Genomic DNA, 270,342 nt, shown 5'->3' with positions numbered 1-270,342 from the left:
CTTTATGCAAGGTGTGTTTTTCTCCCAGTTGTATGCAACATACTTTAGCGCAACTTACAGGGGCATTGCATTCACCATAAGCATGCTCGCGCTGTCTTCAGAAGCATGCGCTTGGGCGTAAGCCCCCACCGCTTTCATTCGCCTTACAGCTTCTAGGTGTAGAAAAGGGCGCTCGAACAAAACGCACGTGTATGTCTTCCGAGATCTGTCAATGTACATTCAATATCTCGGAGGCCATGTCAAAACAAGCCCGGCTGCTAGACCTCTACAGGGTTGCGAGAAAACGTACTCCGAATTAATTTTGATGAAAGACGTGGCAACATGGATGAAAAGCAATGGACTCCCATAGAGTACACAAATATATGTTCCTCAAAATCGAGTGCATAGCATAAAGGAGGGTGTGAAGGAATCTTCCCACCAAAAATATTGGAACTAGAACTACAAGTGGACAACACAGAATCGTCAAAGTTAGGATACAAAGTCCAGCAAGGCCGGATGAGCACAGAATAAGGAAACAACACGTACAGCGATTTCGTTCTCTGTCCTCATTCAGACGCGTTGCACTTTTTATCATCCAGGCTAAACCCCGTCAAATTGTTTCAGTCATGAAAATTAGGCCAGAGAACAGAGCCGGTAAATTGAATGCTAAGGCTGTTGAGACAAAATATGCACGAAGTTTTACAAAAACGGGAAGCAGGAATTCAGCAAAGAAAATTTATGCGATCGCACAAATAAAAGTGACGGTTTTTGATTATCAATCCGGCAGCCATATGCAGCAAAACATGCAGGAGCAGGTATTTGAAACTTGGGAAGGCTTGTGTCTGCTGCAGAAAAAAAAAAACTGGAGATGAGCTAACACCTTGGTAAGCCCAGCAAGGGCCGTAAGATATATCTATCGTCAAGGATATACAAAATCGGCAAGCAAGAATTCAGGAAAGAAAATGTGTACGATGGCACAAAGGGTAGTGACTTGCTTTTTGATGCCCGAAATCACAACCATATGAAGGAGTACATACAGGAGCAGATATTTCATATTGGTATGGCGTACGGAATGGGGCAGTGTGTCGTCTGTACGGAAAAAGAATGGGAGAACTGGGGACGCTTCTGCGATGACGCTACAAGTAGGGCGCTGCGATCGACCGGCGTGCGTAGCGCGCGAAATTTAAACATGTTGAGCAAAACTTTCTGCATTTATAAACTAAAGCGCTCTCAAAACACAACTTAAATTCTTATAATTTACAAATATAAATAATACAAAGTGTTAACATACATCAATAACGCCGTCTATGCTTGCACGTTTCCGACCACAGATCATGCAGTGTTCCTAATCGTCTCCTGAGCTAATGGCTCAGCGTTTCGGTTGCTGAAGACAAACAAACACCCGCCTGCTCGTTCCATTTGGTAAGCCCGCATATATTTTTAGTATTTCGTAAGACAAGGGGATGAGAAGCACGGAAAAAGCACCTACACTGTGCCTGGTCACTTGCACGGAATTACTTTCATTTTGTGTCAGCCAGAAAAGCGCTCGCCAGGTTTCACTGAAGAACCAAAAATACTTCTCTGGGACGAATGCAGCCGCTAACGTTCTATGGCACCCGTAAAAGGGCGCCGAAGGACAAGAATACAGCCAATGTTCTCAATGGAACCTCAATGTACGCGCGCCCACACACACACACAGACACACACACACACACACGCGCACACACACGCGCACACACACGCGCACACACACGCGCACACACGCGCACACACACGCACACACACGCACACACACACGCACATGCACGCACGCACACGCAGACACGCACGCACACACACGCCCACACACACGCCCACACACACGCCCACACACACGCACACACACGCACACGCCTACACACACGCACACACACACACACGCATACACACACACGCACAAACACACACGTACAAACACACGCACGCACACACATACACACACACACACGCAGACACGCACGCACACACACACGCACACACACACACACACAAAGTACATTTGCAAACTCAGCGCTTGCCGTGCGCATAAAGGGTGTGCGAACGCGGCAAGAAAATCCTCATCAAGCAATCAGAGAGCTCGAAACGTAGATGCATGACCTCCACGACAAACATAACTGCCACTCCCGGAGGCCCTGTGTTGCCCCATTACTTTTCCTCTTGCCAGCAATGACTTCAGGGTGCAGCGACGGATGGCGCTGCAGTAGGCCGGCGTGCTCCCGCACTCCCGGCCGTCATCGCAAGAAGAGGCACGTTTTCGCCACCGGACGACACGCTACCCTCTTGCAGTACACCATAATATTGGGGGAGGCTTGTCTCGGTCGCACCAAAAGAAAACCTCGAGATGACCCACGATTTTTTAAGCCCAGCAAGGACCATAGCTACGTATATCTTCCAGAAGCGCTCTGCTAGAATACTGATGGGAGTGGGAACGCACTTGTGAGCGATCGATATGAGCTAGAGACATTTAGAATATAGATGAATAAAGAAAGCAGGCAAGAGCAGGAAAAGCTTACATAATGTTTTACTTGCCAAAACCATGGTCTGATTATGAAGCGCGCCGCAGTGGGGGAGTGAAAATTATTTTGGCCACCTGTGATTTTTTAACGTGCACACAATGCGCCGTACATGACGGCTTTACATTTTGTCTCTGACCCTAGGGGCCGGAATTTGAACCCACGACCCCGTGCTTAGCAGCGCCACGCCGCCCCGTCGGGTATGAAACAGGTAGAGCCAGGGTAGTTCAAGGCATAAAAAACTTTACAAGATAAAGCAGTTGAAGAAACAGCGTAGGGCTACGGCATGGTAGCATGTAGCAAATAACTCACACTTTCAAGGTGAATGTCACCATCATGATTTAAAGCGGATGTCATTAGAAATCAACGTCGTCATATACGAGAAACTTCGCAAGGCTTCATAACCTTGGTACTTCATTGTCTGACAGCAGTGCTAATGTTTTAGCATGATTGTTAGTGTTGAAAAAGAAAGAGAGACCTCATTCGCAACTCGGGCCGTCAATCCACCTATCCACAACACGGCAACTTGAAATTTCTGCTTTAAAATTCGTAAACTGAGATTTAAAAATATTAGCTCTTATTTGGAACACACACCGTGGCACCATAGAATTCCTTCGGGATTTTTGCCTTAAGTACAGCCCTAGGCTGCTTTGCAGTATATAACGTGACCCACATTTTTCTTGCAGAATACAGCACGCACAATTAGGGAAAGCGCGAGAGGAAGGACAGCCCTCTTTCGGTGTTTACTTGGGCATTCTTGTCCAGCGTACCCAGTGAACCCTACAAAAATATATCTGTACTGGCTCGCCCTTAGCTTTCCTTTCTACAGCAGTCTATGTTTACCGATCAACGATTAGCTAGGCCTGAACGGATGGTGTCGAATCGATGACGTAGCAGGAACCTCGTGCTGGAAATTCAATGCGATACCAGACCCCTTGTTTAATTCTGTCATCTCTTCTATCTTACCAGACCACATATCACGATAAAACGTTCCTTTTTTGTTCTGGAAGCGCAGTTCACTAAAAGACATTAAGTTTTTTTTCTTTCCTCTCTCTGAAATCCTATGTGTGGTGATTATTTTACGCAGTGCATGTTGAGCTGCATGGTGTCTCTGTTTTATTCACCGAATGCAGTGCTCTGAACTAGTTATGGCCTCCTTGTAACCTTGTAACTTAAGAGGTAGAAATTGAAGGTCGTGCAGGTCAGCGCCCCTACATCCATTCATGATGATCAGGAAGTCGAAAGCTTCTATGAAGACGTAGAAACGGCGATGGGTAAAAGTCAAAAGACAAAATACACTATACTGATGGGCGACTTCAATGCCATAGTAGGCAAGAAGCAGTCAGTGGGGGAATATGGCATAAGCTCTAGGAATAGCAGGGGAGAGTTATAAGTAGAGTTTGCAGAACAGAATAATATGTGCATGATGAATGCCTTCTTCCGAAAGCGGGATAGCCGAAAGTGGACGTGGAGGAGCCCGAATGGCGAGACTAGAAATGAAATAGACTTTATACTCTGCGCTAACCCTGGCATCATACAAGATGTGGACGTGCTCGGCAAGGTGCGGTGCAGTGACCATAGGCTGGTAAGAACTCGAATTAGCCTAGACTTAAGGAGGGAATGGAAACTCTCGTACATGAGAAGCCGATCAATCAGTTAAAGGTAAGAGGGAAAATAGAGGAATTCCGGATCAAGCTACAGAACAGGTATTCGACCTCAACTCAGGAAGAGGGCCTTAGTGTTTGAGATCTGAACGACAATCTTATGGGCATCATTAAGGAATGTGCAGTAGAAGTCGAGGTAACTCCGTTAGACAGGATGCCAGCAAGCTATCACAGGAGACGAAAGATCTGATCAAGAAACGCTAATGTATGAACACCTCTAACCCTACAGCTCGGATAGAACTGGCAGAACTTTCCAAGTTAATCAACAAGCGTAAGACAGCTGACATAAGGAAGTATAGTATGGATAGAATGGAACATGCTCTCAGGAACTGAGGAAGCCTAAAAGCAGTGAAGAAACTAGGAATAGGGAAGAATCAGATGTATGCGTTAACAGATAAAGCCGGGAATATTATTACTAATATGGATGAGATCAGTCAAGTGGCTGAGGATTTCCATAGATATTTATACAGTACCAGCGGCACCCACGGCGATAATCGAAGAGAGAATAGTCTAGAGAAATTTGAAATCCCACAAGAAACGCCAGAAGAAGTAAGGAAAGCCTTGGGAGCTATGCAAAGGCGGAAGGCAGCTTGGGAGGATCAGGTAACAGCAGATTTGTTGCAAGGATGGTGGGCAGATTGTTCTAGGAAAACTGACCACCCTGTATACGCAATGCCTCACGACTTCGAGCGTACCGGAATCTTGGAAGAACGCTAGCATAATCTGCGAAGTGTTGCGGCCGGCGCCGCAAGGTGAATTGATGACGCTGGCACACTACTTCAAGCGGCGGTATCACGTAGGCTATGACGTTCGTACCTTTATAAGCCGCTATCACTCGTTAGCCCGTTATCCATTCGCGTTGAATCATAAACCGGGATCAACCCTAATCGAGCGGCGGCTGCGCATGACGCGGCTGCGCAGGCCCTATCTTAAAAGCGATCTGCGATGGGGGCAGAGTGCGCCGAGGTACTGAAGGCTTCGTGTGCGCTGAACTCTCGCTGCCTAGTTCGCGTTGAAGTCTGGGGCAGCACAAAGGTCAATTGGCTTGCTGCTGCGATCTCCATCTTGAAAGCGGTCGTCTTACGTGACGGACTGACGGACGGGTTTCTTTGTTGCTTAAGCATACAAATGCTTATGCGTTTAAAAGGGCATTTTAGTGAATTGGTTCTAGATTTATGTCGCGAACTTCTAAGCCATGTTCTTGTCCTTGAGAGATGTAGCATGACCCGCCGCGGCGGCTTAGCGGCTTTGATTTTCCACTGCTATGCAATAGGTCGGGATATGATATCCTGGCATTCCGAACGGCACGCGAGTCATGCGATAGGTCACCACAGCTGGAAGCTTTTCCCCTTTCTTTGGCGTCATAGCGTACCAGAGAAACTGCTCAGCGTTCCGATCGCCCTCTGATAGTGATATTTGGAGAAAGGTCTTTTCAATATCCGCAACGATGCCAATGTTGTAAGTGCGAAATTGATCAGCAGATCAATGAGCTCTGGGGTTAGGTTTGGGCCACTTTCCAAAACATTGCTCAGTGAGAGGCGATTTTTGGCACTGGATGATGCATCAAATACCACCCTCAGTTTTGTCGTCCGGCTTTCGCGACGAACAACTGCCTGATGTGGCATATAGTACACCGGACCTTCCGACGTGCCGTAATCCTTGCTGGCTGGCTCTGCATAGCCCTTTTATATGCAGTCTCTTATGCAGGCGTCGTATTCCCTAATCAACGAACCTCCTTCCAAGAGGCGCTTTGTCTGTGCTTTAAGACGCCTTGCTGCGCACTCGTAGTTGTCGCCAAGCTCGTAAACTATCGAATGCCAAGGGAATGACACCTTATAGCGGCCATTCTCAAAGTTCACGGTTCCTTTATAGTGCTGAAGGACCGCGTCCTCGTGACGAACTGGCTCATGTTCCTTGATACCGATGTGCTCGAGCTCCCAGAAAGACTTTAGCTGTGCAGATATTTCCTTGTAAATTTGTTCACTCACTCCTATCCGCATCACGCCAGCAGCCGAGGAGGAGACTCCTGTTGACTTCCTTGTGCCGACCTGGCCCTGGACTGTACATCCGAATACAGTCTCCACTGCCATCAATTTGGAGCTGAGACGCTTAGTGGATCCCGTGACAATTTCCCAGTAATGATCAGCGCCTATCAAAAGGTCAATATTTTCACTTTCGCCGCCCCGCGAGGCGTCTGCGACTTGGAAGTGAAATCTTGAAAGTTGAAGTAGAACAGAATTTGATGGAGCAGCCACGATATCTGCATAGATGCAAGGAACTTCCAGCGCTTCCACTCGCACCCCCTTTCCGTCGTACTGGCTTCTGAGCCACAGCTCCCCTCGACGCGTTTTTGTGCGTGTTATGGCTGATTGCTCACCAAAGGCAAATATTTTAAGCTCCTCTTCTCCCAGCACTTCTAACTGCAGCTTTTCGGATAGGTTGCGATGAATGAAGGTTCGCTGACTGCCACCATCCAGGAGAAGCCTGACAAGTGTACGTTCATGTGGACCCTCTGTCCAAGCTCGCGCTGTCTGTAGGAGAAACTGCTGCTCTCCAGTGCACATCAAGTCATCTTCCGTACCTAATCAGGACTTCAACACCGTGGCTTGCTCAATCACCGGTGACGAAGATGCATCCCCTTCATCAGTGTCGCGGCGTCTCCTAAAGTCAGGGTCGCACATTGTCGTTAAATGTCTGCCCTTGCAATGCGCACTCTTGAGCCACTTAGCTTTACGGCATTCTCTTGCCTCGTGCCCTTTATTTGTACACCGGAAACATCGATTGTCACGCTTCAGCACTTCTCTCTTATCCGCCACAGACATCTTTGCGTTGCAGTTGCCGGTCTCATGGCCGTTCGAATTACAAAATAGACATCCTGTGCTGTCCTTGATCGTGGTGTGCAGTGCCGCTGCCGTAGGCATGTTCGCCGCTTTAGTGTTGCTGTTGCGCCTTTCCTTTACCAATTCAGCACTGTTGTCTCTCGGAGCTTCAGCCCGCTGTATGATCTCCCGCGTCGCAACCACCTTTCTTAAAAAACGCAGGAACTCCTCCAGCTCACTTCCCTCGTTCGTAGCCTCGTTTTTTCGTTGGTATTCCAGACGAAGATCGGCAGGCACACTTTCTTTATTACGGTCAGTAACAAAGTTCCATAAGTGCCAACACTCACGCCTAAAGAAGTGAGGCTGCGTACACCTGTCTCTACTTCGTCGACGAGGCTGCGCAGTTGACCGAGATTCCGTAAGTCACGCACTGGCTTGATGTTAAGCAGCCGTGACATGTGGTCTTCTATAATAGCTTCCTTTCTGCCGAACCTCTCCTTTAATAGCGAGAGAGCGACATCGTAGTTGCCTTCCGACAAGTCAAGTCCTGCTACCGCAGCCGCCGCCTTTCCTGTCAAGTAGCTGTTGAGGTACTTGAATTTGTCTACGTTTGAGAGATTCTGGTTAGCGTTGATAGTCGACTCAAACTGACTCCAGAACCCTTGCCACTCTCGAAGCTCTCCGTTGAATTTGTTGATTTCGAGTTTTGGCAGCTTTATGGTGGGGCGTATCTGCGAATCGCTTGCGCTAGATTATCTTTGATCTGAGGAGTTTAGTGTGCAATCTGATGAAACATTTCTGCAGCTAAAGTCGCGTAGCATGCGTTGTACCGTTGTTTTCGCCGCGATCATGCTTTCTCTGTACATTTCGGCGCATGCAATTTCCTCTTCGAAAGCTTCATCTTCAACGCCTTTTTCTATCTCCCGATCTAGCTCTTTCAGCGAGTCTTCTTTAAGAGTAAGAAGATTTATCTTTTCTTCCAGCTCACCGATTGATGCGCTGTCGTCCATGGTGGATACTTCATTGATCAGCTTGGTTGTAGATGCTCGCGCCACGGCCCTTTTACGCTTGATTCTGTCGATGTCCATCTTTTGACCTCCCTATTCCCGGGTTCCGGCACCAAAAATGTTGTGGAATAAGAGACGGAGAACTTTGAACTTATGGAAAAACGACAGACGTCCTTTCGCTTCGAGCGCATCAAGAAGACTGCTTTATTTTTCACTAGAACGTATGGGAAATGGGAGAGAGTAGTGAGAAGGAGAAAGTCATAATACACCATGCCACACAAGCATTCTTGCACCACGCACGGGCCAGAATCCGCTCCACACTTGGAAGGCACCATTCCGGCACCAAAAATGTTGTGGCATAAGAGACGGAGAACATTGAACTTATGGAAAAAGGGCAGACGTCCTTTCGCTTCGAGCGCATCAAGAAGACTGCTTTATTTTTCACTAGAAGGTATGGGAAATGGGAGAGAGCAGTTAGAAGGAGAAAGTCATAATACACCATGCCACACAAGCATTCTTGCACCACGCACGTGCCAGAATCCGCTCCACACTTGGAAGGCACCATTCCGGCACCAAAAATGTTGTGCCATAAGAGACGGAGAACTTTGAACTTATGGAAAAAGGGCAGACGTCCTTTCGCTTCGAGCGCATCAAGAAGACTGCTTTATTTTTCACTAGAAGGTATGGGAAATGGGAGAGAGTAGTTAGAAGGAGAAAGTCATAATACACCATGCCACACAAGCATTCTTGCACCACGCACGTGCCAGAATCCGCTCCACACTTGGAAGGCACCATTCCGGCACCAAAAATGTTGGGCCATAAGACACGGAGAACTTTGAACTTATGGAAAAACGACAGACGTCCTTTCGCTTCGAGCGCATCAAGAAGACTGCTTTATTTTTCACTAGAAGGTATGGGAAATGGGAGAGAGTAGTTAGAAGGAGAAAGTCATAATACACCATGCCACACAAGCATTCTTGCACCACGCACGTGCCAGAATCCGCTCCACACTTGGAAGGCACCATTCCGGCACCAAAAATGTTGTGGCATAAGAGACGGAGAACTTTGAACTTATGGAAAAACGACAGACGTCCTTTCGCTTCGAGCGCATCAAGAAGACTGCTTTATTTTTCACTAGAAGGTATGGGAAATGGGAGAGAGTAGTGAGAAGGAGAAAGTCATAATACACCATGTCACACAAGCATTCTTGCACCACGCACGTGCCAGAATCCGCTCCACACTTGGAAGGCACCATTCCGGCACCAAAAATGTTGTGGCATAAGAGACGGAGAACATTGAACTTATGGAAAAAGGGCAGACGTCCTTTCGCTTCGAGCGCATCAAGAAGACTGCTTTATTTTTCACTAGAAGGTATGGGAAATGGGAGAGAGTAGTTAGAAGGAGAAAGTCATAATACACCATGCCACACAAGCATTCTTGCACCACGCACGTGCCAGAATCCGCTCCACACTTGGAAGGCACCATTCCGGCACCAAAAATGTTGTGCCATAAGAGACGGAGAACTTTGAACTTATGGAAAAAGGGCAGACGTCCTTTCGCTTCGAGCACATCAAGAAGACTGCTTTATTTTTCACTAGAAGGTATGGGAAATGGGAGAGAGTAGTTAGAAGGAGAAAGTCATAATACACCATGCCACGCAAGCATTCTTGCACCACGCACGTGCCAGAATCCGCTCCACACTTGGAAGGCACCATTCCGGCACCAAAAATGTTGTGGCATAAGAGACGGAGAACTTTGAACTTATGGAAAAACAACAGACGTCCTTTCGCTTCGAGCGCATCAAGAAAACTGCTTTATTTTTCACTAGAAGGTATGGGAAATGGGAGAGAGTAGTTAGAAGGAGAAAGTCATAATACACCATGCCACACAAGCATTCTTGCACCACGCACGTGCCAGAATCCGCTCCACACTTGGAAGGCACCATTCCGGCACCAAAAATGATGTGGAATAAGAGACGGAGAACTTTGAACTTATGGAAAAACGACAGACGTCCTTTCGCTTCGAGCGCATCATGAAGACTGCTTTATTTTTCACTAGAAGGTATGGGAAATGGGAGAGAGTAGTTAGAAGGAGAAAGTCATAATACACCATGCCACACAAGCATTCTTGCACCACGCACGTGCCAGAATCCGCTCCACACTTGGAAGGCACCATTCCGGCACCAAAAATGTTGTGGCATAAGAGACGGAGAACTTTGAACTTATGGAAAAACGACAGACGTCCTTTCGCTTCGAGCGCATCAAGAAGACTGCTTTATTTTTCACTAGAAGGTATGGGAAATGGGAGAGATTAGTTAGAAGGAGAAAGTCATAATACACCATGCCACACAAGCATTCTTGCACCACGCACGTGCCAGAATCCGCTCCACACTTGGAAGGCACCATTCCGGCACCAAAAATGATGTGGAATAAGAGACGGAGAACTTTGAACTTATGGAAAAACGACAGACGTCCTTTCGCTTCAAGCGCATCAAGAAGACTGCTTTATTTTTCACTAGAACGTATGGGAAATGAGAGAGAGTAGTTAGAAGGAGAAAGTCATAATACACCATGCCACACAAGCATTCTTGCACCACGCACGTGCCAGAATCCGCTCCACACTTGGAAGGCACCATTCCGGCACCAAAAATGTTGTGCCATAAGAGACGGAGAACTTTGAACTTATGGAAAAACGACAGACGTCCTTTCGCTTCCAGCGCATCAAGAAGACTGCTTTATTTTTCACTAGAAGGTATGGGAAATGGGAGAGAGTAGTTAGAAGGAGAAAGTCATAATACACCATGCCACACAAGCATTCTTGCACCACGCACGTGCCAGAATCCGCTCCACACTTGGAAGGCACCATTCTGGCACCAAAAATGATGTGGAATAAGAGACGGAGAACTTTGAACTTATGGAAAAACGACAGACGTCCTTTCGCTTCGAGCGCATCAAGAAGACTGCTTTATTTTTCACTAGAAGGTATGGGAAATGGGAGAGAGTAGTTAGAAGGAGAAAGTCATAATACACCATGCCACACAAGCATTCTTGCACCACGCACGTGCCAGAATCCGCTCCACACTTGGAAGGCACCATTCCGGCACCAAAAATGTTGTGCCATAAGAGACGGAGAACTTTGAACTTATGGAAAAAGGGCAGACGTCCTTTCGCTTCGAGCGCATCAAGAAGACTGCTTTATTTTTGACTAGAAGGTATGGGAAATTGGAGAGAGTAGTTAGAAGGAGAAAGTCATAATACACCATGCCACACAAGCATTCTTGCACCACGCACGTGCCAGAATCCGCTCCACACATGGAAGGCACCATTCCGGCACCAAAAATATTGTGGCATAAGAGACGGAGAACTTTGAACTTATGGAAAAACGACAGACGTCCTTTCGCTTCGAGCGCATCAAGAAGACTGCTTTATTTTTCACTAGAAGGTATGGGAAATGGGAGAGAGTAGTTAGAAGGAGAAAATCATAATACACCATGCCACACAAGCATTCTTGCACCACGCACGTGCCAGAATCCGCCCCACACTTGGAAGGCAATATTCCGTCACCAAAAATGTTGTGGAATAAGAGACGGAGAACATTGAACTTATGGAAAAACGACAGACGTCCTTTCGCTTCGAGCGCATCAAGAAGACTGCTTTATTTTTCAATAGAAGGTATGGGAAATGGGAGAGAGTAGTGAGAAGGAGAAAGTCATAATACACCATGCCACACAGGCATTCTTGCACCACGGACGTGCCAGAATCCGCTCCACACTTGGAAGGCACCATTCCGGCACCAAAAATGTTGTGGCATAAGAGACGGAGAACTTTGAACTTATGGAAAAACGACAGACGTCCTTTCGCTTCGAGCGCATCAAGAAGACTGCTTTATTTTTCACTAGAAGGTATGGGAAATGGGAGAGAGTAGTGAGAAGGAGAAAGTCATAATACACCATGTCACACCAGCATTCTTGCACCACGCACGTGCCAGAATCCGCTCCACACTTGGAAGGCACCATTCCGGCACCAAAAATGTTGTGGCATAAGAGACGGAGAACATTGAACTTATGGAAAAAGGGCAGACGTCCTTTCGCTTCGAGCGCATCAAGAAGACTGCTTTATTTTTCACTAGAAGGTATGGGAAATGGGAGAGAGTAGTTAGAAGGAGAAAGTCATAATACACCATGCCACACAAGCATTCTTGCACCACGCACGTGCCAGAATCCGCTCCACACTTGGAAGGCACCATTCCGGCACCAAAAATGTTGTGCCATAAGAGACGGAGAACTTTGAACTTATGGAAAAAGGGCAGACGTCCTTTCGCTTCGAGCACATCAAGAAGACTGCTTTATTTTTCACTAGAAGGTATGGGAAATGGGAGAGAGTAGTTAGAAGGAGAAAGTCATAATACACCATGCCACACAAGCATTCTTGCACCACGCACGTGCCAGAATCCGCTCCACACTTGGAAGGCACCATTCCGGCACCAAAAATGTTGTGGCATAAGATACGGAGAACTTTGAACTTATGGAAAAACAACAGACGTCCTTTCGCTTCGAGCGCATCAAGAAGACTGCTTTATTTTTCACTAGAAGGTATGGGAAATGGGAGAGAGTAGTTAGAAGGAGAAAGTCATAATACACCATGCCACACAAGCATTCTTGCACCACGCACGTGCCAGAATCCGCTCCACACTTGGAAGGCACCATTCCGGCACCAAAAATGATGTGGAATAAGAGACGGAGAACTTTGAACTTCTGGAAAAACGACAGACGTCCTTTCGCTTCGAGCGCATCATGAAGACTGCTTTATTTTTCACTAGAAGGTATGGGAAATGGGAGAGAGTAGTTAGAAGGAGAAAGTCATAATACACCATGCCACACAAGCATTCTTGCACCACGCACGTGCCAGAATCCGCTCCACACTTGGAAGGCACCATTCCGGCACCAAAAATGATGTGGAATAAGAGACGAAGAACTTTGAACTTATGGAAAAACGACAGACGTCCTTTCGCTTCAAGCGCATCAAGAAGACTGCTTTATTTTTCACTAGAACGTATGGGAAATGAGAGAGAGTAGTTAGAAGGAGAAAGTCATAATACACCATGCCACACAAGCATTCTTGCACCACGCACGTGCCAGAATCCGCTCCACACTTGGAAGGCACCATTCCGGCACCAAAAATGTTGTGCCATAAGAGACGGAGAACTTTGAACTTATGGAAAAACGACAGACGTCCTTTCGCTTCGAGCACATCAAGAAGACTGCTTTATTTTTCACTAGAAGGTATGGGAAATGGGAGAGAGTAGTTAGAAGGAGAAAGTCATAATACACCATGCCACACAAGCATTCTTGCACCACGCACGTGCCAGAATCCGCTCCACACTTGGAAGGCACCATTCCGGCACCAAAAATGATGTGGAATAAGAGACGGAGAACTTTGAACTTATGGAAAAACGACAGACGTCCTTTCGCTTCGAGCGCATCAAGAAGACTGCTTTATTTTTCACTAGAAGGTATGGGAAATGGGAGAGAGCAGTTAGAAGGAGAAAGTCATAATACACCATGCCACACAAGCATTCTTGCACCACGCACGTGCCAGAATCCGCTCCACACTTGGAAGGCACCATTCCGGCACCAAAAATGTTGTGCCATAAGAGACGGAGAACTTTGAACTTATGGAAAAACGACAGACGTCCTTTCGCTTCGAGCGCATCAAGAAGACTGCTTTATTTTTCACTAGAAGGTATGGGAAATTGGAGAGAGTAGTTAGAAGGAGAAAGTCATAATACACCATGCCACACAAGCATTCTTGCACTACGCACGTGCCAGAATCCGCTCCACACATGGAAGGCACCATTCCGGCACCAAAAATATTGTGGCATAAGAGACGGAGAACTTTGAACTTATGGAAAAACGACAGACGTCCTTTCGCTTCGAGCGCATCAAGAAGACTGCTTTATTTTTCACTAGAAGGTATGGGAAATGGGAGAGAGTAGTTAGAAGGAGAAAATCATAATACACCATGCCACACAAGCATTCTTGCACCACGCACGTGCCAGAATCCGCTCCACACTTGGAAGGCAATATTCCGGCACCAAAAATGTTGTGGAATAAGAGACGGAGAACATTGAACTTATGGAAAAACGACAGACGTCCTTTCGCTTCGAGCGCATCAAGAAGACTGCTTTATTTTTCAATAGAAGGTATGGGAAATGGGAGAGAGTAGTGAGAAGGAGAAAGTCATAATACACCATGCCACACAGGCATTCTTGCACCACGCACGTGCCAGAATCCGCTCCACACTTGGAAGGCACCATTCCGGCACCAAAAATGTTGTGGCATAAGAGACGGAGAACTTTGAACTTATGGAAAAAGGGCAGACGTCCTTTCGCTTCGAGCGCATCAAGAAGACTGCATTATTTTTCACTAGAAGGTATGGGAAATGGGAGAGAGTAGTTAGAAGGAGAAAGTCATAATACACCATGCCACACAAGCATTCTTGCACCACGCACGTGCCAGAATCCGCTCCACACTTGGAAGGCACCACCGCACCACCGGTTGGTTTGTATACATCGCGCCCGCCAGTAAGGCACGTAGTTTGAGGGGTATCAAGTGTCTGGCGCCTCTGAGAGGGAGTCCTTGCCACCTCGTCGGCGGCCCGCAGCGCGGGGGTTTATCAAATGTCCGGCGCCTCTCGGGGGGGACTTTGGCTCCGGAATGGAGGATATACAACAGTGGCTATGGTGTTGGGCTGCTGAGCACGAGGTCGCGGGATCAATCCCGCCCACGGCGGCCGCATTTCGATGGGGGCGAAATGCGAAAACACCCGTGTACTTTGATTCAGGCGCACGTTAAAGACCCCAGTGGTCAAAATTTCCTGAGTCCTCCACTACGGCGTCCCTCATAATCAGAAAGTGGTTTTGACATGTAAAACCCCATAATTAAAAAAAAGCTGAACCCATCACAATAGAGTTTTAGCCGTTTTGAAAGCGCTGTGCATGGCCACCTTGTCAGTGCTCGTGGGTAAAGCTTGATCTCGACAAAATTCGTGTCGTCAAAAAAATCTTCAGTACCACATTCGGACAAAGACGTCCAGAGCTTTGTCGGCCTATGTTCTTATTTTTCCATGCTTCGTCAAGAATTTCCCCTGCATTGCCCGTCCCTAACGCAACTCCTGAAGACGGACATATCATTTTTCGTAGGGTCCTGAACAAGTTGATGCCTTTTGCATGCTCACTAGATTACTTATCACCCTACCCATCATGGCCCATTTTGAAACCGTCTGTGTTCACCGAATTTCGCACTGACAATAGTGAACAGCGGTGGCGTCGAGGTAGAACACCCCCCTCGCATGCAAGAGGTCCGTGGTTCTAATCCCGGTGCCGCGCAATTTTCCACCGGAATAAAAAAAAAGATCCGCGTGTTGGTACAATTGCATAAACAGGCCTGGAGTGTGGCCTGAACCCCCTGACCAGAAACGGTAACGCACTAACTCACCAGAGCAGGATTGGCCACCCTGGTGCAGTACTTGGCCAGAACCTCCTATATGAACACAACAATCAAACCCCGGCCCTCAGTCCCCAGCAGCTGCGAAGCAACTGACCACGGCGGCGGTTAGACCTGCGGCGTGGCAGAGGGTGCTAAGAATCCCTGGCTCCGGACAGGCCGCCATTGGAATATGAACCTGGCAACGTTTAACGCTAGAACGTTATCTAGTGAGGCGAGTCTAGCAGTGCTATTGGAGGAATTAGAGGGCAGTAAATGTGATATAATAGGGCTCAGTGAAGTTAGGAGGCCAAAAGAAGCATATACAGTGCTAAAAAGCGGGCACGTCCTGTGCTACCGGGGCTGAGCGGAGAGACGAGAACTAGGAGTCGGATTCCTGATTAATGAGGACATAGCTGGTAACATACAGGAATTCTATAGCATTAACGAGAGGGTGGCAGGTCTTGTTGTAAAACTTAATAAGAGGTACAAAATGAAGTTTGTACAGGTCTACGCCGCTACATCCAGTCATGATGAACAGGAAGTCGAAAGCTTCTATGAAGACGTGGAATCGGCGATGGGTAAAGTCAAAACAAAATACAGTATACTGATAGGCGACTTCAATGCCAAGGTAGGCAAGAAGCAGGCTGGAGACAAGGGAGTGGGGGAATATTGCATAGGCACTAGCAGTAGCAGGGGAGAGTTATTAGTAGAGTTTGCGGAACAGAATAATATGCGGATAATTAATACCTTCTTCCGCAAGCGAGATAGCCGAAAGTGGACGTGGAGTAGCCCGAACGGCGAGACTAGAAATGAAATAGACTTCGTACTCTGCGCTAACCCTGGCATCATACAAGATGTGGACGTGCTCAGCAAGGTGCGCTGCAGTGACCATAGGATGGTAAGAACTCGAATTATCCTAGACCTGAGGAGGGAACGGAAGCAACTGGTACATAAGAAGTCAATCAATGAGTTAGCGGTAAGAGGGAAAATAGAGAAATTCCAGATCAAGCTACGGAACAGGTATTCGGCTTTGACTCAGGAAGAGGACCTTTGTGTTGAAGCAATGAACGACAATCTTGTGGGCATTATTAAGGAGTGTGCAATAGAAGTCGGTGGTAACTCCGCTAGACAGGATCCCAGTAAGCTATCGCAGGAGTCGAAAGATCTGATCAAGAAACGCCAATGTATGAAAGCCTCTAACCCTACAGCTAGAATAGAACTGGCAGAACTTTCGAAGTTAATCAACAAGCGTAAGACAGCTGACATAAGGAAGTATAATATGGATAGAATTGAACATGCTCTCTGGAACGGAGGAAGCCTAAAAGCAGTGAAGAAAAAACTAGGAATTGGCAAGAATCAGATGTATGCGTTAAGAGACAAAGCCGGCAATATCATTACTAATATGGATGAGATAGTTATAGTGCCTGAGGAGTTCTGTAGAGATTTATACAGTACCAGTGGCAGCCACGGCGATAATCGAAGAGAGAATAGTGTAGAGGAATTCGAAATCCCACAGCTAACACCGGAAGAAGTAAAGAAAGCCTTGGGAGCTATGCAAAGAGACAAGGCAGCTGGGGAGGATCAGGTAACAGCAGATTTGTTGAAGGATGGTGGGCAGATTGTTCTAGAAAAACTGGCCACCCTGTATACGCAATGCCTCATGACTTCGAGCGTACCAGAATCTTGGAAAAACGCTAACATAATCCTAATCCATAAGAAAGGGGACGCCAAAGACTTGAAAAATTATAGACCGATCAGTTTACTGTCCGTTGCCTACAAAGTATTTACTAAGGTAATTGCAAATAGAATCAGGAACACCTTAGACTTCCGTCAACCAAAGGACCAGGTAGGATTCCGTAAAGGCTACTCAACAATAGACCATATTCCCACTATCAATCAGGTGATAGAAAAATGTGCGGAATATAAGCAACCTTTATATATAGCTTTCATTCATTACGAGAATGCGTTTGATTCAGTCGAAACTTCAGCAGTCATGGAGGCATTGCGGAATCAGGGTGTAGGCGAGCCGTATGTAAAAATACTGAAATATGTATAGCGGCCCCACAGCCGCCGTACTTGTCCATAAAGAAAGCAACAAAATCCCAATAAAGAAAGGCGCCAGGCAGGGAGATACGATCTCTCCAATGCTATTCACAGCGTGTTTACAGGAGGTATTCAGAGACCTGGATTGGGAAGAATGGGGGATAAGAGTTAATGGAGAATACCTTAGTAACTTGCGATTCGCTGATGATATTGCCTTGCTTAGTAACTCAGGAGACCAACTGCAATGCATGCTCACTGACCTGGAGAGGCAAAGCCGAAGGGTGGGTCTAAACATTAATCTGCAGAAAACTAAAGTAATGTTTAACAGTCTAGGAAGGGAACAGCAGTTTACAATAGGTAGTGAGGCACTGGAAGTTGTAAGGGAATACATCTACTTAGGACAGGTGGTGACTGCGGATCCGGATCATGAGACTAAAATAATCAGAAGAATAAGTATGGGCTGGGGTGCGTTTGGCAGACATTCTCAGATCATGAACAGCAGCTTGCCATTGTGCCTCAAGAGAAAAGTTTATAACAGCTGTGTCTTACCAGTACTCACGTACGGGGCAGAAACCTGGAGGCTTACGAAAAGGGCTCTACATAAATTGAGGACGACGGAACGAGCTATGGAAAGAAGAATGATAGGTGTAACGTTAAGGGATAAGAAAAGAGCAGGGAACAAACGCGAGTTAATGATATCTTAGGTGAAATCAAGAAAAAGAAATGGGCATGGGCAGGACACGCAATGAGGAGGGAACATAACCGATGGTCATTAAGAGTTACGGAATGGATTCCAAAGGAAGGAAAGCGTAGCAGAGGGCGGCAGAAAGTTAGGTGGGCGGTTGAGATTAAGAAGTTTGCAGGAACAACATGGCCACAATTAGTACATGACCGGGGCAGTTGAGAAGTATGGGAGAGGCCTTTTGCCCTGCAGTGGGCATAACCAGGCTGCTGCTGATGATGATGATGAATAGTGAACACGGCATCGGCGCTGTCTTCGCCCAGAGACAACAAGGACAAGGGCACGTCCTCACCTATGCCAGTCGACTCCTCTCCCTTTCAGAGTGCAAGTTTCCGATCACTTAAGGGTAATACCTCGCTGTAGTTTCGGCTGACGGCAAATTTCGACCATACTTGCTTTGCCGCATGTTTTCGGTCTTCACAGACTACTGTGCACTATGCTTGGTGTCCTCCCTTAAAGATCCAATTGGATCTTTTGGTTCCTGGACATTGAAGCTTCAGTAACATAACTTTGATGTCATTTACAAGTGCGGCCGAACGCACCAGGACGCAGACTGCCTCTTACATTATCCCGTGCATAAGCCCGCCTTCGCGGCCTGTGATTCCGACGCGTGGGTGCTCACTATCTCTGACTTTACCGATATGCAGAAGGCACAGATCAGTGATGCAGACTTACACCCTATAATCTAACATTAACGCTCTCACCATTCCGACCTATCTATCCACCTGTTTATACTCCGTGATGGTATTATCTATCGACTAACTTCGACGACTCCGACATTCTGCATGTACTTCCTACGCGTCTCCATTCCACTGTGCGATGCCCCAACCACTACACATCTCGGAGTGTCCCGTAGGTACGAATGGGTGCAGCGTCGGTTTTTCTGCCCAGGCCTTTGCCGTTTTGTACGCCGGTATGTTGTGAGGCCTGTGAGGCCTCACAACAACTTGTGAGGCCTGCCAGTGAGGCCTGCCAGCAATGTAAATACACTTCTTGTCGCCTGCTGTTCCACTTGGAGATTCCAAGTGTCCTGTTCTACCGTGTCGGCCTCGGTCTTGTTCGACCATTTCCGACTTCTTTTTACGGGGAACAAGTGGATTGCCGTAGCTACTGACTGCACCACACGATATGCCATCATTCGGGCACTGTCGACAAGCTGTGGCACTGACGTCGCGGACTTTCTGCTTCGCGATGTCATTCTCCACCACGCCACGCCACAACAGCTGCGTACGGATCGCGGTCGTTCAATTCTTTCAAAAGTCGTTGACTACATCCTTGCTTCGTGTTCCACAAGCCACAAACTAACATCAGCCTACCATTCGCAAACAAATTATTTTACCGAATGCCTTAACCTCGCGTTGAGCCCGATGCTCTCTATATAGAAGTCTGGGAGGAAGAAGAAGAAGAGGCTGCGCATGGTTGCACCGCACATGGGGTCCGCCTTTACATCGCCAAAGCCTGGATAATTGACGTCAGCGCCGCCACCAGCCTCAATCGACTCCTTACGTCGAGCGCAACACGCGGACACCCAAATCTCTAACGTGAGTCACTTACTCCACGAATTACCGGACTCTGAACTTCGCAAGAGGCGCCCACCCAGCTAAACCTAATGACGGGTACGGTCTAGCCGAAGACCTCGACCCAGTTCGGCGCACCTATGGCCACCAATGATAGCGCCGAGATGAATCTCGAGCACGCACAAATCCCACTTTCTGATGAACCTTCCGGCGGGGACTGGCTCGCTGTTAAGTACGGTCGGCAGAAAACATCGACTCCCACCAGCCCACCCCTCCAACCCCGACACCCATCGGTTCCCCGACAAGCCCGACTCCCACCGCTGCCCCGAAACTACCTTAAGGTATTCATCCATCCACGAGAGGGACTCAACCTTGCCACGTGGACCACGCCACAGGTTGCTGAAGGCATCAAGCTGGCATGTCAGCCCCCCCCCCCCCCCCCTACTGAGCACGTACGGACCCTTACTGTAAGAATTGACCCATTACAAAACATCGCTATTGGTAGCACACCAAACGAAGAGCTAGCTATGAGCATTCATCACATCACTACAATTCACCTGGGCGGTCGAGAATTTGCAATCATGGCATACCTGGCGGCACCCGACAGCTCCGTCAAAGCGGTCATTCACGGCATTCCCGCAGGAACTCCCAAAGGAGTCCTCCTTAACGGGCTCTATGCACCTGGCCGAGAAATCTTACATGCCCGTATGCTCGGACAAACTACTGCGTCAGTTATCATATTCACTGGTAAGGCTGTACCCTTCTACTTGCGATACTACAGCGGTGAAGTACGATGCAAACCATACCGACCGATCACGCATTTCTGCCGCATCTGCCAGCAAGTCGGCCACCGGACCGTTGTATGCCCAGCTTCAGAAGCAAACATATGCCTCCAGTGTCGTACACGGAACCTCACTCAGGACCACCCCTGTCTCCCCCAGTGCACCTTATGCGATGGGCATCATCCTACGGCTTCCAAGGAGTGCCCTGATCGACTGAAGAAGGCATCCTCAGCATCCCAAAGGACCAGCCGCCGGGACTACTCACGGTCGAAGTCTCGGTCATGTAGAGACCAGCAACGGAAACGTTCCCGCACCAGGTCTCGTTCCTGCTCGCGGAACCAACCAGGAGTGACTCGGAACCTCAACGGACCTGCTGTACCGGGATCACAAGCGGTGAGCTGGTCAGCACGGCTTTTCATCTCTCACACAGACCACCAAGACAACACCCTCTCATTACGTCTACACAAAGCACCTACCCCACACAATTCTTCACCCATACACAATACTGATGTTCAATTGCAAATTCTAGCTGAACTAAAGGCCATCAGAGAAGAAAACAAACGCATTCATGAAGAAAACATCAAACTTCGCATGCACATTGCAGAACTATACGCCACTCGTACTGCCACTCAGCATTCCACACCAATAACCGCACCCCCTAAAGCCATCATCTTCGGAACATTCTGAACCCATGATTCTGGCGGAATCAGCAAAACCGACAGAAATCATACAAGTCGAGGAGAAAGTTGATGTACTGCAACGGCAGCTTCTAGCAAGGCAAAAAAGCATCCTGCAACTGGGAAGTGTTATTGAAGAAACATGGCTCGCAAAAGATCAGCGACGCAAGAAAGTGAGAACACTGGTACAACAGGAAGTAGAGCAGGGATACCCTGCCGATCCACCCGTCAGCCAGGACGAATAGCAAAACCAACAACAGGAACGAAAACCCATTCATATTCTGGCAATTGAATTGCCGCAGCTGCAAATGCAAGCAAGGATCACTGAGACAGTACGTAAGTAACGCCAAAACGACACCAAGCGTAATCGCACTGCAAGAAACAGGCACACACTCAACTCAAACTGGCTACAACACACATACCACCACGCCTGAAAGCCGCGAGGCCACACTTACAACTAAAACGCTCACAACCGCACAACACACAATAGACGGCAGTGACATCGATCATAACCTTATTTAGATCCTACCACTCCAACGAGGCCGAAAGAGCCTTCTCATTCTGAATATCTACAGCCCACCCAAGCAGAAGCAGGCCTAGTTCAACTACTTGATCACTGAAGTGATTGGAATAGCCAAAAACTGTAGTCTGCTGATTGTAGGCGACTTCAACGCGGCTCACCAGGCACCAGACGAAATACTGGAGGAGTTGTGGGCGCGGTACGTAGGCGATTTCGAACGCGCACAAGGGCAACCTCCAACCTACAGCGGGAGCGACAATTACGACCTCGACAAGCCGATCACAATCACTGAGGTGCAACAAGCACTCCATGCACTGACACGAAACACCACCCCAGGGAACGACAAAATAAATTACAAGCTCCTAAGCAATCTGGATGATGGCACCATTCAATCTCTTACTGACCTCTTTAATCACCACTGGGAAGCGGGTACGCTACCAGCAGACTGGAAGCACGCGGACATCATACTCATTCCGAAGCCAGGCAAACTCTCCAGCTTAGAATATATGAGACCACTCTCACTGACTTCATGCCTAGGCAAGCTTCTGGAACATGTCATTCTGAACCGGCTTCAACCTTACCTAGAATCCAGCGACCTCTTTCCCGAAACAATGTTCGAATTCCGGCCCCACCTTTCTACCCACCACATACTTCTTCAGCTGAAGGAACAAGTCCTTGAACACATTTCACCGCACAACACCGGAGCGATTCTAGCACTCGATCTCAAAAGCGCTTTCGACAATTTGGCTCACCATACCATCCTTACAAACCTAAGCCTCACGAACTGTGGTCGTAATACTTACAATTTTTTACGCGTATTTCTAAGCAACCTCGCGGCCACAATAGGCATTGGCTCACTCATCATCCCGACGTTACCTACCCGCAACAAAGGAACCCCACAAGGTGCTGTTCTATCAACCACCCTTTTCAATATAGCTATGATGAAATTACGTGCTATGATGAAACGCAATACCAGCAATCAGGCATGCAATATACGCCGATGACATCACTATCTGGACCACCACTGGTTCCAAAGGAGAGAAACAAGACGCTCTTCAACAAGCAACCGACGTCGTCCAGCAATATGCAAGAACAAGTGGACTCCGGTGCTCAGAACCCTTGAAAAAGAGAGTCAGAACTATTAGTCGTTCGACAGAAATCACGAAGAAAACTCAATGACCTACCCCACATCACGCTCACCCTCGACGACAAAGAAATACCCACAGTAAACCGCGTCCGCATTCTCGGCCTCCAGATACAACAGGACGGCGGACGCGCATACACCATCCAACGTCTCAAGCAGACCCCCTTCCAAATTGTGCAAATGGTCAGCCGCATCACCACTAGACAATATGGACTGAAAGAAGACGACATAATACGGCTCGTCTAGGCCCTGATAATGAGCCGCATTGCCTACGCTGCCCCGTACTTGCCCCTCACTCCCAAGGAGATAGATCAGTTAGACGTACTTCTTCGGAAAGCCTACAAGCAAGCGCTCGGCCTACCCCCGGGAACAGCGACACTCAAGCTTGAAGACCTAGGAGTCCATAACACTATAAGAGAAATTATAGACGCCCACGCCACATGGCAACGAGAACGCCTAGCCCTCATACCAACAGGAAGAACAGTCCTAGCGCGCCTAGCCTACCCCACACACGGCAAAGGCCACGAACAAGCAATCCATCTGGCCCCCAACTTCCGGGAGCACATCAAGGTAGCCCCTATCCCCAGAAGCATGCACCAGGAACCTCATGCCGATCGTCGCCAAGCTCGCGCAAAAACTCCACAGACAAAATATGGCAGCCTCCCCACCACACTATACACAGATGCCGTGCAGTACCCCTAAAACAGCCATGACGGCCAGCCTTGTCGACTATAACCTGCAAGAGGTGGTCTCGATGACGGTGCGCACTGCCAGCGCCCTCGTAGTGGCGGAGACAGCCGTCGCCTTGGCCATCACCTCTATTCTGACCAACGAGTTCGTCACAATTATTACTGACTCCCAGGCAGTTTGCCGTAGCTACGCGAGATGCAGCATATTGACACGTGTACTTCTTTATTGGGCGACCACTGCTCACCGCCTAACAAATGTTATCGCACAGCGCGGGACGCCCCTGCATGTATCCGAAGTTTCTGGAAAGTTATCGATGCTTCTATCCGCTGTCTGTTGTCGCCGAACCTTGTGTTACCTGATTTCATCGCACGACGTGAATGGTGTAAAACTTTGTGGAATGCCTGCGGGTCCCAACGATTAGTCTGGAACATTCGACGACTGCTGTATAAAAGCCGACGCGCTTGACCCGTTGATCAGATTTTCGACGATCGCCGACCGTGTTGACCGCTATCGTTGTGCTTTAAGTGTAGCCTGTTTTTGTGGGCGCAGGTTCGCCCAATAAAAGTTAGTGTTTTCGTTCACAGTATTGCTACTGTGTTCTTCAATGTCAGCACCACGTGACATCTGGTGGAGGTGCTTTTTATTCATGTACCGGACGCCTCCACCAAGCCGTGATCCAAGCCCGGACCGCAAAGAGAACACCAACGTAGTCCCAGACCATCGAGCAAGCCGCCATCCTCAACAGATGCCCCCGGAGGTCGTACTTCTACCTGAGAAGACCGAGAAAATCTAATTTTCGCCAAGGCAACCCCAATGGCAGCCCCAGCGTCCCCCATCGTGCTGCAGCATCCCAGGGAACCACAAACGTTCCGCGGTTCCACATTTGAGTACCCGGAAAGCTGGCTGGAAACGTATGAGAGGGTCGCTACGTTTAACAGCTGGGCAAGCGACGACAAGCTGCAACATGTCTATTTCGCATTAGAGGACGCCGCCAGGACGTGGTTCGAGAATCAAGAAGCAACCTTGACTAGGTGGGACCTGTTCCGAAGCGGCTTCCTGCAAACATTTAGAAGCGTCGTGCGAAAAGAGCGAGCCCAAGCTTTACTGGAGACCAGAGCGCCGCTACCAAATGAGGCAATCGCGATCTTCAGTGAGGAAATTACCCGTCTGTTCCGCCACGCCGACTCGGAAATGTCCGAGGAGAAGAAAGTCCGCCTACTGATGCGTGGTGTAACGGAGGAACTTTTCGCCGAAATGGTAATATGCCCACCGAAGACCGTCGACGAGTTTCTTCGTGAGGCGACGAGCATCGAGAAGACAGTGGAATTGCGGAACCGACAATTCGACCGACGCACCAAGCCAACAAGCTACGCCGGAGTTCAATCAATGGCCACCGACGACCTGCGCGAGACCATCCGGGCAGTCGTACGAGAGGAGCTTCAAAGAATCTTCCCTTCATCGCAACCCCAAGTGGCCTCAATCACCGAAATTGTCAAAGAAGCCCAGCGATAACTCGGAGTTCCCGAAGTACAACCACAATCATAGCAGCCCCAGCCAGAAGCGATGACCGACGCCGTCGCACGCGGTCAAGGTCCCCCTCCACGACCGCGCCAGGGCCCTGTAACGCCGCCATACCGTCGTGCGCCGCTGCCGCCACCAGCACGGCCAACCGTCGCCCAGCGCACCTACGCGAGGAAGAGGCATATTTGGCGCGCCGCCGACCACCGCCCGCTTTGCTACCACTGCGGCGAAGCCGGCCATGTGTACCCCCGATGCCTGGGATACCGCCAATGCCATGTGTACGACCTGGGATTGCGAGGCTTCGCCGTCAACGCACAGCGCCCGAGGGAAGGTGAACGCCCTCGTGACATCGCCGACTACCTCGCCGCTACTCAGTGGAGCCCTCGACGGCCATCCCGGTCGCCGTCACCAGGCCGCTACCTGTCGCCGCAGCACCGTCCATACACTTGCCCAGCGCGGGGCCGCTCTGCGAGCCCATATCCGGAAACCTAAAAGCAGCAACCGATGGAGGTGCGGTTGCTGTTCGTCAAACTGACGAAGATCCTCCACTGCCGACGAAGACGACGAAGAAACCATCTCGACGACATAATAACGACATGCCGATGTCCCGACGCAGTCAGGAAGCCAAGACTACACCGACGAAAGGCGACTTCACGTCGCGACGTTCCAAGTTCAGTTCAACACGGCGTAGCCGTGATCCGACGCCAAGACCTAACTGCAACGCCAGACAAAGAACCACCGACCTCGACGTGCTTCTCGACGGCCACGCAGTTACCGCCTTAGTGGACACAGGGGCTGATTACTCCGTAATGAGTGGACACATCGCCACCCAGTTGAAGAAAGTTAAGACCGCATGGGAAGGCCCTCAAATTCAGACCGCTAGAGGACACGTCATCACGCCGACTGGAATCTACACGGCAAGAATAACCGTTCATGACCGGACTTACCCTGCCACATTCGTTATCCTCAAACAGTGTTCACAAGACGTCATTATCGGTATGGACTTCCTGAACCAACACGGCGCAATCATCGACCTGAAGAAGTCAATAACGCTGTCGGAAGACAAAGCGATACCGCCAGAGAGCCCTCGTCGTCACCACGCCTTGAGTGTGCTCGAAGATCAAGTGAGCATCCCGCCTCGCTCCAGCATTGTTATTTCGGTCGGCACTGAAACACCCGCTGACGTAGAAGGCGTCATCAAAGGCGACCAATGTCTATTGCTACACCATGAAATTTGCGTCGCAAGAGGGATCGCTCGACTGCATGGAGGGAAACCTGAAGTGTTGCTGACAAACTTCAGCCAAGGAGTTCAAGCACATCAACAAGGGCACGACGATCGCGTACATCGAGGAAATTCTGAAAACTAGTAATGCGTTTGTCCTCTCGGATTCCGCCGCATATACCCCGACGACCATGGTTCCCGACCAGACTACGACATTAATCCAAATCTCCCCGTCATTAAGCAACAGCAGCTCAGAAGTCTGCTCCGATGATACAAAGGCTGCTTTTCGACGTCGTCGAGGATTCGACAAACACCAGTCGCCAAGCATCGCATAATCACCGAGGAGTGCGCTCGACCACTCCGCCAGAGCCCTTACCGAGTTTCGGCGTGAGAACGTGAAGCTATAAGAGAACAAGTCGACGAAATGCTGCGCGATGACATCATCCAGTCGTCGAAAAGCCCGTAGGCATCCCATGTTGTCCTGGTGAAGAAAAAGGACGGAACCCTACGTTTCTGCGTCGATTATCGTCGTCTGAACAAGATCACGAAGAAGGACGTATACCCCTCCCACGGATAGACGACGCATTGGATCGGCTCTGCAACGCTAAATACTTCTAGTCGATGGATCTCAAGTCAAATAGAAGCCCACGAAAGAGATCGCGAAAAGACCGCCTTCATCACCCCAGACGGCCTCTACGAGTTCAAAGTTATGCCATTTGGACTGTGCTCGGCACCTGCAACGCTCCAGCGCGTGATGGACACGGTTTTAGCAGGATTGAAGTGGCAGACATCTATCGTTTACTTGGATGACGTGGTTGTCTTCGCCGGAAATTTCGACGATCACCTTAGGCGGCTTGCAAGAATACTAGAGGCCATCAAGTCATCTGGGCTCACTCTGAAGCCAGAAAAGTGCCGCTTCGCTTACGATGAGCTTCTGCTCCTAGCCCACGTCATCAGCAAGTCTGGAGTCCGCCCGGACCCGCAGAAGACAGCTGCCATCGCGAAGTTCCCGCAACGCATCGACAAGAAGGCAATGCATAGATTTCTTGGCATATGTGCCTACTACACTCTTAGGCAAAGTTACACCCTTTGGCTTGCCCCTTCTGCCAGACAACAATAATCATTATCTGCCTTGATGCGTTTCCTTTCTTTAACGCTGCGAGCCCGGAACTTTCCAGTTACGAACGCCACGCGCGTTATCAGCAGGGGCACTCCAAAGGGTGTAAACTGTTCTATGCTGATAACGCGCGTGCCGTTCGTTACGGGAAAGTACCGGGCTCGCAGCGTTAAAGAAAGGAAACGCATCAAGGCAGATAACGATTATTGTTGTGTGACAGAAGGGGCAAGCCAAAGGGTGTAACTTTGCCTAAGAGTGTACAGGCGATTTATCAACGACTTTTCACACAGCTAACTAAACGTCACGTCGATTTCAAGTGGGAAACGCCGCAGGCCGACGCATTTCAAGAACTCAAATGACGCATGCAGTCACCGCCCGTACCTGCGCACTTCGACGAGCACGCCGATACCGAAATCCACACTGACGCCAGTAGCCTAGGTCTCGGTGCCGTCCTAGTCCAGAGAAAAGATGGACATGAACACGTGATAGCTTACGCTAGCCGGTCGTTGTCAAAAGCGGAAGGCAATTATTCTACAACGGAAAAGGAATGCCCCGCCATCGTTAGGGTTACAGCGAAATTTCGCCCTTGACCTGCCATATATAGCAGGCCATTCAAAGTGGTCAGCGACCATCACGCGTTCTGTTGGATAGCTAACTTAAAGGACCCTTCAGGACGGCTGGCACGGTGGAGCCTCAGACTACAAGAATACGACGTCACTGTAACATACAAATCCGGACGAAAACACTCGGATGCCGATTGCCTATCACGCGCTTCCATTGACCCGCCGCCGCAAGATGACGAGGATGACGACGCCTTCCTTGGAATGATAAGCGCAGAAGACTTCTCCGAACAGCAACGAAGGGACCCGGAGCTAAAGCCCTAGCCGAGTATTTGGAAGGGCGCACCGACGTTGTCCCTAGGGCATTTAAGTGTGGATTGTCTTCGTTCACGCTTCAAAACAACCTACTCGTGAAGAAGAATTTCTCACCAGTCCGCGCCAACTACCTTGTTGTTGTTCCGTCGGCGCTGCGTCCAGAAGTACTGCATGCCCTACATGACGATCCTACAACTGGGCACCTCGGTTTCTCCGGGACGCTATCGAGGATACAAGAAAGGTAATACTGGCCGCACCTAACCGCCCATATCGCCCGTTACGTCAGGGCATGCCGAGACTGTCAGCGACGCAAGACACCACCGACAAAGCCAGTGGGACTACTACAGCCGATCAAGCCTGCTTACCGACCTTTTCAGCAGATCGGGATGGACTTGTCGGGACCGTTTCCGACATCAACTTCCGGAAATAATTGGATCGTCGTGGCGACGGACTATCTCACCCGCTTCGCTGAAACTAAAGCTCTACCGAAAGGCAGCGCAGCCGAAGTGGCGAAATTTTTCGTCGAGAACATCCTGCTGCGACATGATGCTCCAGAAGTCCTCATCACCGACAGAGGAACGGCTTTTACAGCAGAGCTCACGCAAGCCATTCTGCAATACAGCCATAGAAGCCACAGGAGGACAACTGCCTACCACTCGCAGAGGAATGTTCTCACTGAGCGCCTGAACAGGACTCTTGCCGACATGCTAGCAATGTACGTCGACGTCGAGCACAAGACGTGGGACGCGGTCCTGCCGTACGTAACCTTTGCTTACAACATGGCGGTGCAGAAACGACATAGATCACGCCGTTTAAGCTGGTTTACGGCAGGAACCCGATGACGACGCTCGATGCCGTACTGCCACACGTCACCAACGAATAGAATCTTGACGTCGCGACCTTTTTCCAGCACGCCGAAGAAGCCCGACAACTCGTCTGCCTACGGATGAAGAACCAGCAACACACCAACAGCCGACACTACAACCTCCGACGACGCTTCATCGAGTACTAGCCCGGTGACTGTGTTTGGGTTAGGACCCTATACGCCGACGAGGACTGAGCGAGAAGCTTTTGCGGCGCTATTTCGGACCGTACAAGACCATCCCACGTGTTGGCCCACTGGACTATGAGGTCGTGCCAGACGGCATATCGCTATCACAGCGGCGCCGCTCACGACCTGAAATAGTCCAGGTAGTGCGACTCATGCCGTACTACCAGCGTTAATGAACTGTGGGACTTCTCGTAACCGACCTTTGGACGTTGTTTCTGTTCGTTGTTTTGTTACTTTTGTTTAATAAGTGTCCTTTTGTGTCTCGCTCTCTTATATTCGTAGCATCGGGACGATGCTTTTTAAGAGGGGGGTAATGACACGTGTATTTCTTTATCGGGCGACGACTTCTCGCCGCCTAACAAATGTTATCGCAAAGCGCGGGACGCGCCTGCATGTATCCGAAGTTTCTGGAAAGTTATCGATGCTTCTATCCGCTGTCTTTTGTCGCCGAATGTTGTGTTACCTGATTTCATCGCATGACGCGAATGGTGAAGAACTTTGTGGAAGGCACGCGGGTTCCAACGATTAGTCTGGAACATTCGGCGACTGCTGTATGAAAGCCGACGCGCTTGACCCGCTGATCATATTTAGTTTCGACGATCGCCGACCGTGTTCGCCGCTATCTTTGTGCTATAAGTGTAGCCTGTTTTTGTGGGCACAGGTTCGCCCAATAAAAGTTAGTTTTGTCCTTTACAGTATTGTTACTGTGTTTTTCAACGTCACCACCACGTGAGAATATGTTCAATCACCCATTGACTCCTCAAACAAAGCCTCCCAATTCCCGGACGTTGAAATAGTGTGGACTCCAGGACACGCGTCCCTCCGTGGAAATCAGCGTGTGCACGCTGTAGCCCGAGCTCATGATGCCTCCCGGGCGCCACAACAGAGGGATACGACCGCATCCATGGAGCCCGTACCTTTACAATACAACGCCATACTACAATACCACAGATTGAACAGACGACAATACCCACCTCCACACAAGACCCTCTCACGAGAAGACGCCGTAACATGGCGACAACTACATACATACATACATACATACATACATACATACATACATACATACATACATACATACATCTTTATTTCAGCAGTTCACAGCTTCTTACACATATCGTGCCCGCATAAGCGCAAGTCGCTTGTGGGCGGGTCACGGCAGATATGAGGTGCTAGCTCGCTGCTAGCAAGAGAAGTATGACGTATATGTGACATATCTCAACAGCTTGAAGAGAACACTGAACAGGAATATTTTACTGTGTTAGTAGCATGAGAAAAAAATAATTAGAAAAATAAAATTTCCCTCTATTTCTTTGGGAAACATAAAAAATAAAAAAGATCACAATCTTTTTGTTTACAAGACAAAAGTGTAAATAATGATAGGAACTGTTTAAAAGAACATAAGCACACAATACCTGTCAAGTATTTTGAGGATGAAGTAACCGAGCTTTAATTTGTTGTTTGGCTTCTTTTTGGGAATACTGTTGAATTATTTCTTTCGGCAACTGGTTAAAATAAAAAGGAACGTAATATTCTCGACACTTTTTACCATAGTTCGTATATATACGCGGTAACTGATAAAGGCATGTATTTCTTAGCGTTTTAGGTTTACTCTGTATTATTTTGTAGCGATTCGAGAAAATATTACGAAGAAGTATCACTTGTACAAATAGATTCGAAAAGGACTCAACACGTGCAATATTACTTTTTACGTCATTGTCTAAACAATCGTAAGCGGTACCATACAGTATGCTCGCAGCTATCCTATGCAATAGCTTATCCACTCGATCTACTTTCGTTTGTGAGCAGGAACCAAAAACTGAAATACCATATCTGAGCACAGACTGGCCTAGAGCCTTAAAACCTAACCATCGCAACTTAACAGGCGTGTTAAATTTCAGTGTGTATAATTGAGCTGCTACCGTTCGTAAGCGCTTCATTATGTAGTCAATGTGAACATCCCACAACATACGGTCGTCAAAATGAAGACCAAGGTACTTAACCGTAGAGGATAGCGGTAGAGACAGGCAAGAGCATTTTAAACACTGAGAACCATGTAATTGAATGGACAGGTCTAGGCTAACAGTCTTATGAGGATTTCTAAAACATATCATGGTGGTTTTGTCTTTGTTTAAATATATTTGATTAGCATTTAACCAATCAATCACACGTGTTGCGTCTTCTTGAAGTAGTTTTACGGCTCCAGAATACGATTCGTGTGATTTAAGTAGTGCAGTGTCATCAGCGTATTGATATATTGCAGCGTTCAGTTGTATGTTGGCAATGTCATTTACGTAAATGTTAAATAAAAGAGGTCCCAAGACCGATCCTTGAAGTACGCCATATCTAACTGATGTAAAATCACTATATGTATTTTTTATAGAAACTACATGCATACGGTTTGAAAATAATTGGAAAAGAATTTTGAATAAGGACCTCCGAAACCAATACTTTCTAGTTTGTACATCATGATGTTGTGTTCTATGGTTTCAAAAGCTCTTGCCAGATCTAAGAAAAGGCCAAGCACAATAATATTTTGATCAATATTTTTACATATATAATCGTTACATTCTTCAAGCAGATCCACTGTACTTAACCTACGTCTAAAACCGTATTGGGAGGGACTTATAATATCAAATTTATCGCAAAAGGATACCACGCAAGTGTAAATGAATTTCTCCATTACATGCGCTAACACGTTCATTATTGCAATTGGTCTATAGTTATTTTTATCTAATTTACTACCTTTCTTATAAATTGGTCTAATTACTGAGGTCTTTAAGCCCTGCGGCATTATACCTGTTTCGAAACATCCGTTTAAGATAAACAGGAGTACGTTCTGCAGATGCTAGAAATTGCACTTTATATCTCGCACTCTTATTCGGTCATAACCTGCCGGTTTGTTGAGTGGAATTGCGTTGATCAAGTTCCACAGGTCACTTGCATTAATGGATGGTAGAACAGCAGAGTTTGGAATCATCTGCCCTGGATAATTTAAACTCGGAATTCTAGAAGACTGCTGTTTTAGTTTTGTTAGTGATAGTTCAAAGGCATCTTTAAAGGAGTTCGCAACGTCCAATGACCCTGCAGGCGAAAATGTTTTCAGCAAGCCATCATCTAGATTTTTACGTTCAGGCTTTCCCGCCAAGTCATGTAACAAGCCCCATGTCTTTCTTACGTTACTGCGACACTGTGAGAATTTTTCAGCGTAGTATTCCCGTTTACTTATTCGTAACTGAGCAGTAAGCTTGTTACGTGCGGTTCGATATTCTTTTTGCAGATCTAGATTTGCCGGGTAACTTTTACAAAGCCTCCATAATCTATCTTTTTCGTAAGATAGTTCTATAATGGATGCCGTTATCCACTTTTTCCTCGGATTTCTGCGTTTCAATTTAACTTTTTTCGTGGCCAGTATAAAGAACGTACTAAACTGATTGGCCAATTGATTATACGTTGTCACATGGTTGGATGTGTCTAATGTCGTCCAGTCAAAGTTTCTGACTAGCTTATCTGCTTTTCTGTCGTCTATGAAGTACCCCACGTGATTTACGTCATCTTCAGGAGCGATAGTATCTGTAATACGCAAGGCCATGAAATAATAATCTGCCACTTTTTTATGTATAACTACCGCCTCGGTTTCAAAGTGTGGGCATCTCGATGCTATATGATCAATGCATGATCTCGTGAGGCGAGAAGCTGCAAGTTCTTCACGGGTGAAATCGTGTATAAGATGTACCAAACCGTGGGCTGAAAGCAGATCTACATAGTCAGCGACTCCCTGTTTTCTTGGTTTGGTGATATCAATGTTTATATCTCCCGCTATAATTATGTTATGACGAGCATGTTTAGTGAGGAATGTAGACAATTCAGATAAAAATACTTTCAGATCAGAATTAGGTGGTCTGTATACTGCTAATACCAGGAAAGTAGCTTTAGGCTTGCACAATGTAAAGGGAACGACTTCCGCTGCGGTAAAGTCAGCAGAAATTACTTCCATTATCCATTCGTTTCTAACAAAAACATAGACGCCACCGCCCTTGCTTAGGTCACGGCACTTTGAATGTGACTGAAAACCTTTGAGAACAAACGCTGCACATTCGGACTGCGTTATATTTATCTCTGTTAATATAAGGATGTCTAAGTATTGCAGTACTTCGCTCAGGTACACATATAATGAATCCCAGTGCTTTTTAATGCTTCTGATATTAGTGTGCACAAGCTCTAGAAATGGTGCAGTGCAGCCATTAGAGCGTGACCTTCCTTGTACCCATTCCGCGAATGAATTGAGCGCTGTGGGCATGACTAATTCAACCTTAATAGATCAGCTTCGCTGACAATTTTCTTCGCGTCCGATCCTTCAGTTTTTCGCATGAAAACCATTCCATTCTTAGTCCACACAAACTTGAATGCCTTAGCCTTTGCAACTTGCTTTGCCTGCCAGAGCAGTCTCCTTGTTTCAGCCGTCAAGTTCTCATTGATAAAAATGTTTTCCTTTACCAAGATTCTACGTTTGCTATACCACGTGTCTCTTTGTATTCTTGAAGTAAATTTAACGATTATGGACGGTATCCTGCCTTCCCTAGCTGGCAGCCTATGGGCTGCATCAATACAATCAGCAGTCAGTGATGCTCTATCGACTTTTTCTGCTAGTGATTTCAAAACAATGTTAAGGTCTTCATTACCACCAGGTTTCACGCCATGAATTTCGATATTATTCCTTCTAGAATAAATCTCCTAATTTGTGACCGCTCTCTGCTGCTGCGAGATTTCTTTGTCCTTCGCCGCAAGACGTGTGTCTATTTCATCAGAGTGTTTCCTGAGAGCAGCAAGCTGTCTGCTCTGAGAAGCAATATTTGTGGTTATTTCATCATATTTTTTGGACAGCATTTCCATCAAGCTTTCAACTTTTTCGATTAGCTTACTCTGAGTTTCAGCTAATCCCAGCACTGAGTCATTCTTAGCAGACTATAACTGCATGGCCTTATCAAACCTGTCTACTCTCAAGTGGAATTCATCTAGTCTGCTTTGAACAGAGCTTATGGCTGCCAAGACCTCTCGCAGAGTGGGCTGTGGCTCTTCAGAATTGATCATTGCGCCAGATGTCTTTTTCATGGCGCACTCAGAACACACCCAGCTGAATTTTACGTTCTTTTTTGCAACGCCTGAGCACTTCCCAGTGTGATATAAGCTGCTACATTCACAACAGCACACGCTTAGCACATCCCGTGGCACCGGTTCGCGAGAAGCAGTACAATTTGCAAGGGACATGACAAAATACACAGCACAACGCAAGAGCCCTGTAGCAGCCAGACGCGGTGGAATCAAAGCAAGAAAAGGTGGCTATCGCTACAAACCAATACATACCCCCATTTAAGCAGACTACATGCAGTACACCCTACACTATATTCATACAAATATCCACTCTGTAATTATTACGCCTCCCTATATCACGCCACATGGGCGTGCCCCAACGTGAAGGTGGCGCCGCAAATACCCAACTCCACACCCGAGCAGTGGGAGGCCGTGCTGACTAGTTCGGACCCTCGTAACCAGCAGCAACTGCTGCGGCGTGCCCGGGAGACAGCAAGAGCCGCAGGAGCCCTGGGCTAAGGGCGCCTCCCGCACAAGTAGAAAGACACCTGCTTCTCCTTTACTTTTTTAATATATGTTTCTCCTCCTCCTCCTCCTCCTCCTCTCTATATGCGTTTCCGCAGATCATCATGATTTGTGATTGGAACAGCAGCGTTATCTTGTTTTATGGGATATTCGGTACAACTCGTCCCGCCACGATACAGCCGGAGTTCTCCCTTCTACTTTTTGTTTGTCGAGCCCCCAACGCTGCCCTTTGAGACTCTTCTGGAATCAGCTGCCTACGTTTCTACAGAGTCCGCCGGTATGCTACTACTTGGGCTCGAACAGCTCGACAGATTGCACGGGTTTGTTTCTCTGCCTTGCCGATATCCCAAAAAGCACGCTATGGGAGTCATCGCAGAACCGTTCACTCCTCTTTAGGCTCTTTGGTGCTTCTTTGGACGCAGTTCCGCCACGTAGGCCGGTCTTCACAGCTTCTGTCTTGCTACTCTGGCCCCTCAAACGTATTCTCGCCAGCTTAGTGAAGTCACATACAAGATCACCCCGGTGGACGGTAGCTTGTAATCGTCCGTATCACCTAGTGATATCATGCAAGTCACCCTTCTGTAGCAGTACTTCTCCGACAACCCTTCCCTTACGTAAGCGACCAGACGGCGTTCCCACCTGTGGGTGGGAACGCCGTCTGTTACAAGCAATTCCCGTGCATTGAGAAGGTGACAGCAAGGATATGAGGACGACGGTCGAAGAAGCGCTCGTGATGTTGCTCCGCCATCTCGACTTCTCTCTGGGTATACCGCGTAAATACATTTCCCCTTTTGTTTTGCCTACTCTTTTCCCGGTATGATTATTTTGTGTCTCTAGCGCTGTATGGCGGGAGCTGTAAAATGTCTGCCAGACTGGCAAGTTGTTTGACAAAAGCTGCGTACTCGAACCTTGCTCGAGCTCGTTGAGCCAAATGTTATGCTCGCATAATAATGACTTTATTGAAGCAAGATGGGAGCAGCCTTCTGTATCAACGCGTGCTAACAAAGTCAGTCGCTTTAAGCATGAAATGCTGCTAGCTCCCGTTGTCAGCGGCCTTCAAGTGACCTTGAGCCAAAGTTAGAGCCGTTTTCCTGGCATAAATGCCCGGATGGGCGTCATCCGGGCAACCAGTCAAACTTAAAATGCAGTCACTGGCCGCGAACCCTTTGTAAAGGACCACATTACATAAGGAAGTTACTGCCCAAACAAGTTGAAAATGTATTAAAGCTGTTAATGTTTGTTCACAGTGTTAATCAAATTGTAACTTCTAGTACGCTGAAGTTTTATTTGTCGTTTCGAATGGGGACGTTCAAAAGGTCACTATGTACTTGATTGATACAGTGCACAATATACTTGATTGTCATCTTGTGGCGTTGAGTCAGGTTTTCTGTGCTTCTTGCAACGTCAGGTGTCCGTGAGTTTCGCGTCGCGGGTTTTCTGACACATCCTTAGAGATTTAGTGTCACGCAACGTGACCAGGCCGGCAGCATCGGGCGCGCCAGAGATGGTTCTGAGAAGGTTGCGATGGTTGTGAGATGGTTGTTAGTTATAGTCGTAATTACTCCAACCAATGTGCTTTGCCGATAGTCATTTCATGCTCACATCTAGTCTCGATGACAAGAGAGCCATCATTTTTTCGTCGTTCATTGCGTAACGCCAACCCGACCCGACAACGTTTGCACTAAACATAATGAGCATGTTGGGTTTTGTCAAGTTGCGCAGTTCAGGCCACTTCACCATGCAACACTCGTTGCTTGCTTAGCATCACCAGCTTGCCTTTAAGTGAATACGAAAGTCACAATACAGCTCGGCAGTTTGATTGGACTACTATTTTTGTTAACTTTTTATACGGACAGTCAAATGGGTAAAACAATCTTGAAAGTCGGACACACAAGGTGCTAGCCAAGAACCAGGGCAAGCTAATGTGCAAGAGCTATAATTGCATGACTTGAAGCTCGAGAACAAGACAGGCACAGCAGTAGAGGCATGAACAAGCGCTAAATTCCAACAAAGTTTTCTTACGCGAAAACAGTATGCTTCTATAGAGCATAAATCTTTACTTTCGCGCACAAGTTTAGCACAAGTGCACTTAACCTCGTTCCCAGCTAAACGCAAAAAAAGCTCGTGTGCTTGCTTTTAGGTAATCGTTAAGAACCCTGTGGTGTCAAAATTGTTCCAGAGACCCCCACTACGGTGTGCCTCATAATCATATCGTGATTTTGACTCGTCAAACACCAAAATTTAATTTCAATGGCTCGCCCGTCGCCATAGCCCGCACTAAGGGGCGGGTTTATTCACAAAACAATGAGGAGCGTATACACTGGCGGCAAGTACGCGATAAGAGTAGGCTGAGCGTTGTCGCGGTTGTTTCTAAATGTGTAAGAGTTTCTATGCCTACCGACCAAGGGAACCCATCGGTACGACCCGTAAGACGAATTGCTGTAAAGAAATTATTGTATAAAAAATTCGATAGGAAAATCTTTGGCAGTGGTTAGTTTCTGACCTACAACCCCAGGCTCAGAAGCCGAGTGTCTTACCTACTCGGATAAACACGCGCGCTTGAAGAAGGTTAATATATCTGAGCCATATCAATGTGTTGTTGCCGGCGCTACAAAAGAAATGTTACAGGCCAACCGTTTCTATGAAGGCTTTGATGAAGTATTGATAACGGTGAAATCAACGCCATCTCTAGGACCACATTTGGAGCCTACCTGGAGCATTGTAGACCTAAGAAAAATTCAAATTTTGGGAAAATTTAATGCTGAACACGACACATCCCCGATGCGTTTCGGTGCTCGCGGGATGTGCTTTGCATTGAGGCATTGTCAATTTTGCCATTGCTATGGCATCGTCAATTTTTCTTATCGTGTCTCACATCCCATATTACTTCAGACATTCCACGGTCAGGTAGGAGTCACCATAGCCTTAATATTAAGCCTTACTTTGCTGGAGGTAATCAATTTAAATACAGCTTTTTCCCACGTACTATTGAATTCTGGTACTTAATTTCCGGAACAATTAGGTCACTGCCATTAAACGATTTTCTGTTAAAAGTTAACCACACCTGATTTTATGTATTTTCATGTTGTTACACTGTATTGCCTCATTGTCGTTTTTGTAGTGACTCCCAGTGTTGCTGTTATTTCGAGTTTCATATGTGTCATCTGCCTTATTTCTTGTGAATTTTTAATATGGTATTGTTTACTTGTTTTTTTTTCTTGTATGACTTCTTTTTGTCTGACGCACTCCTGCAATAGCCCCATAAATGGCTGCAGTATGTATAAATAAATAAAATAAATAAAAATAATTCACTCACCGAAATGCCACGGATCTCTGAGGGTTCATGCGCTTCACGTCGCGCAACACACACATTTAAGCAGTGGATGAGTTGATGAGGAGGATAAGGAGTGATGAGGGATTGTGTCGGCCTCATTACTGTTTGTAATGGCTCGACGCGGCTGGATAACGTGTTAAAGAGCGTTAAAAGGTCCCTATAGGCAAATACTATGTCGACGTGGACTGTATAAATACCTTTCCAGAAACCTCGTAACGCTTGTTTCGTACCAAAAGCAGACTTAGTTTAAGAGAAAATTGTATCTGAAGGGTCTGAATACCTTTTTCTAAATTGAAATCTTCCGCCACACAACCCGGGAAGTGGTGACGTTGCATACGCCATCACCACCCTTCGCTGCCGTCGGTGAGTAAAATGGCGCTTGAGAGACGGTGGAATCGAGCCAAGACAGAGCGGAGGATTCGCCGCTGCAGTTGCTTTTTGTTCAAGTGTAGTAGACTGTTTAGGCATCCCGCAACATCACATGGAAGTTGGATTCTTTGCTACTTGCAGTTTGTGCGAGTTTTGCGAGCCAGCAAAACTGCTGCGCCACTAAGCGATAAGGAAAGTACTGAAACGCGAAAGCATGGGTGGCGCAGGGTCTAGTGAAAACGAAACCTTTCGACGGCCTGCGCCGTTGTGAACGGTAATTTCAATTAGGTACTTCTTTTTCTAAACATTAAATGGAATTGGACAAGCAGCATTTTATTTGATCTTACGCGAGGATGTTTTTTGCAAGGCGTAGTTGTATACTACTGACAGAATTTAACTTAGGAGTGCTTTCGCCATTGAGCAACTGATTAAATGTCGCGAGGGAGTGTCTAATCATTTGTGGCATTCGCCTAGATATCTCGATTATTGAGGCTCTGTTCGAGATAACATTGACGCCTTATAGATTCTCGAGCACTAATCTATCACTTTAGTACTTGCCTTTAGTACTTGCCTTTAGTGTCCCTTCAGAGGCTTGTAATTCATTCATTCACAAAACTTTATTAGCGTCCTGAAGCCCGGTCTTTTCAGATCGAGCGGGCCCGCGTCCACGTCGGCACCACCAGGCCGAGCCTTATGGCGTCATCGTGGACCCTCTGAACAGCCCGTAGCTGATCTTTATATGAAGAGCTTGTTAACAACTTGTACCAGTAAAGCCATTTTTCTTTGGGGTCGGCGAGAGTCGCGGGACAGCCCGCCAGCATGTGTCTGATGTCAATGATGCCATCGCACACGTTACATTCTTTCCTAATTTCTCTTTCGTCGTGAATTTTATTTATGAAATACGGAGTGGGGTACGTCCCGGTTTCCAGTAAACGTAGCGTGACTGCCTGAGCCCTGTTCAATTTTACGTGTGGCAGAGGGAATTGCCTACGGCCCAAGTAGTAATATTTAGTGATGTCGTTGTAAGTTAGTAAGTGATCATTATGCTCCCCGGAATGGTAGTGGGCGTCGGTTCGGCTCTGACCGGCACGGCAAGCAAGTCCTCGTGCCAGGTCGTTCGTAACCTCGTTGAGGTTGGGCCGAGTCTCGTCCACTTGTCCCATATGTGCAGGTAACCATCGGATTTCAGTTTTGATAGTTTCGACCTTGTCGATAATTTTAGCCGCAGTCCCAGCTACATAGCCTTTGTCAAAGCTCTTAATTGCTGCTTTGGAATCGCTATAGATGAAAGACAATTTACGGTTCCTGATGGCTAGAGCAATTGCGGCTTGCTCCGCCACCGTGGAATCCTTAGTGAAGATGGTGACGGCGTCCCGTACCTCGCCCCGGCTGTCGACCACCACAGCGGTGTAGGCCTCTTTGCCTTTGACCCAAGCAGCGTCTACAAGGGCCGCCTGTTGTCCTAGCTGTTCAATTTCTTTCAACAAAGCTTTCGCTCTCGCTTTTCGCCTGCGAACATTGTGTTCCGGGTGCATATTTCTCGGAAGAGGGGTGGTTCTGATCGCGTCTCTAAGTTTCGCGCTCAATTCTACCTCGGATTCCTTCAGGTTCCTCGATCTATTTGGGTCTGTCCCTATCGCTTTGAGTATAAGCCTGCCCGCTCGCGTTTTCGTCAGTCTTTCCTGCTGCGCCATCTGTTGCGCTTCCGCCATCTCTTCTATCGTATTGTGCACGCCTAGGTTCATGAGCTTCACGTTCGAGGTGCTGATGGGTATACCTAGGGTAGCCTTCACTAACTCTCTGATCATAGTGTTTAGCTTGTTCAGCTCGGCCTGCGACCATTTAAATAGACCTGCCACGTAGGTAAAGTGACAGAGAGCGAAGGCATGCACTAGCCTTAGAGCGCTGTCCTCACCCAGGAATCTGTGTCTGTTGCTGATTCTCCTTAGTAACCTGATGACTTGGTCCGTTTTGTTTGAAATGTGTTGAATGGCATTCTGGTTGGTACCTCCCGCTGCTATGTGGAAGCTTAAACTTTAATCTTTTCCACCTGCTTGATCGCGGATCCGTCGTGACAGCGTAAGATAATCTTGGGTTCCTCCCCGGGGACGTAGCCCCTGGGTCTTCGACCCCTGCGCCGATGTTTTAGGACCAAAAGCTCCGACTTTGCCGCCGAACAGTTGAGTCCCATCTTTCCACGGCGTGTATGCTCTCCTGCAGTCTGGTCTCCGTTTGGCCTACGTTACCGTTGGCGCTCCATATGGTTATGTCATCGGCGTATATTGTAAAGTGTATACCTTTTATACTCTCCAGTTTCCTCGCGACTCTGGTCATTGCTAGATTAAATAGCATGGGCGAAAGTACGGCCCCTTGCGGGGTGCCCCTGTTTCCCAGGTTCATCACCTTCCATTTTAGTTCTCCTAGCGTGAGGCTCACTTGCCTACCGCCCAGAAACGCCTTGACTACACTGTATAGCCTCTCGCCCAACCCCAGCTCGGACAGGACCTCGAATATGGCCTTGTGCGAAAACAGTATGCTTCTATAGAGCATAAATCTTTACTTTCGCGCACAAGTTTAGCACAAGTGCACTTAACCTCGTTCCCAGCTAAACGCAAAAAAAGCTCGTGTGCTTGCTTTTAGGTAATCGTTAAGAACCCTGTGGTGTCAAAATTGTTCCAGAGACCCCCACTACGGTGTGCCTCATAATCATATCGTGATTTTGACTCGTCAAACACCAAAATTTAATTTCAATGGCTCGCCCGTCGCCATAGCCCGCACTAAGGGGCGGGTTTATTCACAAAACAATGAGGAGCGTATACACTGGCGGCAAGTACGCGATAAGAGTAGGCTGAGCGTTGTCGCGGTTGTTTCTAAATGTGTAAGAGTTTCTATGCCTACCGACCAAGGGAACCCATCGGTACGACCCGTAAGACGAATTGCTGTAAAGAAATTATTGTATAAAAAATTCGATAGGAAAATCTTTGGCAGTGGTTAGTTTCTGACCTACAACCCCAGGCTCAGAAGCCGAGTGTCTTACCTACTCGGATAAACACGCGCGCTTGAAGAAGGTTAATATATCTGAGCCATATCAATGTGTTGTTGCCGGCGCTACAAAAGAAATGTTACAGGCCAACCGTTTCTATGAAGGCTTTGATGAAGTATTGATAACGGTGAAATCAACGCCATCTCTAGGACCACATTTGGAGCCTACCTGGAGCATTGTAGACCTAAGAAAAATTCAAATTTTGGGAAAATTTAATGCTGAACACGACACATCCCCGATGCGTTTCGGTGCTCGCGGGATGTGCTTTGCATTGAGGCATTGTCAATTTTGCCATTGCTATGGCATCGTCAATTTTTCTTATCGTGTCTCACATCCCATATTACTTCAGACATTCCACGGTCAGGTAGGAGTCACCATAGCCTTAATATTAAGCCTTACTTTGCTGGAGGTAATCAATTTAAATACAGCTTTTTCCCACGTACTATTGAATTCTGGTACTTAATTTCCGGAACAATTAGGTCACTGCCATTAAACGATTTTCTGTTAAAAGTTAACCACACCTGATTTTATGTATTTTCATGTTGTTACACTGTATTGCCTCATTGTCGTTTTTGTAGTGACTCCCAGTGTTGCTGTTATTTCGAGTTTCATATGTGTCATCTGCCTTATTTCTTGTGAATTTTTAATATGGTATTGTTTACTTGTTTTTTTTTCTTGTATGACTTCTTTTTGTCTGACGCACTCCTGCAATAGCCCCATAAATGGCTGCAGTATGTATAAATAAATAAAATAAATAAAAATAATTCACTCACCGAAATGCCACGGATCTCTGAGGGTTCATGCGCTTCACGTCGCGCAACACACACATTTAAGCAGTGGATGAGTTGATGAGGAGGATAAGGAGTGATGAGGGATTGTGTCGGCCTCATTACTGTTTGTAATGGCTCGACGCGGCTGGATAACGTGTTAAAGAGCGTTAAAAGGTCCCTATAGGCAAATACTATGTCGACGTGGACTGTATAAATACCTTTCCAGAAACCTCGTAACGCTTGTTTCGTACCAAAAGCAGACTTAGTTTAAGAGAAAATTGTATCTGAAGGGTCTGAATACCTTTTTCTAAATTGAAATCTTCCGCCACACAACCCGGGAAGTGGTGACGTTGCATACGCCATCACCACCCTTCGCTGCCGTCGGTGAGTAAAATGGCGCTTGAGAGACGGTGGAATCGAGCCAAGACAGAGCGGAGGATTCGCCGCTGCAGTTGCTTTTTGTTCAAGTGTAGTAGACTGTTTAGGCATCCCGCAACATCACATGGAAGTTGGATTCTTTGCTACTTGCAGTTTGTGCGAGTTTTGCGAGCCAGCAAAACTGCTGCGCCACTAAGCGATAAGGAAAGTACTGAAACGCGAAAGCATGGGTGGCGCAGGGTCTAGTGAAAACGAAACCTTTCGACGGCCTGCGCCGTTGTGAACGGTAATTTCAATTAGGTACTTCTTTTTCTAAACATTAAATGGAATTGGACAAGCAGCATTTTATTTGATCTTACGCGAGGATGTTTTTTGCAAGGCGTAGTTGTATACTACTGACAGAATTTAACTTAGGAGTGCTTTCGCCATTGAGCAACTGATTAAATGTCGCGAGGGAGTGTCTAATCATTTGTGGCATTCGCCTAGATATCTCGATTATTGAGGCTCTGTTCGAGATAACATTGACGCCTTATAGATTCTCGAGCACTAATCTATCACTTTAGTACTTGCCTTTAGTACTTGCCTTTAGTGTCCCTTCAGAGGCTTGTAATTCATTCATTCACAAAACTTTATTAGCGTCCTGAAGCCCGGTCTTTTCAGATCGAGCGGGCCCGCGTCCACGTCGGCACCACCAGGCCGAGCCTTATGGCGTCATCGTGGACCCTCTGAACAGCCCGTAGCTGATCTTTATATGAAGAGCTTGTTAACAACTTGTACCAGTAAAGCCATTTTTCTTTGGGGTCGGCGAGAGTCGCGGGACAGCCCGCCAGCATGTGTCTGATGTCAATGATGCCATCGCACACGTTACATTCTTTCCTAATTTCTCTTTCGTCGTGAATTTTATTTATGAAATACGGAGTGGGGTACGTCCCGGTTTCCAGTAAACGTAGCGTGACTGCCTGAGCCCTGTTCAATTTTACGTGTGGCAGAGGGAATTGCCTACGGCCCAAGTAGTAATATTTAGTGATGTCGTTGTAAGTTAGTAAGTGATCATTATGCTCCCCGGAATGGTAGTGGGCGTCGGTTCGGCTCTGACCGGCACGGCAAGCAAGTCCTCGTGCCAGGTCGTTCGTAACCTCGTTGAGGTTGGGCCGAGTCTCGTCCACTTGTCCCATATGTGCAGGTAACCATCGGATTTCAGTTTTGATAGTTTCGACCTTGTCGATAATTTTAGCCGCAGTCCCAGCTACATAGCCTTTGTCAAAGCTCTTAATTGCTGCTTTGGAATCGCTATAGATGAAAGACAATTTACGGTTCCTGATGGCTAGAGCAATTGCGGCTTGCTCCGCCACCGTGGAATCCTTAGTGAAGATGGTGACGGCGTCCCGTACCTCGCCCCGGCTGTCGACCACCACAGCGGTGTAGGCCTCTTTGCCTTTGACCCAAGCAGCGTCTACAAGGGCCGCCTGTTGTCCTAGCTGTTCAATTTCTTTCAACAAAGCTTTCGCTCTCGCTTTTCGCCTGCGAACATTGTGTTCCGGGTGCATATTTCTCGGAAGAGGGGTGGTTCTGATCGCGTCTCTAAGTTTCGCGCTCAATTCTACCTCGGATTCCTTCAGGTTCCTCGATCTATTTGGGTCTGTCCCTATCGCTTTGAGTATAAGCCTGCCCGCTCGCGTTTTCGTCAGTCTTTCCTGCTGCGCCATCTGTTGCGCTTCCGCCATCTCTTCTATCGTATTGTGCACGCCTAGGTTCATGAGCTTCACGTTCGAGGTGCTGATGGGTATACCTAGGGTAGCCTTCACTAACTCTCTGATCATAGTGTTTAGCTTGTTCAGCTCGGCCTGCGACCATTTAAATAGACCTGCCACGTAGGTAAAGTGACAGAGAGCGAAGGCATGCACTAGCCTTAGAGCGCTGTCCTCACCCAGGAATCTGTGTCTGTTGCTGATTCTCCTTAGTAACCTGATGACTTGGTCCGTTTTGTTTGAAATGTGTTGAATGGCATTCTGGTTGGTACCTCCCGCTGCTATGTGGAAGCTTAAACTTTAATCTTTTCCACCTGCTTGATCGCGGATCCGTCGTGACAGCGTAAGATAATCTTGGGTTCCTCCCCGGGGACGTAGCCCCTGGGTCTTCGACCCCTGCGCCGATGTTTTAGGACCAAAAGCTCCGACTTTGCCGCCGAACAGTTGAGTCCCATCTTTCCACGGCGTGTATGCTCTCCTGCAGTCTGGTCTCCGTTTGGCCTACGTTACCGTTGGCGCTCCATATGGTTATGTCATCGGCGTATATTGTAAAGTGTATACCTTTTATACTCTCCAGTTTCCTCGCGACTCTGGTCATTGCTAGATTAAATAGCATGGGCGAAAGTACGGCCCCTTGCGGGGTGCCCCTGTTTCCCAGGTTCATCACCTTCCATTTTAGTTCTCCTAGCGTGAGGCTCACTTGCCTACCGCCCAGAAACGCCTTGACTACACTGTATAGCCTCTCGCCCAACCCCAGCTCGGACAGGACCTCGAATATGGCCTTGTGCTCTATGCGATCAAAAGCTTTTTCGACGTCTAGTCCCAGAATCGCTCTCGCGTGCACCGGGCTAACGTGTATGAGCTGGTGTTTGATCAGGAGCATGGCGTCCTGAGTCGATAGTCCGGGGCGGAAACCGATGACGTTATACGGGAGTATGTCATTTTGCTCGACGTATCTAGTGAGTCTGTTAAGAATAACGTGTTCCATAGCTTTACCTATGCCCGATGTAAGCGAGATTGGACGTAGGTTATCCAGATGGAGTGGTTTGCCCGGTTTTGGTATGAGGATGGTGATAGATATCTTCCATTCCTCCGGATAGTCTCCCTTTCTCCACAACTCGGTGAAATGATCCGTGAGGAAAGTGATCGACTCATCGTCTAGATTCATTAAGAGTTTATTGGTAATACCATCGGGTCCGGCTGCCGATCTACTAGAGAGACCATAGGGCGGCCCGTACCTCACCCTCGGTGAAATCGCGGTCCATTTCCTCGCACGGTCCTCCCATGTACTCCACGCGTTCGTCGCCATCGCCCGGTTGTTTCAGCGGGAGATATTTGTCCGCGAGCTGTCTCATGACTACCTCCTGAGTCGCGTACTGGCTGACTTGATGTACCAGTTTTGTAATTGCCGTTCTCTTGTTTGACTTAGTGTCGCTCTCGTTCAATAGATGTTTGAGGATGTTCCAACTGCCTCCATGTTTAATTCTGCCGTCTGCCAAGTGGCAAACTTCGTCCCACTGCTGTTTCACAAGCGTTCTCGAATGCTCCTCGATCTGTCTGTTTAGCAACGCTATCTTTTTCCTGAGCTTTCGGTTCAGTCTTTGCGTTTTCCATCTTTGCAGAATGGATTGTTTGGCCTCGATCAGATGCGCGAGCCTACTGTCTATGCTCTCTATGTTTTCTTCGGTCTTAATTTCTTTAGTGGCCACCCTGAGGTCCTCTTCGAGCTGGTTAATCCAGGTATGGAAGGACTGTCTGCCCGCTTCTATCGGTTCCGATTCTAGTCTCTCCGCTCTAACTTTCCTAAAAAGGTCCCAGTCCGTGCACCGAAAGGTTCTAGTCTCTTGTTTCGGCATACCTATACCTATGTGTATGATATAGTGGTCGCTGCCTAGATCGGTGCCCGAGTTTTCCCAACTAGCTTGTTTCGAGTTGTTGACAAAAGTTAGGTTGGGCGTAGAGTCCCTGCACGTGGACGTGCCACAGCGGGTGGGGAAAGCCGGATCGCTGATCAGGCACAGTCCCAGGTCCGTGGCAAGGTTCCATAACCCCTCACCTTTCTTTGTATTCCAAGCGTATCCCCACGCTTGGTAGGGGGCATTAAAGTCCCCTCCGATGATGAGCGGGGAGCTCTTTGCGACTGCGAGTGCCTTGTTGAAAAGTGCCCTAAAGCTTTGTTTCTTGTAGGTGGGACTGCTATAAATGTTTAGGCAGAAGACACTCTGCGCCCTGCTTTTGCGCCTTTTGAGTACGACTTCTACTAGGATATACTCGATTTTACTCAATCCGAGATGGATATCGTGTTCGATAAAGGGTAGCTTTTTGTCAACGAGGGTGGCCAATCCCCTACCGGAATCTTTTTCTCTACATACCGATTTGTACCCGGTTAGCTTTACTTCGTCCGCTAAAGTTTCCTGCAGCATAATTACTTTTGGTTTGACCCCCATCGATCTAATTAATTGGCGCAGCGATGCCTTTTTAGTTGTGGAATCCGCGACAATTCCACTGCCACACACTAAAACTGTGGGCGCTATCCATGACTATTGAATTGATTAATTTTGCTGTTACCCGCGATCGATCTCTTTGGAGCGCCCCCTGACGTTCCGGAGAGCGATTTTACGCTTTCTGATTCTGACGGCAAGGATTCGTCGTCGTCGCATTTCGTTTCGAGTTTCTTGAATCGCTGTTCGGCCGTTAACCTCCATTTCCATAGTTTATCCACTTTAAAGTTAGTCCTTTCCGTCATGTCTCTAATTTCTTTGATTACCTCTTTCAGCTCGCTGAGCACTGAGAAAACCGAGTCAGTTTCGGGGCTTACGGCTCTTTTTTTCGGAGCGGGGGAGTTATCTCCCTCGCTTGGTTCGTTGCTTTGACCTACTGGTCTGGCTACTGCTGCGCTGGCAGGGCTCTGCTGTGCCTTCTTTTTCAGTTCTGCTACCTGTTTGGTCAGCTCTTCATTAGCTTTACGCAAAGAGTTTACCTCCCTAATCAACTGTTCTATTCTGGCATCATTGCTTTCAGTCACCGCCGGCGTAGTGGCGCCGCCAACGATTCTCACCGTACCTTTGACTTTATCCACCCAGGCGGTCCCAACTGTCGGCTTGGCACCAGGTGTTCCATCTTCTAAGCGCGCCTGCGCTCCTCCCGACTTGGGGCGGCTTCTCTCCCTCGCGGCCGATCACGACCGGGCGCGTTCCCTTTGCACCTGCGCTCCTCTCGACTTGGAGCGGCTTCTCTCCCTCGTGGCCGATCGTGACCGGGCGCGTTCCCTTCGGCGAGCTCGTACCACATAGGGTGTTTGAAATCTCTGCTTGCACGCCTTGTCTCCGGTGGGATGGTCTCCTCCACAGAACTTGCACTTGGGCTTGCAAACGTGGTCCGCTCGTGGGTTCGGGGCTCCACACCCTCTACACTGAACAGAGTCCGGCGTGCGGCACACGTCCGAGCGGTGTCCTACCCTACCACAAGTAAAGCACACATCAAATTGTTTCCTGTAGAGATAACATCTCAACAAGGTCGGCCCGTAGCGCACAAAGTTTGACACTCTCAGTCCATCGAAGAGGACGATGACTGAGCCCGACGTCTTGATGCGCTTGGCGGCCAAAGCGAGCGGGTTGCGCTCATGCACGATATTCCTTGTGATAGTAGACTGGGAGTCCCTGATGTCGACTTGTCTAATAACCCCTTTGCACCTGGCGTGCGGGGCCGTCTCGTACGCTTTGACCTCGTACTCCGTTTCCACGATTTTGAAGGACTTGATTCTCACGTACCTTGCCGCATGGTCTGGTTCAGGCGTGCTCACCACCACGATATTTTGTGTGAAGTTGGGGCACACCACGTCTTCACTTGCTTGCTCTGCCGTTAGGCCTGAAGCCTTGATCACTGCAGTTCCAATAGCGGTGGTACTTTGCTCAAATTTAGTCCTCCTCGTGGCCTGATTATAATTTTCCGATGCTCCTCGGGCAGTTGGGGCATCCTTGAGGCCTTGACTATACGATACTTGATCGAGCCGGTGTTGGTGGCGGGTCCCTTGCTGCCGCCGGTAGCGGCGTCTCCGCCGGACGCTTGCGAAGTACTTGGCGTCGCGTTCACCGCGTTGCTGCTCTTCTTTCCAGCACGGGATCGTCGTCCGGTAGCCACTTGCCAACCGAAATCTTCCTCGTTGTTGTCCTCTTCCTCTTCCATACGGGATTCTGCCATGTCCCTCTGGCACGTAGGCCGGCAAGGCCTAATGGGCCCTGCTCCTCGCTAGGGTTAGCTCCGCACGTAGTGGGATGAACAGAGAAAGTTCAAGAAAATTGTCAAAAATTGGTTCCCATCCGACCTTTAGAATATCTTATAGCTCTTTATCAACCTGATCAAGTTTCATCCGAACTTTACCAACACTTATCGCTGCTTATTAACCTTATCATAATTCATCTGACCATTACAAGCCTCTTCCAGACTCGACTGATACGAAGTTTCGAAGAGGCTTGTAATGGTCAGATGAATTATGATAAGGTTATTAAGCAGCGATAACTGTTGGTAAAGTTCGGATGAAGCTTGATCAGGTTGATAAAGAGCTATAAGATATTCTAAAGGTCGGATCATGTCCGATAAGCTGAATAAGCATCGGATCGATATCGATAAAATTGATGACGACCGATAAGGATTAATAAGGGTCAGATCAATTCTGATAAGATTGATAACCAATAAGGGTTGATAATGATTTATGCCGATTGGATCGAGTTTCCTAACATTGATAATGACATAAGTGGTACAATGCTTACGCCTATTTAGACGACTCTCAGAGGAGTTTCTGCGTGAATTTTTTGTTGCTTTCCTTCAGTTCCCGATTTCCACGTTCAGAGCTGGCTGATCCCTAGACGCTATGCAAATTCTGGTCGAAGCACAGTGACCAGAACAAAAAAAAAAAAAAAAAACAAGCAAACTAGCAACTATAACAGCGTGCACAGCGAAACCCTGCTCAATTGAACGTATAACATGAGGAGTGAGGAAGGATATTTTTTATGTTACGAGAGCGAACGAGAAATCATTTCTCCCTATCTTTGTTAGCCAAAATAAGGTACATACAGGTAATTACAAATATACGTGCTATTCTACGTATGTTACACAATATGTTTGCATAGGTCCCATACCGGGTCAGACATTGGTCCCATCGAAGCGCTAAATTTGAGATGCCCCTGTAGTAAAATTCATCCGACTGACTGTGGAACTCCCGTCGGACTGATGTTCTTGGCTTCAAAGTTGCAGCCAATCGCTGTCGTGCCAGGAATTTCTTCAGTGGACCGACAATGTGGAAATCAGTAAGGCCGAGGTGCAGGCCCTGGGGTGGCTGGTCTGGACTCCCCGAGTGAAATGAACGGAGTTTGCCGGCGGTTCTGATAGCCACGTGTGGCGTCGCATTGTCGTGGAGGATAACCGCGTTCTCCACATGAAGAATCCCTCAGCGTGTTCGACTGATGGCAGCCAGCAGACGTGACAGAGTGGAAAAAATAGCTGCCGGCATTGATCGTTGCACCTTGTGGTAGTAAATCCAGCAGGAGTGATCCTTGGAGATCCTAAAAGATCGTTAACGTTATTTTCCCAAGAGGTGACATTGATTGTATTTATTTTTTGTCAGAGGCGAACACAGATGTTTCTATATCATGCGCTACTGCTTTAATTCCGCCTTGAAATGCAGTATCCACGTTTCATCGTCAGTAGCAATGCGGCTCACGAAAATTTCACCCTGCTCGGCCTACCATTGCAGTAATTCAGTGAAGCAGTCATTCCCTTTCCTTTCATCATGTCTTCCAATTACTTAGGCACCCACCGACATGAAACCTTCCGGTACCCTAAGGACCCGTGAACGATGTCGTAAACACTCCTATACGAGATGCTAAGTTCTCGGGAAATGCCCTTGATGTGCACACGCCGATACGCTTTCACCATGGCATCTACGCGGGATATCTTGTCATCAGAGACCCCCGTGCCTCCTCGAGGGCTCATTGTCAAGCATGACTTCAGGCCCGTTTGCGAACTCACAACACCAGCACCTCACACTTCTTAAAGTTAGACACCTTTCCCCATACGTAAGCTAGGGATTTCAATAGGCGTTCGTCCCTTGCTCCATAAATAAAGAATCATAGTTGCTTGTACGCCGTTGGACGTGTGTAGCACAACTGGCATCTTCAGCAAACTACAGTAGCGCCGTACCGTGAAGCTGCGGCAGATAAAGTCAGGCTGGTCCAAGAAAGGTACAATGCTGGGAATGGATATGTTGACTTCGCATTTACCGCCCTAATTTGGCTAAAAAATTAAGAACAAAGACTTTCTGATTCGCCCTCGTATATGAGCTAACGGCACGCTGCCACACTTTTTGTTAATTTTCTTATTATAACCTCTTAAAAAATTGCTTCTGAGCTGACGCTGAGCTTTGATAAGTACACCTATCAAACGGTAATCCGTCACCACACATGGTACAGTAGGCCGCCAAGTGGCTGCCAATACCTTGTTTCTTATCGTTCGTGTGTTGACACATTGACATTCTGGAGCACCGACTGGTCTGATATACAATGAGAAAATACAATCCAATATACCCCATGCAAAAACACTCCTAGTACAATAAATGCATACTGATCGCGATACTTTGCGCTATCATTTCACTTTCTCACTAGGATTTCTTAGCGGGCTGGTATAGTCTTACCTCTGAATGCTACACTTGTAGTACATTATTTCATTGAGCTCATTGTGGTGATACTGTCTTGTTCGTCTTTTGTTTTTATCCCCACTTACACAATCATCCTGTTTCCGTCTGACGTACTTTGAAGTGAGCGCTCATGAAGGGCTGTCCTACGGTTCCTGTCTTGTTCTCGTCTTTTATTTCTGATAATCATAGTATACCAACTAGCACGCGCCTAAAAATTCTTTCATTGTGACCACCTGTATTTTAACCCCCCTACGATAATGGCGTGCAGGCGATGTAGGTATAAAGAATAAATAAATAAATAAAATAAATGTTGTACGAAAGCCACAGGACCCGCCAATCGCTAACCGTTCATATTTGTTAGCAGCATGATGAGCTGTTGCCCCAAAAGTGCTGATGCTAACACTAGCTTTGAAGGAGCTCGCCACAATTAGGATCAAATATGTATCAAGGTATCTCTTTTGGAAAACAAAAATGTTCGCACCGGATGTTGAGAAAAGGGCTTCGTTTCTGACATTGTTTTACAGTGCAAAATACAGTAAAGCAACTTTGTCCACTTGAATGCGTTGGATTATCTTTACGCGCGGATTTTTCGATGAATTTACTGCCTACAATACAGTTGCAGCACCTAGGCTCAGAAACGCACTGACCTATCTCATGGAAGGTACATATTTTTATAGACGCCTTTCCTAGCGCAAGGCCCTTGCAGAATCCATTTATTACCCCATGCCAAAACATTCCAATGGAAGGGAAGCGTAGCTGGGGGTGGCAGAAAGTTAGGTGGGCGGATGAGATTAAGAAGTTTGCCGGGACGACATCGCCACAATTAGTACATGACCGGGGTTGTTGGAGAAGTATGGGAGAGGCCTTTGCCCTGCAGTGGGCGTAACTAGGCTGATGATGATGATGATGAAAACATTTCATGCCTAGTATGCCATGGCATATTGTTTTTTTATGCCCCAAAAAGTTTTTTAAATCACCAGTGGCATGCCGTACAATTATATTTCTTGATATGAATTACTCCCAGAGTTGCACATCATTTGAACCAGAAATCAAAAAGAATATTAGGCGAATCAGCAAATTGTCGCGAATTAAATTTTAAAATATTTGCTTATTACAAATATTACAATTTCGGATTGAAGCCGGTGACTTCAAAAGTCTTATCCACATGGAATAATTTCTCAGGATGACACCACTTTCCGGATATTTATTCGCAGTGTTTCCGACGAGATGCGTCGGTGTTTAAGCAATTTTCGTGCTTCACTGCATAAAAAAAGAGTCTTGTTAAACAGTAAGCAGAATAACAGTGTATTTTTACCCCAAGTTCGACAGTGCTTGTCTCAAAGCTGGTGCTAGTTTCTAAATTCGTTCTAAGTGGATGTGACTTGTGCAATCGCTGGCCTCAATGCATTTATTTCAATTTTTGCGCTTACATGATTAGTTTAAATGTTCTTTATGAAATTGTGTGAGTCGATTCTGCATTTTGGTTTACAGAGTTATGCTCGCTTTTTCAAGCAATCAAGCTAAATGACTAGATTTGTGCTATATGCCACAGGCGGCTTTTAAATATTCTGTTAACGTTAAAAAAAACTCTTTTTCTTGGTTATTTCAGGATAATTCCTTCCTCATGGACGCACAAGAAGTGTTTCCATTTGACTTGATCATCTGGAATTGCCTTTATTTCTCGGTTTATAATTATAGCGGCGTGTTTCATTTGCTAAGGACACGTTCAGGTTATGTCAGGCGGCCTTAGCGACGTGAAATTCGGCTACAGGCTCGCCACTGTTTTCACTGTGCTGCTTCTGTGAAGTCGTCCTTCATCCAGCGTTGAATTCAGTGAGCTTGCAAATTCGTTTCTCACGTCCTTCAGAATTAACGAGTCACTCATTACTCTGACGGCGGTAAGTGCCAGCGCCTTCGCAACCTTCAAGGTGACGTCATAAGATCGCTGGTCGTTACTGGCCTCTCGGAAGCCTTCGGTGTGGTTTCCGCCCGACGTGACTGCTTCCAAAGTGTAATAAGGTTGTATGGTGGGCACGGTGTGCGACACGTTGCCGACGTCGGTGGATGCGCTGCTCGCAGGAGAGTCGTTACCATCCGGGAAATGCAGTCCTGTTTAAAAAAACAACGAAAAAAACGAAAATAAGCTGTTTCGAAAGCACCTTGTCACATTGGCACTCAAGTAGTGAATCAGTATTACAAGATTATTTTCTTAATGAATCTAATGTGCTGCTAATCATGAGGTCGCGGGATCAAATGTTTGCCACGGGGGCTTGATTTTAATGAAAGCGAAATGCAGAAACACCTGTGTCTGCATTTCCTGCACGCTCATGGACGCCATGTGGTAAAAACCACGATCTCATTATGAGATCGTAGTTTTGTAACGTAAAACGACGGCCTCATTTTTCATCATCATCAACCTATTTGACGTCCTTTGCAGGACGGAGGCCTCCCCTTGCGATCACCAATTACCCCTGTCCGGCGCCAACCGGTTCCAGCTAGGGCCTGTGAATTTCTTAATTTCATCACCCCACCTAGTCCTCTACCGTACTCGCCTGCACTTCCCTTCTTTTAGCACTAGTTCTGTATAGCTAGTGGCCCACCAGTAATCTAACTTATGCGCTACATGGCCTGCTCAGCTCAATTTCTTGAGCTGAGTAGGCCATTTAATGTCCTAATGTCAATTCCTAATGTCAATTAGAATATCGGCTATCCCCGTTTGCTCTCTCATCCAAGCCGCTCACTTTCTTTCTCTTCAGGTTACGCCTAACACTCTTCGTTCCATCGCTCTTTGCGCGGACCTTAACTTGTCCTCAAGCTTCTTTGTCAGTATCCAAGTCTCTGCCCCATATGTCAGCAGCGGTAAAATGCACGGATTGCACACCTTCCTTTTAAATGATAATGGTAAGCTTCCAGTCAGGAGCTGACAATGTCTGCCGTATGCAAGGCAACCCATTTTTATTCTTCTGTGAATTTTCTTTTCATGATATGGGTTCCCTATGATTACTTGGGCTAGATAAACTACTCCTTCAAGGAATCTAGAGGCTGACTGGCGATCCTGAACTCTTGTTCCTTTTCCCTGCTATTCATCATTATCTTTGTCTTCATCATATATATCTTCAACCCCACTATTACACTCTCTGTGTGTAGGTTTTCAATCGTTTGTTGTAACTCGTCTGCAATGTTGCTAAATAGAACAATGTCATCGCCAAACCCAAGATCGCTGAAATATTCGCCGTCGATCCTTTTTCCTTAGCCTTCCCAGTCTAATAGCTTGAATACTTCTTCCAAACACGCACTAAATAGCAATAGAGAGATTCTCTCTCCCTGTCTGACCCCTTTCTTTGTAGGCATCTTCCTGCTTTTCTTGTGTAGAATTAAGGTAGCTGTAGACCTCTGTATATATTTTACAAGCTATTTATGTAAGCGTTCTGCACTCCTTGATTATTTAATGCCTCTATATGACTGCTGGTATCACTACTGAATCAAATGCATTTTCGTAATCTATGAAAGCCATCCAGAGATGATTATTGTACTCTGCGGATTTCCCGATAACCTGATTAATGACATGGATGTGATCCATTGTAGATTATCTCTTCCTGAAGGCAGCCTGTACCTTTGGTTGACTGAAATCCAGTGGTGCCCTCTTTCTATAGGATATTATTTTGGTAAATACTTTATGTAATAGAGGCAGTAAGCTAACGGGCCTATATATATTTTTTTAATTCTTTAACGTCTCCCTTTTTGTGAATCAGTATAATGTATTTATTCTTCCAGTTTTCTGGGACCATTGCAGTCGATACGCACTTCGTATAAATAGCGGCCAGTTTTCCAAGCATTATGTCGCCTCCTTCTTTAATTAAATAGACTGTAATTAAATAGACTGCAAGGCCCTTTTGACCTCATCTGTAGTTACAGGAAGAGTTTCTGTATCTTGTTCGTTACTCCTTCTAATGGAGGCATCCTGACTCCTCTAGGTATTGTGCAGGTCAGTATAGAATTCTTCCGCTTCTTTTACTATATCTTCCAGATTGCTGATGATATTACCCTCTTTATTTTTAGTGCATACAACTTGATTTGTCCTAGGCCAAGTTTCCTTCTTACTGATTTTAGGCAGCGTACATTTTTTTTAACGACTTCTTCAGTCTTTCTCATGATATATTTTCTAATATCACTTATTTTCGCCTTTTTGATCAGTTTTCACAGTTCCGCGAATTCAATCTTATCTCTTGAGTTGAACACTTTCATTCTTAGTCATTTCTTTAGGTCCTTTGTTACTTGGAAGAGCTTGCCTACTGGTTGCCTTGGTGCCTTGCCTCCCACTTCAACTGCTGCTTCCGAAGGCAGCCTAGTTGCGGTTTCATTCATTAGCTCTATGTCATCATCATCTTTCTGTGCTAAGGCCGCATATTTGTTTGTAAGTACCAGCCTGAATTTGTCTGCTCTTACTCTTACTGCCCCTCTACTTTTACCTGTTTCTCCTTGATAACTTTTGCTCATTACCTCTTCAAATTGAGGCGAATCCTAGCCCTCACTAACTTATGATCACTGGACTTTACCCTACCTGTCACTTCTAAATCCTGCACTATGCTGGGGTAAGCCGAAAGTATCAAGTCAACTTCATTTCTTGTTTCACCATTAGGGCTTTTTCATGTCCATTTTCCTTTGCTACTCTTCCTGAAAAAGGTGTTCATTATTCGAAGCTCATTATAAGCGTCACCAGTTCTTCTAGCATCACTAAGGCCAATAATATCCCAAACAGTGCCAGATAGTTCCTCAAAAAGGCCTGCTAAGCTAGCTTCATTCCCGAGAGTCCGGGTGTAACATGTATTAGATGGCAGTTGTGGCATATAACACCCCTAAATTACAGTTAACAATGAACCTCTTGTGTAATGATGGTCTTACAACCATTCTTAAATGGGGAGGGGGGGGAAGAAGCTGAGGACGGACCAAGATATGCAGGTGTCCTAAACGTAAGTGTACGCCGTGCCAAAAAAACCGCTTTTTTACTGTTTTGCTGGAAGCATAGAATGCTATCGGATAATGATTCCACAAGCATGTCGCAATCTTTATGTCGCCCAATTTTCACTCCACGCCAAAACTTATAACGGTAATGTTCCACACTGGACATAAGACCGCCTTTCCCTCCATAAATTCATCTGCTTTCCGTACAGCAATATTTGAAAGGCTACAAGCACAACAATTAAATTATACAAAATTGCTCCTTAATATTGAACCTACAAGATGAAGGCTCACCCTGCTGTTGCGCGTAATCCCTGTAAATATTCGCCATGACGAAGTTCGGCACCAGATTCATGTACATGGGCATCAGTTCCTCCACGCTCAGCTCGCATCCTGCGCTTTGGCCCCCGGCGTCGAAGCAGTCGCGAACCCTACGTTGGAGCTCGTTCAGTTTAGAAGCGTCTGGAGCACGCAAATCGAATTCCAGCACAGCCTCATCCGGTATAATGTTGGGCTGCTCACCGCCTTTGCGGAAGATACCTGCGAAGCACAGAACATCAGATTCAGCTGGTGAATTTTGACAGTAATGAAATAAATGACGAGAATTCGATCTGCATCGAATTATTCCTTTCGCTGCCGTAACGGAAAACATTTTGTGTACATCTGCATGCGAAATTTGCGCATCTGGGCCCGCATTCACGAGGCGCTTGTATGGAAGTTCCTTTAGCTATTAAGAGGAAGCATTAGCTCGGGCCCAACTCCAACGCGGCCTATTCAAATACATGTAAAACACAAAATTATTTTTTTGAGATAACCCCTGGACCAATTTCAATTAAAGTTGTTGCATTTAAGAGAGAAAGTTAAATTTTAGTGACTGTTGAAAGCGGAATTTCGATTCAGGGCACTAAATTTGTTAAAGAGATCTTCAAATATTCGACCGTTTGAAGAAAATAGAAACACGAAATTTACAATGTCATAGCCGTGCATCAAGAACAGATATCGCGGTTCTGTAAACGGCATCCATTAGATAGATCATCCAAAGCGGACAAATTCGACGTGCCATATTATATCTTACGTGAATTTGTTACGTTGGTTACAAGGGTTCTGCAAAAACTGTATTTCCATATCAAGAATTTTTTTTATACCCATGTGTAACATATCAATTTTGTCCGCTTTAGATGTAGCATTAGGTGCAATTGACAGAATTGCATTATAATTTTTCGTTGCTGAGTTACAGAGTTGTAAACTCGATAGTTTCGCTTTTTGAAGATTTTCGATTTTTGTCAATTTGTAGTAAAAAATTGACGACCTAACTCAAAAGTTAGAAACCAACAGTAACTATATTTTAAGTTTTCCTTTTAAATGCAGCAAACCTCGTCAAATCTGGTGCAGTGGTTGCCGAGAAAAGCGAATTCTCCTTTTACATGTATCTAGATAAGGGCACCCGAGCTAAAGCTTCCTCTTAAGATCATCGTGGTCAACTTGCTATCATCACAGCCATCGCGACCATGGTTGGTGGGTGGCCAAACGCTGACCCGTGAGAAAACATTCTTACATGAGAAACGCTCGAACATGGTGGAGATGTATTGTTATTATCTGTGCAATTTTAAATTCCAATATTCTGAATTCCCGCTATGACACGGTGATTCTATGACATGTGTTGGACTGATCTGTTAACTTGATGACAAGCCTGCAAACAGATATGGTAGGTACATAAATACAACATATAGCGTAGTACAGGAAGAGCTTCGACTCCATGCTCATTCACTGCGGCAGCAAAGGTCTCTCACAGGGAAGACTCGCATCTGGATTTTGCTTGCTGCCTCGCTCCTCAAATAATTGCGCTCATCTTCAACGGAAGAATGACCAAGAATGCAACGTGTGCATCTTTGGCGTATGGGACATGGCGGAGAGGAGATAAAGTAAAGAATCTTTATTAGAAATATACAACATATTGTCATGGGTGGTGATCATGTGGCCGGTGTCTAGACAATGAAGCGACGATGGTGCGGCTTTCTGGTGTGCATGCGCTAGCCTTACCATTGCGGTAGCGTTGTGCGCCTTTGCCTTGTAAATGCACCCTTCGTAAAAAGATTCTCCCCGTGACATTATATGTTCGTTTCTCGCTATACGCATGTAGGCGCTCGTTGTCCTCATCTATAGCTGTCAGCCCATAATATCGTGTGAAAGCCAATGACGCAACTTTTGACGCCATGTGTTACTGAGACATATCTTCGCTCAAAAGAGCCCGTTCTCAATATTTTATCTGAAATTAGCGCAAACCTTAGGTTGCATGTTGTCACACTAAACACAAAAAGCTAATTGCAAAACATCGACTTCTCTGCAGTGCGCAAAATTATTTATTTTTCCTGAACCAGTTGTCAAAAAGCTTCGACGTACTCGCAATCGTGTGCTTACTCCACGCAGGTCTGTGCTGCCCTACCTTACCGAAATTATTTTTTTCGTCTTGTTTCCTGCTGTTGCTGGTGCTGCCACGGTGTATTTGCATTGCAATGTCTAAAGAAATAAGGGCCCTTTTCGAGGAACTGAAACGTGAACTTCATGCAGACTTTAAAGATTTTAGAGACACATTTGACAGAGAGTTTCGGAAAGAAATGAGGGAGGTGAAGACCAGCCTTACGTTGATTAGTAAGGAGTATGAGAAAATGAAAGTGGAGAACAAGGAACTGAGAGCCGAACGTTAAACTTGAAAGTCGTAGCAGTTACCTTGCACAGCAGTTGAAGGCTCATGAAAGTCGTCTCCTCACTGCCGAACAATACTCTCGAAATACAAATGTTGAAATTAAAGGTGTTCCTTGCAACACGCCCGAGAACCTAACCGAGATAATAGGTAGAATTGCAGAAAAAGTGAATGCCTCTATTTTCCCAACTGACGTTGACGTAATTTACCGCGTGCCGACAGCAAACTCGGCAGTAAAAAATATACTGGTCCAGACAATCGGAGGCATGTCCGTGAGGCTTTTCTTCAGAAAGCGCGCGCTGCAAGATTGGTATGCTCTGACATTGGTATTGATCCTGACATGCGAATTTTTGTTAATGAGAACCTTTGTCCTGAACTCAAGCGCATTCTGGACGAGGCAACTGCGCAGAAACGCCAAGACAAATGGAAGCATGTCTGGGTGCGCAATGGTAAAATCTTCGCTCGTCAAACCGATGATGCACCCACAATCACAATTGCATGCAGAGAGGACATTGCGAGGCTCACTGCGTCATCAGATGGGGTCTAAAGCAAAAGGTGTCACTTGCGCAGGAATGGTAACATTTGAAAACATGTCACATGTCTGTGCTTCTCAAACCAAGCTCACTTGCAGTGCGACATGATTATTCCGCAGAAGTTTTGTCATGCCCTCGTACATTGTTTGTAAGGATATTGTACCCAAAACAAATTGCGTCATATTACTTTGCTGTGTGCCTGTGTTTAAGGTTGCGGCAATAAACAGTTTCAGTTGTGATCAAGCATCAAGTTTCATTGCCCAATTTTATATCGTACAATTTGACAACCCCCCGTGGTTATTTTTACGGTACAAGAGATATCTACATATGGGGGGGGGGGTCAGCAAGAGCTCGACTTTGCAGTTACATTTATTGCGCTTACCAACCATTTTCTGTATGCTCACGTACTTTATTCTTCTTATCATTTCCTGATGACAGTCAGTCGGTATTTGGAACGTGTTTGCCCCTGTGAACTTGAATCTAGTATGGCAAAGAAAGGCTTGTTCTCAGCGTCGCATTTAAACATTCACTCAATGAGGCATAAACACGAACAACTGGATCAGCTGATACATAATCTTCCGGTATCTTTTGGTTGTTTCATGTTTACTGAAACATGGTGCGCACAAGAAAATGATCAGTTGTACTGACTGTCGCATGGGTGTGGTTTATAAAATTCCCCTTAGCTGTGGCCAGTTCTACGTAGGGCAAACGGGACGGTGTATCAATCAGAGGCTAATGGAACATAAAAGGTCGGTAACCGGTGGATCGCCTTCTAATCTTTCCCTACATTGCCAAGATTGTAACTGCACGCGAGAGTTATATGAATGCGCGATATTGTACAGGTACAAGAATGAAGATACGCGTCTTATGGTACAGCCATGGCATATCTATAATGATGGAAGTGCGTGCATGAGTCAGCCTTCGATTACTTTACATAAGGAAGAGATTAAGGGCCTTAATTGCTATCTCACGCGTAGACCGGCACATGTACCCGACTGACACGTGGTGATACCATTCCAGAGCTTGCGCAGGTGAGTTTTGTGTCTTCTTTCTTCTTTTCGCCTCGGTGCTCGCCTCAGTTGGTAGTCGGCGTTCGTGTTGTCCACTTCTCTTCTCTTGTGTCCTGTATGCACGCCTCACCTTCTTGCATAATGAAGCTGCTCCATGGCAGCTTTTTGTCCCGGGCATTTTTCTCTTGGAGAAATAAATGAATCTTGAATCTTGAAGATACTAGTTTCGCATTCGCGTGCGGATTATTACGATGATTGTTCTCTCAGCCTATTTGACAGACAATACTTAGAAGATGCATTTGAATGCACGCACTTCTCAACACTGTTTTGCATAAAGCTATCGTTCTGAGTAATTACTCTTAAACGAACCTGGGCTATAAAGGTACATTAAATTGCCTAATAAGTTATAGTGATGGCAAGGAAAAGAAAAGCCATAAGGTGGCGCGGACATATTTTCGGTTTTCATTCTTGTAAAAAGTAAACAGAAATAAAAAGTAAGAAAAATGAAGCAGGAAAATTGGAAACTGCTCATGGATTTCATGCACAGCATATCTAGAAGACAATACCACCTGGTCGCTGAAATCTGTGGTTGTGATTCAAAGATGCTTGCCACTGTCTTAATTAATTTGATTTAGAGGACTGAGAAAGCTGGGAGTCAAACTGTACAGTAAAACTGTACAGTAATGTTACGGTGAAGCTCCACCAGTTAGTGTTTGTTTGGCCACTTTCAGAGAAAGAAGAATATACGCGATTTCGCGTAGAATGCGGGTGAAAAAAAAGCAAAGGGAATGCTACTTTCTTGATCGACGGTCTGGCGTAAAAAAGGCGCAATTGAATGCGTGTGTTTACTGTATAATATAGTTATTTGTTAGTTTGTAAGCAAATATCTAAGCTCTGCAAGCGTAGTTCAATGACGTAGGTTTTAATTTTTTATCTGTTTATGCACTAGCTATGTGAATGACAAAAATTGCACTGCCGCTTTGGGTTGTGAATATGAAATCTGCATTATCATCTTATTAACAAGGTACCGAAGGCCGCCATTAGGCGTCAGAAAGCGACAAAATTATTTGTACCAAGTGCTGTGCTCGAACTCACGTATACATTGTTTATATTACTGCCTGCCATATCATAGAAACACAGATAGTTATGTCCAAGGTTACATAGTCCATAAATTATTTTTTTGGAGTTGGCACTCGCAAACTTGTGCCACATGTGAGCCATTTTTATGCAAATTATATTCCAATAAATATCCCACTTTCATTAAGCCTGGCGTATCTCGGCATCACTAATAGAGCAGCGCTTCAAAACGGGACATGAAGGAACCACACACACTGCGTCATGCCTCTACCTGTCCCGTCCTGAAGCGCCGCTATTTGCGTGATAATAAACCAACTAGACCGTCACTCCATCCTTGCTATCTCAGCCATATGAACCTCCGGTGTACTAATGTCCTTGAAACTGGGGGCTCACCTGAAACGCGGCATTCGGGACTTATTTGCTGCCTGAGCAAGGCGACATTGACGTAAGCAGCAACAGCGGCGTCCAACGCGTTGCGGCCTTGCCAGGGCGCCGCAGCCGAATGAGCCGGAAGGCCCTTGTAGGTCACCGCGTACTGGTTGAAATTCATGCAAAGAATATGCAGTTATATGAACACGAGGAACGCTACGTACTGGTTCTCGAAGTATAATCGCGTATCAAGGCGCAGAACCTTGCTTGTAAATTATCAGCACTTGCTCTTCCTGAGCGCCGTATTGCTAGTTATTCTCCTCGTATTTCTGGCAACAGACCGCTGAGACTAGTGCCAGATGAAATTTACAAAATCTGTATACCATACTACGCTTCTCTGTTCATTACGCATTAGAGAACGCTAAATTGTTCGGTGCTCATCGCAGCCTGTCACCCTTTTACATAGACTGGAGCGATACTTTCGCAGCATTTTTTCGCTGACAAGCACAGCAAACGCATTATCTCTCATTACATTACCAGCGGCTTAGAGCCCTCTGAGCTTTGTTCAACCATGGCGCTGCAAATGAGAGAACCACTGCGCACATGAGGTAGCAAAATGAATTCTTTCTTTGCCGTGACATGCATGCCAAATCATTTGAACGCGCAGTGGTACCCATTCCCAGCGGGCACGCAACGCGAGAAAAGTTCACCTTGGTGGCAGATGTGGTGCCGCATGCAGCTACGTTACGGGTGCTCGGGTGGGCCATGAGCGCGAAGTGGATGCCTTCAAACGCTCCAGCTTTCAGGAGATGCACCTTGCCGCCGCCCCCTTCTTCGGCCGGCGTGCCAAGCAGCACGACCTGCGGAAATCCAAAATTGGCTCCTTGCTTCACGACGCAAGAATATGCGCTTAGGGACGCTGCTTCTTGACATATTGCAGAGCCCTTTCATTGTACCTTTTTTAACCTACAGCTTGGCCAGGTGACACGCATATACTGACCATATACTCACTACCCAAAGAAAAGAAAATTCAGGCAACGTCGATACAGAAAACTGCTGTTAATCTTTGTATTAGCTGTAGTTAGTAGAAGTAGCAGTAGTATCTTTCTCCATGGCCGTACAGCCGTATGGACTCAGTATGGGCGGGCCGGACGCAGGTGCCATGTAGAACTCGTTTTCAAGTCGTATATCTACACTGCGAGATAGCAAATTGGGCTCTCGCGGCACACAAAATCTTCAAACATATTCCTCTTGATCGTAGCTGGACTTCTGGTTGACAAATGAGCGCAAATGAGAAAATTGAGAGCATGCCCGTGTTTTGTAGCATTTCATTTCGAACTTTTCTTATCATGCGTTGCGCGAGGGTTCAATCCGCGCGATAATGGCGGCGCGGCTGCGACCGCGCCCCGTCATCGTCAACGTCAAAATTCGAAACAGTGAAAAAATAAATATATTCTTAAAAATAATGCCATAAGAGTTGCATTTTGTAGCAATTTATTTAATTTTGCATTAGTCTTTTGTAGTAGTTCGCGCCAATTGGCTGGCCTCGGAGATAGCGGTGGCGCCTGAACCGTTCGCTGAAGGAGAAAAGAAGAGGAATTGAAACAAATCTACAAACAAAACGCTCAAAGAAAATCAAAATAATCAGCTTACGCTTGAGCCCGGTTAGGTATAGCCTAGATGGCGAATAAAACTTCACCGTGAGAAGTACCTCGCTTCTCGCAGAGCTATAGAAGAGCTATTCGAAACAATCCGATATTTAGCTCATGTTGCGAATAAATTTGTCTGCATATCTCAGGGATAATGCCGCTATGCCGTGAAGAACTGCAATTCGTGTAATGTAATTACACGTGATACTTTTTCTTGAAAAAAAAATCATTGAAAAAATAGGGCCCCGATTCCGTAACAGTTCTCCCTGATCCTATTGAAAGGTTACGGGTTTCTTAACGGTACTTCAATGAACATTATATAACATTCCTTTTTTTTATCATTCCTCCCGCCCAGTTGTGTATTGATAGTCCGTTATCCCACAGCACAACGCAGGCAGAGATACTCTTGATGCGAGTACACTATTTCTCTTTGATTAAACAGCGTACTTTTCCTCTCAGCGGCGCTCGACGCAGCGCCTCCTTCACGGCAACCGCGACCGCTACTGAGCCCTGGGCAATCAGGTTGTGACCGCAGGCGTGGCCAAGACCTGGAAGGGCGTCGTACTCGCACAGCACAGCCACTGTCACGTCTCCATCTGCAATTAATCACGTCGGAGATGATGCAGTGAAAGAGGTGCCTCTAATTACGTCACCCAGTGTACTAAGGGCATAAATTGAGACGTGAACAGCAAATAATTCTTAAGAACGCCTGTTACGGATGCTTACGTGGACGTCCGACGTGTAGTGGATTTGCAGCCGGTTTCTAAGCAATGATTACACCCTAGAGTACGTTTTGTAGTCTTACCTAAGTCACTGTTACAAATACTGGTAAACATGGAAACAAGACGATACATTCAAGTCAGTTTCGGAATTGTTCCGGTTTGAATTTTATTGACAGTAGATAGAATGTTGTGCAAATGACATTGTATGTGGAATAGAAAATGCGTAGTGAAGGCGCGTATTTTTTTAACCCCTTGGAAAGGTACACAGATAAGCTGGAAATGATGTATTGGACACTAATCTGGTAGAACAGAGAGGCAGCAGCCATAAATTACAAGCTATTTGCAATTGCAGCCTGACGTGCACCACTCTTCCACCACTTATGCGCCTCTGTGCACCGCATATTAAGTGGGCTAATAAACCAAGCCATAGAACTTCAATTTCTTCAGATGTTTAAAAACGCTTTCTTCTCTACACAATAACAATCAAATTTAGTTTATGCTACAATACATTTCTCTATGTGGTGTTGATGCTGATTATGCATCATATTTACCTCATTGTTCATTGAATGCGCATTGTATAATAGAGTTGAACAGGAATTTTGACGGGTAATGCTTAAGATCATAAATCTACTTGTAGAACTCGCGCCACACACTAATTTTATACAGTGCTCTGCCACTACATATCCGTTATCAATTGGAGTTCACAACATAGTTTGATTTTCACCTATGGGTACAGACGCACTCATACGACTACTTATTTAGCACATGACACACTATACACTTGCTCTCTATGATTCCTTTTATGTGTTCATGTTCCTTTAGTTCTATATGCTGTATTTATTCTTAATAGGATGTCCTAGTAGAATGACTGGTCGTAGAAACTTGCCTTCTGAGTTCATTTCCATCATAGCTATAGCCAGTGTGAAAAAGTGTGAAGCTGTTGAAAAAATGCTTTATTCGTACACAAGTTCAGCCCATGGCCTCCTCCGCGTTTAGATGGAGGTAAAAGGGAGTAAAGTTGTTGTGCTTACATATAACTGCACATTAAACATAACATTCATCATATTTAATTCAAAGCCACCTTCAATGTCCTCTTTTGTAGCCCGTCTGTCGCCTTGGTTGGTTAAACACAGCCAATAAATCAGTGAGTCAATCAGTTAGTGAATCAGTAAATCAGTGGGCATGGCAGCTACGCCTTGATGCGGCCTTCAAACCAGTCCATGCTTTTCGTACAGGTTCTGCTGCGATGGTTGTTGGCTTCTGCGAGACTATCACCGAATGACAATGCACCGTCATCGCCGTCTCTGTTCTTGGTCAGCGATCATGAAACGTTGATGCCCATATACGTACGTTCATCAGTTAAACACCACGCCTGGAGGGGCCAATATGTCGTCATTGGAACCACCAGGGGTGCTGATGGCAGCGTGTATCAACGGGACTATAAATGTGATCTTCACTGCGGCACTCGACGGTGGGCATGGCAGCTACGGCTTGATGCGGTCTTCAAACCAGTCCATCCTTTTTGTACAGGTTCTGCTGGGATGGCTGTTGGCTTCTACCAGACTATCACCGAATGACAATGCGCCGTCATCGCCGCCTCTGTTCTTGGTCAGCGATCATGAAACGTTGATGCCCATATACTTTCATCAGTTAAACACCACTCCTGGAGGGGCCACTATGTCGTCAGCGGAACCACCAGTGGTGCTGATGGCAGCGTGTATCAACGGGACTATAAAAGTGATCGTCACTGCGGCACGCGACGGTGGGCATGGCAGCTACGGCTTGATGCGATCTTCAAACCAGTCCATGCTTTTTGTACAGGTTCTGCTGAGACGGCTGTTGGCTTCTGTGGGACTATCACCAAATGACAACGGGCCGTTATCACCGCCTCTGTTTTTGGCCAACGATCAAGAAAAGTTGATGGCAACAATCGTTCATCAGCTAGTTCATCATCAACCACCCCTGGAGGGGCAACGTTGTCGTCATCGGAACCACCAGGGGTGCTGGCGGCAGCATGTATCAACGGGACTATTAAAGCGATCTTCACTGCGGCACTCGACAGTGGGCATGGCAGCTACGCCATGATGCGCTCTCCAAAGCCGTTCATGCTTCTTGTACAGGTGAGCGAACGATACGGAAAATGTTACCGTAGCAATAATGTTTGCTTAATTTTGCTGCCATGCCCATGGTCATTGTGCGAAGTGCTTACTAAAGTAACGATTTCTCTGCGCTTCCTGTTGCTACTCAATGGCGATACTGAAACTAATCACGGGCCGATGGGAGGCGATTTTTCAAAGCAACTAAAAGCAATCACGGACGACATAAAGAAAATTAAGAAAGAAAACACTGCCACAAACCAGCAACTATGTGCAAATGATAAGGAACTCTAAAAACTTAGCGGGTTGGAAAAGCAGGTTTCCGATTCCGTAAAGCGAATAGCGAAACTAGAAACCATATGAAGGATAAGAACAGAAAAGTTAAACTGGATAACATAAGTCTGTGGTCAAATCTGATAGTCCGTGGGGTTCAGGAAGAACAAAATGAATCACTTCAGAAGCTCCACGACCTGGCATCAAAGACAATATTTCAAGATACTCTAGACATAAAGACTGCGGGTATTGAACGTATTCACCGACTTGATCAAATTAAGGAAGACCAATCTAGAGACAGGCCAATTATCCTTAAGTTACTCTATTATCGCGAGAAAGTTAATATACTCCGGTCATGTTCTGGGCTTAGGGGGACCGGTTACTCCATAAGCGAAGACTACTCCTTCGGAGTTCGTGAAACTAGAAGAAAACTGTGGAACTTTGCGAAAGAAAACCGCGACAGAGGGGAAACGGTAAGACTTATCTACAACAGAGTACAAAGAAATGGTCGTCTTTTTGCCTGAGATGAGAGGAGTAGCAATACATATGAAGTGAAAAAAGAAACGAGGTGGAACTACCAACAGGACAGCCCTCCCGACAACGGCGCCGTTAACCATTCTGAATGTTAACGCCCGAAGTCATGAGAAAAAGACGGACCAGTTTGACTCTGTTTTGTTGGCTCTGAAACCCGATATTGCCACTGTAACTGAAATGTGGCTACACTCAACGATTTGTGATCACGAATTCGTGCTAGCAAGTTACACCGTTGCTCGCAAATATAAAGATACTAGAGGCGGAGGAGTAGCAATTTTTTTACGCCAGGGAATTGCCTACGCGGTCATGCCTGCGGTGAATGATGTAGATGTAGTTTGGTGTAAGCTTCACCAGAATGCTGGTATCGTGTACCGGCATATACAATATACACAGAATGCTGGTATCGGCATATACAGGCCCCCGGATGCGGTAGCAACGTACTCTCGTGGACGTATGAAACGCGAGCAGTGGAGCGCGTGGCCGAAAGTGCAATTAGCGCGACCTGCTGGCCATGCTCAATTCAGGCGGCGAGTGGGACAGTACGTGTCCCACTGCGATACGTTCAACCGCAGATTCTGTGTGGTAGTTTTGTCATACCGCCGCACCGGCGCGCCGCTGACATTTCAATCAAAGCAACTGTTCGTGCCACGCGGGGCTGCCTAAAGGAAGCCCGCACGTGCGAGACGATTGTGTGCTTTGCTCGCTATCAAACGTCGCTTTTTATTTATGAATTTATTTTTTTCCACCATTGTCTCCTCGCTACCAACGGCCCGCTTTAAGTGCTGTAAAGCAGAACTGCTTGTGTTACTCAACTGTATCCTTTCAGACGCCACTTGCACAAGGGCCACATCTTAACGGGGCGGTGTCGCCGTTCGCTATTGTATGTAATTGCAGGAACCAGTGTTCCTAAGGCTATTAGAACTTAGCCATGCCAGGTGTGTCGACAAAAAATAGAGTTCAGATGATTTCTCTTTAGCGGTACAATGTTCCGCAGCGTGACATTGCCAACATTACAGGCCGCCAGTTGTCGACGGTTAATCGTATTCTCCAGGCGTACTGTGATGAGGGACGACTTGGAAATCTACCTCGTGGACACAGACTTCGAGCTATGACAGAGTGCCGGGATCTTCAAATCGTGACATGCGCAGCTGAAGCCTCATTTTTCACATCGAGGGAAATAGTGGACGAACTTAGTGTGGATGCGAGCTAGAAAACCGTGCGAAGACGGTTTCACGAAGCAAACCTCCTAAATTGGTTGCCTGCACAAAAACCTCTGCTCCGGATGCGAACAGGCGCGGACGGTTTTTATTTGCTGAATAGAATTTGTCATGTACGCCTAAGAACTGGAGTTACGTCATGGTTACAGACGAATCCACATTTTCCTGGCGATGGGACCAGCGCAAGAGCGTATGGAGAACAGGAAACACCAGGTATATTTGTTGTCTTACGCGCTGAGATAATACCCTATTGACTTCAAACACTTCATCCTTTCGTTAAATAGTTGCAGATGCTTTCTTAGTCGAAATAAACAGACGAATCGCCCGTCATTATTCGAATCGGGTGCCATTTTTCCGTACCAGGTGTTTCCATTTCTAAGGCACCTGCCAACGCTACCCAATGCACCTAACAATTTTCTTTCGCAGATTCAAGCCACGTAACCTCCAGCGTGTTGTCAGTAGTGGCCGGTGAGCTGTTAGCGTGTGGCGAGCCCTTTCCAAGGATGGCCTAGGTCCACTCATTCGCCTAGAAGACCAATTCATCGCCGAAGTGTATCGCAGGGTCATTGAGGACGATGTCGTTCCGTGCGCTCTTGAAGGCCCCTTCTCAGTTGGCCTGTTTTACCTGCAACATGATCGCAGCCCAACACGCGGCCTGATCAGTAAGGAAACTGACAGAAGAATTGGGCGTGATGCTCCTTGATTGGCCCGCTCAAAGTGCCAACGTGAACCTATATCAGAATATGTGGGGCGCAATGAAAAAGGCTTTCGCGCCGATCGCTATAGAGTGACTCGCAGGATGCACTGTGGGGCGCTGTACAGGAAGAATGGGAGCGCGTGCGGTCTACAGTACGAAGAGCCGCATATAGCTATGCGGCTCTTCGAAAGCTTGCCCCAACAAATGACGGCAGTCGCTGCGGCCCCAGGAGATTTCACTAAATATTCTAGGCATCTCAACCATTATACATCTGCAACGGAAAGCTCTTAAATGTGAGCGCATTAGTTGTACCACAAGTTCAACTTTCATTTCATAAAAGTCATGAGAGAGTCTTCATTTGGATATAAATGCGTTTCCCTCGTTACTTTTTGCCTACTGTATTTCTTGCAGCTGGAATCTACGCCAGATCAGCATCTTCTAGCACACTTCACAGGTTTCATAGTGTCGCGGGTGAATAAATAAAATGATTTTAATTACGCGAAATTGCTCTGAGCTGGTTTTTCAATACCTTTCAATACCAGCACAAATATTGAAGCTCTAGACGGCACATCGGACCACAGAATAGTTCTTTGCACTTTGAATTTGTCAGCTCCAATACGACAGCTTGGTCCAGTAAAATATGTGCTATTCTTTAAGAAAGATGATGATGCGGCAATAATGACCTACCTCTCAAAAGCGTATCCTGACTTCTAAGATATTTTTACAGATAATAACGCAAGCATAGATGAAGTGTGGGCCCAGTTTAAACATCGCATTATGCATTGTATATCTAACTTAAGTCTCTGCACAAAAGCAGGCTACAAAAAGGCACAGCCCATGGAATAACCGCGACATAATTCACCTAAAGCGCAAAATAAATCAAACGTGTTATAAAGACCAAATATACGCTAAGAAGTGCTAGCTTTGAGGTTGCATCATTGACGTCGATCCTGAAATGCAAACTACGAAACGCGAAGCAGCACTTTTTTGGTCACACCCTACAGAAATTTATCAAGAATTCGCCAGACAAATTCTGGTGGTACATGAGTATAAAGCGGAAAACACCTGCTGCGTCTTCAGCTGCGGAGGAGAAGATAAAGGGGAATAATTTTAATTCATGCTTTCACTCTGTTTTTAGCACCGATAAGCAGCCTAAAGATTGCACCAAGTTCTAGTTACGTAGGCCAAGGTAGACTACTACCGTCTTTAAGCATCACAGCATCTGGCCTTGTTTCACTGTTCTTACAGCTTGATGAAAGGTAAAGTAGTGGTTCGGACAACCTACCGAACAGCTTCCTCAAGCGCTATGCTGAACCGATTAGCAAATATCTTCATCTCACATTCACAAGATCAATTCGTGGTGGCCATCTTCCAGTGGACGGGAAAATCGCGAAAGTAGTACCGGTACATAAATCTGGTGACACTTCACTCCCATCCAACTACAGGCCCGTCTCTCTGACAAGCACTAGCTGCAAAATTCTTGAAACCATTATCATAAAATCAATCACTAAGCACGTAGAAGAAAACAGTCTGATCTCCCCTTCTCAATAAAACACGTTGTGGGGCTAGTTGGTGCATAGCTTTCAATAGGTGAAGTGCGAATAGTGACGGCGCACAAGATAGAATACAAACAGGACAAGGCGCTCAGCACGGATTCAGAAGCGGACTATCTATCGTCACCTAACTCGTAGAGGCGTTACATGACTTTGGGCTAGCAAAATATGAACAATCACAAATCGACCTAATTTTTATAGACTTTTCCAAGGCCTTCTACCATGTGTCTCACTCTAAACTTATCAGTAACCTCACAGAAAAACTTGGTAATGGTCCAATAATTGAATGGATAAGCGACTGCCTTTCAAATCGCTACCAGTTCGTGCAACATAAGGGACTTAACTCCGGCACAGTCAAGGTCATTTCGGGTGTCCCACAAAGATCTGTTCAGGCACCTCTCTTGTTTACGTTATATATAGACGCTATCGATGAAATAGCAAACGTTAAAATTAGGTTATTGGCAGACGACTGCATGCTTTACAGTGAGATTAAAGACATCAGCCAGCAAATCCCCCATAACGATTCCCTGCACAATGCAGCCCAGTGGTGCCGAGACTGACGGATTGTAGCTCATTCTAAAAAAAATGGTCGTAATAAACATAAGCAAGAAAAAAAGTTAACTTTTATTTCCATAGATCATTGACGGTGTCTGCTTTCGTACAGTGACTCAGTACAAATATTTGGGGCTTTTGATTTCATCTGATCTCAGCTGGGCTGTACCTGTGCAACAGGTGAGGAAAAAAGCAATCAACAACTTGTTTTTCCTCAAACGAACACAACGTTACGCTACCACAGATACAAAGCGCTTATCGTACATCACGTTTGTTAGGCCAATGCCGGAATATGCGAATACAGTGTGTTCCACTACACAAAAACAAACATTTCTATGCTGGAAGCCGTACAGCGCAAGGTAACAGGATTTATCTTTAACAGCTGCAAGCGAAGTGATTCCCCTACTAAGCTACTGCGGCGAGCGAAGTTGTCTGCCCTTGTTAACAGAGCCGAAATCCGTCGTCTGAAATCCTATTACCAATTGTTAAAGAGCCAGTTTAAAACCTTTAGCAGTAGCCTTTGCTACTGCTAAAACAAACGTGGAAGCGCGCCGAGAACATGACCAAATGTTTAAACAATATTTTTGCACCAGAATATATTCCGTTTTTCATTTTTTCCTCAAGTAATAAGGGAGTGTAATGCGCTTGACCCACTTACTGTAGCCCAGACAACACTGGAAAGGTTTTTAGACAGAATTGCAGACATCATACCGGAACTCCATATTACTAATATCGATAAGATAGTTCAAGTGGCTGAGGAGTTCTATAGACATTTACACAGTAGCAGCGGCACCCACGAAGATAATGGAAGACGGAATAGTCTAGAGGAATTTGACATCCCACAAATAACGCCGGAAGAAGTAAAGAAAGCCTTGGAGCTATGCAAAGGGTCATGGCAGCTGATGAACATAAGGTTACAGAAGATTTGTTGAAGGATGGTGGGCCGATTGTTCTACAAAAACTGGCCACCTCGTGTACGCAATGCCTCATGACCTCGTGCGTACCGCAATCTCGGAAGAACGCTAATATAATCTTATTCCATAAAAAAGAGGACACTAAGGAATTGAGAAATTATAGACCGATCAGTTTACTGTCCGTTGTCTACAAAGTATTTACTAAGGTAATCACAAATACAACTAGGAACACCTGAGACTCCTGTCAACCGAGCGACCAGGCAGGATTTCGTAAAGGCTACTCAACAATGGACCCTACTAACTTCACTTCACTTTATTATTTAAAGACCCCGGTTAGGGGGTATTACATAAGAGGTGGGCTATCACTATCACACTATTCACAATATCACACTATTGACACTATCAATCAGGTGATAGAGAAATGTGCGGAATATAACCAACCCTTTATATATAGCCTTCATTGATTACGAAAAAGCGTTTGATTCAGTCGAAACCACAGCAGTCATGCAAGCATTGCGGAATCAGGGTGTGGATGAGCCGCACGTAAAAATACTGGAAGATATCTATAGCGGCTCTCCAGCCACCATAGTCCTCCATAAAGAAAGCAACAAAATCCCAATAAAGTAGGGCGTCAGGGATGCAGGTATTCGGAGACCTGGATTTGGAAGAATTGGGGATAAGAGTTAATGGAGAATACCTTAGTAACTTTAGATTCGCTGATGATATGGCCTTGCTTAGTAACTCAGGGGCTCAATTGCAATGCATACTCACTGACCTGGACAGGCAAAGCAGAAGGTTGGGTTTAAAATTATTCTGCAGATAACTAAAGTAATGTTTAACAGTCTCGGGTAGAGAACAGCAGTTTGCGATAGGTAGCGAGGCACTGGAAGTGGTAAGGGAATACATCTGCTTAGGGCAGGTAGTGACCGCGGATCCAGATCATCAGACTGAATTAATCAGAAGAATAAGAATGGGCTGTGGTGCATTTGGCGGGCATTCTCAAATCATAAACAGCAGCTTGACATTATCCCTATAGAGAAAACTGTATAACAGCAGTGTCTTACCAGTGCTCACGTAAGGGGCAGAAACCTGGAGGCTTACTAAAAGGGTTCTGCTTAAATTGAAGACGATGCAACGAGCTATGGAAAGTAGAATGACGGGTGTAACGCTAAGGGATAAGAAGAGAGCAGATTCTCTGAGTGAACAAACGCGAGTTCAAAACATCTTAGCGTAAATCGAGAGAAATAAATGGGCATGGGGGGGGGGGGGGGTCAGGGTATGTAACGAGGAGGGAAGATAACCGGTGGTCGTTAAGGGTTACGGACTGGATTCCAAGAAGAAAAAGAAGAAGAATTTTAGTTTATTAGAGAAGGGAACGTTGCAGTGGGTGGCAGAAATTTAGGTGGGTGGATGAGATTAAGAAGTTTGCAGGGACAACATGGCCACAATTAGCACATGACCGGGGTAGTTGGAGAAGTATGGGATATGGGAGAGGCCCTGGCCCTGCAGTGGGTGTAGCCAGGGTGATGATGATGATGATGGTTATTATGATGATGATGACCGGGGCTCCCAAGCTCCTAATACTAGCCACTTACGTCCATCTGTAGGCTTTTCATTTAACGTTTCCTTGCCTCGTCCGTTTCTGTGGTCTTCTCACTTGAAACCACAGTAGTTTAATGGTGTATATTGTATGTGTGTGTGTACATATATATATATATATATATATATATATATATATACTACAAATGTTCCAATGAACATCAGACAGTGGCTCATGTTTTCGGCATTCTTTCTTTTGTATATTGTTACCTATGCTCTTGAAATGTTGGTATTTGGGTCCCACTCCTGTCACAATCTTCCCTAGAGGATTGACAGTATTTCGAAATGAATAAAATGTATTACGAATGAAGTTATGCAGAATTATATAGCCGACTGTGTCAGTATGTTCAATCACGCTGTTATGCTTGGTAGAACACTTGGCTTACACCTTTCTTATGATGAGAATACTTCTGCGTAATAGTGAAATCTGAATTCCGATGAGTCTCGGGACAGCCAAATCGCAACTGTGCACAACCTTGACGAACGGGAAAATGTAATGGCACAGAGGAGCAATCTTACCAGAGTAGCAATCTCACCTCCAAACTGAGCCCGAAAAGCCGTGGGGAGCACGTAGTTTCGGACCACTTTGAATCCTTCGTTCTCGAGGTAACTGCTGATGTAGTCATGGGCTTTGACCTCGGCAAAGGCGAGTTCTGGATTGCGCCACAGGTACTGCCCCAGTAATGTCAGCGTGTCAGCTCTTGAATTAATGGCATCTTCAACGATGCAGGCATACTTTTCCATCTGAAGAAGACGTAAACGTTTTAATGTGTCAGCATTAGGAATATCGAAGCGAGACACAGTGAATATGCTTCAACAGTGCGAAGCTGGTCGTATGTATAAATATATATATATATATATATATATATATATATATATATATATATATATATATATATATATATATATATATATATATATATAGTGGAATTTCCGGTGCGCATGGACTACAGCCAGGTGCACTTGACTTCTCGAAGAGGCAGGACAAGTGTCTAATGACATCCTGAACAACTTATTGCGATGCGATGAACGTTGTTTGAATCATGGATGCGCGAGCTCAAAGAGGTGCGACGTAATCTTAGCGCATTTCTCTCACATTTACCGTTACATCTTTACTGAATTTCATTGACTCAGATTTCTATTTTTCAACTGGAAAGTAACAAAGTCACAGTGGCAGCCTTATATAGATGCGTAGATTTGGCTGCTTTTGTAAAGGATATCGAGCAACAAATTATACTAAACGCATAACAGGAACGTCTTCAACATAAGGAATTTACCATCACTGAAACATCAAAATAGCCTAAAACGAAGGCGCACAGGATTTCTTGATATCTGTAGTCTAACCAAGCCTCGTCACCTGAAAGACGACATTTGAGAGCGAAACTTCGACCATGCCTTTTGCGCGAACTAATCACGCAAAATGTAGGCTACAGTGTCGACTCTGAGTCCTGTTTATCAATCTTAGAAAAGGGAACAATTACAAAACGCTATTGTGCAGTGAAATTCGTGAGCTTATTTCATTGCTTATGTGACTTTGAATGAAAATAAATGTTTGTCATTGTTAGCATTCCTCGTTCCCTTTTAAGTGCGGAATTTCTTTTCCACACTCTACTTTTATATGTATTTCTCAAATTCATTTTTTTTGTGTGTAAAGATACTTCACTAGGCCATATCAGTCTGTAATCATGTGTGGAACTCTGTTTTGCGCGAATAATCTGAAAATGACGCTTTGCTTATCAATATGTATACGTTATCTATAAGCGCGCTTGTCACTGTATTTATATCTGACCTATGCACGCAAAATGTCTGCTGCGAAAAACAATAGGGGCAAGGCCTTCGCCAAGCGGCTACAACACCGACTTTTTGTCCTAGTCCTGGTGTGTCTACTTATCTGCCGTGGTGGCGTAGTGCTTTGGGGTAGCGCTGCTAAACCTCAGGGTGCCGAATCGAATCCAGGCCATGGTCGCCGCATTTAGATAGGGGCGAAATGTAAAAATGCGCGTGTCCCGTGCATTGGATGCATGTTAGAGAATCGCGTGTGGTCGAAATTCATGCGCAGTTTCCCATTACGGTGTGCCTCATAACCATATCGTGGTTTTCGCGGGTAATATGCCTAAATTTTTAAACAAGTCTTCTGCTTTACTTTTTGAAAAGAACTAGTGCTGAAACAAAGAAATGAAACGGAATGGGAGCATTCATTTTGTTTGGAAACTTTATGCTTATAATTGCACTTTCCTGTTTTTTTTCTCGACAAGCAATCCATGCTTTCCCTCATTTGTATGGCTAAGCGATAAGAAGCACCTGTGATCACTCATTGAGCAGCATTTTCCCAACATATAACCTTATGAATTTTAATCAGAAACCTCCCGACGCCCTCCTGTTCTACGCTGCACGCGTTTTACTTTATAACACCGCTCACTTTCATCGCCTGTTTGAATGTCGCCGATGTCGCACAAGGTGCGCTATCATTACACTTCTAGCAATATGATAGCAAGATGGGCTCATCATATTCAGAATAGGCTCGCGATATGCCAGTACATTCCAAGGTGCTTAGCACGTAAGTGCGAACGTGTTTGCGGCACCTAATGTGTATCGCTTCTGTCTACAGTGCGAATAAATCCGCGCTCATTTTTTCTTAAGGCGAAAGCCTTCGATAGCTCACGGGTCGCAAAATTTGACGACCGTCTGGTATTATGGCACCAAAACTGAAGCGCTTGGGCCAGTACACCATGAATTTATCAATAAAACAGCTCGGTTGTCTCTGTTCTAGTTGAACAGACGCCCGTTTAAATAATCAATGTGGCCACAAAAGGGTGTGCGTTGGGTTTTCGCGATTTTCTTCACACGTGCGTAGCAATGTACCCGTGTCTTATGACGCTCTTGGCAGTACGAGTACGCTTGCGAGAACTGGAAATAAATCTGTTATTCAAAGTTAGCGCAGTGCGTTCTTCTAAATTACCTTTTGGTGTCCCTCTCATTCTGCCTGCGCTACAAGAAAACAAAAAGCACCATATCTACAAGCCCATGTACCTAGCTTCATCGACAAAAGTGTTACAATGTTTTGAAGAAATAATTCAGTGAACCGGCCTATGTGTCTTAAATAATGGTCTTCATAGAGTTGCCACGACCGTTCTAACGTGCCATTAACCAGTGGCGATGTCTAGGCGACCAGTAAATATTCACCCAGTTTTTTTTTTTTTTTTTCAATAGAATGAAAGTAACACTTGACTTCAGTCAACCAAATGAACAGGCTTGCTTCAGTAAGAGATATTCTAGAATGAAACACATACATGCCATCAATCAGGTAACTGAGAAAGCTGCGGTGTACAATCAACCTTTTGTTTGACTTTCATGCATTACTGAAATAAATTTGATCTAGAAGAGATGCCAGCCGTCATGGAAACATTGCATAACCAAGGAGTACAGAAGGCATATATGATGTGAATGTCTTCGAAATATCTGCAAAGATTCCACAGGTACCTTTATTATCCATAATAAATGTCGAAAGATGCATATAAAGAAAGAAGGGAGACACAATCTCTCCAATGCTATTCACTGCATGCTTGGAAGGCGTATTCAAGCTATTTAACTGGGAAGGCTTCAGAGTGTGGATCAATGGCGAATATCTCAGCAACTTTCAGTTTGCAGATGACATTGGCCTGTTCAGCAACACTGGGGATGAATAACAACAAATGATTGAGGTCTTTCACAGAAAAAGTGTAAGAGTGGGTTGAAGATTAATATTGAGAAGACAAAGATAATGCTCAATACCCTGGCAAGGGAACAAGCGTTCAGGATTGCCAGTCAGCCTATAGATTCTGTAAAAGAGCACGTTTATCTAAATCCATTACTCACACTGGACCCTTAATATTACAAGCGAATTTACAGAATAAAAAGGGGTTGGAGTGCATACGGCAGGCATTGCCAGATCCTTGCTGGGAGCTTGACACTGTCATTGAAAATAAAGGCGTAGAATCACGGAATGCTATCGGGGCCAACATATGGGGCAGAAACTTGGAGGTTGTTCAAGAAGCTCAAGAACAAGGCAAGGACCGCGCAAAGAGCGATGGAATGAAAAATGTTAGGCGTGAGGTGAATAGTAGAGCGGCAAATTGGGCTAGTTGGTGGAAGTACATTTTGTAATTAGGGGGGTTACTGCGACACATGAAGTACTCAAGTAGAAGGGAACAGTACAGGACTCACTTCTTCTTCTGTTGTCAGTGTGTTTATAGCGCAGTAGCTCCCCTGATTACAAGATGAGCAACGTTAACAGACACGAAGAGAGTGGTGTGCCTGGATCAAAGCGCAAAAACGGATGGGCGATATTCTAATTGACATAAAGAGTAAAAAAAGCAGCTGCGCAGGCCATGTATTGCGTAGAATAGATAACTGATGGGCCATTAGAGTTACGGAATGGGTACCAACAGAAAGGAAGCGCAGTCGAGGATGGCGAAAGACTAGATGGGCTGATGAAATTAGGAAACTTGCAAGCGCCAGTTCAAAATGGCTGGCGCAGGACAGCGGTAATTGGCGATTGTAGGGAGAGGCCTTCTTCCTGCAGTAGAGACGAAAATAGGCTGATGATGATCATGAAGGAGAAAAAGAAGCAAAAAGAAAACAAGTAATTGGCAGTAACAATTCATCCGAATGAGAATGTCAAAGTAATTTAATAAATGTCTCGTGAGCGCGAAGGCTTTCACGGTCATGCTCTTTAGAGCATGCTGAAGTGACTGTCAACTTTTTCACTACATATTTTAAGGGCGACCTAAAAATGCAATCTAGAGGTTATGCTGTTATTGAGTTTTGAACCGGGCAAATGATTTTTCTTTCTGATGCTACAGGTACAGAATAAGGCTTCTATTCTTGTCTGATGTTTTGAACGCCCAACTTGAATATACTAGGTGAAGCTGTCATATATATACTATACGACGGCCATATATACGTGTATATATTAGGTGAAGCTTCCTCTTCCTATACACTTCATGTGCCTTTTTCCATAGGTACAACACACAGCGTCTTCTGCGCATACTTTCGTACTGCAGATCACCACCATTTGATTGCCATTAGCAGTTTTGTTCATGTATCTTTTATAGACAGCTCTGTAAAGAAGAACATACATCTAGTTGCTTAGCTCAACAGGATCATCTTGGCTATTTCTTGCATTAAGCGGTTTCCTGGTGCTTTATACCCAAGCTGCGGCAAGCTCCGGTTAGAAAGCGCTCTGTATTCCTTCTTCTTTCTTTCGCCCGGTTTCTTCCTAGTTTTTTTGTTTTGTGTTTTGTTTCTTGCCTCCGAACGAGGTTTGCTTTGTTGTCTCAAATGGTGGCTAACAGAGAAGCTAAAACGCAATAAGTGCCACACAGGGTAACTTTTGTCCGTCAGGAAGTGACAAAAATTTAGTGAAGAGGGTTTACTTCTTTGAAGTGGTGAACGAGAGCTAGACAAGCCAGTAGGACCTACGAGTCACATTTTCTGGTATTAGCCTTTCAAAGCACGCTGCTCATTGCGCACTCCCCCCCCCCCCCCCCCCATCTCGTAGCTTTTATCACAAACTATATATAAACCCGACAAACTACCGTGACGTGGCACCGAACAAGTGCACCGGACGTGAGGTCGAACGAAATAATGTGTCTAGTACACTCAAAACGGCACTGTCTGAGGCTGAGGCGAGTGCTGAACACACTGACAAAGTATCGGTCAGTATTACAGCTGTCGAAGAATTTACGGGAAGTTCTTGAAGAGCTAAAATAATTGCTGAAATTTCGACAGACACTTAAGAGTGGTTAAGTGTAGGAATGCGAAAGCATTGACTTTGACTTTGAGACAAGCATTCAGCAGCAGCGGCACCGCAGGAGCTGCTATCGGAACCCTAAAAACTTCGCCCTAAATTACAGGAGCCGATTCCGTACGCCTAGCCTGGATGAGCTACCGAAGAATGACTGGCTATCTGAAACGTGCCATGGAAACTGGCTGCTAGTTTCGATGTAGCTTCTCACGTAACCACCGAACAGCTATAAATGTAGCTCGCCACCGAAGACCTGCTTCGCAAGCATTCAGCAGCAGCGGCACCGCAGGAGCTGCTATCCGGACCCTAAAAACTTCGCCTTAAATTGCAGGTTGGTCTTCTGCATTTCTTGCAGTTTTTTTCCTTTTTTTTCCTTTTTTCCTCTTTTTTTTCTGGTAGCCGCTGCTGCTGACTGCTCGGTCTGTGACGATCGGGAAAATGATTGACACATGTCTTACATGCAACGAAGAGCTTTCTGAGGATGCAGTGTTCCTAACCTGCTCGGAATGTCATTATATGTATCATATTGGCACATGTTCAGGGGTAAATGAAGCCGCATACAAAAAAAAGACAGAAACTGCAAAAAAGGCATAGAAATGCCCAACATTTAAAAGAGCTAAGGCTCGAAGCAACCAGAGCGGTAAGAAAACAAGCGAGGGACCGGAAGCAAATCTTGCAAGTGAAATTGTCTCGTCTCGTGCTCGTGAAATATTCGTCTCGTGCTCACAGAAGTACTTATGATTAAGTCAAAAATCGATACACTAGGTGAGATAAAGGCCACGGTGGATGGTATTGAGCAGTTTATGCAAGAAATGGCCACAAAATACGATGAAGTTCTGTCAAAAATAAAACAGCAGGATGCAGACATGTCTGCCCTCGGAAAGCGAGTGGATAAATTCGAGGCTCGGGTAACAGAACAAGAAAACCAGGAATTAAGGAACCAAGTTAACGAACTAGAGAAGTACAGCAGACGTCAAAATTTAGAACTAGTTGGGCTGCCCTATCATGATAATGAAAACTTGCTGGAAAAGCTTAATGTCTTGGCCACTGATCTCGAACTTCCACTCCTTTCCTAGGTAGATGTTGAGGCTGTTCATCAATTGCCCTCACTGTCTATCAATGACATTGAGGTCGGGGAGAGTGCTAAGAATGTTGCATCGATTCTTGTACGCTTCGTACCCCGTTCAACCAGAGACGCATGGCTCACAAAAAAAAGGACAGCTAAAGGAAACTAAATCTAAAATATTCTTCAATAAAAACCTGACAGCACAAACAAACAACCTGACAGCACAAACAAGACAGCATAAAACAAAGAAAAGGAGTATGTGTTTGCCTGGCTAAAGAATGGAAAAATGGTTGTTCGTCGCGGCCCCCGCAGCCGAGCCATGAGGATTAGGACGACAAACGATCTGGACGAGATACGTTGAGTAACGGGCGGTACGCGCATCGCAGTAACTGATAGCACTGACACCCTTGAAATGACAGTCCCGTTCACATATTCTTATCATGATGCTGATTCGTTCAAACATTCAAAGCACCTACGAGAAAGAAATAAATTTCCTTATTCCATCTCAATGCTCAAAGCCTTCGGAGCAAACAGGATTCTGTGGAAATCTTGCTAAATGAATTAGACCATAAATTTGAAATTTTAGCTTTTACTGAAACTTGGTTCACCAACGAATATGATGTTATACAGTTTCCAGCATACCAATGCGTATCAATTTCACGGAGTGAAAAGAGAGGGGGAGGTGTGGCTATTTATATAATGAACTACCTAAATTATGTCACCATAGAAGAGTTTTGTATAATAAATCAACACTTTGAATGTCTCATGGTAAAGTGGGCTGGTACCATACTTGCTGTTGTATATAGGCCACCTTCTGGATCACAGGCTACTTTTTTAGAATTTCTTGAATATATGTTAGAACAATGCATGTAGTTTAAATTGCCTGCAGTTATTTGTGGTGATTTCAATATCAATCTTTTATTGCTTAATTGTAATCAACAAAGAATGCTTGATTTTTTTCTCTCGTTTGGTTGTGAAAATGTAATACAAATGCCAACTAGAGTAACAAACTTGTGCCATACTTTACTAGATGTGTGTTTTACAAGTTACGAAAAGGATGATGTGCAAGCAGGTGTACTACTAGCTAATATTAGTGACCACTTACCTATTTTTAGGTTCTTTAAACCCTACCGTACACCACAGAGTCCTTCCAAAACATATGCACCCATTACATACAGAATCATGAATGAAGCTAAGACCACAGTATTTAGAAACGTAGTAGCAGAAATAAGCTGGGCAGATGTTCTTCAACAATTTGACCCCGTCGCAGCATATGACGTCTTTATTAAAACAATTACTGAGCTCTACAATCAAGCCTTCCCTACCGTAGAATTCAAAAAGTGTAAAAAAGCCAGAAAGCCATGGATAAATGCCGACCTTCTAAAAAGAATTAGAGAAAGTGACAGACTATTTGCCTCTTTCATCAGAACGAAAAATATGAGCTGTTTGACTGAATACAAACAAATTCGTAATAAATTAAGCTCTGATATTAAAAAAGCCAGGACTAGTTATTACGAGCATAAGTTTACTGATATCTGCAACAATCCTAAACAAGTATGGAATACAGAATACAAGCTAATGTCCAACAACAAAAGAGACGGCATCTCTGAGCTCGTTATAAATGGAGTGCCTTACAGAGGGGCGTCGCTTGCTGACAAACTTAACGAGCACTTTCTTATATCAGGGGCTTTAAGTAAATCTCAGGCAAGTGACTGTGATTTTAGAACCTGAATCACGTCCAACATCCAAAACTCAATCTTCATGTTTCCAACTACAGAATTAGAAATCTGTAGAGTAATCAAAAACCTAAAAAGTAACAGTGCATGTGTTGCTGATGACATTAAAGTTCAACCTGTAAAATCCATCAGTCACATGATTAGTCAGCCACTTACGCATACATGCAACCTGATTTTGAGTACTGGAATATTTCCAGATAAATTAAAGATTGCAAAATTCTCTGTCATTAACAAGGGAGGTGATAGAAATGACATAAATAATTATAGGCCAATTTCAGTCCTACCAATATTCTCGAAAGTAGTTGAACAAGTTATAAACATCAGGCTTCTAAACTTCTGCAAGCGAAACGATATCATCACCGAGCGGTAATACGGATTCCAGAAAGAGAAATCTACTGAAATGGCGCTAATAAAAATTAATGACAAGGTAATAGGCAACTTTGAGCAGAAAATAAATACAATAGGTGTTTTTATAGACTTTAAAAAGGCATTCGACTCCATTAAACACCCTGTTTTGCTCTACAAGTTATATAAATATGGCATTAGAGGAACGGCTCTCACATTAATAAAGAATTAGCTCGTAAATCGTCACCACTACATGAATATTACGAATGCAAAATCCAGCTTAGGTCAGCTACATTATGGAGTTCCAGAAGGATCCATCCTTGGGCCACTCTTATTTCTGCTTTATATAAATGATATAATTAACGTGCCCTCTACAGCAGAAATAATAATGTACGCTGATGATACCAATGTATTCTGCTGCGGACAAGACCTAGAAGTCCTCCAAGTAGAAACCAATGTATGGCTGGAAAATTTGTCCACGTAGCTCCACGGTAATGAACTAGAGTTAAACGCTTCCAAATCTAAGTACATTATATTCCGCGCTCGTAACAAGTGTATAAAACAAGAAATACTTATCCAATTTCGCGATTAATCTATCGAACGTGTAGCAACACATAAATTTCTTGGTGTCATATTTTACGAGCCTCTTGACTGGTCACCTCACATTGAAAACGTTCGCACTGGTGTATCTAGGTCCATTGCTATCATGTATAAAATAAAGGACCTTTTGCCTATCTGGCTAAAGAAAAAACTATACTACACACTGGTACATTCGCGTTTCCGCTACTGTCTTCTTGTCTGGGGCACAACACCTAAAACAAGCATAGAAAACATATATATATTACAAACTAAATTTTTTCGCCTGATACCTAATACCATACCTTAGCCCCACTGCCCCACTCTTTAGAAAACATCAACTGCTTACACTGTGGAATGGTATAAGCAAAAAGATAGCGTTAGCTAGTTACCTACAAATGCATTCCGATGCTACGGATTTTTTTCAACAGTATCTAACGAAAACACACACCTACAACACCCGGCACATATGTTACATATGTTACAATAAGGAAAAAATACGTACGGACTACGGCACCCAGAAACTTAGCTACATAATTTCCAGTTTATTTAACGATCACCATCCTGCTGTAAACATTATCCACGAAAGTAAATCATTCAAAGCTTTCAAAAATAACATCACTATGTATCTATTGTCACTGCAAGCATGACCACTCCTTTTGTTTTGTTTTTTCTGTTGTTTCTTACAGCATTTTTCCCAATTGTACATAATTGTTCAATATCAAATAACTCCCGTTTCAATGTTACGAACCACTCTGTATTTCCATCTCGTTTAGTGTTTATTTTATGCGCTGAATGTCTTGTGCCCTCGAATGGGAGCAAGAAGAGCGCAGACTCCTGTCAGGCAACAACTTGCCTTTTGGTCTGCGCCCTAGGCAACTGTGCCATACGTTGTCTGAATAAACTCTGACTTTGACTTTGACATTATAGTCCCCTTGATGAATTTTTTTTCGCACGTTCCTTGTCCGTGCAAGCTCTAGCCTGTGTTCCAACTGTGGCTCAGTAAGGCCAAATCAAAACCCGCCAAGCGCCTTAACCTGCTCGCTTGCCGGCGAAGAGCGTATAAACGTGAACTGAGCAATGACCCATCTACTAGGCACCTTAATTTTTACTCACCCAAGAACCGTGGAGCATACCTGGCCTTGGAGAAGCGTGCTCTTCTTGCACCCCTGAGGCCCGGGTTCAATTCGAACCCAGACTGAAATTTACGAAATTTTATTTTCAACGCAATTAGTTTGGATGGTTTACAGGAACCAACCTCAGAAATGTGGCGTCAATCCAAGCATTTTTACGTGTTTTTAATCTTTGCACTGTCAGTCAATTTTAGTACCATTTCTTGATGACGCCGCATTTTCTGCCTCATGGGGCATGTACTGCTTTCGCATTAATAATTGGTACTCAAATGTTGGTGTAACATCAAGAAGTCTCCTCGAGAATTCGTTTCCGAAAGTTGCGCCTCCCGGTGGTGAAATGGCAAAACTTGGGCTTTCTTCCTCTTCTACTCTATAGGGACTCAACCCCTCGTGTCTACTAAAACAACTATTTGCATTCCTACTATTGCATGTGCGCGTCTTTCCTCTATGAGCAACCCTGTTAGTAGGCCCCAGGCTATTCTTGAAAAGGCGACATCAGCGCCATTTCGTAAACATGTGAAGCAAGCGAGCGATAGGATAAGTTATCTTCGTTGTTTCTTCTGTACTAGTGGTGCCTAGCCACCATTGTTATCGGCCAAGCATTGAGTCGTTTGCAAAAACTTAGCAGAAACACTTCGGTAAATAGAAGCTATGTTACTGGAGAAAGAGGTACGTATTATAGCGTGGTAAAAAATAGACGCAGCCTGAAATCGGTGACTACGAAACTTGGCATTGGACAAACCAAGATGTATGCACTAAAAGATAAGCAGGCTAATATCACCAGCTATTTTGGTGATATAGTAAGAACAGCGGAAGAATTCCATACTGGCCTGCACAATACTCGGAGCAGCCACTATACCTCCATTCGAAGTAGTAATTAACATGTTAGAGAGAATCCTTCTATAACTAGCAATGAAGTTAGAAGGGTCATGCAAGACATGAAACGCACAAAAGCGGCGGAAGAAGATGCACTAGCAGTCGATATAATTTGATGGAGGAGACCTAATGCTCGAAAAATTACCGGCCCTTTATACGAACTGTAATCGACTTCAAGGGTCCTAGAGAAGTGGAAGAATGCCAACATTATGCTAATCCACAAAAAGGGAGACGTTAAAGAATCGAAATATTTTAGGCCCATTACCTGACTTTCAGTATTATATAAAACATTCACCAAAATAATGTCCAACAGAATAAGGGCAACACTGGTCTTTAGTCAACCATAGAAACAGGCAGGTTTCAGGAAGGGATACCCTACAATAGATCACATCCATGTCGTCAATCAGGTAATCTAGAAATCTGGAGATTACAATGCGCCTCTCTATGTGGCTTTCATAGATTACGAATAGGCACTTCATTCAGCAGAGATACCAGCAGTCATAGAGGCATTACGTAATCAAGAAGTACAGAACGCTTACGTAAATACTAGGATAATATCTACAGAGGTCTACGGCTACCTTAATTCCACATAAGAAAATCAGGAAGATACCCTACAGCGAAAACACCGGCTGAGTGGCCCAAAATGTAATGACAAAAAGAAAACTTTCGTTATGCAGACAGTTTCCAGCCCATTACGCTGTTGAATGTGGAATACAAAATTTCTGGAAGTGTTTTACCGAATCTCATGTTCCGGATCCGTGGTCACTACCTGCCCTAAGTAGATGTATTCCCTTACCACTTCCAGTGCCTCGCTACCTATCGTAAACTGCTGTTCTCGAGACTGTTAAACATTACTTTAGTTTTCTGTAGATTAATTTTCAGACCCACCCTTCTGCTTTGCCTCTCCAGATCGGTGAGCACGCATTGCAATTGGTCTCCTGAGTTACTAAGCAAGGCAATATCATCAGCAAATCGCAACTTGCTAAGGTATTCTCCATCAACTTTTATCCCCAATTCTTCCCACTGCAGGTCTCTGAATACCTCCTGTAAACATGCCGTGAATAGCATTGGAGAGATCGTATCTCCCTGTCTGACGCCTTTCTTTATTGGGATTTTGTTGCTTTCTTTATGGAGGAATACGGTGGCTGTGGAGCTGCTATAGATTTCTTCCAGTATATTTACATATGGGTCATCTACACCCTGATTCCATAATGCCTCCATGACTGCTGAGGTTTCGACTGAATCAAACGCTTTTTCGTAATTAATGAAAGCTATATATAATGGTTGGTTATATTCCGCACATTTCTCTATCACCTGATTGATAGTGTGAATATGGTCTATTGTTGAGTGGCCTTTACGGAATCCTGCCTGGTGCTTTGGTTGACAGAAGTCTAAGGAGTTCCTGACTCTATTTGCGATTACCTTAGTAAATGCTTTGTAGGCAACGGACTGTAAGCTGATGGGTCTATAATTTTTCAAGTCTTTGGCGTCCCCTTTCTTATGGATTAGGATTATGTTAGCGTTCTTCCAAGCTTCCGGTACGTTCGAGGTCATGAGGCATTGTGTATATAGGGTGGCCAGTCTTTCTAGGACAATGTTCCCACCATCCTTCAACAAATCTGTTGTTACCTGATCCTCCCCAGCGGCCTTCCCCCGTTGCATAGCTCCCAAAGCGTTCTTTACTTCTTCCGGCGTTACTTGTGGGATTTCAAGTTCCCCTAGACTATTCTCTCTTCCATTATCATCGTGGGTGCCACTCGTGCTGTATAAATCACTATAGAACTCCCCAGCGACTTGAACTATCTCATCCATATTAGTAATGATATTGCATGCTTTGTCTCTTAAAGCATACATATGATTCTCGCCTATTCCTAGTTACTTCTTCACTGCTTTTAGGCTTCCTCCGTTCCTGAGGGCGTATTCAATTATATCCATACTATAGTTCCTTATGTCAGCTGTCTTACGCTTGTTGATTAACTTAGAAAGTTGTGCCAGTTCTGTTCTACCTGTAGGGTTAGAGGCTTTCATACATCGGCGTTTCTTGATCAGATCTTTCGTCTCTTGCGATAGCTTACTGGTCTCCTGTCTAACGGAGTTACCACCGACTTCTATTGCGCACTCCTTAATGATGCCCACAAGATTGTCGTTCATTGCTTCAACACTAAGGTCCTCTTCCTGAGTTAAAGCCGAATACCTGTTCTGTAGCTTAATCCGGAATTCCTATATTTTCCCTCTTACCGCTAACTCATTGATTGGCTTCTTATGTACTAGTTTCTTCCGTTACTTCCTCAAGTCTAGGCTAATTCGAGTTCTTACCATCCTATGATCACTGCAGCACACCTTGCCGAGCACGTCTACATCTTGTATGATGTTAAGGTTTGCGCAGAGTATGAAGTCGATTTCATTTCTAGTCTCACCATTCGGGCTCCTCCACGTCCACTTTCGCCTAACCCGCTTGCGGAAAAAGGTATTCATTATCCGCATATTATTCTGTTCTGCAAACTCTACTAATAACTCTGCCCTGCTGTTCCTAGAGCCTATGCCATATTCCCCCACTGACTTGTCTCCAGCCTGCTGCTTGCCTACCTTGGCATTGAAGTCGCCCATCCGTATACTGTATTTAGTTTTTCTTTACTCGTAGCCGATTAGACGTCTTCATAGAAAATTTGGACATCGTGGTGATCGTGACTGGATGTAGGGGCGTAAACCTGCACGATCTTAAATTTTTACCTCTTATTAAGTTTCACAACAAGACCTGCCACCCTCTCGTTAATCCTATAGAATTCCTGTATGTTACCAGCTATATCCTTATTAATCAGGAATCCGACTCCTAGTTCTCGTCTCTCCGCTAAGCCCCGGTAGCACAGTACATGCCCGCTTTTTAGCACTGTATATGCTTCTTTTGTACTCCTAACTTTACTGAGCCCTACTATATCCCATTTACTAACCTCTAATTCCTCCAATAAGGCTGCTAGACTCGCCTCACTAGGAAACGTTCGAACCTTAAACGTTGCCAGGTTCAGATTCCAATGGCGGCCTGTCCGGAGCCAGGGATTCTTAGCACCCTCTCCTGCGTCATAGATCTGACCGCCGCCGTGGTCAGTTGCTTCGCGGCTGCTGGGGACTTAGGGCCGGGGTTCGAATGTTGTGTTCATATAATAGGCGTTCGGTAATGCAAGTGCTTATGTAATTACGCGATGCTAATTGTAGTTACGCCTCATCACAAATATGATTGAAAAGACCATTCCACGTAAACTCACTTTTGCCTTGAGCGTATAATTCTCCTATTGGGGCAATCATACCCTGAACATTTCGTGCTACTTGCGATGGCTCTAGCGAGAGCTTTTGATTGCGTTATGAACCTCGCTTTCCTGTTCCAAGTTATAGAACATATATGTAAACGTGTAGATGATTCATTATAAAGGAGTTTGCATGTGCTGTTCTAACCGTTATACTCCCATCATTGTAAGTACAAGTAGTACTCGTACTTTCATCTGTAAAACAAGAGTGACCATTATCACGATTTCTGTTTGCCCCTCATTTGAAGCCATTTTATATTAGCCTTCCAACGTGTAGGGACAATCAGGGTTTTAACACCTTGGGCAACGAACTCAATGTATTGGCCGAGACAGATGATCTTGCCTTTTTCTGTGAGAAAAATCTACCATCATAAGGTCCTATGCTTGACTCATTGGTTTAATATGGCTCTGACGTCCGGATCAATTCATCTAAAAGCTTGGGAATTTCATTTGATTTGTGGGGTTTTGCGCCAAGTCAATAGGCTCGTAATGAATGGACATGCCGGCCACCACAATACCTTGGTGTTCCTCGAGAAGCATATAAACTCGGTGCACATTACTGCCGAGCGCGAGTACTGGCACCCTAGCGCTTTGCTAATAATTTTATTCCACACCCTCTTTCTATATGTGCACGGGCAACGGATTCTCATCTGTTCATGGCTACAAGAATGTACCACAAATGACAGATTCTTCACTGTGCCATGACGTATATACAACGTTTCCAGAATGCATTTGCCACTTTTGTGTGCTCTTCTACCTTTGAACCTATGAGGCGAGGTAGCCTCTTTAGGTCTATATTCAGTGTTCAGCTTGGTATAGTGTATCTTTTTTGCAACAGATAGTTTGTCGCTTCGTCCTTTTCATTGACAGTTAACATCCAATGTTCTCATACTTCATGCAAGTTAACCCAGCAATGCTCTACCCAACCTAGTGGTGTCACCACGGTATTGTGAACGTCCTTTTTGGATTTTATGTATGAAGTTTATCTGGGGGTGCATTTTCTTTGGTGCGTTTTCCCGTTGAAAATGTCTACGCAGTATCAAGGAAATGGTTGCTCAATGGTTTATTATTCAAGCTCTTTCAGAACCCAGTTTAGGGTTCTGATTTCTCCGGTATAGCGGGCCACGACATATTTAGGCCAGAGTGCAAGATGCCTGTTTCGCCAAGCACAAGATCAATTTTCTATATATTGCACACAGAAACGTTACCTAAATTTAGTTGCATAAAAATGGTACTGTTCTGTCTCCTGCAAATTGCCACTTTTGCGACGTATCGGAAACGACAAAGAATTGTTCTATCGTGCAGTTCTAAAGATATAGTATTTATTCAAAATCGTGTTAGTGAAGACTTAGAAAATAACTTTCATTTGAATGCGCATACCGTTCGATATTTGTTTGTGCTCAACAAAGATGATGTGTTCTTTGATATGTTTTTACTAATTGGTGCACACAATTTTTGAAAGACACGAAAATTGGACCACAATGTTTAGCCCATTGTTTCTCCAGCAGTACAGTTTATTAGAAGGATAGTTCAAGTAAAGACCGTCTAGGACCAAACAGAATTTCATCCCAACTGGTGCCCTCGATTGATTAGGCGTTTGTCATTGCCACCGTTTTAGGGGCAACTATGCTGGCTAATTTTGTAGGTTTCTACTAATACAAATTGTGCTGTTTGGTATATTTAAAGTGACACGTATTGACCTTTTGCCAGCGTAGTGAGTGCATCAGATGCAAACTGGCCGCAATAGATATGAAAAAAAAGTACGTGAGAGAATCCTAGACTACCGCAGTCATAAGTTCGAATTCTCGCGGCACAATATCCGTGGTCGAATGGGCGGCGCAGCTGTGCAGAGGGTACGGGGTTCGAAGCCAACCGTCGGACCAACTAGGCTCACTGAGTATGTGGCAGTATGCCGACATGGGTGACTGTGGATGCGGGACTGGGTAGGTCAGGGTAGGTAAAAGAAACTCTGCTACGCCACTCGGGCTACGCTGGTATTCAATGAACCTCATTGATGGCACCTCAGGTATCTGCCTATGTGCCATTAGGTATGTGCCACTCTTCGATGAACGTATTTGATGCCAACTTAGCTAAGTAGGTATACGCCACTCGGAATGTTCCCCCCTACTATGATGGTAAAGATCCCGCAAATGTCTGCATTGCTGAGCGCAATCGAACCCATGTCACAAGAGTTCTTCAAGAAAAAATACCTTGGTTATGTGCCGTTGTTCAATGAACGCCTGTAAAGCTAACGCATTTCACGAGCTGTGCCATGGATGCACTGTGTAAGTGGCGCTCTTCAATAAACATCTCGTGACTTTGTGTCAATAAGCATGTGCGACTGAGTGTGCGGCGAGCAATGGAATATTCCTAAGCACTCGGGGGCAAGGATGAGCTATGCTTCTCATCTCGGAGGTCACGCGCGGACTTCTTGTCAGACACACTATATTGTCACGTAGCAGTGACAGTTGAGGGCACAGCAATCAAACTGTCAATGGCGAAACAAACTATATTGGGCGAACTTGTGCCCAGAAAGAACAGTCTACACTCAATGCTCAACGAAAACGGCGAACACAGTCGGTGATCGTCGAAAATCTGATCAGCGGTTCAAGCGCGTCGGGTTTTATACATCAGTCGTCGAACGTTCCATACAAATTCTTGGAACCCACGTGTTTTCCACAAAGTTCAACACCATTCGCGTCAGATTACGCAAGGTTCGGTGAAACACATCGATTGGGACCACGGATAACATTCTAGAAACTTCCGATACATGCAGGCGCGTCCTGCGCTGTGCGATGACATTGGTTAGGCGGTGGAACGTGGCCGCCCGATAAAGATAAACAAGTACACGTGTCAACATGGCGCCGCGCGTCCAGGAAGAAACACGAGAGGAGCTCGGTTGCCACACGGCGTATTTCTCGACGTTGCAACGCACCGGTACGTCATTTGTTTCGGGGCCACGCGCAGTCTTCGCGGTGGTGGTGCTAGATGACACCGAGTGTTCTTAGGGAAGCCCGAAAGAGGAATCCTGCTGTAGTACACGCCTTACACATAACCTGCTTCGATGATGGCGGTAGGTTGTGTCGATATATAGATTCAATTTGAGACTCATTACCGTCGACCATCATTGTGAGATGGGTTCTGCCGCATTGTTTTGTAGTTTTTCTATATCAAAGGTTTTGGGGCTCTAGTGATGGCCCTGGTAGACATCACAACGACCAGCGGAGGTACACCACAGCATCTATTGCTGTAAAATAACCGCATTACGCATCTAGCTTCGCAACACCCTTTTCATTCTGCCACCACAAGCCTCGTTGGAGAATCGCCGTTACTGGGCTTCTCCAAGGGAACTGTCGACACGTCTTATTTTGAAAAGCAAGATTCAAGTTAGAGTATTCAGTGTCGATGAAACGTCCCTGATTGCTGCGCTTTTCCCTGTACCGAAAGCGTTACTTTCTTTATTTGGCCCAGACGCAATTTTCCATCTCTACAGCACGTGCGTATTTCCAGCAAGCGAAAACATTTTTCTTTAGCAAGCACACTTTCACCTTACCAGTAAAAGCAAGGCTTCGTAACAAAGAAATGTGCGCTTGCTGGTTTGTTAATTGTAGTATTTCCAACCAAACTGAGACAATGTAACACTATTTCATTATTTGTCTTCACGTATTTTATTTTTGCAATATTATACAATGAACCACTAAAGAAAAGAACTGCCCATCACCTCTTACGTTCTGCCGTTCTTGCTTTTCAAATAGACCATCATCAGTACTGCCCGATATAGTTTGTTTATATTACTAAGACTAAATTCTTTATGGAGGAGCAACAATATTGAAAGACGCGGTGAGCAACCCCCCTCGCTAACGTCACTCTAGAAGCGGTTCAAGTGCATAGTAGGGTCGACACCTTGGTTTCCATTTCTGAATGGTTTCCGTTTCTGGACACTCGCGTTTATTTTCCATAAAAAATATTCACTAGACTTTTTAAAATAATCTGCATCTTTTGTGCGCGTTTGGGCACAAATCTAATGTAAATCGTGCTTACTATAGGTTACTGGTTTTATTTCCGTGCAATAAAGAAAGAAATGGTCAACATTTTCTAGGAATTAATAATTCAAATGCGCGGGATATGTGAGCACCTAAGCCACGCTCCAGATCGCGTTCGTTTCTTTGATTTATGATTGAATTTGCCGGGCCATTGATTTATTGGTTGCGTGCATGCCTTATAATGGTATCGTGGTTCTGGCACCTAAAACACCAGAATTCATTTTCTTTTACCTAGCTTGTGTTTCGTGCTAGTGTAAAAGCTGCGGCTAAAAAGTCATTGTAATAAAAAGTAGGGAGTACTGGTTTCGAATGCAAGCACCCCAGCGCATCCATTATCTTTCTGGTATTTTTTTTCCCTACTACAACCAATGCATGGCCAGCTTTGTTTCAACAAAGCAAACTGTGTTGCTACACGCACTCCAAGCTTCACGCTTTAGAGCTTCAAATTTCGGAACAAGTACTTGCGTTACCTAAGACATCATGCACAACTAACGTAGATTCTAGCTTAAACGACGCACCTAAGACTGCTTGAGGCTATCTCAAACGCCATTATAGATGGAAATTTTTTGCACAATTTAATTATTTCTGTGAGAAAAGAATGAAAATTGGAAAATGGAGCACGTCTATTAGAAAGTTAGCTATCAATGTTTACTGATATCTATAAAGAGACGAATATCTATGCCTGCTTAATACCTTTAAAATTATACAAGGTACCTTCAGTGTCACACATCGCTTCTCAGATTAGGTTTCGCAGCCCTGCTCGATTTCTCATTGCAACCTTTTGTGTCACAGTATATATATATACAGTGACACAGTGAAGTAGACGCGCGTATGAACCGGTTTATTTACGTTTCGGCCGGGGTCCGGCCACATCAACATTTTTCTAATATATATCCTTCATATCTATGTTCATTGCCTTCATTCTTTTTGGCTGAATGTTAGTTCGCAAATAATTACGCAAAATCAAGTTATATGAATTAGAATATAAGGAGTGGAATATAAGGTTATTAAGGTACATTTAATTAAAACGCACTTGAGTGCATTTGGCGTGCACAGAACAAGAAGGCATTTTAAAATACATAAATTTAGCGATAAACTAAACACCGGCATAGTTAGTTTGGGAGTCAGTCACTGATTTAATTGAGAATAATAAAGCTACCATCCCACTGGAGCTGCTTGTCACTACGGTGAGAAGTCGCTTGCAGGCAAGTTTATGTGGCCTTTTCTGTACACGTACTAAAAGGTAACATGGTACAGACAGTTCATATAATACCTGCCGTGTCTTATATTGACAGTTCACTGTCTAACTCTACTTTTGATCTCCTATTAATGAAATCGAAGTAGCATCTGCTACATGCTTGCTGAAAAGTTATCCACGCAATGATGGTGTTGCTGCTGTACCTAATAAGGTTGTTATTGATTCGATTACAAAGCCATTCACTTACATTTACAATTTGATTTTCCTTACGGCTATTCTTCTAGGTTACGTACAAATACCTCGTGTAACGGTAATTTTGAAGAAGGAAACAAAAGTAAAATAAATAATTACCGGCAAATATCCAAACTGGGTCTGTTTTCTAAAGTCGCTGAGCGCTAAGTAAATCAGAGACTTAATTCTTTATCTAAAAAAAGTTATGTCATCTTCGAACAACACTACGGATTTGAATCTGGTAGATCAACGCTGGCAGCACTACTGTACATCAGGGATAACTTGCTTCTTTATTCTGCGGCGATCTTTCCTAATTTCCGCAGAGCGTTTGATTCCATAAACCAAGATATATTTTGTTACTAAACTCGAAACACACGTTATATGTGCAACTACGCTTGCTTTATTGTGTAGCGTTAGCGATGAATAACAGCACAAAAAAATCCATGATAACAAATTCAACTTTAAATATTGTTAGTATGGCATACAACAATGACCAATCCTCGGCCCTAAACTCTTCATTCTGTACATAAAAGACATATTAGTATTGTTAGGGCGCAATCGGGAGTGGTGCCAGTCAGAAGAAGACGATTTGACGTGTAGAGGTGGAATCGGTCTCGACAGCCATCCTGCTTATGCATCGTTGTCTCTCTTGTAAATATTGTAAATACATCTTTAGACGTGACTTCTGCAACGTAACAAAAAGGTGGAAGGGCGAGGTATCCTGCGGCCCTACAGGTAAAACTATTCCAATCTGTTTTTATTTTAATGTCTTACGGCCAAATTTACGTAACCACCGACGGAAGTATCGGGCGGTAACCAGCAACGTTGTTTCAAAAGCCCAATGAAACGCGCTCCTCGTTTATGGGAGGTCAGGTTTCTTTTTTTACTTTCAAACTAATAGCCTTGGCTACATTGAGCAAATGTACTTATCGAATTGACCGACAAGAGGCGAGCAGCACGCTCATGTGCAGAGAGATTCGATGGGGCTGAGCCAGAACAGCGAAAATAGATAGTCGGCTTAAAAGGGTGGTGCCGGCGTCTACGATTGGTCCGTTTCCCTTTACTTAGCTTGCAGTGGATGGTCGAAAATCGCGGCGGCATGCACAGGAATGGTAAAATGCCGCCAGAACGGGTCCTTAGCAAAGAATAGTAGGAAGAGTGATGTCGCATACGTGCTCAATGGGCTCGATAATGTTATAGCGCCACGGGAAAATGTTTGTTATACGCAAGTAAATCCATGCTCCGCCGCCGCTCCCAGTATCTAGTGCCAGAGCAATCGGTAGGCAGCCATCTTCTATTCCATTCCGAACAGGGCAGCCTCCGGCTATTCAGAAAAGAATTCAGTTTTCCTCGCCATATTAATGCGTCTTTTATGTCTACACGTGAATTTGACTCTAGGAATCTTCGTGGTTTGATGACATCGCGTGACAGACAGGCGAAGTGGGCGCAACCTGAAAACGTTGTATCGATGGCAGAGTATTCTGGCAAAAAAGGCACCGTATGAGATATAACTATTTTTCTTTCGTTCGGTCTAATCATGCATAATCAGTGTGCACACATCATATCAGATGACCATCATCATATGACATATCGTTTTAGCTGATTTCGTGATGCCGCGGGAGAGACAGGCGAACTGGGAGTGGCCCGAAAATTTTTTGACCAATCATGGAGGGTCGATTCGAGAATTGGAATAAGAAAGTTTAGAATAGCTTTACGTTCTAGCGCTCCTGCGCGATACCGGAATCCAGCTGAGCGGGAAACCATAGACGATCGGCCAAACTGTTTTCCCTGCCGGCTTATCGGTCACATTGCTCGCCACTGTAACAACCGTACTGTCTCCTCCCCACTGCGACCGTCATTCAGCAGTTATTATCGCCCCGAACAGAACGAGCGTCGTTAGCAGCCTCCATTGGCACCGGAACAGCCAAACAGTGACGGTCGTGCTCCTCGGAACAGTCCCTCGTCGTCATGCCGACGTCACCAGTTCCGTTCGCCACTAGCTCGTCGCCCTACGTCCCTATTGCCGCCGTCCACGATGCAGCCTCGACACCCGTCTCCGGAAGACTAAGCGATGCAGCTCCCGGAGATGACGCTGCATTGACGACTCGACTACAAAACAATCTGATCACTTTGCCGACCAAATAGAACTTTATGGACGTTTTAGTCGATTGCGTCAGTGTCCCAGCACTCCCGATCGCTCCGACGTCTGAACCAAGTTCTCACACCCGCTGCATCACGCACCTTGCGCGTCGACGACGGAGCAACGCCTACTGTGTTTGGTACGTGCACCGCTCGCATTGGCATCGCGGGGCGCCTGGCGACTTTTTTGTTTGCAGCGTTGGGTCAATTCCCTTACGACGTTGTACTCGGCTTAAACTTTTTATCGCCGCATTGATTTTTATCGTCTCTTTGATTGCGCCTCTAGTGTCATTCAGCTTGAACTGCCCCACGGCTGCTAAAGTTCACCAGTCACAAAACCATAGTTACGCTCTCCCCAAGACACCCGCCTGTCGCATCAGGCCACTACGTACGTCACTCTACTGTCGTTCCCATCTGTGCCTGATGGCGTCTATGTACTATAGCCCACCGCTGACGCACTTATTGAAAGAAATTTGGCCGTTCATCATAACGCGCTCAATGTTAGAGGCAATCAGGCTTCAGTCAATCTCCTTAACTTTATCTGCTCGACTCAAATTCTTCCCAGAGGAGTGTCATTGCGCGACATCTCGCCTGTGAACAATTGCGAGATATCGGCTCTTTACACCTAAATTCCGTCACCCTCTACAGCAACCTCTGATTCACCGACTCTCAGAGACGATCTTAGCAAGATTATTTCAGCTGATCTTCTCCAGGCAAAAGCTGCTGACCTCCGCCGTCTCTTGGAAACTTACCGCGACATTTTTTATCTTGATGTACGCCCTTTAGCCCTGACATCGTTGCTCACCCATCGTACTTACACCAGAGACGGCAATCCGATACGCCACCGGCCCTACCGTGTTTAACGTGGTGGACGGTAAATGATACAACGAGAAGTCAATAAGATGTTGAATGAAGGCGTTATCGAGCCATGATGAAGTCCGTGGGCGTCCCCTGTTGCCCTTGTGAAGAAAGACGGCAGTTGGCGCCTTTGTGTGGATTAGAGACACCTCAACAAAATCATGCGCAAAGATGTCCACCCCTTGCCGCATACTGATGATGCCTTGGACTACTTGCAAAGAGCCAAGTACTTTTCATCAATAGACCTTCGATCAGGCTATCGGCAAACTTCGGTAGGTGAGATAGACCGTGAAAAAACTGCCTTCTTAATACCTGATGGCCTCTACCAATTCAAGGTTATGCAGTTTGGCCTTTGTAATGTCCTGGCAGCCTTCAAAAGCGTGGGGGTCTCCTTACTTCGCGGCTATAAGTGGGCACATGTCGGCGTTATCTAGACGACGTCAATTCTTTTCAACAACTTTCACGAGTCTTCTAACCCATCTATCGGTTATGGCTGTTTTCCGACGCACCGGCCTGCAATTGAACTGATTTAAGTGCGACTTTGCACGTCGTCAAACTCCCGCTCTTGGTCAAACTCCCGCTCTTGGTCATCTCGTCAACCCGACCCGGACAAGATTGGTGCTGTCCCAAACTTTCCTGTTCCGTCTTCCACCACAGGCGTAAGAAGCTTTGTAGGGCTATCCTCGTATTTCCGTCGTTTTATCAACAATTTCACCGAAAGCGCTCGCCCACTCACCGACTTACTAAAAAAGGACGTTGCCTTCACGTGGGGCCTTACTCAAACCAAAGCCTTCTCCGCCCTCATATGCTCGCCCACGGCTGCCCCATTTCTGGCTCATTTAGATCCATCTGCCGCCACTGAACTTGACGAAGATGCCAGTGGTCATAGAACTGGCGCTGTATTTTTTCAATGGCAGCGTAACGCACAACGTGTAATTGCATACGCCAGCCGCCTCCTGTCAGCCGCCGAGAGTTTTTCAATTACCGAATGGAGTGCATGGCGTTAGTTGCGTCACTTGTACAATTGCGTCGCTACTTGTACGGCCGCACCTTTTTCCTGGTGACCGACCGACAAGCCTTGTGCTGGCTATCCTCCCTTAAAAACTCGACTGGCCGATTGGGCAGGGGGGCGCTGCGGCTCCAAGAATATTCATTTGCGGTTTCATGCAAGTCAGGCCATTTGCACAAAGACGCCGACAGGCTCTCCCGTCATCGCGTCGACCGCTCTGAATATGATTCGGATGACACCGATGTATTATCTCATAATATATGTAATATATTTAGCACAGCTGCGTATTGCTAAATTTGTGATTCTCTCATTATATTTTGCTAATTGCTTGCTTTTCTGTAAACCTGTTAGGCGTTTGACACACATTGCTGCATAACTAACACATGCATGGTGCGGCATCAATATAAACGAGAAATGAATTGCAGGCTTCATTACTTATGTTGTTTGTTGATTATGGTGTTGTACTCAAACTTCTCTGTGCGTAGTATATTGTTTGTTTCATGGTTTACTTTGCTTAACCTGTCCAATGTGCAGAGCGAAGAGTAGGCCCAGTCAGGGGACAGTCTCATTTGGCCTCTCTTCGTGGGCATTTCCTGAAATGACCAAATAAAAGGAAATGACATAAAATGAAAAATAAAATAATGGCATAGACACAGTATTGATGTGGTGGAAGCGTATTTCTGCGGTCGTTTTTTCTGAGAATGCAGGCTAACTTAACGTAGGACGCTATGTCGTCGCAGTATATGAAAAGCACTTGTGAAGGGCGCTTCGAATACCGCCAGATGACAAAAAAAATCAAGGAAGTGGCATCAACGTGCGAACAAACTATATGTGACACCTCCATAATGGTGTCTAAGCAAAAAAAAATGTTAACTTTAGGGGGCGGCTACCTTCTCCAAATACACGGAAATTCGGTCCTGCACGTCTACCCACTGTACTGTTTTTTTTTTTTAAAGGAAATGGTTTTGGCGTTCGTACTGACTTGAAAAAACGATCATATGTCGATTGCTATGCTGTATTTCTACATTTTTTTTCATAGGTGCCTTGCCAGAAACTTGCACTGGGTGAGGGGGTCAGAAACTTCCATGAAGCTCGGAGGAGGAAGAGAAAGAAGTGCCCAGAGCTCACTGGTGCTCTCGGCCTCTCGCTGTTATGCATATTTTTTACGTTCATGCCATTTTCGTGAGAGTCATTTTATCAAGGCTAAGCAAGAAGATGTTCCCGCGACTACCTGAACAAGGTCCGTCGTCTACTTCATCGCTCATTTTTGGACGACGTGCCTTAGAAAGCTCGGACCAGCCCGATTCCCGGGAGAGCTCAACGCTTGAAGCCATGAACTCTGACAGCGAGTACACCTAGCCATGGGCCGCCGTATGAAGAAGATGCGCCGTACATCGACTGAGGCGACTTCATCGAATCAGAGCAAGCAGGAATTCTTCGTGGTCTCTTAGGTGCCACTCTCGACGCCACACAGCATGAACTCCCTCAGCAGGCAGTTTCTAACCGAATATTTTGAAAGTGTGGCCGCTGGGCAAATCAACGATATCAGGATCAACGCTCGCAAGAACATCCTGACAATAGATGTGAAAAATTCCGCAATACTTCAGAAGTTAAAGGCCATTCCACAGTTAAGCGCAATCCCCGTCCGCTTCTTTATTACTTACGAAAAGGAGACAACAACTGGAGTGATTTCCGACGTGGAGCTTGAAATCAAGCATGCGGACCTCAAGAGTCTTTTGAGGTCATCGGTGCGCATTCTTGAGATTCACCGCTTGGGAGACTCCCGATGTGTCAAGTTAATGTTTGCTTCTTTGGCATTATCAGCGTCTGTCAAAGTGGGCTACGTGATACACCGAGTATGACCATTCGTTCCGAAGCCCATTCTGTGCCGGACATGTCACAAGATTGGAGACGTGAGCGCTGTTTGTAGACGCAAAGCCACCTGCTCGCGTTGCGGTGGAGAGCATGATAATACCGACTGTGAGGCGTCCTCATTTAAATGTCCCAACTGTACTGGCTCTCACGAAGCGACTTCGAACCAATGCCCGAAGATGACACAAGAGGTTCGCATTCTTCGAAAAATGGCAAAAGACCGATCTCCACGTAAAGAGGCTGCTCAACCTTTTCGCCACAGTGACCAACGCTCGCGACAGAAGCATCACAAAATCATTTCAGGAGAACTACCTAGCGTGGCACAGGTACCACGAGCACCTCTGCCTGTGCGTGCATCGAGGACGGTAACGGCGTCTACTGATAATTCAAGGTCGACGAGAGCACGCGGCAAACATTCACCTCCACTGGCCGATACAGACACGGAATGGCCTTTGCTGCCCTCTAGGCCCACGGCCATGCCAGCGGGCACAAGCGGTCCTCTGCGCCATGAAGCCAAGAACTATAGGGCTAAGGAAACCGGTGACACTACGGGCAAGCAACGAGATGAATACGATGAGAAAGACAGTGTACAAAAAATGCTGAAGCACCTGGTTCAGTCAATGGGCGTGATTCTCGGTGGTCTCGAGAATCCGGCCGCTAAAATTGCCCTACAAGATCTCGCCATGCTGGAGCCGCTTTTCGCAGCTCTTTATATGCTATAAAGCTTTTGTTTGGCGCTGGTGCTGTTCGCGCAGGGGAGGCCCACACAGCAGCTTCGTCCTAGCACCTTTATTTTTAAGTTAACTTGAATTGGTGGCTACAGGCTCGATACGAAACCTGATAGTGGCTTCATGGGTGACATTATAGAATGTTTATCATCAGAGTGTTGAACGTGCTTTCACCTTTGCGCAACCCTCTTGGTATGTCATCACCATCCCTGATCACACCATTACGTCCCCCTTCCCCCTCCCCCTGTGCAGATTAGCAGGCTAGAGCATCTTAGCTCAGGCTGACCTCTCTGCCTTTTTCTGTTAAATTATCTCTATCCATGCAGCTCGAGCTGAGCCACCTCACGTGCGAAGATTGGTTTCGTGCTTCCTGAACTAAGCATTGGCAACGTCCTTACATCAAACCAACACTGCCCCAAAGGGAAGGATGGCGACTTCTAGGGCATTATATATATATATATATATATATATATATATATATATATATATATACATGCAGGCGCGTCCCATACTGTGCGATTACATTTGTTAGGCGGCGAAGCGTGGTTGCCCGATAAAGATAAGTACACGTGTCAATATATATATATATATATATATATATATATATATATATATATATATATATATATATATATATATATATATATTGACACGTGTACTTATCTTTATCGGGCAACCACGTTTCGCCGCCTAACAAATGTAATCGCACAGCATGGGACGCGCCTGCATGTATCCGAGGTTTCTGGAAAGTTATCGATGCTTCTATCCGCTGTCTGTTGTCGCCGAGACTTATATTGTCTGATTTCATCACCTGACGCGAATGGTGTAGAACTTTGTGGAAGGCACGCGGGTCCCAACGATTAGTCTGGAACATTCGATGACTACTCTATAAAAGCCGACGCGCTTGACCCGCTGATCAGATTTTCGACGATCGCCGACTGTGTTCGCCGCTTTCGTTGTGCTATAAGTGTAGCCTGTTTTGTGGGCACAGGTTCGCCCAATAAAAGCTAGTTTTGTATTCCACCGTACTGCTTCTTTCTTCACCGTCACTACCACGTGACATCTGGTGGAGGTGCTTGTGCGTTCATGTACCGAACGCCCCCGCAAAGCCGCGATCCAAGCCCGAAGCCCGAGGACAAAACCGACATCGCCCAAGACCAGCGTGCTAGCCGCAGACAGCAAAGACTGCCCCCAGAGCACGGACTTCTGCCTGAAACGACAAAGAAGATCGCCGTGGTCAAGACAAACCAAATGGCTGCCCCAGTGTCCCCCGTTATCCTACAGCAACCTCGGGACCAACCAACCTTCCATGGAGCAGCAACTGAAGACCCGGAATCCTGGCTGGAGACATACGAGCGAATCGCGACTTTCAACAACTGCGACTCCGACGACAAGTTGCGGCATGTATACTTCGCCCTAGAAGACGCCGCCAGAACGTGGTTCGAGAACAGGGAGTCGACATTGACAACATGGGACCTGTTCCGTACCGGCTTCCTGCGCACCTTTACAAGCGTCGTGCGCAAGGAAAGGGCCGAAGCTACGCTGGACGCCCGAGTGCAGCTACCAAATGAGAACGTTGCCATCTTTACGGAAGAAATGAGCCGTCTGTTCCGCCACGCCGACCCGGATATGGCCGAGGAAAAGAAAGTACGCCTACTCATGCGTGGTGTGAAGGAAGAACTTTTCGGCGCAATGGTACGAAGCCCACCGACGACCGTAGCAGAGTTCCTTCGCGAGGCCACCGGCATTGAGAAGACACTCGAAATGCGGAACCGGCAATTCAACCGCCGCACAAGCTCTACCCACTACGCAGGAATTCAATCACTGGCCACGGACGATCTGCGCGAGACCATCAGGGCCATTGTGCGCGAAGAACTGCGCAAGGTCTTGCCGTCGTCGCAGCCTCAAGTGGCCTCTATCGCCGACATCGTGAAAGAAGAGGTGCACCGATCCCTTGGAGTTCCTGAGGTGCAACCAGAACCACCGCAGCCGGAAGCAATGACCTGGAAGCCAAAACTACACCGACGAAAGACGACTTGACGACGCGACGTTCCAACTTCAGTTCTACACGACGCAGCCGTGATCCAACGCCAAGACCAAACTGCAATGCCAGACAAAGAACAACCGACCTCGACGTGCTTCTCGACGGCCACGCAGTCACTGCCTTAGTCGACACAGGGGCCGATTACTCCGTAATGAGTGGACACATCGCCGCCCAGTTGAAGAAAGTTAAGACCGCATGGGAAGGCCCTCAGATTCGCACCGCTGGAGGACACCTCATCACGCCGACTGGGATCTGCACGGCAAGAATAACCATTCATGACCGGACTTACCCTGCCACCTTCGTTATCCTCCAACAGTGTTCACGAGACGTCATTCTCGGTATGGACTTCCTGGACCAACACGGCGCAATCATCAACCTGAAGTCGAAGTCAGTAACGCTGTCGGAAGATAAAGCAATGCCGCCGGAGAGCCCTCGTAGTCATCACGCCTTGAGTGTGCTCGAAGATCAAGTGAGCATCCCGCCTCGCTCCAGCATTGTTATTTCGGTCGGCACAGAAACACCCGCTGACGTAGAAGGCGTCATCGAAGGCGACCAACGTCTATTGCTAGACCGTGAAATTTGCGTCGCAAGAGGGATCGCTCGACTGCATGGAGGGAAAACTGAAGTGTTGCTGACAAACTTCAGCCAGGAGTTCAAGCACATCAACAAAGGCACGACGATCGCGTACATCGAGGAAATTCTGGAAACAAGTAATGCGTTTGTCCTCTCGGATTCCGCCGCATCTACCCCGACGACCATGGTTCCCGAACCAGACTACGACATTAATCCAAATCTCCCTATGATTAAGCAACAGCAGCTCAGAAGTCTGCTCCGACGATACAAAGGCTGCTTTTCGACGTCATCGAGGATTCGACAAACACCAGTCGCCAAGCATCGCATAATCATCGAGGAATGCGCTCGACCACTCCGTCAGAGCCCTTACCGAGTTTCGGCGCGAGAACGTGAAGCTATAAGAGAACAAGTCAACGAAATGTTGCGCGACGACATCATCCAGCCGTCGAAAAGCCCGTGGGCATCCCCTGTTGTTCTGGTAAAGAAAAAGGACGGAACCCTACGTTTCTGCGTCGATTATCGTCGTCTGAACAAGATCACGAAGAAGGACGTATACCCCCTCCCACGGATAGACGACGCATTGGATCGGCTCTGCAACGCTAAATACTTCTCGTCCATGGACCTCAAGTCTGGCTATTGGCAAATAGAAGTCGACGAAAGAGATCGCGAAAAGACCGCCTTCATCACCCCAGACGGCCTCTACGAGTTCAAGGTTATGCCATTCGGACTGTGCTCGGCGCCTGCAACGTTCCAGCGCGTGATGGACACGGTTTTAGCAGGATTGAAGTGGCAGACCTGTCTCGTATACTTGGATGACGTCGTCGTCTTCGCCGGAAATTTCGACGTTCACCTTAGGCGGCTGGCAACAGTGCTAGAGGCCATCAGGTCATCAGGACTTACTCTGAAGCCGGAAAAGTGCCGCTTCGCTTACGAGGAGCTTCTATTTTTAGGCCACGTCATCAGCAAATCTGGAGTCCGCCCCGACCCGCAGAAGACAGCTGCCATAGCAAAGTTCTCACAGCCCATCGACAAGAAGGCAGTGCGTAGATTTCTTGGCATGTGTGCCTACTACAGGCGATTTGTCAAGAACTTTTCACGCATCGCTGAGCCGCTGACGCAGCTAACTAAATGTGACGTCGAGTTCAAGTGGGAAACGCCGCAGGCCGACGCATTTCAAGAACTCAAACGACGCATGCAGTCGCCGCCCGTACTTGCGCACTTCGACGAGCACGCCGATACCGAAATCCACACTGACGCCAGTAGCCTAGGCCTCAGCGCCGTCCTGGTCCAGAGAAAACATGGACATGAACACGTGATAGCTTACGCTAGCCGGTCGTTGTCAAAAGCGGAAGGCAATTATTCTACAACCGAAAAGGAATGCCTCGCCATCGTTTGGGCTACAGCGAAATTTCGCCCTTACCTATATGGCAGGCCATTCAAAGTCGTCAGCGACCATCACGCCTTGTGTTGGCTAGCGAATTTAAAGGATCCCTCAGGACGGCTGGCACGGTGGAGCCTGAGACTACAAGAATACGACATCACTGTAACATACAAGTCCGGACGAAAACACTCAGACGCCGATTGCCTATCACGCGCCCCCATTGACCCGCCGCCGCAAGATGACGAGGATGACGACGCCTTCCTTGGAATAATAAGCGCGGAAGACTTCGCCGTACAACAACGAGCGGACCCGGAACTTAAAGGCCTCGTCGATTATTTGGAAGGGCACACCGACGTTGTTCCCAGGGCATTTAAGCGCGGATTATCTTCCTTCACGCTTCAAGACAGTCTACTCGTGAAGAAGAACTTCTCACCAGTCCGCGCCAATTACCTTCTTGTTGTCCCGTCAGGACTTCGTCCAGAAGTATTGCACGCCCTACATGACGACCCGACCACTGGACACCTCGGATTTTCCTGAACACTATCGAGGATACAAGAAAAGTATTATTGGCCGCGCCTGACCGCCGACGTCACCCGTTATGTCAGAACATGCCGAGACTGTCAGCGACGCAAGACACCGCCGACAAGGCCAGCCGGATTACTACAGCCAATCGAGCCTCCTTGCCGACCATTCCAGCAGATCGGGATGGACTTGTTGGGACCCTTTCCGACGTCAATAACCGGAAATAAGTGGATAGTTGTGGCAACGGACTACCTCACCCGCTTCGCTGAAACAAAAGCACTGCCGAAAGGTAGCGCAGCCGAAGTGGCGAAATTCTTTGTCGAAAACATTCTGCTGCGACATGGCGCCCCAGAAGTCCTCATCACCGACCGAGGAACGGCCTTTACAGCGGAGCTCACCCAAGCCATTCTGAAATACAGTCAGACAAGGCACAGGAGGACAACGGCTTACCACCCGCAGACGAATGGTCTTACGGAGCGGCTGAATAAGACCCTCGCCGACATGCTAGCGATGTACGTCGACGTCGAACACAAGACCTGGGATGCCGTCCTGCCGTACGTAACATTCGCTTATAACACGGCGGTACAAGAAACAACACAGATCACGCCGTTCAAGCTGGTCTACGGCAGGAACCCGACGACGACGCTCGACGCCATGCTGCCTCACGTCACGGACGAGGAGAACCTTGACGTCCGTACCTACCTCCAGTGCGCCGAAGAAGCCCGACAGCTCGCCCGCCTGCGAATCAAGAACCAGCAGAGGACCGACAGCCGACACTACAACCTCCGACGACGCTTCGTGGAGTACCAGCCCGGTGACCGTGTTTGGGTTTGGACCCCTATACGCCGACGAGGACTCAGCGAGAAGCTTTTGCGTCGCTATTTCGGACCGTACAAGATCATCCGACGTATTGGCGCACTGGACTATGAGGTCGTGCCAGACGGTATTTCGCTATCACAGCGGCGCCGCTCGCGACCTGAAATAGTCCACGTTGTGCGACTCAAGCCCTACTACCAGCGTTAACGAACTTTGTGGCTTCGCGTAACTGACCTTTGGACTTTATTTATTTTTTGTTACTTATGTTTAAGAAGTGTCCTTTTGTGTTTCGCTCTCTTATATTTGTAGCATCGGGACGATGCTTTTTTTAAGAAGGGGGTATTGACACGTGTACTTATCTTTATCGGGCAACCACGTTTCGCCGCCTAACAAATGTAATCGCACAGCATGGGACGCGCCTGCATGTATCCGAGGTTTCTGGAAAGTTATCGATGCTTCTATCCGCTGTCTGTTGTCGCCGAGACTTATGTTATCTGATTTCATCACCTGACGCGAATGGTGTAGAACTTTGTGGAAGGCACGCGGGTCCCAACGATTAGTCTGGAACATTCGATGACTACTCTATAAAAGCCGACGCGCTTGACCCGCTGATCAGATTTTCGACGATCGCCGACTGTGTTCGCCGCTTTCGTTGTGCAATAAGTGTAGCCTGTTTTGTGGGCACAGGTTCGCCCAATAAAAGCTAGTTTTGTATTCCACCGTACTGCTTCTTTCTTCACCGTCACTACCACGTGACAATATATATATATATATATATATAGAGAGAGAGAGAGAGAGAGAGAAAAAACGGAGGCGCTCGATGTTTGTTGCTTATGACAACATGAAGCCAATAGAGAATGCAGATGCAGTCAAAGAAAGTATCGGCGAAACTAGCTGTGCTTGAAATTACTATGCAGAAAATGTTAACGAAAACTGAAATGAATGCAGACGAAAAGATGATAGCCGCCGGTGAGAGAAAATCTCGCAATGTCTATATTACGCTGGTGTTACTTTATTACGAGGATAAACGCTGAATTCACGAATTTCTTTCGCACCTTTATACAGATCGTTTCTTCCAGGACAGTTAACCAAAACGGGTTAATATTCAACTCTTGGAACTAACGGAAGCCTGTGTTCCAGTCATTCACAATCATGGCGACGCTGGCAAACCTTGGTTCAGTAGTGCCCTAACGAAGCTATCCCGGAAGAAAAAACGTCTTTTTCGCATAGCTAAGCGTTCCTCTTCAACCGTCAGGTGGGAAAAATACTTCACATGTGTGAAAGAGTATACAAGCCTCTTGAAGACTTCTAAAAAGAAGTTCTTTCATCAGGATCTACTGCACATAATGAGCGAAAATGCACAAAAAATCTTGTTTGCCTTTCTAGCTATCAATCACACAAAATATGCCTTTCTAACCCGGATGGTTCGCATGTGGCGCCTGACGAACGATCTTATGTTATGAACTCTTGCAATTTTTAGATACTCACTCTTGAACCGCATCATAACATCCAGAACTTTCCTTGTCCCTCATTTTCTCAGATGCTGCCCATTAAAGTTACGACAGAAGGCATCGAAAAGCTGACCGACAAGTTGAAATTATCAAGCAGTCCCGGCCGAGATAACATATCTGCTAAGGTGTTCAAAGCAACCATAGTCCAATCAAGTCGTCTATTACAAGTAATCTTGGCTCAATACGTCAATGAAGGCCGCTTCCAGATGACTGGAAGATTAGCGAAGTATTTCAGGTATTCAAAAGTGGTAACCGGTCTGATCCTTCAAATTATCACCCAATCCCTTTAACGTTCATTGCATGCAAACTAATGTAACATATAATTTATTCTCGAGTCTCCCTACACCTTGATAACCACGGATTCTTTTTTGCCAATCAACATGGCTGCAGGTCTGGCCCTTCTTGTGAAACGCAGCTTTTTGAATTTACCACCGCGCTTCATTTAAACCTAGATTCGTGGTTTCAAACTCATGTGATCTTCTTAAATTTCTCAAAGGCATTCGATCATGTTCGCCATCTACGACTAATCTGCAAACTCTCTTCTCTCAGCCTAGACCCGCAAATTTCAGCATGGATTAAATGCTTCTTCACCGACCGCATTCGGTACACCTTTATAGGAGGATGTCATTCAGCAACTAAGGTACTTTCTGCAGTTCCACAACGATCTGTCCTTGGTGCCGTTCTCTTCCTGATTTATATTAATGACTTCGCTTGTGGTATTTAATCTATACGCCTCTTCGCGGACGACTGTGTCCATTATCGTCGAATTTCTACTGTGTCCGACCAGGTGCTTCTTCAGAACGACCTGCAATTAATAGATAACTGGTGTACCGAATGGTTGATGCAGCTTAACATATCTAAATACACATTTATTCAAATTTCCCGCAAGCACGCTAACATCACCCATGCGCACTCATTACACACAGTCAACATGTCGTAAGTACAAACGTATCGCTATCTTGGTATCTTATACACTAGCAATCTAAACTAGTCAGAACACTTCACGAAACTGATCGCCGACAGCTCTAAAACGCTAGGCTTCATCAGAAGAATATTGTCGTTGTCACCCCCTTCCGTCCGTAAATTGGCGTATGAAACTTTTGTTCGAAGAAAACTTGAATGCGCTACTGCGATTTGGTGTCCACATCTAACATATCTAATCAATGCGATAGAATCTGTTCAGAACCGTGTTGCTCGATCCATATCTTCAATATATTACTACAAAACTAGCGTCAGCAGTATTAAGTCGTCGCTCAATCTACCCACATTAGTCTATCGGCGCAAGATATCACTTGTTTGCTTATTGCACAAGTTGGACTACCATTTTCAAACCCGCCGTGGTTGCTCAGTGGCTATGGTGTTGGGCTGCTGAGCACGAGGTCGCGGGATCGAATCCCGGCCACGGCGGCCGCATTTCGATGGGGGCGAAATGCGAAAACACCCGTGTACTTAGATTTAGGTGCACGTTAAAGAACCCCAGGTGGTCGAAATTTCCGGAGTCCTCCACTACGGCGTGCCTCATAATCAGAAAGTGGTTTTGGCACGTAAAACCCCATAAGTTAAGTTACCATTTTCAACATCTGCGCGAATCACTTCTATCACCAGCACGTTCTTCACGACTCCTGTTCAATTCACTCAGTCTACAGCGCCTGTACAGATCAACTTCTGCCTTCAATAAATCATTTTTACCCACACCAATCCAGGAATCGAAGGAACTCCCAGATGCAATCGCCATGGAGCATGATCCTGAAGAATTTAAAGAGCGTTTGCTTTCAAATTTTGGAAATTAGAATTGTATAATTTATCTGTCCAATGCAAGTGTTGTTGCATTTGAAGTCACCTGTACTCCTATTTCGCTGCACTACTTAACCTGCGTTATTTCAATTGATTCTTGTTGTAACAACTTTGACTTGTGTAAGTCTATGATGACTCCCCCCCCCCCCTTATGTAATACCCTTTAAACTGTCCTAAAGGGTCCAATAAAATAGGATATATACATATATACATAATCGTCATCACCAGCCTATTTATGTCCACTGCAGGACGAATTACCCCTGTCCTGCGCCAACCCACTAAAACTAGACCCCGCAAATTTCCTGATTTTGTCGCACCACATAGTCTTCTGCGTCCTCTACTGCGCTTCGCTTCTCTCGATACCCACTCTGTCACCCTAATGGTCCAATGGTTATCTAATCTGCGCATTACATGACCTGCCCATCAGCATTTTTGTCTCGTAATGTCTATTAGAATATCGTCTATACCTGTTTGCTCTCTGATTCAAACCGTTATCTTTCTTTCTCTTAAAATTATGCCTAGCATTCTTCGTTCCATCGCTCTTTGCGCGGTCCTCAACTTGTTCTTAAGCTTCTTTGTCAGTCTCCAAGTCTCTGCCCTATAAGGCAGCACCGGTAAAATGCACTAATTGTAGACTTTCCTTCTGAATGATAACGGTAAGCTCCCAGTCAGGAGCTCACGATGTCTGCCGTATGCGATCCAACTTATTTTTATTCTTCTGTGAATTTCCTTCGCATAGTCAGGGTTTCCTTTGATTAGTTGACCTATGTAAGCGTACTCCTTCACAGACTCTAGGAGAAGGCTGACTTGCGATCTTGAACTCTTGTTCCCTTGCCTGGTTATTTACCATTATCTTTGTCTTCTGCATAATAATTTTCAGCCCCACCTCTTACACTATCCCTGCATACAATGTGTATATATATATATATATATATATATATATATATATATTTATATATATATATATATATATATATATATATATATATATATATATATATAAGCCTTTGTTAATATATCATAAGAAGTTAGTTGGCGTCTTATGATAAGATTAATGGATCACGACCCGCGATGTATTCAAACGTTCCTAGTGAAATACGTTACTCGTGTGGTCTCTGTTACGCATACTTCTTTGTATTTATCCTTTAGTATTTATATTTCTATATTTGAGTTTTTTGGTTGCAACATTTCTAATTTACCTTGCATGCTTGGGTGCCCTTCCTGCAAGGACCGATGTATGGTCTGCAGTATGCTATTAATAATAATATATGTAGGGAGTTTAAGCGAACACTTTCAAAATTTTTGAAAGGCGCCCGTAGTAAATAGTACAATTTTTGCTCATGAGGTGGTTTACTCGAAGCAGCGGACACTACTCGCACAGAAAATTAAAACGCATAATCGATTAATTAACAAAATCTCGCTAATGTTTTTACTAATTACTTGATGGCACATAATTACTTTAAACAACGAACAGAAGAGAGACGACAGGACAAGGCGCCTTCTGCTGTCTTCTCTCTTGTGTCCGTTGGTTCCCGCTAAACAAAGTAATTATGGATTCACACCAACTAGCCCACCAACGAATTGTGCTGACCTTATGGCCCAGAATACAATTTACAAATTCTTGCCGTGTTGCTTGCAAGGCGGATCCACTTTGAACGAATTTTCAGGATGACACTAGTTTCGAGATATTATTTCCCGAACTTTGCGGAGAAATGCATTGGCGCTCCAGTTACTTTTTTCCTTGAATGCATAAAAAGACGTTACGGTGTGAAAGTAACTGGCACGCCAATGCATTTCTCCGCAAAGTTTGGGCAACAGTATCTCGAAACTAGTGTCATCCTGAAAATTCGTTCCAAGTGGATTCGCCTTGCATGCAACACAGCTAGAATTTGTAAATTGTATTATGGGCCATAACGGAATTTGTTAAAATTAACATTAGCAAATGTTTGCTAATTAGTCGATTATGCACTTCAGTTTTTCATGCAAGTTGTCCCCGTCGCTTCGAGTCGATCACCTTACGAACAAGAATTGTGCTATCTGCCACAGGCAACGTTTAAGAATTTGTGAAAGTGTTCGCTGAAACACCCTGTATATATGTGACGAACCGGAGAATCGGAGAATCGGATTTCGGAGAATCAGAGTGTGACGATCACAGACTTGGGTGCAAGAAGTGCACCTACTCTGCTCTAATTCATTTTTGGAATGGACAGCTGCAGCATATTGCTATGTCACTTGTTAACGTTGCTTTTAGTCAGTTTTATTTATATTGAGGATGCTTAAAACGAGCTCAAAATCTTTTTTTCAATGTTTACGTTCAGGTTCTATGGCGATAAATGTCAACATTAGGTTTCCCTGATATTTTTTATTATATTCACCTTCACGAACCGTTCGGCTCCGTTTTTTTTATACTCCTTGAAACATTCGAATATGTAACGTGTGGTTTGACTAATTATGAGCGGCGCTTCGTCCTATCGATAATTTGAGTGTCCCGTCTTCGCAGTGCTTATTCGTATGCAATGGCTCGTACTGTTTCAGTGGCGCAATGGCATTGCAATTAATCTATAGCGTCTGCTACTCGTAAAATGGTGCCCATAGCAAAATACTCTGCGTACCTTTTCTTCTTTTTTTAATGTTCATATGCGTAGCTTACACGAACACATCCTATAAGAAATTTTACAAAGTTGCGATGCCCCGAGAAAACCCATCCTCTGTTTATTAATATATATCTTAAAGCACAAATATGGAAAACATAGCAAAAGACGTGCGGAAACTTGTGGAGATTATCATTCGATTGTAAGAAAATAAAACAAAGCCCACAATAAATTATTATATAAGTGACCTTGAGAAAGTCATGGAAAAATCCGTGTAAACACTACGATAATTCGTCGGTTAGAGCGACCTCAACTTTCTCAGAGCAGTACCAAAATCTTTTGCATACCGCGATGTCTGCAGTGATAAAATGAGCGAGAACTTGCCTTTATTGGCGTATTCCTCCAGCCGGGATGAAATGGGTTGCGTAGTGAAGATGAGCGCTTGCTGATGTCCAGAATGAAGCTTCACGGGAAATACAAACCTGGAGGGCCAAGCTTGCAGCAGTGAGAGAGTGTGTGTGTGTGGGACGTGAAAACCGCGCTGTAAACGCGCAGCTACTGCGTCTCTTGTTTGGAGTGTATAACAAGCTCAATGCCCAGGTGGCCCGGAAGCGAACGTTCGCAGACGACACTGGAGCAAAAAGTGGAGCGTTTACATTGACGCACGCGCAGCACAAAGGCACCTTTCTACTGAACGGTGATAAAGCATCTAGGCCGCTCGCCCCTGCCAAGAGATAGCGGTTGTCCACGCAGTCAAAGCGACAGAAGCACCCTGCTGGATGTTTATACGCTACGCAACGGGTAAACAGCAGAGGCTTCCACGCAGTTGGATCAGCGGAAAACGTCGTTTCGTTTGCCATCTGAAGAAAAAGGCATCACAAAAGCACACAGAAAAACGTTTTTCTGAAACACTGCTGCGGCATTACTAGGCGGATGTGGTATTACAAGCGCAATTTTCCACATGGTGAATCGCTTAGGCACGCAAACAATTTGTCTTTGAAAGCATGGCGATTCGATACTCGTGTTTCCGATCTCCTTAGTTATTGTCAGTAAAGTTCTGTCACTCAGACGCTGGCTCAGTTTTTTTCTTTTCTCCAATCAAAACAAATCGGAATTTTTTTCAACATCCGGGATGCTCAGAGCCATGGCGGAAAAGCCACTGCAAGAGCATGACCACCACCACGACCCAGTACCAATAGCAGGGATAGCCGAATAAAGCACAGAAATAATATACTTAACGCAAACAACAAAAGAAATCGCTTATCCAGTCTCAGATGCGTTTATTCGCCGATGCTTGTGCGCTATACAGGGAAGTAAAATGCGTTGATGATGTGGCTGTTCTCCAACAAGATCTAGACAAAATCAACGAGTGGCGTGTAAAGTGGCATATGAAGTTAAATGAAAAAAAAAAAAACTCTGTACATGACATTTACCAGAAAGAAGTATCCACACATGAGCAGTTATAATTTGAACAGTATACATTTAAAAGAAGTATCAGATTACAAATACCTAGGTGTTTATTTTACATCTTCGCTAAGGTGGCAGAGACACGTTGATTACGTTGCAGCCAAAGCTGGGAAATGTTGAGCCTTTTGCGTCGGAATGCCAGAACTTTTCCAGCACCAACTAAAGAATTATTGTACAAAACCAATGTTAGACCCCTTCTTGAATATGCCTGCACAGTCTGGGACCCTCCAGCAAAGCGAGACAATGATCAATTGGAAATGATTCAAAATTTGGCTGCCCGGTTTGTGTCAGGCAATTACCGCAGGACTATTGGGGCTGAAACTATAAAAGAAACACTGAATTGGGAGCAATTAGATAATCGTCGACGCAAGTTGCGATTGAAATTCTTTCATGCTATTTAGCATGGTCATGTCGGGATGAAAAATACAAACTATTTGCTTGCACCTCACTATGTCTCAGACAGAGTTGATCACATGTTCAAGGTACGGGAAATCACATGCAAGACTGATTTATTTCGATTGTCTTTCGTTCCGAGAACAATCCGCGAATGGAACCAATTGCCGTCAAACATTGCCTCTGTTATGTCTAAGGATGTTTTCTTTTCTATGTTAGCATAACCGCGTTTAAGTTTGTGCCAGTGACATCTGTATTTTGTGACTGATTGTGATTATTTTTATTAGTTGTGTGACTGACACTATATGTATTTCTTTATCGTTTTTGTGTATATCCTCCCCCACTGTAACGCCTGTTAAGGCGCTGTAAGTAATAAAGTAAATAATAAGTGAACAATTGAACATAAAGCAACTGCAGAAATTCAGGTTTCCCTGCTACTTCAGCGTAAATATCTGCTGCTATAATGAGCATGCTCTGCTAAACAACACATGAGGAACCCGAGCTGCGAAGAAAAAATTATATGGTCCTTATCAAGGACAGAAGCCATGATCTTGTGAATAAGTTCCTCAAAATTCTCTGAAATGATATTATGGATACTATAGAGATCTGCATGTAATAGTTAAGAATATTTGACTTCCCCCTCATGCAACACTAGTACTTTAACTACTTGCAGCTTTAGTTGGGAATATTCCTGCCGGAAAAATAATGTTAAAGATATATGCAGATATATCAGCAATAATAACCAACACGTGTTTAATGGGGCTAATCTGAGGGTAGCCTGCATTGCAACTGACCCACTGTGGTTGCTCAGTGCGTATGGTGTTGGACTGATGAGCACGAGGTCACGGGATCGAATCCCGGCCACGGCGGCCGCATTTCGATGGGGGCGAGATGCGAAAACACCCGTGCGCTTCGATTTAGGTGCATGTTAAAGAACCCCAGGTGGTCGAAATTTCCGGAGTCCTCCACTACGGCGTGCCTCATATTCGGAAAGTGGTTTTGGCACGTAAAGCCCCATATTTCTGTGTCGTTGCAGCAGGCGCTGTTTTTTTACCGGCGAAAAAGTAATAACCAATTCATTAGCAGTTGTAGGCACTGTAAATGCCCTTTCAGAGGCCCCTTGAATTAAGCATTTAGCACAACCGGACTGTGTTCTCTGCTTGGTAAGGATATGAAATGGTCATTGACCAAGTTTGCCATATCCGCTACGGAGATAGTGTCCCCGCTTAACGCAAGCTCAGTAGGCCCGCAGGAATCGCCGCTACTGCTAATGAGCTAATTTATATTACTCCAAGCTAATTATTTTTATTCATGGTATGAGTGTTGAACAGGTCAATTAGGTATTTTCTTTTTTTCATAAGGCATAGGCTGTTAACTGTATTTCTTCAGGCTTTAGAACGTTGTACCATGTCTTTTGTTTTTCTCCTTTAAGGAAAGTTGGAGTAATTTACAGAGGCTGAGAACCAATTTTCATGGTATTCATTTTTTAGTGCAGTGGAAGGCTTACCGGTTATAGTGTCTAATCACAAAGTGGTAACGCGGAGAACGCCGCGGCACATTTCTTATCAGATTTTTTTTTCTCTGCGGTTAGGATTGTAAGAGTTGGAGTCGGACATGAAATAAATGGTAGCTGGCCCATGCCCTCGTCCAACTCATCCACGCTGAGGACGTTGTTGAAGGGAGGGACTTGTTCTCACGAGAACAAGGAATATGGGATTTATTTACAATATCTACAAGGCGGGTGGAGAACGTTACCGTAGCAAGTATGCGACGCCCCCTCGGACATAATCTTGGTTCGCCCGCCAAGCTCGGCGGCCTGCTATAGCTCGGCAGGCAACACTGGTCACCCGCACCACAATAAACACCGACGAGCACGGCAGCTCGCTGGGTCAGTAATCATTCAGCACCACCACGCTGCGGAGGTGCCAGAAGGTGCCAGAAGCCCTCCCTAGTTCACGACCCGGGGTGGATCGTGACACTGGCGACGAGGATGAGATCCTCGTGACACTGGCGACGAGTACCTGCGGAGAGTCCCACGCCGTCGCGAGCGGCGAAACATGCGAGGCCAAACAGCGGGACATTTTCCTGGCCAGCTGCGGGACCCGCGTCTTCAGCCTCTTGCTCGACCTTCTCAAGCTAGCCACGCCGCACGTTAAGACGCTGGGTGAGCTGCTTGCCATACTGCGCTCGCATTTTAACCCAGCACCGTCCACACTAATGGAGCGTTTCCGCTTCAACAACCGGAGCCGCCGGGAAGGAGAGACCATCGGGCAATTCGTTGCTGCGCTACGAGGGTTAGCGAGTGCCTGCGCCTTCGGGGACCAACTGGACTCGCTGCTCCGGGACCGTTTCGTCTGTGGAATCAACTACCCCGCCATGCAGACGCGACTCCTGGAGCTTCCCGACCCGTCGCTAGACGACGCCGTGAAGGCAGCGCTGGCAATGGAAGCTGTCGCCAAGGACGCCAGCGAGATTTCCCGTGCGTCTGGCTCACCGTCGGCGGAAGCAGTGGTCAACAAGTTCGCGACAAAGGGCAGTACCTGCGGTCGCTGTGGTGGTGCCCACTCCCCTTCACAGTGCCAGTTCTCTCAAGCACAATGCTTTACGTGCGGGAAAACTGGACACCTGGCACGTGTGGGAGGGGAGGAGTGGGAGGACGACCAGCAAGCAGCAGCCGAAGTGGGAGGACGAACAGCAAGCAGCAGCCTGATTCAAGCCCAAGTACAACACAAGCCCGTGGCCAGGGTAGCCGTCGCAAGGGTACGCGGCGGAGGCATGCGGCAGCAAGCTCAAATTCTTCCGCGGCCAGGCTCCACGTCGTGGCCGAGGACACGCCGATTTTCGACATGTGGCACACAGGCTTTGTACAATCGTCTGTGCCGCCATACATGCTGACCGTCGAAATCTGCGGGCACCCCATTTCCATGGAACTGGACACGGGGTCAGCGTGTCTGTAATGGCCGGGAAGCTCTTCAAGCGGACTTTCCCCGGCGTGTCCGTCGAGGCTTCGGGCGTGATGCTGCACAGCTACTCCGGGCAACTCTCCCAGGTCCAGGGTAAACACAGGTCAGCGTTCGCTTTGGCGACAGGGAGGCAACCCTTCCCCTTTACTTAACGAAGGGGTCGTCGCCGACGCTGCTGGGCCGAAACTAGATTCATGCATTGGGCGTTCGTCTGCCACAGTACCAGCAAGCCAGCCTGCATGTGGTGCAAGACGTCCCCAGGCTCCTGACCCAGTTCAAGTCCCTGTTCCAGCCAGGGGTGGGCACATTTGCCGGCACGACGGCTGGCATCTATGTACCTGAGGGAGCCCGGCCACGTTTCTTCAAGCGTCGCCCACTGCCGTACGCCCGGAAGGACGGGGTTACCCAGGAGCTGCAACGGTTGCAGCGAGAGGGCATCCTGGTGCCCGTAAAGACATCTGAATGGGCCACTCCCATCGTGCCAGTCCTCAAGCGAGATGGCAGTGTCAGAATCTGCGAGGATTTCAAAGTTACCATCAACCCCGTCGCTACCGTCGAGAAGTACCCGCTGCCCCGGATTGAAGATCTCCGGTCAGCATTGTCCGGTGGACAGAAGTTTACCAAGCTCGACCTCAGAGATGCTTACCAGCAGCTGGTGCGCCAGGATGCCTCCCGGAAGTATGTCACTATATCTACAACTTTGGGACTCTTTCAGTACACGCGCTTACCGTTTGGCGTGGCCTCAGCCCCAGCCATATTCCAGAGGGAGATGGACAACCTCTTCAGGGGCATGAGGCACGTGGCGGTGTACTTGGACGACATCGTGGTTACTGGCAGCGACGACGGGGACCACCTGCAAAACCTGCACAACGTCTTGGCACGAATACAGGACGCCGGCCTCAAGCTCAAGCTGGAAAAGTGTGTTTTCCTAGCCCACAGCGTTGAGTACTTGGGACATATCATTTCCCAGGCAGGCCTAGCCCCGGCTCCCCGCAAAGTTGATGCGGTGCACAAGGCACCTAGCCCCAAGACAAGAAGGAGCTTCAGAGCTACCTGGGCCTCATCAACTTCTACAGGAGTTTTCTGCCGAACCTGTCGCAGCATCTACAGCCGCTCCATCTTCTGCTTCGAGATGGTCAACAATGGGTCTGGAGGAAGGAGCAGGACCAGGCCTTCCAGTGCAGCAAGGAGCTAATCACCAAGGCTCCAGTGTTGGTGCATTTCGATCCTGCTAAGCCTGTTGTCCTTACCGTAGATGCGTCGCCGTACGGTGTGGGAGCCGTCCTGGCACACCGGGACAAAGATGGCCAGGAACACCCTGTGTCGTTTGCTTCCCGACGGCTTCATGCTGCAGAACAACGTTACAGCCAGCTGGACAAGGAAGGTTTGGCCCTCATGTTCGGTGTCGAACGCTTCCACCAGTACCTGTGGGGCCGGAAGTTCGAGGCGGTCACGGACCACAAGCCGCTGTTGGGGCTGCTGGGGCCTGACAAGGCAGTTCCTGTGCAGGCATCGCCTCGAGTGGTACGCTGGGCCTTGAGGCTGGCAGCTTACAGCTACCAGCTGGTTTACCGTCCGCGAAAGGACCTGGGACCTGCTGATGCCCTGAGCCGCCTGCCCCTGCCAGAGTTGCCTGATGCTGTTCCAGAACCTGCTGAAGTGTTCATGCTGGAACACGCGTACCCGGAGGTGCTCTCCAGATCTGCGGTAACTCAAGCGACCAGCCGGGACCCAGTCCTGTCTCAGGTGGTCAAGGCGGTGTCCCGTGAAGAGGAATTGGTGCAGCAGGCCTATAGCCACAAGGCCGCTGAGCTGAGCTTGCAGCAGGGCGGCCTACTGTGGGGTTCGAGGGTGGTGATCCCACAAAGTCTCCGGTCCAGGGTTCTGCAGTTGCTGCACGCGGGTCATCCAGGGATAGAAAAGACTAAGATGGTGGCCCGGTCCCATGTTTGGTGGCCTGGCCTGGACCAAGACATCGCGCATTTGGTGCAGAGCTGCCAAATCTGCCAGGAGAATCAGCGAGCCTCGCTTCGTGTGGAAATCACTCCCTGGCCGTTCCCATAGAGACCCTGGTCCAGCCTACATGTGGATCTTGGGGGACCCTTCAAGGGCCATTACTTCCTGGTGGTGGTGGACGCCTTTTCAAAGTGGGTGGAGGTTATACCCGTCACCACCCCATCAGCAGGCGCGACCATTGCAGCGCTACGACAGGTCTTCGCCGCCCAGGGGTTGCCAGATGTCATCGTGTCCGACAATGGTCCTGCTTTCGCCAGCGCAGAGTACCTGGCCTGGCTGACGAGAAACGGAATCCGCCGGATGATGGTTCCACCGTACCACCCTGCTTCAAATGGTGCAGCCGAGCGGGTGGTGCGAACCATCAAAGACAAGCTCAAGAAGAGCCAGACTGGGGATTTCCGGACACAGATTGCCCGGATACTATTCCAGTACCGGACCACACCTCACGATGTCACTGGCCGTGCCCCCTGTGAGCTCCTGCTGGGTCGGATGGTCAAGACACCCTTGCACGTCTTGCATCCGGACCTCCGATCCACAGTGCTTTTGAAGCAGATGAAGCAGAAGCTGGCTGCTGACCAAGGATGCCGTCCCGGGCCTTTGCCAGAGTCGGGAGCTCCAGTTTTCGCCAGGAACTTCCGTCCTGGCCCACCCTGGTCTGCCGGACAGGTGGTGTCTCCTGCCAGCGCCTCATCGCTGCTCGTCCGCATGCCAGACGGGGCCATGTGGCATAGACACGCCCACCATGTCAGACCTCGCCTCGGGACCTGGCCAGCACCCTCGACTGCCACTGAGTTCCAGCCTGCAGGAGGACTAGCGGCAGCACCAGTCGCTTCCAGTGGAGTACCACCTACCTCGGAGGCGGCAACCGTAGCCAGTGGTGCGGCACCCGTGGGACCGGTGTCAAGCCCGGCACCACTCGCAAGGCCGACCACTACGGACCCCCCGGATGGAGCAAGGCTGGCTCAGGCAGCACCCGGCGTTGCCACACCCGACCCGTCATCACTGGTGCCCATGCGGAGTACTCGACGGCAGAGGCCACCAGACCGTTACTCGCCTGGGTAGCAGGCACCGTCGACCCAGCTAGGGTAGACGCAGAGCCTCATAGTGTGAACTTGGACGTTTGTTTGATGAGTTTGACTTGAACTTGGACATTTGTTTTTTATTTAACAAACAAACTGGGGGTAAGGGGTTGTAGCAAGTATGTGACGCCCCCTCGGACATAATCTTGGTTCGCCCGCCAAGCTCGGCGGCCTGCTATAGCTCGGCAGGCAACACTGGTCACCCGCACCACAATAAACACCGACGAGCACGGCAGCTCGCCGGGTCAGTAATCATTCAGCACCACCACGCTGCGGAGCCTCCGGCTATCGGAGGGTGCCAGAAGCCCTCCCTTGTTCACGACCCGGGGTGGATCGTGACAGTTACATTTCATCAGTCTAGCATGACTGAAAGAGAATGCACCAAAGCTGACGTAACCAGCTGCTTAAAAACACTCTGTTCTTCCTAGATCCCTAGGCCAGGGAAAACCACCGTTCAACCATCGACCAATGGGAGCGTTCAAAGTCATCGTAGTCGGGCCGCCTTTGAGGAGGAGGGTTCGCACAATCACTTCCGTACTTTGGTTTCACTGAACACACCGAGTTGAGATGGTTCTCGTGGACAGATGTCTTGACCCGAGCAGGCGCCTCTTGATCCCAGAGCTGATCCCGCAGTCAGTAGCCGCCGCGTCTCTCCATTGACTGTGACAACTTCAGGGGCCCGTGAGAAAGCACCGCAAAAGATCCTTTTCCAGGAGTTCTCTTGCTCCAAGCACACCGGGAAGGCGACAGCGAATCAACTAACAATACTGAGCCCGCCGAACATGGCTAGAGATGCCAGCGCCGTTCGGCTGTTGAGGCGGCTCATTGTTGTCTTTACAAAGCGTGTCATCGCAGCGGGCTGGGAAGGGTTCAGAGGTCGCTTCTCCGAAGATCACCAGCCCCCGCACGCTGATCGTAACAGCTCCTCCATGGCCCAGAAAATCTCGACTGGCCAGTGCTTTTAACCACTGGGCAGGAAGAGAATGGCTGGTGGCAAGGAGGGGGGATGCCTTGGCTTCCAGCGACCATCTGTGAAATGTTGACACCGCCTCAAAACATCCAACAAGGATGGCAACTGCAAAGCGAACCCCACAACATGACTCTGCGCCGAGATGACGTATCTTGGATCTCAGTTGAGACCCGCTAGGCTTCCCAGAAAGTAAAAGTGCAGAACCAACAAATGCTCCATTTCGCTACGCGAATTTTCGAAGGAATTTCGTGCTGACAAATTCAACAATCACGGATGGAGCAAAGCTAAATGAGAGGGGACCTTCTTGGCTTAACAAAAAACAATACCAAGCCGAAATTTTCGGCGCTATTCCTAAATTTAGAATTCAAATTAGCCTGCTCAAACCATCCACATTGCTATGCGAGTTTCCCTTCTTATATCTAAAGGAGAAGTTGTACTCTTGGAGAGTGAGGCTCCATCGGAGCAAGCGGCATTTTTTGTCAGACTTGATTGAGCCACGTCAGAGGACAGTAGTCGGTCTCGAAGATGAAGCTCATTGCGTACACGTATCACGACAACTTCTGGGCTGTCCAAACTAAACAAGCACATTCCTTCTCTGAAGCGCTGCAGGCTTCTTCTCTTACAGTTAGTTTAGGGCTGACATAGAGGATAGGATGTTCCTCATTATCGTCGCGGACCTAAGTACCACGGCCAAACTCCTGTCGCTTGCGTTGCACTGAACTATGAATTACTTTGTGTATTCTGGAGCGCGAAACACAGGATGAGAAACCAATAGCGTTTTGAAACCTTGTAAAGCGTTCTCTTTGTTCTTATCCCAGTGCACGCCACTAGGTATTCTCTTTTGGAGGGCGTCTGTTAAAGGACTTGCTATTTGCGAGTAAATCGGAATGTACCGTTGATAGTACCCCACAAATCCCAAAAATGAACGAATTTCTGTTTTCGTGTGCGTCTGTGAAAAATCTCTAGTCGTAGCTAGTTTTAGCTCGGCTGGCCATATCGTGCCCTGGCCGACAACATGGTCCAGATAAGTAACCTGCGAACAGCCATTTCTACGCTTTTTCGCCTTCATCGTTAGGCCAGCGTCCCTCAACCGTGAGAATACCTGTTTGAGGTGCGATACATGCTGTTTCCAGCTGTCCGAAAAAAATGCTACATCATAAAGATATGCCAAGGTGACCTCCTGCAAGTCCTTTAGGATAATATCCATTAACTTAGAGAAGCTGAACGACACCTTTTTGAGCCCGAAGCTGCGGGCGAGAGGATGAAAAAAAAAAATGCCTACAGGGGAGATAAATGCTTCATAGTGGATGGCACTTTCTTGAAGGGGAACTTGCCAGTATCCCCGCACAAGATCTATTGTTGAAATGTATTTAGCAGCTCTAACATTTTCCATTCGTTCCTCAATGTTGGGTATTGGGTAGAGCTAATCCTTAGTGATGGCATTTAACTTCCTGTAAGCAACACACGGACGAGGGTCCTTATTAGTGTTTCTACAAGTATTAGCGGTGACGTGTAGTGACTCTGCGGCCTCAATAACTCCCAACTCTAGCATGCGCTGTATCTCTGCCTCCATAATTACTCTCTGGTGTGGAGACACCCTCTAAGGCTTTGATCTGACGGGTTCGGTTGATGTCAGGTCTATTTGATGTGTATTTCCCTAACAGGTATCTTACCTCATCTAGCTGCTCGAGTTTAAGAGCGTGCGAGCTTACCGAATGTTTTACCACTTCTTCCAGGCTGATTTCAGAGTTGGAGGTCACCTTATACTCATTAAACTGGACAGTAGTGTCATCCTGCTCCTTGAGGGTAATGTTGACGACTCCGCTCCACTGCACGTACGGCTTCATTAAATTGCAGTGGTATATCCTCACCTCCTTCCTGCGACCGGCACTTTCAGAGCATAGTTAGTATGGGAAAGCTTGTAGAACCCTTTAACGGATCCGTCCCAGTGCACGTCAAGTTTGTTCTTTCTTGAAGGTTTGAGGATCATTACCTTGTCTCTGGTGTTAAATGTACGAAGCCTCGCATTCTTGTCGTAATAGAGCTTGTCGTTCTTTTGAGCTACTCCCATGTTCTTTTTGACTAGTTGTTGGGTTGCACTTAACCGTTCCAGCAGATTTAGCACGTATTCTACCACTGTTGGACTCTCTCCTATTTCCTTCCACATCTCTCTTAACATTCTTAGGGGAGAACGGAGTGTCCTCCCATGCAGTAGTTCTGCTGGAGAGAACCCTATAGCCTCATGAGGAACCATTCGCAAAGCAAACAAAGTGGCCAGAAGACCATTCTCCCACTCCTCCTTGTGCTCGTAACAGAGCACCCGCAAAACCCGCTTAAGCCCTGAATGCCACCTCTCTACACTATATGAATGAGGGTGAGAGACGGAACTGTGTATCAACTTTACCCCGCACTTTTGTAAGAATGTGCAAGTCAGAGAGCTGGTGAATACTGACCCTTGCTCCGCCTGAATTTCGGCTGGAAACCCAACTCGTACGAATACTGACAAAAGCGTGTCTTCTACATCGATGGAGCTGAGCTCTTTCAGAGGGATTGCCTCCGGAAACATTGGTGCCGGACACAGCATGGTAAACAAGTACATGTAACCCGACTTTGTATTTGGTAGAGTCCCTACCGTGTCTATCGCAAGTCGTCTGAAAAATTCTGAAATTCAGGGCACTACCTTTAGTGGAGCTTTCCAGGTTTCTCCTGGTTTACCCGAGCGCTAGCAGGCATCGCATGATCTTACAAAATTTTCTACGTCTTTGAAGCAGCCAGGCCAGTAGTATTCCGTAAGAAATCTTTCATTCAGTTTGTTTATGCACAGGTGGCCAGACCACCCATTTCCATGACAGAGACTCAAAATATACTCCCTGTACATAGTAGGTACGACTAACTAATCTTGAATCCTGCTCTTTCTGTTTCTGTAGTGCCCATACAACAATCCTCTTCTCTCCTGTATCGTCACGTTGCGCCTAGCAATGCCTTCGTTGGCTGTGTGATGCAGTTTAGCTAAGCGGTCATCATTCTTTTGCTTGGCTGCCAGTGACCATCTGTCCACACGTAAGAGCCGATCAAAGTTCTTTGAGGCCGGTGATAGTAACGACCCTGTCTCGCTTGCGATTGTGTCAGCTGGCTCTTGCTGCAGGCGTTAACTTGGACACCGTAGTGATACGCTGTGATTGAGCTGGTCAACTGCTAGGGTTTCCTGAACCGTATTTTTCCGTCCCTCGAGCCTAGCTCGGATTCGGTTAATGAAGTTACCTCTTTTGCTACTTCAGCTGGAGCAGCTTTTGCATTTTCAGCCGAAGCGACGTGATTTTACGAGCTTGGTCTCGCGTCAGCGCCTGTACTACGCCCTCTCCCTATTTAAGCCCTTTGTCTCGCAGTAACTGATCCGACCGATTCCAAATATGTGAGGGTACTGCAGCGACAAGAATTTGGAAACTGCCGCCTCGGTCACGAGCTCCCCGAATGGTCCACTGATTTTGATTTTGGCCATGGGTAGACACGCGCTGTGTTCTTCTACAACCTGTTTGATCCATGCTTCTTCTGTAGTGAAGTCATCTACCGTCACGCAGGACGGATGGACAATGTCCATAGTGGCGACACTGTCTCGTAGCACCCGGCATGGTTTGCCATTAACTTGCAGGTTGTGAAGATATGGGCTTAAAGGTTACACATTCTCGTCTTTTTCATCCACGTAGGAGAAAACTACGCTAGGCTTCCTGCAGTTTGCAGCGATATGTCCGAGTTTGTGGCACTTACAGCAGCGGATCTGTCTAGAAGATGCGAACTTTCTTTTCTGCTCATTTCATACGGTTTCCCCGTTTGACTTCTCCTCGCTCTTTTCTGAGGGCTTTTCCTCCACGTCTACACGCTCCGGTCGTCTAGTCTACGAACCCTTTTTGAACGGAAATGGTTTCCGCGGTCCATTTCAACCGTCCCAATTTCCGTCCTCGGCATTCACCTTTCTACGCGCCGCACAGTCTTCGGATAATTCAGCCGCCATTTCCACAGCGTTTACACTTCCTCTGTCTTGCACCCACAGCTTCACAGATTGGGGGAGGCTTTTGTAGAACTGCTCTAGACACATGCATTCAATAATCATGTCTCTGCTCTCGTACGCTTCCGCGCTTTTCCACAACTCGACTAGGTTGGCCTTTTACAGTATGCAAATTCATAATACTCCTCTCTATTCTTCTTGCCCGCGCTTCTGAACTTTTGCCGAAAACCTTCGGCTGAAAGGCGGTACTTCTTCAAAACACTAGCCCTAATTTTCACATAATTATATGCATCTTGTGCAGTGAGTCTGGTGATCACTTCTGCAGCCTCACACGACAACATAGAGAGCGACCGCTGTGGCCATATACTCGGGCCGAAGTTCGTCTTCTCGCATATCATTTCAAAATTTTCTAGGAACAAGCCTATGACGTTCTCGACCTCAAATGGCTTTAGCCAGTCCATGCGGTATGATTCTGCCTCATTTGATCGTCTCAGAGCCCTTTCAATGACTTGAGACTACTGCAAACTTTTTCTTTCACGGTCAAGTTCCATTTTTCTTAACTCGCGTTCCTCTCTGTCCCGTTCTTCCCTCTGTCTTTTCCACTTCTCTCTTTTTCGAAGAAGTGTTAACCAATTTCAATGTACTCGTCACTGGCCTGTTCGAAAATTAGCTTCGGTAATTTCCCATTTTAGCTTTCCTTGTGTACCTCAAGGTTCAGTTCCTCACCAACAATCAACAATTCGTCCCTGAGCAGTGTCCTTACCTCCATGATTGCTGCTTAACTGCCTTGATCCTGGTCGCTAAACATAACTAGGTAGCACAAGCTAGCTAACAATCAACAATCCAGCTTGCCTACTGTTGTAAACTGAACAACCACAAAATGAAGCCTAGATAGTCAAAGTAACAACCAAGCACTCACCACATACACAGTACCCCGTCGCAATGTTCGTCTCACCGCTTCCAGCCAGTTGTAAGAGTTGGGGTCGGGCGTGAAATAAATGGTAGCTGGCCCATGCCGTCGTCCGACTCATGCACGCTGAGGAAGTTGTTGAAGGGAGGGACTTCTCATCGAGAACGAGGAATATGGGATTTAGTTACAATATCTACACGAAGTGGGGAACGTTACATTTTATCTGTCTAGCATGACTCAAAGAAAAACCCCAAGCAGCCGTAAACGGCTGCTTAAAAACACTCTGTCCTCCCTAGATCCCTAGGTGAGGGAAAACTGCCATTCAACCTTCGCCAATGGGAGCGTCGGAAGTCATCGCAGCTGACCCGCTTTTGAGAAGGGAGGTTTCACACGCTCACTTCCGCACTTACGTTTCACTGAACACAACGAGGTGAGAGGGCTTTCCTAGACAGAGGTCTTGACCCGAGCAGGTGCCTGTTGATCCCTGAGCTGATCCCGCAGTCAGTAGCCGCCGGGTCTGTCCATTGACTGTGACGACTTCTGGGGCCGTGAGAAAGTACCGCAAAACATCCTTTTCCAGGAGTTCTCTTGCTCCAAGCAAACCGTGAAGTTGACAGTGAATCAACTAACAATACTCGCCCCACCGAACCTGGCTAGACATGCCGGCACCGGTGGGCAGTTGAGGCGGCACATTGTTGTCTTTACAAAGCGAGTCGTCGCAGAGGGCTTGGTAAGGTTTGGAGGTCGCTTCTCCCAAGATCACCAGCCCCCGCCGGACGATCGTAACAGGATGTAGTCCTTCACAGGAAGCATACTGAAAACGGTGACAGGTGACTGCGATAGCGATTATACGCTGGCATTGGTGGGAGGCAGACCACAAGTGCGGCCGTAGCTGTGCGAAATCATTATTTTGTTTATAAAGCCCATAGGCGTATCTGCGGGGAGTTAAGGGGGCCACTTACCCTGCTCCCCCACTGTAAGACGTTTTGGGGATGGGAAAATTATGTCATTTGCCCTCGCCCCAATCATTGTCATTATCAGCCTGGCTACGCCCACTGCAGGACAAAGGCCTCTCCCGTAGTTCTCCAACTACCCCGGTCATGTGCTAATTGTGGCCATGTTGTCTCTGCAAACTTCTAAGTCTCATCCGCCCACTTAACTTTGTGCCACCCCCTGCTACGCTTCCCTTCTCATGGAATCCAGTCCGTAACGCTTAATCACCATCGGTTATCTTCCCTCCTCATTACATGCGCTGCCCTGCTCTTCCCCCTCCCCATAGATGAAGCTAACTTTTCTTGCTTAGTAAAGTGACCACATAAGTTACTCTTTACTATGAATATCCCTGCTTCTACAACGACGATTCTTTTTTCTGACTTCTCGGGAAGCCCTGTAGGAGACGACGGGCGGGATTCGCCGTACATTGTTGCGTTGCGGATAGCGGCTGGCACTGGGCAGTTCCTGTCCAAGCTAACAAACTGTTAGCTTGCGCAATTTGCATTATGCCAGTATTTTTTTACTGCTATATCCGTATTCTAAAACACAATTTCCCCCTTACATCTAATCTATGGGTGAGGGGGAGGTCCGCATAAAGTATTATGATCAGCCGAGCCAAACGACAGGTGTTACGGCTTGAAATCATGGGATTATCAAATGCTGGAACAATTTAAACTCTGTCCGTTGCTGCGTTGCAGTCTCAGTATCTTATCACTATTAACAAATCTAATCAAACCTCTTACAAGTATAAATGTCGAAATTCGCTGCCTCATCCCGACTTATCGTAAATAAGCTCGTGAAAATGTCCTTGGTTGACGTCGCAGAGCCATTTCAGCAGCAATAGAACACTGACTTGAATTTTTTCGGAAACATGTGTCACTACGGACTGGCGATTTCATTTTCAGGTTGTTTATAAATAAGAGCTACTCTATTGCTTGTTTCCCGGCAGGAGCAAATGTTTCGTATTTTGAAAAAAAAAAAGAAAAACCGGGGCAACTTTCTGCTGATGTTTACCGAAAATTGGTACAGGTTGCTTATGTACTCTAAAAAAGTACTGACCGGTTGCTTATTGCCAATTTTTACGTGTTTTACACGGCATTTAGTAGTTTTCCTCCGGTATCCTCCGTAAAATCTGCGGAGCACGGTTTTTGTATTTATTCGACGTACGAAGCAACGTTCTGAGTGACGAACGATATATATTTATTCTATGTAGTTTCATTACAGCTTTTGTAGAAAAATACTAATTGAAGCGTTTCAATGTTTCATACTGCCGCTAATCTAGATGTTTCCTAGACTCCTAAAACAACGCACGGGATACGTACGGGAAACTCTGCTAAAATATTAAAATTTTAAGCGCAGTGTGTTGCGAAACTTTCCTGCTTTAAATGCAAGTGCCGCAGATAATTTCTAAGCCCTTGCTTTTCATGTATTTTCGTGAAATACCTTCAGTCATGAATTACGATCGACTGCAGGTAAGCATGTGCAATTTACGTAATTTTGTCCCAAGGCACTAGATACTCCATATAGAAAGCAAGTCGAGGTAGCAGAATGACTCTGGGCCTTTTATGGTGACCCATCATAGTTACTTAGTAATTAAGTATTCATTTGTTGCACAGTCAGTCATGCTACGTTTCTTCATTAAATATATTGAATCACACGCTAGAATTATATGCAGAGGTTAATTACTAGGCAGAAACGTTACAACAATGAAAGAAATCTTTCGTGACTACTTCTGCGAGGGACGCGGATGGAGCAGCAGGTGGTGAAAGGAATGTAATGTCCAAGGCGAAAGACGGTGCACGACCGTACGTGAGAAGAAGAGGCTAATTAGTTGTGCGTTGGACGGCAGTATTACAGGCAAAAATCACGAAAGGTAGACTGGCGACGCAGTTTGTGTGATCGGGTCGAACATACGTAGACATGATGTTGGACAAAATTAAACTAAAACGCTGTGTAAGACGATTTGTTTTCAGATGGTACGTGATGTTGTCTTGTGAACGGTATCAGAGGCCTGGAGGGCTTCACGAAGCGCATGCGAAAGGAACGTCTTGCCACGGTTACTCAGCAAGGCACGAGGTCAGTAGAAAGAAGAAAATCAACTTAGGCAACTGACTGTACCGGGCTACTGGGCGTAAGCTTGGACGTTTGGCTAGATGGGGATGTGTAGGCCGAAGGTCAAGCATGGGCGCTTGGCGACAGCGCAGAGCGCGACAGAGCATCGACATCATGATGTTGCTTGCCGGACCTATGCATCACAGTGGAGTCACATTCCTGCAAGCGCAGTACCCAACGGCTGGGCATCCAGACATGTTTTTTTAGGGACGACAACCAACAGAGAGCACAGTGGTCGGTCACAACTGTAAGATTGCGGCCTTAGAGATAGGGTCCAAATTTTTTTATCGACCACACGATGGCGAGGCCTTCCTGTTCCGTTATGGTGCATTTGCGCTCGGCAGGAGAATGACTACGACTTACATAAAACACGACTTCCTTTTCAGACTTCTGATTACACTGCAGCAGGACGGCGCCAATTCCATGCCCACTTACTTCAGTGTGTAGAATAGTAAAGGTGATTGCATCGAAATGACGGACCATTGGCCCTAATTCGAAACGTCGCCTGAGGGTCAGCAAGGGGGCTTCACAGTTGTCCGACGACACAAAGGACACGCTCGAAGTCCGAAGTTAGTTAAAAGGAGCGGTGATAGTGGTGAAGTCATCCACAAAGCGGCGGAAACAAGACGCTAGGTCCGGAAAGTTGCGGAGGTCTTCAAGTATGCTTGGTGGCGTAAATTGCAACACTGCTGCGATCTTATTGGAATCAGGCTAAATGCCATGTTTACTAACAACCTGGCCCATTACTTTAATGTCTCGGCTTGCAAATCGACACTTTTAGTATTCAGTTGGAGACCAGCCTTTGCTAGACACGTGGGAACTTCGTCAAGACGTTGTAGATGCTAGGAAAACCTCGTTGAGAAGATGAAAATGTCGTCCGAAAAACAAAAGTAGGTCTTCCTTTTTGAGCCACGGAGTAATTCATCTATCATACGTTCAAACGTAGTTGCCATATCTCGTAGTCCAAAAGACATCACGTTAAACTCTAAAAGGCCATCAGGTGTAGCAAACGCAGTCTTTACCAGGCTCATGCATCGGAAGCTTACAATATCTGGACTGCAAGTTGAGGCTCGAAGAATACTCGGCACCTCGTAAGGTGTCCAAAGCGCCGTTGATAAAAGGCATTGGATTAACATGCTTACGGACATTTTGTTTAGCACACTATAATTGATGAAAATGCACAGAATGATTCTTTCTTTAACAAGCAAAAAAAAGAAGACCAAGGGCTTGCTGAAAGCCTTATAATGTTGAATGTGAGCATGTCGCTCACTTTTTCTCCATAAGCTTTCCTTCCGAAGATGGTACATGACACGGGCGACGACGAATGATGCGAGAGCCGTCTGTTACAATTCGATGAGTGGTTAGGGTTGGTTAGGTTAGGGTAAGCCTCGCAATGGAACGTCAAAGCAAGCGTTAAGCATCACTGAAACGGTGAGGAGGGCATAATTCTTGGCCGAAATCTGCACTCAAGGTGGCCTCAATATCATCAGAGTAGCCCCCTGCGGGCGTACAATGCGTGAAGGACGAAGTAGGCGAAACAGTGACGACACATATTGGCGCTACGTTGGCAAGGTTGTCGACAGGAGACCATTCCTGTAGTACTAGTGGCTGAGGAGTCGTGTTAAAGGCGCTGAGGCGGGCATAGCGGCACGAGAACCGGAGCAAGCAAGAGCCGATGGCGAGTTCTCGAAAAATCTAGCGCCGAGAAGCCATTGTCACGTAATAGTGACTCTCAAGAAACACAGCAGCAAAACTGCCAATAGTGTTACCAACTTTTCACTGGACGAACATGTGCCCACAAAAACAAGCTAGACACAAAGCACAACGATAGCGACGAACTCAGTCGGCGATCGCCGAACATCTGACCAGCGGGTCAATCGCGTTAGCTTTTATACAAGATTCATCCGATGTTCCAGGGTAACTGTTGGTGACGTGTGTTCCAGAAAGTAATACACAATTCGTGTCATGTATACATGCAATCGATTCACGTAAACTCTGTTCACAACCGAGAGCGGATAGAACCAATGATAACATTCAAGAAACTTGCGATACATATGATGACTTCAGGATACAGGTGCGTCCTGCGCTGAGCGATAACCTTTCATAAACGGGAACAATCGGATAAAGAAAAACAAGTAAACGTGTCAGTATAACCAATGCGTCTTCGTCGATGATGGCTGTTGACATGAGGGTGAGAAAAAGTTCTTCTTCTTGTGGTATAACAAAATCCGCTGCTGGAATGAGTGTGAGACACCGAAAACCAAAAACGAAGGTTGATTTTTTTAGACAGGCATTTTCCGTCCCCCCCCCCCACCTCACACAGAACTTTCGCTGAAAACTGACAGTCTGGACACCCTTAGCCTGTCCTTATCCGAACACATCCTCACGCCATTGGCAACATGTCTTCAGGCCGCTGTCGTCGTCATACCATCGTCGTCACAAAGGTGTCGTCATCTCATAGTCATCATGCCGTGGTGGTCACATCGTCGTCGACATGATATTGCTGTCATTGCGTCGTCATCGTGTGTAGTCGTGGTCATATCGTCGTGATTGTTTCATGGTATTAATTTTGTTGTAGTGATTCTCGTGGTGATTCTCGTGGTGTCATGCCTTCTCCTCACGCTTTCATCGTCCTTCTAGCGTCGTCATACAGCCGTCTTCTTGCCGTGGTGGTCATTCCATTGTCATTCCTTCGTCATCGTGACAGGGATGTGCACGATCGTGACCCAGTAGTTCATGTTTATCGAGGCGTTTCTTAGTGAAAATGTGTCCAACTGGGTCGTGCGGTCTCTGCTTTCAATTGGTCGCTAAGGAAGAATAGCATTATTCGTTAACGCCAATGAAATCTTCGCCGAAACATATTGCCACAGTGTGTGAGGTCACAAGATCTTTAAACTAGAAGTAGCTTCCATTAGGCTTTCCCTTGTGCCAACAAATGCCATATATCATCTTAATTATTCATTTGGTTTTAATGTGTATTAGCGGCGCAGCCTTGTGTCCTCAGCTTTTCCTTCTTTCTAAAAGAGCCGCGACACTCATCCGTAATTTTCTGATGTATTTGACGCAGATTAGCTTTAAATGTCCACTTTGAAGTAATAACTGCTCAAACAGGTTTAGCTCACTGGATTTATCTTTGTTTGGGGGGAAGGGGGGTGTTAAGGCAAGCAAATCGAATCTTATTGAAGCATTTCAATCCACATGTCCACTTTCATAGTCACGTAACTTAAAATTAGGTGGATATTACAGCACTAGCTGTTGAAGTGCGTAAGTGCGTTTCCAGCGGCATTGGTCGTATTATCCTATAGGTTGTCTTCTTTGCTTTAGAACGCTAATGTTGCTGCAATACCTTCGTATTGATCATAATCATACTGTCAGCACGCCAACATTACAGTTGAACGTCTGAAAGGGATGGAAAAATCAGGGATCAGCCAATAGACAAGCTGGACGTTCACCTCCGAAAGATTACTTGTCCCAGTGACCCATGAGGTCTTTCTCTTTTAATTTCATGTTAATTATTACAGCTAAAAATTATATGCACTACGCGAACCATACCGCCTTCTTTTTTCTCAGTTTCAACAACTTTTATGAAGATAACTTGCTGCAGATATCACTATTCCACTTATACAAGTGAATTTCTGGGAGAGGTGAAGGGCGCTTTCAGGAGAAATCGCAGTGTCATTTACTAATAAAAAGTTTCACTAATTAAATTTTTTGTTTTTCACTGCTAGTGGAAATGTAAGAAATGAAACTAAGATAGTCGTAACCAATCGGGTTAGATTCCGCGAGAAACACTATTTTCTAGACATCCGTCTCCAAAATCGTCTAAAGAATGTAATGGCGTCGTAACTAATATCGTTTTAAACTGACAGGGATATGCTCTTAGGAAGCGGTGAACTCTAACAGTGATATATTTCATAGCACAGTTCCAGGACACATATGTTAAAAGGCGTGCTATCCTTCGGGTTTCTGCTAAGAAATGACGTCACTACGGCTCGGGTTTAAGGTTTTTATTTCTACAAACAAGTAGTCATTCAGTCCTACGACACTTAGTAGAGCATGCATACGTTAAAAGAAGACAGACCAGAGGTCGTGCAGGGAAATCCATTCACTTGCACAGCTGCTAGCCCTTCCGATCCTGTATTCAGCATGGCCATATGCACAGGATATCAAACCTGCCCGCTTTATTGCTGCTGTAGATGACGTTGGACACAGTGGGTGAGCATACCTTGCACTGTTTGCCTATCCACGTGCCACTATTAGCTGCATCTCGCGCATGGGGCCGTATCTCGGCCCTCGTTGATCCAACACCTGCACTGCCAGACGTGGTTCCTCCACTGAGCACGTACTATCCCAATAGTCTCAACAAGAACAACAAAATTGTGCCGCACCGCGTGTATTTAATTGACTGCAACTTAATGGGTTGCGCAAACAGAGAACCAATTAGTTTGTATAGCTGCCCCTGCAACACACTCGGACACTACTTGAATGAACGCGCTTGTACGCGCTCGTTATGGGCCCCTACTGAGTGGCGCTTTGCCGAGTGCCCAAAAAGGGATAAATTGCCATGAACATATTGTTGATGATTTGCGTGCTCGCTCATAAAACCAATCGAGGCCTTTCTATTCACATGCCATACAAAATTCTGATTCACGTCCTACACATGATTTCTTTTTCTCCAAGCAAGTGAACTTAGCCTAAGGCAAAACCGTTGGAGCTATTTATTCGGGTGCAGTTGGATGACACAGTCACTACCTCTTCGCAGAATAAGAAGCACAAAACCAAAATAAACGTTCAGCAAACTTAAATATTAGATATCCTGAAAGCACTCATGAGGCACGACACGTTCAAAAGCCGTTGCAAGCGTGGCACAACCGCTAAGTTTAAAAAACAAATGTCAGTGATACAATTTCCACGCTGGCGTCCTGCATGGTCAAAAACACGACGAGTTTCGACAGTGGCCACCGTCCAGCCCTAACTAAAACAGACTGATATCACGATAGAATACGCAAGCGCGACTGAACGAGGACGTAGAAGGAAGCAGACACACATATTACACATATAAGATACATTTATTAGAACATATAATTATTACATTATTGCATCACAAAAGTCCCAGCAGAGCTTCTGAGTTCAAAATCTATGCACTATTTCACGTCCAGGCATTCATTTCACATCAAAGCGTTAAGACGGACATTTCTATCAATCTGTGTCCGAATCATTTCCGCTTCACGCGTCATGCTTGGCTGTGCAGCGGACGAAGCCTTCGGACTACACGTACACAAGTTTTTTTCACGCGATCTCCTGCGAGTCTTTTGCGTATCTTTGTGTGCACACTTCTAAACCCGGACCAGTTCCTTTCCTGTGCCACTGAATAAGGGGGCACCTGCAGTACGCGACAAGCGAGGGATGGCGAGGGTTGGTTGAAGCAAACGCCTTCGTGAATGGATGGATTGGAGCAGGTTAGGGCACCGTCGTGTCGCAGTCACATTGAATCAATATTGCAGCCGATTCGGAGCAAATTTCTCAGTTTCGATCAAGCATAGTCGCTGCTACACGGTTCAGCAAATCGAATCGAGTTGGTGTAGCCAACGATTTAGCTCACTCGGCATGACGGTGATGACGACAGCCTTTAAAAGAAAATTCTTTAGATACGTCGAAAGAAGTCGCATTACAAGAGAAGAATTCCGCGGGGAGCTCTGTTTTAAAGGCGTAAGCATTTCTATGTCGACCCAACGAGAATACTGTCTGACACCTAAGACAAATGCAATGGCTCATGCTCCCCTAAACAGTGGCTCGTTCACCGTAAGCAATCGCTCATAACCACGTAAGCAAGAAAAAGACGTAACAGGCATGCTCTGTCGGTGTTTTCTTTCATGACATTTGTTTGTGGGCTGACATTCCCAAATTACCGTGGAATAACACTGCAAAGCATTTAATACAAAGTTTGAGCAGCTTTAATGAGAGAAGAACTTTAGTGCGGTGTAGAATAATGTTTCGCTCATGGGAGGTCGACGCCCGACGCCGACACGGGATTTTCTGCGACACGAGGCCTTTAACGCCTTTGCGTTAGAATGCAATGGCTCATACGCACGTATGCGCTCAGAAAAGTGAGGCATGCATTCATTGATATCACCCATACAAAACACATAACAGCATACGTTTCAATGCAGAACAAGCTGAAAACAAGCACCTGAACCATCAATAAAGCATTGCATACCCCATCAGCTTTGCAATGATGGTTTTGAAACAGCTTCGCTGTATATCCAGGTTGATAATGACCGACAAGAGTAGATAGGGGTCGGATCCTGGTCGATAAGCTCCATAACGACCGATGAGGGTTGATAAGGGTTTATACTAGTGAGATAAAGTTTCATAACATTGATAATCACACCGGGCTGCGTGGATATGAGCAAGTTGCAAAATGATTACGCATACTTAGACAACTCCCAGGGGGGTTTCTGCGCGAAAATTCTTTTCGATTTTATCCTGGTTGAAAAAAACGGAGGAGGAGGAGGAGGAGGAGGAATAAACTTTATTTGTGCACAGCAGATTTCAGACCTAGGCCTCTACCTAAATGACGGCCTCGAGCCCTTGGGCCCTGGCGGCATCTTCGGCCAGCTGGATTGCCTTGAGTTGGTCTTCCGGTGCACAGCTGAGCAACGCGGTCTCCCACTGCTCTCTGGTCTTAATTATATTATTCTGTATGGGTGTACGAGGACAAGCCCAAACCATATGTTTTAGGCCCGCCCTTTCTTCACAGAATCTACATCTATCCGTGTAAAGGTCCGGGTAGTAGCGGTGGTAGGCCACCGGGTTCGGATATGTATCTGTTTGTAAGAGGCGCCATGCCGTCGCTTGCCGTCTATTTAACGAGGAGTGCGCCGAGGGGAAATGGGCCCTTCCCAATTTATAGTGTTTGGTGATCTCGTTAAAGCTGGTCATCCGGTCTCTCTCCGTTCCCAGTATTTGTTGCGTGTCACCTGCTCGGCCTGTCAGTTCTCGAGCCAGGTTGAGCGCTATTTCGTTCCCGGGAAGGGAGGAGTGTGCGGGTGCCCGTATAATGTGAATGTCGTGGTCTTCAAGAAAGTTGTTTAAAATTCTCAGTGCTTCCGGCGAGATTCTTCCTTTTGCATAGTTCTTGACGACTGTCTTGCAGTCGCTTACTACGATGTTAGCTTCCGTGGAGGCTATTGCCAGTGCTAAGGCAGCTTCCTCCGCCACCTCTGTTTGCCATGTTTTTAGCGTCCCACTAACTCTGCAGTCACCCTCTAGACTCGTAGCAACTATCGACATACTCTGTCCATTTGCATACTCCGCCACGTCCACATAGACCACGTCCCTGGCACTACGGAATCTTTTGTGGAGAGCTCTCGCTCGTGCGTTTCGTCCATCTTGATGAAACTCCGGGTGCATGTTTCTGGGGATGGGGAGTATTCATAGATGTTCCCTTATTTTTGTTGGGATGTCTCTCCGCACTCCGTGCTGCGCTTCGTAGGTTATTCCGATGTCATCTAAGATGTGTCTCCCCGTCGAACTCTGTGTAAGCCTTTCATACTGCGCTACTCTCTGGGCCTCAATAAGTTCGTCGAATGTGTTGTGCACGCCGAGCGCCAAGAATTTCTCGTTTGTCGTATTTGCCGGAAGTCCCAAGGCTTGCTTATACGCCCTTCTAATAATGCAGTCTATCTTGGCTTTCTCCGCAGCGTAGAGCTTGAGCTAAGGAACCACATATACAATACGGCTGATTACGAATGTTTCTATTATTCGGATGAGATTGTGCTCTTTCATGCCATAGTGCCTGTTGGATATCCGTTTTATTAGTCTGATTGTTTGTTGAACACTATTGTCAAGTAGTCTAATGGTTTCTCCGTTATGGCCGTTTTCGGATATGCGGAGTCCCAGTATTCTCAGGCTCTCCACTATCGGTATCGTGGTGCCTTCTACAGTGACCCCGGCATGTGGGCCTATAGAGCAGAAGTTCTGATTTTTGCGAGGAGCATCTCAGTCCCTTGTCTTTGATGTAGTCTTCCACCGTGTTTACTGCTGTTTGAAGTATCTGTTCCACGTGCCCATCGCTTCCACCCGCCACCCAAAGGGTGATGTCGTCCGCGTAGAGGCTGTGTCCGAGTCCTTTTATCTTTTCGAGTCTCGCAGGAAGACCGATCATTGCCACGTTGAATAGAAAGGGAGATAGGACTGAACCCTGCGCGGTACCCCTATTACCTAGCTTGAGCGCGTCCGATTTGGACTCTCCAATTGAAATCTTTGCGGTACGATCTGTCAAGAAGTCTTTGATGTACGCGTATGTTTTACGTCCTACATCCAGCTTTTGGAGATCTTGTAGTATGACCTTGTGCGTGACGGTGTCCAAGGCCTTAGTTATATCGAGACCTAGTATTGCCTTAGTGTCTAGACTTTTCTCACCCGCATCTATGATCTGATGTTTTAGTTTGAGCATAATATCCTGCGTCGATAACTTTGGTCGAAATCCAACCATGGTATGTGGGTAAAGTCCTCGATCATCCATGTATCTCGTGAGACGTGTGAGAACCACATGTTCCATGAGTTTACCGACGCAGGATGTCAGTGATATGGGCCATAAGTTCGTCAGTTGTGGTTTCTTTCCAGGCTTTGGTATAAAAATGATTTGGGCTGATTTCCATTGACATGGAACGCTGCCTTGCTTCCAGCAGTTATTCATGTAGTCCGTCAGAGCTCGGATGGATACATCGTCGAGGTTCCTGAGTGTTTTGTTGCTTATCCCATCAGGTCCTGGTGCAGATTTCGAGTTGAGCATGGTAAGTTCATATCTGACTTCTGCCTCCATAATAGGGGTATCAAGATCAGGATTCTCGTTACCTAGGTAATCCGGAAGTAGTTCTCTATCCGCATCTCGAACGTACATCTTTTGGAGCTCTCCAAAGAGCTCTTCTTCTGTACCGTTGTAGCTGTGTATAACCTTCTGTAGATTGTGTCTTTGTATGATTTTTTTACTTCCGGGGTCCAAGAGGCATCGGAGAATGTTCCAAGTCTTGGACATTCCTATCTGCCTTTCCATCAAGTCGCACGTGGCTTCCCACTTCTGTTGGGTTAACCTATTTGCATATATCTCGATTTCCTTGTTTAATTCCACAATTCTCTTCCTTAAGTTCCGATTATGTTTTTGCTTTTTCCATCTTTTCAGCATGCTACCTTTCGCTTCCAACATGTGTAATAATCTTCTATCCATCTCCTCTATACCTGCCTCCTCTGGAACAGTTTTGGTAGCTCGTTTATTGTTTTCTTGCAGTTTCTCTGCCCATTTCTCAATGTCCGTTATAGTGACACGTGTACTTATATTTAACGGGTGACCACGCTTCGCCGCCTAACAAATGTTATCACACAGCGCGGGACGCGTCTGCATGTATCCGAAGTTTCTGGATAGTTATCGATGCTTCTATCCGCTGTCTGTTGTCGCCAAACCTTGTGTTATCTGATTTCATCGCGTGACTCGAATGTTGTAGAACTTTGTGGAAGGCATGCGGGTCCCAACGATTAGTCTGGAACATTCGATGACTGCTCTATAAAAGCCGACGCACTTGACCCGCTGATCAGATTTACGACGATCGCCGACTGTGTTCGCCGCTCTCGTTGTGCTATAAGTGTAGCCTGTTTTGTGGGCACAGGTTCGCCCAATAAAAGTTTGTTTTGTCGTTCACAGTATTGCTACTGTGTCATTCAACGTCACCACCACGTGACAATAGTGTCTTCCGCATCATCTTGTCGGATCCTTTTTCCCTGAAATTTTGATGTTTCTTTTGTCAACCCCTTACATCGATACATCTGTACGGTGCCTGGAAAGGAATGCATGGGCTGATACCGGAGAGTGCAATACCGAGCCGACCCGTGGCGGAGGTGAAGCAGGCTTCAAGCACTCCGCCAACTTCCGAAAATAATTTTAATACCTCGGGTCCTAATAGTCCCACATAAATTCGACGTTGTACGAGAAACAATGTATATATATATATATATATATATATATATATATATATATATATATATATATATATATATATATATATATATATATATATATATATAAAGTTAGCCTTTATGCGCTTTATATGTTTTGCATCCAGTTTGACAAATACTGAGAGGGGGAAAGAGCGTGCCGACGGCGCCTGGGCACGTAGCCTGCGCTTCTGTGGTTATAAGGTCACGCGCGTCGCAGGTGCCGGCGCTACTGCAGCAGTGGTTGCAGCTGATGCATGGGAGTTGCGGTGACTGCAGCTGCGCATGTGTTGGCGTAGTCTGGCGCCGTATTAAAGAAATGCATGCTTTCATAATGTGTGCCGCTCATGTATGCAAACAGCTTCGCTGGTAATGAATGTTGCGGTCCCACAATTTTCTTTTTTGCCTTGAGCCCCTATTTCAAAGAGTGCTTATTTTGTATTTGTGCGTGCGTGCGTGTGCGTGCGTGCGTGCGTGCGTGCGCGTGTGTGTGTGTGTGTGTGTGTGTGTGTGTGTGTGTGTGTGTGTGTGTGTGTGTGTGTGTGTGTGTGTGTGTGCGTGCTTGCGTGCGTGCGTGCGTGCGTGCGTGCGTCCGTGCGTGCGTCCGTGCGTGCGTGCGTGCCCTACCTACACACCATTACATAAGCGATCAGTGGCACACAAGCACGCAATGAGGAATTTTCGTGCATGTTGTTCCCAATGTCTTGCTGTTGTTTTTTGGTTATTAGCTGTGATTAAAAGGCAAGGTAGGCTACACTGGGAGTCGGCTATTGGTGGGGTAAAGACTAGGCGCACATACGCAGAAACGCGCGCCTTTAATTGTCAAAGGCACGAATCGCACATAACTGGGAACATTATAAGTCAGGGCGTATTTAGGAATCGGGCAATGCGTTTTCTTTTCTTAACCTAACGAATTTATTTTAAGAAGTCTTGGAAAGTCTCTCGTCGATGGAAATTGAACCAGATAGCTTAATGGTGATGACATCGATCCAATGTTATTCCTATATGGCAGTGGTTATGTATATTTCTTTCTCATTAGTTCTTTACTGGCCTCTAAGTAAGTGGCTAAGTGGGTCTCAGTAATAACGTGTTACCGTAAAGGGGAGCGGAACGACCCCACGTGCAGCGCGGGTTGATGTGTTAGAAAGACGCCGCTTTAGCGGCTACAGACCAGGGAATAATGACTCGCTGTTAGTGCGAATCAGTTGTGTTGTATGCCTCGCCATTACGGACTTTGCATCGGCCGCTGTAATCTCGTCTGGACGCAATTTAAGCTACTGTTCTCGTGCAGTTTGCATGACCATCGAGTAGGGCCAAATAGAAGGAAGCATGCCCTCGTGTGCAGTGCTTATAGGCAAAGGTAGATTTCGAAATGCAAAAGTCCCCCTGCCCCCTTTTCCGTCCCCCGTTTCTCGCTCGCTACTCGCACATGCACGCTAGGGTCGAGCAAAGGTGGCGCAGCTCTCGCTTGCCTGAATCCTTGAGTAAACGGAACTAAACCACTGCTTAGACAGAAAATCACATTTTCAGCCCACCGGCGACTTCTAGCGCGGCTCCCGTTACGTATGAGCTAGCCGTGGGTGAGCAGAGGAACTTGACGGCCTCAGCGATCTCGCGAGAATGAGCGGCCCTCTTGAGAGCCGCCATTGAGCAGACAGCGGCCTTTTGTTCGTCGGGCAGAGACGCTGTCATGGGTGTATCGGTCCACCCAGGAAGCACTGTGTTGCAGCGGATGCCGTGCTCTGCCAGTTCCTGCGCCGCAGACTTGGTGAGCGCAATGACGCCGGCCTTCGAAGCGGCGTGCGCCGAAGCGTTCAACCAGCCGCCCTTGGCCGCGATGGTGGATATATTCACGATCGATGCGCCTCCTTCGTGCAGCTCCTTTGCTGTACGAATCATCTCGCGGCCAGCAGCGCGGGTCACCAGGAATGCGCCCTGCGAATTAATGCATAATATTGATACGCGAACGAAGGACTAAGAACTGAAGACTGTTTACAAAGTATATTTACAAAGCATGACTGCAGCGCTGGCCAGTTCAGCCGGCAGCTCGAGAGCCAGAGTGCGTACATCCTCTTCGTTGGGGCGCCCGCGAGCATCGTCCAGAAGAAACACGCAATATGCATGTATCATTTCTCCCCGGCGGCAGAAGCACCGCACCAGTACGTCTAAATATCATTGATAACAACAGAGTAGTACGGTTTGAGGCGTGTGGCATGCACAACCTCAGTGGAATTCGGGGCAGATGAGGCACTTGTACTGACTGGGGCGATTTCCTACGTAACTGGAGTCACGGCACGCAGCACTCGATATGGGCCTGTGCACCGAGACAGGCATTTTTCTGACAGGCCGACGGGACGAGTCGGGGACCACAGGAGTACCAGAGATCCACGCGAGAAGTGGTCGTCTCTCGGTTGGCGATCGTGCAAACGCCGTTGCTTCTCTTGGGAGGTCAGGAGGCGAGCGCGGGAAATTTCGCGGGCTTGGGCTACCCTGGTGATGGCGTCAAGTGCATACTGGCTGGTCTCTGCTGCGGCGCATAAAAGGGATGCGTTTGACGTAATAGTTCTGCGGAAACACGCAAGGCGGAGGGAAGTAATTAATAAAGGCAAAACGAGACATCTACCCAATCTACCCAATAAGAGTGAATGCCCTAAGTGTGTGCTATTCTTAATCGGCAAAGCAGCACTTAGTTCTACCGTGATGTTCCCTCCGATATTCACTGTCCTAAGTTTGATTTGGTCAAGTGCAGTTTATTGGATATCTGAGTATTCCACTGTTTCTGCCAGTGGAAGTTCAGCTTGTGGCGCAAGTATTGTTTAAGATCTGTGGCTGGGATGGGTATGTTTGTGTCCGTGTCACAAAAAGCTACTGAGGTAGCTTTCTCGTCAGCAGTTTCATTGCCTTTTATGCCACAGTGGCCAGGTGCCCGACACAGGATGGTCACTTGTTTAGCATCATAAGCAGAACATAGCAATATATACAGCTCATTAAACACGGTGTTTTCTTATGTTTTCGTAGATTCATTAGGGCTGAGACTACACTCAATGAGTCTTTGAACAGAATAGCCCTAGTGAGCTTCGTTTGCTTGATGTGCTTTACTGCAGAGAGCGTTGCGTATGGTTCAGCTGTAAAAATAGATGTATGTGGGTTCCATGTACCGGATATTTAAAATGCTGGTGCTAGCGCTGCGTAAGCAACACATTTACAAAATTTATTCAGGCCAAGCTGCACTTGTCGCTCGCAGATACTAAGCTTACATGTCTTCTAACCTATTTGGATATCATATACATATACTGAATAAAATATTATACGTGGTGTGGCAGTGTGGAGAGAGTTCATTCTTTTGAAAAATAGAGTGCAGCTCAGTACTCTGCCCTGTGACACACCAGTCTCCTTAGTATATAGACGAGACAGGACGTTACCAATAGGAGCACGGAATTTGTGGTTGGACAGATAACTTTGATTAATGTTTAGCAAGTTGCCTCGGACGCGGATTTCAGCTAGATCACAAAAGATTCCGAAACGCTAAGTAGTATCGTATGCTTTTCCATGCCTAAAAGTACCGATCAGGAAAACTGTTTGTGCGCAAAGGCATCACGGATATTTGTCTCGATACGGACAAGCTCCCAGGTAGCACAATACATAACGTTTCTATATCGTTTATCTGAGACGAAAGAAATGATTTAAAGAAGAGACGAGTAAGAGAACATCGTTGGTAAAACGTTGTATATGCCTGCTAATGTACGGCTTGATTACCTTTTTTAAGACCATCTAGAGCAGCTCTTGAAAACGTATTCGAAAAGCTGGTCTGGAAATAAGTTTGGGAAAGACACAAATAATCCCTTTGCCATGGCTCTTCATATATGATCTCTAATCGTTTTTAGGACGTTATCTCATAGCTAGCCTAGAAGTAGTCTTGAAAGGTTTACGATAATCTGAAGCTCGTTTTCGCGGTTTCCAAGTGAGTCGAAGCGTCGGTGTCTAGTGCTACTGGGTTCCTGGCACAGTGCCAAGCAATTATGCCTATATAGGCCGACGCATCCTTGCCGAAATCCCCTGAAAAGGCGCATGCCTACGAAAATGAATTCTCAGTGCTGCTTTTGATATGCAGCAGTGATGTTTATAAACAAAATGGGAATGATATCCCGCTAAGAAATGGGCGCGTCTTCACAATCGGTGAGGCCAAGATTTTTTGCCAAGGGCACATGAAACGAGCATATCACAAGCCAACACTTGTGGGAGTTCCTTCGGTCTACCGGGGCGCAGTCGTTGCTGTGCCTAAGGCTCCGGACTTATTCGTCATTGCGAGGAAACCCCCTCCCAAATGCCTGCCCGTCGACCGCGCGCCGTTTTCCCCGGGCGCCGCGACCGCGTCCCGCAACGTCATGCTACGCGGCCCTGCGATTGGGTCGTGGGGGCGTGACGTAGGGAAGAAGCCCCGACTGGGGACGATCGCCGTGCGCGGGAGAGTCGTGCTGCGACAGGGACGAGCGCCGGTCACGAAAGGCAAGCTGCAAGGTACGTGAGCGACCAGCTATTTGTGTCCCCAACGCCCCGGCCTGGGGATGTTCACGTGCTTTGTCAGCTTGCGTAAGTGTGGCTTGTTGAGTGGCTCTGCGTTCCGCCCTTGCGGTAGTCGCAGGTGCTCAGTGCGTCACATTTTGCGTGTCCGAACCGTCGCAGACCATTGACGGTGACGGAAAGCGCTAGGTAGCGTTTGCGAACGCATTTCGGCCCGCGCGCGCAAACCACTGTTCGACGCGGCGTGTAACCCGCCTTCCTCGCGATCGGGAACCGCGGGCGCCGAGTGTACCTCGTGTGTTTGGGTGCAGTCTGGTACCTGTTGGCCATTTGTGATCAATAAACGCCTTAACTGTCCTGGACGCCTTGTGTTCCTGGGAGAGCGCCCATGCGTACGGCCAGAGCCGGCTAAGTCTTTCGGCTCGGTGCTCGAACCTGCGGTGGGTCTATCGCCGTACGCCGTCGTGCCGCGTCGTGAGGCTCCACTTCTCGGGGGCCACTTGGCGACGCCGTGCGCGGAGACGTACAGTGAGCCCACACACTTTATTGCAAAAATAGTACTTATGCAAGGTTTGTGCAAAATATATGTGAGCCGCAAGGTAAATTTAATTAAAAGCACATCAAGAATCCCCACAGCTACCAGAAATAATTCTTAATGAACTAGAAATTGATTAGCAATGGCTAGAACATGCATAAACGAAATTCGTAAGTACGCATACAATGACGAACAGCAAGAACGCGAAGTGTGTCAAAGTTTCTTATTGTGCTCAGTAAAGAGCCCATGCTATCAGACGAACACACGGGAGTTATTTAGAAATTGATATCACAGCAACTGCAATAAGCAGAATGAAAACGCGAGATTTAATCGCGTGGTATCTGCCTACAAGGTATGTTACCAATAATCTAGGAGTTGAAAAGAACACAAAAAGGAATAGCGACACATACAATCAAAAATCAATCCTATGATAAAAACCAAACAACGGGAACATGTTAAGCTTGAAAATATTGTCTGTACGGTACATCAAATATAGTAATGGTGAGAGAATTAAAAGAACCTCAAAACTAAAAAACAATCTCGTGGATGATCCTTACGAACACTCAAACAAGGAAATCTGTGTAACAAGTGAGCCCCACTGTAATGCAGAGTACGATGTGCCTTAGTAACGCTATACATAAGAAAAATAATCATAGTACTCTAGTGCGCAAGAAATCAATGTGCAAGCCTCATTATTAGAAAATTGAATACATTAGTACACCTTGCACACCTCTCCAGTCTCCTAAAATAAATAAAAGAAATTGGCTCACCATTACTATGTCCCTCAACTCACAAATTGGCTCACTAATACTATGTCCCTCAAAGCAAATAAATGTATACACGTTAGTTTACTGGAAAAAATAATAAAATGACATATAACTTAAGGGGAAAGAAATATAACTTAAGTGGCAAGAAATAAAAATCATCCATCAGTCAAATATTTAGGCGTTCTGCTGTCAGAGGATGGCGCTTGGTCAGAACAAGCTAATACTGCAGTTAGAATTGCCGGACATGCCTTGGATTCATGCAACCAAGTGTAAAACACGGAAACATTGGCCTAAGAGAAACATCATACAAAAATATCTATTAATACTACTGGGTATGCTTGCCTTTTGTAGGATCGGTTTTATGGTGTGCATTGGTGAATTAGAAAAAATCCAATCCATCGCGGCAATGTTTGTGCCGGGGACAACGTTCTTACTCCACTAACAATGCCACCGTCCCAAGTGTTTCTGAGCGTCGTCATTTAGGAGTCGTCACTTCTTCCGACTTCCCATGGACTGCGCATATCCAACAGCTGACCAGGAAAGCAATGCAAAAAGTGTTTTTTCTCAAGAGAGTCTTGCTTCATTCGGAATTTGTACCTAAGTACCTTGGTTACGTCAAACTTATTCGGCGCATCTGAGAATGTGCGAATATAGTTTGGTTTCTGCGCACGAAAAATAGCATCCACACACTCGAAATGATTCAAAGGAAAGCTGTCCGTTTTCTTTATAACCGCTACAAGCGTACCGATTCACCAATTGAGCTATCACAATATGCAGGCCTTCACACTCTGGGAATCCGGGCGAAACTACATCGCTGAAGTTTTTGTATATGCCACTCCATAACTCATTTAAGCTTAACCACTCATATTTTATAAACTTTAAATCCACTCTCCAGACTTGACAGAGGTACCCGAATAAACTAGAAGAGTTTTCCTGCAATAATAACGCGTTCTCGTTCTCCTACTTCGCGCATGTTGTACGAGAATGGAATGGACTGAACCCGTGTGTAACTGATCAGACAACGTTTCCAAAATTTATTGAGCTTGCCGGGAAGGCAGTCCTCTGATTTACTTATGATAGTGCTTGTGCCACTGTATTTGTTCCCACCTACTCTGTGTATTTTTTTTTCCTGGTTGAAAAAAAATATAAGGATCGAAATGTATATACATGTATGAAAGTTTGTACACCCAGTCCTGTAATAACCCCCATGGAGTAGACAGTAGGTTGAAATAAAAATTAAAAAGAAAATAAAAGCAATAAGAGCGTTTTCCAAGCGTAACAGCAATGAAAAAGTGAACTTCGTTCGATCCCTTTGGTTGAACGACAAAGCAGCTAGCTAGGTTACGCCTTAAGCTGTTTTATTCAATCTTCCATAGTCATGCGAGACTCTACTCATCTGAAGGTCCCGCGTTATGTTCGCCAGATAAACACCCTCCACTTAAATTTAGGCGGTACCTTTCCAGGACTGATCTCTTTAAATGCTCATTTTTCCAAGAACCACTGTCGCTTCGAATACACTGCCTGCGGATATGGTGTACCGCAACGATGTTGATGTTTGCTGCCCGCAATATTGCCTTATTTGCACTGCGGGTCATTTATGAATAAAGAATAAAGTTCAAATCACCAGTGACACTCGCACAAATTTCTATTTACGCCATTTAGGTGTGACGTCAAGGTCAGAGAGGACTCTGTTGATATCCTCTCCATTTTTTTTCTATAGATAACTCAATCTTCAGTGAACAGAACAGACGGGAAGAATTTTTACTTAATGGCATTATGGTGTCGCGGATACAAATTTCAAGCCTAACTTTCTTAAGTCCCAGGCTTCACCTTTCCTTGCTTTACAGTCATGTTCATTTGTTTTTCAAAGAAGAGATTGTTGACAGATACTTTAAAACTTGATAAAATGTAAATTCAAATCACACACTCAATCGATAGCGGTACAGTGGGTGGATGCTGATCGCACAAGCGTTGCGAAAGAAATCAGCATTTGCTACCCTGCAGCACCAACTCGTCATTCTCTAGCTAAATATGAGCGCTGCAGATAATTAGTGACTACTCCTTTTTTCCGCATGTTCATTCGTAATACGACGCATGTAGTAGGCATTCCCATTGTCCTGGGTCAGCTGAATTAGGCAGCACCTTCATATTTGTAGAAATGGATAATCCTACTTGAGTTGCACGTGCAAAGTTTCATTCGTGTCGGTTAATTGCGGCGTTATACTGTGCTCCCATTTTTAGGCGTCTTGGGAGAACGAGATGTGACCCTGGCTCTCACTGTGTAGGAAATGGGTTTTAAGCGTGCATACAAATTAGAAGATGATATGCGCCCAAGGTATTAAGCTGTTTTTTTTTTTTTCAATATTAAGGCAAATAAACTTTCTACTGCAACTTCTCGACAGAATTATGTTCGCTGGAAATTTTGTAAGGTCGCACAAATCCTGTGAGTTTTTGAGATTGTGAGATTATATCTTGATAATCTTTCCACCGTATGTTAAGAATAACTTGAGAACGGCACGTCCGTAATGCACTTTGTAGCATAGCGCCTTGAAATTTTTCGTTGTACACGGCTATGGTATATGCAAAGGTATAATGTAAACGTTATAAAGTTCCCGAAGTGAGCATTTAGGGATCTTTAGCGAACCAGACGCACTTCTGATGAACACCCATGGCTTCCTGCTTTCTTTCCTTTACTTTCTTTAAAACATTTCACGTTGTGTTGCCGCCGACAACGTGAAATGCGGTAACAATCGTTGATCGTGCTGTGGCTCCAGCAAGGTGAATTATTGTCTGCCGTATTTGAAGCTGTCCTTCCAAGAGAGACCCCTTCCCATCGTAAGGCGATATACGACAGCTTGCTGCTGGCAATTGAGGAGTGAAACAATTAACCTAATTTAGGCATGATGCCGGAAACACCCCAAGGGTTTTCTTTTCCATATAGAAGGTGTTTCGCGTAGCTTGAACCAATGATTTAAAAAAAGTGGTTAACCGAAACTGAATGAAACCAACGACACATGGTTTGCCGTCTTGTGGCGCTCTTTTGGTTACTTCTTATATTGCGCTAACTCAGCTCATTAACGAAGCTCAAAAATGCACATTTTTAATATTTGTTTGAGGCCCAAGTGCGTTTTGTTACGTTCTAGAGGGCATTAGAAAACGGCCGATCCAATATTTTGTGGCAATGTACATGCTGCGGGGCGAGATTTTCCGGTGTTTAAAAAAACCCCGCAAAATATTGAAAGGATACCACGTGGCTGCGCTCATGCGCTATCGTATCGCGGCGCTATATCATTATTGTGATATGCTTATTATTTTATATCACTATTAAACGTCTCCTCTCTCTTGTTCAGGGTTACCTTCAAATTGATCCTCATGATGTCGTCAAACAGTTCGTCTGTGCAGTCGACGAGAGGCACCGCAACATGAATCCCGGCGCTGTTGACGACGATGCTGAGAGGCAGTGCAGATGCGTGGCGGATGCTGTTGAAGAGCTTCTCAACAGAGGAAGCGTCGCCGATATCCAAGTATAGTGCCGTGTGTTTCGCTTCACCTGCGCAGCACAGTTCAGGCGCATTTAGTTCGGCGCTTTCTCGTCGCCGACAACTGGTGAGACTTAAAAGCGCCTCCCAGTTTTTTTGCAGAACACTGTAAATAACGCTCAAGTGGTGGCAGACACACATATACGCAAGTACAACCACGTTCAGTTGCACAACGAGGTCAATGCACTCGCGCATACACAAACGCGAACACGCTTGCGGACGCAGAACACCGCACGTCTTATGTCAACCAAATAAGCGGAACACGCCGAGACTCCCCCCCCCCCCCCCCTGCTCACAGAATATAGTATACCTATAGCTTAGGGCTCACTCATGTTCACCAAATATATACCCAGCTGTAGCCACTCGGACTCATACTATCTCCTTGTTTGTTACTACTCGTAGGATTCGCTCCAAGCAATGCAGTACAAAAATCTAATTAAAAGAACAAATCAAGCCATCGCAGGACCATGTGAGGCAGATATTGATGCATTTGGCTCGCAAACTTGATGTCCGTTTTGGGAGGGGCATACTCCTCCGGAAGATTAGTTTTGAGTCTGGCTTCCCTGTGCATCTTATTCTTGATATCCCGAGTACCAGAGCACAGCGATAGAAGGTGGTAGGTGTCCGCCCTAGGCTCAACAACAGTGCGATTAAGACACATTCCGGGATTCTCGGTTGTATATCCTCAGGTCTAACTAATAGCAGGTCTCACAGCCACCAGAGTACGAATCCTCCGAAGACAACGTTCACCACATGAGAAATGTTGCAGGAAACTCGCCAAGATGAAGCGCAGCCTCGTCCACGTAGTCTGACACTCACGAAAGCGAGAATCAGGCAGGCTCATCCGGACACGCGGCCCCATGTAGCCGGGCTCTCTAGGGCGCACTCATATGCGTGGGATCACCGACTTGTTCGCAAATGCTTATAACTCATATGCTTTCAGGCGCACAGAGCATGCACACGTGTTTAGGCTTATTTTGGGCACTTTCCTGGTGTCTAGCATTGCGATTTCTACTTATAGAAATGACCCAATTTAATGTGGCGAACTGTTGTTTTGACGGAATTCAAAATTAAAACGCACGTACCTAATCCCGCCATAATAATAAAAAATAAGAATAAAATCCTGCATTTGCAAATGCCATTCCGCCAGCTGTCATGTCATGCTTTAATTTCTGGATAAGATCACATATTTCACCGAGACACGTTGATTTCAAGAAAAGTGAATTCGACACACGCGGCGTGAAAAATTTGCAATTGCAAGTTTCAATTCTGCAAATGCAATGTCTGCAGGGCTCCCCTCAGCCTTAATAAAAAGGCCGTGTTCACACAGCTAATCAATTTCGCACGTTCTAATTTTCGCCCGTTTAGGTGTATCATGTGCGCATGCGTGTTTTAATTTTTTCTGTTATTTCATTACCCCATCACATTATTTTTTCTGAACTGCTTCGTATATAGTTGAGAAAAGGCACTCATCGTAATCACACTTCGCTTTCTTTTTAGTGTACGTCACGAAAAGGCCAGGCTGCCGCGTACGTATAATGGCGTAATACATAGCCTCTTTCTTTTTATTGCGTTTGTACATGTCTTTGTCGAACCATGGTTTGCGTATCTTTTTACGTTTTCCTTTAGGAAGCCTCTGAGGCGGCAAAGACATTCCTTAAAAGGCGAGCACATTTCGCAGAAACAAACCGAAAGCTCTCTTTACATCTGTGTCATTATATATCGGAGTAGCTCTACAGTATTCCTGCGATTACTGGGCTAAATTGCTGTTCGGGGTCACTTTTTTGTTTGTCAGGGTCTTTAGGTATAAGACATAACACAGGTAAGTCGTAACTCACATCTGCTATTAGTACTCCTGATCTGACATCATGTTCACTTAAATTGGAAAGGCATGCATCGAACAATGTAGCGCTATTCACTGTTACCTCTGTTGGTACAATAACGTAATTGCTGCAGCGATAACGAGAAAACAGTGCCTTGAGTATTACCGACCATGTTTCATCAGCAATGATGATGACATTCACATCACCTATAATTACATGCTCGTTCATCGTGTCAAAGCTTTTCCCATAAAACTACAAAAGGCTGCCTGGTCTCCATTTGGGGGTCTGCAGAAAACGCTAACAATAGTTTTATTCAGGTGCACGCTCTACCATTATACATCATTGTTATACAAAAGTGTTCAATGACAATTATCGTGAATGAGTCTTTAACACAAACTACTACAACTCCGCCTGCTTTATTTTCTCTGATATGATGCGACTGATGCACAGAGAACTGTGGAACTGGATCATTTATAGGCAGACATGTATCTGTTAAAAGTACCTCAAAATTTTTAGTTTTTTATTGTAATAACTCATTAGTTCCAACCAACTTCTTGCAATGCTTTCTGTATAAATATGTACTGGCGATAACATCTTGGATCCTGAATATTCTTTGTTCAACGTTTGCATGTCATAGTAAGCATAGTAAGCATCTATCGCTTGGACACCAGGGGACATATTCTTTAAATGCTACCATACTGGACACATATAATTTGTCTGCTGTTGAAGTTCTCATTGGCTGGGCTATGGGGCATTTCAGCAGGAGGCAGGCGCCTCCAGCCAATCGGCTCTTCAGCAGCAGACGAAATGGACATGTTCATTAGGTGGAAATTTACAGAATACCCCCCCCCCCCCCCTCCTCTACCCCGATGAATGAGGAGACATCATCCCTGGGCCATGATTTATCCTTATGGTGTTGAAGTTGGTACCAAGTTCTTTTGATGCTAAGATGGGCGATCCTTCTCCTTTCCAAGCAAGCACCGTACTATTGGCGGCCCAGACATATTGCCACTTTGTTTACTTTCTTTTTTGTCACGAAGACGTCAGACGTTTTCGTTTTGTTCCATCAAATGCGTGTTCACTTACATTGAGGTATATTGGTGAAACCAACATCTTTAGAAATTAGCCACTTTTTTCTTGCTTTCGTGTGCATTCAGTTTCGTTTCATTGTTAGCACGAAACACACGAAATATTTCTGACGCCAGTCTTTGCAGTGAACACACATTGACACGTGTGAACATCACTTTCTGAGCTTGTCTCAGCAGGCTGCATCTTTCGAGAAAAATATCTCAGATGGCGCCACGCGAAGTCAACGAGCTGTTGAAGCACAGCGCCGATGGCCACGCTGAAAGCACTTGCTATTTAGAGTCGCAGCCTCAGATCAGAAATGTGAGGAAGCATCACGTCCACGACGGCTCGTTTTGCGGCCGTGAAGGCTGCCGTCGCTTCCTTGTTTCTGGAAGAAGGTCAATGAGTGGGTGCAGAAGCTCCGTACAGGAATGTATGAAACACCTAGAGAAACTGACGAGCCCCAAGAAGTCTCGCAATTTGCGAAGTTCTGTCGGCTGTGGTAAATCATTCACTGCTTGGTGCGAGATGAGAGAGGACGGATGCCTGACGAATAGATGTGATGGCCTAGGAATCGCAGCTCCGAATCAAAGAACACAAATTTCTAGGCATTCATGACGAAACCATATTGCTGCAGTGTTCTAATAATGCATGCAGGGGGCACTCGGGGTCTGCTCGAGTAGCACTCGCGGCAAGAATGTCACCGATGTGGGTGAGTATAGTTGAGAGGCCGCGCATCCCCTCTGCACTGAACTGTAGAAAAGCTTGAGCAGCGTTGCGGAGTCCAAAAGGCATCAACACATACTCAAACAGGCCAAACGGAGTTGTGATGGCAGTCTTACGAATGTCTGCGGGCTCCACGGTGTTAGGATGGTGTGCTTTTACAAGGCACACTTTACTAACTATAGGGCCGCCAACGTGGTTAGAAGTAAAATCTTGGATGTGAGGCAGCGGGTAGCTGTTGTAGCTGTACCGTTGAGGGCGCGGTAGTTCCTTTGGTAGATGTAGTGATGACATCGAAGAGCTCGCTGATGGGCATATTATTCCCAGCGGTCGCATGTTGTCCAATTATCCTTGTGTATTACCAATCGTTCTTCATATAGGGGACGTGGATGGGCCGTGACAGGTGGACGACGTGTAACGATGTGATGTGTTGGGCCATGCTGAGGTGTCTGGGTACGGTTGCAGGGCATCGTGAGATCTAGGAACTTATCGAGAAGGTTCTAAAATGGAGAACTCGAGATGAGCGTGCGTATGGCGGTGAGCGCCAGGTCGCAGAGCTCACCGCAGATGGAGAGGCGGATCATGATGTCGTTTAGCTGATGACGCCAGATGCTACGTCCAAGTCGCAGTGTGAGAGGAAGACGGATCCAGTTATCGGATGGATAACGTCGGCTGTTACGAACGCCCACCAAACCGTGCGACGCAGGCCCATGTCAGGGGTCAATGAGCGGAGACCGTACATGGCTATGGATGAAGAGTTACCGGCACGTAGTGTTCCTCCTGCGGACCTGGACAGGCGATCCTCGTTCGTAGGCCGTCGTACGCTTACTTCTGCTCCCGTGTCCACGAGGAAGCTCGATCATCCGGGAAATTCAATTCATTACTACCAAAATGTGGCCAGATTCAGGAGCGCGGTCAAAAAACACGGTCAATGATTCCGCTCACCATTTCTCGACCTACTACAGAGCAAGTGCATTTTATTGTGCCGTTCTGGAACATCCTGTGGTATCAGCAGACCTGAGAGATAATCGAATGACGCGAGAAGTCGCTGCGCGAAAAATAACGCCCTGGGTGCGGAGAGGGCTGTTAACGTGACGGCGTCTCGAGAGCGGCTATTGAAGCTGCGAGGTGGTCTACGGGCTCTTCTAACCTTGAAACAGCTGACGTCTGAAACAGAGTGACTGGGACCTTGCAGGCAGCGGTTGCAGCCGGACAGGTGACCTCATAGACGCTGTGAGCCAACGCAGCATGACGATTGAGGTACAACTCGCCTGCAGCAGCCAGACAGAGGTGGATGAACTAAGGCATGCGCCGCAGGATCAACTCCTTGAGCAAGATGCCATGCGTGCTGATGTCGGTCTAGCCCAAAATCCACCACAAAGTGCTGAGCAATTGTCAAGGCCGAGCTGTTCACCGGTAAGGAGCTGTTGGAGGCACACGCACTTGGCTGGCTTTGTGCGTTGTCGCCTAGCGGCTCGGCATTGGGATAGGCCGCCCTTTGAGCAACATCTGATGGCAGAGATGAGAAGTGGTGCTAGTACCGTGTAGTATCCCAGGTAATGTGGTGAAGGTAGAACTGCCCCTACAGCTGAGTGAACTACCTTTGGGAGTGTTTAGGCAAGACGGCTGCATGCGGAGTCTGCCCATCGCCACGTCCGCCTGATTTGCTAGGGAGGCGGTTGCAATGTGACCCGCTCGTGGAAGGCAGAATGAGCTCATGTTTGCGTCCGGAGTCATCACTGTATGTACGGTACACCAGGACAAGACGTCTAACTCCAAAACCTAACTCCCAGCCGTGTCACGCTCATGCGTTCGCCACGAACCGTGCATCATCTTTATTTTCGTCTTTCTCGTATGCTTGAGCTGTCGGAAGAGGGCACTACGGATTTTGCAGTGTCATGCGAAGCACGTGTGACGTCATATTAACAGCGCATCGTTCATTGCTATATAAGCGCTGAGTTCGGGGTGCTCCGTGTTCTTTTTGGCTCAGTACTCATGGGCTAATAAACCATTACGTTGGTCGTCACTTTAGTTCTGCCTGGTGCCTCACGTCTATCACATACTGGCGACGAGGGTGGGATTAAAATTATCTCGGGTTGCAGGGAACCACTAGCAGTGGTTCCTGAGTGTGCTGCCAGGAAATTTGCAGATGCAGACGAATGGAAGGTTCGATCAGTTCATTGAGTATGGCGGCGAAGATATTGAGTCCTACGTGGAGACTTTCAAACCCTTCCTGAACGCCCCTAAACTTAGCGACGACCTGAAGGTGTCAGGATTTATAACGACAATAGGAAAGAAAGCATAGAAAATTCAGAAAACTTTGCTGGAACGGGAAAAGCCCGAAAACGAGACATACGCACATTTGGTGCAAATCCTACAAGAGCAATACGTACCAAAATCATCTGTAATTGCAGAATGGGTCAAATTTAATAATCGTTTCTAGCAAGAAGGCGAAACTGTGGCAGCTTTCGGGGTAGAGCTGGAGCGGTTGGCAGCATCCTGAGATTTTGGGGCCTTTCTGGACGAGTTTCTTTGCGACCGTTTTGTAACCGGGCTTTGTGATAGAGACACTCAAGTACAGTTGCTGAAGAAGAGCAACTTGATGTTTAAAGATGCCTGCGATATTGCAAGGAGTATCGAGTTGGCCCACAAGAAATTCCAAGATTTTAAGCCCAGCGGGGGGCAAGGAACGGTCAGCACTTCTGACCGCAAGCCCGACAGCGGGAAACTCCCACCGCACTGGAGAGAAGAAGCTACTACGGTACCCGCTGGGAGAAAGGGCGACGGAATCACGGTACTGTTTCCGATGCGGCTCAGAGCTTGAAGCGTCTACCTGCAAACTTCGCAAATATCGTGGGCGGTTATGCAAAGGTGTTGGACATCTAGCGAGTATGTACAAAAGTAGAGACTCTGCGAACGCAATCGATGGGGACTGTGACGCGGGTGAACTTGTGCTGCGCAATATCTATTTGTGTGAGGGGCGCAAGGGAGCTTACAAAATTTTTCTAAAGCTAGAGCAGAAAAGTGTTCGCATGTAGGATGACACGAGTGCGTCTATATCAATTGTACCAGAGCCAATGTACAAAACATACTGGCCCAACCTACCCAAAGGGTCATGCAACCTTAACCTAAAGAGTTACGGAGGCACTCCACTGCCGGTAACGGGAAAGCTAACCGTTTCGATAGGGAACAACGGTTAGCACAAGCAGCTTCCGCTAATTGTCGTGAATACAAAAGAGAATACCAACACTTTGCTCACGGGATGGAACTGGTTGGCGGCACTTAAATTAGATTGGTCTATTGTGCACGGGATTAACTTGAACAAAGTGGCATCGTTGCTTGAAAAGTATGGTAAGATTTTTGAACCTACCTTGGGCTTAATCAAGAACAGTGCAATTAAATTATAGCTTAAAGAGGGCAGTACGTCAGTCTTTTCTAAACAGCGATCAGTGCCGTTTGTGGTTAGGGAAGCAGTGACTTCGGAGTTGCAGAATCTCGTGCAGACAGGAGCATTAGTACCTGTTCAGCAGAGCCAATGGACGACACCACTGTGGTCGTACCTAAACCGAACAACCAGGGGTGCTATGCAGGATGCGCCGAGTTTGGCGAAACTCGGGATCTTCACGAGCTCTGGCGACACCCCAAGATGAAAGCACAAATGGTACCGAGACACAGTTTATCTTTCGAGAAGCCTCCAGTTTCATTGGTTTATCTAGATTCACTCTGGGTGGCTATCATTCCTTGGGCGTTGCCTTCTGGGCGGTCGACAAACTGGGGCTCACGTGATCATACCGTCGGTGCACGGTCGCACCTTCTTTCACTTGTTTGTCGTTCCACCGAGTGCATTACACGCACAAGTGAGTTATAAAACAAATGCATTTAATACAATATTATTAGTTAGTTTAACGTGGTTTAAAAGCATTTTAAAGCTTACAAGATGTACACTGAATGTGTTCGACTAATTTGTAATTTAGTACGCTTCACGTTATACCACGAGGGAACGCTGTGGTGGCGTCATCACATACATTCATCGGGCGAGCATGGCGGCTAAACATCGAAGAGGCCCAGTGTAAACAAACTCGTACAACGAGCTTGCAGTGCGCGACGTAGTGATCAGGCTCGATGATGACCACTATTTCTTGGATAGTTCTGTTCCTCCGTGAGCAATCTTTCCGTGCACCCCGAAAGACTGCGAATAGCTTAGGCGATTTTACAGATCGCAACGCGTACTTACTGTTCACGGCACAATCCTGAACAAACAACTTATCCGGCGCTGCTTCTGTGAGTGCGCTGAGTTCCTCCACTCTGCGTGACTGCGAGTGTCACGAATATTGCATAGTGTGTGCAAAAGGAAGACAGCCGATATAGCTACGATGCGACAAGGAGGTGGTGCCGACGATGGATCTCGCAACCAACACAGTGACGGAGGCATCGACAAACTGCAGATAAGTATATTTCTACTGTTTCATATTTAGCATAATAATAGTGCACGGATTAAGTCACTTTCGTAGTAACGAACTGAATGTCCTGCAGTTTAAAAAAGGCATTGAGAGCCAATGAGTGTTCGTGCTTTTACATGTACGTGGGCCCGCGAAAATATGGAAAAGATAAAGGTAACCTTCACTAACTTAGTGATATAACAGAAGTTCACCAGTGACATTCAGCCCGCAGAATCTATGGAAGAGTATCTTTATCCAGGTAAAATATCAATAGCAGGTACTGATATAAAGCAGGAAACTTATACAAAAATTTCATGGGTTGAACAGCACATGGGAGGCATTACCGAATCGTGATCGCCACGTTACCAATATCCTTGAAAATTGTTTAGAATCGTTGCATTCTACCGGTTATGCAATATGGGACATAAACCTGGAGGTTAACAAAGAAACTTCAGAAGTCGAGGACTGTGCAGAAAGCGAAGTAACAAAAATTGTTGGAGATAGCATTAAGGCAGGAAGACAGTGGCGTAGTAAACCGTAGCAACTGATATGCTAGTTGAGATTGAGAAAAAAAAATGGAATCGGTGGGCAGGCTATGCACATCTTCAATCACTTGTTGCCAACTTATAACAGGTGATTACATAAGCGTGACAGAATGGATGTCAAGGAGAGAGAACTGCAGCCGAGGATGGTAGAAAATTGCGTAATGGGACAAAAATATGATGTTTGTAGGCATAGGATGCAATCAGCTCGCATAAGACGGGATTGTAGGGAGCGCCATTGATTTTGCAGTGAACAAAAATACGTTTGTGGTGCTGACAGTAGAGACTCGTGAAGGTTCGAGGACAGGTCAGCTGTTGGCACACTAATAAACATTACAATTGGCTCTGAAAAATACAACCCGTTATGAAAAATAAAGCAATGTTGTCCCGACAAATTGTTTTATTATGCATACACTAAAGGCTTCCACACTCAAGGGCAGTTAGTACCAATAGTGCAATGAGCATTTTTATTTGTAAATAATGGTTTATATGCGGTTGATTCATTCCAACAATCCACTTTTTTTGCAGCAAAACATTCTGCTGCTGGAGGCACTCAACCGCCTGGTGGCAGTAGGCGAGCGCCAGGCACATGCTCTTGAGAGTGTGGCAAGGTCCAGAGGGCTGCTCTGCCACAGTAGGATCGGTGCACTCACTGCTTTCCAGTCGAGCCCCCAGAACACACCTTATAAAGGAGCTTTCAGTTTATTATTTTGTTTATTATTCAAGAGCATGAATAAAATTATTGCAGTAAACATTGTGCTGTGCATATTGGGACACTTGTAACATGCACTTGATGTCTCTTCAAAATGGGCAAACACATAAGACAACCTGGACCGTGTAAATGAAAAAGACACTAATGCAGCATATACGTCATTGTGCTGTTTGTTCTTTCTATGTGCAAGAATACAGTGGGTATGATTAGCCACAAGATGAACGGTGTGTGTATTTCACAATGAGAAGACAGGAAACGGCATGACCTTAATAATGCTATCACCTATAGACTGTGCACATGAATGCAACACTCCCCGATTTAAACGTGCCATTACATGCACGTTCGATACCACATATTCTTTAACAATGTCATATATTTGCATGTACTAATTTCCACACAGCTTAAGCGCATGCATAGCTCACTTGTGATGTATCCATTTCATAGGCCAAATAATTGTACACTTTGTCCTTTTGTGTTGTATGAAAAGCGGCATCCTCTAGTCTGATACAACTTCACAAGACAGGAGAGGCCCCGCCCAGATGACCAAAGCGCAGCAGCCGATTGCCTCCACGTCTAAAGAAATAGTCCCTCTCTAATGAGCGGGTATTAGTGCGTCCAGCGGCACGACGTCAGTGTAGAGTGTGTGCCCATTGCTGCAGGCTTGTGTTCACCTGCCGTAGAAGTGCAGATTCTACGGCCTCCTAAAGTTGTATCCGACTATAGAATCACGTAATGCCTTGCACTGGTTGCATAGACTTTAGCAACTTGATAGCACACAATGATCAGGTACAGAAATCTATAAAGGCACGCAAACAAAGCTGGCTGGCCACACTTCCATTAGGAGGGGCTGTAAACAGTTCTCACCAAATATTCCCATGACATCCTTGAAAAAGAGGTGGTGTTTGGCACTTTAGAATCAAAAACAGATTACAGCGAATGTTGTGTACCACGTTAAAACAAACTGAGCTTGGTTATCTGCACAGCATGTAATGAAAGCTTGTGCTTCACATAGGAAACAAAGTGCTCTGTCCAGTACAACTGTCGAGTTTGCTGTGGCACCTATTATGTCATTAGTGTCAACGTACAAATTTTCAAAGGCTATTCATTTCACCATTATTTTTGTATGATGGTTATTTCAATCAGTGCTTGTATTACATGAGCAGGTGGATTTGAAAGCAAAGCTTTGTTTGCAAACCTTCAGACTTCCATAATTGTGTGGCAAGGCACTGGCATGGTGTCGAATAGCTCACACTTCCTCGGTCCTGCACCAAAGAGGCCCAATGCTCTATTTGAAGATGGATCGCACAACAATTCTACGGCACACAAACAAGAGTAACACACACAGCAGTGCATTCTGCGGTGTGTATTTCTCTTCCTCAGTCCTGCACCAAAGAGACCCAATGCTCTACTTGAAGTTGGACAGCGCAACAATTCGACGGCACACAAAGAAAAGTAACACACACAGCAGAGCGTTCTGCTGTGTGTATTTCTCTTCTTTGTGTCCCGTCGAATTGTGGTGCAATTCAGCTTCAAGCTTCTATACCGATACAACGAGTCTTCAACCTTACCAATGATCTAGTTATTAAGCCACAATGGCGCACATCTTTGAAATGTCCCAACACGAATTAGCTCTCCAACAAATCACCGCTAGCATAAAATTTTGCTGCAGAGGTGTATGCACGTGCCATATTCTGTACCACTAAACTCGCAGGAATCAAAGGGGCAAGCATTAACCAGCCTTACTGCTGCCGTTACCATCATCATCATGACACCAATAGAAAGACAGTGCTGCGTTTCAGTAAAGGGAGTGCCGGAGGGAAAGGCGTGACAGCGAGGCTTGAGGCTTACAATAAAAATAGCATTTACAAGACATGTTCAATGCCAAAATATGCTGCATATTGCTCATCCTACTTTCGCATTGCGGCAAGCTTTTACACGTTTGAGCATGTCACAGTTTGTGTAATCATTGCTCTAAAGCTGTACAAATGGTCTATTCGCTCTGCAATCTTTATTTTTATCATGGCGGGTTAAAGACCCACTTTTCATTGGCATCTGCACCACATTTCTCCCGATATGTAATTTTGCCTTGTTGGTTCACAACATCTTCACGCACACCGAGTTCTGCAGAGCATTGGATCTGCATTGTTCTACTGCTGAAGAATTAGAGCCCTATTATGAGACGAAAATATACGATTTGTCCATACAGAATAACGCTGCCCCCCCCCAAAAGAAATACACTGAACCACTGGCACATGCACCAACAGTGAACACAGCGAACACTCTGAAGTATTTTCTTCATGCAAGCCAGCACACTAAGATTCTCAATGCATTTGCATTTTGCCATAAATGCATAGGCACAACCGGCTTGACGCGACATCCGCATCTCGCACTGCAAATTGTGCAATGCCTTGCTGTTTCATAGTGTGGCCGATAGATGACGCATGACCAAAATTCAGCATTATGCATACTAAGTAACTTGTACTAAGTACTAAGTAATCTCATAAAAAAAACCAAGTTCTTTATGAGATTAGCATTCACAGGGTACTTCACACAATTTGTGATATCCATTTATCTATTTATACTTCATTAACCTCTTTCCCCAAAAAAGTGAGCCTTTTGGAAGGCACCCTGATAGTCAAGTAGAACAATCGGTAAAAATTCAGCAACCAGCGAAAAAGTCAGTATCATAGGCTGCCGCATGTGTGACGTCGGAAACACAAACTTTAAGTTGGCTACAGAGAAGTGACAAATTTGGCAATATGGTGCGTCTAGACATTGCTTCGATGCTAATCACAGTAACGCTGACATCGAAGGCACCTTAATTCCTACGTACGTTGCGTCGACACACCCGACTACGTTCGTAATGTTTCCGCGAAGAAGCGTTTCTTTATAAATGCCCGCTCAGCCGCAGTCTTCGGGAAAGCCAGCCACCGCTTCCGCACAGCCGCATCAATAAGCGCATCAGACATCTCTGACACAGAGGCTCACAATAGTTTGATGACGTCCAATGTAACGCTCGGCGCCGACGCTTCCCTGAAAACTCCCAGTCCCGTAGAAACGGAGGGCGCAGAGGACTTGCTCTTCAACGGTGAGCGAATGAAGCCCGCCACGCTGTTTCCACAGACGAGAGTCTTCGCCTAGCTCGTCACACAGCCAGCGCACTGATTTCTTCGACAGGCCAAAATGACGCTGAAACTCCACGGCGGTCATGTACGCGAACGGGTCCAGACGGTCATACTGACGCTTGCTGCCGCCGCCATGTTCCCGAGTTGAACTCGGAGGGGGTTTCGCGATGTACGAGTTTAGCACGAGTTCGCCTGTCAATCAAAGCCAGAGGTCACGCCCCGCGCGAGGCATGTAACTCTTGTGCGCGCACCCACCACGGTTGGGCCACGCCCAACTTATCTTTCGGCAACAGCGACGCCGTGCCGAGCTGAGAGGCATCAACAATATTCACCACCGACATAAAACACGCACAACACACTGTCATCGGTGATGTACTGCGCACTACTATCAAAAACAAAGCGTTGACTTTCGCTGGCTTCTCGGGCTGAGATGGCCCCACAGCACGGTTTCATTGCGTGCATAGTGGCGACGTAGCGCACAGTAAAAAATTATCGGCACGTCACTGTAGCTGCTTGCAAAGCGTCGATGCGCCGAGTGTGACGACGATGCTGAGGAGTGCGTATCGCAGCAGTCGTTTGAGATGGCTGCTCTGTCATCGGTGATATATCGGAGCCACAACGTCGTAAACACGATCAGCGTCCGAGAATCGCTCGCTTTTCTAGACCCAGTGCAATGGCATTTCTTCATCACAAGCACTGCACACTCAACAGTTCCACCACCTTCCTCAGTTCGAAGTCTCATTTCATAACCGCACACAAGAGCCCTCACCTGCCAAAATGCGATTGCTGCGGTGTCGTTACGATATCCTTCTGCGATCGCTGCTGGCTCCAGCATAAGTAATCCGCAAGCACCTTGGTGCCCACAAAACACTCTAATACTGCGTACATGCGCTCAGAGGCACTTTCACTGGGCAAGCGATGACAAGCGATGAATTGTGTCGATGGGAAGCACGCACTTCATCGCAATGCATCGCCGAGGCTTCACGCACAAAGATAAACTGGTACATTTTCACTAAACTGCGTCACTACGGGCACTACGGACCACCATTTTGCATCGACAGCCGTTGCTCCCGTATTTATGACTAGTGTATCGTTTTTAGTTGGTAAAGCGGGGGCCTTAAGGCGCCTGCGAGGAACAGCCGTACCACGGCGCTGCGTTTCTATTCCCCTAATAGAGAAACAATGGTGATCACTGACATTATTGAGAATAGCACTGTAGCGCCCCTAGGCGACTTCTCACCGTATGAACTGCCTCGTGCGTGCGACGCGCTTCAATGTATCCGCTTCTAAGCTTTCGCCTCACTGTCGCCACTTGCGGCAAGAAGTGCAAAATTTAATAATTTGCTCGATCTCCGTTTGTCATCAGAAATTTCTAGCATTCAAAACTAAAAACAGACACTTAAAGAAATAAAAATGTTCGTTATTTTATTTGTTGTATTTTAACGTATTCGTTTGAGCGAACGAGTAGGTGCAAGAATGCGCGGCATGTACCCTGTTCGCATTCGATCGAGGATATAAAGATAGTTGCCGAAAGAGGAGGCACGCCCTTGACGCGCCCGGGAAAGGCGTGGCAAGCGGCTCAAGGCAAGTGTGCAGATAGACAGCGGGACAGTCACGGTATTGCTAAGTTGCGATAATCCGTTGATAACAATACGCGGCGCTGGTGCGTTTCGTTGTGCAGCCGTCTGCGCTTGAAACGTGGAAGCAGCGTGCCGCGCAGGGTGCGCTCATGTTGTCATACGCGGCTTTTTGTCTACATATTTTTTTGCCTGCAGCCTTTGCGCGTTTCACGCTATCTCCGTTCACTGACTGCCGTCGAGCAAACTCGGGTAAAACTCGGGTGAACGAGAAACTCGGCGCATCCTGCATAGCACCCCAGGTCAGGGTCTGTGATGATTTCAAAGTGACGCTAAATTCGTGCCTTAGAATGAATCGTTATCCGGCTCCTGTCCAAGAGTACTCCTTTGTAAGAATGGTCGGGTGCAGATATTTTACTGTGCTTGACCTGTCTATCGCATATCAGCAGCTGGAATTGCATCCGCGTGCGCAGTCGCGATTCGTGATCAACACACACTTGGGGTTGTTCTAGCATACGCGCTTCCCTGTGTATGCTCCGATTTTTCAGCCACTCATGCATGACGTGTCGAAAGTACTGGATCGGGTAGCGTGCTATCTGGACGATGTGCTGACAGCAGGAGCTACCTTTGACGAATGTTTTCAGAAAGTGGAAAGTGTACTGTCCCGATTTCAGGACAGAGGGCATACGATTGAAAAAAATAGTGTAAGTTCTTTCGAACGTCTGTGTCGTGCTTTGGGCACGTTCTTGACGAAAAAGGCATACGCCCATCAGATAAAAAGCGAAGGATATAACAGAGGCGCCTGCACCAAAGAATGACGCTTAGTTGCGGGCCTCCCTGGGGTTGATTAACTTTTATAGAAAAATTTTTCCCCAACATGGCCGCAAGGCTAAGGTCATTGTACGATGCTTTAAACAAAGGCAAAGGCTTTAAGTAGTCATGTGAGGCAGAGCAAGCGTTTCATCAAACCAAAACGTGGCTAACAAAAGAAAAGGTTTTGACATACTACGACCAAACCAAGAAGATGGGCTTGTGTGCGGCGCATCAATGTATGGCGTTAGCGCCATTTTGTTTCTAAGATTGGTAGAGAGGAAAAGCCAACTGCATATGCGTCTGGGGCACTGAGCAAAGCAGAGCAAAGTTAAGCTCATATTGGAAAAGACGCTCTCGCCGTGGTCCTTGCGCTGAAGAAGTTTCACAAGTACCTGTTTGGGCGATGTTTTGTCATTTATTCCGGTCACCAGCCATTAGCTAGCCTTCTGGCGCCCAGCAAGTCCGTTCCAGTTATGGCACCAGCACGCATGAAATACAGGGCTTTGTTGCTAGCGCGTACGATAACAAATGGGTGTATCATAAAAGTAGCAATGTGGGAAACGCTGACGTGCTTTCGCGGTTGTCGTTGTCAAATGATTGCAATGCCCCAGATTACGTACAATTCTTCTCTGTTGTCAATGAACTTCCCTCGTTTGCTGACGCGATCAAGAAGAGAACGAGTACACATAGAGTGCTATCGAATGTATTGCTGTATACGAGGAGTGGCTGGCCTACGCATGTAACTGACAGCGAATTGTCCGCCTATTTTGTTCGTGGGCATGAACTATCCCTAGATCAAGAGCGGAATCTTTTGCTTCGCCACTTACGTCACTAAATGTGCCATTCTCAAGCCGGAGGTAGAAGAAGGTGTGGACGCGACCAATAGATGAGATGGTGCTACTTCTGCAGTGTACGTCATCATATGATGAGCTAATTGAGGAGCTGCAGAATGTTTCTGCTTGCTAATTATACGACAAGTTCTAAAGTATAAACGTGTGGTGCCGCGCATTTGCGCAGTGCAGAGGTAATTTATTAATGCCATTCTTTTTCATTCTCAGCCGACAGGTGGTATCGCAAGCGTAAATGAGTAGGCAGAGAGCAGAGCTATTTCGTCTGCTATGAGGAGCTTGCACGATGCACGCAACAGGAATGCACTGCCATCACTTTCTAAGTAACGAGCACGACTAAACTCTGAACTAGTTTTTAGCGCCACCTTTACTAGCCGACTATATCAATTTTCCTTCTTTTTTCACCCTTCGTCATCGGCTCAGACATGGCAAGCTCGCCGCCGCGCTGCCGCTATCTCTGCGATCTGCCCCACGGCGCGTCGAGTGATTGAAGCAATGGCACTGGAAATCAAACATTACAATATACGGGCTCTGCATTGCCTGCGCGAAGTAATATCGAAGAGCGTGGTGCTGATGGTGCGCGCTGTGCCGTGAAATTGATGAACATAGCGCGGCACTCCAGAACTAGAGATAAAAGGGCAGCCAAATAAGAGATCTCCACAATATCTTCCCGTTCTGACTGTATAGTTTTACCAGCCAAACGAAGGAAGCGCTGGACCAGCCTAGGTTGAACCCTTCTGATTGCTGAATGGCGAGTTGCGAGCTAATCACGCTGGCGATAGCAGTGGGAATTCCATCTCACCATGCAAATATCTCCTTGGCATTGGCTTTGAAGCGGAGGTCACGGGAAAGCTGATCCAGCCCTTCTACTGGCCAACACAGTAATTGCGAGTGTAACTTCGTGGACAGCATCGGCAGCAGAAATCTATAGCTCATTCCGATTAATCCTTGGCTTCCGACCGAGGTCTCAGGGCTGCAGGCCCGTGGCGATGAACCGCAGCGTGCAATTCCTGCCTCTGCGTGGAATGCACTGCGTGCGCTGTTATGCTTGCACCCGAGTCTCCTACTATTGATGGCGTAGCCTGCAGAAGGTCTACTTAGAAAGCCGGCAGGGGTGGTGCAAATCATTATCTGTCATTTCTTCGAACGCGTATCGGACTTCCAGCCGTGCTCGATACCGAAAGACCAACGCCAAACAGACGACAAAGGCAAGCCTCCGAAGCAACGAACGCACGAGCGCCTGACGCCCGCGTGTCCCCGGGGTCGCGCGACCGGCGCCCGCGGCCAGGTTTGCAAGTCAGCAGCGATGCCACAGCAACGGAACTCAAAGCGGACTACCCCTGCGCCGTTACCGCTCTTAGCCAAAGACGGGTTCGCTTTCGAAATGATTGACAGATACGTGACATTCATAATTTTCGGTGCCGCCCCTCTATCTCTGACGGCCTCCGACGCGATCGAAATTTGGACCCATCAGATGAGGCCAAGTGAACCGTCCCCTTTCCGAACCGTTATAAGATTCGGCTCCAGGAGTGCGTCACGTGGGGAAATCGTGTGATTGTGCCTCGCTGCTTCCGCGAACAAATGTTGGCATTTTGCCTCGAATGTCACCCCGGGGTTACCCGTATGAAAGTGCTCGCGCGTAACTATGCCTGGTGGCCTGAGTTAACCCAAAACACTGAAAGTGATGTTGAAGGTTCCTGTACCTGTCAGTTGACGCAAAACGCTTCACCGAAGGCCTCCCTACAATCTTGAGGTTCGCCGAGCTGTACATACCAACGAATCCACCTCGGTTTTGCATTGACAGACAACCAACGGTTTTTTGTGCTGGTGGATGCACACTCAAATTGTGTTGAAGTGTTCGTTATGAATTCGCAGCATCGGACCGTCGAAATAAGGTGCCGTGCCGTTACGTACACTGTGCAAGTAGGATGCGGGAACAGGCTTTTGCAATCCACAGCATCGAAAAGCTGCGGATTGTGATCGCGTCGTAAGGCCTTCCGGACGAGGTCGTTCGTGACAACGAATCGCAGGTCACTGCGAAGGATTTCACAGGGTTTCTGCTCAATAACGGCGTGCGGCATACCAGGACATCTGCGTACTACCCTGCGTCAAATGGAAGCGCCAAGGGGTGCGTCCAGATGGTTAAACAGAGATCTTCTGCGACAGCTTCTTTATGAAAAGTCATCGGGCAAACGCAAGCTGAGTTGTTCCTATCGTGGAAGCCCCGCACTCGGCTGACTCTGCTACAGCCAGAAATGGAGAGACGTATATAGAAGAACGTTTCTCCAAAGTAAACTGCGAAGCGAACGGAAAAAGAGGGTTGTGAAGGGCACTCGAGGAGGACGAAAGTTTTCTGGTCCAAGGCCTTCGTCCAGGGGTGCTATGCAGGATGCGCCGAGTTTGGCGAAACTCGGGATCTTCACGAGCTCTGGCAACACCCCAAGATGAAAGCACAAATGGTACCGAGACACAGTTTATCTTTCGAGAAGCCTCCAGTTTCATTGGTTTATATAGATTCACTCTGGGTGGCTATCATTCCTTGGGCGTTGTCTTCTGGGCGGTCGACAAACTGGGGTTCACGCGATCATACCGTCTTTGCATGGTCGCGCCTTCTTTCACTTGTTTGTCGTTCCACCGAGTGCATTACACGCGCGAGTTATAAAACAAATGCATTTAATACAATATGATTAGTTAGTTTAATGTGGTTTAAAAGCATTTTAAAGCTTACAAGATGTACACTGAATGTGTATTCAACTAATTTGTAATTTAGTACGCTTCGCATTATACCACGAGGGAACGCTGTGGTGGCGTCATCACATACATTCATCGGGCGAGCATGGCGGCTAAACATCGAAGAGGCCCAGAGTAAACAAACTCGTACAACGGGCTTGCAGTGCGCGGCGTAGTGATCAGGCTCGACGATGACCACTATTTCTTGGATAGTTCTGTTCCTCCGTGAGCAATCTTTCCGTGCACCCCGAAAGACTGCGAATAGCTTAGGCGATTTTACAGATCGCAACGCGTACTTACTGTTCACGGCACAATCCTGAACAAACAAGTTATCCGGTGCTGCTTCTGTGAGTGCGCTGAGTTCCTCCACTCTGCGTGACTGCGAGCGTCACGAATATTGCATAGTGTGTGCAAAAGGAAGACAGCCGATATAGCTACGATGCGACAAGGAGGTGGTGCCGACGATGGATCTCGCAACCAACACAGTGACGGAGGCATCGACAAACTGCAGATAAGTATATTTCTACTGTTTCATATTTAGCATAATAATAGTGCACGGATTAAGTCACTTTCGTAGTAACGAACTGAATGTCCTGCAGTTTAAAAAAGGCATTGAGAGCCAATGAGTGTTCGTGCTTTTACATGTACGTGGGCCCGCGAAAATATGGAAAAGATAAAGGTAACCTTCACTAACTTAGTGATATAACAGAAGTTCATCAGTGACATTCAGCCCGCAGAATCTATGGAAGAGTATCTTTATCCAGGTGAAATATGAATAGCAGGTACTGATATAATGCAGGAAACTTATACAAAAATTTCATGGGTTGAACAGCACATGGGAGGCATTATCGAATCGTGATCGCCACGTTACCGATATCCTTGAAAAATGTTTAGAATCGTTGCATTCTACCGGTTATGCAATATGGGACATAAACCTGGAGGTTAACAAAGAAACTTCAGAAGTCGAGGACTGTGCAGAAAGCGAAGTAACAAAAATTGTTGGAGATAGCATTAAGGCAGGAAGACAGTGGCGTAGTAAACCGTGGCAACTGATATGCTAGTTGAGATTAAGAAAAAAAATGGAATCGGTGGGCAGGCCATGCACATCTTCAATCACTTGTTGCCAATTTATAACAGGTGATTACATAAGCGTGACAGAATGGATGTCAAGGAGACAGAACTGCAGCAGAGGATGGTAGAAAATTGCGTAATGGGACAAAAATATGATGTTTGTAGGCATAGGATGCAATCAGCTCGCATAAGACGGGATTGTACGGAGCACCATTGATATTGCAGTGAACAAAAATAGGTTTGTGGTGCTGACAGTAGAGACTCGTAAAGGTTCGAGGACACGTCAGCTGTTGGCACACTAATAAACATTACAATTGGCTCTGAAAAATACAACCCGTTTTGAAAAATAAGGCAATGTTGTCCCGACAAATTGTTTTATTATGCATACACTAAAGGCTTCCACAGTCAAGGGCAGTTAGTACCAATAGTGCAATGAGCATTATTTGTAAATAATGGTTTATATGCGGCTGATTCATTCCAACAATCCACTTTTTTTGCAGCAAAACATTCTGCTGCTGGAGGCACTCAACCGCCTGGTGGCAGTAGGCGAGCGCCAGGCACATGCTCTTGAGAGTGTGGCAAGGTCCAGAGGGCTGCTCTGCAACAGTAGGATCAGTGCACTGACTGCTTTCCAGTCGAGCCCCCAGAACACACCTTATAAAGGAGCTTTCAGTTTATTATTTTGTTTATTATTCAAGAGCATGAATAAAATTATTGCAGTAAACATTGTGCTCTGCATATAGGGACACTTGTAACATGCACTTGATGTCTCTTCAATATGGGCAAACACATAAGACAACCTGGACCTTGTAAATGAAAAAGACACTAATGCAGCATATACGTCATTGTGCTGTTTGTTCTTTCTATGTGCAACAATACAGTGGGTGTTCATTAGCCACAAGATGAACGGTGTGTGTATTTCACAATGAAAAGACAGGAAATGGCATGACCTTAATAATGCTATCACCTATAGACTGTGCACATGAATGAAACACTCCCCGATTTAAACGTGCCATTACATGCACGTTCGATACCACATATTTTTTAACAATGTCATATATTTGCATGTACTAATTTTCACACGGCTGAAGCGCATGCATAGCTCACTTGTGATGCATCCATTTCATAGGCCAAATAATTGTACACTTTGTCCTTTTGTGTTGTATGAAAAGCGGCATCCTCTAGTCGGATACAACTTCACAAGAGAGGAGGGGCCCCGCCCAGATGACCAAAGCACAGCAGCCGATTGCCTCCACGTCTAAAGAAATAGTCCTTCTCCAATGAGCGGGTATTAGTGCGTCCAGCGGCACGACGTCAGTGTAGAGTGTGTGCCCATTGGTGCAGGCTTGTGCTCACCTGCCGTTGAAGTGCAGATCCGACTATAGAATCACGTAATGCCTTGCACTGGTTGCATAGACTTTAGCAACTTGATAGCACACAATGATCAGCAACAGAAATCTATAAAGGCACCCAAGCAAAGCTGGCTGGCCACATTTCCATTATGAGGGGCTGTAAACAGTTCTCACCAAATATTCCCATGACATCCTTGAAAAAGAGGTGGTGTTTGGCACTTTAGAATCAAAAACAGATTACAGTGAATGTTGTGTACCATGTTAAAACAAACTGAGCTTGGTTATCTGCACAGCATGTAATGAAAGCTTGTGCGTCACATAGGAAACAAAGTGCTCTGTCCAGTACAACTGTCGAGTTTGCTGTGGCACCTATTATGTCATTAGTGTCAACACAAATTTTCAAAGGCCATTCATTTCAGCATTATTTTTGTATGATGGTTCTTTCAATCAGTGCTTGTATTACATGAGCAGGTCGATTTGAAAGCAAAGCTTTGTTTGCAAACCTTCAGACTTCCATAATTGTGTGGCAAGGCACTGGCATGGTGTCGAATAGCTCACACTTTCTCGCGGTCCTGCACCAAAGAGGCCCAATGCTCTATTTGAAGTTGGATCGCACAACAATTCGACGGCACACAAAGAAGAGTAACACAGACAGCAGTGCGTTCTGCTGTGTGTATTTCTCTTCCTCAGTCCTGCACCAGAGGCCCAATGCCCTACTTGAAGTTGGACCGCGCAACAATTCGACGGCACACAAAGAAGAGTAACACACACAGCAGAGCGTTCTGCTGTGCGTATTTCTGTTCTTTGTGTCCCGTCAAATTGTGGTGCAATTCAGCTTCAAGCTTCTATACCGATACAACGAGTCTTCAACCTCACCAATGATATAGTTATTAAGCCACAATGGCGCACATCTTTGAAATGTCCCAACACGAATTAGCTCTCCAACAAATCACCGCTAGCATAAAATTTTGCTGCAGAGGTGTATGCACGTGCCATATTCTGTACCACTAAACTCGCAGGAATCAAAGGGGCAAGCATTAACCAGCCTTACTGCTGCCGTTACCATCATCATCATGACACCAATAGAAAGACAGTGCTGCGTTTCAGTAAAGGGAGTGCCGGAGGGAAAGGCGTGACAGCGAGGCTTGAGGCTTACAATAAAAATAGCATTTACAAGACATGTTCAATGCCAAAATATGCTGCATATTGCTCATCCTATTTTGGCATTGCGGCAAGCTTTTACACGTTTGAGCATGTCACAGTTTGTGTAATCATTGCTCTAAAGCTGTACAAGAGGTCTGTTCGCTTTGCAATCTATTTTTATCATGGCGGGTTAAAGACCCACTTTTCATTGGCATCTGCACCACATTTCTCCCGATATGTAGTTTTGCCTTGGTGGTTCACGACATCTTCACGCACACCGAGTTCTGCAGAGCATTGGATCTGCATTGTTCTACTGCTGAAGAATTAGAGCCCTATTATGAGACGAAAATATACGATTTGTCCATACAGAATACCGCTGCCCCCCCCCAAATGAAATACACTGAACCACTGGCACATGCACCAACTGTGAACACAGCAAACACTCTAAAGTATTTTCTTCATGCAAGCCAGCACACTAAGATTCTCAATGCATTTTCATTTTGCCATAAATGTACAGGCACAACGGGCTTGGCGCAACATCCGCATCTCGCACTGCAACAAATTGTGCAATGCCTTGCTGTTTCATAGTGTGGCCGATAGATGACGCATGACCAAAATTCAGCATTATGCATACTAAGTAACTTTTACTAAGTACTAAGTAATTTCATAAAAAAAACCAAGTTCTTAATGAGATTAGCATTCACAGGGTACTTCACACAATTTGTGATATCCATTTATCTATTTATACTTCATTAACCTCTTTCCCCAAAAAGGTGAGCCATTTGGAAGGCACCCTGATAGGCAAGTAGAACAATCGGTAAAAAGTCAGCAACCAGCGAAAAAGTCAGTATCATAGGCTGCCGCATGTGTGACGTCGGAAACACAAAATTTAAGTCTGCTACAGAGAAGTGACAAATTTGGCAATATGGTGCGTCTAGACATTGCTTCAATGCTAATCACAGTAACGCTGACATTGAAGGCACCTTAATTCCTACGTACGTTGCGTCGACACACCCGACTACGTTCGTAATGTTTCCGCGAAGTAAGAAGCGTTTTTTTTATAAATGCCCGCTCAGCCGCAGTCTTCGGGAAAGCCAGCCACCGCTTCCGCACTGCCGCATCAATAAGCGCATCAGACATCTCTGACACAGAGGCTCACAATAGTTTGATGACGTCCAATGTAACGCGCGGCTCCGACGCTTCTCTGAAAACTACCAGTCCCGTAGAAACGGAGGGCGCAGAGGACTTACTCTTCAACGGTGAGCGAATGAAGCCCGCCACACTGTCTCCACAGACGCGAGTCTTCGCCTAGCTCGTCACACAGCCAGCGCACTGATGTCTTCGACAGGCCAAAATGACGCTGAAACTCCACGGCGGTCATGTACGCGAACGGGTCCAGACGGTCATACTGACGCTTGCTGCCGCTGGCTGCAATAACACAGGCAGCTGCTGCCGCCGCCATGTTCCCGAGTTGAACTCGGAGGGGGTTTCGCGATGTACGAGTTTAGCACGAGTTCGCCTGTCAATCAAAGCCAGAGGTCACGCCCCGCGCGAGGCATGTAACTCTTGTGCGCGCACCGACCACGGTTGGGCCACGCCCAACTTATCTTTCGGCAACAGCGACGCGGTGCCGAGCTGAGAGGCATCAACAATATTCACCACCGACATAAAACACGCACAACACACTGTTATCGGTGATGTACTGCGCACTACTATCAAAAACAAAGCGTTGACTGTCGCTGGCTTCTCGGGCTGAGATGGCCCCACAGCACGGTTTCATTGCCTGCATTGTGGTGACGTAGTGCACAGTAAATAATTATCGGCACGTCACTGTAGCTGCTTGCAAAGCGTCGATGCGCCGAGGGTGACGACGATGCTGAGGAGTGCGTATCGCAGCAGTCGTTTGAGATGGCTGCTCTGTCATCGGTGATGAAACGGAGCCACAGCGTCGTAAACACGATCAGCGTCCGAGAATCGCTCGCTCTTCTAGACCCAGTGCAATGGCATTTCTCCATCACAAGCACTGCGCACTCAACAGTTCCACCACCTTCCTCAGTTCGAAGTCTCATTTCTTAACCGCACACAAGAGCCTTCACCTGCCAAAATGCGATTGCTGCGGTGTCGTTACGATATCCTTCTGCGATCGCTGCTGGCTCCAGCATAAGTTATCCGCAAGCACCTTGGTGCGCACAATACACTCAAATACTGCGTACATGCGCTCAGAGGCACTTTCACTGGGCAAGCGATGACAAGCGATGAATTGTGTCGATGGGAAGCACGCACTTCTTCGCAATGCATCGCCGAGGCTTCGCGCACAAAGATAAACTGGTACATTTTCACTAAACTGCGTCACTACGGGCACTACGGACCACCATTTTGCATCTACAGCCGTTGCTCCCGTATTTATGACTAGTGTATCGTTTTTAGTTGGTAAAGCGGGGGCCTTAAGGCGCCTGCGATGAACAGCCGTACCACGGCGCTGCGTTTCTATTTCCCTAATAGAGAAAGAGTGGTGATCACTGACATTATTGAGAATAGCACTGTAGCGCCCCTAGGCGACTTCTCACCATATGAACTGCCTCGTGCGTGCGACCCGCTTCAATGTATCCGCTTCTAAGCTTTCGCCTCACTGTCGCCACTCGCGGCAAGAAGTGCAAAATTTAATAATTTGCTCGATCTCCGTTTGTCATCAGAAATTTCTAGCATTCAAAACGAAAAACAGACACTTAAAGAAATAAAAATGTTTGTTATTTTATTTGTTGTATTTTAACGTATTCGTTTGAGCGAAAGCGCAGGTGCAAGAATGTGCTGCATGTACTCTGTTCGCATTCGATCGAGGATATAAGGATAGTTGCTGAAAGAGGAGGCACGCCCTTGACGCGCCCGGGAAAGGCGTGCAAGCGGCTCACGGCAAGTCTGCAGACAGACAGCGGGACAGTCACGGTATTTTTAAGTTGCGATAATCCGTTGATAACAATACGCGGCGCTGGCGAGTTTCGTTGTGCAGCCGTCTGCGCTTGAAACGTGGAAGCAGCGTGCCGCGCAGGGTGCGCTCATGTTGTCATACGCGGCTTTTTGTCTACATATTTTTTTGCCTGCAGCCTTTGCGCGTTTCACGCTATCTCCGTTCACTGACTGCCGTCGAGCAAACTCGGATAAAACTCGGGTGAACGAGAAACTCGGCGCATCCTGCATAGCACCCCAGGTTAGACAAAGTGGTTACATGGGACCGTCGAAATAAGGTGCCGTGCCGTTACGTACACTGTGCAAGTAGGATGCGGGAACAGGCTTTTGCATTTAGACAATTTACGTTCTCGTTATTTTGAAAGTGACGAACAAATAACGAAGATGGAGCCTGCCTGTGTGGTGCCAATTCAATTTCAGACCCTGTGCCGGAGGCGTCTGCTCCGAGGCCTCCTGTCCCTGCGTTTGAGTTTCCGAGGTCTGCTGCAGCTTTCTCTGAACCACCCCAGGATTGGACGCCCTTGGGGCAGTGCAGTACAAGCGTACACCAAGGGACCGCACCGCTGTCTCCTTTTTGAGAGCCGGCATCTCCTCTAGGGCCACAGGCACTTCGACACAGTGCTCGCGTAAGGAAACCTTCCGACTGGTACAGGCCATAAGCATTGTATAAAGGAGTGTGGTGTCATGCGAAGCGCGTGTGACGTCATACTGATAGCGCATCGCTCATTGGTATATAAGCGCTGTGAGTGGGGCCTCTGTATTCTTTTTGGCTCTGCATTCAAATGCTAATAGACCGTTACGTTGATCGTCCCCATGTCTCTGCCTCGTCGCTCACGGCTACAAGAGATTTCTCTTCGTATAATAGGAATTTTTTCCATGAATATATAGTGTTACCCGCTGCTCCCGGCTTGAATATGCCATCACTCTGCTAATTCTTTGTCCGTGAAGATGCTTTTCAACGGCATTTTAGCCTCTCCTTGCACGCCACCGCAATTTTCGACCATCCACCGCAAACTAAGCCAGGAGAAACGGACTAATCGCAGACGTAGGCACCGCCCTCATCATCCGGTTACCTGCTTCCACTGCGCTAGCTCCGAACCCACCGATAACCTGAACACTTCTGCGTGCTTTTCGCCGCTTGTCAACGAGTGACGTGTTTGACGTGGCGTCAGGGAAGCATCTTCTTTCTATTAGTACTCGAACATGGCAGCTATCATGATGTCAGTGCACCATATGTATGATCCCGCACACGATGTTTCGCTTTTCTGAAGGTAGCCGTTTTTCACCAAATTATCACTTATCAATTTGTCGCTCTGCGCAAGACACGCTTGTTGGTCTTTCAGGCTTTCACATTTATTGTTTACGCAGCTACTCGACGTGCTAGTACCCCGAGAAGGCCGCCACAAGGGCTTCAATAGCCACGGGAAGTTCCATTAGGTTTACAGTGCCCGCGTCAGCAGAAACCTGATAGTTTCTTTTCATTAGTGCTGCACAAAGTGTGTGACGTATTTTTATCCAATCGGGATAGATAAGATAACATTGTCTTGTCACCGAAGTTGTTTACGCCTTGCTTGGTACTGTTTTATCTCGAATTAATGACAAACAACTTTAGTGTCAGTGACTTCTGATTCCTGGCACTTTGCTGTAATCTTTACAAATTCAGCTTTATTACAGGCTTCTCACGGTTACCAGGCGTCAAGCCCTGAGTTTAAATTACACAAAATAATTGCGAATTTCTGAGCATACTTAAGGATATGGTAAGATTTTTAAAGAATTGTGGAATGGTTATAGTTATTTCTACTTGTTCACCTGTCTCTTGTCTAATGCCTTGCTTAGATTTTGGCATAGGGGCTTCTAATAGCCAAGCATTCCATTTTACCGCAATTAATAAACGACAACAAAACAAGCAGGTGCAGATATTTCCCAGAAGTTGAATTGAAGTCCGAGAAATATTGTGATCGGCTGGTGAGTTCAGGTGGTGCAAAACAGACTTTCAAATTTACCAAGCGCTGAGGCTTTGAGAATGTCAAATACACATTGATATTTTTAAAGGCATTCTCAGGAAGCAGTCACTGAGAACATAGGCACCAAAATTTGTTTACGTTTTGTAAACTAAAAGTCCCCGACTCCCAACCTAATGAATTGAACCAGAGAAACTGCAGTTTCTATTTACGCCTGTAGTGATTATGTTACGTGAGTGCCGTGCAAGTAAAGTTATGCGAGCTTTATTATTTCAGCGTAGTATCACGAGCGTATTACTAACTCGGCCGCAGCAGTCAGAAAAGAAAACGGTGGGCACAGCTAGTCCTGAGCGTTATTGTGTCAATACTGGATTGAGAGCGCAAAGCTTGAGGAGGTTTCGCTGAATTGCGGTTCCGAAGCAAATTCCGGCGAAATGAACCATCAACCGTCCAAGACAAATATGGCGTTCTCGCTCAGATTGTTGAAACACATTTTTGCTTTGCAACATGATATTTAACATATGTATGCTGCTTTCTTGAAACAGAAGCGCAGTGATTCCAAGAAACGAAAGCCTAAGGTCTCATTTATTCCTTTCTTCACGTATACAATGGAGAATTATCCTAAAAATTATATCAGTAAATATTAAAACGGATGATACTTCCTATGTTCCTAGATATTTCGAAGAATTTTGTATATTGCCCGTTCGGTTATATGTCGAACTTCACCGCAGTGCACCAACGTAACTCAGCAGAGCCTAAAACATGATATAACGTAGACTGCTCTGAAATATACGCCTACTTTTTGAGTAGGGCTTCTCCAACGCCCTCGTAAACGTTCAGACAATTTCACGTAGCTGTACACTCATATATCACAATTTATCCACTTTATATACTCTGGTGGCGGTGGTGGCGGTGTTGCAGCAGGCGGAGTTAGCAAGGCATACATAGCCGGCAATTTTCTCGCCTCAGCCTCCTGTGAGTTTCACTATGTGTGCCAACAGGTGTCGAAGAGCTCCGTGTCCTGCATGAAGGCAATCAGCCGTCGTTGCACTCTCTCCTTGAGTGCCGCGCGCTCTCCGGGGAAAACGACGTCGTCAAAGGTCCTGTACGAAAGACCATTCTTTTGCAGGCTGTCGACCATCGGTTTTCTTTCTGCGTCAAAACGCGGGCATATTCAAATGAAATGTTTGATGACGCTGATATCACCATAGAAAGCCGAGAGTGGGGAAGCGCATCGTCCTGTCTTCAACAACCAAGCCTGTGCGCGGAGTCGGTTCGGATACGGGGCAACAGCGTTGCTTCTTCCCGAGAACGTCCATGGGTCGCACACGCTTGGTGTGCAGTGTGGTCGATTGACGTAAAGTAAATGCGGACTGCAGCCTTAGGGCTCTGAAAAATGTTTAGCGCTCTTACTTTAAGACACATGTCAGTCCTAGGGGTGCAAGAGCGTCAGGTTTTCATTCCCACAATTCCTACGTGAGGTGGGATCCATGGAAATTTTACCTTAAATCCCTTGATCATTAGAACTTTGATTAGTGTCAGAGATTACCTTGTAAACTTCGCTCGAAGTAGGCCATGGTGTAATCGTTCTAACGATGGCTTTGAGTCCGTCAGCACCATAACGTCGCGAGTGGTATCAGCGCGTAGTTTTCACAAGGCTGTGGTAATTGCGGCGCTTTCTACTGTTGTACACAAAAGTGCGCGATCCTGGCGGCCAGACAATGACACATCAAAGGAGGGTATGCAGATGCTGCGCGGATATCTATCTGTTTGTGCACACACCGATCCGTCTGTGTACACTTGTAGGTGGCTTTGAAACGCTGTGAAACACGAGAAAATTTGATTCGGCAGTTTTCGAGCTTAACTATATACCTAGCTAATTTCCGAGTTTAACCATATACTCTCCAGCTTATGTAACGCGATATCTGTTCTACAGCGCAGCTCTTAGGTGCCGGTTCCTGCGGCGAGTGTCGGCGTCGGCCTCGGCGTCACCGAGACAACGAGCACAACAGCGAATGATGAAAGAGCGAACGCGGAGCGGGATGCCAAAGACGCGAACCGCGAACACGGGGGAGACCAATTAGAGTGGCCCCTGCAGTGACGTGTACGCGGGAAACTGGCGTGAAGTAGAAACACGTGACACAGCAGCTCACCGCCCGTTGGTGTGGCCGCTCTGCCGCAGCTGCTTTTTAACGCCGGCGGTGCGCCGCGAGCGCTTCACCGCTAATATGCGGCGGCAATCGCTCCGAAGTAGCATCAGAGAAGCGCGCGTCGTCTGTTCACCGACGAAGCCATCAATAAGGCATGCTGCGATAGCGTCAAAACAAAGCGCTGCATGAGCGTGGGTCTGTCTGCGGCGGCTGCTCTGAATCGCGCCCACGCCTCACCCACTCGCTGTCTCTCGCATTCTCCCGATTAGTGATGCAGTCGTGCAACGCCACACTTCACTCGTTTGCAACGTGCCGCACGAGAGAGGTTGACCGCGTCAGCCAATGTATCGCGGAAGTAAACACGTATACAGCTGCGCTCAAATTTTGCATCAACAAGTATCATAACCGTTGGGGAATTTTTTTAGGAAGTGTTACAAATACGCAATATTCATGCACTAATTCTTTTCAACTTAGGTTAACGGAAACTTTTGTAAGGGCAATGAAAGTTGAGCTAGTAGGTTATCGAAGCGCTTCCGAATTCTTCGAAAATTGCAGGCATTTAGTTTGCCTAAAAAAATTTTGTTTCGCGAGATATTTCATGCAAGAAAATTATGCGCATGAGCGTGATTTGAATTCTACTCTGAAAAGCAAAACAAGATGTACAAGAACAGAACGGAGCAAAAGAAACCTAATTCAGAGAAAGCGGCTATTTCCTATGAAACCTTACAGGGAAGCTGTCAAGGGCGAGTTCCCTCCAGGATCGTATCCGTGTTGGTATCCGATCGCGAAGATAGCGCATTGCGGTGGACGAGAAGCAGGCGTTAAGCGCTCCCCATACGTGGGCCGACACCGAAAATAGTGCAATGCCGGGCCGTCCCGTGGCGGAGGTGCAGTTGGCCATTAGGGGCCCACTTATACAGCTTCGCTGCTCATCCTTCTTCAGAGAGTGGAGGGGCACTGGGTGTTTTATAAGGATTGTGCTTTGCTATGCGCGGTACCTAAAATTATACGCCTCAACATTATTTTCATGCATTTATAATGGGGAAAAAGGCCGATTTGTTGCCTTTTTGGGATTTTTATGCATCTTTAAATTTATACAAAGTTGTTATCTTAACTATTCCTGGCAGTCATCGGTCCAAATAATTCACTAAGATTGTTTGGCATGCAATGACCACGGAATGTAGGAGAATAACGATCGCGAATTTACGCGCATGTGTTAAGCGGTAAATTCCATAATCAGGTAGGCCACCATGAAATATGAGAGGAAGTGTGTTTCATAGAAAGTCACATAGCAATTAGTTTCAGGACATTTATTTGAATAATTTTTCTTTTAGGTAACAAAAATAAACTTTTGGTACATGCTCCATACCACACCATTAACTAGCAGTGCATCTTCACTTCAACGAATGCCTCGGCGTTTCGGAAAGCTTTATGTACTGGCGGAGCTTTCCTGAGCAGAGGGTTGCAGAAGTGTTTGAGACCGCCCTGCCTCTAACCTACCTCAGATTCCCATGTGAATAAAGAGAAAGTTATAGAGCATTTAAAACGTTGTCATCTTATAAGAAAACAGCAAGCGAAATATTTGCGGGTGCTGAAAGGTACTATAAAGAAAGATGAGGCCATTGTCTTCATGCAAGTTGCATAGAATTAGCACTCCGTTGTTCAGAATAGCCTTTTTATTCCTTGAAAGAACAAGCTAAAATGTATCAAATGGTCGCCTACATCCATTGGGATTTTGAAAGCAGCAATGACAATTTATTTAAATCAACTCTACTCATTTCGGACAGTCCAGAACACGTCACAGAATCCGTGTGAACGTTCTCCGCTCATTTTCTTGAAATTGTCAACTAGTTTACTGATTCTCGGAACTAAACTACCTTTTCTAATTGAGCGTCGTGACAATACAAGGACAGAAAAACTTTCTCGCGCCTCTGCTACCGCAAACATTACTACAATCTCTCTGCAGATTTGATTTTTTCGGTTACTTCGCATGGGTAAAGTCATACACGAAGGAATACATTAGGAGAGACTGTCACGGGACAATCTTGAAGCCCAGCAATAAAGAATATAGGTGAGAAGTAGGTCCTAGTCACGTGATAGGTAAGCGGTAGATTCTTGTGGGCTAGTTTTGGTTGGGTGTGTTGGGGTGGTTTCGGAATAGGCGCAAATGGTAGCTGTGACAAACACAGGTCGAGGTTAGTGAAGGTTCAAGCGTGCGAACCAGTGGAGTCTGTATTCTGTCAGTCAGGGAACGCACCGAAACACCACACTATACGTAGACGCCGCTCGCCAGTTAAGATGCCGACAGGCGCCAAGGCTGTAGATTACGAAGGCGTGGGATAATTAACCGGCATGGTACCCAACAAGCCGCGACGGCCACAAGACGACTGGTTGCGTTTCGGAGCGGTTTGTGGGAAACAAGAAAGCCTTTCGCTACACAAACGGGTGCCTGCAACCAAGCTACCCATCCAAAGGCGATTCGTCGCGTCTGAGGACGTATTTTGGGAAACAATGACGCCTTTCGACCCCGAAAACATGAACAGAGAGCGTCGAGAGTCCAAAGGTAATTTTTTTTCTTTTGGGGAAGAAAATCGTTCCTTAGTGTGCCTAACGACGAACTGGCGAGCCATGGAAACCGAATGTACACTTAAGGCCGTGCCGGCCTATTCTTAAGGCAGCAAATTCCAGTCAACGCTGTCGTTCTAGTCGGTCTTCGGCCTTTCAGCAGACCGGCAAGCACGCAACCAGCGCGTCTCAACAGTGTAACGACGTCGCACCACGGAAAGTTACAAAATAGTGCATGAAACATGAAGGAAAGGCAAGGAATTAGGTGTTCTGAGTGCAAGCTACTGATATTTATATCTCACTAACCAAAATACAAACAGCAGAGCCTTGTACTAAGCGAAAGCGCGACAAGAAAGTGTCCTGGAAAACATCTCGTCTCTTCCTAGGTGAAATACAGCGGCAGAAAAATTGACGAGAGATAAGGCACCGCAGTTTAAGGCGCACAACAGCTGATTTGAAGAAGCCAAGTGAGTGCGTGGGAACAATAGACATCGTGCGGGCATTCTGGGCGGCTTTCGAGGCTAGAGCACTGGCGACGCCGCTAACTGCGGCGGCAAGCGTAAGTGACGCTTTGAAAACTCGGTCTTCATTGGTCAGGTGCCCCGGCTTTTCTCCACGTTTGAAGGCAACGCATTTGAAGTGAAGAGCGACTGGCGCGGTAGCAGAAAACGACCCGTTATTTCCTACGTGTCTCCATGCCTGTGGCGGCAGGCGCCATTCAACGTTGACACTTTCCAGACAATCTCGAATGGTCCAGCAACCATGTGGGACGAATCCTACCCAAGAGGCACTACGCCCATTGCCCCGGAAAGCCGGAGGGGCGGCGTCAGAGGACGTTGCCTTGCCGAGGCTATGGTATCGAGGAACGCCCCCTTTTATTATTGTTTTCTTTTTTTTGGCTTCCTCCATGATAAAGGTGTCTGCGACGACTTTGCCTATACTATTTAACATTTCTGTACATTCGATTATACTTTCGCCTCGATGTTGAAAGGTATTTTTTTTCTGAAATATTCATTGTCGTTTCGATTAGGGAATTTCACTAATAACACAGTCCTACAAATACGTGGCTCGTAACGATGCACATTATTGTAGCTACCGGCAATCTAATGTAAGGTTGTCAAATGAATATCCGTTACGCTTATTGTCACGGATATTTTGTTTAAAAGGCAGTCACCATATAGGAGCGCCGCTTCTATTTATTTATTTCGCTTCATTTGGAGTAATAGGTTCGTATGTGGAATGCCGGAATCCATTGCAGATATCAGCAACTTCCAGTTTAATGAGTGGGTACTTAAAAATAAAAGTGGCAGGGCCTTAAAAGCTTTACAACACTTCTCGGCCCCCATTGACAAAAAAGCGCTTACGCATAATTTTTCGTGAGATCAAATTCCAGCCAATTCTCACGTGGCACGTGTCATTTACGAAGGCGGCTACTGGCAAATGACACATAGCGCTTACGCGCGAAAAGCTTTGTGAATATGGCCCCACATGTGCTAAGGGGCCAAGGACAGCATAAGACGATACGAGCCGCAATGCACTCATTAATTGTTTGCGCCTAAGGAAGACTGCATTGGTAGTAAACCAGTCTCGTGATTCCCCCTCTCGCAGAACACGCGCTTTTTTGCGAACGCAGCCACTGCATCTACAGCCTGCTGCAGTGCGTATACACGCCTTCGTTCGGAAATTCCACGCCGTAATAGTTAGCTTTCATCATGTCAGTGATGTTCAAGTAGACTTTGCTGAAGGCGGTGCTTTCTTGTATGCTAAATGTAGATGTGGTTGGAAAAGGCGGAATTAAGGAAAGGTGTGATTAAGGAATCAGCCCGCGCCTGATAAAAAAGAACTGCACTAAACGCTTGCTGCCGTTAGACACTCAAGCATAACAAGAATAATACAAGGGTTATGTCACTCTACAGTTTGTTTTACCGCATAGAATTGTCTCGCGCGCTCGAAAGCAGCGAACGGAAACGTACTTGGGTCGTTGATTCCTAAATATGAGCACCATTATCGTTCTTAGCTCCATGATTGTGGTCTTCGGTGTTACTTGGTATTCCTCTCGACCGATAAAAGCACCCAACTTGTTTAACGTAGCTGACGTTGCTCCGTAGGAGAAAGAAAGCTTGCTGGTATGAGAGCGCCTCTGTGCACTTAGAGAGCAAGTTAAGGATGTGGTCTCGAAATATTTCTGTTCCTTCTTTGCTGGATTTTAGTCATCGGGATACATTAAGCAGCGCCTGCTTCCTCAGAAAATCTTCTGTTTCATCAAAAATAACTGCTTGCACTGACGATTTTCTTGAATGGAAATATAGCACTTTCAGCGGTATATATCCGTCCAAAAGAAGAGAGACTAGGCGCGACATAGTTTCGCGGGTAACCTGTATAATCCAATATGTCGCACATGGTGTACTGGGCCTTGCCCAGCGTCAACAAGCCCGTTCGGAAGGAGGAGTAGAAACAAGAGCTTTCTCAATAAAGCAAGCGACAACTTCAAGGAAACGTACGGACTCTTCGAGCGAACCTATGGTAAAGACGATTTCGCTCGCTTACCTGGCAGAGACTGGACCACTTTCCTGGCGACATCGAGTCGTCTGCCAGCGACGATCACCGTTGCTCCTTCAGCGGCGAGAGCGTGGCAGATGGCCTCACCGATGCCACTAGTGCCTCCAGTCACTAAAGCAAGACGGCCGCAGAGAGTCATTTCGTCTACCCTACAAGCAAGCCCCCTGTATCTACCGCAGTAAAAAATGAGTGACGGATATATAACGGCAGATCACCCACAAAAGTACACTGATTACAGTGAACTCCATCTGCCCCTTATCTGTACTTTAATATCTGCCTGCAACATTTAGTCCATGTTTCAGATTACCCGACTAAGCTGAAGGTCTCGTCACAAACAATGCAGTCGGCGATGGGGCGCTCTTGCTCTTTTGCAATGGTAGCGCGAAAAACAAAGGCCCTGAGAAAATCCTGTAAGCCTGTATGCACGTAGATAACTTTGTTTTTACAACGAGCCAGTGAAGGTCATGGCAATCCTGCTTGAGCACAAATGGAGCTGACGTGTTGTTGTCGCCGTTGGCCTGCCGTGATTGAACGATACCTCGAGGAAAAAGGTGGCTTTAACTACTACAGAGCGAGACTTCAAGGGCCTGTGTAACAAATGTATTGCCTACTTTCTTCTTTCTTAAAACACGTTGGCGGGCTAGTTGGTTAGAATCCATGAAAGAGTGTATAAGCGCGACTGAAAGAGGACGTAGAAAGAAACAGATACACAGCGAAAGCGTTTCACTTTCAACTATAGATTTTATTTTCGCACGCGTCCATGTATATATACCATACGAGCAGAAACAAACGTCACAGAAAAAAGAACACCATTCAGTGGTGCATATCGATAAACCATACATGTGTGCAAGGCATGGTAAAAACACATACTGCAATGTATACAAAGATAAACGGAGGAACCGTATCTCCTTTTCAGATAGCGACATTGGTGGCTTGCTCACGCACCTTTCCTGTCATTTTTGCAGAATCGCAGGCTTCCACAATCTCCCTTGTCATCCTGCTTTAAGTACTATACAGAATGTAAGTACTTTCAAACATTGGTTGCAATGAATACCCAAATGACCCGATATTACGCTAAGGACGTTATATCGATGCTCTTTTAATCTCTTTGATGCACCTGCAGGTTCGACTAACATATGTTCTTCTGCACGAAATTGGAATATCATAGACACCGTTATAAGTGCAGGTTACAAATTTATTTTTTTTATTTATTTATTTTATTTATTTATTTTACAATACTGCCGCTCTCAGCCGAGAGCCTGGCAGATGGGCATGAACACTTTCTTTTCGGTACATAAATAGACGTGCGAGCTACACAAAGAATGAAAAAGCAACGATATTCAACAAAATACAAAAGATAAGGTAGATAAGGTATACAAATAGTACAGTAAACAACGCAGAATAAAATGAACAACAACCGGGGCACATCATAGACAAAGCAAAATCGTGAAATACTTGGAAACAAACAAGTGTATGCAATTTTTTTTCTAAGTACTGTCAGTTTACCATAAAGAGAACAGGGAACAAACATTAGAAGCCGTTAATACTCTCTTGTGATGAGCTCCAGCTGTGAAAAAGCAGGGATAAAGAGTTTGTTGCTGTTAATGACGAGTTAACTTCATTCCATTCTCTGATTACCCGAGGAAATAATGAGTACCTGAATGCGTCATTAGAAAAGGAATACTCGGTTAGCGTATGCTCGTCTTGATGCCGTGTCATTTTAGATGTGGAATACGAAATGTACTTGGTGATATCAATTTTATACTTACGATGCAGAATTTCAAACAGGCATTTTAGTCGGCCTTGTTTTGCTCTCGTCGATAATGTGTTGAGCCCTGAGGAAGCTAAGAGACGTGAAGATGAGTCAGTAGAACGAAATTTCCTATGAATGACCTTGCATCTTTTCTTTGTACGGCTTCAAGTTTAGCCATGTTAGTTGCCGTGTAAGGAAACCAAATTGTGTTAGCGTGTTCTAAAATAGGTCTTACAAATGTTTTGCAGGCCATAAGCTGAATGTTCGTTGGAGTGATCTTTAGGCGCCTTTTTAGATAAAATAGCTTACGCAGTGCAGTAGTCGTAATATTAGTTATGTGTTTCCCAATTGAGGTTTAATGTCAGCGTTATCCCTAAATATTTCTGTTGTTCAACCTTCGAAAGAGGCGTGCCATTAACGATATAGGTGAAATGAGAGGGTTGCTTTTTTCTTGTTATTGTCATTGCCACTGATTTATTAACCTTAGTAGACATTTGCCACTGGGAGCACCACTCGGCTAGCGTGTTAAGGGAATCAGAAAGATCGAGATGGTCGTTATGGCTGTTAATTTCTTTATGTATTACGCAATCATCCGCGAAGAGTTTGATTTTGCATGCTATATTATTGGTTATATTGTTAATAAAGATCAGAAATAACAGCGGCCCGAGTACCGAGCCTTGTGGTACTCCAGATGTGACAGGAACGACATCAGATGGCATATGGTCAAACAAGAGATTGTGAGCGGTGTGTTAGAAAAGCTGTTATCCAAGCAGAAACTTCTCCCTTCCCGATGGCTTGCTCCACTTTTGCAATTAGCTTAGTGTGACTCACGCAATCTAAAGCTTTAGATAAGTCAAGTAAAATCATGTCAATTTGAGAACGATTATAAATACTAAGAGCAAGGTTATGAACTACCTCTGTTAGTTGAGTGATGGTTGATAAGCCAGATTGAAAACCGTGCTGGTGAGGCGATAGGATATTTCTGTGTTCTAGAAACACTGTCATGTGTTTTAGAATGATGTGTTCTAGTATTTACTATAGTATCATTACTAATATAGATGAGATAGTTCAAGTGGCTGAGGAGTTCTATAGAGATTTATACAGTACGAGTGGCACCAACGATGATAATGGAAGAGAGAATAGTCTAGAGGAATTCGAAATCCCACAAGTAACGCCGGAAGAAGTAAGGAAAGCCTTGGGAGCTATGCAAAGGGGGAAGGCAGCTGGGGAGGATCAGGTAACAGCAGATTTGTTGAAGGACGGTGGGCAGATTGTTCTAGAAAAACTGGCCACCCTGTATACACAATGCCTCATGACCTCGAGCGTACCGCAATCTTGGAAGAACGCTAACATAATCCTAATCCATAAGAAAGGGGACGCCAAGAACTTGAAAAATTATGGACCGATCAGCTTACTGTCCGTTGCCTACAAAGTATTTACTAAGGTAATTGCAAATAGAATCAGGAACACCTTAGACGTCCGTCAACCAAAGGACCAGGCAGGATTCCGTAAAGGCTACTCAACAATAGATCATATTCACACTATCACTCAGGTGATAAAGAAATGTGTGGAATATAACCAACCTTTATATATAGCCTTCGTTGATTACGAGAAAGCGTTTGATTCAGTCGAAGCCTCAGCAGTCATGGAGGCATTGCGTAATCAGGGTGTAGACGAGCCGTATGTAAAAATGCTAAAAGATATCTATAGCGGCTCCACAGCCACCGTAGTCCTCCATAAAGAAAGCAACAAAATCCCAATAAAGAAAGGTGTCAGGCAGGGAGATACGATCTCTCCGATGCTATTCACAGCGTGTTTACCGGAGGTATTCAGAGACTTGGATAGGGAAGAATTGGGGATAAGAGTTAATGGAGAATACCTTAGTAACTTGCGCTTCGCTGATGATATTGCCTTGCTTAGTAACTCAGGGGACCAACTGCAATGCAGGCTCACTGACCTGGAGAGGCAGAGCAGAAGGGTGGGACTAAAAATTTATCTACAGAAAACTAAAGTAATGTTTAACACTCTCGGAAGGAAACAGCAGTTTACGATAGGTAGCGAGGCACTGGAAGTGATAAGGGAATACATCTACTTAGAACAGGTAGTGACTGCTGATCCGGAGCATCAGAGTGAAATAATCAGAAGAATAAGAATGGGCTGGGGTGCGTTTGGCAGGCATTCGCAGATCATGAACAGCAGGTTGCCATTATCCCTCAAGAGAAAAGTGTATAACAGCTGTGTCTTACCAGTACTCACGTACGGGGCAGAAACCTGGAGGCTTACGAAACGGGTTCTACTTAAATTGAGGACGACGCAACGAGCTATGGAAAGAAGAATGATGGGTGTAACGTTAAGGAATAAGAAAAGAGCAGATTGGGTGAGGGAACAAACGCGAGTTAATGGCATCTTAGTTGAAATCAAGAAAAGGAAATGGGCATGGGCTGGACGTGTACTGAGGAGGGAAGATAACCGATGGTCATTAAGGGTTACGGAGAGGATTCCGAGGGAAGGGAAGCGTAGCAGGGGGCGACCGAAAGTTAGGTGGGCAGAGGAGATTAGGAAGTTTGGAGGATCAACATGGCCACGATTAGTACATGACCGGGGTAGTTGGAGAAGTATGGGAGAGGCCTTTGCCCTGCAGTGGGCGTAACCAGGCTGATGATGATGATGATGATGTTCTAGTATTTTGCATGAAGTGCTTGTGAGAGATAAGGGTCTGAAATTAGCAACATTATTTGGTCTCCTTTCTTGTGAATCGGTATTATTTTAGCCTTTTTCCAGTCGTGTGGTAGATTAGTAGTTGTTAGTGACTTACACAAAATCTGTCCCAGATATCTACTGCACCACTCAGCATATTTTTTTAGGAATTCGTTTGGAATTTCGTCAGGGCCGTTTGCTTTCTTAGGGTCAATGTTGAGGATAAGATTGTGGATTCAGGCGTCCTTTAATATTAAGGGATCAAGCACTGAGGTATAGGATGGTGGAAGAGGGGGAAGTAAACCATTGTCTTCCGTGAAGACTGACTTGAAGAAATCGTTACATTTATTTGCCGTTGCACTTTTTTCCTCTTCAGTTAGTTTGGTTGTTGTGTGCTCGGAACTGCGCAGATGTTTCCAGAATCTTTGTGGGCTATTTTTTAGGAAGCTAGCAAGAGTGGCACTGTAGTAGTATCGTTTCGAATCTTTCAGTTTCTGCTTGAAATGCGTAATTTCAGATTTCAATTTCAAGGTTGTAGATGGTTTTGGGTTATTCTTGTTTGCCTTACGAAGCCGATTTGCGCGCTGTTTAGAATGGATGACTTCGCGTGTGATCCATGGATTCTTAAGGTGCTGTTCTTTCTTTTGCATTGGAATATAATTAGTTATACAGTGCAGGACAATGCTTTTAAAAAGTCGCCACAATGCGTCTACATCAGTAGATTCTTGAGATGCTTTTTCCAAATAGGGATCGAATTCATGCGACAGATAAGTTAGTATGCTTGCGTCATCTCCTTAATGAAAGTAAAAAAACAAAACTTTTTACTGTAGACAGGGTAGTAATACAATGATCAAGCTGGAATGTGCACATAAGCATACTGTGATCAGGTATCCCTTCAATAATGTCCAATTGTACTTGACTTGTAGAAAAATGGTTGCTAAGAAATATGAGGTCGAGGATATATTTTGTTGAGCCTTGAACGCGAGTAGGACGATTGACAAGTTGATATAGGTTAAAATTTAGCATTGAGTCTGTTAGCACTTCTGAGACTTCTGATGTGTGATGCATTGTGGGCCAGTCTATGTCAGCAAAGTTAAAGTCGTCCGCAAATTGTTTGTAATGTATAATACAACATGTGCGCCTTTTCTTATACTCTGTGTTAACCTGTTTGCATACCTTCTGTAGACGCTCAGGGGCCGAGAAAACCACGTCCAGCCCGATTTTGCCACTATTCTTCTGAGATTATGTGAAATGCAATGAATCTGTGGTACCACAGCAACTTTCCCTGCTCTAAAACCGCTGTCTCTCTATATATGTTTCTTTCTACATCCTCGTTCAGTCGCGCTTATACACTCTATCATGGATTCTTGTTTCTACTTTACTTTTCACTTTCCTCTCTGCACGTGAGCTAAGCATAAGGCTTTGAGAGCAAAATTGTCCCGAAGTTATTGTTTTTCGTTTCTCTTCTTTTTTTTTGTTGTTTTCGTTTGCTTTGCTGCCCGGGAAAGCACAGGCAACGAATATGCTTACCTTTTGAACGATCATATGAGGGACATATAGTAAGGCATTCCACGGCCGATATTCGCCGCCAAAGGGCCTATATTGCAACGGCGGTGTACCAAGATGGCGATGAACGTTATTCTCCTTCATAAATCTGGGCTTCTGGTGCAACCGTAACATAATGTAGCAATGCCAACAACACGGAGAGAGAAAAGAATGCGTAGAAAGGCAGCGAGGTTAACCAGATGCAGTTCCGGTTGGCTACCCTGCACGGGAGGAAGGGTGAAGGGGGATAAAAAGAGAAAGAGAGCGGAAGGGGCAGATAGAAAGAAATAGAGATGAGCACGACCAAACCGCGTAGGGGGCGCCCTTCTTACCGCCTATCGTAAAATCCCGCAGACCGCAGGAACTTTAATAACGCGAGTAAGGCCTTTAGCGTGGGTGTTCTGTGGGAGTACTGACCTAAAGCTTTCAGATCTGATAGTGGGCGATTGTCGAACTGGTCCAGAATTCTGCACTGCACTTGTCTCTGGGCACTATATCGCGGGCAGACACAAATATGTGCGAGCGTCTCATCGATATTGCATGTGGCGCACGTGGGGCTGTTGGCCATTCCAATAAGGAAAGCATACGAGTTCATAAATGCAACGCCTAGCCACAGACGGTACAGCATAGTCTGTTCACGTCGTGGTAACCCAGGCGGTAGGTGCATCCGTATGTCCGGAGACAACGAACGCAAACGACACATGGTGAAAGCATTCGAGACCCACAAAGGCAAAGTACATTCACGGGACATCAGTCGCAGCTCAGCCGCATCGTCTGTTCGCGAAAGCGGAATAAAGACACGTTGACCACATTCATGTGCAGATCGGGCGGCTTCGTCGGCGTGATCATTCCCGCTGATACTGCAATGTCCTGGAAGCCATTGAAAGATTATTTTGTGTCCGTTGTCATGGCTGCGATGATACATGTGTCGGATTTCTGAGGCGAGTTGTTCATTGGGTCCGTGGCGAATTGGGCTTTATGTGCGCTGAAGGGCTGCCTTGGATTCACAAAAGCCTGCCCATTGTTGCGGTGCTTCCTGATTAATGAAATCAAGAGCAGCACGGAGTGCCGCAAGTTCAGCCCCCGTTGATGTGGTCACACATGAAGTTTTTAATTTGATTTCTTCAGATTTTGCCGGGATGATCACTGCAGCAACTGAGCTGTTGAGTTTTACCCACCCATCTGTGTAGACATGTTGCCGGAATTTGTGTCCGTTGTGAATGACTTCTAAAGTTGCTTGTTTCAAAGATTGCAACGGCGCTCCAGCTTTCTTTCTGATTCCTGGAATTGTGAATCGCACTTGCGGTCGGCGCAGACACCACAATGGATCTGATAATTGTGTATCACCCGTACATTGTGATGGCAGGTAGGACTAATGTCTTACAACACTTTTGGCAAAAGTTCAATGTGGCCTCTTTGCTGGCAAGCAAGCAATATGATGTGAGGGAATGCAAGTCAGGTGTCGGATATGTGCTCTCAGGACATCTGTATCTATATAGACTGTCAAAGGAGTGTCTCCGGCAACGACCACACTCGCAGTCGATGACGTAATATTGGGCAGGCCAACACATCTCCTAATGCTTGTGATTGCACACTCTGAAGTTTCCGGATATTTGTAGCGCAAGTATTTCCTATTACAGGTAAGCTGTACAGCAGGAAGCCCAAAAAGAGTGCTTTATATAATTGCAACATTGATGGTACTGTTGCGCCCCAGGACTTCCCGTCGAGAAATGCAAGAAGGTCCATGATGGTGGCCAAACGCTGTGTCATGTACGAGGCGTGAGGGCTTCAAGACAAGCCCCTATCAATGATGACGCCAAGAAAGCGGTGCCTTCGTCTGTATCATACTGTTTGGTCATTAGCATAGCATGTTTAGCATGTTTGGTCATAGCATATCGGAAGATTTCTCCCCGCGCGTTCAATCAATCCGAAAGAAGCTCTGGGCTGCTGCTGCTGAACACAGGAAGAAAGGTGCCAAGGTCGTGCTGTCATTCGACAAAATCAAAATTAATGGTAAACTGTTCCAATGGGACGACACTCAAGATAAAATAGTCCCGCTAGCTTCACAATGACGGCCTAAAGGTAACTTCGGAAATAAGAGTCCGCTTAAGTTAAGAGCCGCAATTTAGGCCATAGAGAGACAGTTCAAAGCGAGCTCTCTGTTCTGAACATTAATGCCCGCAGCATCCGGAATAAAACAGAAGACTTCGAAGGTCTTCTTTTAACGTATGAGCCTGATGTTGCAGTGCTCACCGAAACGTGGCTCCATGATAACATATCCGATAAGGATGTGATACCTGATACCTGATACCGTCTTGAAGGGACGCGCACCGTAACACCCTGCAATGGTGCTTGCGTGGAGCGCATGTAAGGCGAGAAACGTTTTTCTAAACTGCCTCTTCTCTGACTTGTGCAGTAAACCCATGTTTATATTATTCCCGCAATAACAAGAGTCACGAGTATGGCAACCGTAACCGCAAGCGTCACGGTACGGTCGTAACTTGTCACGACATTGCTGTTGTAATCCACAGACCCTGCCACTAAGGAATACGCGGCGAGGTAGGCTGATGGATAAGTAATTGCCAAGATTGGTTTTCAGTAAACGTTTATCGCCAAGAACGGCGGGCGCTTGTACTACCGCAAAGGACGGATGCTGGGCGGTCACTGGAATCATTCATTCGAAGCATTACACATTTACACTGGAATTCAGCTGCCTTCACCAACTCTGGCTACTATGGGGCTCTTGCATTGCCCAGGGGGCGCTGCGAAAACGGTGCTAAAGAGCGCCCGCTGTCCTCAACTGAGTAGTACCAAGCTTGGTCGTCTGCTTCGGAAAGCACGTTTACAATATGGACCCGCCACTTTCGGTTTTTTTTTTTTTTTTTTGTACCGCGGCTTGCAACGAATATCGGGCGCCGAAGATTTTTTTCAGGGGTAACAACACTGCGTAAATGCAATAACTTATGCAACGCCGAATACTTGTACGCCGTTCAAGAAACAAGCGTTGAAGTTTTAGCCCGGTGTCAATCGCAAGTGAAGCGAATCGCGTACGAAGTTGAACTTCAAGTAAGGTTTGCACGCTGCTAGATTCAGGCGCACAAACGCGAGGAAATGCTTGCTATAAATAAATTCACAGTAGCGATAAGCCGGCATCATGTGTACGGAACTGCTCGAGCGCACGACAGTACGCGCGGCGGCGGCAGCGGTCTTTCAGCATGCCGCGAAATGGCGGACCTCCTGCAATATTTGTTGAGTGCATGCCGCTAGACAAGTAGTTATGCCTGCTGCACTGTAGTAGCGGACATGTCCCTTCAGCAATTGATAAATAACTGATGCAATGCTATGAGCTCGCAGTAACATACGTGCGAATCGCGCGAGCTCGTGCGCTGCTCGCTTGATGTAGCTTTTAATGACAGCGCTCGAACATCGATGTGCTGCAATCAATACTACCTTGGTGCGCTGCCTCAACGTGCTGGCTTGAGGGCAAGGATAAGCACATATAACTCTCTAACCTGTGCTGCTCTTAGTGGGGTAGTGAATTGTCACCGAATCAGCCCGACCATTTGTGCTCATTTGTACGCACCACTTCGCACGGGTCGAATGGTTAATTGTCGCTGCGGCCTGTAGGTGCAAAAGACCGAATTTTAGAACGCAGATAAGCAAGCTTCAAGACAGGCGAAGCAGTCAGCATGGCGCGAAGTTTCGCTTACCCAGCCCGAAGAACTGCAGCTAACCAGCGCGCCCGACGCTCCACTTCGGGAGGCCTTGAAGGAAAACGGTAGAATCTGTTGTTGGGATTCAGGCCTTCTTGTTCATGGCAGCCGACGACGCAGAAGTAACGACGGTGACGCTTTTTCGAGGCTGAGCTAGGTCTCTCCGGATCGGCGTCGCAGATTCCTTCTGCTTCCAACATTAGGTTTCACAGAAAGTCCGTTTTCGTTAAACTATAGGCTGCGACGAGCTCGCAGCGTGGTCGGCGTGGTCTGTGAGAAGTGACGAGCCTTTTCGCACTCGCAACAGGGCAGAAAAAAGTGCGACTCGACCCAAACTCGGCCTAGAAACGTGCTTCGCCACAGCCAGGGCTCAATAGGACCCAAGCTGGTACGACCCAGATGTCGTTTCCCGCGCCGCCACCAGGCGCCGCTACTATACCTCAAACTCCAGCGCAAGACGCCCATTCTCTCGACCCTAAACTGCGACTTCACCTGCCCGCCGGACTCCAGCTTTCCCCCTGTTTGTCCCCCGATCCTTTCCCAATGTGCTCAGACGTGCTTCCACCGATGCTTGCTCTTCCTTTTTCTCAATAAATGAAGGCATTCATTCATTCATTCCTAAACTACTGCAGAAATTAGCGTGTCTGCATCTCCATAACCACCCTGTCTCTCACCTGCACTCTCCCAACGCAAAACAAAGTTGCTGTGTTGAAAATGGCTGGGCGTTGCATATAGATTTTTCTAGGAAAGGCCAGCAGCGCAGCGTGCATTTTTTGGTGGGTGACGAGACAGTATAAAGCACCTTATCTGCCGCTTCCACACTGAGCGCTCTGCTCCGCGAATTACTATTAGCCGCTAGGACGAAATACGAAATGAAAGAAACTTGGCTGGGCTGGTCGCAGGCGGTTCTTTTCGGATTCATGATGCGTCGATTTAAAATGTACATTTCGTAACTAAGCCTAAATGCAGCGATAGAAGCGAGGTGAGTTACGGTAGCTCGTGTGTTTGGACTATCACGACGCGCATAACGCAGCACTTATGCCTTATGCGTGTTTGCCAAGGCGAGTGAAATGCAGGAAGGTAACACGCCTTCCTGAAATGAAACATTCGGAATAACCCTTTCTTTGACGGTTGTACATATGTGAAGGGCCCCCGATATGAACCACCTTCAAGTCGGTATTAGCTCAGCTGAAACGTTGTCATGCGGATAGGCTTTTAATTATCATAACGATATTATTATTGAAATTCCTTAGCATGAGGTGAAGGCCGGCTAATAAGGATATAAATTTTCTGTATTAATAAGGCTACCTGCTAATATAAAGTTGATGTCTTTTACAGCCCCCTAACTTAAAAAGATATGAAAAATAGATTGTCCCGGTAAATGCGTGAACCCATACGCAACAAAAGCCCTAGTCCATTTCCCAGTATTCACTCTGTGAAAATGTAGAACGTCTATACTGTCAAGTTGTAGTGATGTGAAGAAGGCACTTTCAAAAGAATGAGTGACGAATAGAACTCATTATATAGTGAGCTTGCGCTTGAAAAGAAAATAAAAGTCAATGCAGAACGATGGCTGAGCGCAAAGTAGTGCTTTCTCTGAATCTGATCTAGGGATCAAGTCATCGGTTCATCAGATTCGAATCCTGGTACATTGCAGCACAATCTCGGGTCCTCAAATGTGACGGACAATGTGCGTCATTACTGGCCTCACGCACGCAATCTTATTTGATAACGCTCTTTCGATATTAAATCCGTGACTACATACTGGATATTATAAACGCATGCACGCGCGTCTTGTGCTAACCGATAACTTTGGGACAGTGATTAGACGCTATAAACATCTCACCCCCCCCCCCCCTAAAAAAAAAATTGTGTACAGTTGCTCTGAATATTAGCTGAAACATAGTGCTCGTGGTAAAAAGGGCACCCAACACTGCATAGTAGCGCCGACATATCAAAAATTAAAAAGCTAAACACTATCCAATCACTCGTATTCATCAAACCGGCATTTCGTATTTCAATTTAGGCCTGTTGTCCCCGGGACAGTTCCACCACGGGTACTGTGACGGAGCTCATATTTCATGTCAGCATTAATTGTCACAATATCACAGTATTTTTTTATATCTTAACATAATACAGCCAAAATATATGCACCAAATCCCTCATCTTAATATCTCAGTACTTTTTTTTCTAACGTACAAATCCGCGCTTATCCATATGGTAAACATTAAATTAAATTATGGGGTTTAACGTGCCAAAACCACTTTCTGATAATGAGGCACGCCGTAGTGGAGGACTCCGGAAATTTCGACCACCTGGGGATCTTTAACGTGCACCTAAATCTAAGTACACGGGTGTTTTCGCATTTCGCCTCCATCGAAATGCGGCTGCCATGGCCGGGATTTAATCCCGCGACCTCGTGCTCAGCAGCCTAACACCATAGCCACTGAGCAACCACGGCGGGTTATCCATATGTTGTAAACTACTGAAAATGTAGTCAGTGCGATTCCTGATGATGCCGGGAAACCGAGCCTGATGCCACCAATGCTCGGAAGTCGAATTGGTAGCGGGCACTGCGTTCTCGCATACCTTGTGTGATGTACCAGTGCTGAGGTACTGATGTATCATAACAATCGGTTGTAAATGCAGAAGTGCATGGTTGGGCACATGAAGTTGATTCGTGCCAAAATAACCTGTCCAAGCTTTCACACTTGCTTAATAAGAAGCCTACAGCACCATCAATATGCGGGCTGCTTTCAACTGCACCAAACAAAACTAAAAAAAAAAGCATTGGTGACGTCATTTTATCATTCGAGTGTTCAGATTAGTAACTTCCGGATGCGGAGTAAGTTGAGAAGCTGGGTACGTAATGAAAAAGCTACGGTAATTAAATTTTCAGTAATCAATCTTAGTTCGCGAAAGAAAATGAGCAGTTTGGAGCCCATCCTGGAGATTATACAGCCGAGCCAAAGCATTTTGATTAAACATGCTTCCGTAAGAGCCATGCCAACAAACTTTTTCCAAGTAAACGCTCTTGGAAAGCGTTACTGACGCAGAACAAGAACTGTAAAATCACAAAAAGAACATCGCTTCAAGACGGGAAACAAAGGAACAACCACAGACACACTGCGCTAACTTGAAGTGCTGTTCTGTCTGTGATAATGAACCAATTCGCCCGTCGGTCAATCCTTACAAACCTGTAAAGTCAGCCTTACCGCACCTAGCCTTTTGTGATGCTGTCATCAATAGTATGGCCCCGTGAGCATGCTCCTTGTGGCCAGTCCGCTTCCAATTTTTATTTTCACTGTTTCTTCGATGGCATGCATTAAAAAAAAGAGAGAGATAGCAAAGAGAGGAAAGGCAGGGAGGACAACCAGACGAGCGTCCCGTTTGCTACCCCACACTGGGGGAAGGGAAAGGAGAACATAAAGAAGAAAGCGGGATAGAGGGAACACTATCTGTGCACGCAGAAAAGCGCCTTGAAATCAGTCAAGTCAAAGCAAAGTGCTCCGTCGATACGTTAGGCTGCCGTCATTCGATGTGCTGTGTGAAGCTAATCTTGGTGCTTCATAGCTGGTGATGCACGTTGAAGTCACCAGTGAAGACCAAGGAGCCGGTGGGCGTCAGCAGTACGTTTCAGTGCATGACAGTATATTTCTAAGCTAAACCCTAGCCGTTCTGATTTCAGTGCGAATTTAATGATGCGGATGATGCTTACTCAAGAGTTGCCAGTACTGAACTGAGAGCATCGAACGCTTCCATTGCACTTCGCGCTGACGGCGCGTGTAGGTTATTTAAGAACATTCTAACAGTTTTCGTCAGAGACAGCATGCATTTAATGTTTCAGTGTCAATATAGCGGTGAATGTGGGCCACTGAAAACTTGTTTGTTCGCAGAAGTGATGCATGACGAAAGGATGGTGCAGATTTAGCGCGTCGCTGGCAGCAAGATGATGGGATGCCACCGAGGCAAAGAAGATAACGAAGCTGAACGGCTTGGTTCCTGCTCATGGAGCCTTCCCGATGGGGACGGTGCCATCGTGACGAAATCTGAGGCGGCGATATTGTCGGCTTAGGCGTTTTTTTTTACTCTTTTTTTTTTTACAGCAGAGCCGTTAAGAGGAAGCTTTAGCTCGGGCCCAACTCCGACTCGGTCAATTCAAACAGATGTAAAACGCAGAAACCGACGGAACGGAAAAAACTTGAATGGGAAAAGGACCTGCGAGGTCGCCAGCCCGGGCTCAGGCAACCTGGGCATTATGTGCGGTGAGGCATAGCCCGGGCTCGCTGGATAGCCCATAATTGGTCGTGCAGTTCCGAGCTAGTCAGAGCGCTTAGCCATCGCTCCTCGAGAAGGTCCGCTCCAGGTCCAGGGGCTACCTCAGAAAAGCTATTCTGAGGTAACCGCTCCACCGATTTTAATGAAATTTGTTGAATTTGGGAGAGAAGTAAATTCTTGTGACTGTTGGAAGCGGAATTTCTATTTAGGGCCTGAGTTTTGTTTAAAAAGTTTTCAACAATTCGAAAGTGCGAGAAGAATAGAACCATGAAGTTTACAAATTAATAGCTCTGCATCAAGAAAGGCTATCGCGATTGTGTAAACGGCAACCATTAGATCAATCAAAGTGGACAAATTCGATGTGTCAGTTCATGTCTTACTTGAATTCGTTACGTTATGTACAAGGGTTCTGCAAAGCCTGTATTTCTATATTGCTAAATTGTTTAAGATTCATGTGTAATATATAAATATTGCCCACTTCAAATGTACTCTAAGATGGAATGCACAGAATTGTGACATCACATTTTATTGCCGGAAGACAGAGTTGCAAAATTGATGCTTTCTCTTGCTGAAAATTTGGGATTTTGCCCATTTTTAATAAACAAATGATGACGAAAATCGAAAATTCGGAACCAAAAGTCACTATACCTTAAGTTTCTCTTTTAAATGCAACAAACCTCGTGAAACTTGGTGCAGTGGTTGCAGATAAAAATGAATTCTCCATGTACATGTATTTAGGAGCACCCGAGGTAAAGCTTCCTCTTAAGGGCTACTTTCCTCACTATCGGGTCCACGTGTAGAACAATATCCCGAAGATAGTGCAGTTCCGTGACGACCCGCGAAGTAGGTGAAGCACGTGTTAAGCACTCCCCATATGTGGGCCGATCCCACGATCCCATGGTGCAATACAGAACCGACCTGCACTGGAGGGGAAGCAGGCGTTAAGCGCTCCCCATACGTGGGCCGATCCCGATGATAGTGAAATGCCGGGCCGGCCCGCGGCGGCGGGGCAGTTCGCCGTACGCCGCTCCGCTGGTCATACAGAGTGGAAGGGAACTGCGTTTTTTTGCATTGATTTTGATTTTACAAAGAGGTGATGCTATAAATGCACTGTGATTAGTTCTTGTCTCGTAGATTAAAATATGAGTGCAAATAAACTCTATATCCCATTCATCAACAAGAGTAGGAGTAAAGCGGGGAAGTGCTCGCTACCTCACTCGCTCGTTCAAACACACACACACACACACACACACACACACACACACACACACACACACACACACACACACACACACACACACACACACACACACACACACACACGCACGCACGCACGCACGCACGCACGCACGCACGCACGCACGCACGCACACACACACACACACACACACACACACACAAACGCGCGCGCGTTCACGCACGTTCGCACAAACTCACACAAACGCAAACACACAGAGATATCAAAAAGGCTCGCCCGCATTCACATTTACACGCGGCCACACATGTACATGCGCACAAAAATGTACGGACGCACGCACACGGAACTGCACAAACACACAAACGCGCGTATGCTCGCACACGCATACATGCACTCATGCGCACGCATATTCAAATACTAAGACACAAACGCGCGCACCCACGCAAATACAAATACATACCTGTACACCCATATACACTCTCTCTCCTTCCCTCTTGCCTCAAAAAAACATGCGCGTGCAAACAGACTGAATAACACTCGCTCTGCGATTACCGTTCAAAACTTCAGCTGTAATGAATTACTTTACGGTTTAAATTTGGCACGCGTTCAAATCAATGTGCCTTCTGCTGAGAGGGTGCAAAGCCATTTGCTCCTGTTGTTTGATACAACCAGCCATCCCCGACCAAACGCTGCTTTAACGTACCAGCAATGTTCCGACTAAGTGCCATAAATGGATATGTTCTTATAAGGGATTACCCTCTTGCCGCAGACACTAGAAAATTTTTTGATACTCGGCTATTATATAGAAATTAAATTGTTTAAAATAAAATATTGTTATGATGCTCAGGAGACGAGCCGCCGCGAGAACAACGAAGTGGGTCTGTGCCCTTGGCGCGAGCGAATGTCGGCCTGGCTCTGCGGCTCCAGTGTAAATGCCTGTAAATAGCCTCTTTCGTCTGTGTCTTTCCACACGGTGGAGGTTTGCCATCCCCGTCATCACAACAGAACTCCGAAGTGGTCGTTACATCGAGCTTGTCACCATGCCTCCCATTGACGAGCCCGCCTCTGCAATGGCTTCAGCTTGTACAACTGTTCCAATCGTCATGGTTGCCCAACATCGCGACCCTGGTGCGTTCTCTGGCCTGGAGGGACAGGACGTTGACGAATGGATCAAGCTCTATGAACATGCCAGCGCTAACACCAGGTGAGACCCAACCATTATGCTAGCCAATGTGATCTTCTATCTCGATGGCACCCCACGCGTGTGGCACCAAACGCATGACGACGAGATAACCAGTTGGGACAGTTTCAATGAAAAGCTACGGGAACTCTTCCGCGACCTCATTGGGCTCAAGGTTACCGCGAGAAAGGCTCTTGCGTCTCCTGTAAAGAAAGCTACAGAGCAATATGCTTTATATATCCTCGACGTCTTGGCTCTATGCCGCAAAGATGACGATGCTATGTCTGAAGCAGATAAAGTGGTGCATGTGCTAAAAGGCATCGCCGACGACGTTTCAATTTGCTTGTTTTCGGCAACCTCTCGACTATCGACGCCATCATAAAAGAATGCCGTCGCCTTGAACGAGCTAAGAGCCGCCGTATCTCACACCACATCACGCGGCTGTCCAACACTGCTGCTACGTCGACATGTGAGGGTCGGCCGCGTCAGACTACCACCTGTGACGACGTAACCCGCATTGTTCGCCGCGAACTCGAGGCCGTTTGTTCGCCAGCTTTCTCAGTGACGCCTCCCGATCCACCAGCCACCACCATTGCGATGATCCAGGCCGTCGTCCGACAGGAATTTGAGAACAGGAAACAGGAGAACGTTATACATGAATGGCATTACCGTTGGCATATCATCTTTCATCCGATTGTTTGCGGACGACTGCGTTTTGTATCGCGTTATGAAAGGTCCCGATGATTATAATGAACTACAGAAGGATTTAGACAAGGTTGCAGAGTGGTGCGATAAATGGGGCATGAGTATAAATCTTGACAAAACTGTGCAGATGTGCTTTACGAGACAAAGGTCACCAAATGTATATACATATAGCATTAACGGGACAAATCTTGCATCCGTGTGTGAATATAAATACCTTGAGGTGTACTTGACCCCTCAACTATGCTGGCACCGTCATCTTAACTATATAATTGCTAAGGCGTATAGAGTTCTTGCTATGCTGCGTAGAAATGTGAAGTGCTTTCCTTTAGAAACAGGGAACCTGCTTTACAAGACTAACATAAGACCAATACTGGAATATGCTTGTACTATCTGGGACCCGTGGACTGCGACAGACATAAAGAAACTAGAAAGAGCACAAAACTTAGCAGCCCGTTTCGTGGTTCAAAATTATACTCGGTATTTTAGCGTATCCCAAACAAAGGAAACATTAGGCTGGAATACACTTCAAAATCGTAGAAAAACATTCAGATTAAAATTTTTGCACAATATATATCATTCTAAGACCGGCCTCAATCGTGATAGCTACATTAGGCCACCGGAGTACACTTCTGGCAGGCGCGATCACCCACTTAAAATTAAAGAGTATAGATGTAGAACGGAGCTTTTTAAGATGTCATTTTTTCCTAAGACGGTCAGTGAGTGGAACAGGTTGCCCAGCGATGTTGTATCGCTATCTTCAAATGATGCCTTTGCTTCAGCCGTATGACTTGCAATTTTTTTTTCTCTGTACGTTGTGCTTGCGTCAACAGAACCGCTTTGTTTCACTTCGCACATGTACGGTTATGCTCTGCTTCTTTGTTTCTTCTTTTTGTTGTGACGGAGGTTTGCCCTGATCTGGATCTTTCTTTTTCATGTATTCTATATTAACTGCTGTTTGCCAATGATATATGTACTTCTCCCCCCCACTGTAATGCCAAACTGGCGCTGTGGGTACTGTGATAAATAAATAAATAAATAAATAAATAAATAAATAAATAAATAAACATGGGTCGGAACTCCGTGCGTTCAGCTTCTCAACCCAGCGTTCGCCAGTTCTCTAGCGGCACTCCTCGTCCCCAGCAGTCTTTTTCTGCCACATCTTGCCGACACCCGGCCAAATGGCGTACCCCTAATGACAGGCCAATCTGCTTCCACAGCTGTCGCATTGGCCTCGTCGCTCGTTACTGCCGCAACAGATGGCCACGACCTCCTGGGACGTACGCCACCGCTTATTCCCGCACCTTTAGACCTTTTGCTCCCTTTACTACCCGCCATGAACCCACTGCCGCTGATGATCCTGCTCCAAACATTCGCTATAGCCGCTCGCCCTCACCTCGACGCCATCAGTCTCGTTCGACCCAACCCCGTCGCTTCTCTTCGCCGCCTATCGCCTCCCGGATCCAGCCAGAAAACAAGGCACTGCAGCTTCTGGAGGTGAAGTTGCGTTGTCGACCCAGCCCTCAAGTCCTCTGCTCATGTCACCTACGAACCAAAACCTTCTTGACGTTGACGGTGACGGCTATCCTGTCACGGCACTCATCGATACAGACGCACATCTTTCTATTATGATTGCTGCCTTCCGACGACGACTGAACAAGCTCCTCACCCTAGCGTCGGCACGCGTCGTCCGCGTTGCGGATGGCGGTACTGTGCCTATCATCGGAATGTGTACGGCACGAGTCAGCATCGCCGGCCGCCACACTCCTGTGCTCTTCTTCACCGTGATTGCTCATTGCCCCCACGACCTAATTCGCGGCCTCGATTTTCTCTCAGCGCATTCTCCTCTGATGACTGCTCTGCGAGTAAGTACACTTCGCCTTGAGTTACCAATTCTCGCAGAACCTTGTGACACACTCCAGTGCCGCTTATACCCCAGCGGCTTTCTGCACCTGCCGCCAAAGTCAATAGCCTATATTGAACTGTTATTTGTCTTCTCCACCAGTTCCTGATGGCGAGTACCTCGTCACTCCTCAGCCTGACATTCCACTACAGTTTGACGTTACCGTCTCTCACAGTATACTTACTATTACTGCGAACCGCACTCGCATGCCTATCTTTAACTTTGAATTGGCAACGCACATTCTACCGCAAGGTATTTGCCTTGCCGACGTTGATTGTACCGGCGACCATCACGTGGCAACTTTATCGACCAGTGGTTCTTGCGAGCTCAGCAGGCCCCGCGCGCCAGCCTCGGGCGCCGATCCCAACATAAAGAAAATGGTTGCGATGGGCCTCTCCTCTGCGTAGACTGAAGACCTTTGCCAAGTATTATCGTCCTACCTTTAGGCCAGACGCTCACGGTCAAGCATCGGATTCTTACTGGCGATGCTACACCTACTCACCGATGACCATATCAAGTTTCTGCGTCGGAACGCCAAGTAATTCGAAGTGAAGTGAACAAAATGCTATATAAAAGCATCATTGAGCCTTCTTTGAGTCCCTGGGCATCACCTGTGGTGTTGGTTATGAAGAAGGACGGCACGTGTCGCTTCTGTGTAGACTACCGCCATCTGAGCAACATTCCTAAGAAAGACGTCTACCCGCTCCCACGTATAGATGTTGACTACGTGCACGCTTCCAGCTATTTCTCGTCTATTGATCATCGTTCGGGATAGTGGCAGATTGCTGTTGACGATATCGACAGAGAAAAAAACCGCGTTGATCACACGCGATGGCCTATACCAATTTAAAATAGTGCCGTTTGGATTATGGAACGCCCCTGCCACCTTCGAGCGTATGATAGACTTCTTGCTTCAAGGTTTCAAATGGTCCACACGTCTCTGCTACCTTGACGACGTCATCGCCTTCTCGCCCACGTTCTACAATCACCTTGAGCGTCTAACAGCTACACCTGATGTATTTCGAAAGGCGAATCTCCAACTTAGCTCATCCAATTGTCGTTTCTGCCGCCGCCAAATTACTGTTCTGGGCCACCTCGTTGACGCTTCCGGAGTACAGCCTGATCCCGACAAAACTCGCGCTGTCCGAGACTTTTCGGTTCCGAACACAGCCGCAGACATTCAAAGTTTTGTACGGCTATGCCCGTACTTTCGTCGTTTTGTTCAAGATATTGCGGCAATTGCTAGGCCCCTCACTAATCTTTTGAAGAAATGCGCAAAATGCTCGTGGGGTTCTTCGGAAGCCGCCGCATTTTCTCGTCTCGTCACTATTCTAACCTCACCACCCATTCTCGCCCACTTCGACCCTGATGCCCCTACAGAATTGCGTACAGATTCCAGCGGTCATGGCGTAGGTGCCGTCTTAGCCCAGCGTCAGCGTGGCCAAGATCGCGTTGTTGCTTATGCGAGCCGCGTCCTAACACCATCGGAGCGTAACAATTCCATTACGGAACGAGAATGCCTTGTTGTTGTCTGTGCGGTTGCGAAGTTCCATCCTTACCTTTATGGTCGCCCTTTTTCCGTAGTCACTGACCATCATGCTCTCTGCTGGCTCTCATGGCTAATAGATCCTACAGGCCGGCTTGGTCGATGGGCTTTGAGGCTAAAAGAATTTTCATATTCCGTGGTGTACAAGCCTGGCCGCCTGCACCAAGACGCTGACAGCTTGTCGCATAACCCTGTTGACGACTCGGGCTTTTCCAATATTACCAGTGCTGATTGCATATTCTCTGTATCACAGCTGCTTCATTTCGCCGATGAGCAACGTCGTGACGCCTACATCAGAGCACTCATCGAGCGTTTTGAACACTCTCCGGCGGATGCTATTCTACGGCTCTTCGCCCTCCGTGACGGTGCTCTACACAATCGTAACCTTCATCCGGAAGGCGCTGAGTTGCCACTTGTAATACCTAAACACCTCAGCTCCATCGTTCTAGAAGAGCTTCACGACGTACCAACGGCTGGCCACCTCGGCATATCTCGAACCTATGACCGTGTACGTCGCCGTCTTTTCTGGCCTGGCCTTGCCCGTTCCGTACGACGTTAAGTCACCACTTGTGAATTTTGCCAACAAAACAAGAAGGCTTCCCAGCTCCCCGCTGGCTACCTGCAGCCGCTCGACATCCCTGCCGAGCCCTTCCATCGTGTAGGCTTGGACCTTCTCGGCCCATTTCCGGAATCTACATCAGGAAACAAGCGGGTTGCAGTCGCGGCGGACTGCGCGACTCACTACACCTTAACCCGTGGTCTTCCGACCAGCCGCGCAACTCATGTTGTGGACTTCCTCCTGCATCATTTCGATGCATGGTGCTCCGCGTCAATTGCTCACAGACCATGGCCATATGTGTTTGGCCAAAGTCATTGTCGACATCATGCGCGCCTGCTCAATACAGCATAAATGTACCACCTCCTACCATCCTCAAACGAACGAGCGTTTGAACCGGACCCTTACAGACTTGCTATCCAAATACGTTTCAGACGACCGCCGTGACATGGACCTAGCTCTACCTTACATTACCTTTGCGTATAACTCTTCCCGTCTCGAAACGGCTGGCTTTTCCCCGTATTACCTCTTGTATAGCCTAGAACCAATGCTACCACTGGAAACTGTCCTTCCGTCCATGACTTCTTCAACCAGCGATTATGCCCGTGATGCAATCGCCCATGCTGACCATGCTCGCGAACTTGCTCGCGCTCGTCTACAAGTGTCTCAAGACAAACAGTAGCAACGCTACGACCTCCGTCACCGTGATGTCCATTTTGCGCCCGGCACCCTCGTGTTGCTTTGGTCCCCATCGCGTAAAGTTGGCCTGTGTGAAAAACTGGTTTCCTGTTACACAGGCCCATATCGCGTGCTCCGCCAAGGGACCGATGGCACCTATAAAATCGTTCTAGCAACGCCAACTACGTTCTCCGCTGTGACAACATGTGAAATTGTCCACGTCGCACGACTCAAGCCCTACACCTCTGCACGCGCCTTTGATATTCTACAGCACCGTGACGGCACTTTTGCCGTTTGGGGGGGGGGGGGGGGGTAGTGTTACGATATTACCGCGAGATGCTCAAGATACGAGCCGCCATGAGAACGACGAATTGGGTGTGTGCCCTTGGCGCACGCGAGTGTCGCCTTTGCTCCCTGCCTCCAGTGTAAATAGCGAGTAAATAGCCTCTTTCGCCTGTGTCTTTCCACACGTAACAATATCGCCCATTCAGTTGCGCATGTCGATTGCCGCGAAGTTCCACAGGATGACGGAGGTGTAATGTCCATGCTGCAAGGCGTGATGCTATTTTTTTACGTAACACAAAACCATGCGCATGCATGTTGTTATGTTGTCCAAGCAATAAAATTCGGTAATAAAAGGGGTGACTTAACAAATAAACAACCCATCGCTACGTTTAAGGAAGTAAAAAGAGAAAATTTAATATTTAAAGAGCCATCTTGAAAAAACCGAAACTGAATGCAAATCTTCACTTTTGTGCTTCGGCCATCTGGTGGGAGACTGTCCAACTTAACCCTACATGGCGTTAAAAAAAAGTTGTCCCGCGGCACGGCATCGAACCGCTACATGCATGACGCGGAAGAATAGGTGCGAGCGAATAAAAGACTGGGCCACGGCTTCCAACGTTTCCGTAAGGGATACGCTCGCGTTATCATAGATACCACGTGAAATTTCACGACAATTTCCAAAATCGCTTTTCGGAATAGTGTTACGCCATGTGTAGAGAGTAGAGATAATCGAAAGCAGAGTCTGCGGACTACATACGCTGCAGCGGCTATTACGATAGACGTCATAGTTTTATCACAACTACCGGTTTTGTCTCGAAAATCCTGTACAAATTTTTGTTGTTTCCATAGGCTTGCATTACTGAATTTTTAACCGCTCTGGGCACAAAATTCTTCCTAGCCACAACGTGGTCACTGAAGTTGGAAGACTGCATTCTGGAAGGCGGCATTGTCTTCCAGAACATGTCTGTCACCTGCCTTTTTCAAAATTCTACCACCAGCTTTTATTATTCGCAATAAACCACCTCGTACCATTGAAAACGTGCTAGCTTCGTGCCGTGGTCGCTTGGGGCGCTAGCAGGTACGTGTGTGCTGGTCTTGAACGAGACGGGATCCACTTCATTTACAGGCTTGCACGAGAAGTGGGCTGGTGCATTGGTGGTCGCGCTGTAGCTTTTTAGGGGGCCCACGGGCGCTCAGGAGGCCAGATTAGGTAGTGATGAAGAAGGTCCACTAGTGGAACCTGAGAATAGCATCACCGTAAATAACAGAAAAAGGAGGAAAGCAAGAAAGGGAGCTCGCCATGCAATAGGCTAAATAAACATGCAGGGCGGCAGAAGAAAGGAAAAGTGGCCAGAGATTGAGGAGCAGTTAAATATCGAACAAATAGGGGTGTATGCGGTTACAGACACGCACTTTACAGACTCAGAAGAGCCGCCAGTTATTGAGAATTATGTTTGGGAATGGTGCAACGGAACCAAGTCGGAAAGAAAGGGAGGGGGAGTCGGAATGCTCATCCATCAGGGAGCCAAATGGAAAAGAGCAAATTCGCAACGTCTTTGGTTATCAGGTACAATGAGTGGGAAAAGAACTTGGCTGGGCGTTACGTATTTGTGGACCGGAAATAATTGCACAGAGAAGAATAAAGAATTAGTGGAATGCATCAGCGCTGATATTAAGGGTTTCGGGAATGGTGCTGAAATTGTCCTATTAGGTGACATGAATGCCCAGATACAGGATTTAGATGGCTATACGGAAAAGAACGGGAAGTCAATGATAGACCTTTGTGAGCAACATAACCTCGTTATTGTGAATACAGGGCCTAAGTGTGAAGGGCAGATCACGTGGGAATTGCGAAACCAGCAACCAACAACTGATTACTGTCTGATGACAGAAGGAATTCATGATAAGTTGAGAGAAATGGTCATCGATGAGGAAGGGTTTAGCAGTATATGGAGTGACCACAAACACATCATATTGAAAATGGGATTTGTAGTTGGGAAAGGGAGCAAGGAGCGAAAAATGGCCAGTCCAGATTTGAACGTTGAACAAATAACAAATATAGTCACTAGAGTGGAGGAAGAACTTGGCAAATGGCCAAGTAAAGAGTGGGAATATGGTGAGCTTCTAAATGTAATAGCGACAGAAATACGGAAAAAGAAACAACACGTTCGGTGAAAAGGAAAAAAGAAACCGAAAAGCGCGTGGAACCGGGAGCTACGAGAAGCGATCGCGAAACGAGAGAAAGCATCTCGAGAGCACAGGCAGGCAAAGAAGGCGCAGTTGCCGCAGGATGAAGTAACCAGTAAATGGGAAATATACCGGGAGAAAAACTATATGGTTTAAAAACCGGTGCAAGCAAAATTAAAAGGTAAAAGTGGACGTTGGTTGTCAGAAATACGTGAGAAAAAGAAAGCCGCACCAAGAATATTTTGCAATCACGTAAAGTTATTAGGCAGGTAGTCTACAACAATGCAACAACATATCTTAGACGAAGATGAAAACAGACTGGAAGGAGAAGCGGCAATAAATTACATCCGAAAAGTAACAGCCTAATCTTTCCAAGGCAATGACGAGCTTGTATTTGAAGAAAAAAAGAGCATGAATGAAACACAAGTGGAAAAGGAGGTGGTGCTCACGAATTTGAGCAGGAAGAAAGGGGAAGAAAATTCCTAAGCGCACAGCCACAGGGCTAGACGAGGTTCCCGTTAGGCTGACGAATGAACCGGGATCAAAAAGTAAGGAAGCTCTGGTGAAAACAGTGGGAAAAACTTGAAAAGATAGACGAATGCCAAACAGTTGGCGACAAAGTAGAATGAATTTAATTTATAAAGGTAAGTGCGAGAAACATATAATTCACTCGTATAGACCGTTGACCATTACATCGGTAATATACGGGCTAGCAATGCAGGCAATCAAGTTAAACTTCAAGCATGGACAGAGAATAACGGCATTTTGGTAGAGCTTCAGAATGGCTTCAGAATAGGTAAGCGTTTGGATGATAACTTGTTTGTTCTTACTCACTGTATTGAAATATCAAAAGTAGAAAACAGACCGTTGTATGTGGCCTTTTTAGACATTACAGGAACCTATGACAAGGTAGACCGCAACATTCGGTGGAATATTCTGGATGGGGAAGGCTTAATTAGGTCACGATTGTCTACAGCTTTTGAGAGAGATTCACCTAGAAAATACCGTATGCGTTGAATGGGAAGGGGTGAGGAGCGAGGAGAAAGTTCATATCAACAAAGGACTGAGGCAGTTGTGCCCTTTATCCCCGCTACTATTTATGATGCACATGGCGAGGTTGGAAAGGGCACTAGAAGGAAGTAATATCGGGGTTCATCTCTCATACAAAGAGGCGGGAACATTAGTAGAGCAGCAGCTCCCAGGTTTATTTTATGCGGACGACGTTGTGTTGTTAGCTAACAAGCAAAGTGATTTTCTATGTTTGGCTATCTGTGGATAGGAAGGCAACAATTTAGGTTTGAAATTTAGTGTTAGAAAATCAGGTGTTATGGTATACAATGAAAACAGTGAAGAGACAGTGGAGATACAGGGCCAGGAAATACCTCGGGTAACAGAATATAAATGCCTTGGTATATGGATAAACGAAGGCAATAGATATTTGGAAACACAAGAATGAACAATAACAGTGAAGGGAAAGAGAAATTCAGCCATAATGAAGCACAGAGCGCTATGGGCATACAATAGGTACGAGGTCCTCCAAGGTATGTGGAAAGGTGTAATGGTTCCAGGACTTACTTTTGGAAATGCTGTCGTTTGCTTTAAATCAGGGGTACAATCAGGACTCGGCGGGAACTAAAGGTCAGTGGGTCGCTTCGCATTGGGCGCTCACGGGAAGACTACAAATGAAGCTGTGCAGGGCGATATGGGCTGGACTAGTTTTGAAGTGAGGGAAGCTCGCAGTAAAATTGAGTATGAAGAACGGTTGAGGAATATGGAACAAAGTAAATGGGCTGGGAGAGTGTTCAGGTATCTGTACAGGAAAAACATTGATTCACAGTAGAGGAAAAGAACTAGGAAGCTTACCAGCAAGTATGCGGCCTGTAGGGTGGGCAACACAGCAACAAAGGCCAAGCGCAAAGTCAGGGAGGCTGAAATAATCACATGGGTGGTGGCAATGGAAAAGAAACCAGCCATGAGTAACTACTTAAGAGGAAAAAAAGAAATCAGGAAAGAAACAATTTATGATAACTCAAAGGGAAGCTCATTACTTTTCTAAGCGAGATCGGGATGCCTTAGAACACGCACCTTTAAAGCGAGATATAAGAAGGAAGAAGCATGTGGTTGCTGCGGTAAATTAGGGAAACGGTATATTAGGAAAACTGTTTTATTAGAATGTGAATACTTCTACCCAGCGGTCGCTTTAGGAACCACTGGCCTCCTTGAAGCTCTTGCGTTCAGCGGGAGCAGTGGTAAAATAAACATGCCCGCAATAGGCATTAGTGAGAGGCGATTGGAGGATTGGTGGAAGAAAAGTGGGGAAACGACAAAAAATGGAGACGTACAAAAGCACAGTTCGCACTAGGGGATCAGAAAATTTGTGTGGTAGTTCATAGTGTTTTTTCTTTTTTTAGTGTTTAACCTAGGTAGGACATTAGGCAGTATAATAGCAAAAGCTTGATGGCGGAACCCACCGTCCCGTTCTAAAGGGGACGCTCATAACATCCATCCATCCATCCATCCATCCATCCATCCAGAAAGGCCAGATATGTTCACATTTCACCCCCACCGAAACGTGGCCCACATGCGGGAAATTCGATCCCGCAACTTCGTGCTTTGTGGCCCAACACCATAGCCTCTAAGCAATCGGAGCTCTTTGCCTCGCCAATAATGTATACTTAATGTACACAATGTTCATATACTTGCCAGAGCTTTATTTCAGTGGTATGTCGTCCATAACCACTGTACTTCAGTCAAAAACACTGTCGTGGCTTGCACAGATTAAGCCACTTCGCGCGTTAGTTCTGTTGCATGGATCAGATTCTTCATTTGGCTTTTTAAAGGCCCTTGCCCGGCGTGAAAGGGCTGCGATGAAGTCAAGGTTTCCCCCGTACACGCGAAAAGCAATGCGTTAACGTGTGTGTGCCACTATGTACCACCTGTGGATTCAACAACTCGGATGCGTTAACGCTGCTCGAAGTGCATATGTGCGTATTTGAGTATACCCCATTGACTGCCGTGTTGAGTTTGTGCAGCCTAATAATTTAGTCATCTTAGTACCCTGACGACCGAACGTAAGGCGCGTGCCATGTTCACCTGAATAACGCGAGCGTAATCTAGGAAGATGCGCGATCAATGCGGAGCATTTCAGCTATTCTGGTCGTTTCGTCATGATGCTGGCATCAGTGAAACAGGTCCTACCCTTTTATCACAAGCTGCTGCCGCTGGCCCTCCAGTGCAAACATCACAGTGAAACATGTACACTTCATATGTAAAGAAAGCGTACGCAAGGAGGAGAGTTACGCATCGAAATAGTTTTCATCCATGAGCACCTTCAACTTTTGTGCAGTTTCTAAGTCAATAGGAGCCAACAAACTCGTGCACCACTTTTTACTGCAGAGATGGTAAAGGGGAGGCAGCCTACCCGCAATAGTCAGAACTATTTACACTTGATCATGAAAGTTTGTCCTCGCAAAAGATATTTGAGGAGTTTTTTTTCGAAATGGGTCAAATCCACGTAAACAAAAGTTGAGAAAAAAGCAAAAATTTGTTACCGGACCTAAATGCAACGCTAGCAAAGCTATTATTTTATTAACGCTAGCAAAGCTCTTTTTATTAACGACATCGCAAATGGCATTGACGCAACGGTACGCATGTTCGCAGATGACTGCATTATTTATAAACAAATACAGACCAAGGATGATCAGGTTGTTCTGAATGACGCACTTAAAAATATAACAAAATGGTGTCAAGACTGGCAGATGACGCTAAATGCAGAAAAAACTGTCTGCATGACAGTAACGAGAAAGAAAGAACCACTAACCTTTCCATACGAAATTCAACAAAGAGAACTAAATAGGGTAGAAGAATACAAGCATTTAGGTATAATTATTTCTTCTGATCTAAAATGGAACAAACACGTGTCATACGTGGCAACAAAATCTCTCTCAGCGCTTTTTTCCCTCAAACGGTCCCTCAGATATGCTTCACCCAACACCAAACTACTTGCGTACACGTCACTCATTCGCTCCGTTATAGAATACGGCGCCATATGCTGGTTTCCATACACTAAATGTGCCATAGCGAAGTTAGAGAACGTACAAAGAAAAGCACTAAGATTCATTTATAATAAATACCGTCGTCAAGATTCCCCAACTGAACTTCTACGCTTAGCCGGACTCCCAACAATTAGCGATCGTGCTAGATATCTCCGACTAAAATTCCTGTTTATTCTCCAGAGCAATGCCCTAAAAATAGACAAAAATAAGTTTTTAGTACACTCTAACACCAGAATTACAAGAACGAAACACAATAAACAATTATCTGAGTATAGGTTTCACAATGACACTTTCAGGTATTCATACTTCCCGCAAGCTATCAGAGAATGGAATATGTTACAACAAGAAGTTGTCGATTGTACAACCCTCGATTCTTTCTTGTCCAAGCTGTCTAACCATATCTTTGTTGCTACATGATGAAATGTGGTTTTTACATTATGTTCTATTATCACCATGAATGTGCATTGTCTATATCGCTGTACGTGAGTATGTATAAGCTTGTTTTCAAACCAAAGCCAAGGCCTCTTGTAAAGGATTATCATTGAACCCTGTGTGAATGATGTATTTTCCCTTTTATGAATGTACCCTTTCCTGCCAAAGCCTTCTTTAAGGCTAGCAGTATGTACCAAATAAATAAATAAATAAAATAAAATTATATGATATGCTTTACATGTCGGCTAGGGCAAGTTTACGACCACAAGTAATGAAAAATTATGCGGCAGATATGCCCAATATTAGGGTGAGAACTCTGGATTTGGCTCGTATTGAATTGAAACACTGGATTTTAGACGGTATTGTTATGAAAACTTTATTAAAATTGGCTTTCCAGAATGGCATCATGTAATAATGACAGAAAAGCTATAATAACATTGGCAGCAGGGCTTTGCTGTGCTTCAAGAACAATAGAACTATACTTGAAGAGCAGGTGCGTCTTCTTGGCACCATAAGCAGCTCTCTTCTAATTCTTCCGCAGGATCATTTCCTTGGGCGCGCCTGAAGACCCTAACGAAGTACGCAAGCTCTTCATTGTCTTGCCAGGAATTTCCGAAATGCTTCACAAGAAGGCTGGTCACATCTCTGACTTTCATTTCGTTGACGTGGTGTGCGTACAGTGCACATCTTATGGGTGCTTGTGCAAGGGACCTTCCCCTTTTTAGCACTGACACGAAATTTAACACAGAAACTTTATAGTGAGGCTCTGCTCTAATTTGAGGACTCCTACCAGCTCCATTTCTTTGAATGTAGAAGACCTTCGTTTCGGTTATCTTGAACGGCAAGCTGGATGTCGACTTCATCACCGCCGTGCAGTAGGCCTTCCAGTCGTACGCATGCCGATGTTTTCCAAGCTCTAACACAGTGCCGTGATTTGAAAAAATGCTTTGGTAGCTTTGTGGATTCAGGATTTCTTCATGTCGTCTAACATCTTTTTCAATTCTGCCAAATACCCTGTCTGGGGGTAAAAAACTGTGTCCTGTGACAGGAAACACAAGGGAAACTACTGAGACACCTGCTGGAGCCTCATTCTGGAGCCACCAAAGAAGCATGCAAAGCACAGTACTGTTCTTGTTTTGTCCAGCACAGCCATCGGCTACTAACCGCACCTCTCTAATTCCTTCGAAGTTAGCGCTTCGAAGTGTATTATGTACCGCACTGGCTACTTGGTTGCTTCCTTTGGAGCTTTCATCTTCGCTCCATGTGTAGGAATGGATGGCCTCTTTGGGCATTGATCCATCTGCCTGGTTTTCCACCACGCAGAGGTGGTACTGATAGAGCTGGCGGCTGTAGTAGGCTTCCTGGTCCGGAACGTTGGGGAGCACTTGATTTTGTTGGCAATCAAATGAGAATGTTTTCAAGTCTTCCCTCTTCTCACGCAGCAGGGAATAAAAAGCCTTATACTTCAACTTGTGTACACGTTGCTCTGTTATGACACGCTGCTTCTGGGAAACATCTCCACAAGTTTTCATCTCATACGCCTTTTTCAGGCACACAGAGCAAACGTCTGTCCTCGGTGTTCTGAACGAAAGATTGAACGTCGCTCGAAAAATGTGGTGAAAGAAGCCATACTTCACCCTCACATCTTCGGGTGCTTGTTGGTTATAAATCTGCCACAGGTTTCGGATGCTCTTCAGCTCACTTGGAAGGTGTAACTTTTTTGTCTTCTTCCGGTTGTAGTGCGACTCTCTTGCCCGAAGTCGCTTAATGAAACCCACAACAGCTGATCGCTTTCGACCGTAGCGCTTGATCTTCTGGTCACCTCCACGACTGTCGGCTTTCACTTCACCTTTTTCATGCTTGTGCTTTATATAGCGAGTAACTGTGCTGTGACTAATATCAAGCACTGCGCAAAACATATCGCGACAAACACGAATCTCTTGGCCATTTTCTATCCGTACCTTGTAAACAACAGCAAGGCTCCGACGAGGTTCCGCTTCTTTTCCTCTCCTACGTTTTACGGCTGTTGGCGTGCAGTACATCAAAACGAACGCCTTTTGTTCCACGCTACACAGTTCGTAAAACTTCTCCTTGAAACGTTTAGTGGATGCTTCTGTCACAAGCGCACACCTGAGAGTCTTTTTCGCGTGTTTACATTTTGGCAACGGCGCATTCTTGCTTTTACGGTGGTGATGCGGCTTTTTTTCACTTCGCCGTCGACGTCTAGGGATAGATCTTTCGCCGATCTCTTCATTGCCATCCGAATCCATGAACAACGATATCAGAAAAGCGAAGAACTCGCGAAAACACGAACGAAACACTCTGGGCTGTCAGGCGGGAACCAACTCCTTGGCGGGAACTGACAAGGAGGCAGCGATGGCTAAATGACGTCATGCCAAAAGCGCTCGCCTATTGGGCAAATGGATTTGGCTCATTTTGATCCGTGCAACAGCTGGATCTGGCTCAATTTCGATACGAAATACGATCTGCGAACACGTTCGCCTGGCGTTATTTGACCCATTTCGTTGCAACGGTTTTTCTATGAGAAAGTTGCCTAGTTTTTCTTGTCATTACCGTTTTATCTGACCCAGTTTCGGTTTGTGGATTTGGCTCATTTCGAAAAAAAACTCCTCATTTGTAGCATTTAGCAAGAGCATTCACTGACAAAGCTACACACTCTCAGTAGTACAATAACGCGTGTTACGTTTTTAGCACGATATATGACAGCACACAGCCTACGTACTCCATAGCTTAATACTTTGTTAAGGATAGCCCAATCAGGAAAAAAGAAATCTGAACCAGCACCGAAAATAGCACTCGTACATAAGCTTACACATGCCCGAGCACCGTACCCCGTCAACAAAGAAAAAAGCCCCATTCGTACACGTTTGTACCTTCTGTACTCTTAAAATCAATCCCTAACGTAAAGCAAAACAAAAACAGAGCTCATCAATGAGGCGAGTAGCCAGAAACCTAGGCAAAACATATCAAATCCCCGGGAATGCCTCGTCGTCGACGGCTAATGTCATAGTGGCCAGTGCGCCGAGCTGCGAAAAACAATAAAAGAATACAGAAAATGGCGCGAAAAATGCCACGTGACGGCGCTCAACCAATTCTTAGAAGCAGACCTTCTCTTTTGTCTCTCCTCATGCTGCTCGCTGCAGCTGCGAAAGCAGGGTAAAGGTATGTCGCTACCATTGCTTTTATTCAGGGAGCTGAGGCCACTCTCGTTTGCGTTTCCGCCCATCTACGAAAACGTCCCATCCGCCTGCGTTTGCCGAGATGCTGGGGACGCTAAAATTATCTATGGTGGTAGTAATCCTCCGACATGAAGTGACAGCCTCAAGCGCGTAGATCCTGATACCGGTCAGATACGGACAGCCGGAAGCATTGCAGCAGCTCCACCCGCCTGTTTTTTGCAGAGGGACACGATGTGGTAACTTGACATGTCGTCAATCGCTAGGTTTGCAGCCCACAACACAAGGCCCAATCGCGGCTCTCACAAAAACAAACTTCGAGACCAACACTCATAGCACCGCTCCCGCAGTACGTTGTAATACAAGCGCCAGACGACAGTTGTGTGCTGGAAGTGTTTAAACGCAGCATTAAATTGTGTACTTTTTTTCGGTTACTTCTTATGTATGCACGAATTAACCAGCATTCCAACTATTACGAGCAACGTTTGTTCACCGTAAAGTTGGAAATGTTTTCGATGACGCAACCTGGGTGGCCGGTCGGACAGCTCACCCAACCGATGTCACGGGTGCGAGCTACGTAGATCGTAAAGGGCCCACTGAAAGCTCCGGCGGGCGGCACCGCGGCGATCGGTTACGATCCACACTTTTAAGAACTTATAGTAAATTAAACCCTTCACGCGAAATGTTTAAATGTGCCACTTAGATGTCAGAAGGACCTACCCTAACAAATCAGTACGTTTGTACGAAATCGTTTCTGAGCCCCTTTAAAGAAATCGTCGACAAAGGGATAAAGGAAGGTTTTACTCGATACCTTCGCACGTATACGCATCAGTGGGAAGAAAAGAGCAGATGCCTTTGCCAACTAAAAGTTTCAAAGGCAGCCAACAGTGATAAGTCTGTTGACTTGACTTCGTAAATAGACAATTCGTTGCCACCTTTTTTCGCTTTGGAAACAACCGCATCAGGCCTGCGTTGTTTGCGAACTTTGCCGCACAGAAGCCACGGGTCTCTACAGAGTAAGACAATTGAATTTTGTCGTTTTACGTGGCGAAAGCACGATTTTATTATGCGGTGCGCAGTCGTGGGGACTCCGGATTAATTCTGACCACTAGAGGATCTTTAACGTGCCTACAATGCAAGGGAACGGGGAGTTTCTGCGTTTCGCCCCCACCGAAATACGGCCGACGCGGCCAGAATTAATCCCGCAATCTCGTAGCAGCGCAATATCATAGCCGCTAATCTACCGCCGCGGGTCAACAGAGTAAGAGCATAATCGGCCTGCACCCTTGCATTAATCTTCTAAGTTAGCGGCGTTGCTTCATCGTGGGCTGAGTGCGATCAAGTAGGTGACAGCGAACATTTCATCTGGTCATGCAAGCGTATCTGCCCTGAAAGGAGGAGACTTCTGGACAATATGGGAAGAGGAAGGCTTCGTCACGAATGTTTAAAACATTTCATACTCCCGTAAAACTAGTGAATAATTCGATAGCAACAGCCGCGCACTCTTCTCGCATTTCTGCGAGAGACTGCGTTGACCGAGTGATGGTGACATATTTGGCAGGAAACAGACATTTAGGCGGTGCGATTGCCGGCCAAGTCTACCAGGCTAGCCCTGCCTGTAGCAACATCACCACCACATATTTAGGAACCAAGTATTTTGTAATGTTCAGTTTCTGTCACACGGTGGAATAGGCCTGTGCCGAGTGCCCACTATTGTTTTCAAATTTACTGTATACGAAGCGTGTCAACATGCGCACCCATGGCAGCTCAGCATGAGACAGGCTCCATGAACGCCGATGCAAACTCTGTCTTCACATGTAGAATCCTCCAGTGACCTCGAGAGCAGCGCCAGTGACGAAGGAACTAGCAGCCGGCACGCACAGGTACTTGATGGCCTCGGCGATCTCTCGCGGCTTGCCGCACCTCTTCAGCGGTGTCGCCTCGCGACCCGAGGCCTTTATTTCTTCGGGTATGCCGGCGATCATCGGCGTTTCCGTCATGCCGGGGAGCACGACATTGCAGCGAACGCGGTGCGCCGCCAGTTCTTGCGCGGCGGACTTGGTGAGGGCCACGACGGCTGCCTTGGACGCACAGTAAGCTGCTCCGTCTGGCCAGCCACACTTGGCCATGATGCTGGCGACGTTCACAATAGCTGCTCCTCCATCGGGCAGCGCTTTGCCGGCATTGACCATATGCCGGGCGGCGGCCCTGGCCACAAGGAAGGTGCCCTGAGAAATGGAATAGTATGTATTCAGAGTATAATTCTTAATTATGAGGCGACCTTACTGCCAGCAGTCACATCACAGGGCGTGCGACACGACTATGCACAGAGCGAGGTGATATTATTGCACAAAAAGGGTAACCCAACTTGTCAGAATGCCGCTGTGAAAGCATCAGAATATGTATGTACCGAATCTAACATGAGCAACTCGCGGGACAGAGCTCATGTTCAAGACCTTGGCAATTTCAGCTTGCCTGCATTTACCTATCGGGCAAATAGGAAGTAATTATGGCACTGTTCATGACCGGAATAAAATTCCGCCTGAATACGTAAGCATGACCAGTGCGCTTCAAAAATGACCTCGTGAGGAAGTCTTGGAAGGGTTCAAAATTAAGCTGGTACACTTGATTACGAATTACGTGTGAAACGTGATAAACAGCATAACCACATTGCTGGCACCATTCAAAATGAACTTTGTGACAACACACACACTCGCACACAGGCGCCCCTAGCACTGCTACAGTGGTCACGCACGTCAGAACTTATGAGTATTGTGCAAGCAAGGAACGAGAAAACATGTCATTTGGATTTTCCGCGCACATGTGATGCTTTCAGTGCAACGCAAAAACTTACAAAACTAGAAAACTGCGTATATCTTGAATTATAAGAGAGAAAGAAATATCATTTGTGAGCAAGTTAGTGAAGTTCATCTACGACGAAAATAAACCGGCCCGCGTGTGCGGACCAGGTGCACTGGCATACATACCACCAATTGATATCCCTTCTCAAGAACTTCACACAAACAATCGGCACGGTCAGATGTTGTCACCCTCATTAACGCAGTATATTATGATATTCAACAGTCAGTACACGTAAGGGGATTATTTAACTACTCTTTTCCGAAGTGCGTTTGAAATTTCTTATAATGGGAAAGATGAAATGCTTGAATGATTTCATCTGGATTGCTTTCACCACAGAGACGTGCATTTGGATATGACTCGGTGTAGTAGTCAAACCGGTAACTATGCAAATTAGTCTAATTATCTTTCTAACCAATATAGACGTGCAGCTTCTCCTAATGGAAAACATGAATTTCGCCATCCGAGTAGCTCTTAACCATCTCCAGAATTACTAAACTTTACGCTTCTAATTTTTACAGTGAATATCGGTCAATTTCGCGTTGAAAAACGAAACTGCACAGCGGAAGAGCGCAACTATCACGACCTTAGGACATTATTAGATGGCCATGAGTGACGTCACTCATGGGCAAGCATGAATGAAATCCTCGCAAATAAACAAAAATAAGGAAAAGAACGAACCGAGCGAGATCGCTGCTTGATTCAGACTCTCGCTTGATGCTCGCCTACTGGTGAGGCGTCAGCTGTTACGTCATTCATGGGCATCAACCAAAGGCGGGGCAGTTGTGCCAAAATCTATCCTTGGTTCTGCACTTGGGCTGTTCAGTTAAAATTGAACACCCGAAGAGAACAAGCTTTCTGTGGCAAATTGACTGCAATTCATTTCTCTGCAAAAATTTGCATCGTCAAGTTTTGCAATTCTAGAAGCGGTTATGATCTCCTCTAATGGTATGCTTCGAGTCTTATTGGAATGAACTGCAAGGCTTTTTGGTTAAACGTTTCATTAATCTAATATGCATAATCACTTGAGTAATCCCTACATCCAGTTACTTTCAAATATATGCCTCTGTGTTACAATCAATGAAGAAGAAGTCCTTTATTATTCAATATTCCCTATTTTAAAACAATTTAGAACACCATTTCATGACAACTCGGTATAACTTCCATTTCGCGATGCAAACGCACCAACCTCTACAATCTCTCTTGTCAGCTCAGTGTCGCGTCCAACATGAAAAACTGGTGTCAGAGAATATATTGTCACCCAGCTATGACAACTAAAACAGTTTAGCACCGACAGATTGAGAAAAAACGTCTGCCTTTAGCGATGGCTGGTCCTCGGAGAGCACGCGCGCAACCACGAACTTCGTCGTTCTCGCCTTAAGGGTCCCGTGTCAACACGTGCAAACCTATTTCGCGTCATTGCTCCCCTCTCAAAAGCGACCGGCCCGGTCGCTTCAAGGGCAGCGGGCGCGCACTATGGGCAAGAGTGCCAACATGAAAAGACAAAAAAAAACATACAGGAATGTACACAATGCTGAAGCGGTTTGTGAGGGTTGCTTAGCCCTGGCGTGCGTAGTACGGCTTCATCCGTACTACGTGGACGACTTCAGCACGAGGACGGCGTCGGTTCGAGCCAGGATCAGAGGTTTGAGGCACCACCTCGTAGTTCACATCACTGAGGCGGCGTACAACTTCGTAGGGGCCGAAGTAGCGGCGCAACAATTTCTCTGAGAGCCCGCGGTGTCGGATAGGTGTCCACACCCACACGCGGTCGCCTGGTAAGTACTGGACATTCCGTCGGGTCCGGTTGTAACGGTAGGCGTCGGTATTCTGCTGGGTGCGGATGCGATTCCGAGCAAGCTGGCGAGCTTCCTCGGCTTTCTCGACGAAATCTTCAGTGTTGTCATTCCTTGTGGTTCCGTGGTCTACCGGGAGCATGGCGTCTAAGGGGGTTGTAACGCGACGTCCGTAAACAAGCTCGAATGGTGTAAACTCGGTGGTCTCCTGCACAGCGGTATTGTAAGCAAACGTGACGTATGGCAAAATTTCATCCCATGTTTTGTGTTCCACATCAACGTACATGGAGAGCATGTCGGCTAATCTTCTGTTTTGGCGCTCTGTTAAGCCGTTAGTTTGGGGATGATAGGCTGTGGTCTTTCGGTGGTCGGTGTGCGTCAGTGTGGCGACTTGTTGCAATAACTCCGCTGTAAACGCCGCACCGCGGTCAGTAATGAGTACAGCGGGTGCACCGTGGCGAAGCACGATCTTGTGGACGAAGAAGCTGGCGACTTCAGCAGCAGTTCCCCGCGGCACAGCTTTCGTCTCCGCATAGCGAGTTAAATAGTCAGTTGCCACGATTATCCACTTATTTTGCAAGGAGGACGTGGGGAACGGCCCAAGAAGGTCCATTCCCACTTGCTGGAACGGCGCCGGAGGCGGATCCAAAGGCTGAAGGAGGCCGGCAGGCTTGACGGGTGGAACTTTACGCCTCTGACAGTCACGGCATGTTCGCACATAGCGCTGAACCGACGAAAATAGGTGTGGCCAATAGTATTTTTGCCGTATGCGCGCTAATGTCCTCGCGAAGCCTAAGTGCCTGGCACAGGGATCGTCGTGACACGCCTGTAAAACTTCCTCGCGCAGTGCCGCCGGAACGACGAGAAGGAACGATTCCTGGCTGCTCTCGAAATTTTTCTTGTACAGGACATCGTTTCGCAGGCAGTACGACGTCAATCCTCGTGAAAGTGGGCGTGGGACAACAACGTCAGCTCCCTCGAGATATCGGATGGCTGGAAGCAGCTCAGAGTCTGCACGTTGATAGTCAGCCATGCGCACCACGTCGACGACACCAAGAAAAGGCAAATCTAGCTCCAAGTCGGAGGATGTCAAAGGAATAGGAGAACGTGACAAGCAGTCAGCGTCGCTATGCATATGTCCGGATCTGTAGACAACAGTTATGTCGTATTCCTGGAGGCGGAGGCTCCAACGAGCGAGGCGACCGGACGGGTCTCGTAGATTGGCAAGCCAGCAGAGCGAGTGGTGATCACTCATCGCTCGAAATGGCCGGCCATATAAGTAGGGTCGAAACTTGCTGATGGCCCACACGACTGCTAAGCATTCTTTTTCGGTCGTTGAATAATTAGCTTCTGCTTTTGTCAGACTACGACTGGCATACGTAATTACACGTTCTGCGCCATCTTGCCATTGAAGCAGAATGGCCCCGAGTCCTACGTTGCTGGCGTCGGTGTGTATTTCAGTTGCCGCGGTGTCATCAAAATGCGCGGGCACTGGAGCGGATTGAAGGCGTTTACGCAATTCGGTGAAGGCCTGCTCTTGCTCTTTCGTCCACGCAAAGGGCACATCTTGTCGCGTCAGTCTCGTGAGCGGTTCAGCAATCCTTGAGAAGCCTTCAACGAAACGACGGTAGTAAGCGCAGAGGCCCAGGAACCGCTGAACAGACTTTTTGTCTTTAGGACGAGGAAACTCGGTAACGGCAGCGAGTTTTTCTGGGTCTGGTCGTACTCCTTGGGAGCTGACCACGTGGCCTAGAAACTTCAGTTCCTGGAAGCCAAAGTAACATTTTTCAGGCTTGATGGTGACGTTGGCCTTGCGTATTGCGGTAAGAACACTTCGTAGCCGGGTGAGATGTTCATCGAACGTGCTGGAAAACACAACAACGTCGTCTAGGTACACTAGACACGTCTGCCACTTTAGTCCAACGAGTACAGTGTCCATCATTCGTTGGAACGTAGCAGGAGCGGAACAGAGACCAAAAGGCAGCACTTTAAATTCGTACAGCCCATCGGGAGTCACGAAGGCGGTTTTTTCACGGTCACGCTCGTCCACTTCGATTTGCCAGTAGTATGACTTTAGGTCTAACGAAGTAAAGAATTGAGCATGATGCAGACGGTCCAAAGCGTCATCGATCCGCGGCAGGGGATAAACGTCGCGTTTGGTGACTCGGTTATGCCGTCTGTAGTCAACGCAGAAGCGGAGTGTGTTGTCTTTCTTTTTTGCTAGTACGACAGGCGATGCCCACGGACTTGTCGACGGCTGGATGACGTCATCCTTTAGCATTTCTTGAACTTGACGCTTAATCGCCTCCCGCTCCATAGGTGACACGCGATACGGATGCTGACGGACAGGCCGCGCCGACTCCTCTGTAACTATCCGGTGTTGCGTAACGGAAGTGCGCCGGACTTTGGATTCCGTGGAAAAACATCCGGAGAATTCTGTCAGTAGGCCCAGCAGCTGATCCTTCTGGACATCTGCTAAGTCAGCATTAATGTGGACGCGGGTATTCAGGCTGGCGTGAGTTCTTGCGTCCGGTGAAGTCACTTGTAACGTGCCGATATCGGAGAAGTCAGCAATTTCGTTCAGGAATGCCACAGCTGTACCTTGAGGGACGTGCTGATACTCATGGCTGAAGTTTGTCAACAAAACTTGCGAGCACCTATGCTGTATTCCAACAAGGGCCCGGGCGATGCAGATGTGCTTTTCAAGCAGCAGCGGGATATTTGCCTCGGCAATACCCTCATAGCCGTCGAATGCGTCGCAGGTGACGAGGGTCAATACGCTGCTCCTTGGCGGCACCGTGATGTTCTCGTCAACAATCCTCAAGGCGTTGACATACGTGTCGTCAGTGCTGCTCCCTGCTAAGGCCTGCGCCGTCGAAAACGTTACCCCCGACTTTTGTAAGTTTATCACAGCTCCATTAGCCTGCAGAAAGTCCATTCCCAGAATTAGGTCCCTCGAGCAGCTTGGGAGGATAACAAAATCTCCGAGGTACGTAAACCCACGAATGCTTACTCGCGCTGTGCATCTCCCTACCGGGGTTAGCAGATGGCCTCCTGCAGTTCGAATCTGCGACCCTGTCCACTCGGTAGAAACTTTCTTCAACTTGCAGGCAAGGTCCATGCTCATAACTGAGGTGTCCGCTCCAGTGTCGATTAACGATGTTATTTCTTCGTCGTCTATGGTGACGGGAATGTTCGACGTTACAACCTCTCGTAAGGTGTTCGACCCCTTCTGTACGTCTGCGTCGTTCTGTTTTCGTCGTTGTCGTCGTAGTGGAGGATATTGCGTACGGTCGTCGTCAGCGGCCTCACCTCCGGAGGTCGTTGAACTCAGTTTTCCCGACCCGCCGGGCTAGGCGAGCGGCGTCTCATAGCACCGCGAGTAAAAGCTTGGCTTGGTGATTGTGACCTGTAACGAGCAGGAGACGACGAACGGGGCTCCGGCCATCGCTGATCATCATTGCGACGATTTGTGACGAAACTCTCTATTTCCGGCGGCCGCTCACCAGGTCGTAGACGAGGTGCATTCGGCGAGAATCCACGAAGCCCCAGATGACGATAAGGACACATTCTGTAGATGTGCCCGGCTTCGCCACAATGAAAACAAAGGGGTTTGTAGTCTGTGGTGCGCCAGACATCGCTCTTCCTAGTCCTTGCTTCGGCGATGTGCGGTGGGCTGCGAGGCGGCCTGAAGCTTACGTCCATTTGTTGAGTGGGGTGTACCATGCTGCACGCACTTGAGGTTGGCGGATGGCGTACTGCTTCAGCGTAACTCATTTCGGCGTGCGGTACCTGCTGTGGTGCCTCGTACTGACCACGAACATGGACGGCCTGTCGGACCTCGGCGCGCACCATTTCCGCAATGGAAAGTTGTCCCACAGGGGCAGTGGTCGTCTGCATCTTCTGCAGTTCCTCCTTGACGACAGCCCTGATGAGTTCTCGCAAGGCGCCAACGTCGTTACCGAGGGTAACGGCAGAGAGCTCCCTTGAAATCACGGCGTCGCGGTTGTTTTGCCTGGCCCGCTGTTGAAGGGCCTTTTCCATAGTACTGGCTTCGTCATGGAACTCTGCAAGTGTCGTCGGCGGATTTTGAATTAGGCCAGCAAAGATTTCCTCTTTGACGCCGCGCATGAGATGGCGCACCTTCTTTGTTTCAGTCATCAAAGGGTCCGCACGTCTGAAAAGCCGATTCATGTCTTCTACGTACGCAGTCACTCGCTCATTCGGGCCTTGAATTCTTGCCTCCAACGCTAACTCCGCTCTCTCCTTCCTGTCCGCCCTGGCGAAGGCATTGACGAACTGCCTACGAAATTCTTCCCATGACGTCAGTTTCGCCTCGTGGTTCTCAAACCATGTTTTCGCGGAATCTTCAAGAGCGAAGTACACGTAACGTAGCTTACGCTCGTGGTTCCAGTCGTTGAGGTTGGCAACCCGGTCAAAATGGCCAAGCCAGTCATCGGCGTCCTCTGAAGCACTTCCGTGGAACAGATTCGGCGTCCGGATGTGATTGACGACAACGTGCGATGCTGCAGGAGTGGCAGGAGGTGGCTGGGTCGTCATTCTAGTTCGTTCAGAAAGCAGACCGTGCTGTGGCTGGAGTCCCTGGAGGCGTCGGCTGGCACGTATGTGCACAGGGGTAAGCTCGGTTGAGAGAGAGAGAGAGAGAGAAAAAAACTTTATTTGGTTCCTTCAAGGATTTAGCGTCTCGAGGTCTCCGTCGTCTTCTTGGGCGCCGGCGACTTGGAGCCTCTTCCGGCAAGGGTGGGCCCCTATTCCAGGGCTCCACTGAGCCTAGCCACCTCACTAGCGTGCTGCACTAAGGCCCTTTGGGCCGTGAGCTCGCAGCTGGTAAGCCGACTCTCCCATTGCTCCGCACTCGGGTTATTGTGTTGGTGGAATGAATGATTGTGTTTACATTCCCATGTGACATGATATAGTGTGGGTGTGGCGCCGCACCATGGGCAGGTGTCTCTGTATTGGGTTGGGTACATTTTGTTCAGGATGTATAAATTTGGGAAGGAGTTTATTTGCAATCTGCGCCAACTCGTTGCTTCCTCCTTCGTTAGAGCTTTGTGCCGTGGGGGATATTTGGCTCTCGTCCCTCTGTATAAGTTTAAGATTTCTGTGTATCCTCCTTCACAAGCGTGTGGGTGATACTCCGGGGCGTGCGACTGCTCTGCTCGGAACGTGGTCTCTCGAGCTAGGCTGTCTGCCCTTTCGTTACCCTCTATGCCTGCGTGGGCCGGAATCCAGATTAACTTGTGCCTAACGTTCCTCTCGGCGAAGTTGGCTCCGCCGAGAATTCTGAGGGCGGCTTTGCTAATCCTGCCCTTCGTGTAATTTCTGCACGCTTCCTTCGAGTCTGTTAAGATGTTTAGAGGCCTGCCTGTCCTATATCCTTCTACTGCCGCCAGCGCCACGGCAATTTCTTCGGCCTCCGCTGTGCCGGCTGTCTTTGCCGTCGCACATGTGATCAGATTCCCGTCGCCGTCCACCACCACCGCCGTCGCCGTGTGCTTCCCTTCTCGCGGGTACGCGGCCGCATCCGTGTATACCGTGTTGTCTAGTAGCGCTAGTGTCTTCTCTACGTATTCCTTATGTATTCTTCGGTTGAACTCCTCGCCGGGCTTAGGTCTGGGGTATGCTCCGGAGATCTTAACATCGACGGTACCCAGCACGTCCACCAGAAATGTCACCCAGCTATGACAACTAAAACAGTTTAGCACCGACAGATTGAGAAAAAACGTCTGCCTTTAGCGATGGCTGGTCCTCGGAGAGCACGCGCGCAACCACGAAGTTCGTCGTTCTCGCCTTAAGGGTCCCGTGTCAACACGTGAAAACCTCTTTCGCGTCAATATTACATCAGCGTCAAATAGTTAACAGGGTCCACGCCATATTATTTCAATGGCTACTGAGACACTGTGATATCATGGAATGAAAGTGCCGATAATTTGCCCGTGAGGCAAATGCAGAAAACGAAGAGCCTTGATTCCGTTGTCGAGAACGGATACAGTGCAGCATCTACGCAGTCTTGCCCATATCGCTACGTTAAAGAAGTGGAATACAGTGTAGTACAGTAAAGCTGGACCCACACGCCGAGCCACACCACTGTTTGGTCCACGGCCCTCACATCACGTGACTACAGGGTGCCGGTTTGATGTCTACGGTGGGCAACGGACCGCGCGCGCCAGAAATGCCCACTGCGTTATTTCTTGCCTGCAGGCGACATACGTTGATACTAGTGAGTGTAAGCCCTAACTGCCAACACCCTTTGTTGTCTCTCTCTTTCGATTCGGCAAACGGGAGCTCGATTCAAAGTAACCTCTAGAAAGTGGTGAATGTTTGTCAGGTATGCATATACGTTCACGACGGTGGGACGCGGCCAGTACGATACCTTGAATATCTTTGCTAGTCTCTTGCTCGCAGTTCTTCCTTCATGCATTCTGAAGTGGCTCTGAGAACGTGAATTTGCCCGATGTTTTCACGACTCACAGAAACTTTTAAAAATCGCCTGTGGTAAATAGCACAATCGTAGTCCGTCAGCTGGATTACTTAAAGAGACAGACAGTGCTCGCAAGAAAAATTGAAATGCATATTTGATTATTTAAAGAAACGTAATTCTATAAGTTTTAGCATAATTACTTTACGACACGTAGTGCAATTTACGAATTTTAACCAGCCAGATTGCATGGCACATACACTTGGAATAAATTCTGAAGATGATAGCAGCTTTGAAATATGCGCCTTACAGTTTGCGGTAGAAATGCACTGTTCCACTTAGTTTTCGAAGAAATCCCCTTTTTATGCATTGAAGCACGAAGGTAACTGAGATGCCAAAGTGTATTGTCAAACACATGTGGGAATGAAGGAAAGAAACCTACAAAAGCTGTAAAGATGAAACGATACGTAGCACAATGAAACTTTTTTCAAATTACGTATTCAGCATTGGCTTTGCACGTGCAGTCATCCGCGTGTGTCGATAAAACAGACACGCACACACACATTGCGAGAAAGCATGTAGACAGACAACTGAGAGCATGACGAAGCAACAGCCTAATGAACTGCAGACGTGGAGAGGCGACGAAAATAATTAGAGACTTAGCCTAAAGATATCTTTCGGGCAAGCAAGGTGATCGGAATGAGTTTTAAAGGGAGGAAATTATGAGGGTTGCCTCAGCGCATACGTGGACAACGCGGAGACAGCATTGTAGGAGAGGCACTCTAAACAGTGTCAACTAGAAAAGCATTCTTTACAGCATGGTCCCGCGATGCTGAGTTTTCAACCCGAAATATATGACAGCCACCGCGAAGAATGCGTTAATTTGATAAAGCAAGAATCATTAAAAGTGGCTAAAAAGGCAATTCTTATCTGCTGCTCCGTCCGACAATACTTTAAGCGCTGTACGTACTGAAACTCACGGATGGCACAAACACCTCCTGGAACCGGTGCTCGTCGGGCTGTTATACAATTGGTCGATTCGTGGAGCCGCGTCTACAAAGTAGACGGTCCGCTCCGTGGTCTGCTATTTTTGGCCGCCGTGTGAGCGGACCAGGCGGACCACGCATGGCCCTCACATCACGTCATCAATCGGCCCGTTGAGCGGTTAGTCATGGGAATCCAGCTTGACCGGCGCCTACAGATTATAAATTCCTATGTGAAATTGCAGCTGTTCTCCGGTTTTAATGCACGTGATGAAACCTCACTGTGTTGCCTCTTAGTGGGCGTGTCTTTTCTGAATGCCTATTCATCCCTAATTGGAATGACGGACAGCACCAATTGTAACACCCATGTTCCCATATAAAAAACCCTAAAGCATATTGACACGTGTACTTATATTTATCGGGCGACCACGTTTCGCCGCCTAACAAATCTTATCGCACAGCGCGGGACGCGCTTGCATGTATCCGAAGTTTCTGGAAAGTTATCGATGCTTCTATCCACAGTCTGTTGTCGACGAACCTTCTGTTATCTGATTTATTCGCCTGACTCGAATGGTGTAGAACTTTGTGGAAGGCACGCGGGTCCCAACGATTAGTCTGGAACATTCGACGATCCTGTATAAAAGCCGACGCGCTTGACCCGCTGATCAGATTTCCGACGATCGCCGACTGTGTTCGCCGCTTTCGTTGTGCTATAAGTGTAGCCTGTTTTGTGGGCACAAGTTCGCCCAATAAAAGTTAGTTTTCTCGTTCACAGTATTGCTACTGTGTTCTTCTACGTCACCACCACGTGACATCTGGTGGAGGTGCTTTGCGTTCATGTACCGGACGCCCCCACAAAGCCGTGACCCAAGCCCTCACTCGGAAGACACCAACGTCGCCAAGAACCAGCGAGGTAGCCGCAGGCTGCAAGGACTGCCCCCGGAGCACGGACTTTTGCCTGAGACGACTAGGAAGATGGCCACCACGTCAACCCCAATGGCAGCCCCAGCGTCACCCGTCGTGCTGCAGCAGCCCAGGGAGCCTCCGACGTTCCGCGGTTCAACTTTCGAGGACCCGGAAAGCTGGCTCGAGACGTACGAGAGAGTCGCTACCTTTAACAACTGGAACAGCGACGACAAACTGCGATATGTCTTCTTCGCTTTGGAAGACGCGGCCAGGACGTGGTTCGAGAACCGAGAAGCCACCTTAACGACCTGGGAACTTTTCCGAAGCGGCTTCCTGCAGACGTTCGCAAGCGTCGTACGCCGAGAACGAGCCCAAGCGCTATTAGAAACCCGGGTGCAGCTACCTAATGAGACGACCGCGATCTACACGGAAGAAATGAGCCGTCTCTTCCGCCACGCCGACCCTGAAATGCCCGAGGAGAAGAAAGTCCGCCTGCTGATGCGTGGTGTGAAGGAGGAACTTTTTGCCGGAATGGTACGAAGCCCACCGAAGACCGTGGACGAGTTTCTTCGCGAGGCCACCAGCATCGAGAAGACACTCGAGATCCGAAACCGGCAATTCGACCGCCGCACAAACTCGACGAACTACGCCGGAGTTCAATCACTGGCCACCGACGACCTGCGCGAGGCTATCCGAGCGGTCGTGCGGGAGGAGCTACAAAAGCTGTTCCCACCATCACAGCCTCAAGTGGCTTCGATTGCCGACGCCGTGCGTGAAGAGCTCCAACAACAACTTGGAGTAGCCCCTGTATCGCCCCAGCCTGAGCCGCAAGCGATGACCTACGCCGCCGTCGCACGCCGTCAAGGTCCCCCTCCGCGACAGCGCCAGGGCCCTGTCACGCCGCAGTTCCGTCGTCCGCCGCCGCCGCCGCCAGCACGCGCACCCGTCGCCCAGCATACCTACGCGAGGAAGACGGACATTTGGCGCGCCCCCGACCACCGCCCGCTCTGCTATCACTGCGGAGAAGCCGGCCATGTGTATCGCCGATGCCCATACCGGGAGATGGGACTGCGAGGCTTCGCCGTCAACGCACAGCGCCCGAGGGAAGGTGAACGCCCTCGTGACATCGCCGACTACCTCGCCGCTACTAAGTGGAGCCCTCGACGACCGTCCCGTTCGCCGTCACCAGGCCGCTACCTGTCGCCGCAGCGCCGACCATACACTGGCCCAGCCCGGGGCCGGTCAGCGAGCCCGTATCCGGAAAACTAAAAGCAGCAACCGATGGAGGTGCGGTTGCTGTTCGTCGAACTGACGAAGATCCTCCGCCGCCGACGAAAACGACGAAGAAACCATCTCGACGACTTCATGACGACACGCCGCCGTCCCGAAGAAGTCGGGAAGCCAAGACTACACCGACGAAAGACGACTTGACGACGCGACGTTCCAGCTTCAGATCAACACGACGCAGCCGTGATCCGACGCCAAGACCCAACTGCAACGCCAGACAAAGAACCACCGACCTCGACGTGCTTCTCGACGGCCACGCAGTCACTGCCTTAGTCGACACAGGGGCCGATTACTCCGTAATGAGTGGACACATCGCCGTCCAGTTGAAGAAGGTTAAGACTGCATGGGAAGGCCCTCAAATTCGGACCGCTGGAGGACACCTGATTACGCCGACAGGAATGTGCACGGCAAGAATTACCATTCACGACCGGACTTACCCTGTCACCTTCGTTATCCTCCAACAGTGTTCACGAGACGTCATTCTCGGCATGGACTTCCTCAACCAACACGGCGCAGTCATCGACCTGAAGTCGAAGTCAATAACGCTGTCGGAAGATCATGCAATACCGCCGGAGAGCCCTCGTAGTCACCACGCCTTGAGTGTGCTTGAAGATCAAGTGAGCATCCCGCCTCGCTCCAGCATTGTTATTTTGGTCGGCACCGAAACACCCGCTGACGTAGAAGGCGTCATCGAAGGCGACCAACGTCTACTGCTCGACCGTGAAATTTGCGTCGCAAGAGGGATCGCTCGACTGCACGGAGGAAACACGAAAGTGTTGCTGACAAACTTCAGCAAGGAGTTCAAGCACATCAACAAGGGCACGACGATCGCATACATCGAGGAAATTGTGGAAACCAGCGATGCCTTTGTCCTCTCGGATTCTATCGCATCTACCCCGACAACCGTAGTTCCCGAGCCAGACTTCGACATAAGTCCAAGTCTCCCCGTGATTAAGCAGCAACAGCTCAGAAGTCTGCTTCGACGATACAAAGGCTGCTTTTCGACGTCATCGAGGATTCGACAAACACCAGTCGCAAAGCATCGCATAATAACCGAAGAATGCGCACAACCACTACGCCAGAGCCCTTACCGAGTTTCGACGCGGGAACGTGAAGCTATAAGAGAACAAGTCGACGAAATGCTGCGCGATGACATCATCCAGCCGTCGAAAAGCCCGTGGGCATCCCCTGTTGTCCTGGTAAAGAAAAAGGACGGAACCCTACGTTTCTGTGTCGATTATCGTCGACTGAACAAGATCACGAAGAAGGATGTATACCCCCTCCCACGGATAGACGACGCATTAGATCGGCTCTGCAACGCTAAATACTTCTCGTCGATGGACCTCAAGTCTGGCTATTGGCAAATTGAAGTCGACGAAAGAGATCGCGAAAAGACCGCCTTCATCACCCCAGACGGCCTCTACGAGTTCAAGGTTATGCCATTTGGACTGTGCTCGGCGCCCGCAACGTTCCAGCGCGTGATGGACACGGTTTGAGCAGGATTGAAGTGGCAGACCTGTCTCGTTTACTTGGATGACGTCGTTGTCTTCGCCGAAAATTTCTACGAACACCTTAGGCGGCTCGCAACAGTACTCGAGGCCATCAAGTCATCAGGGCTCACTCTGAAGCCAGAAAAGTGCCGCTTCGCCTACGATGAGCTTCTGTTCCTAGGCCACGTCATCAGCAAGTCTGGAGTCCGCCCCGACCCGCAGAAGACAGCTGCCATCGCAAAGTTCCCGCAGCCCACCGACAAAAAGGCAGTGCGTAGATTTCTTGGCATGTGTGCCTACTACAGGCGATTTGTCAAGGACTTTTCACGCATCGCTGAGCCGCTGACACAGCTAACTAAATGTGACATCGAGTTCAAGTGGGAAACGCCGCAGGCCGACGCATTTGAAGAACTCAAACGACGCATGCAGTCGCCGCCCGTACTTGCGCACTTCGACGAGCTCGCCGATACCGAAATCCACACTGACGCCAGTAGCCTAGGCCTCGGTGCCGTCCTAGTCCAGAGAAAAGATGGACATGAACACGTGATAGCTTACGCTAGCCGGTCGTTGTCAAAAGCGGAAGGCAATTATTCCACAACGGAAAAGGAATGCCTAGCCATCGTTTGGGCTACAGCGAAATTTCGCCCCTATCTATATGGCAGGCCATTCAGAGTGGTCAGCGACCATCACGCGTTGTGTTGGCTAGCTAACTTAAAGGACCCTTCAGGACGGCTGGCACGGTGGAGCCTCAGACTACAAGAATACGACATCACTGTAACATACAAGTCCGGTCGAAAACACTCTGATGCCGATTGCCTATCACGCGCCCCCATTGACCCGCCGCCGCAAGATAACGAGGACGACGACGCCTTCCTTGGAATAATAAGCGCGGAAGACTTCGCTGATCAACAACGAGGGGACCCGGAGCTAAAAGCCCTTGTCGAGTATTTGGAAGGGCACACCGACGTTGTCCCTAGGGCATTTAAGCGTGGATTATCTTCGTTCACGCTTCAAAAGAACCTACTCGTGAAGAAAAACTTTTCACCAGTCCGCGCCAACTACCTTCTTGTTGTTCCGTCGGCGCTGCGTCCAGAAGTACTGCACGCCTTACACGACGATCCCACTGCTGGGCACCTCGGATTCTCCCGGACGCTGTCGAGGATACATGAAAGGTATTACTGGCCGCGTCTTACCGCCGACGTCGCCCGTTACGTCAAGACATGCCGAGACTGTCAACGACGCAAGACACCACCGACAAGGCCAGCAGGGTTACTACAGCCGATTGAACCTCCTCGTCGACCATTCGAGCAGATTGGGATGGATTTGTTGGGGCCGTTTCCGACGTCAACATCCGGGAATAAGTGGATCGTCGTGGCGACGGACTATCTCACCCGATTCGCTGAAACAAAAGCTCTACCGAAAGGCAGCGCAGCCGAGGTGGCGAAATTTTTCGTCGAGAACATCCTGCTGCGACATGGCGCCCCAGAAGTCCTCATCACCGACAGAGGAACGGCTTTTACAGCAGAGCTCACCCAAGCCATTCTGCAATATAGCCAGACAAGCCACAGGAGGACAACTGCCTACCATCCGCAAACTAATGGTCTCACGGAGCGCCTGAATAAGACCCTCGCCGACATGCTAGCGATGTACGTCGACGTTGAGCACAAGACGTGGGACGCGGTCCTGCCGTATGTAACCTTCGCTTACAACACGGCGGTGCAAGAAACAACACAGATCACGCCGTTTAAGCTGGTTTACGGCAGGAACCCGACGACCACGCTCGACGCCATGCTGCCCCACGTCATTGACGAAGAGAATGTTGACGTCGCTAGCTATCTCCAGCGCGCCGAAGAAGCCCGACAGCTCGCCCGCCTCCGGATCAAGAGCCAGCAGAGGACCGACAGCCGACGCTACAACCTCCGACGACGCTTTATCGAGTACCAGCCCGGTGACCGTGTTTGGGTTTGGACCCCTATACGCCGACGAGGACTGAGCGAGAAGCTCTTGCGTCGCTATTTCGGACCGTACAAGATCATCCGACGTATTGGCGTACTGGACTATGAGGTCGTGCCAGACGGCATTTCGCTGTCACAGCGGCGTCGCTCACGACCTGAAATTGTCCACGTTGTGCGACTCAAGCCGTACCACCAGCGTTGACGAACTTTGGGACTTCGCGTAACTGACTTTTAGACTTGATTTCTTTTCGTTGTTTTGTTACTTATGTTTAATAAGTGTCCTTTTGTGTGTCGCTCTCTTATATTTGTAGCATCGGGACGATGCTTTTTAAGAGGGGGGTATTGACACGTGTACTTATATTTATCGGGCGACCACGTTTCGCCGCCTAACAAATCTTATCGCACAGCGCGGGACGCGCTTGCATGTATCCGAAGTTTCTGGAAAGTTATCGATGCTTCTATCCACAGTCTGTTGTCGACGAACCTTCTGTTATCTGATTTATTCGCCTGACTCGAATGGTGTAGAACTTTGTGGAAGGCACGCGGGTCCCAACGATTAGTCTGGAACATTCGACGATCCTGTATAAAAGCCGACGCGCTTGACCCGCTGATCAGATTTCCGACGATCGCCGACTGTGTTCGCCGCTTTCGTTGTGCTATAAGTGTAGCCTGTTTTGTGGGCACAAGTTCGCCCAATAAAAGTTAGTTTTCTCGTTCACAGTATTGCTACTGTGTTCTTCTACGTCACCACCACGTGACAATATCCTGAGCGCATCATCCGTAAATCAGAGGCTTGCCCTTGGTACAGCTTTGGGACACTTACACGACAGGCCGTTTCACAGAAACGAATATCCTGGGGCTGTGGCATCGTGCGTCTGCGATGTGGGAAGCCACAAAATCGCTGCTGCGTTTCAGAAGATACGCCAGCCTATTGACCACTTCTGACGAAATTAACGACCTAATGATTCCTTGTGTGCGTATGAGTGCATGCTGTGAACTTCTCTCCTCCTCGTATTTTGATTCCCTTTCCCTCCTCCTCCAGTGCAGAGTAGACAACCGGGCTCAACCTGAATAACCTTTAGCATACCAGGTTACTCCCGTCAAAATCTCGCGGTCCAATTCAGTGCTTTGAGCATTTCATGCCCATTACTCTAGTCAGTGCAGGGATGTTCCAGGCCAAATAAAAATAAACAAAGATTTTTGCAACAACTTTATTTGCACTCTGCTTCACTTTACCTCTTCGTGAGTGTTTCTGAAGTTGACTGCAAAAGCTTATATGAAACAGCAGATTTAAGAAATCTAGTGCAATTTGTACGCCGATCATCTCTTATGCAACACCTACTGAGCTGTACGGGGCAACGTATTCGCTCGCTGAGATAGAGAGACGAAAAAAAATTATGAAGGACAAAGGCAGGGAGCTCAAGACGTCCACAAAAATAAATTTCCTACCCTGCACTATATTATGTGTGTGTGCGTCTAATATACAGAGTGTCCCAACTATCATGCACCAAGATTTAAAAATGTGCAAATGCCACGCAGTTATACAGAATAAAGTTAATGCGTTTTGCCGTCGTTTGGAGATACTCAGATCATTTTTTTCATTCCGGCTAAAACAAAATTTGTCTTAATTTATTTATCAACTCAAATATTATAAATACGCGAAAAGGATCAATGAGAATATTGTAGAACAACACGAAAACCTCTGGATAGAGCTTTCTGTCACTGAGTACGCGCTGAATAAACTGCTTTTACGAGCATGAAAGAAGCCCACGATTATATGCAAAGTGCATCGAGCGGCTAGTCACTCGGCAATTTCGCGTGTGTTCATATGCTTCTTTGACGCTTGGAAAAACACTTTTAAGTAGCACATATTGAAAAACAGAAAGCTGTACCGGGAGTTTTGCTTTCTGCCTTAACACTTTCTCATTGACACTTTTCATCGAATTTTAATATTTGAGAAGTTCTATAATATAATTAAGACTAATTATGTAATTAGAGGAGTGCAAAACATAATTTGAGCATCTCCATGCGACGGCAAACTACATTAGCATGGTTCTGCCCAGCTACGTGGCATTTGCATAGTTTTAAATCTTGGTGCATGATAGTTGGCACACCCTGTATATGTATGAAGCAGGTTTCAGCGCAAAAACTCGCCGTCATTGCTTAGTGGCTGTGATGTTGGGCTGCGAAGCACGAGGTTGCGGGATCGAATCCCGGCCGTGGCGGCCGCATATCGATGGCAGGGAAATGCGAAAACACCCGTGTACTTAGGTTTAGGTGCACGTAAAGAACCCCACGTAGTCCGAATTTCCGGAGTCCCCACTAGGGCCTGCCTCATTATCAGATTTGCAATTTGGCACGTAAAACCCTATAGTTTAATTACATATATTTTTTGCAGTGCAAAAAATATCTATCCTCGAGGTATGGCAATCTGAGTGACTGTTGCATCAAAGAAAGTGGAGCTACACTTCTCACAATGTTCGTGAGTTCTAAGCGCCTGTGCGTTGGCAGTTCTCAGTGATGATCCATCACCGACGCTTGCTACGCCTTCACACAGACGTCCAGGTCTTACGCGACCGCTTCGAGGCTTTCACGCCATCAGCTTTCACTGCCGCAGTGGTACTAACTTCTAGCTGGCCTCCAACGTGGAGACGGTGCTGTGTGAAGCAGAAATTGAGGTTTGCTGGCCAAAAACAAAAGAACGTACAAGAAAGCTTTATAGTCCAGTGAGCTATACGCTAGGCAACTTTTACTTTATTATCATCGATAATTACATTATTCAAAGCAAACTCCAGGCACCGACATACATTGTGTTGCATTTACATTTTATTTGCCTTTACGCTTACAAGACCAAGCCGTCTCACGCCAGCCTTCACCGCTGCACACGTAAAACTTCGAAATAAAAAAAAAAATTAGAAACACGCTGCGGAACAGCTCCCCAGTAAAAATAAATTTTAGGTATTGAGGTCACGAAATTGCGTAAGGGTCATGAGGGACGCAGTAATGGAGGACTCCGTGTTATTTTGACCACCTGGGGATCTTACACTTCCACCACAATATGGAACACAAGAATTTCTGCATTTCGCATAATAACTCCACGAGACTGCAGCCGACGAGGGCCCGGAATCGTTAGCGTGCGCCTCGTGCTCAACAGCTGAACACTGTAGCCACGGAGCCACCCCCCTCGGGAATTTTAGCGAAGACCTTCTCTGAGTGTTAAGGAACATGCGGTCCGAGAGGAAATTATAATATATGATCATGTGGCAGTGGCGGATGCCACAGTTCGCGCGACAGCCGTCAGTAGTGTTACTAGACGCAGTCTTTTATTAAAGACTTTCGCACTTAAAGGTCTGTCATAAAGCAGAGTAATTGCAGATTTCAAATCAGCTAGAGCACAAACCACAAGATTTTCTTAGAAAATTTGTGCATAGTACCAGTTTTGATGAATGATGACTCAAAATTTGCTATGAATTGCAATGCTGCTTTAGTTAATATTGTTTTCTTCGTTTTCGCAGCGTGCGAAAACATATTGGCTTGAACAGCGATGCATTCGGCTGCATATCTTGAGCGCGTATTTCTCTTAAATTTGCGCAAGGCAAATAGGGTGCAGCAAAAGTCTGCGTTTTCAGCCGTTGACTTCAACTCTGAAACACAATCCCAATCAGTTCGTTATTTTAGAAGTTTCTTCGTGAAATTTTGGTATCAATCCTACTCACGATTGACGAGCAAACGCTGATGTCAGCGGCTGCTACGAAGCATCGTGAACCAGAAGCACCCTTTTATCTCGAATCCCTTATTTTAACAAACAGAGACAATCTTTTTTCAAACAAGCAGTGAATACGATTGAAAATATAGAGCTCTTCGCAAACTGAACATAACAATAATTAACATGAAAATGGGAGTAAGAGAGGGTCGAGGCATAGGGGAAAGGCCGGGAAATCAAGCAGAATCGAAAATTCTGGTTGTCATCTTCTGCTGGGTTACTTAACTATTATGCAACGTCAATACGGAGTTCTTTAGACAGTCTAAGCAGATTGGGCGCATTGTGTGTAAGTTATGTAGAGAAAGGCTGTCGCAAGATCAGTCACCAAATCGAACAGCTAAGCGCAAACAGACGAGAAGGTTCATTTTATTTCACCAGTCATTAGTTTTTGATACTACTTTTATATCATTACTGCAATGTAATGAAAGTCAATGCAGTGTCAAAGCAGTAAAAGAACGAGTTTACACCCGGTTCGGAAATCAGATCTCACCCTCAGGTTGACCCTGATAACTTCATCAAACAGTTCATCGCTGCACTCGACGAAAGGAGCCGCTGAGAAGATGCCGGCACAGTTGACGACGATGCTGAGCGGCTGCGAAAATGTCCTCTCGACGTTGTGGAAGAGCTGATCCACGGAAGCGGAGTCAGCCACGTCCACGTACATAGCACAGTGTTTCGCATCCCCTGCAGAGTACGACGCGAAAATAAGATTTCAAGCAGGAGGGTTCTTTCGCAAAGCTTAAACAATATGGTGTATGCCATCACGAGTTTAGCGTAGTTGGGCCATTGTGTACTTATTTTTGTAGTCTGTTAGCATGTAATACTACAGACTGAATTTTTCACAACCTCTCTCTTAAATAGCAGTGTACGCATCAGCCGTTCGTATTCGTTATCACTGTGTTTACTGTGATCTAGTTAGTTTATCACCGTGTTAGTCGACTAAATAAATAACTTACTCCAGTACGCTGAAAGAAGACAGAGGCTGTCTTTGTCAGGGGCCCTCACGACAAGTGCTATGTTAGAAAGCTTGCTTCAGTGACATTGCTTGTTCAAACGCGTTTAATTATGGCTGCACGCGACATATTTGTGGAAAATACCGCAAACCACACGGTTTATAAAACGTTACTGCAGCCAGAAATAAAGCTACGGCACTTAACAGCGTGCGTTATCGAACCCCCCTTTCATATTCATTCAAATATGTCGCACCTGCAGTAGACCAACGGAACTCCTCGATTGGGACGCCACCGCAGACCGCGTGCGGGAATTGTTTGAGAGCACTGCATCGAATCGCTGTTTACATATACCTTCTAGTTCCATCTGGCTAGGTACTTAACGTCGTCTTGAACTCCTCTGTCACTTACCTATCACATTTATTATAGAGTAACAGCTTCCAGCCTGACAAAGGAGATGAAGCCACGCGCTATCCTAGCCGCCTTACACGCAAGCCACTGTGACTTGAAGATCGCCGCCTTCCTAAATGTTGCAAATCAATTTTTTTTTTCGTGAGGGGTCTGTAGGGGAGCGGGTTAGGTGGCTGAAGACGGTCTACTGCAAATTATCTGAGAGAAACAGAAAATGTTCCTTGGGCATTTAATGGCAAATGCGAGATAATTTCGTTAGCAATAGGTCGCACCTAGGAATTCATTATTTAAACCATGCTCACCAAATTGGAAAGTGTGGTTTAGGAGCTCACTTAACTCTCGTCCTGCCTCTTTGAGGAACGAAAGGCAACTGACAGAGGTCCGGAGCAGACCACCGTCAGTTGCAATATATATGCACGCTTTTCTTACTCTCCCTTCGCCTCTCTACCTCTTCCGCATGACCAGCTTCCCGCAGTCAACACATATACACTTATTGCCACTTTGTCAGTCCTAAGGCTAACGCATTATTTAGCAGTGCAAGCGATCACACGGCAATCAGACGGTTTATCTCCTTTAGTAGGTGGAGCCAATTATGAAAATTTCGAAGCAGCTTCAACTGGCAGCGTCATCAGCCAAGCTTTCTGCACACGATTTCCTAACGCACCACTCCTGAGTAATTGATTTGTTTGCTTCCACAGGGCCGGCGTGACACAAGAGTGGTTAGCAGGGAACTTCCGTGGCCATGTCACCCTCAATGCACCGTCCTAGTTCCGAATGCACAAGACAGGAATAAAGATGAGTTTATAGCACAATGCCGATAGGTCACCTTGACGTCCGCTCCACTACCCAGCCATTCTGCCCTGAAGGAAGAGGTAGAGGCGAAAGGGTAGAGCATGATAGGTGTGAAAATGACGACAGAAAGAAGAGGCAAAACACGTAACAGGTAAGTCAATTCAAAGCCTACAGTTCAGACCCGACGTTTTTAATACGTCAAGTAAGACCGTGGCCTGACAACTAGATTTACATTTCCACCAAGGGCCCAATATAACGGCATTTGACAACAGTGGGCTGTCGACGCGTGCAAGATGATCAGTCAACTTAAGTGGCTGTTCCACATACTGAGGGCAGTCGCATGACACATTTCTTATAGACTCATGCACATGGCCCAGCTTACAGCCTGGAGATTCGGTGCGTCGCATTAAGTACAGGTAACCACGCGTAAAGGTCAGCCCTAGCCTAAGCCGGTGCACACGACTGGTACAGTCACGCAAAATTTTCGGTGTCAGCCTTAATGGTATGTTACTGTGCAATCTCTGGAGGCATCTGTGGCGATTTTCTGGATGGCCCCAGAGCTCTTTTGTCCCTTTTCGTACAAGATTTCGTACGCGCGGGCAGTTGCCACTTTGCCAAGTGCGGCGTATTGCCTTGTAAATATGCTTGTATATAGCTTTTCGTCTGCGTCTTTCTACGTAACATATCTGGTGGAGGTGGACGTTCCCTGTACCTCGTCATGGAGATTCGCAGTGGACGATACGGCGAGCCTTCCTTCATGGCTCCCGTCGATGACAACTCGACTCAGCCGCCTCCTACACCTGCTGCCACTTCGAAGATCTACATCACTCTCCCCGCTCCCCGTGACCCTAGCGTCATCATCATCACCAGCAGCATCATCAGCATCATCAGCAGTAGCAGCCTGGTTACGCCCACTGCAGGGTCAAGGCCTCTCCCATACTTCTCCAACTAGCCCGGTCATGTACTAATTGTGGCCATGTTGTCCCTGCAAACTTAATGTCATCCGCCCACCTAACTTTCTGCTGCCCTCTGCTACGCTTCCCTTCCCTTGGAATCCAGTCTGTAACCCTCAATGACCATTGGTTATCTTCCCTCCTCAATACATGTCCTACCCATGCCCATTTCTTTTTCTTGATTTCAACTAAGATATCATTACCTCGCGTTTGTTCCCTCACCCAATCTGCTCTTTTCTTATCTCTTAACGTTACACCTATGATTCTTCTTTGCATAGCTCGTTGCGTCGTCCTCAATTTAGGTAGAACCCTTTTCGTAAGCCTCCAGGTTTCTACCCCGTACGTGAGTACTGGTAAGACACAGCTGTCATATACTTTTCTCTTGAGGGATAATGGCAACCAGCTGGTCATGATCTGAGAATGCCTGCCAAACGCACCCCAGCCCATTCTTATTCTGAATATGTCAGTCTCATGATCCGGATCCGCAGTCGTCACTACCTGTCCTAAGTAGATGTACTCCCTTACCACTTCCAATGCCTCACTTACTACCGTAAACTGCTGTTCTCTTCCGAGACTGTTAAGCATTAGTTTTCTGCAGATTAATTTTTAGACCCATCCTTCTGCTTTGACTCTCCAGGTCAGTGAGCATGCATTGCAATTGGTCTCCTGAGTTACTAACCAAGGCGATATCATCAGCGAATCGCAAGTTACTAAGGTATTCTCCATTAGCTCTTATCCGCAATTCTCCCCACTCCAGGTTTCTGAATACCTCCTGTAAACACGCTATGAATAGCATTGGGAAGATCGTATCTCCCTGCCTGACGCCTTTCTTTATTGGGGTTTTGTTGGTTTCTTTATGGAGGACTACGGTGGCTGTAGAGCCGCTATAGATAGCTTTCAGTATTTTTACATATCGCTTGTCTACACCCTGATTCTGTAATGCCTCCATGACTTCTGAGGTTTCGATTGAGTCAAACGCTTTTTCGTAATCAATGAAATCTAGATATAAGTGTTGGTTGTATTCCGCACAATTTTCTATCACCTGATTGATAGAGTGAATATGGTCTATTGAGTAGCATTTGCGGAATCCTGCCTGGTCCTTTGGTTGACAGAGGTCTAAGGTGTTGCTGATTCTATATGCGATTACCTTAGTAAATACTTTGTAGGCAACGGACAGTAAGCTTATCGGTCTATAATTTTTCAAGTCCTTGGCTTGCGCTTTCTTATTGATTAGGATTATGTTAGCGTTCTTCCAAGATTCCGGTGCGCTCGAAGTCATGAGGCATTGCGTATACAGGGTGGCCAGTTTTTCTAGGACAATCTGCCCACCATCCTTCAACAACTCTGCTGTTAACTGATCCTCCCCAGCTGTCTTCCCGCTTTCCATAGCTCTCAAGGCTTTATTTACTTCTTCCGGCGTTACTTGTGGGATTTCAAATTCCTTTAGACTATTCTCTCTATCATTATGGTCGTGGATGCCACTGGTACTGTATAAATCTCTGTAGAACTCCTCAGCCACTTGAACGATCTCATCCATATTAGTAACGATATTGCCTGCTTTGTCTCTTTAACGCGTACATCTGGTTTTTGCCTATTCCTAGTTTCTTTTTCACTGCTTTTAGGCTTCCTGTGTTCCTGAGAGCATGTTCAATTCTATTCATATTATACTTCCTTATGTCAGCTGTCTTACGCTTGTTGATTAACTTGGAAAGTTCTGCCAGTTCTATTCTAGCTCTAGGGTTAGAGGCTTTCATATATTGGCGTTTATTGGACAGATCTTTCGTCTCCTGCGATAGCTTACTGGTATCCTGTCTAACGGAGTTGCCGCCCACTTCTATTGCGAATGATTGCCATAAGGTTGTCGTTCATTGCTTCAACACTAAGGTCCTCTTCCTGTGTTAAAGCCGAGTACCTGTTCTGTAGCTTGATCCCGAATTCCTCTATTTTCCCTCTTACCGCTAGCTCATAGATCGGCTTTTTATGTACCAGTTTTTTCCGTTCCCTCCTCAAGTCTAGGCTAATTCGAGTTCTTACCATCCTATAGTCACTGCAGCGCACCTTCCCGAGCACGTCCACGTCCTGTATGATGCCAAGGTTAGCGCAAAGTATAAAGTCATTTCATTTGTAATCTCGTCATTCGGGCTCCTCCACGTCCACTTTCGGCTATCCCGCTTGCGGAAGAAGGTGTTCATTATCCGCATCTTATTCTGTTCTGCAAAGTCTACTAATAACTCCTCGCGCTATTCCTAGTGCCTATGCCATATTCCCCCACTGCTTTGTCTCCAGCCTACTTCTTGCCTACCTTGGCATTGAAGTCGCCCATCAGTACAGTGTATTTTGTTTTGACCTTACCCATACGCCGATTCCACGTCTTCATAGAAGCTTTCGGCTTCCTTGTAATCATGACTGGATGTGGAGGCGTAGACCTGTACGACCTTCAATTTGTACCTCTTATTAAGTTTCGCAACCAGAGCTGCCACCCTCTCGTTAATGCAATAGAATTCCTGTATGTTACCATCTATATCCTTATTAATCAGGAATCTAACTCTTAGTTCTCGTCTCTCCGCTAAGCCCCGGTAGCACAGGACGTGCCCACTTTTTAGCACTGTATATGCTTCAGTTGTCCTCCTAACTTCACTGAGCCCTATTAAATCCCATTTACTGCCCTCTAATTCCTCCAATAGCACTACTAGACCCTCCTTACTAGATAACGTTCTAGCGTTAAACGTTACCAGGTTCAGATTCCAATGGCGGCCTGTCCGGATCCAGGGATTCTTAGCACCCTCTGCTGCGTCGCAGGTCTGACCGCCGCCGTGGTCAGTTGCTTCGCAGCTGCTGGGGACGGAGGGCCGTATTTGGGGCAAAGATGGGGAAGACGTCGAGCACTCGATTAGCCTATACGAACACGTCAGCCGTAAAAACCGGTGGGATCCTACTATCATGCTCGCCAACATAGTCTTTTACCTCGTTGGCACACCTCGCGTTTGGTTTCGGACGCACGAAAATGAGCTCATCAGTTGGGATTCGCTTAAGCAAAGCTCCGAGTTGTGTTCGGCAAGCCATATGGTCACCAACTTGCCACGCAGAAGGCGTTATCCAGCCGTGTGCAGCAGTGTGCAACGCAGTCCTACGTCACGTACATTCTGGACGTCTTGGCTCTGTGCCGCAAAGTTGACGCACGTATGACTGAGTCCGACAAGGTTTCCTACATCCTCAAAGGCATTGCCGATGACGCCTTCAACTTGCTCGTTTTCAACAACGTGGCGACGGTGGATGCAGTTATAAAGGAGTGCCGCCGCCCGGAACTCGCTAAAAGCCGACGTATCGACCAGCAGTTTGGCCGTCTGCCCAACACCCCAGCAACATGTTCCTGTGCCCACGCTCCTCGTCCCAACACTGGCGTTACCAGGATCGTCCGGCGTGAGATCGAGGCCGCCTATCCGGCTACCTTCCACTGCAGCTCCTCCAACGCGCCTGCAGTCGCGGTTTCCTTGATCCAGGCAGTCGTCCGCCAGGAATTCGCAAACATCGGTCTTCACACCATCTGCTCGGCCCATCGCCCTGATACCCACCAGGCTTCTTTGACTCCACCCCGTCCCGCATCTTATTCATCATCATCATCAGCCTGATTACGCCCACTGCAGGGCAAAGGCCTCTCCCATACTTCTCCAACTACCCCGGTCATGTACTAATTGTGGCCATGTTGACCCTCCAAACTTCCTAATCTCATCTGCCCACCTAACTTTCTGTCGCCCCCTGCTACGCTTCCCTTGCCTCGGAATCCAGTCCGTAACCCTTAATGACCATCGGTTATCTTCCCTCCTCATTACATGTCCTGCCCATGCCCATTTCTTTGTCTTGATTTCAACTAAGATGTCATTAACGCGCGTTTGTTCCCTCACCCAATCTGCTCTTTTCTTATTCCTTAACGTTACACCTATCATTCTTTCCATAGCTCGTTGCGTTTCCGCGACCCATCTGAATGGCGCACTGCTGACGACAAGCCCATTTGTTTTCACTGCCATCGAATCAGGCACATTTCTCGGCACTGTCGCAGTCGCTGGAGTTCCTTGACCCGGTCCACTTATACTGGCTACTCTCGCCCGCAGGGCGCTGCGAAAGCGCGAACGCATCGGACGTGTAGCACATCGGTTCCATCGGTTTTCGACAGGATCGCCGAACTACCTCATCAGACCTTCGCGAAATCGCACCCATCGGCTCCGGAATGTGTTCCGGTACCCGCGGATACCTTTCTTGAGAAGATGGGCCTTTTGCAACTATTCCCGGGCACTTTACCTCCCGACAACGAGGGCAGTGCCGCTAAGCCTAACGGACGCGGCAGCTCCCCGGCGAAGCGGACGCTCGCCTCCGCACCGATCGGCGTCCGATGGTGACAGGAAATTCCGAGGTGAGGGGTTACCACCCCGACGGCATGATGTGGGCGACCATATCGGCTGCGAGCGGCACGCCGGAGCCGCAGCAAGCCTTCAAGAGCCCAAATCATCGGAGATTTGGCGGTGAATTCTCCGGCCCCTTATCACGCACCTACGTGCTGATGGCAATGACTCGTGTTTCGGCATAGTCACAGTGCGTAGCACCGACACTGAAGCCAGCCTTCGGTATAGCCTGTTCTCGCGGGACGGCCAAATAATTAACATACGGAAATTGGGCGCCTCTAACAAGGCGCGGCAGACCTTTGTCAGCAAGGTCAAGCCCCTGTACGTACAGTACGACGCCATGCTGATTCCCGTCCAGCAATATAAGAAGACCGTGCCAGCCTGCGGACTCTATGGCTTGATCGGCCACCGCCCAGACACCTGTCCTGGCCCCAAAGCCGACGTACGTGTGCGAACTTTGCGGCTTACCTACGAAGCTCGTCGACCGCGTGCGCACGCCCCGTCAATGCGCACCGAGGTTTTCATTGTGTGCTGGTCCCCATGTCACCGGGGATCGTGTGTGCAAGGCCCGGTATCGCGCCACCCAACCCCAGCCCCGGGCTGCACCACCAGAGCCCAAAATAAAGGGTAAAAAGAAGAAAAAGAAGCCCAACTCCAAGTTGAGGCAAACTCCCAGCTGTTCCTCGCAATCTAAATCGGCAGCGCCCCGGGGCCCGCAACCAGGAGCGGGATGTCAGGGCCCTTCACCCCGTGGATCAACCCCAGGTACCCCGGCCTCCAAGGTGACCGAGGGGAGGGTGGGCCCCACTACCCACCACAACCCGGGAACGGTGGCAGAGGACCCCCGAGTCAAGGCCCAAGGGGGCCAACGATCATGGGCTGCCCGCGTGCAGCCAGGACAGGAGGTGAGTGGCCAGGGCAGGGTAGCCCCTCCTCTCTCACATCCTCAATCTACCTGCTCTAATCCGCATTCCCCACCCCCAACCAAGGAACAACTCAAAATTGCACAACTGCGTGAGCAGGTAGCACTACTAACCCGGAAACTAGCACTTATGGAACAGCATAATGCTAGCTCTAATCCGAATAACCAACCGCAGACGGAGGAAGAGATGGACAATACTCCCACCGAAGCGGAAGTACAACCATCGGCAATGGGCAACTTCGAAGCGAGTTGGAGCGCTATAGAAGCCAAGATGACAGCGCGTCTCGACACCATGGAGAAACATTTTTCTAGCGCCCTCCAAACCGTTCGTGAGCGTATCCCGGAGCTGGTTGCCGCTCAACTTCCCAAAACGACTTCTCGAGCACGTAAATCCCCCTTGGTTAAGCGCGTCTCAATCCCCAATTTGAGCACTATGATACCAAAGATCCGCCCACACTCGGAGGACGAGTCTCTTGAAGGCGCTACCCCTTTCGTCCTGGATCACCCGGAAAGGATAGACCTCACCGGTTCCTTCGTCCTTCCGAGCGGTACACCAAACCAAAGTGATCAAAATGGCAGGGCATAGTAAAAGACGTCGGTACTCGCGAAGGAATTCGGCGCCAATCACAGTCCTTCAGTGGAATTGTCGGGGGTTTCGCGGCCGCTCTAAGCGGGCGGCCATCGGACTCCCCTTATCAACTCTCAACGAACTCCCCGCGGTGGTGGCTCTCGAGGAAGAGGCCGCCACGATGGCTAACTATACGGTCTATCAGCGGGACGCACAGACCGCACTCTGTGTCAACACAATTACACGGCTACCCCGGTCGATCTAGACTGCAATTCGACCTATCAACAGGACCCGTCACTACACGTGCTCAACATCTACAGTTCACCCAACTCCCCAACATTACCTACGCTGACGTCTTTAGTAAGACACTCACGGTGGCGGGAAAAGAGCCTCTGATAATATCTGGACATTTTAATGCTCCCAGCCCTCTTTGGAGCTACCGTAAAGAAGAGAAATGTGGCAGAAAGTTGGCGGAACTCATCTCCACGCTGGGCCTCACTCTTCATAGGGATCCTGCTCACCCTACCCGCATTGGTAATTCAGTGACTCGGGACACATGCCCCGACCTCACCTTTACCAAGAACATCCGATATGCAGACTGGTCCAACACCGAAGAAACCCTGGGCAGCAACCACTGCATTCTTCTTACCACAATCCATACGAAACCACTCGCCCGCCAACACCAGAAAGCTACATTACCAGATTGGACACACTTTCGATCTGACTGCACTAACTCTACACCTATTGCTCAGCAGAGCTATGAAAGATGGTTCCATAACATAGTGACGCAGCTTCGTAAGACTGAACAACAAGTTCAGCTCTCCGACTCCACGCCAGCGGTGGATAACCACCTCCTGCACCTCTGGGAGTTCCGTTACAGCCTCTTCCGCCGGTGGCGCCAGCAGAAGCATAGCCGTAAACTTAAAATACGGATAGCGGAACTCACCCAGGAGGCGGCAGAGTATACCTCGCCGACTCAAACTGAGTAGACCGCTGCAAAACCACAGCCAAACAGATGTCAAATCGCAGTACATGGCACCTCTTCCGCGCCCTGATTGATCAAGGCCAGACCCCGACAGAAACCCAGAAGCATCTCCAAAGGGAAGTTAATGCATTCGATAAAGAAGCAACCAAATTGGCTTCTGCGCTCATGGGTAAATAGCCCTGTAGCATCCAAGAGCCGTACGGGTCACCATACTCGTATGCAGGCCTCGAGAATGAGGAGCTGGATCGCCGTCTCCAACTCCATCTCCTGAAAGCGGCGTTGGCAAAAATGAAACGGGGCACGGCACCCGGCCGGCATAGAGTGACGGTTAAGCTCTTAGTTAACCTCCCGGATCCGGCGTGCGTGCACCTGCTTGAATACTTCAACACTATCTAGGACAGCGGCATTCCCCTCCTCATGGAGTGGAAAACGGCACTGGTAAGATTTATCCCCAAACCAGGCAAATCCATCAACATCGAAAATGTCAGACCAATCTCCCTGACTTCTTGTGCAGAGAAGCTCATGGTGACAATAGTACGAGACCGACTCTCAATATACCTCGAAGCCAGGAACACTTTTGCTTACACCATGCACGGCTTCCGACCGCACCGGTCCACGCAGGATGTCCTCCTACAACTGAACAGGGATGTCATCGAGCTTGCCGAACTCCCCAGCGACGACAAGGTAGTCCTCTCCTGGACCTCAAAGGAGCGTTCGATAACTTCACGCATGACATCATACTCACGCACTTGTCGCAGACAAATTGTGGGTCCAACACTCTCAGGTACATTCGACAGTTCTTGACTGATCGGCAAGCCTTCCTCAACATCCAAGACCAGGAGCATGGCCCGTACCCCCTGGGTACTCGAGGAACCCCACAAGGAGCCGTCCTCTCCTCTCCTCCTCAACCTGGCCGTGGGTCAGCTCTCCCCTCTGCTCAGTGATATCCCCGGCATCAAACATGCTCTGTATGCCGACAATATCATGGTCTGGGAACCCAACGATCGCTTGGGCAAATCGAGGCCGGTCTGCAACAAGCGGCAACGATCGTAGAAACCTACGCTCCCCGCTGTGGCCTCGAATGTTCACCAACGAAGTTGGAATTCGTACACCTTCGACCCAACACGAAGTATACAACCCAAATGGCCCTATCCCTCGCTAGCAGACTAATACCAGAACACGACGAACTAAGAGTGTTGGAACTCTTCATCAACAGGCACCACAAGACAGACACAACCCAGCAGAAGCTTCGCAAGGTAGGGGATGAGGTGGGCCGCATGGTCCGCCGGATATGCAACAAACGGGGGGGGTCTCCGATGCAGAGATGCCTTGAGGCTGGCAAATGCATTCGTGACCAGCCGAATCTCATATTCTGCACCCTACCTGCACTTGCGAAAAAGCGACGAGAACGCCCTTGAGGTTGTTGTAAGGAAAATTTACAAACGCGCTCTCGACCTTTCCATCGCAACGTCGAATCAAAGGCTCATTGAACTGGGCACGACCAACACGTTCGGGGAACTTCGAGAAGCACACCTGAACAACCAGTATCTAGGGTGAGTAAGTCGGCTGCAGGAAAACGCCTCCTAGACCACCTACACATAACATACACCGCACAGGCAGAGGATCGGACTCGAACCCCAGAGTACTGGCGCCATGCGCAACAAATCCACTTTCTGGCCCAAAACATGGCTAAGGGAATCCACGATGGCTGCCGCTCTGCGCACGTGGCGACCCTCAGCGAACGCTATGGATCGCGCCATGGGGTTTTCTATACGGACGCTGCCGGCCCACACCACGGGGGATGGTACACGGCGGCAGTGGTTCACTAAAACGAACATGTTCAGGGCCTCGCTTCCCGTGCCCCCAACATTACACATGCTGACGAAGTCGCCATAGCACTCGCCGCAGCAGATCCTGACTCCAGAGTCATTATCACCGACTCCAGGGGTGCCTGCCGAAACTTTGAAAAAAAAGGCGCCTAGCCAGCCACGCCGCAAAAATCTTACGAGAATGCGAGTACCGGGACCGTCCCGGGACACGTACCGTCATCTGGACTCCAGCACATACGGGTTTAGAAGTAAATGAGGCCGCTGATGTCTCAGCCCGCGCGCTCAACCACCGGGCATCGCTTCAACACCCGCCGTCTGAGGATCTAGAACCAAATCCGGCCATTACTTTCCGCGAAATCACTCAGCTCTACCAATGTGCTCACGGTCGCTTTAAGCCCCGCGCTAAAGGTTTGACCAAGGCAGAGGAGCGCTGGCTCCTCCGTCTCTATACTAACACAGTACTTTGCCCGGCAGCACTACAGTACTTTAACCCTGCTTTCTCTGGGGAGTGCCCACTGTCTGGTTACGCGTTCTCGGACGTTTTCCACATGGTGTGGGCTTGCCCCTCTAACCTGGCTTATCCTTCCCCTTCCCCCTGCCCACCCGAGAGAGCTGGGAGGCTGCCCTGCTCGGCTGCTCTACCTTAGAGAGCCAAAGAGCTCTCGTGGCTAGGGCCCGAGCCGCCGCGGAGGCCACAGCAGTCCCGGACTAGGGACCCCACCTGGATGTTGTAAGGGGCCGGCCCTTAAGGTCGTCCTCAACTCTCTCTGTAAATAAGTGAAATAAGTGTTTACCACCACCACCACATACTCTCACCCCTCAGATAGCCCTTCTTGTCCCTATGCCGCACGCTCCGATAATGCCACCACTGATTCTCCTGCGCCGAACCGCCCCTATTCTCGTTCACCTTCGCCCCAACGACGACAATCTCGCTCTCCCCAGCCCCGTCGCTCCAATTCGCCGACTCCCTTCGGACGCCACTTCCAGCCGGAAAACTAGACGATCCAGCGCCGCGAGGTGACGCAGTATTGCTCCCTACGCCGCCAAATCCTCTGCTGAAATTGCCCACTCATCTGAACCTTCTTGACCTGCAAATCGATGGGTGTTTCTTTATCTGCTCTTATAAACACTGGGGCGCATTTGTTGGTAATGACCGCTGATTTTCGTAACCGCCTGAAGAAAATAATCACGTCCGCCATGACGCCTGTTATCCGTGCCCCCATAATTGGTATGTGTGCAGTCCGCGTCTCCTTCGCCGATCGCTCACTATCATGCTATTCACAGTCATCGCCCGCTGTCCCCACGACATCATCCTCTCCGCACATTCTGCTCTCATCGATTGTTCCGGCAGTAATCTCCGCCTTTACCTGCCTGTTCTGGATCCCGCTGAACCATACCCCAGTCGCCTCAGTTCTGTCGACTTCGTTCGCTTGCCACCTTCGGCACTGACTTACGTTGACTTAGTGTGATCCCCACCAGTGCCCGATGGTCACTACATCGCGGCTCCTATGCAAGACGCCCAACTTACACACGGGATCACAGTACCTTATACAGTTTTATCTATTACGGAGAATTGCGTCTGCCTGCCCGTGGTCAATTTTGGCTTGACGACACAAGTGCTGCCACACGGGATGTCTCTGGCCCAGCTTTGCTCATTCAAGGATCACTCACTAGCATCTATTGCAGTAGACTACAATTCAGCGGATCCTCCTCTACCATCGCAGTCGGCAGCTTGTACCATCGCCGACTTACAGAAGATGATTGCGCCCGACATGCCGTCCGAGCACGCTCGTGAGCTCTACCACGTTCTGTTTTCCTATAACGATATTTTTTACTTTAACGATCGTCCTTTGGCCCAAACTACAGCTGTTAACCATCGCAATAATACCGACGATGCCCCTTCTATTATTCGCTGCCCGTATCGCGTGTCACCGGCTGAGCGTCAAGTTATTCACGCAGAAGTTTGCAAAGTGCTTGCCAAGAACATTATTGAACCGTCATGTAGTCCATAGGCGTCACCGCTTGTACTGGTAAAAAAGAAGGATGGCTCATGGCGCTTTTGCGTGGATTATCGGCACCTTAACAGGGTTAAGAGACTCTTTGAGACTGTTAAGACGCTCTTTGAGATGCACGAAGCACCCACTGCAGGGCATCTTGGGGTAACCTGCACGTACGACCGCGTCCACCGCCGCTTCTATCGGCCTCGTCTCTCTCGCTCCGTTCGAAGCTATGTTGCTGCCTGCGATCCCTGCCAGCGTCGGAAAACACCTCAGGTGCTACCTGCCGGTCATCTCCAGCAGATCACCGTCCCTTTGGGACCGTTTTTTCGTGTGGGATTAGACCTCCTCGGTCGCTTTCCCACGTCATCCTCTGGGAACAAAGGCGTAGCCGTCGCGACTGATTACGGCACCCGATACGCTATCACGCGGGCTTTCCCTACCAGTTGCGCCACTGACATCGCGGACTTCAGCTTGCGTGACATTATCGTACTTCATGGCGCCCCGCGACAGCTGCTTACTGACCGTGGTCGTAACTTCCTCCCGAAAGTTATCGCCGACATTGTGCGTTCCTGCTTTCATCAACACAAGCTGACTACCTCATACCATCCTCAAACCAATGGTTTGACAGAGCGGTTAAACCGTACTCTTACCGATATGCTGTCCAAGTACGTTTCCAAGGACCACCACGACTGCGACATTGCCCTTCCTTACGTCACATTTCCCTAAATTTCTTCTCGGCACGACACCGCCGGATTTTCACCATTTTATCTCCTGTACGGTGGCGAACCGACCTTGCCCCTTGACACGGCAATTCCTCCTGCTGCGATCTGAACAAGTGAGTATGCGCGCGACGCCATCGCCCCCGGCAACCATGCACGCCAGCTTTCCCGTGCTCAACTGACGGCCTCGCAAACCCCTCAGCAGCGTCACTACAACGCCCGCCGCCATGACCTGCAGTTTTCGCCTGGTGCGCTCGTGCTCCTGTGGTCACCCTTCCGTCACGTCGGACTTTCAGAAAAGCTCCTTTCGCGATACACAGGGCCCTACCGCGTGCTGCACCAGGTGACACCTGTGACGTACGAAATACGAAATTGCTCCTGTGAGTTCAACCTCGTCCTCTACTCGGGCATCTAGTGATGTGCACGTCAGTAGGCTCAAGGCCTACTACACTGCTTCCGAGTCCGGCATTTAGTCGCTCCAGGACGGCCCTTTTTGCGCCGTCGGTAGTGCTACGGAACAATATTGGACAGGACAAAGAGGCGAGCAGTGTGAAGACGACGACGACGATTGGAGGCTAGCGCGGGCTGTTGCCTCTTGGCCAAGTGTGGCGTATTCCCTTGTAAATATACTTGTATATAGCTTTTCGTCTGCATCTTCCTACGTAACAATATTTATTATTTATTGGCATCTCCTTTAAAACGAGTCTTTGCGAAATAGTCACCTAGCCTGCTTGAGGCAATCAGGTATTCCAGAGATGCTTATCAATCTAGCATTTTGTCTACATCCTAATGTTTTCTCTGTTCCTTGAAATATTTATATCTACATTGAACAGTTACCTATTCGAGTAACGGATCCGCTCCTATCAAATGTCTCCGGTGCTCTTTTCTTCACCATTTCTCTAAACGTCTCTTGTCTATCTCGACTGCTGATCGGCTAATGCTTCCCTTCGCTTTGAACCCTAGTGCTTCAAGAAGGTAAACGTGACCTGAGGGTGTCGCTGGGTGAATACCTTCACGCTCCACTAGGAAGTGCTGAGTGGTCTCCGAATGTTTGCAGCCACGCTGACATGTCTCGTCCTGTTGCGAATGTCTACTCCGGCGTGTTTTTGTCCTGAAGCAACCAGTCATTAGTGCTGCCATACAGGTTTCCTTTGCTAATTCCTTTCTTGCCATTCTTGTAAACTTCTGTGGTCTTTCTTTTTTGTTTCTAATCTTTCCACAGAATTTAGTGCCTCTCTTCCTCTCACTTTTTTTATGCTTCCTGCCTATCTATTTCCACTTTCAAACATCGGGTACTCGGTTGCCATGGCCAAGCTAAAAAGGAGACGCACTTCACCGTGTGACCAAAACTGGGCGAGAGGGAAGTCTGCTTCCATCCTTCTTGATTCACCCTCGCAAGCTTTTCCTCGTACCCGCAATAAACGTCGCGAATGCCGTTCAATCTTATCGCACTGGAACTTTCCACGGGACATCATCGTGACGGCGTTGTTGAAAACTTGCATAAAGTGTCAATTTAATTGTTATCGGCATCAAAATGTGACGGGGATAAGAGTAGGCAAGGGGCGGTTTAAGCGCTAGTTCTGCTCGGCCGTGTTTTTCCGTAGCTCCGGATTTTGGCTCCGTTTGCTGGTTTTTCTCCCGCTACTGGAACTTTGTTGTTTATGGACCGCTTTGGCGGTTCGGAATTACTACTGGCGCCTATCTACAAGGTCCGTCGTCATCTACACCCTCCTGCTGCGTCGTCCAGCTCGAGTTCGTGCGCGGCTTTGCGAGTGCGAGTGCCTTCGCGGCACTCGCCGCATCGGCGCCATCCATCAAAGCTGCTGTTCGCTGCGTCGAGGCAGCGGAACATTACCGATGCAACTGCCATCTAAGCCAGGAGCAGCTTCTTCGCGGAGACAAGTACAACGAGCGAAGGCGGTACCCTGAGGATGGATACCACGAGCGTGGACCACAACAACCCTGCTGTTACGGCGCACACCTCATTCAAGAGAACAACGGAAGCTACTGGTCTTCAATCGGATGAAAACGTACCTCCAGCAGCGTTGAAAAGACCTCGCTCATCACAAGGCCTGCCCGCCCGACCGACACATACGTCTCCGGTGTCGCCAACGGCATCGTGGTACAAAGTGATTATGAAGTCTCGTGCTAGATATGACATGTCCACTCCGCCCAACCGTATAATTCAAGCGGCCCTGGACGCCTGCCTCGAGACTTCCTAATTTCAAGGTTTAGCTTTACACAAATCTACAAATATGGTCTCACTATGGGTGTCTGCTGTGGCACTAGTTTATAGGCTCGAAGATCTGCAATAGATACAAGTCTCAGAAGAATGTGCCCTTCGAGTCCAGGCGTACCGCGCCAGTGGTGCTGATTTAGGCGCTTGATTAATGGCGTTGACCTTGACGAAGAAGCCTAAAGGCTGCTGCAGGAACTTTCGTGTCCCACAGACAAGGTCGTGGCTGCTCACTACATAGGCAGAGGTTGTGCATGGCTAATCACGCTTCAAGGTCCTAATTCTCCAAATGCACGTATCCTATATTACGGCTGCGTGCAGCACCCGCGTCCGTTAAAACCTTCCGTTGTGTATTGCTACTTTTGCTTTAGAAAGGGACACATGAAGTCATCCTTCCCCTACTCACCCAAGGACGAAACCATGGAGCCGGAACCATGAGCGCCGTTTAGATGGGGCCTAAGCCAAACGAACCATCATGACATCGCTTCCTCGACGTGCCCTGCGAAGTTGAAGGCCACTAAGAAAGCGCGACAACGTCATTCTCGACAGCCAGCAAGGAACCCTCCAGATCCATCAATGAAATAAGTCTCTGTGTAGAATCGTTACACCTTTGTCGCCTCGCTGTAAGAGGGCACTAGCCAGTTGACAATAGGAAGTACAGCGACAAGTGATGCTGCCACACCTATGTTTAGCGCAACTGTTGAGTCGCCAAGTTACGAACACAAAGGGCATCACAATCGATAGAAGACGCGGCTTCCCTTGGTGAACGAAGAGTTCGAGATCGTCGCTCGCTTGGCCACCCTTGAAAAGGAAATCCAACGTCTCAAGGAACGCCTACAGCACTGCGGCATGGTCATGACGGAGCATGATCATCAAACTCGTCGTCGACGTCTATTCCTGCTCATATGGCTAACCCGGCATCTATGTAGAAACCTCTCTCACCCCAAGAAGTTTTACTTCAGCCAAAATTATAGTCAGCGACTCTAAGGTTGCGGTGATGAACTTTGCCAGAGGCAGAATTTCTCCCGAGGCGAACAGAATCCTGCAGACCTGCAGAGATAGCAGGAAAATTGAAATAATCTGGGCACCTGCGCACGCCTCCCTCGCTGGGAACGAGGCGGCCCACGAATTAGCTCGAGGACTTACATTCCGAGCTGGTGGGCTAGCCGAAGGCTTCACGGGGCGAGACCGCTTAGTGTGCTACAGAGAGATCACAGAACACTACAGACTAGGGCGGGTTAAATATCCTCCGGCTGATGCATCCTTAAACAAGAGCCAGGCCTCCACTTGGCGTCGCCTGCAAACCAACTCGTTTCCAAGCCCGGTGTCGTGCAGCCTCTACTACCCGGGTCAGTACTCCAGCCAGTGTAAGCTTTGTAAAGCCAGGGCTAATCTTAATCACATTTTGTGGGAATGCCCAGAGGCTCCCTCTGAGGGAAGAATAAAGTCTTTAGAGCGATGGGAGACTTTATTACTCAGCTCCGATGCGGAGATTCAACTGAAGACCGTCCAACTGGCCGAAACCGCCGCTAGGGTCCAAGGACTCCCGGCCGTCGTCTAGGTGGGAAGACTTAAAGCCTTCCCTACATCTGTTGGACAAATAAAGTTTTACAATGCACTCCAATGCGCTTCGTTGGGCCACAGCTCCAGCATCTCACCTCGGTTCTACTGGCCAATATAAACCTGTGATGGCTGCTACGTCTTCAAGTGCGCCAGAAGGAATTTTACAGTTGAAATGCCGCGGCATCACTGGGAAGGTCGGAGAGCTCCGCCAGCGTCTCAGATATAGGAAGGTGCAGGTCTGGGCTCTATTGCTTCAAGAATCCAACGGCTTGCCGCCATTTCAGGATTTGCGGCATACTCATCGCCTTCAATGTTGGAGCGTAGCAGCATTACGCCCGATGTCCCTCCAGGAAAGGCGGCAACTTATCTAAGATCCACTCTTCATCAGGCCCGCGTTGATTTTTCATGGTATTGTACTTCATGGCAAGAAGTCATGGCCGTATTGGTTTGTCTCCAATGAACGGACGTTATCATCGTTTCGTACTATGCCTGCCCCTGTAGCAGTCATGTGGCTCTGTTGCTTCTCGGCTGGTTGGCGCACCTACGACAGAAACACCTTGGTTGCCTCATTGTGGTAAAAGGAGGTTTTAACGCGCCCCACACCAAATGGGGTTACGCCATTTGCAGTGCATGTGTTACGTGAGTGCTGGACACATTTATGGACGTTCAATTCACTCTGCTTAATAATGTGCCATTGCCTACCCATTGGCGTGACCACCCTCGCGCGCCAGCACATTCACCGGACTTATCTGGTAGGCCAGGTAGCACGACCGTCTCGCGGTCATGTGAACCCGACTGCTGGAGTAACGACCATCATCCGATTCACCTTCGGTTATCTTCGGGCGGAAGAGGCTGCCTCCGCCTACTATGTCAAGAGTGGACTAGGATCGATTCACGGCGGCATCAGAAAACGCTGTATCCAACTCCATGCGGGACCCATCTGGGACGAGGGGGATGTTTGTGCGGGACGAGCGGACAAGGAAAAAAAGAAAGAGTGTGCTCTGGTGCGCGGCGGGTGGTACCCGAGGAGAGCGCCCGCCGTGGTTCGCAATTGGACGGCTCGGCAAAACGAGCACGGGACGGCGACGACCTGGTGGGACTTGTTCCAGAAGCGATTGAGACGGCTACTGGTCCGCCTCAATCGCACAGCCGTGCAGCCCAAGCACGAGCAGCTAACCGTCCGGATCGGTGGCCGTGCCTGCGGTCCCACCTGACAGCCGCCGCCGAAACTGAACAGTGCTGCAGTGCGCATGGCTGCCAGCAGCGCTTCCGGCCCTGTTACGCTGGCAGGAAACCGCAGAGCTCGCCGCCAACAGGCCTCTCACGCTCCTCGAGCCCAGAGTGGTGAGCGCCTTTTCACCCTCTTTCCCGGTGCCGGGGTGTGGCAGCTCCACTAGAAGACACGGCTGCTGCTATTCGGAGAACTGCGAGGACACCGCCGTAGTACTGCGCGTGAGTTAGTCGCCCGTCGGGGGAGAGCGGACACTTCACGACAGCAAACTTTGCCGCGTAGACACGGACAACTAAAATGGAATCGCGAAGCCTGCTCTAGACTTGTTTAGGTATTGTATGTATTCTTGTGTTTTGTGTGTATGTAACTGCTTAGCGCAACCTGGCATAAAAGGTATATAGACAATGTCAGTTCTACATGCCTTTCTCGCTGTGTGTTGAGACCTGAACCTATGAAGCCCTGTATGTATCACAGTTGGCGAGCAAGCCAGGATTGGCTTTAGCTATCCACCGCCATCACTCACGCACGGAGGGGAGACATGGGAACCCACAAATTGTAGTCTAGGTCGAGAGCGGGGCCTCAAAAAGGCGGCGTTAAGAGAATGAGTGGAGGTGGAGCGTGCGAGACTGCGCGATAAGAGAAAAGAAAGAGGTAGACAAGAGAAGAGATAAGAGAGAGAGAAGAGATAAGAGAAGATAAGAGATAAGATAAGAGAACGCGCTGCATTGCGCGTTCTTTCGCGCAATGCAGCGAAAGAACAAATGACCCTGCAGCAGAATCTGCTAGAGCAAGAGCAGAAAGCCCTCGACCTTCATTTCAAACTTCAGGAGAGTGGCGGTAACGCACTGGCTCACTCGCGTGTGCCAGTGACGACAACCGTTTGTAGTCTGCACCGACTGATCCCACCATTTAACGAATCCAAAGGTGACCTAGATGCTTATGTGCAACGTTTTGAACGTATTTCAACGTGCCAGGAATGGCCGCGAGAGAAATGGGTGCTCTCACTGAGTCTTTGCAACAGCGGAGAAGCGCTAACGGTCATTGGTCGTCTTGATCCGCACGCTGCCTTGGACCATGACCAGCACAAGAGGCACTCTTGCAGTGTTTTCTGTACACTGCGGAGGGATATCGCGAAAAGTTTCGACATGCCAGGCCTCAAGACAACAAGACTGCTATGCAGTATGCTGCCAGACTGGCGGGCTATTTCGATCACTGGGTCGAAATGCATAAGGTGGAGAAAAGTTATGACAGCCTTATGGACATGAATAAAGAGAAAATCAGACATCCACCCGTTCGTAGCAATTGCTACAAAGGAAACCCATAAGGGTTCCTCGAAAGAAAAGCCTCATAGTTGAAGAAAAATTCGTCCTGGTCCGGGACTCAAACCCGGGACCACCGCCTTTCCGGGGCAGCCGCTTTACCATCTGAGCTAACCAGGTGGCTAGCAGATGGCAGGGCGAAGTCGAATTTGTCGACAACACGAAGCAAAGACAAGAGTTTGACGTAGTAGTTTGACGTCAAACTCTTGTAGTTGAAGAAGTATGAGGAAGACCTTTGCCCTGCAATAGGCGTAGTGAGGTGGATGATGATGATGATGAAGACAAATTGTGCGACTCGAAGAAAACCTAGTGCATCTGCTTTCCAGTGTAGTGGACAAGGCAGCAGTAATTTTTAGAGCGAAGCTGTATATAGCTAGGGTTCCCTGCATATTTGTTTACCATGAACAAAAACTATCATCATCAATGGCTCATACACCCGTAAGCATTCATGCTCCCGTAAGCAAGCGACAGATGCAATGGAGGGATGAGATGCAATGTCTCATAGCCCCGTAAAGCAGAGGCTATGAGCACTCAGCAAACTGAAACGAACAGTGCCTAAATTATTTCTAATCACGCATACAAAATACAGAAAAGTATGTCGAAACTGCCATCATCAATGGGTCGTACACTCGTGAGCAATTGCTCATACGCCCCTACGCAAGGAAAAAATGCAATGTGTCATGTTCCCGTATCGTTCATGTGTACCCATTTTACGTGAATTAGGGGCGATCACACTACCCTGGTTGTCGTTGTCGGTACCAACAACGACAAATATTTCAATGTGGATGTGTCGGTAAAGAAAAGGGAGGGGTTTACGCATTCGGTGTTGCAGATATATCCCTTGCGATGCCACATTGATACGGCCCAGCCAACCATCCTGCGCCGTACGTGCATCAATTTGACATTATCAAAGAATGTGATTGCAGTTGCGAATGAAATTATCACCACCGATCAAGGCAATAAATGAATGTGCGTACCTTTCGTCACGATGACCACCCGTCGAGACAATAAATGGCTCGTACCTTTGTTCAAAATTATGTGTCACCTCCATGCCCCTTATGCTCAACAGCTTCGCTGGTCAACCACCTTCACAGAGTGGAACGATTCATTATTTTTTTACGTTACTGAGATTTAATCACGTAATTGTAATAAATTGGATAACTTGAGAAGTACTTTCCTAATTATCAAAATATCAATGAAGCATTTCCAGGCACAGGCAAGGGACATCTAAATAAGTGTTTCCAGCGACGTACTAACTGCGTACCAATTGTTTTCCGGATGGTAAGCAAACCCGCGGAATATGAAAAATCTCAAGTGACTGTGCTCCCACACCCGCTTCATAAAGGAGAGCCCTCAAATAAATTGACTCAAAGCAAAGGCTTCGTCTGCCTCAAACCCGCAGAACCAGAAAGCGCTTCACCTTCATAATCATACGGAAGGAGCAGCAACAGCAGGTTTCTTGGCTTCGAATCAATTCCTTCCTTTCATTTCTACGTCACACTTATGATCCGTCTCTCAAGACCGGCTGATAACACTGATAACGAAAGCCCGTCGATAACGCGTCCGAAGCACCTCTCTGACAACGCACGAAACGTGAAAAGCAATGGAATAGGCATAGAATTGTTCAAAATCACGGCTTTGCTCACCGCATCGAAAGAGTGCGTGCGCAGCTATATTTCGCGCCGGAAACTTGCTTCGCACCAGTGCCAAATTATTAAAGCGGCGGTACTATTTTTCGTTATAGTGTATAGCTGAGCGGCGGTACTATTTTTCGTTATAGTGTATAGCTGCTGCAAAAATGAACTCGTGGCATGAAATAAAAGCGAAATAAACAACCAGGGAAGCGACCCACGTGTAGAGAAATTGCAAAACCAATACATTCAAGAAATTAAATGAACCACTTCTAAATGAGCCGAATCGGCAATCGGGACGTCTTCGCGGAATACAACAGAAAAAGAAAACCATCAGATTTCAGTGGCCCTTATTGTCTATGAATAAGTAGGCGCCATTGAACACCAGCTGCTGCCTAGAGCACGTGTTCGAATAGGTGTGCTCCTGCAGCTACGCAGTATTGAGTACGCTTTACCACAGCTTCAGTGCCGTTGTTGATGACCGACGCTGGAATTCTGTGGCAGACATCCGTTAGCCCTACCCTGGGATCACCTGACGCCATCGCCTCGATCATGTAAACACGATTTTTCACATAACCCGAAAGAAAAAAATCGAGTGACGAGAGGTCAGATGAGCTTGCAGCCGAATTTACAGGTCCGTGCCTTTCAATTCATTGCACATAAAAAGTCGCATCCAGGCAATTTCTTGTAAATTGTGGGATTTTACGTGCCGAAACCACTGTCTGATTACGAGGCACGCCGTAGTGGAGGACTCCGGAAATTTCGACCACTTGTGGTTTTTGACGTGGACCTAAATCTAAGTACACAGGTGCTCTCGCATTTCACCCGTATCGAAGTGCGGCCGCCGTGGCCGGGATTCGATCCAGCGACCTCCCAGGCAGTTCCGTGCTCATCTACTGCTTGCCCTCTTCCTGATACCACAGAAGTGGAAGGCGGGACAGCGGGACTTCGCTGAGAAACACACGCACTATTCTTTCACGGTTTTCGTCCACGTAACGCTGTTCAGTCAATGTGTGATTGAAGAAGATGTGACCGATTATATCACTGCTCCACGCATTGGAAGCTTTACCCAGTGTGGATTGGAGTCACTCCAATAGTGTGCATTGTGCAAATTTACCTGGGCGTTTCCGAAAGGATTGGATTCATCTGTTCACATGATGCTGCTCCAAAAGTTCAGTGACTCATCGGCTTTTGTGAGGACCCAGTTCAAGAAATCTAGACGATTTTGCAGGTCCCTATCTTCAAAAGATTGATGTTGGTTAAGGTGGTACGAGTGAAAGGCCGAGTGATTTAGAATCCTCCAAGCTGATGACTTGGCAATTGGTACCTGGGCGGCGACGTCCCGCACGCTAGGATGATGGTTTGAAGCCAAAAATACAACATTAGTGCGTAAGCCAGGAGAGAAAGCTGCAGTCCTTCGCCGCTGTTTCTTGAAGCTGCAAGTTCCTCTCAGGTTTTCAAAATTTCTTATGATAGTCGGTGCGTTTGGTCTATGCCACACTTCGATGAATGATATACAGGCTGTCCCCGCTAACTTGGGCTAATATTCTGGAAAAAAACCTATGCGTCCTTCAGAACATAAATCGCGTGGATGTTGTTAGCCTTTATCTAAACTTATAGTACCGTTTTTTCGCTCGTCTTCTTTTGAGTAATTAGTCTAGATGAATTAACTTTTTTTTAAATGTAGCTTGAAATCTTCAGTGGTCAAGAGGAAAGTTGTGGAGCTTCGCAAATATTGTCCAACCCAAGTACTTCCAGCGAGATAGACTTAGCGTGGGCATTTTTATTCGGGAAAAACGAAAGCCCGCGGAGTTTGAATATACCACGTGACAGCGCGCTCTGTATGCCAGAATGCGCCGCTATTACAGCGCTCTCGCGAGTGATTTTAAAAACATCGCCAGCGCCGCGCCTTCTCTTCTCTTACGGGAAAGGGCTTCAACCTTTGCTCGGCTGTGACATTACCGGTAGCGGCTGGCGACAGCGCTCCGTAAAAGCGCTTCGTCAGCAGCCGTTCGCGCCTGTCACCGAACAACGCGCCGTCATCAGCCGTTTATTCCGCTATGACGAGAAGAGAATTTTTTTTTCAGTGCTCATGTCGATGAGGACTAGAAGAAATACCTACAAAACATGCATCATACATCTGGAACCTCTGTGAGAGTGAGCATCATTTGTTACAACGCCGCTTTTCTTCCAAGCTGTGCCAGCGGCTAGATGCATGTGAGCTCGACTCTTTATTACTGTCGTGCCGCGCCATAATTTAATTCATTTGAATTACTATCATGCCGCGCAACCATTTCGAAGAATTTGTTTGCAGTGCGTACAGCATGCCGCACTCAGGCGAGCAGAAGGCGAACATGGTCTTAGCCTTGGGAGCGGCATGGGGCGACAAGACGAAAGCTGCCAAGGTATACCGAAATTGGCAATGTGGGGAAAGACCTAGCGCGAACACGATTATGAGGAGTTACTTGGCGCTGCAAGAAACAAGTAGCTGTAAGAAGACGCAGCACAGAAAGGGGACCATCAGTGAAGGGGCTGAAGGAGACATTTTGGCTTTCATTATTGCAAACCTTCATTCCAGGGTGCGTGACGTGAGTGGTGAGGTCGGCATTCGAAACTCTTCAGTGTCAAGAGTTGTTAGGAAGTCTAAAATACATCCGTATTACCTCCATTTGCATCAAAAGCTGCAAGAAAGCGACTTGCAATGGCGGCTTGATTTCTCAAATTCGATCCATGTGAACAGTGAAGAAATAGCGGATTTTATTGACAAAGCGTTCTGGACAGACGAGGCAACCTTCTCCAGAAATTATCAACATCCATAATGCGCATTACTGGAGCGATATAAACCGTATTGCGCGGCGCAGACCAGACACCAGTACCAGTGGTCGTTCAGTGTGTGGTGCGGTATCTTTGACGGAAGAATAATTGGCCCCATATTTTTTTACCACATGCTCACTGCACAGCGGTACGTGAACGACCTCTTGGGAGGCCCAGACGAAGATTTTCGCTTTGATCTACTTCTTGCGTTTTTAAAGCGAACTTGCTATCACCACGACGGTGCACCAGCTCACAGCAGCAGCCTTGCCCGAGCCTGGCTTCACGAAGCCTTCAAACGCCAGTGGGTTGGCGGCATGGACCAGTGACATGGCCTGCAAGGTCACCAAACTAGACACCTCTTGGTTTCTTCTTGTGGGGACATGCGAAAGACTGAGTGTACCGCAAACCTACAATTGCACCAGAAGCGCTAAATTTAGTGCTTCTGGAGCAGTTGTAGGTTTGAGGTATATTCGGTAGGCAGAGATTGCTGAGGCCTGCAGCGAGATACCTTCTTGCGTCATCAAAAAAACTACATCGGACGTGCTGAAAAGGTGCCAATACTGCATTATGGCCGAGGGCGACTGGTTTGAACACATTCTTTAGACAGACATCACAGCGAATAAATCTCTACAACCATAATCCATGAAAAGAGCCATCTGTGTGAATCTTTTGTACGGCGATGAAGAGGCACGCAAGTAATATGAAATTACAAATTCTCTGCTGACAAGGAATGGACAGGAAGCTAGAAAGCAACCTTCCGTGTCAGTTTACAATTCTTCCTTTTGTGACAACCAGCGTAATTCGCACGACGTTAACAAGCTTTTGATAATGCTTGTTTGCTTGTTGGGATCTTGCTCCCAAATTCGAACTCATGAGCTTGTCATTTTTCCGCCGCATGCATTGTGCTAGCGTGAGAGTGCAATTACCGACGCAGAAACGGGAGCCGTACTGCATTTCACTGCCGAAGCTCTGTCGCGAAGCTCTGTCGCGAAGCTCTGTCGTGGGTAGCACGAAAGGCGCGAAGCGAGCGATGTTTTCTACGAAGCACGACTGAGGAGTGCTGTTCTCGTGGCGCATTCGGGCGCACAGAGCGCGCTGTCGCGTGGTATTTTACAACTCCGGGGGCTTTCATTTTTCCAGAACAAAAACGGCCACACTAAGTCTATCTCGTTGGAAGTGCCTGAGTTGTGCAATATTTGTATAGCTCCACAACTTTCCTATTGACCCCTGAACATTTCGAGCTATATTTAAAAAGGTAATTTATCTCGGCTACTTACTCAAAAAAAGACAAGCAACAAAATGGTACTGTAAGTTCAAATAAACACTAACCATATCCACGTGATTTCCGTTCTGAATAACGCATAGGTTTTTTCAAAATCTTGGCCCAAGTTAGCTGGGACATCCTGTATATCGTTGGCCTTCCTCGTGTTGCCATTTGCAGCTGCCATGACCAGGATCAGAGCAAGATATGGCGACTGGGGCGAAACAAAACGCACCTTTAAGCCTTTGCACTCCCGTTTTCAATTCGCGTTTGCGGTGATAGGTATTGTGACAAAAAAAGAAAACAATCATCCGTGCAATTTATCTACGCGAAGACAGCAGCTATCACAGCACGTTTTCAACTACCAGCAAACGCGATGTGTTACTAAGGCCGGGTCGCAGCAGATAGGGCGCCAGCTTGATCACGATGTCTTTCTTTATTTCCTTAATTTTCTTCTCGCTAACTGAGAAGGAGCATGTTCGAGCGTGCTGCTTTATGATGCAGGTGGGAGTGCAGTCATGTGGTATTTATCATATTTCGCGGGGTTCATTTATCAGTCGGAAAATGTAGTACGCAATTACTACGTCGCTGAAAACACCGCAGTTAGATCTCCCCTTGGCTGTGCCTACAAATGTCTCATTGACACTTCTATAATTAAGAGGGTACCTCTCGAGTTTACAATTACCTAAATAAATAGCAGTAACGAAAAAATTGCTGTAACAAAAAAATTACTGCACTTTTTGGAAACAATAAGCACTGGGTCTTCTTCGAGTAACGCAATTTCACTTTCTTTAAATCTTGGGGCGTCCTTGTCAATTGGGAGACCCTGTATATATTTATGGACCTCTGTATGCGAGGGACGACGTTTCCATCCCTAATAAATGTTGTAAATTATTAGAACGGTTTCTCTTTTTTTCGTGAGTCGTTAGCACTGCTTACTAAAAAGAGAGTCAATACTGAAACTCATATTCACGTGCATTTCACACGCCTTTGATAAAAGACTGCCCAAGGGATCACTGAAGTCGCACGTCCTTTCTGGTTCAAAAACGGACGCAAAGTAATTTGAAGCGAGTTGAATATACAGCAACATACTCATTTTCTAGGCATAGGCTGTCCATACCTTTAGAAGTAAATATTGATTGGCTAACTCCTCCTCTTTGAGAAATATAATAATCTCTGTCCTATGTATATATTTAAATATATTGTATATGTGCATGGTGTTTACAGCGGAAATACCAAACAATGAAGTGAGAAAATGGGGATGAGGCTGCCACCGCTGATGCTTCTAATGCGATTGTCATCCTATTGTCTGGATTTGAAGAAATAAAGCAAAATTTTGAATTTCAAGCCGTGCACGTCTGCGCCAACAACGATGCATGAACCTATTAACCCCAATAAAGTTTTGGGTGAAAAAGTAGAGCCAAACGAAAAGAAACCTCTAATGACGTGGGTGACAAAACTCTGGTCATGACACTTTCTTTGGGGGGAGGGGTTGGCTGCGGCCCCCTTCACCCCGGAAAACTCTCCGGAGGGGGCTCGGGCCCCGCAGCACCGCGTAGTCGGCGCTCTAGAGTTCTTGTTTTCTGATTCTACGTCTTATGTGACCCTTGAATAGAATTTTGCGAACTGGGAAACTAATAATCAGCGCCTTTCTAGTCACTGCTTCAGCTCTCATTCGTGTCAGTGTTGCGCTGTTTATCCAAGATGAGCCTGAAGCAGCTCGCCCATATGTCAGTTTTGTTAAGGTTATAGCTTTTTTTATCGGGATGGGCGAAGACAGAGGCGCAGCGTTGCTTGCTCAGTTGGCCCTTTGATTTTTTGCAGGTTTCATTGCAATAATGAAACAATAACGAACAACCTTAATATTTTCCGATGCTTCCCCTAATGACAGCCATTTACACCATTTGGAACGTTGGAACGTCCTTTTCTAGGGGTTAATAAAATGCGGTTCTGTTTCTTTCGTCATACATTCCATGAAAAAAGAAAGAACCAGCCTATGGAATATTGGTAGAGCACGCGGATCACAACAATCACAACCGCAGGGCTCGAATCCACCTAATCAGCGAGCCTTCATGCGTGTTGACAGCACTTGCATGTAGACTCCCTACAGCTAATGACGAGGTGTATTTTAATTTTGTTTGCGTTGCCTGAGGCATAATAACGTGATGCCACAGAGATATTTATATATTTCCAGCTCATATAACTGCTTAGCACAGTAAAGTTGGGGGTCTGTTCTTCAAAGGGGAACTGTCCATGCAACAACATGGCCACCAACCTGGCAAGGTTTCGGTCACCTTCTGTGCACCCTCCAGCTGCTTGTCGGCGACAACCAACGTCGCACCTTCGCCGGCTAAGGCGAGACATGTGGCCTCACCTATGCCGCTGGCGCCTCCCGTCACTAGAGATAACCGTCCGACGAGAGACATACCTTTCGGAGCCACGCTTGAGGCGAGAATGCCCGCAGAACGCCCTCGATGCCTTATCGCAACGAGTGCGACCGCCACAATTGCGACGAGAGTGCTTATATCCAAGGTTGTCGGCGTGCGCCATTTATTTGCGTATTTTTCTTCGATAGTTTTTGTGCGCACGAGTGAACAAACCGGTCTGAAGCACAGGTACCTCCTCCCTGATTGTCTCGCTCTTTTACCGAAAGAAGATAAGAGAAGCTGGAAGACCAAGAGAAGACGTGTTATACACTTTCCTTACCAAAATAGTCTGACACATCAAAATACAATCGCTGTGATTAGTTATCGTTGCACCTGACATGAGATTTAAGGTACATTTCAGCAACTCCCCTCCCTTCTTATTCATGTTAGGTTAATAACACATTTTTCAAGAACTTATTTCGCGCCAATACGCTGTGGGTCAGTCAAACTTCTTGAAGTATCCCAAATTTTGTCTCTGGATTTTTTTAGACTACAATGTAGTACATTTTTACCGATAATAACTTAACTAAGACCGATAAAAACGGCGTCGAAATGCATGAAATCACGGCTAGCTCGTGCCTGAACTTCAAGGCGGCGGCGCCACCCGTCTTTGGTGTTTAGGTCTTGAATGTCTTGGGCTCGCCAAGCGTCTGCTTGCTTTAAGAGTGGTTTTCTCTGGTATTGTGGAAAAGTCATCCTCTAACACAGCTCAAATAATTTTTCTGGTTAATGTCCCCTTCGTGTTTTACCCAGCAATATTTCCGCATAAGGGCGACACTTCTTTTCAAGCGCTTGGTAGGTAGAATAGTGAAAACAGCATACCTGTTAAGAAAGTCCATAAGAATGTTGTTACAACGCGGCGAAAGTGATGAAAAAGAAAGGAAACGCCGATACACAAAAAGGAAGATGGCGTAGACCTTGGATTCGCCACGCCCGTGTCCTTGGTCTAGTCGGCGGCCGCAGTTCATTGGTGCAACCTCTGCCCGAGTTCGTGCCAGCCAGGGTTCGGATATTCCAAAACATGTGCAAAAGCAAACATTGACACCAGGGGCGTAGCCAGAGTGGGGGGGTGGAGGGGGTTTATGGGCCTTAGGCCCCGCCACCGACATTTTTTCCTGCTGCCATGCACCACCGACCAAAACAACCCTGGCACCGGAAATAATTCTGGTTTTTGTGTAGAATGTCTTTTTTATGCTCGAAAAGACATTTCGGTGCAAACATTGCGAACTAGGGCTGGATTTCGTGGTAAGTCTATCGGATCCACCTGGAGTTCACTGAACACTGATCCACCTGGAGTCAGATAATGCCCGAGGAGCTCCATCCGAGCACCGAGCTTCAATGCCGTTTTGATGGCGAGCGAGCTCGTCGCGGCATCTCGCGGAGTCCGCGGAATCTACGGAGCTTGTGGATTTCAATTCCGAAGCTTTATGGTCATAAAGTTCTCCCAAGCTTTTGATTCGGAAGGTGCATTGGCATTTCCGAAGTCGTGCTTTAAATTTTTAATTCGGGAACTTTGTGGGTTTAATGCTCTGATATCAAAGATGCATCGCCTTTTGCTAAGTGGTATATCGGACCATACAAGGAGACAAGCTAAATCAACAAGCTATCGTACAAGTTGGCAAAGCACGCAGCGACGTCCTATGAGACGAATCGTTGTGGCGATTCATTTGCGCCGGCGTGTCACAGAAAAGAATATAAATATTTTTTTCACCTGCGCCAAAGCATCGACGTCAAGACAGTTAAACCAGCAAAGGTAACTACGTTCTTATTTATGTTTTATACTCTGACTTTTCTTCGCGCGGGCACATTCAGCATGTTCAGTTTTCTTGTTCTCGCTACTCGCGAGCTGCCAGAATCTGTCAGAGCGCCTACGTTTTTCTCGTGTGGCCCCAACCACCGCGCAGCGCACTTCGGTGTGCGTTCGTTTTTCTCTGGCCGAGTGGATTTTGGCCTGCCAGAGTTTTGGACGCTTTCTCGCTAGCAGGCGAGAAAGAGAAACAATCGTCGTTCGCTGCCATTACTGTGGGGACTCGGCGGACTGCAACGCGTTAGGGCATCACCTTCACTTCGATGTTATGGCAACCTCTCCGGAAAGCCTTTTATCTCGTCGGTGTAGGATACCGAGCAGTATGCGTATGGTTCTCTGTGGACCAAGCGTCTCACGTTTGCTTCGATATTCCTTCTGTAGCAACATTAGGTGCCAAAAGTAGGCATTCCATTGTGGCCAACGTGCTTTCCTTTGCATTCTTTTTTTTTTAACTTCGTTGCCCCTGTTCCACAAAAGAAAAAAGAAACTCATTGTTGCGGCGCAGCGTCATGGTGAAAGTTCGGTTTTGTTACTTGTTCTTTTGCAGAAAGTGATGGGCTACGGTACTCTGATACCCCTAATATATTGTTACGGGCTACTCCCTGTGTAGAAAGGTTTTACGACGGTCCTGAGCGCCAGCCGAGGTTCCATTATGGCCTAGGCGAACGTCTTCTTCCCTCTCTCACCCCGTGTCCCACTACTGCTGGCGGCACATACCCAAACTATAAAACACTTTCACACGTGTAACACATTCCCCCGCACAGACGAAGCCCACCAGGCGCGCCAAACAGCATCTCGAGCGCTGCAGGGCTTCAAGAGGGCAACATGAATCACTTCAGTCTTTGACGAATCGACTCTTCTTGTTCCACGACAATGCCCGTCCCCACGTCGCTGACGTGGTTAATATAAACCTGGCGAAGTTAAAGTGGGAAACGCTGCAATATCGGCCATACAGCTCAGATCTGTCGCCTTGCGACTTCCACATTTTGGTGCAACTGAAAAAAAAACTGCACAAGGCAACCAGATTCTTGTCGGACGATGACGTGAAAGAGTCAGTTGCAGACTTTTTGGAGCAGCAACCCAAGGTGTTTTATGAGACGGGAATCACGCGACTCGGTATTCAATGGGACAAATATCTGATTGCTCATGGAGACTACTTTTAAATAAAGTACTCCGTTTGTCATATATTCGCATTGGATCACTTTCATTTGACTAACCCTCTTATATTTTGCAGAACTCCTGTTTTTTATGCGTGCTCTCTGTTGCGACTATAATTTTGGTGCAATTACTCAAGATACAGGACCGGTGACAGCTGCTCCTGCGTTGGCCGTTCACTGGCCGTTGCATGTGTGCAAGAATGTAAACAAGGCTCTGAATGACAAAGTTTCATTAACATATTTGTCCTCAACTTGTTCATTTCATGACCTTTACATTTTTCATATCAGCGGTATGCAATGTTTTACTGGTTTCGAACTGACATAGTTCCAAAGCTGGTGTGATATTTTCTCTACTTATTGAATAGACAAAAACATGGAAGCATTGATATCAGTTACTTTGAGCGCAATTTTCGGCACATAAGAGTACATTCTTTTATAAAAAAAAGTAAATATTTTACTTGTTCTGACTTGCGTAGTGTTCAAGAATTCGCTTGCAGCATCTTTGGCAATGCCAACGCAGTTATTATTTATGTATTTGATCCCTCGACAAATTCTTCAAGAGGAAGCTTTAGATCGGGCCCAACTTCGACGCGATCTATCTAGATACATGTAAAACGCAGAAACGCTGAGATAACCCCTGGATCGCTTCTAATGAAATGTGTCGCAATTGAGAGAGAAAGTTGAATTCTAGTGCCTGTTGGAAACGGAATTTCAATTTAGGGCCTCAATCTTGTTTAAAATATTTTGAAAAATTCTAAAGTTCGAGAAAAAAAATAGAAGCACGATGTTTACAAACTAATAGGTTTTCATCAAGAACAGATATCGCCGTTATGTAAACGGCATCTACTATAACAGTCAAAGCGGACAAATTTGGCATGTCAGTTTATATCTTACGTGAATTGGTTACGTTGTGTACAAGCGTTCTGCAAAAGCCATATTTCCCTAACTCTGACTTTTTTTAGATTCATTTGTAGCATATCAATTTTGTCTGCTGTAGATGCACTATTAGGTGCACTTCACAGATTTGTGATATCATTTTTTTATTGTTGAGTTAGAGTTTTAAACTTGGTAGTTTGGCTTTCTGGAAATGTGAAATTTTTGCCAATTTTTAGTAAATAATTACAACCTAACTAAAGAATTAGAAACAAACAGTCACTATAATTTAAGTTTTCCTTGAAATGCAACAAACCTCGTCAAATTTGGTGCAGTGGTTGCCGAGAAAAACTAATTCTCGTTCTATATGTATTTTGATAGGAGCACCTGAGCTGAAGCTTCCTCTTAAAGAGGAGGCCGAACTGCAACGTGGCCCCCCCCCCCCCCCCCCCGAACGAAATTTCTGGCTACGCCACTCCCTGCATCATATGTGACATGTCGGTGGTCGTAACGTGCCTTCGAGCGATCATGTGAAGCAAGAGTGCGCAAATAGGCGAGGCGGCGGGCTTCTGCACGACAGATGGTCTCAGATATGCAGGTGTCATTGTAGTTCATAAATAGGAAGATCGTACCGAGAGTATAACGTGGTGGCCAAGCGCAAAGGAGAAAGAAGGGGCTGTATCCGGTAGTTTCGTGCTGGGCGGTGTTAACGAGTAACGAAAGGTAGCGACTAAAAGTAGGACGCTCTCCTTGTTCTCGTGATCCGTCCAGACGTACATTGACAATAGTTTCGTGAGAGTTCCGTTGGTGCCTTCCGTAAGGCCGTTTGTTTGTAGATGGTTTGGGGTAAAGTATCGAAAACTTGAAAAACATAGACGAAGCAACTCTTCAAACACATTTGTAGTAAACTGTCGCCCATGATCGCTAATAAAGACTTTAGGAGGCTGGTGTCGGAGAATGATAAAGCGTAACAAGAAAAGGCACACGTCAGCTGCAGAAGCCTATAGTATTACAGCCGTCTTACAGTGGCGTGTCAGGTGGTCAGTGCACACTACGATCCAAGGATTTCCGTTAGAAGACCGTGCAAACGGGCCGAGAAGGTCGATGTCGACTTGCTCGAATAGAGTCCTTGGGGGTGGCACAGGGTGTAATCTACCAGGAGGAGTACTTGTGGGAGGTTTGCGACATTGACATTCGTTACAGCTAGACATGTACTGCCGCGTCGTCTGACGCATATCAGGCCAGGAAAATCCTTCTTGAAAGCGACAAAGCGTTCTAGCTGCTCCTAAATGACCGGAATTTGGTTCGTCATACATAGCCGTCATGGATAGCCGTCATTTCGTCATGCAAGATGGAAGTGCAATGACTTTTCGGGACCCGCAGGAGATATCGTGCGCCTGCGGTAGAATAGCTCTCCTTGTATAGAAGCCCATTACGTGTGCGAGAACTATTGGCTGTTGATTTCTGCGTGGCAGCAAGCAGTAGTGTTTAAGTGTCGTTTTGCTGCTCAGTCTCAAAGGTATTGAGATTAGGAACTGCGGGCTCCAACGATACGATATTGTGTTCAATGTCGTCCGCGTCCCAGTCCATCTTGGGAAGCGGTCGCCGCGACAGGCAGTCGGCGTCGGCGTGCCGTCGAACGCTTTTATAGGCAACGGTGAAGTCATACTCCTGTAGGTGGAGTGTCCACGTGCAAGCCTACCAGATGGATCATGCAAATTGACGAGCCAGCACAAAGAGGGATGGTCTGTAAC

General features: G+C 47.0%; 3 protein-coding genes, 1 long non-coding RNA gene and 2 pseudogenes across 5 annotated transcripts; 1 reads left to right on the top strand and 5 right to left on the bottom strand.

The window, feature by feature from the left end:
* Positions 1–53,011: 53,011 nt before the first annotated feature.
* Positions 53,012–112,614, bottom strand: LOC126517574 (xaa-Arg dipeptidase-like). The gene is made up of 7 exons (XM_055064840.2): positions 112,323–112,614; positions 74,349–74,556; positions 64,103–64,251; positions 62,717–62,866; positions 62,031–62,172; positions 56,611–56,856; positions 53,012–53,466 (listed from the first exon to the last, which is right to left on the bottom strand). The coding sequence occupies exons 2-7, from the start codon at positions 74,554–74,556 to the stop codon at positions 53,123–53,125; spliced, it is 1,239 nt and encodes a 412-aa protein (XP_054920815.1). The 5' UTR covers positions 112,323–112,614; the 3' UTR covers positions 53,012–53,122.
* Positions 112,615–138,686: 26,072 nt separating this feature from the next.
* Positions 138,687–138,867, bottom strand: LOC126518394 (U2 spliceosomal RNA; annotated as a pseudogene).
* Positions 138,868–139,725: 858 nt separating this feature from the next.
* LOC129381708 ((3R)-3-hydroxyacyl-CoA dehydrogenase-like) lies at positions 139,726–182,523 on the bottom strand. Its single transcript, XM_055064771.2, has 3 exons — positions 182,350–182,523; positions 148,014–148,207; positions 139,726–140,769 (listed from the first exon to the last, which is right to left on the bottom strand). The coding sequence occupies exons 1-3, from the start codon at positions 182,498–182,500 to the stop codon at positions 140,353–140,355; spliced, it is 762 nt and encodes a 253-aa protein (XP_054920746.1). The 5' UTR covers positions 182,501–182,523; the 3' UTR covers positions 139,726–140,352.
* LOC140214149 (uncharacterized) lies at positions 153,960–154,848 on the top strand (annotated as a pseudogene).
* On the bottom strand, positions 157,231–158,821 carry LOC140214241 (uncharacterized). The gene is made up of 2 exons (XR_011891192.1): positions 158,699–158,821; positions 157,231–157,417 (listed from the first exon to the last, which is right to left on the bottom strand). It is a non-coding gene; the product is annotated as an uncharacterized lncRNA (long non-coding RNA).
* Positions 182,524–215,048: 32,525 nt separating the features above from the next.
* On the bottom strand, positions 215,049–264,786 carry LOC126517577 (estradiol 17-beta-dehydrogenase 8-like). 2 transcript variants are annotated; one of them, XM_055064775.2, is made up of 4 exons: positions 264,601–264,619; positions 252,913–253,005; positions 236,235–236,428; positions 215,049–216,494 (listed from the first exon to the last, which is right to left on the bottom strand). In XM_055064775.2, the coding sequence occupies exons 2-4, from the start codon at positions 252,926–252,928 to the stop codon at positions 216,078–216,080; spliced, it is 627 nt and encodes a 208-aa protein (XP_054920750.1). In that variant the 5' UTR covers positions 252,929–253,005; positions 264,601–264,619; the 3' UTR covers positions 215,049–216,077. The 2 variants fall into 2 exon arrangements, with proteins under 2 accessions (XP_054920750.1, XP_050023292.1); XM_050167335.3 differs by lacking the exon at positions 252,913–253,005 and having other exon boundaries at positions 264,601–264,786.
* Between the last annotated feature and the right edge of the window lie 5,556 nt (positions 264,787–270,342).

This window comes from Dermacentor andersoni, chromosome 11, assembly GCF_023375885.2.
Source record: "Dermacentor andersoni chromosome 11, qqDerAnde1_hic_scaffold, whole genome shotgun sequence".
In the NCBI taxonomy this organism is placed as follows: Eukaryota; Metazoa; Arthropoda; class Arachnida; order Ixodida; family Ixodidae; genus Dermacentor; species Dermacentor andersoni.
This window is presented reverse-complemented; position numbering and strand designations above follow the sequence as displayed.

Coding starts and splice junctions, on each gene's coding strand:
- LOC126517574 (XM_055064840.2), bottom strand. CDS start 74,556: ATGGAAAAGTATGCCTGCATCGTTGAAGATGCCATTAATTCAAGAGCT. Junction 62,867..64,102: donor GAGCGCCGCTGAGAGGAAAA/GTACGCTGTTTA, acceptor GGATTTCCGCAG/GTCGTGCTGCTTGGCACGCC. Junction 53,467..56,610: donor GGATTACGCGCAACAGCAGG/GTGAGCCTTCAT, acceptor TTTTTTAAACAG/GACTGCATTTCCCGGATGGT.
- LOC129381708 (XM_055064771.2), bottom strand. CDS start 182,500: ATGACTCTCTGCGGCCGTCTTGCTTTAGTGACTGGAGGCACTAGTGGC. Junction 148,208..182,349: donor AGTGGTCCAGTCTCTGCCAG/GTAAGCGAGCGA, acceptor TGTGCTGCGCAG/GTGAAGCGAAACACACGGCA. Junction 140,770..148,013: donor TCATGAGGATCAATTTGAAG/GTAACCCTGAAC, acceptor ATTAATTCGCAG/GGCGCATTCCTGGTGACCCG.
- LOC126517577 (XM_050167335.3), bottom strand. CDS start 264,751: ATGTCTCTCGTCGGACGGTTATCTCTAGTGACGGGAGGCGCCAGCGGC. Junction 236,429..264,600: donor GGTGACCGAAACCTTGCCAG/GTTGGTGGCCAT, acceptor CGTACTCTGCAG/GGGATGCGAAACACTGTGCT. Junction 216,495..236,234: donor TTATCAGGGTCAACCTGAGG/GTGAGATCTGAT, acceptor TCCATTTCTCAG/GGCACCTTCCTTGTGGCCAG.